Source organism: Pongo pygmaeus, chromosome 16, assembly GCF_028885625.2.
Source record: "Pongo pygmaeus isolate AG05252 chromosome 16, NHGRI_mPonPyg2-v2.0_pri, whole genome shotgun sequence".
Classification (NCBI taxonomy): Eukaryota; Metazoa; Chordata; class Mammalia; order Primates; family Hominidae; genus Pongo; species Pongo pygmaeus.
The window spans coordinates 80512904-80798253 of record NC_072389.2 but is presented as its reverse complement, the minus strand read 5'-3'; the positions used below and the strand labels follow the sequence as shown (position 1 = coordinate 80798253).

General features: G+C 48.0%; 6 protein-coding genes, 1 non-coding gene and 2 pseudogenes across 18 annotated transcripts in view; 4 read left to right on the top strand and 5 right to left on the bottom strand.

Moving 5' to 3' along the window:
* C16H15orf39 (chromosome 16 C15orf39 homolog) overlaps positions 1 to 1760 on the bottom strand; it is a 12671-nt gene extending 10911 nt beyond the window's left edge. Inside the window, exon 1 of the mRNA XM_054450005.2 lies at positions 1440 to 1760. The gene's annotated coding sequence lies outside the window, so the exon portion shown is untranslated. The remainder of the gene's footprint in view (positions 1 to 1439) is intronic.
* Positions 1761 to 13296: 11536 nt separating this feature from the next.
* On the top strand, positions 13297 to 13614 carry LOC129013601 (large ribosomal subunit protein eL42-like). Its single transcript, XM_054450017.2, has one exon. It carries the CDS (start codon positions 13297 to 13299, stop codon positions 13612 to 13614), a length of 318 nt encoding a protein of 105 aa, XP_054305992.1.
* A 64857-nt stretch (positions 13615 to 78471) lies between these two features.
* On the top strand, positions 78472 to 78602 carry LOC129014913 (small Cajal body-specific RNA 20). The gene has a single exon (XR_008494433.1). It is a non-coding gene; the product is annotated as a small Cajal body-specific RNA 20 (non-coding RNA).
* A 1741-nt stretch (positions 78603 to 80343) lies between these two features.
* PPCDC (phosphopantothenoylcysteine decarboxylase) lies at positions 80344 to 189180 on the bottom strand. Of its 10 annotated transcripts, none has more exons than XR_008494037.2 (7): positions 189093 to 189180; positions 184248 to 184454; positions 169184 to 169279; positions 168205 to 168333; positions 164006 to 164174; positions 140695 to 140978; positions 80344 to 82399 (listed from the first exon to the last, which is right to left on the bottom strand). XR_008494037.2 is itself a non-coding variant. In XM_054450013.2 (7 exons), exons 3-7 carry the CDS (start codon positions 184431 to 184433, stop codon positions 163490 to 163492), a joined length of 666 nt encoding a protein of 221 aa, XP_054305988.1. In that variant the 5' UTR covers positions 184434 to 184454; positions 186984 to 187150; positions 189009 to 189081; the 3' UTR covers positions 162985 to 163489. The 10 variants fall into 10 exon arrangements, 9 of the variants coding, with proteins under 9 accessions (XP_063508843.1, XP_054305988.1, XP_063508840.1 ...); XM_054450013.2 differs by lacking the exons at positions 80344 to 82399; positions 140695 to 140978; positions 189093 to 189180 and adding exons at positions 162985 to 163575; positions 186984 to 187150; positions 189009 to 189081; XM_063652770.1 differs by lacking the exons at positions 80344 to 82399; positions 140695 to 140978; positions 189093 to 189180 and adding exons at positions 162985 to 163575; positions 186984 to 187150; positions 188937 to 189059.
* LOC129013597 (stromal cell-derived factor 2-like) lies at positions 82887 to 85500 on the bottom strand (annotated as a pseudogene).
* A 276-nt stretch (positions 189181 to 189456) lies between the features above and the next one.
* On the bottom strand, positions 189457 to 190183 carry LOC129013595 (small ribosomal subunit protein eS17-like; annotated as a pseudogene).
* A 1006-nt stretch (positions 190184 to 191189) lies between these two features.
* Positions 191190 to 217190, bottom strand: SCAMP5 (secretory carrier membrane protein 5). 3 transcript variants are annotated; one of them, XM_063652769.1, is made up of 8 exons: positions 217021 to 217120; positions 204950 to 205017; positions 200841 to 200895; positions 199880 to 200008; positions 195948 to 196104; positions 194717 to 194818; positions 194155 to 194272; positions 191190 to 193903 (listed from the first exon to the last, which is right to left on the bottom strand). In XM_063652769.1, the coding sequence occupies exons 3-8, from the start codon at positions 200845 to 200847 to the stop codon at positions 193709 to 193711; spliced, it is 708 nt and encodes a 235-aa protein (XP_063508839.1). In that variant the 5' UTR covers positions 200848 to 200895; positions 204950 to 205017; positions 217021 to 217120; the 3' UTR covers positions 191190 to 193708. The 3 variants fall into 3 exon arrangements, with proteins under 3 accessions (XP_063508839.1, XP_054307406.1, XP_063508838.1); XM_054451431.2 differs by lacking the exon at positions 204950 to 205017 and having other exon boundaries at positions 217021 to 217190; XM_063652768.1 differs by lacking the exons at positions 204950 to 205017; positions 217021 to 217120 and adding an exon at positions 216373 to 216392.
* A 24083-nt stretch (positions 217191 to 241273) lies between these two features.
* Positions 241274 to 243627, top strand: RPP25 (ribonuclease P and MRP subunit p25). The gene has a single exon (XM_054452250.2). The coding sequence runs from the start codon at positions 241480 to 241482 to the stop codon at positions 242077 to 242079; it is 600 nt and encodes a 199-aa protein (XP_054308225.1). The 5' UTR covers positions 241274 to 241479; the 3' UTR covers positions 242080 to 243627.
* Positions 243628 to 259898: 16271 nt separating this feature from the next.
* Positions 259899 to 278492, top strand: LOC129014341 (cytochrome c oxidase subunit 5A, mitochondrial-like). Its single transcript, XM_054451652.2, has 6 exons — positions 259899 to 260221; positions 260583 to 260704; positions 269514 to 269630; positions 271910 to 272031; positions 275018 to 275140; positions 278325 to 278492. Exons 2-5 carry the CDS (start codon positions 260605 to 260607, stop codon positions 275129 to 275131), a joined length of 453 nt encoding a protein of 150 aa, XP_054307627.1. The 5' UTR covers positions 259899 to 260221; positions 260583 to 260604; the 3' UTR covers positions 275132 to 275140; positions 278325 to 278492.
* Positions 278493 to 285350: the final 6858 nt, after the last annotated feature.

The window sequence follows — 285350 nt, the reverse complement described above, 5'->3', positions numbered from 1 at the left end:
CAAACATCATACCCTTAACCCCAGCCTGCAGCCCCGCGGGTCACAGGCTATTCACTGCTCTTGCCCCTTACCAACTCTGCTCGCCCCTCCTCCTCCAGCACCGCGCCAGCGACCCTGTCCCTGCCCTGCTAGTGGGGTGGAAGGAGGGCTGTGTTCTTAGCCCTTGGGGTCTGGGACGCTCAGGTTGTGTGCTCAGATGTGCCCAGTGGTCTCTCCAATTTCCCTGAGTTGGAATGGGACCCAACCAGGCCAGGATAAGCAGCCATCTGAGACAATAGGGGCTAGTTAAGATTTGCAGCACTGCTGAGCCTTGTGTTAATTCAGGGACACCTCACACAGACAGCAGCCCCACTCAACCATATGTCTATTCCTTTTTGGCATCACTTAAACACCCTGGACTGCCAAAGAAAGGAGGCAACACTGGGGGACTTGGGAGCTACTTTGTAACTTTCTGAGCCTCAAATTTCCTCATTGCAAAAGGGGAGCAGTGAGAGACCTGCCTTAGCAACTGCGATGTCGGCCAACATCAGTGTGGGAAATTGCTTGTAAACTCTAGGAAGCTCATAGAGTGTCCCCAGACTATGAGCTCTTGAAGGCTCTGACCTTGCCATTTTCCTCCCTATACCAATGGTCGTGTGTGGAGCCTATAGAGAATTAAGGCAATCAATACAAGATAACTGCCTTGGGGAGCGCCACATGTTTTCATCAGGACTGTGGTCTTGCAGAGATGTGATATTCTAATCAGAAGGAATAGTGTGAATAAAAGCTGAGAAGGGAACAGTCTGTCCTCATATGGCCTTCCTGGGTGGAGTTAACACAGAAAAAGAAAGTAGTGTAAAAAGGAGGTTTCTTCTCACCCCACCCCACCCCCACCACTACCAGGTCTGCCCAGGTTCCACATGCAACACACACACTCCTCTTCCACCCCACCCCAGACACTGGTTACTTCTCCTGGCTCCCTGGGAATGCAAGGTAAAAGGTCAGATCCTGAGCCTTGGCTCATTATGTTATGATTATTAATAACAATGGTGCTCCCTCTAATGAGGCCACACCTGCTATTTACAAATCTCCTTCCTTGGAGGAGCTCCCTTACCCCAGAGGAGTGTGAGGTGGAGCTGGCAGCTACTCTACAGGCAGAGAAACAGAGAAGTGTGGCACCTTTCCCTAAGACACACAGCAATGCCCCCTTCCATCCTTGCAGACCCAGCTATAGACACTGCCTCCCCCAGAGAGGCCCCTCAGACTGCTTTTGCTGCCCTGTCTGCCCTCTACTTCCTCATTGCTCCCTCTCCCCTCCCAGAAGAGGAATATCTCAGTGTCAGTGGTTGGGCATGGAGCTCCTACATCTATCTATGAGATAATTGATATCTCATTTAATTCTTACAACCATGTGAAGCAGGAGTTTGAAAAACAAGCACGCTGAGGTTTGATCTACTGACCTGTGTGGTTTAGGCAAGCCCCTTAGCTCTCAGCTCACTCATCGTTACAGGGACATGACTTGCTACAGGGCCCCAGTGACTTCATAGCTTGATTTGTAGTAAGCTTTCAACCAGTGGTGATGTTGCAGGAGAATAGGGTCTGGAGGCAGGGAACCTAAGGCCAACTGGTGCTGGATATTAGAGACTACTCTTCAACCCCTTCTTTTTCTAGGTGGCAGTTGCTGCATGGTAGTTGCAATCCCTCCTTTTGCTGTATGGCAGTTGCTGAGTGGCAGCTGGAAAGTGAAAGTGCCTCTGATTGGTCCCCTTACACAACCCATCAGACTGGTCGTAGGCCTACTCTTCAACCAATCAGACTGGTTGCGGGCCACTAGAGTGAACCAATGGGAAACCTCTAGAGGGTATATAAACCCCAGAAAATTCTGTAACCAGTGCTCCTGAGACTCTTGCTGGAGGTTTTGCGGCCTTGCTTGTGCCTTTTGTCCAATTCTTTGTTCAAAACACCAAGAACCTGGGCAACTACCCTCAACCACAGTAACAGTAGCTCTAGAGGAGGAGGGGAAGGCCACTTGTCCACATAGCCAAGAAATGGAGAGCTAGGATTGTCCTTGGAGGACTGTGTGACTCCAGTGCCTTCTGAGGGAGGGCTCAGACACAATTGTTGTTCAGGAACCTGCTGCCACTAAAGCAAGCAGAGCCTGAAGCTGGGCTGTGTCGATGGCCATCAGCATGGACTCAGAGCGTAGTAGGGATCTGGGTTGGATAGGACCTGGGCAGGAGGACAGGGCCATGAGGTCTGATTGGGGTGAGGTGAGCCACTTTCCAAAGGTGTACTGGGAAATCAGGGCATCCTTCTGCAGGGGAGGCTGGGGGTGGGGGCAGCCTGCTGCTTTGCCACAGTGAGCAGGGAGTGGGAGCCTCTCAAACTCCAAAGGAGCCCCCCAACTACCTCCAGAGAAAATCAGAGTTGCTCAGAGGGGAAGCCCTAAGACTGAGAAGTGGGGCAGGCTTTCACTGGGCCCCTCTGGAAGACTGCATCTGCTGGCCTGTTGGCTAGAAAAACAACAACAACAACAACAACAAACCATGCACAATAATTTAGGGACCCTGGCCAGGTGCGGTGGCTCACGCCTTTAATCCCAGCACTTGGGGAGGCTGAGGCAGACAGATCACTTAAGGTCAGGAGTTTGAGATCAGCCTGGCCAACATGGGGAAACCCCATGTCTACTAAAAAACAAAAATCAGCCAGCGTGGTGCACAAGCCTGTAATCCTAGCTACTCGGGAGGCAGAGGCACTTGAACCCGGGAGGCAGAGGTTGCAGTGAGCTGAGATGGTGCCTCTGCACTCTAGCCTGGGCAACAGAGTGAGACTGTATCTCAAAAAAAAAAAAAAAAAAAGATTTAGGGACTCCTGCAGAGGAGGGGAACATTCTTTAATTAACAGCTAGGGTGGGCTGATTTTCCTTCTCTCCTTCCCATCCTTCCTTCTGTCACATATTGAGGATCTCCAGGTTTTATGCTGGCATTGAGGGTACAGCAGTAAATGGGTCCCAGTGCTGTCTCCCAGACTTCAAACAGACCATTGCCCTTCAGTGAGATGGGTGCTTGTGTGGAGGTGGGTCTGCTACAGTGGGAGAGAGGCCTCAGGAACAGGACTGCTGGGCCTTGGACTCGGGGAGAGTGGGACTGTGATGTCTCACTCTGGCTGTGCCAAAGCCCAGCCATTGGAGGCCTGGTGCTGGAGGCAGCAGGAAATATTCCCTGCCTGCCTCCACAGAGAGCTTTCTAATGCCTGTGTCTAACCGGTCACTCCTAGCTTGGAGTCTCCTGTGGTTCCTCGGTGCCCTCAGGTTCCAGTTCCCCACTCTGGCTTTGGCATGTCTCCTGATTGTCCCGATTGTCTCCCCAGCCAGCCAAGGTTCCTTTCAGGTCACACCTCCACGCTTTGGAATATGCTCTCCGTCTGCCTTGGCTGCTTGTCTGGCTTTCCTTGCTTATTCCTGTTGGCCTTTCAGACTCAGCTCAGAGGCTGGGCACGGTAGCTCATGCCTGAAATCCTCCCACACTTTGGAAGGCAGAGGCTGGAGGATCACTTGAGCCCAGGAGTTCAAGACTGGCCTGGGCAACAGAGCAGGACAAATAAAAAAATTTTCCAGGCATGGTGGCACACGCCTGTGGTCCCAGCTACTCAGGAGGCTGAGGTGGGAGGATCACTTGAGCCCAGGAGGTTCAGGCTGCACTAAGCTGTGATCAGGCCACTGCACTTCAGGCTGGGCAACAAACCAAGACCCTACACAGCCCCCGTCAAAAAAAAAAAATCAGCTTGGGACTCCTCCTCCAGGAAGCCTTCCCTGAGCTCCAGGCTGGGTTTGGTCATCTTTTCTGAGGTCCCAGAGCATTTTGAACTCACCTCCATTTTAGCCTCAGCTCCCTGTGCTGAAATTGCCTGGCTATAAGCCTGGCTTCTCTTTTATACTGGGGAGGGACCTCCTCCAGGGTGGGGCCTGGGTCTGCCCTTGGGCTGGGACTCTAGTGCCCACCACAGGGCTGAGTCAGGCTGTAGTTATGGAGTGAAGGTTTAATGGTGAAGGAGGGCTATGCACATCTGAAAGGGAAGAAAGGCAGAAAAACCTACCCAGGCCCAGAGATGAGAGCCTGAAGGAACCTCTGCTGCCCAAAGCTCCCCTAAAGCCCCTGGACTCCCCTTCTCAGCCTCTCAAGACCCATGACACCAGCAGTAGCCTGTTTCTAGCCCCTATTTCAACATGGGGCAGATGAGACGCAGAGAGGGCCAGCTACCAGCCTGGGGTCTCAGGCAGGCAGCTCCAGAACCCAGGTCTCCTGAAGGCCTGTCCAGTCCATACACCAGGCCTCCTCCTGGTTCTGCCACTGCCTCTCCATCCCCTCCTCCCCTCTCAGACCTAGGATGGAAAAACACCTGGCCAAGCTCCACCTGCCTGCCTCATGCTGCCTGCAGCCCCCTCCTTGGAGGCCATCAGCCTGGGTTAGGGGTGTGAGGAGAAGAGGAGGGGGACCCCTGCAAAGAGGGGAGGGGCTGATGCATTTCCCCCTGTGCTGCAGGAGCTGCTCCCCTACCCAGAGCCTGGACTCCTGCCAGCCACCCTCATCACCTCGTCTCCCCATCCAGGGCCTCTTCCTGGGGATCCCCTCCCCCAGCCTCGGCGCCCTGGGCAGAGCCATCACAGCTGTTTCCAGGGTGGTGGTTGGGGCCTGGGCCTGGGCGGGCCCTACCCACAGCCCTGACTCCAGCCCAGTGCCCACCCCTCGCTTTGGTCAAGCCTTGGCCTTCATCAGGAATCACCTTCCCCCAGATCCCCAGTTCAAAGGTTTTGGGGGGCCACCAACCCAGCTCCTCCTTGCCCCACCATGCCCCCTCCCCCAGTGCTGGGGCACCCTCCCCTCCTACCGTGGGCAGGCCAGGTGGACTATCGTGGAAGCCTTTCTAAGGCTGGCTGGGGCGGCTGGGTCTGGCCAGGTGGTTGGCTGCTGCCCCCTCATTAGCGGCCCGCTGGGGTTTCCGTCACTTAGGGCTGGTTACCAGGCAACCGCGTCCAAGGAGGGCTTGGCTCTGGCTCAGGGCTGGCACAGTGGCGCTGCTGCTGAGGAGGGAGGTGAGCAGCCAAGCAGGGTGGGAGACTGAGGTCACGGTCAGGAGGCCTCCTCCTCCCCAGAGTAGGGGGGCAGTGCTTCAGAAACTCCCTGTTATCATGTTACCTTAGACTCACATCCTGGCCCCAGAAAAGGGGTTTTGGGTCCTCAACACAAACAGCCATACTCAGAGCCCTCAGGTTTCCTGGAGGTTGAGGGGAAGCTGAGTGGGAGCAGAGAAGCGCACCCTTCTCCCTTTTGCATCTGGGGGTGTGGCCCTGTGGCCTTCTTGCCCTGAGTAGGGGTGGGAGGGGCACAAGGAGTCGGATTTTCTGGTGTGCAGGGCTTAGGCTTTGGATCTAAATCCTGCCCTAAACAAAAACAAATAAACAGAAAGAAAGCTAAAAATAATAATGATAATAAACAATAAATCCTGCCCTGCCTCTCGTGGTTGTGCTTTCTTGGACATGTTTTTTTTTGTTTTTTTGTTTTGTTTTTTGAGATGGAGTCTGGCTCTGTTGCTCAGGCTGGAGTGCAATGGTGCGATCTCAGCTCACTGCAACCTCCACCTCCTGGGCTCAAGTGATCCTCCCACCTCAGCCTCCCAAGTAGCTGGAACTACAGGTATATATCACCACGCCCACCTAATTTTCCTATTTTTTTGTAGAGATGCGGTTTTGCCGTGTTGATCAGGCCAGTCTCAAATTCCTGGCCTCAAGCAAACCTCCTTACTTGGCCTCCCAAAGTGCTAGGATTACAGGCATGAGCCACCGTGCCAGCTGTGGACATGTTGATTGCTTCTGTGAACTTTGACCACCTCCTCTGAAAAATGGGATGGTAACCCATCTCTTAAGATGGCTTGCAGGGCATGAATGCTCAGTGCAGTGCCTGGCACATACCCATCCATTCCCTCCCTCCACACCCCAAGCTTCCCACATTGCAGGGGGCGGGATTACAGATGCTGACCGCCCACACATGGGCCACCCACCATTGCCAAGTGACCCAGGAATGTGCCATCTTTATGTCCAAGAATAGTTCTGGGCCCTATGTGGTACCTTGTTCCCCTCATCCCTGCTGACTTGTTTTTTTAATTTAACAAACACTCCTAGTCTTTACTATGTACCGGGCACTGTTTAAAATGCTTCACAAATATTAGCTCATTTAATGTATTTAATCTATTTAATGGATGAAGTCACTTAGTCCATTTATTTTGTAATCTATTTACTGGACTAAATGAGGTGATGCTGAGGTGGATGCAGAGAGCTGTGTGGGAGGGAAGCCTGGCCACATCTCTCTCCTCTGCCTGGGCAGCTTCTGCTGTGCAGCTGGGTTGAACGCCAGTCCTGCCTCCTGCCTCCTGCCACAAGGCCAGCCTGGGATGGTAGAGCTATGGGCAGGTCAGAGTTTCAGGAAGAGCAGTGATGGCTAATTAAAACTTCAGCTCAGGGAGGCCCCCTTGGGGCAGGGATTGCCTCAGTCAGCTTCCCTGGGGGAGTGGCCTAATTGGACCCCCTGGGCCTTAGGAGTGATGCAAACTCACCAGGCAGATGATGGCAGGCAGGGAGGGAGGGGAAAGGGGGAAGGAAACAGGCTGGCCAAAAAACAACAACCCCCTTCCCATTGTGAGAGATGGTGACTTTGGAGTCCCCAGACTGTCACATAGGAACTGTGTGACTTTGAATCAGTTGCTTGGCCTCTCTGAGCCTCAGTTTCCTCATTGAGAAGTGGGATAGGAAAACTTCCAGCCCTGGAGGGTTGCTATGAGGAGACCTGTGCAGAAAGTACATAGCACCATGCCTGGCTCAGAAATAGGCACTCATACAATTGGAGCAATTGTCACAGTTACTGCCACGGTCCTCTCTTATCTATGATTTCATTCAGTTCTCAGAGCATTCTGGGAGAGAGGAGGACAAGCCTTCAGAGCAGGTAGGGGGTTAGCCTCCCAGCTTTCATAACCAACAGTCTGGGTCCTGGGCCACGTCTGGAGTATGGAGGGGCAGGGGCAGGGGATGCTGCAGACGATCAGGCAGAAGGTCACTGCACAGCCTGCGATGCAGATGGACCCGGAGCCTGCCTGTGGAGTGGAGAGGACTTGACTAGGCAGAAAGCAGCCCAGGGGGGCAGAGCTGGAGGCAGCCAGACAGAGGTCTGAAGACCAGAGAAAGTGCAGAGTGTGCCAGAAGCCCTGGGGAGCCAATGGGGCTAGAGATGGGTGAGTGACAGCCACATGCTACCCTGCTGAGAGGTGGGGTCTAGCCCAATGTGGCCAAAGTCTTCCCTGGGTCCAGGGTGCTGAGAATGACTTGTGCCAGAAGGGTGGGCTGTGAAAAAGGGAGTCTCGGGGAGGGGAGAGGGTGCTAGCCTTTTCCTTTCTGGATGCAGCAAGGTAGACTCCCTAGCTCCCCTGCCCTCATTCCAGGGAGCAGACAGTGTCATCTCCAATTTGTGAGGCCTCTAGAGTCACTGGCCCCTTACCAGCTATTCACAGAGGGGCAGGAGCAGGCCAAGGTCCAAAAGAGCCAGGCGTGGGGTGAGCCCCAGAACCCTCCAAGGTGACCCGGCTCAGTGGCATCACTCTGTTCTCACAGGCCATCTCCAAGACCACCCAGTGCCACATCTGCTGGCTTCAGCAGGCCTGGAATCCTCAGGACAGGCTGTGGGCCTCCCTCTGGCTCGGGTCACTCTGCCCCCAAGTTCTTGATGAACCCCTCCCAACAAGCAGTGGCTTCAGAACACCGATCTTTTCCCAGAGAGAAACCCAGGGCCAGGAGAGATATGGAGGAGACCAGAACGCATTTCAAAGAGCTGATCATTGCTAATAAATCAACAATTCCTGAACAAACACAGCCCACCCTGCACCAGCTCTGGGCTCCCTCAACCTCCCTCCAGACCCTATTCCGCAGCCCCCTCTGTTCCAGCAGTCCCCACCTCCTGTCAACCAGGCCATCTGTAGCTCAGGCTCCAATTAGTACAGTAATTAGCACCTCACTGGGCCTGTCTGCCTGCGAACACCTCCCCTGGGGAGGGTTTCAGGAGGTCTCCATGACCTCAGGGCCCAGAGCTCGGGCAAGTCCAGGCTGGCAAGGCCCCAGGTGGCCTCCCTGCACCCCAGCATAGGGTAGGGGAACCAAAGAATCCCCCAGGGAATTGGGTAAGGGGCAGGGAGAAGAGGGTCCACACCCAGAACAAGGCTTCTCCGGCAGTTCCAGGGGCCCCGTGTCAGCTCCACACACACCTTCCTCAGCCATCTCTGTCTAGTCAGTGTGCCCTGGCTGGCTGGGGAAGCCAGGAGGATGCCAAAATCCAGTTGAGGTCAGGTCAGTAAGGGAAAGTCTCCATGGGTGGCTTTGGCACAGCCAGGGATTTAGAAAGAAGCTTGGCTTATCCCTTCAGGCCTCCATCCGGGGCCTCCTGGCTCTCTCCGGCATCACCCCCTGATGACCCCTCAGTCCCTGGCATCCATCTTTCACCTGACAGTCCCTCAGCTCTTGAAGAGAGTAGAATGCCCCCCAGCCCAGCCCATGGTCAGGCTGCAAGTGGCTGGATTATGGGCTCTGGCTGGAAAGGCTGCCAGAGCTGAGAGCAGGGGGTAGGGGACAGCCTGCGTGGTGGGGTCAGAGATAGCCTCCAGCCAAGAAAGGAAAGGAGAGGTGAGATGCTGCCAGGGAACGTGTGGGCACCTTGTCACAGTGGAGTGGCTCAGGGGTAAGCTTCCTCTTGCTGAGCTCAGATTCCCCATCTTTAACATTGGAACAAGAATGGTCACAGCTCCCAGTTTCCGGAGATGATGGCAAGAGGTGGGTAGTGTGGTGAGCAACGGAGCAACGTGGTGGGAAGCCAGCAGCGGTGGCACAGGGCAGAAGGTGAGCATTCCAGGGAAGCCCCCTGTTGTCTCCCTCCCTGACACAGAGCAGCACTGGCCAGGGAGAGGGGTCTTGATGGGGGGTGGGAGTCCACAGTGTATATAGCTCAGGCTTGGTGAAGGGAACACAGGTCAGGCCCAGGGAAGCAGTGTGAACAGCGCAGGTGAGAGGTGCAGGTTACTCAGACAGGCGGGAAGTCAGCTTTGACCTCAGCCCCTAAACTGAGAGGCGTCCTTGGGCTGACCCTGAGCCAAGGCCAGTCATGAGATTAGAACCCCAGCAGCAAGAGCCAGGCAAATGCCCTGCAGCTGTGGAGGAGGCTTGGCTGCAGCAGCGCTTGACCCCAGAATGGGCCTCCAGCTCCTTCCAGAAAAGTCCCACTGCTGGGAAACCGCTGCATCACTTTCCTGGTGCTGACACCCCTTGTTAGTGTCTCCTTGCTTGGATTAGTATTGCCTTCTTAGGGATACTCTGGTGACAAAACCAGCACCAGCCACCTAATCCGGGCCCAGATCCCAACTTGCCACTCTTGGCTGTGGCACTTGAAGCTTCTTAACCTCTCTGAGCTCCAGGGTCTTTGACTGTGGGATGATGAATTGTGCCCCCAGGTTTGTGGTGGGGTCAGGTGCCCAGTGGTCTAATGCCACTGGATCAGGCCCAGGAGGCAGTGAGCCTCAGTGAACCCGTGTTCCTCCTTCCTCAGGCCAATTCCTAGGAAGCAGGCAGGACTCTGAGAAGATGTGGTGCTGAGACCAGCTTGGTTGTGGAGACCCTAACCCAGCAGCACTAGAGGAATTAAAGACTCACACACAAAAATATAGAGTGCAGAGTGGGAAATCAGGGGACTCACAACCTTCAGAGCTGAACAGAGATTTACCCACATATTTATTGACAGCAAGCCAGTGATAAGCATTGTTTCTACAGATTATAGATTAACTAAAAATATCCCATATGGGAAACAAAGGGATGGGCCATAATAAAGGGATGGGTCTAGCTAGTTATCTGCAGCAGGAGCCTGTCTTTAAGGCACAGATCGCTCATGCTATTGTTTGTGGTTCAGGAATGCCTTAAGCGGTTTTCCGCTCTGGGTAGGCCAGGTATTCCTTACCCTCATTCCGGTAAAACAATAACCTTCAACATGGGCGTCGTGGCTGTCACGAGCATGTCACAGTGCTGCAGATATTTTGTTTATGGCCAGATTTGGGGGCCTGTTTCCAACAATGTGGGGCTGAAGTCTGCTTTCCCTTCTCTAGAAAGAAATTCTGTGAAGGCCAGAAAGCCAAAACCACCTCCTCAGTCTGCCATTTTTCCACAGGCTTGTGAAAGGAACTGGATCATCTGTTTGGGGCTTCTAAAAGTTGTTAGGGGCCAGGTGCAGTGGCTCACACCTGTAATCCTAGCACTTTGGGAGACCAAACCTAGAGGATTGCTCAGGCCCAGGAGTTTGAGACCAGCCTGGGTAATATAATGAGACCTTGTCTATACCAAAAAAAGAAAGAAAGAAAAAAAAAGCCAGACGTGGTGATGCACACTTGTAGTTCCAGCTACTCAGGGGGCTGAAGTGGGAGGATTGCTTGAGCCCAGCCCAGGAGGTCGGGGTTTCAGTGAGCCATGATTGCACCACTGCACCCCAGCCTGGGAGACAGAGCAAGACCCTGTCTCAAAAACAAAAACAAAACAAAACAAACAAAACAACAAGAACAAAAATAACAGTTACTAGCCTCTGAGGAAGGTTGCCTTTGGAGACTGAGTCACAGAACTTGACCTCTTAATTACTGACCTTTTGTTATAAATTAATTTCCTTCTTTGTTCCTGGCTTAGACCAGATGGCCCTAAGATAGAAGACCCCTTGACTGAGATGAAAGTCCCCTTAACTATTACATCCTTAATTTGGAATGTCAAATATACTTTTCCCAAAAAAGAAACACTGCCTTTAACCAATCAATTGCTGTAACTATGTATGAAAAATGATGTAATCCTGTTTACATCCTTGCCTATATAAATGACCCTCAAATCTCTCCACTTCAGAGCACCTTGGACCCCATTTTTTTGGAGCCTGTGCCTTCCTCAAACTTTGCACTCCAATAAACTCAGTATTTAATCATATTGCCTGAATCTCATCATTCAGGTTGACAGGCTCAATGCAGAGGGGGAAGGGGATAAACAGTCATTCCAATAAAGCCCTCTGCTTTCAAGCCTCCCACCCCCATCCCAAGCTTTGCTCAGCCCAGACTAGCCCATCTTCATCCCAATCCCAGCCCGTTCTAATCCCAGCTCCCAGGCCCAGTTCTGTCCCCATTCCTAACCTAATTCTGGGGCAGTAGCCAGGGAACACAACAGGACATTCCTAATGGGGACAAAAGGCCTGGAAAGGGGTTTTTCAATTTTTTTTCTTTTTTCTTTCTTTTTTTTTTTTTTTTGAGAGAGAGTCTCACTCTGTCTCCCAGCTTGGAGTGCAGTGGTGAGATCTCGGCTCACTGCAACCTCCGTCTCCCAGGTTCAAGCAATTCTCCTGTCTCAGCCTCCAAAGTAGCTGCCCGGCTAATTTTTTTGTATTTTTAGTAGAGACAGGGTTTCACCATATTGGTCAGGCTTGCCTCTAACTCCTGATCTCAGGTGATCCACCCGCCTTGGCCTCCCAAAGTACTAGGATTACAGGTGTGAGCCACCGTGTCCAGCTGGGGTTGTTCAGTTAAAAGGAAGGGACACGGAAACCTCCACAGCTCCCCATCTGTAACAGGCAATCAAAGGAGTGACTGCAGCCCCTGCAGCCCCTGCACAGACTTCCTTGCCCATGATGTTTCTTCTGAGCAGAAGCCTCCAGAGGCCCACAGGGCCTTCGTGCGACCCACACCCCCAGCACTGTGTGCTGACATCCGACTGCAGCCAGTGGGAGGGCAGGAGTGGCAGCCTAGCCCTGCCTGGTATCATGGTCCCTGTTTGTTTCCAGAAGGTGCAGCATGCAACTCCTGAAGGGGAGAGGCCTGCGAAGGCATTCAGGGCAACTTGAGAGACTGTGCCCACTGCTCGGCCGGGCTGTGGGGCTGAGGGTGGTGGTGGGGAATGCTGACGAACCCAAGAAGTAGATCTGGGTTCAGACAAGAAAGGCCTGCTCAGGCTCCCTGGGGCCCAGCCGACCAGAACCACATCTGCGCTCATGAGCAGCCTCTTTATTTCTCAGCCAGGGCCTACCGAAGGCTGAGCCACCTCTCATCCACTCCTGCAAGCCCTCTGGCCCCCAGTGTACCAGTGGATTTGAGGGGCTCCATGACTGGCTGGCCCTGTGCTGCAGGTTCAGTGGGGTAGAGTGCTATCCCAGCCCCCAGAGCTGTGGCTGGAAGTCAGTCCCTGGGGAGCCAGGACTCTGTCACTATGACCTGATGTGATTCCACCAGGGAGCTGGGCTCCCCACCCCATGACAAATTGATACAGGCCTCACAGAACGAAGAGGAGCCCTCCCTGTACTTGTGAATGTGCTCCTGAGGCTGGGAGGGTAGGGTGGAGTAGAAGGCAGGGGACCCTCACTCCATGCTGAAGGGGCTGGGGGCTGAGATTGGTGTCCTGTCTTCCTGGGTTCAAATCCTGCTTCTGCTACTTCTTAGCTGTGCTGCCATAGGCAAGTCACTTCATCTCTCTGGGGCTCAGTTTACACAGATATAAAAAATGAGGGCCGGGCACGGTGGCTCACACCTGTAATCCTAGCACTTTGGGAGGCCGAGGCGGGAGGATTGCTTAAGCCTAGGAGTTCAAGGCCAGCCTAGGCAACATAGCAAGACCCCATCTCCCCCTGGCAAAAAAAAAAAAAAAAAAAAAAAATTAACTGGGCATGGTAGTGGCATGTGCCTGTGGTCCCAGCTCAGGAGACTGAGATGGGAGGATCATTGAGCCCAGGAAGTCAAGGCTGCAGTGAACCATGATCCCACCACTGTACTCCAGCTAGGGCAACAGAGCAAGACACTGTCTCAAAAAAAAAAAAAAAAAAAAGAGGATGGCCGGGCATGGTGGCTCACACCTGTAATCCCAGCACTTTGGGAGGCCAAGGTGGGTGGATTACCTGAGGTAGGAGTTCGAGACCAGCCTGGCCAACATGGTGAGTGCCCGTCTCTACTAAAAATATAAAAATTAGCCGGGCATGATGGTGCGTGCCTGTAGTCCCAGCTACTCTGGAGGCTAAGGCAGGAGAATCACTTGAGCCAGGAGGTGGAGGTTGCAGTGAGCTGAGATTGTGCCACTGCACTCCAGCCTGGGTAACAGAGGGAGACTCTGTCTCAAAAAAAAAAAAAAAACAGAGGGCCCTTTCCTGTTAGGGGAGAGCTGTGCGAGGTAAGGGTCTCGGACGCCGTTTCTTGTTTTCATCATATAGACAGAACAACCATGCTGCAAATATGGTCAATGTACCTAAAACCCGAAGAGCCTTCTGTAAGAAGTGTGGCAAGCATCAGACTCACAAAGTGACACAGTATAAGAAGAGCAAGGATTCCTTGTATGCCCAGGGAAAGAGGCGCTATGATCGGAAGCAGAGTGGCCATGATGGGCAGACAAAGCCAATTTTCTGGAATAAGGCTAAGACCACAAAGAAGATTGTGCTAAGGCTGGAATGTGTTGAGCCTAACTGCAGATCCAAGAGGATGCTGGCCATTAAGAGATGCAAGCATTTTGAACTGGAAGGAGATAAGAGAAAGGGCCAAGTGATCCAGTTCTAAACTTTGGGAAATTTTTCTTTTGATTTGAAGAGAAAATGTTGAAGCCATAGAAAAATTACCTGTAGGAAAATAAATACAGGGATATTCTTTAAAAAAAAAAAATGAGGATAACCATTAACCACATCATGGGATAATCAGGCAGATCAACTGACTGTGAATATGAAGAACCCAGTGCAGAATGGGCACAGCAATGCCCAGTGCTTCTACAGAAAGTAAGCCTAAGGGGTGGGGAAGGATCCCAGCTGGGCCGTGCAGCCTGGAATACACATGCGTGTTGGGGACTGTCTGGCCTGGAACAACCAAGAGAGCCCCCCAGAGTATAGGCCTGCCTGGGGCATTCACTGCCCCTCCCAGCCACCCCAAGCCTGAAGGCTTCACCACTCCTACCCCTCCCCATTGCCTTTCCAACCCTCCTGCCCACCCCCAATGCCTGTGGACAAGTCTAGGGCTGTTGACTGGGATCCCAATGCCATGCCCCAAATGGAGACTTCCTGGCCCGGCAGGACTCACAGGAGCTTAGAGGACCAAGGAGAAAAAACTTGCACTCATGCACACGTGCACATGCGAACACATGCGTGCACACACACAGAGGGACACAGAACCATCCAGGCACACACATGCAACTATGGCCGGCAACCTACCTTCCCTCCCTCCCTCCCTCCCCACTTCCTTCCTTCCCTCCCTCCCCCTTTCCTTCCTTCCTTACTACCCTCCCTCCCCCTCCCCCTCTCCCTTCCTCCCTTCCTTCCCTCCTTCCCCCTCCCTTTCTCCATCTCCCCCTCAGTCCCTCCTCCCACTTCCTTCCCCATCTTCTCTTCTACCCCCTCCCCCATTCCCACTCCCTTCCCTCAGACCACTCTGCCTGGCTTACTATGCCAGAGTGTGCATAACCTCTGTGATATCCACAAGATACCTAAAAATGCCCCCAGCCTCTCCTTCTGGGTCCAGAATAAGCAGATGCCTTGGGGGTAGTATTGGGGTGGGGGTATTCAATCACCCCTGCTCCCCTCATAGCCTCCAGTCCTGTGCCTGGCACCCACTGCTTTGGGGTTTCTATTTATACCTAGTTCTTTCACTAGACTAGCAAAGGCAAGTTTGCATCCTGGCTGCACTCCAGCCTAACTCTGTGACCTCAGGCAAGTCATTGGACATGGTTAGCCCCGGTTTTCTCATCTCTAAAACAGGGCTGTCATGCCTTTTTTTTTTCTTTAGAGACAAGGTCTCATTCTGTCACCCAGGCTGGAGTGTGGTGGTGCCATCATGGCTCACTGCAGCCTTGAACTCCTGGGCTCAAGTGATCCTCCCACTTCAGCCTCCCAAGTAACTGAAACTATAGGCATTGGCCAGGCGCGGTGGCTCACGCCTGTAATCCCAGCACTTTGGGAGGCCGAGGTGGGCGGATCACAAGGTCAGGAGATCGAGACCATCCTGGCTAACACGGTGAAACCCCGTCTCTACTAAAAATACAAAAAATTAGCCGGCCGTGGTGGCAGTCACCTGTAGTCCCAGCTACTCGGGAGGCTGAGGCAGGAGAATGGCATGAACCCTGGAGGCGGACCTTGCAGTGAGCCGAGATCGTGCCACTGCACTCCAGCCTGGGCAACAGAGCGAGACTCCGTCTCAAAAAAAAAAAAACTATAGGCGTGTGCCACCACACCTGGCTAATTTTTTAAAATTTTTTGTAGAGACAAGGACTCGCTCTGTTGCCCAGGCTGGTTTCAAACTCCTAGTGTCATGCCTTTCTTACTGGGTGTGGAGGGAAGATCTTGAATGAAACGCAACTAGCACGGTGCTTGTCTGCTTACTCACTCTCATCCTCCAAGGACAGAGCTGGCCTTCCTCTCTGGGGACAAGTGCTCCTGGACAGCCCCTAGGGATGGCTGAATGCACAGTGCCCCTGGACAGCCCCTAGGGATGGCTGAATGCACAGATCGCCCAGCTAGTTCCCCTCCCTCCTCTTTAGCCCAGAGGAGGAGGTATTGGATGGGCTACCCCCACTCAAAGTAGTTTCATCACTTACTGCCTGGGACCTCACCTGCAGGGTCATCCCTGTTGGGCACCCACCTCCCTTCCACCCCATCTATCCTCTACCTGCTCAACTCCTGCATCTGCAAGGCCTGGAGGGTCTCTTGTTCCCTGCCCCCATTTTCCCATCTTTGTCCTGAACCCCACCTGCCTTCTCTTTCACAATCCCCTCTCTTGCCAGGGTGTGGCTCCCATGTGGGCCTGTGGTCCACAAGCCTACCCAGTTCCCTTTATCCCCTCTTCTGCTTTCAGGTCCCCAGCCCAGGCTGCCTCCATCCCACCCCCATCAAGCTGGAAGACCAGCACAATTCAGACAGGACTTGTGTCCCAGCTGCCCCTGGCCCCTCAGTTTCCTCATCTGTAATTTAAGAATAAAAATACCGGCCGGGCGCGGTGGCTCACGCCTGTAATCCCAGCACTTTGGGAGGCTGAGGCGGGTGGATCACGAGGTCAGGAGATCAAGATCATCCTGGCTAACACGGTGAAACCCCGTCTCTACTAGAAAAAAATACAAAAAAATTAGCTGGGCGTGGTGGCGGGCGCCTGTAGTCCCAGCTACTGTGGAGGCTGAGGCAAGAGAATGGCGTCAACCCAGGAGGTAGAGGTTGCAGTGGGCCGAGATCATGCCACTGCACTCCAGCCTGGGCAACAGAGCAAGACTCTGTCTCAAAAAAAAAAAAAAAAAAAAAAAAAAAAGAAAGTATAAAAATACCATTCGGGTGCAGTGGTTCATGCCTATAATTCCAGTACTTTGGGAGGCAGGAGGACTTCTTGAGCCCAGGAGTTTGAGACCAGCCCAGGCAATATAGGGAGGCCCTATCTGTACAAAAATTTTAAAAATTACCTGGGTGTGGTGGCACACACCTGTGGTCCCAGCTATTCAGGAGGCTGAGGTTGAAGGATCACCTGAGCCTGGGAAGTCAAGGCTACAGTGAGCTGTGATCATGCTACTGCACTCCGGTCTAAGTGACAGGGCAAGACCCCGTCTCAAAAAAACAAAAACAAAACCTATGTTTTGGTATATTGTAAGACTAAATTAGAAAACCTATGTATCAGTCTGGTGCAGTGGTTCATACCTATAATCTCAGCACTTTGGGAGGCCAAGGTGAGTGGATCACCTGAGGTCAGGAGATTGAGACCAGCCTGACCAACATGGTGAAACCCCCCTCTCTACTAAAAATACAAAAATTAGCTGGGTGTGGTGGCAGGCACCTGTAATCCCAGCTACTCAGGAGGCTGAGGCAGGAGAATCTCTTGAACCCAGGAGGCAGAGGTTGCAGTGAGCCAAGATCATGCCATTGCACTGCAGCCTGAGTGCAATGAAAAAAAAAAAGAAAAAGAAAACCTATGTATCTGGCATACAGGTCAATATAAACAACAGGAAAGGATGGATAAATAAATGAACTAGACCTGGAGTCTGCTCCCCCATTACAATGTCCCTATGAAGCCCCACTTTTAGAGGCAGGCTGGCTGGGGGACGTCAGCCGAGGGTGGCTCAGAAAGAGGGAGGAGGCTGACTCAGGTGTCAGGATGAGGTCTTGGGAGGCCCAGCGGGGCTTTCTCTGACTCAGGAAGTCTAGAGCAGTAGCCCAGGGCCTGCCCTGTGCCTGGGACCCAGCGTCCTTAGCTTTCAGCAGAGGATCCAGGCAGGGCCACTGCCAGCCCAAAGGCACCACTCTCTGCAGACAGAGCCCTGGGCCAGGACACCTGACTTGGGAGGAGAGCATGTGCTGGATTTCAGGAGCTAGATGCTACTCTGGCTGGACATCCTGTGCCTGGCAGGAATCCGGCGCCCCTAGTGACTCTGAGGATGGCAAAGGGGCTTATGTTTCTCCAGGCCAACTCCCCACTCAGCAACTTGCCCAGTGCCCATGGCCTCCAGGCCCGCTCCTCCTCAGGCTTCATGCCCCCTTACCCCTTAGCACTGACTGTCTCAGCACGGATGGTCATAAAGCAGGGTTGATGTTAGGCTTTGACCAAAGGTCAGGAGATTGAGAAGAATGACATCCCAGCTCAGCACGAGCAATGGGGACGATTAAACAGTAGCCGTCCTTGTCTGAAAACCCATCAGAGCTGTTTCCTGTGCTGCTACACCCCACTCAGGTCACAGCTTGCTGACGCCTTCTTGGGTTTCTACCCACCCCCTTCCCTGTTTGAAACGCCTGTTCTTTTATTCTTATTTGTGGCAATTTAGCCCTCCTCCCCTGCCTCTGCAAATCAGATGTGTCTCCATTTCGAAGCCCACTCAGGCAGCTTGCTAAACTAGGGGCAACTATCAATGCAGGCTGCAACTTTCAGCTACAGTTTATCTTTGAACAAGCTGCACCCATTCTTACATAGTAGTCCCTTGTCCACCCACACAGACACATGGACAAAGGATGGTAGAAAGATTTATTCTTCCGGAATTTTTTTCTTCTTCCTCATGCATTTGGTCACTTTCCCATCTCATGTTTAATTTGTTAAAGCCAATCTCAGACACATTTTGGGTCATGAACACCTGTCACAGGTTTATCATAAGTTGGGAACAAGTTTAGGAAAACAAAACACAATCGAGTCCTCCAGCGTTGCAGGAAAAGCTGTGTCATGCAGTGATTTGGGGCACGGATACTGGACCAGATGGCCTGGGTTGCAATCCCGGTTTTGCCTCTTTGTAGCTGTGTAACCTTGAGCAAGTTTACTTAACCTCTCCGTGCCTCAGCTTCTCACTTGTGAACAGCAGATAATAATAGCACTCACTTCACGGGTTTGTTGTGCCTGAAATCCAATTTAATCCAAATTACATGTATTAATTTTAATTTTAATTTTTGTAGGGGGAGTGTCTTGCTGTGTTGCCCAGGCTGGTCTTAAACTCCCAGCCTCAAAAGATCCTCCCACCTCAGCCTCCCAAGTAGCTGGGATTACAGATGCCCGCAACCACACCCAGGTAAATGTTTTATGTTTTGTAGAGACAAGGTCTCACTATGTTGCCCAGGCTAGTCTCAAACTCCTGGGCTCAAGCAATTCTTCCGTCCTCAGCCTCCTGAGTAGCTGGGATTACAGACGTGAGCCACTGCACCCAGCCTTAAATGAATTAATACATGTAAGATCCCGGCCAGGCGCGGTGGCTCATGCCTGTAATCCCAGCACTTTGGGAGGCCGAGACGGGCAGATCACGAGGTCAGGAGATGGAGACCAACCTGACTAACACGGTGAAACCCCCTCTCTACTAAAAATACAAAAAATTAGCCGGGCGTGGTGGCAGGCGCCTGTAGTCCCAGCTACTTGGGAGGCTGAGGCAGGAGAATGGCGTGAACCTGGGAGGTGGAGCTTGCAGAGAGCCGAGATCGGGCCACCGCACTCCAGCCTGGGGGACAGAGCGAGACTCCGTCTCAAAAAAAAAAAAAACACACAAAAACATGTAAGATCCCAAAGCAGCGCCTAGCACACAATAAGCATGATCTGAGTGTTGGCTGTTATGGGCAAGTTTATATAGGAGAAGAAGGAGGAATGTTAGATAAGGTTGTTTAACTATGTACAGGTCTGGTTAACTTTACAGGGCTATAAAGCTGTCACATTCATATCAGCTGCAGGGGTTAAACCTGGGTCACACCAACCGGGACCATCCCTCTAAATTGCCAGGTGTGGGCTGTTCATCAGAAATACCAACTAAAGTTTGTTATTTTGTTTTATTTTTTCAGGGGCCTTAGGGTAGCTTGCCTTCTCAGACCTCAGCCTATATCCCTGAATGATTATCAGGAAAATGTTTTAATCCAGCAAGGCCTGGGGAATGGGAGATGGCAGAAAGGATGGGAGAGCAGGGGAGCCTGTTCCACCACAGCCAGATGGTGCTTGGCAGAGCAGGAAGAGGACTCTGTGGCCACTAAGCCGGGAGGTGCCGGGCAGTGAGGCCCGGGATGCATCTGTGGTCCTGGGCATGGGAACAGCACTCAGTGCAGTCATGGTTCCTGGCTGCTGGCCACACTGTCTTCTGAATCCTTGGCCCACACAGAGCTCCCTCCTTGAGTTCTCAGAGTCCTGGCCAGCCCCAGAACCCTCTGCCCAGCTTTCTGCTGGCCTGACTGCCCTGTGGAGGAGGGGAAGCAGGACTGCAGGAGGATGTGGCCAGACCAAGTTGGAAGCCAAGAGGGGCTTGGCAGCTCCCTGAGGGCTGGCACTGTGCCCCCTCCTCTTCCACTCCCCACTGCCCATGCTGCTCAGGACTTGACACAAGAGCATTCAGTTAATAGAGATGTGGTGGTGTTGCTTGGGAAAAGCCAACCCAAAGATACAAGGTCACCTGATATTTAGCAGTGCTATTCAATGGAAATAAAATAGGAGCCATATGTTATCTGAAATTTTCTAGCAGACAGTAAGGAGAAACAGATGAAATCAATTTTAGCAATATATTTAAGAGAACCCAATTTATCTAATGGAACCCTATGTTACCATTTCAATATGTAATCATATACAAAATTATTAAGATATTTCACATTCTTTTGTTTCATGCTAAGTCTCCTAAATCCTGTGTATATGTTACACTTACCGCCCATATCAATGTGTACTAGCCCCCTGCAGGAGAGGAAAAAACTTCCTCTACACTCTCTTGTTCTGTGATTGGAGCTTTCGAGTTAAACTGACAAAAGACAGATTAACAGGAGAAGAAGTGTATTATGTCTGCATACCATACCAACAAAGGGCGAAGCTGGATGGTTAAATAGAGTTGAAGGCTTATATACCTAACTTAGTAGGGAAAAGGGAGGGGAAAAAAAGGGCTTCTATGGGAAAAACAAATAGGTTTCTTTAGAAAAGACACATGGGTTTTAAGAGAACCGACAGGTGATAAAGTTTGTGAAGTATTTGTCTATTTAGGTATGAGTGGTCGCTCTGTCTTCTTGGGGCCATGAAACTACCCTTATGACAGAGTTTATGGTAGCCTTACTTCCCAGAAGTTACTGCTTTTTGTCAGATGAAGGAAGCTCCTAGGAGGCTTTTTTCTGCGTCTGTTGAATCTCAAATGTCTTCAGCTTAAAATAATGTTTATGCCAACTCTGGGGCTCCTAGTGGGTTCCCATACATTTCAAGTGCTCAACAGTCATATGCGGCTACCTTATCAGATGGTGCAGGTGCAGAATCATTAAATCATGGAACCCCAGGGCAGAACAGCTCCTGGAGACACTGGCAAGCATGCCCTCTGCCACCTTCTTCCCCGTGCCTGGCCCGTACTCTGCTTGAGTGTCTCCCAAGCTGGGTGCCCACGACCCCTGCCTCCCCGGCAGCTTCCTCAAGACCAGTGGCTCAGGCTCCGTGGTAGATTGAGTTGTTGATGTTGAGCAGAAATCTCCCTCCCGCCTAAGTGGGCAACCCAACATCTTTCCCAAAGCACTGGCACAAACCTGCCGTGAGGGTGGCTGGCAGGAACTCTTGTTGAATTTTACCTAGAGAGTCCGTGTCCAGCAGCAAGTGGGGACAGGAGGATGCTAGGATACAAGGTCATCCTTGCTGTGCCTTGGCCCAGTGAGTTGACTCCATGTCCCCTCAGAGGGAGGGTGCATTCTGGCACGTGGCTGAGCAGGCACCCACCAAAACCCTAACGTAGAAAGCCCGGCTCCAGTCACAGCCTGCCTGAGACTGGCCCTGGCCCTGGCTGCCGCTCTCCTTCCCCCAGCTGAATCCTAATAGGAGGCGCAGAATCCTAATACAGCCTCCAGGTTTCACAGATGGGGAAACCGAGGCACGGTTCCCGCGCGTCCACGTTCAGCCCATGGCCGGGCTGAACACAATTGCGACAAAGTCCCTCCGGAGAAAACGTGGGAGCCTTCCCGCCCTGGCGGGCCCTTGCCAGCTCTCTGCTCCTCGGACACAGGCGGCGGGCGGGCGCGGGCCTCAGGGACCCGGCCGCTGGGGCGGGAGTCTTCGGGGAACCGTGATGTAACCCAGTGCCACGGCTTGCAGGAGCGGCCCCCAGGCGCCGCCCGTGGCTTGTTTACTCCACTAGGGGCGCGGGGTGGAGTCGCGGCCGCCGGGCCCCGCCCCGCCCCGCCCCGCCCCGCCCCCCCACAGTGCCCGCCCCCGCACCTCCCCCCAACCCCTCCACCCCAACAGCTGGACGGAGCCCCAGGGGCTGTTGGAGGCTTGCGGGTGTTGGTCCTGTTTCTGCCTTAGATGTTCCAAGACCTGGCGGAGTGGCCGATCCACACGGGTGACTCTGAAAGGGCCTGAGCCTGCCACGATCTCTCTCAGTCACAGCCCCCAAAGTAGCTCAAAAGAACATTCCAACGAAGTAAAATCCCGGAGCTTTCTATGCCTACGCAGCCTCAGGACAAGGGCCCTCCTATCCGGTCCCCCAGTCGCCGCATCTTCCGGGCCTGTCTCTTGCTCCTGTCTCCTGTTCTGTGACAGTCGGCACCGTGGGGAGCCCTTCTTTGGACTCCCCAAAAGTCTGCCTCACGGGACAAAAACAGCATTTCCCAGGGGCTCTACTACTCCTGGCACAGAGAAAGAGAGTTTGCTCTTGGCTAGGCAAAGTTAACACCCTGGAGGGCTGAAGGGCAGAACTGCTTAGGGGTTGGGGCTCCTCGCTTAGGGCAGCGATTCCCAGTCCTGGGCTCTTTCCAGCCCCAAGCCACGGCCTGGCTCACTGGGGCCAGTGGGGAACAGCAGGGCTCCCTGAACACACAGCACCCTCTCGAACTGGGCTCTCCAGCCAGACACAGGCCTCCCACCCCTAGGGGAGAGCAAGAACAAGGCAGTGTGTGGCCAGATGGTAATGGATGGGAACAGATCTAGAGGGTGCAATGCTGATGCCAGCAAAAACCCCAACAGCTGTGACCTGTGCCCACTGCCAGGGTTTTCTCATCTAGACTCTCCATTCCCTGGTGAGGCAGGCAGGCTGCCTACAGATGAGGGAGCTGAGGCTCAGAGAGAGCAGGGGAGCCTGAGGTCACCCTAGGAAGTTGGCGACAGCTGCAACTAGGACCTAAACCCCTGTGTGCTAGTCTCTCATGCGCTTTTTTTTAATGGACAGTACAATATGAACATACTTCATGCAATCTTGAGAGCCCAAGAGCCCTGTGACTGGGAGCAGTCCAGGAGGGCTTCCTGGATGAGAGGCCAGGCCTCAGCTAGATGAGGGAGGAGGGGCACGATTTGGAGAGAGAGGTGTGAGGTGAGAAGGCTTCTCTGAGCTGGGAAATAGGAAGAAAGGGGATGGGCTGAGTGGGATAGCACTCACCTGTAATCCCAGCACTTTGGGAGGCTGGGAAAGAGGATTGTTTCAGACCAGTTTGGGCAATATAGTGAGACCACCATCTCTACCAAAAATAAAAAATGTGGCACGTGCCTGTGGTCCCAGCTACGTGAGAGGTTGACATGGGAGGATTGCTTGGGCCCTGGAGGTCAAGGCTGTAATGAGCCATGATCGTGCCATTGCACTTCTGCCTGGGTGACAGAGTGAGACCTTGTCTCAAAAAAAAGAAGAAAGGGGAGGTTAACCTGGGAAGAGAACAGCCCGGGAGCTGCAGGAAGTAAGGGTGCAAAAGGTTTCGCCAAAGAAGAGGGTCTGGGGGTCAGTCAGGGAGGAGGCCAGCCAGGGTCAAGAGAAGTTCCTGGGGAGGGGGTGTGGTGGGCAGATCCAGGATTGGAGACTACTGGTATTGGGGGCAGCATTTCCAGTCCAGCCTTCCACTGCAGACTCCAGCATTTCCCAGCCCTCTGGCTTTGGGTATGTTGTCTTCCCTCTGTGGGCCTCACTTTCTTTGTTTATAAGATGGAGATCAGCTCCCCATGGTGCCCATGGCTGAGAAGGTGCTTTGTGACTGGCTTTACATACTTGAGGGTGTGAGGGACTCATATACCAATGTGACGGAGAGGCTGGAGTCAGGGGAGACCTCTCCATGGGGCTTCTCCCTGCCATGTATTCCCTGCCCTTACAGAGAGAGGCCCCGTACACTTGTTCCCTCCAACTCTGCCGGCATGTTGGGGAGGCCCCTAGGCTTAGTAAATATTTGTGTCTCTGCTCTAGTTGGTGGCTGCTGGAACATTCTGTCCTGCTTCTCATTCATCTAGGCTTCTGCCTCAGGCTGTGAAGTTACTGCAAGACATCAAGAGCCCAGGGTGGGAACTTCTAGGTCCTTCGCCAGCCCTCCTCCTGCCTACTCCTCCTGGGCCCAAGTTTATTCCTGAAGTTCAGAACCCTGTGCTAGGCCCTGTGCACTTTGGGAGGCTGAGGCGGGTGTATCATCTGAGGTCAGGAGTTCGAGACCAGCCTGGCCAACGTGGTGAAACCCCATCTCTACTAAAAATACAAAAATTAGCCAGGCGTGGTGGCATGTGCCTATAGTCATAGTCCCAGCTACTTGGGAGGGCAAGGCAGGAGAATTGCTTGAACCTGGGAGGTGGAGGTTGCCAGTGAGCCGAGACTGTGCCATTGCACTCCAGCCTGGGCAACAGAGTGAGACTCCGTCTCAAAAAAAAAAAAAAAAAAAAACACAAAGGAAAGGAAGAAAGAGAGAGACATGTGACTCTAAAGAACCTCTCTGGACACGGTGGCTCATGCCTGTAATCCCAGCACTTTGGGAGCCCAAGATAGGAGGATTGCTTAAGCCCAGGAGTTTGAGAACAACCTGGGCAACATAGTGAGATCCTATCTCTAGTTTTAAAAAGAAAATCTCTCCTTTTGCTGTGAGAAGAGCTAGGACATTGGGTCTGAATGTTAGCTGAGTAGCTGGCCTGATGTGTGGTTTTGGTTGAGTCCCACTACCTCTCTGAGCTTATTTCCTCATTCCTGAAAAGGTGGTGAAATGGTTTGGACCAGTGCCTGGCACTTACTAAGCTGTTTTCTTCCTTAGCCTTCCTTCCGTGCCTCTGCACTGTCTTCCTAGAAGTTTGGGCCTGCCCTATTTAACCAATTAAATTAACAAGGATAAGAAGTTTCTGACTTTTATTGGGTACTCTATACAGTGGTGTGCTGGTAAATGTTAAAAACCAGCTCTAAATACATTTTTTTAAAGTTCTAGGCCAGGCGCAGTGGCTCATGCCTGTAATTCCAGCATTCTGGGAGGCCGAGGCAGGTGGGTCACCTGAGGTCAGGAGTTCGAGACTAGCCTGACCAATATGGTGAAACCCCATCTCTACTAAAAATACACAAATTAGCTGGGTGTTCAAGGTGGCACGCACCTGTAGTCCTAGCTACTCAAAAGGCTGAGACAGGAGAATCACTTGAATCTGAGAGGCAGAGGTTGCAGTAAACTGAGATCACACCATTGCACTCCAGCCTGGACAATAGAGTGAGACTACATCTAAAATAAAATAAAATAAAATAAAAGTTCTGTTTTGCAGTGTTTGCCCCATTTCCGTGCTGTTAATACTCACCATGGCCATTTCTTTTTTTCTTTCTTTTTTTTTTTTTTTTTTTGAGACAAGTTTCACTCTTGTTGCCCAGGCCGGAGTGCAATGGCACGATCTTGGTTTACTCCAACTTCCACCTCCCGGGTTCAAGCTATTCTCCTGCCTCAGCCTGCTGAGCAGCTGGGACTACAAGCGTCCACCACCACATCCAGCTAATTTTTGTATTTTAGTAGAGACAGGGGTTCGCCACATTGGCCAGGCTGGTCTCGAACTCCTGACATCAGATGATCCACCAGCCTCGGCCTCCCAAAGTGCTAGAATTACAGACGTGAGCTACTGCACCCAGCCCACCATGGCCATTTCAAAGCTACCAACATGACATCACAGAAAGTGAACTGTGACCTAGTGAGAGCTGGCAGGCCACAACACAGCACTGCCTGTGGGATTTGCTACATAATTTGCAGGGCCCAATACAAAATGAAATTGCAGGTTCCCTGTGCAAAATGCATGGGGGAATGTCTTCCCTTTTTTCCATGATGCCTCTCACAACCTGTCATGGTGTTGCGTTTTTTGGTAATTTACACTTAATGTTCTTACTCTCTCCAGCTCAGGACACGCACAGGGCAAGAGCTGACCTTCACAGGTCGGGGGTGTGGCACATGAGGAACCTAGTAACTACCAGGCTCCCCCTTCCAGCAGCCACCACACAGACTCATTGGGAAGTAGAGGTAGGCATCTTCCCTTCCTACAGGCCCATAGTCCCGACTATGTCCCAACCTCATAGCCAGGAGGCACTAGGGACTGGGATGGGAGTGGAGAGAGGCTCACCCTCCCTAAGCCACCCACTGAACACGGCATATTGCTGCCAGCCTGGGACAGGACGGCCACCACCTGTCCGCTCTGACACTGTGGGGTGCATGTACTTGGCCCTGGCGCACCCACCCCCACCCAGGCCCTCAAGGGAGCGAAGGGTGGCAGTGTTGCAGGGCAGGGGTGACAAGGGGGCTGGGTGGCACTGGGGCACCAGAGGTTGAAGGAGTGGACAGCCAAGAACTCATTCCAGGGAAGCAGGGAGGTGGCAGGAGGCATGACCATGCTTCAGGCCGAGGCTCCAAGCCCTCAGCATGTGCTACGTGACCCCATTGGACTTCACTTACAAAAGACAAATTTGGCCGGGCACGATGGCTTACACCTGTAATGCCAGCACTCTGGGAGGCTGAGACAGGTGGATCAACTGAGGTCAGGAGTTCAAGACCAGCCTGGCCAACATGGTGAAACCCCGTCTCTACTGAAAATACAAAAATTAGCCGGGCATGGTGGCACGTGCCTGTAATCCCAGCTCCAGCTACTCAAGAGGCTGAGGCAGGATAATCGTTTGAACCCAGGAGGCAGAGGTTGCAGTGAGCCAAGATTGCGCCACTACTGCACTCCAGCCTGGGTGACAGAGCAAGGCTCTGTCTCAAAAAAAAAAAAAAAAAAAAAAAGACAAATTCAAAGTTAAATTACGAAGAATTTCAAAGTACTGCTTGGTCCTAGTGCATTAAACCAAGCTTGGTTGGGCCCTTCCAAGTGCAGGGCTCTATCTGTGGGCTGCACTGAAGGGGGCCTTACTATATGTGTTATCCAAGTGAGATAAGAATGGGCGGGCAGGTTGGCTGGGCATGGTGGCACACACCTGTAATCCTAGCACTTTGGGAGGCCGAGGGGGGTGACTCACCTGAGGTCAGGAGATCGAGACCAGCCTGACCAACATGGTGAAACCCTGTCTCTACTAAAAATACAAAAATTAGCCAGGCGTGGTGGCACGCACTTGTAATTCCAGCTACTCAGGAGGCTAAGGCAGGAGAATTGCTTGAACCCGGGAGGCGGAGGTTGCAGTGAGCCGAGATCACACCACTGCACTCCAGCCTGGGTGACAGAGTAAGACTCCATCTCAAAAAAAAAAAAAAAAAAAAAAGAATGGCCCAGCAGGATCATTCCTTAGGAACTTTAGTCCTTTAGTCCCCACATTAGAGAAACCTGGGTGCCTTGAGGGGAGTAAAGGCCAGGAGACTCACCTCCCTCCTCAGAAATCTCCCCTACTTTGGGGAAGCACGCATGCAACTTGGCAAAAACTTGTCGAACAAAAAAAATACAGCCTTTGTTACAGAAATTTATCATCCACCATCTGCACCACCACTTCCATTTTTATATCTGCATGGTGCTGCTTTTCTCTTTTTGAGAAATACTTTCCAGAAATTGATCTTTTGTTTCTAAACAGGTGAAAGATAACATTTTGAAACACTCAATTCACTGCCCATCTGTGCAACGTATAATTGGTTGCATTCACTGGTCTAGAGAATACCCACAACTGTAAAAATTTTCTCCATACTGATATTTGTCCTGGGGATTGAAGCCAAATTATTGACCTAGTTTTAGCAAATCTAGAACAACAGCTTTTTGGCTTAAGAAATATTTCCATGTATCAAGAGTAATCATTCCCTTGTTGTGAATGAGTGATGGCCCAGGCATCACCTTCCTGACAAAGGGAATTTGAAAGGGGCGCTTCTCAAACCACGCTGGCCCCAGTCCGGGAAGGTATAGTTTCCATTTCTCAGGAGTGGCCAGATGCTCTGGGCCAGCTGCTGGAAGGGGTGTCTCACCAAGGAAGAGGGCTGCAAGTGTGGGCAGAGGACGAGAGGCCCCCACAGCCTGTTGATGCAAACAGCCCCACTCTGCATACCCCCAGCTCTGTCCAGATGATAATCCCGCTGCTGGGAGCCCAGGCCCAGCCCATGGCTCTCAGGACTGTGTTGTATTGTGAAAGAGGGGCAGGAGCCTCACTGGGGCAGGTCAGCACTCACAGAAACACACAGACATACAGGCAGGAAGCAGCCGGGGAACCTTGTCCTGAAGTGTGTGCAGGTGCAGTGGACACAAACCACCTCCATGGCATGTTGATAAAAGCCACCTGGTGAAGGAATAGTGGGCCTTCTCCAGCATGTTCTTCTATGGGTTTCCCCACAGAAATTCAAACCATAGGCTGGGCGCCATGGCGCATGCCTGTAATCCCAGCACTTTGGGAGGCTAAAGCTGGAAAGATTGTTTGAGCCCAGGAGTTGAAGACCAGCCTGAGCAACATAGTGAGACCCCCCTCTCTACACACTTTTTTTTTTTAAATTAGCCGGCCATGTGGCACGTGCCTGTAGTCCTAGCTACTGGGGAGGCTAAGGCTGGGGGATCACTTGAACCTGAGAGGTCAAAGTTGCAGTGAGCTGTGGCCATGCCACTGTACTCCAGCCTGGGTGACAGAGCGAGACCCTGTCTCAAAAAAAAAGAAAAAAATAAGAGAGAAACTCAAACCATAGGCTGTTTGAGTCTAAACCTGGCCCTGTGTACTCACTCCTTAGTGATTTTAGGCAAATCCCAGGGCATATCTGAGCCTCACTTTCTCCATGTGTAAAATGCGAACATGATGCATATCTTCAGGATTAAGGTGAGTATTAAACAAGTTGCCTGTGTTTATGTTCATGTGTAGATGTTGGACACAGAGCTGGTGCTCAATACCACAGGATGGAAACAGGGTGGCTATTATTCTTATTATCATTAGCAATCAAATAGTAGAGAGAAGGTCTGACTCACTTCTGTGTGCTTTTTCTGGTACACAGGATGTGGTACTGGGAAATGTGGATGGAACTCTTGGGCCTTGGCCAGGCTGCGTTGAGAGAGTGGTTTGTGGCAATGTGGTAGGGGAAAGTAGGTGACTGTGCTGGGCCTTTGCTGGCCTTCTTCCCCAGGAAACAGAACTGTGGGGGGCAGGGAGGGTGGTGATATGGAGGAAGCTCATCCTTAGCCAGCCCCCTCATTTCATAGTTGGAGAAATTGTGTGTCAACCCATGATGAACTCATTACACCAACCTCTACTGGCCTCAGGGTAATTTTTGGAACCCCAAAATTTTGGAGCCCCAAAAACTGGAGATGCAAACCCTGGGTGCCTGTTCAGATTCCCCCAGCAATCTGCTTCATTTTTCTTGATTGGCATAAGACCAGTGCCAGGTCACTCCTCCATTTTTAGAACTGGATAACATTCCACATCAAAAGGTATGAAACTGGCTAGTGAGGAGTTCAGTGATGAAACACAAAAGTATGGATGAGTTAGCTCCCCGCACCTGCCAGGTGAAACCTGACCTATGAGAAACAGGAGATGGGAAGGAACTGGGAAGGTAAGTTCTCTCTCCTTTTTCTCTCCTTGGACTGCTCCAAGGTGCAGTTCCCTGCATCCCTCTGGACAAGTCCCCATGCAGAGCGACATGACTGCTGAGCGACCTGCTATGTCTCACCCAGGCTAGCCATGAAGCTGTGGCCAGCACAGTAGCACATCAGCCACTTTGCATTCCATCTGCCCTGGCCTTACTTCCCTCATTCTTTACTCTCACCATCCTGGGCTGGCATCTCCCAGATAAAGTATTGGCACTGTTCCCGGGGAGCAGGCCTATGCAAACCTATCCCTAAAGGCTGAGGAAGCTGAGAGGCCAAAGACGGAGGCCGACAAATGCAGTTTCTCTGAAAGAAACAGAAGCCATTGTCTCAGTAGCTGCAAGAGGAGATGGTGGATCCCTGCCATTATCCCCCAGACCAAAGGCTTATATACCATAGGGAAGGAATGTGTAGGACAACTGAAGTTGGCCCTGCAGGGAAAGGCAAAAGTGTTATGTGAATCTGCCTAAGGGGAGGATTTATGCTCCCCAAAACAAAAAATAAGATGGTTTGACCTAGGAGCAGGGTTTATGGTAACAGTAGATAAAGTAGAAGTCTTAGAGGCATTCTTTGAACAGGGGTTAATCAGAAGTCAACATGGCAGGTTGGCATCCAAGATGGAGTTGCTTTAGCCTCCACAGCCACCTTAATCCTTGACTCAAGCTCTGTTTTTCAGATGACCCAGGCTAAGATGTGTGGCATTCCAAAATCATTCATATTATAGGATTATTCAACATAAAGGTACTCAATATATAATAGAATTATTCCATCTATTTAGATAAAAGTTTCTGTCCTGCAGAAGAGACATGGGAGGCACTGCCTGAGGAGCAAACTGAATTAACATTTTCCATCCCAGGAAAATACATATAACAAAACAGACATTAGTCACCTTTTTCAGCACCCAGTATCAACTTGGCAACGCTTGACGTTCTTCCTGTTGGTCCCTGTTGTCTTTGATCTACTCCAGGTGGGGAAGGATGACCTCTGAATGATTCACAAAGGGGTCTCTGGGCAAGGCAAAGAGCAGATAGTCACCCAAGACAGGCCTGTTGAGCTTTCTTCAGGGCTCCTTGAACGTAACCAGACAAATAAGGAGGGTTCTTTGAGGTAGGCCTGCTGGATTTCCATCAGCAATTCCTTCTGAGATCCCCTCCACATATACAAACACACACAAAGACAAGGACAGAAGGCCTTCCAAATCAGATCCCTAACCAAGAACTCTAAGAGTATCCCTTCCAAACTATCCTATTCTTTGTCTGAGAAATCGCCTCAAAATCTTCCTGATTGCGGAGGTCTCCTGAACCAAGACTCTTCCTACTAGTTAGGGAGAGCCAACCACCCCCCAGCCAGGAGCCAAACCGAGACAGACACCCCACCCTGCAATGGGGCTACAGACACCCTACCATGGAACTACAGAACCAGTCAGGAGAAGGAAGGAGGCATTGGCAGAGCCTAGGATACTCGCCAACCCAGACACCCCACAATGGGGCTACAGACAGACACCCTGTGATAGGGCTACAGTTGAGGGATGTCTCCCCAGGACTGTTTCTCTACTGCAATTAAATCCATGCACATTGGGTCAGCAGCACCCTACCAGTAGAGTACCAGAGTCGGCCCCCAGTCCAAAAGAACTAGGCAGCCACTTGGGCTGGCCTCTGGATCCATTGCTAGAGGGGGGCCACCAAACCCAGGCAGGTAGCCACAAGGGCAATCCCAGATGAGCCCCCAAATTTGTAACCACGCAAGGAGTTCACCTTGACCACTGCCTAGACAGAGCCAATTTATCAAGACAAGGGAATCACAATAGAGAAAGTGTAATTCACACAGAGCCAGCTGTGCAGGAGACCAGAATTTTATTATTACTCAAATCAGTCTCTTCCAGCATTAAGGGAGCAGAGTTTTTAAAGACAACTTGGTGGGTTGGGGGAAGCCAGTGAGCCAGGAGTGCTGATTGGTCAGAGATGAAATCACAGGGAGTCGAAGCTGTCTTCTTGCACTGAGTCAGTTCCTGGGTGGGGGCCACAAGATCAGATGAGCCAGTTCATCAATCTGGATGGTACCAGCTGATCCATCAAGTGCAAGGTCTGCAAAATATCTCAAGCACTGATCTTAGGAGCAGTTTAGGGAGGGTCAGAATATTGTAGCCTCCAGCTGCATGACTCCTAAACCATAATTTCTAATCTTGTGGCTAATGTTAGTCCTATAAAGGCAATCTAGTCCCCAGGCAAGAAGGGGGTCTGTTCTGGGAAAAGGCTTTTACCATCTGTTTTAAACCATAAACTATAAACTAAGTTTCTCCCAAAGTTAGCTTAGCCTACACGCAGGAATGAAAAACAACAGCTTGGAGGTTAGAAGCAAGATGGAGTCAGTTAAGTTAGATCTCTTTTACTGTCTCAATCATAATTTTGGAAAGGCGGTTTCAGTAAGAAACTTCGGAGTTATTACAGTCTGCAGTGGGGACCTATTATGGTGTGAATGTGTCCCCAAAATTATAATTAGGAGATGATTAAGTCATGAGGGTAAAGCCCTCTTGAATGGGATTCATGTTTTTAGAAAAGAAGCCCAAGGAAGCTTCTTTGCCCCTTCCGCCAAGTGAGGATGAACCGCCATTGCAAAATTGTAACTGAGACAGTGAAAGAGATCTGACCTAACCAACTCCATCTTGCTTCTAACCTTCAAGCTGTCCTTGTTCATTCCTGGGCATAGGCTGAACTAACTTACTTTATAGTTTGAAACAAAGAGTTAACAGCCCTTTCCCAAAACAAATCCCCTTCTTGTCTGGGGACTAGACTGCCTTTGCAGGACTAACAAATCAGCCAAAAGATTAGAAATTCCGGTTTAGCATGTAGCCAGAGTCTATAAGATTCTGATCCTCCCCAAATCACTCCTGGGGATAACATCACTATTGTAAAACCTAAGATCAGTGCTTAAGATATTTTGCAGACACTTAATGGATCAGCTGGCACCACCCAGATTGATAAACTGGCTCATCCAATCTTGTGGCCCCACCCAGGAACTGACTCAGTGCAAGAGAACAGCTTCAACTCCCTATGATTTCATCTCCCACCCAACCAATCAGCACTCGCGACTCACTGGCCCCTACCCACCAACTTATCCTTAAAACTCTGATCCCTGAATGCTTGAGGAGACTGATTTGAGTAATAATAAAACTTCGTTCTCCCACACAGCTGGCTCTGCATGAATTACTTTTTCTCTATTGTAATTCCCCTGTCTTGATAAATCAGCTGTCTAAGCAATGGGCAAGATGAACCTGTTGGGTGGTTACAAGGACACAGAAGCCACTATCGATGAGGAACAGGCCTTCTCCAGACACTGAATATGCTTCTCAGCCTCCGGAACTGTGAGAAATACTTTCTGTTGTTTATAAATTACCCAGATATTGTATTATGTTAGGTGAGTGCAAAAATAATTATGGTTTTTGCAATTTTAGAATTTGCTGTTTGATATTAGAATACATTCTTAAATAAATGTGGTTATGTTACACATCATTTTAATGGGCATTTCTCACTTTATGTTTTTTTGCTTATGACTTATTGCTGTTTATTTTAGACTATGGAAATGATGTTAGACAAAAAGCAAATTCTAGCAGTTTTCTTGTTGGAGTTCAAAATGGATCATAAAGTAGCAGAGACAACTCACATCAACGCATTTGGCCCAGGAGCTGCTAATGAACATACAGTGCGGTGGTGGTTAAAGAAGTTTTGCAAAGGAGATGAGAGCCTTCAAGATAAGGAGCATAGTGGCTGGCCATCAGAAATTGACAACTACCAACTGAGAACAATCATCGAAGCTGATCCTCTTAGAACTACATGAAAAGCTGCTGAAGAACTCAACATCTACCATTCTATGCTCATTCACATTTACAGCAAATCGGAAAGGTGAAAAAGCTCGATAAGTGGGTGGCTCGTGAGCTGATGAAAACTTTAAAAATCATCATTTTGAAGTGTCATCTTCTCTTATTCTATACAACAATGAACCATTTCTCGATCGGATTGTAACATGCAACAAAAGTGTATTTTATACAACCAGCGATGACCAACTCAGTGATTGGACCAAGAAGAAGCTCCAAAGCACTTCCCAAAGCCAAACTTGCACCAAAAATGGGTCATGTTTGACAGAGCAGGAGCATTGCCATCTTGGACAAGCCCCTCATTCTAAAGTTCACCTTAATAAAAAACTGCTTAATCCAAAGGGCATCAGCCTAATGGCTAAGGTCAGCATGACCATAAATCACAAATGACATCTCCAGACAGAAACATTCCAAACTCCTCCCTGACCACAGACAGCTAGCCCCAAGATAACCACACACCAGGCCGGAAAGATGTCTGCCCCAAAATAACCTCCCCTCCTCCCAGAGAGATTCCAACCTTGCCATAAGCTTCTCCCCACACATAAACATTCCAAGCTTCTGATAAACCCCCTCACCCTAAAACCAATATATCTTCTTAGTCTGTAAGAGAAAGCGCTCTTGACCAAAATTGGCCAGGAGCACCTCTCAGGTTTTATCTAAAGAAAACTGGCCGGGCACAGTGGCTCACGCCTGTAATCCCAGTACTTTGGGAGTCCGAGGCGGGCGGATCACCTGAGGTTTGGAGTTTGAGACCAGGCTGACTAACATGGAGAAACCCTGTCTCTACTAAAAATATAAAATTAGCTGGGTGTGGTGGAGCATGCCTATAATCCCAGCTACTCTGGAGGCTGAGGCAGGAGAATGGCTTGAACCCGGGAGGCAGAGGTTGCTGTGAGCCGAGATCGCGCCATTGCACTCCAGCCTGGGCAACAAGAGCAAAACTCTTGTCTCAAAAAAAAAAAAAGAAAAGAAAAAGAAAACCTGTCTTTAACTGTCAGCTGTGTTTCCTGTTTCTTTCCTCTTTCTTTAACTTTTACAATGGTCACTGTTTGGTGGTCCGATGCCAGTCTGATCCAATACAGCTTTCTGGATCGGAAAACTGTTACATCTGAGAAGTATGCTCAGCAAATCCATGAGATGCACCGAAAACTGCAATGCCTGCAGCCAGCATTGGTCAACAGAAAGGACCCAATTCTCCACAATAACGCCAACCATATGTTGCACAACCAACGCTTCAAAAGTTGAACTAATTGAGCTACGTATGAAGGTTTGCCTCATCTGCCATAATCACCTGACCTCTCGCCAACAAACTGCTACTGCTTGAAGCAATTTGACATTTTTTGCATGGAAAATACTTCCACAACCAGTAGGATGCAGAAAATCCTTTCCAAGAGTTTGTCAAATCCCAAAGCACAAAAATGTATTCATTGTAATGGTCCCTATTTTGATTGATAAAGATGTGTTTGAGCCTGGTTATAATAATTAAAAATTGGCCGGGCGCGGTGGCTCACGCCTGTAATCCCAGCACTTTGGAAGGCCGAGGCAGGTGGATCACAAGGTGAGGAGATTGAGACCATCCTGGCTAACACAGTGAAACCCCGTCTCTACTAAAAATACAAAAAATTAGCCGGGTGCGGTGGCGGGCACCTGTAGTCCCAGCTTCTTGGCAGGCTGAGGCAGGAGAATGGCATGAACCTGGGAGGCAGAGCTTGCAGTGAGTGGGGATTGCAGTACTGCACTCCAGCCTGGGCGACAGAGCAAAACTCTCTCAAAATAACAATAATAATAATAATAGTGATTTAAAATTCATGGCTCAAAACCACAATTACTTTTGCACCAACCTAATAGTAGCCCTAACAAATTAAACAAGACCTCTCTTTTGTAATTGCTTCCTATGAGTTTTTTCTACATTAAGGATAAATTCTCTGACACCAGGTAGGTGTCCAACAATTAAATTCTGATACTATCTATCCGTAGTTAGCACAAGATCCTACAAGTTAAAGGGCTCAGTCCCACAAGAGTGCTTCAGAGGCCAGCACAAGTGGGCTGCCCAGGCTACCCACACTTCCGCTAGGCTGGCTAAAAATTGGGGGTTCCCATGACCACCCCCTCAGTTCTCTAACTTGCTAGAATGACTCACAGAACTCAGGAAAACACTACTTACATTTACAGGTTTATTAAAAAGCATATAAAGGAACAGCCAAATGGGAGAGATACCTAGGTCAAGGTATGTGGGGTGTGGGTTGTGGCAAGTCCATCGAGGATACCCACTCCCCCTCCTGCAGCACTTAGAAGCATTTACCGACCTGGAAGCTTCCAAACCTTATTGTCTTTATAACCCAATCTTCAGGTCCCCTCCCTGTTTCCACCCTCTAATCACGTTTCCTCTTTTCAGTGAGCAGCACCCTGTAGCTATCTAGGAGCCCCACCCAAAGTCACCTCATTAGCATGAATTCAGGTATAACAAAGGGGCTTGTTATGAATAACAAAACACACTTCTATTACTGAGAAAACGCCAAGGGTTTCAGGAGCTCTGTGCCAGGAACCTGAGACAAAGACATACATATATACTATTGATGTACATACATAATATGTTATATATTATATATAAAATATAAAATACCATATAGAAATATTATAACCAAAAAAAGAAATATTATATCTATATAATATCTCAGATTATGCCACAGGTTCCCTAGGGCTGTTGCCATTCATTTCTTCACATGATTGGTTATATGCAAATTAGCTAAACTTCCAGTGTTTATCTTGATAGGATTAATGCATATGTTGGCTCCACAAACCTCTCAAATCTGGCTGTAGTTCTGATAAATGTGCAAATTAGGCCAGGCGCAGTGGCTCACCTATAATCCCAGCACTTTGGGAGGCCAAGGTGGGCAGATCATTTGAGGCCGGGAGTTCAAGACCAGCCTGGCCAACATGGTGAAACCCTGTCTCTACTAAAAATACAAAAATTAGCTGGGTGTGGTGGCACACGCCTGTAATCCCAGCACTTTGGGAGGCTGAGGTAGGTGGATCACTTGAGCCCAGGAGTTCAAGACCAGCCTCGGCAACATAGCAAGACCCCCATCTCAAAAAATAATAAAAATAAAATTAAAATTAAAAATTGAATGTTTAATTCTTCCAGCACAATTTGTTGAAAAGACTATTATTTCTTCATTGAATTGACTTGGCGCCTTGTTTTGTTAGATTTATGCCACGTTTTTTATTTATTCCATGTTTTTTATGGTACTTATAATGGCACCGTTTTTTAAATTCCCATTTTAATCAGTCATTCCTAATATATAGAAACATAATGATTTTTCTCTGTTAACCTTGTATCCTGTAACCTTGTTAAATTCACTTATTAGTTATAGTTGCTTTTTTGTAGATTCTTTGTGATTTTCTGCATAGACAATTATGTATTCTGCTAACAGAGACAGGTTTGTAGGCTGGGGGCAGTGGCTCACACCTGTAATCCCAGCACTTTGGGAGGCCAAGGCAGGCAGATCACTTGAGGCCAGGAGTTTGAAACCAGCCTGGCCAACATGGTGAAACTCCATCTCTACTAATACAAAAATTAGCTGGGCATGGTGGTGCATGTCTGTAATCCCAGCTACTTGGGGGGCTGAGGCATAAGAATTGCTTGAACCCTGGAGGTGGAGGTTGCAGTGAGCCGAGATCATGTCACTGCACTCCAGCCTGGGAGACAGCGAGACTCTATCTCAAATAAATAAATAAATATGCAAATTAAGCAACCCTCATCTGTTGAAACTGATAAGATGCTGTGGTCACTGTAGCACTGGAACTTGAGAGTCACAGTTCATGCAGTAATAGACTATCATGCAGTAATACACTCTGTACTGTGAGTTCACTCTATATAGTTTATACCTCTCCTCTGCTCCCATAGACTGAGGACCAAGCAGATGAGAGACAAAGGCACTGAGACTCAGGGAGGGGCAAGCAACTGGCCCAAAGCCCCAAAGCAAGGCAGTAGCAGAGCAGGGCAGAATGCCTGAGTCTCAGGCCTTCAGTACAAAGCCCCCAGTCAGCAGCTAATGGAGTCTGGTAGCATGACATTCCCTCTGCTGACCATGTAGACAGATCACGCTCAAGTTAGTGTCCTCCTTGCCAGCCCCAGTGTCTTGTGATTGAGGACCGTCAGAGCTAAGAGGGACCTTACCACCTCACTTTGAAGACAGGGAAACTGAGGCCCAAGGTTACCTAGCCAGTGGTGGCAGAGCCAGAAGCAGGACTCACAACACCTGTAGCCTCGCCCAAATTGAAAGCTTAAGCTCTGGAAATCACTAGGTTCAAATTCCAGTTCCATCACCTATTCTCTGTGCCTTAGGCCAGTGACTTAACCTCTTTGCACCTCAATTTTGCATTTATAAAGTGGATGTAACAATAGCACTCACCTCAAAGGGTTGTTGGGAAGAATACATTAGATAACATATATAAAGGTTTAGAACAAGACCTGGCATATAGCACATGTGCAACGAAGGTTACCTAGGATTATTTTTTTTTCTTTTTGAGACGGAGTCTCAGTCTGTCACCCAGGCTGGAGTGCAGTGGAGCAATCTCAGCTCACTGCAAGCTCTGCCTCCCGGGTTCACGCCATTCTCCTGCCTCAGCCTCCCAAGTAGCTGGGACTACAGGTGCCCGCCACCACGCCCGGCTAATTTTTTGCATTTTTTAGTACAGACAGGGTTTCACCGTGTTAGCCAAGATGGTCTCGATCTCCTGACCTTGTGATCCACCCACCTCAGCCTCCCAGTGTGCTAGGATTACAGGGGTGAGCCACTGTGGCTGGCCAGAATTATTTTTATTCTAATCATGTTGAAAGGCTGGGCACAGTGGCTCACCCCTGTAATCCCAGCACTTTGAGAGGCCAAGGTGGGTGGATCACCTGAAGTCAGGAGTTCGAGACCAGCCTGGCCAACATGGGGAAACCCTGTTTATACTAAAAATACAAAAATTAGCTGGGCGTAGTGGCAGGCACCTGTAATCCCAGCTACTCAGGAGGCTGAGGCAGGAGAATTACATGAGGCGGGGTTGCAGTGAGCCTGAGATTTCGCCACTGCACTCCAGCCTGGGTGACAGAGTGAGACTCTGTCTCAAAAAAAAAAAGATAAGTAAGTAAATAATCATGTTGGGAAGAAAAACTTTTCCTCTACCCACATAGGTTCAGTTCAGTGCTTCAGAGCCTGCAAATTAAACTGATAAACTAGTAATAGGCAGAAAGACAAAATTATTAGAATAAAAATTATTAGAATAATTATTATATAATTATTATTAGAATAATTAGAATAATTTTTATTCTAATTTTTTTATTCTAATAATTTCTAATCTGAAAGACAATATTTATTCACATAGAAAAGAAGGAACTCACTGAAAATGTGACTCAAAAAGTGATTTAGAATTTGAGACTGATGCAACATCTTAATAGGGGAAGGAAAAAAGAGAAAAGACACTTTTGGGAAAACAAGCGCCTTTTAGGAAAGGTAAATGGACCCTTAGGAGAAAAGATGGGAGATATGATAGTTTTGTGACAATGTTGGTTTAGTTGATCTCTTATCTTGGTGTAATTTCTCTTCTAGTCTCATAAAAGGAGCCCATCTTCCCTGATGGGGAAACTCTCAAACTCTGGGGAGGGGATTTATGACATTTGAATTCTTTTGGGAAGCTCAGCTTTTAGGCAGATAAAGGGAGTTCAGGAAAAGAAAAAAAAAGTTTCTTCCTGCATCTGTTGATTCTCAAATGTCACCCACTCAAAATAATCCTTATGCCACAGAGGTATATTTTGTGTCCCTTCTATCATGACAGGGGAGACGGCAAGGTAGGATAGAGGACGGCAGGGTAAGGCTGGAGGGCACCTGCCAGTTTTCTAGCCACCGTCCAGTCTGCCCTGCCTGGCCCAAGTTGGTGCCCTTGGGACTTCTGCTCCTTATCAGCATTTGCTCAGGGCTAACCTAAAGCTATTGCATCCCTCTGCCCCTCCACCCAGTGCAATAAGGTGGCTGTAGGCTATTCCTGGAGAACCTCATTCATAGATGAATTGAGCTGAGATGGAGAATTGTTATGGTTGGGCTGGGAAGCCCAGGATTGGAGGTCCAGCCCAGGCCATTCCTCTGACCAGAGAGGCTGACCACTTCCCCAGCCCTCCTCATGGAGTCAAGGTCTCCCCAGGAGTGGAACTGGCTGGGTCCCCTTTTGCAGAGCTGTACAAGCCAGCAGCATACACATACCACGTTTGACTCTCACAGTGGAACATTCTTTAACCCTTCCCTCTACATGATTATACAGTAAGTATCATGAAATGAAACAAATATATTTCATAATTGCTATGATCTGAATGTTGGTGTCCTCCCAAAATTCATATGTTGAAATCTAACCCCCAAGGTAATGGTGTTAGGAGGTGGAGGCTTTGGGAAGTGATGAGGTTGTAAGGGTCTGCCCTCATGAATGGGATTAGTACCCTTATAAAAGGGCTTGAGGGAGCCTGTTTGTCCCTTTTGGCTTTCCACCATGAGAGGACACAGCATTCGTGTTTTCTGCTGTGTGAGGATGCAATGAGAAGGCACCATCTTGGAAGCAGAGAGCAGGTTTCACCAGACACTGAATCTTCTGGTGCCTTGATCTTGGACTTCCCAGCCTCCAGAGCTGTGAGCGATACATTTTTGTTGTTTATAAATTATCTACTCTAGGCCAGGAGCAGTGGCTCATGCCTATAATCCCAGCATTTTGGGAGGCCGAGGCAGGTGGATCACCTGAGGTCAGGAGTTCGAGACCAGCCTGGCCAACATGGTGAAACCCCTCTCTACTAAAAATACAAAAAATTAGCCAGGCGTGGTGGAGGGTGCCTGTAATCCCAGCTACTTGGGAGACCGAGGCAGGAGAATCATTTGAACCCAGGAGGCGGAGGTTGCAGTGAGCTGAGATTGGGCCATTGTACTCCAGCCTGGGCAACAAGAACAAAACTCTGCCTCAAAAATAAATAAATAAATAATCTACTCTAAGATAATTTTTCCCCCTCTTTTTAGACAGGATCTCCCTCTGTTGCCCAGGCTGGAGTGCAGTGGTGTGATCATGGCTCGCTGCAACCTCAACTTCCTGGGTCAAGGGATTCTCCACCTTGGCCTCCCAAAGTACTGAGATTACAGGCATGAGGCACCACACCCAGCCAGGTAATTTTCTTATAGCAGAAGGAACAGACTAAGACAATAATGAACTAAAATTTGCATTTATTAAATAAAAACATGGCCAGGCGCGGTGGCGCACGCTTGTAATCCCAGAATTTTGGGAGGCTGAGGCGAGTGGATCACTAGAGGTCAGGAGTTCAAGACCAGTCTGGCCAACATGGTGAAACACCATCTCTACTAAAAATACAAAAATTAGCTAGGTGTAGCGGCGCACACCTGTAATCTCAGCTACTTGGGTGGCTGAGGCAGGAGAATCACTTGAACCTGGGAGGCGGAGGTTGCAGTGAGCCGAGATCGCACCACTGCACTCCAGCCTGGGCAACAGAGCGAGACTCCATCTCAAAAACAAAAACAAAAACAAAAACAAAAACATGACATCTCCTGGTTTCCGTTATTTGTTTTCAATTCCAAACACAGATAAAACCTCCAAGCTATCATATAGAGTGGCAGAATTGAAGGAACTCATGTTCTGTGTCTTGGTCTTTACAATCAGTGTTCTATCACTGTTTATTTATAATGAACTGATTAAACATGGGGACATGTACCACAGGGCTTGGAAAATAGCAACTATAGCAAAGAAGGGAGGAAGGAGGAACTGGTTAGGAATTACAAATGAAATACAAATACATGATTGCAGCTAAGTCTGCAATCTGTATAACAGGGAATTCATTCTCTGATTTGACTTTCACGTAGCATACAATGTTTGTTTAAAAATAAGCTGCTAATAAAGGATAAAGGTGTTACTCTGAAGCTTATTTTATAAATTATTAACATTCCACAGTAATCATGCAATCGTTTAGAACTTTGACCAATAAAATACTTTTTCAGAGAGAAGTATTGCATCACTGACATTGTTCAGAATTACCAGCACATGGTGAGAAGAAAAGGCAGATAGATAGACTTTATTCTATTCTATTAGGATAGAATCTGTCACCCTTGGGCCAGTGGTTGATGGCCACACGCGTGATGTCAGTTCCCAGGGCTGAGACGGCCTCCTCCTTTCTGTGGCCTCCAAGACCTCCCCACCTCCAACCCTACTCCCAGCCCTGGCAGGATAAGCTCCCAGACCTCAGTTCACATGAGACAGGCTCATAAAGATAGTTCAAATGGGGAAACTGAGGCTAAGAGAAGGAAGGCACATCTCTTCGGGGGTAGCTGAAGGCAGGTGTCTCCTCGGGGACTGTCCAGACCTGGCTTCCCTGGGCCATCAGGCAGGAGGGAGAGGGAGAAGGGACGCCCGAGGACTGGCTGGGGCACTGCAGGGGGGACTTGCATCTCGCTGCCCCACACCCAGAGTGGGCAGACCTGTAGGGTCCTAGGGCTCAGAGATCCACTTCTGGCCCCAAACACCTCCCCTGGGCAGTGTCGCCAAACCCCACTTCCCTGTGAGCACACCCCCACTGCCTGTGAAGCAGCCTGGCCCTGCCTGAGCCTGGCTGGGAAGCCACTCTCCCTGGGAGGGTCAGGCGAGAGGGGAAGGTCTATTGTCAGACATCAGCCACTTTACCCCAGCAGCAAGCCAGGGCCCTGAGAAGGGCCACCTCACCCGCCTGGGTCCAAAAGGCACTAGAGGGAGGCAAGGTCCAGCTCTGAAGAGTCTGAGGGAGACAGGGGTGTCCTAATCCAATGCTAGGCACAGTTGGCATCTGACCCCAGTCCTGCCTTCACCTGGCTGTGAGAAGGGGTTGAGTCAGGGGACCAGCCGAGATGGAAATGTGGCTGGAGGAAGAAGCTAAGGGCAAACTACTGATGCCCAGAGGCGGGTATTCCTGAAAGCGGGACGTGCAGGTGACCCCCAGGCTCCACTTCCCCATCCCCCACCCCCCAGCCCTCTCAGACAGGCCAGCTGGGATTTGGGGAGAGGACACATTTCCTGGTCATCCTTCCAGAGTAGGTAGGGTCCTATCCCTTTAGCTGGGGACCTTCCGGAAGCCCTGGCAGTCCTGATGATGGGCTACTCTCTACTTGCACTCCTCCGGTGACAGAGAACTCATTAGCTCCCCCAAACGCCTTATCACTGGCCCCTGGCTCTGCTGAGAGGAAGTCTGTAGTCCTTCTTCTTTTCATTTTTTATTTTTTGAGGCAGGATCTTGCTCTGTCACCCAGGCTGGAGTGCAGTGGCATAATCTCAGCTTACTGCAACCTCCGCCTCCTGGGTTCAAGCACTTCTCGTACCTCAGCCTCCCAAGCAGCTGGGACTACAGGTGTGCGCCAACATACCCAGCTAATTTTTGTATTTTTTGTAGAGATGGGGTTTCGCCATGTTGTCCAGGCTGGTCTCAAACTCCTGGGCTCAAGTGATCCAGCCGCCTTGGCCTCCCAAAGTGCTGGGATTACAGGGGTGAGCCACCGTGACTGGCCCTTCTTGTTTTTGTTTTTTTGTTTTTTGTTTTTTGAGATGGAGTCTCACTCTGTCACCCAGGCTGGAGTGCAGTGGCGCCATCTCGGCTCACTGCAAGCTCTGCCTCCTGGGTTCACGCCACTCTCCTGCCTCAGCCTCCTGAGTAGCTGGGACTACAGGCGCCCACCACCACGCCCAGCTAATTTTTTTTGTATTTTTTTTAGTAGAGATGGGGTTTCACCATGTTAGCCAGGATGGTCTCGATCTCCTGACCTCGTGATCCTCCCGCCTTGGCCTCCCAAAGTGCTGGGATTACAGGCGTGAGCCACCATGCCCGGCCTGGCCCTTCTTATTGAGCTGGAATCTGCCTCCCTGGAACCTTACCCAATTAGCTGACATAGCCCCACACACTGTTCCAGGTGTGGGGTCAGTGGTGTGGTGTCTGCCCTAGCAATTCTGGCTCATGATCAAGTCCTTCCAGCTTCCCCAGGCCACTGCCTCTCAGCTCCACCTCCAAAATCTGTTTTTGTTTTTGTTTTTGTTTTAATGACCTAATACTCTCTGGGGGGCAGTGAGCTACCCATCACTGGAGGGATGCAAGCCAAGGCTGGAGGCCTGACCATTAGAGGTCTTCTAGGGGTTGGGTGGAAGCTGAGTCTCGATCTTCCCGGGGGTTCCCCAGCCCTGGGAAAGGTGGCAGGGGAGATGTGGGAGGCAAGGAGTTTGGGCTCACTCCACACCCTGGGAGGTGAGACTCAGAATTGCCAGCCAGCTATGTCGTCTTTGTTTTTTCCTTTCCCAAACAAAGGTGACCTCTTGAAAGCAATGCCCCGCCCACCAGGTGCCAGGGTGGGGTCTGTCCCATGAGCTCAGGCCTTCCAGACACGCAAAGAATGGAATGCAGAAGGTGCAGCCTGGAATAATTGGGGAGCACCCCCCATCCACACGGTGTAGCTCTAGCTCGGCACCTCCCCAGACATAGGGGGATGCTCGCCCTACACTTGGTTTGCCCCCATCCTGCCCTCATGGGGCTACAGACCACCCCAACCCCACCCAAGTACCAGAAGAGGCCAATGAGCAGCGCCTCCCCTCCTGAGGACCATAAACAGTGACCCAGGCACAGAGGGAATGTAGTGAATTCCTGTACTTTAATGTTGCCCTGGCATCCGTTTTGAATATAATCTGGGCTTTCTTACACTAGAAGCAGGGCTCAGTCAACCTTGACACCGTTTCCAATTCCCCGCTTCCTCCCAGTTCCTCTATGCGCTCAATCCAGATATCTACCTTAGACAGTCATCTCCCGGTGACTGCTTCCCTGTGGGACAGCTACATACAGCCCACTTGACTGGTCTGGCTGACCCCACAGCCCGCATGGACTGTTGCAGATAGGCCAGTGACCCTCTCTCAGCCACAGCGTGACCCTGCTTGCTCTAAACTCACCAATTATTTTTTATTTTATTTTATTTATTTATTTATTTTTGAGATGGAGTCTCGCTCTGTCACCCAGGCTGGAGTGCAGTGGCGCAATCTTGGCTCACTGCAAGCTCCGCCTCCCGAGTTCAAGCCATTCTCCTGCCTCAGCCTCCTGAGTAGCTGGGACTACAGGTGCGCACCACCATGCCCAGCTAATTTTTGTATTTTTAGTAGAGACGGGGTTTCACAATGTTTTCCGGGATGGTCTTAATCTCTTGACCTCGTGATCCACCCACCTTGGCCTCCCCAAAGTACAGACGTGAGCCACCGGTGCCCGGCCTAAACCCACCAATTATTACTCCCCTCAGGAAACCTGCCTGGGTGATGCCCTGGACCCCATAAAGGCCTTGGTCCCACAGGTCCCCTCTCTCTCTCACTCTCCACCTGCTACTTGAACACCCTGCTGTCTCCGGGATTCCTGTTGGCCCTCATCAGCGCTGGCTTCTCTCATGGATCTGTGAGTAATAAAAGGCTCCTGTTATTCCATGTGTCTCACCTGACACACGCCCAACCCTAATTCCCCTCGCCCCTTAGAGAGCGGCTATCTCGGCTTATGGTACCTCTCCAAGGGAGACCCCAAGACCCAATTAGACAAAGATCTCAACAGGGAGGCTCCCGGCTCAAGGCAGGTTTTGAAAGGAGGGATGCCCAAGGGCTCAGGCATGACCATGCTACCTGCAGAGAGGACCCAGGGCACAGGCCCCAGCCCCAGTGGCCGAGATAGGGGGAGGGTTGCCCCAGGGACCCCCCCCCCCAAGTACTGAGGCCTGGGCATGGAGATGTGGGAGACCCCTCTCAGATCCCTGCTCCTGACACACACAGGCAGGGTCCCTTACTGCCTTATCTCTCCTGGTGCTCACAACTGTCCCCTTCCACAGCTAATTTCTATCAGAGACCTGGGACCTAAGGCCCCTGTTTCAGCCTGGCATCTCCCAGAGCCATTCAGATCTCTTTTGGAAGGGCCCGGTGATCCCCAGGGCAGGGCTCGGTGGAGTCAAGGTCAGCTCAGAGTCCTGGGTTTCACATCTGCCTTTGGTCCCAATCAAAGGCCTGGTTTGCTTGGTTTCCCCTGCGGGCAGACCATTCTGTTCCTTCCACATGGTTTTCAGTTCCTTGGGGATGGGGGTCCCCCATCCTTATACCGATCTCGCAGTCCCAGCTGCCCCAGGCTTCAGCACTTCTGGCTTTCTCTCCCCAAAGGGCTAAAGGCAGGAGATGGGGAGGACAGGCACCTGGCTGCCCAGGCCAGCCCAAGGACTCAGGACTACCAGCTTTTAGGGCATATTTTATAAGATTTCAGACTCTCGAGGCCAGAACACCCAGCAGGGTGAGGGCTGGCTAGGGGCATGGTGGGTAAAGCAAGGAGGCACCTAAGGGCCCACAATTTAAGGGGGCACTGGCCCTCAGGCCGTTCAGGTGCACCTGGGAGGGCGAGCCTCCTTAAATTTTTTTGCCCTGGGCACCTTGCTTGCCTTACTCTAGTCCCAGCCTGACCTCAAGGAGAAGGATTGAGGAACCTAGTCCTCCCGCAGGCAGGAGGGGTAGAGCATCTTGGAACCAAACTCAGGAGTTCCTGGCTGGCTCCAAACAGAAGAGCCACAGGTAAATGCAGGTAAATGCTACGCAAATCAGCCTATTTGAGGTTTGCATGGGGATGACGGTGGGGGTGGAGAGGCCAAGGACAGAGCACCCCAGCCAGACTGCTGGGCATGAGAGAGGGCACGGGTGAGTACTGTACCCACTGCACAGAGAAGACTGGGCTCTGCTGGGGAGGGGAGGTGTGGAGACCATGTTTGGGAAGGGGTGGGACGGGGCAGAGCCGGCAAAGGATCCGGAAACTTCACAGCAACCTCATTCTGCTTATTGCTCCAGCCACTCTCAGTGGCCCATCCCACCCTTCTTCCAGGCCAACCCGGGTCCCCTCTTCCAAGAAGCCCACAGGAGCTCTCTTCTGAAAGGATCTCCAGCCTTGGGCTTACCTCATCAGAGGCTTGGCCTGTGGGACATTGCGGGAGGGGACTGCGAGAAGAAAGAGGGGTGAGCCCTGTTGTCCTCTTCCATGCCCTGACCCAGCAGCATGGCTGGGGGAGGTGCTCTGGCCCTAAGCTTCACTTCCACCAGGAAGCCTTCCCTGACTTACTCTCTGCATCCTCCTCCCCAACCCACCTCAGTACTTAGTGCATGCCCCAGAAGATAGACCTGACCATCTGCGGCCTCGGATCGCCAGAGTTGTTTTCCTGGGCACACTTAGGCATCCTGCCTCTCCCATCAGACTACGTTACCCAGTCAGACGTGATGCCCTGGAATGCGCCCCCCCCATCCATCAGTGTCCCTCTCAGACTGGCACTTGGAGAGCAGGCTGTGTCTTGCCCTCAGTGTACCCCCTTAGACTGAGCCCCCTCCCCCTTGCCTGTGGGCCACGTGGAAGACCTTGTGGAGAAACCCCCCCCACCCAGTCTCTTTAGCCACAGCCTCCCTCCCTACTTCTCAGGAAACCACAGGAGAAAGAACAAGACGGGGTTTTAAAGAAGTGGCCAGGAGGCCCTGAAACTGCTAGTGAAGTGGCTGTGGCCAGGGGACCCAGGGACCTGCCCAGCCTTGGGATGGGGGTGTGTGGGGGGAGGGGGGCAGTACCACAGACCCCCGTATGGGCCACTGGGACATGTAAGAGTTCAAGTCCTCCTTCTCCAGGATATATTTCAGAGACAATGAGGCTGAATTCAGTACTTGCAGTACCAAAAAAAAAAAAAGCTAACTTTACTTACAAAAACCCCAGATCCGGATCAACCCTAGAGCTGATATTATATAGGGTATGGAAAGCATGGCGTTCAGCAATTGGCTGATTTTCAAAAGCTGGACTGTGTGCAGATTGGCTGACTTTCAGCCTTGGCAGTTAGGGATTGGCTGACTTTCAGAAGCAAATCGCTGGAGTAAGACCCTTGCTGATTGGCTGGCTCTCAGAAGCATGGTCCCTGGAATGAAGCTGTTGCTGATTGGTTGGCTCTCAGGGGACTGAAGTAACGTGATCAATGACTGATTGGACCAGGTTGAAAATAAGTCTGTGCGACTTGTTCCTGGCTTCAGACTAGTTCTCAAAACAGTCCCCCACCCCCCGCCTTTTTACTTGTTTTTAAAAGACAGAGTCTGGCTCTGTCACCCAGGCTGGAGTGCAGTGGCACGATCATGGCTCACTGCAGCCTCAAACTTCTGGGCTCCAGCAGTCCTCCCACCTCGGCCTCCTGAGTATAGCAGCTGGGACTGCAGGCATGTGCCACCACACCCTGATAATTTATGCATTTTTGGTAGAGACAGGGTCTTGCTATGTTGCCCAGGCTGGTCTTGAACTCCTGTCCTCAAGCAATCCTCCCACCTTGGCCTCCCAAAAGGCTGGGACTACAGACTTGAGCCACTGAGTGTGGCCGCTCCCTTCCCTGCACTTTTGTGAATTTAGAGAATAGAAACATTTTGTTTTCACCTCCCCCACATTCCTGGCTTTCCCTTTTCTGACCAGCCAAGCACCGATCATCGGTACCCACACTCCAGAATTGCCCAGAAGTCAGAGTTTGCCCAGGCCTGGTCATTTCGTCCTTCAACAACTCTTTCATGGAGGCCTCAGCTCTAGAAAGCAGACCTGTACCCTTCCTTTCTGGTGCTTGGCACACCCTCCTCATCCCCTGTTTGAATGGATGAATGAGTGAATGAATGAATGAATGAATGGCTGTAAGGAGGTTGCGTGGTAGATTTGGCAGAACTAGTATAAGCCATATCCTCCCTTCCTTTTCTGGCCCCTGTAAAATCCAGCCTCAGCATTCCCCACTGAACCCCCCAACCTCCACCCCCCCCACACATAAGAATGTGGACTGCCCACAGCTCACCAGTTCCTCTGGAACCAGTTTGAGCCCCCTGTGATCCAGCAGGGCCCCCACTCCCCCTTGAGTGTTAAGATTTTTGGATTAGTCGGCTTGAACTGTTCTAGAAAACAACAGAGTACCTTTGAGAAAAACAAAATACATTAATTTGGGTCCTAGGTCAGAAAAACAAATTTATATTTGGCTTGGTCTGGGTTGATTTTAGCCTTTGGCTATTGATCAGGAGAGTGAGAGGGTAGTGAGGGTTGTCTTTGCCCTAAAGTAAGAGACATGGGTTTAAACCTTGCTCTGGCCAGAATCATGTAGGGAACTGGACCAGGCCTTCCTATTTCTGTTCATTTCAGCACACATTTAATGAGTACTTACTGTGTGTTAAGTATGGTGTTGTACAGATAGACTGCCCCAGCCCTCAAAGAGCTCAGAGTCTAGAGGGGAGACAGATAAGTGAGTAAAGGCTTACAGTTTAGAGGGATCAGGGCTGTTAGGGAAGGGAGTGAGCAGGGGGGCTGTGTGAGCCCAGGAGAGGCACCAGATTCAGCTTAGATTGAGAGGTGACATCAGAAAGATATTATGGGCCAACTCTGGGCGCACTGCCTATGAATTCGCCCTGCTTTGCAAGGAATAGTATGGTTAATAAAATTCTTTAAAAAAGAAAAAGATGTTATGGAAGTATGTTACATTATTTTTGTGGCCCAGTGTAAAACGAAAGTGCAAGCCTTCTTATTCAGATTTCAAGATGTCAGTAGCAGAGCATTAAACTAAGCACAGGGCCCTACTGAGCACAGGGCTCTGTGTGACCTCACAGCTCTCACCCCATGAAGCCAGCCCTGCTGGAAAGAGGAGATGCCTGACCTGAGTGTGAATGATGAGTGTGAGTGTGAATGTGAGTGTGCCATGGGAAGCACGGTGAGCAAACAGCCTGATGCGTGTGAGGACCAGGTAGCCCTGTGAGATTCCAAGAACCTCCTTTCCTGAGATCTGGGTCTTAGTATCTGCCCAGTGGCCAGTGTAGCCCTGGCTTTGGGAATCATGCGAGGTTGCCAGCTGTCCTTTTTTGGGAGAGGGTGGGGCTGGGAGTAGAGAACACAATCTTTTTTTTTTTTTTTTTTTTTTTTTTTGAGACAGAGCCTTCCTCTGTCACCCAGGCTGGAGTGCAATGACATAATCTCAGCTTACTTCAACCTCCACCTCCTGGGTTCAAGTGATTCTCCTGCCTCAGCCTCCAGAGTAGCTGGGACTACTGATGTGTACCACCAATCCAGCTGATTTTTGTACTTTTAGTAGAGATGGGGTTTCACCATGTTGGCCAGGCTGGTCTTGAACTCCTGACCTCCAGTGATCCACCTGCCTCAGCCCCTCAAAGTGCTGGGATTACAGAGGTGAGCCACTGCACCGGTCTTTAAACCATAATTTCTAATCTTGTAGCTAATTTGTTAGTCCTGCAAAGGCAGACTGGTCCCCAGGCAAGAAGGGGGTCTTTTCGGGAAAGGGCTGTTATCAATTTTGTTTCAGAGTCGAGCCATGAACTGAATTCCTTCCCAAAGTTAGTTCAGCCTATACTCAGGAATGAACCAGGACAGCTTAAAGGTTAGAAGCAAGATAGAGTCGGTTAGGTCTGATCTCTTTCGCTGTCCTAATTTCCTCAGTTATAATTTTTGCAAAGGCAGTTTCAATCCCCCCCTTTGGTTTCATAGTATCTTATTCTTAAGGTGTGGGCTATGAAGATGGGAAAAGGCTGTCGATCGCTCTGGATTCTTCCTGCTGACAGGGGGCATGGAATGGGTAGGTGTTGACCCCAAGGTGGGAGGAATGGAACTGCTTTGCAGCTGTCTGAGCTGTCTGAGCATACTCCCACATACTCAGCATACTGATCTGGGGTTCCGGGGCTTTCATGACAAAGGTGTTAGTATTCTCATTGTAACCTCTCAATGGGCTCACCTTGCCCACTGCCTAGACAGAGCTGATTTGTCAAAACAGGGGAATTGCAATAGAGAAAGAGTAATTCACACAGAGCGAGCTGTGTAGGAGACTGGAGTTTTATTACTTAAATCAGTCTCCCTGAGCATTCCAGGATCAGAGTTTTTAAGGACAACTTGGTGGGTGGGGAGAAGCCAGTGAGCCAGCACTGGGGTGCTGATTGGTCAGGTCAGAGACAGTTGTTGCACTGAGTCAGTTCCTGGGTGGGGACCACAAGATCAGATGAGCCAGTTTATGGATGTGGGTGGTGCCAGCTGATCATCAAGTCCTAGGTCTGTAAAATATGTCAAGCACTGATCTTAGGAGCAGTTTAGGGACGGTCAGAATCTTGTAGCCTCCAGCTACATGACTCCTAAACCATAATTTCTAATCTTGTGGCTAATTTGTTAGTCCTACAAAGGCAGTCTGGTCCCCAGGCAAGAAAGGGATTTCCCTTGGGAAAAGTCTGTCATCATCTTTGTTTTAAACTATAAACTATAAACCAAATTCTTCCCAAAGTCAGTTCAGCCTACGCCCAGGAATGAATAAGGACAGCTTGGAGGTTAGAAGCAAGATGGACTTGGTTAGGTCAGATCTCTTTCACTGTCTCAGTTATAATTTTGCCATGATGGCTTCATCATCTATAGTTTCAGTACAGCATTTAAATTGACATTGTACTATAAGGCAAATAATGAGTTCTAGGATAAGGAGTGCAATTCCCCGTTTTAAAAGTAAAGATTTGAAAGCATTAGTTTGGGGACTTGTAGTCCAAAAACCATGTAGGATTTAGTCTAAATTGAAGAAAAATTTAAAAAACTCAAAAACAACCAACAACAAGTATACTATAGTTTTTGGAACATAATTTTTCTCTCTGTAGTCCTTATTTTTATTAAAAACAAATTATAATAGGACTGATTTTTTGGAAAATAAACTTTAGTTGTATTATATTTGGTCTGATTATTTGCATAAGGCACAGCAAGAATAATTATTTTTCACATAGGACTTTTTTTTTTTTTTTTTTTGAGACAGAGTCTCACAGTGTCTCCTAGGCTGGAGTGCAATGGCACAGTCTCGGCTCACTGCAACCTCTGCCTCCCAGGTTCAAGCGATTCTCCTTGCCTAGGCCTCCCAAGTAGCTGAGATTACAGGTGCTCACCACGCCTGGCTAATTTTTTTGTATTTTTAATAGAGATGGGGTTTCACCATGTTGGCCAGGCTGGTCTCAAACTCCTGACCTCATGATCCACTCACCTCAGCCTCCCACCTGGGATTAGGATTACAGGCATGAGCCACCACGCTTGGCCTCACATAGGCTTTTAAAATTGGCTTTGCAGGCGTGGTGGCAGGAACCTGTAATCCCAGCTACTCGGGAGGCTGAAGCAGGAGAATCGTTTGAACCTGGGAGGTAGAGGTTGCAGTGACCTGAGATTGTGCCATTGCACTCCAGCCTGGGTGACAAGCGCAAAACTCCACCTCAAAATAATAAATAAAAATGATTTTTTAAAAATTGGCTTTGAAGGAACTGTGTTCCATAAGAAATCTCAGATAAGACTTTTTTAAAGCTGAGCCCAGCCATGGGTTTGTACCCTCAAATGCCTATGAGTTGGGTAAATTCCTCTCCTTTTGAGGTCCCAAGATAACTCGGGGCTCCTGGGACTCTCAGAAAGTGACATTCTTTACTTATCACAAATCAGGAACCCTGTACAGGGACTGTGTAGACAAGGTATGAGGCCAGTTTTCCCAAGGGGCTTTTATTGGCTCTACAAGTCAAGTTTAATTCCTTAAAGGAAAGCACGTCATTCCAGTCAAAGTTTTGGTAAAATAACCAGTTTCTCCAACTGTGTCCTGTTGAAAAGAAAACATTCTTATTGCACTTATGCAAATAACTATATTGCCATTAAGTTAAGAATACTCACAAATAGTTTCCAAAATCTGGAGAAATCAGGTAAAGAGAAACAAATATGCTTCAAATTTTGTTCACAGGAATATACTTTACTCAATTGTTAAAAGCTGAAAATAGCTCAAAAGTTTTCTTAACTCTGAGAAACAAAAAGGATCAGCAATGTTTTAAGAAAAAAAAAAATTGCTTTAATTTTCTATTGGCTGAGTCCATTCAGTTAACTCCTGTTCTGCTTGATATTCAAGAACATTGCAGCTCTCTGTGAGAGTTCTGAAAGTTTTTTTCTTTATTGTAATATAATAATCTCCACAGTGACTGGGCACAGTGGGTCATGCCTGTAATCCCTGCACTTTAGGAGGCCAAGGCGGGTGGATCACCTGAGGTCAGGAGTTCGAGACCAGCCTGGCCAACATGTTGAAACTCCATTTCTACTAAAAATACAAAAAATTAGCCAGACATGGTGATGGGCACCTGTAATCTCAGCTACTCAGGAGGCTGAGGCAGGAGAATCCCTTGAACCTGGGAGGCGGAGGTTGCAGTGAGCAGAGATTGCGCCACTGCACTCCAGCCTGCGTAAAAAGAGCAAAACTCCATCTCGAATAATAATAATAATCATCATCATCATCTCCATAGTTATCAGAAACTTTCATTCAAGAGCACCTGTCAACATTTAACAGCTGATTATAAAACCACCTTCTAAAGAGGACCAAGGAGCCCGAAGGACGAGGTGGCCGAGTGGTTAAGGCGATGGACAGCTAAAGAGGACCAAGGAAAGACAGCAATTGGCTGTGGATGACAAAAGCATTTAGGGAAGCCACAGTCAAAGACAGTTGACAAGGAAATTTGTTACCTCTGTGGCACGCAATAATTCAACACAACAATTATAATTATTAATGATAACATATACTGTAGCATATCAGAATTACAGGAATCCTATACAATTTTGCAACACATACTAAAAACAAATTTATATAAATATAACCCAAAGAAAGTTAAATACCATTTTATATTTGACAATGTTTCCTGCATGGTATTAATACGTTAAATAAGCTGAATATGTCTTTTTGGACTTCAGGGGATCTAATTTTTTTTCTCTTTTTAACTTAGAGCTTGATTTTGAAAGGTTTGTTAAATATCAAAGGCTTAAAACATTGGATATTACAAAATAGAATCCTAGGTTACTATAAGTCATTTCTTTAGCCAAAATCATAACTCAAAAATTTTTTAGCCTAGGTACTGTGGCTCACACCTGTAATCTCAGCACTTTGGAAGGCCAAGGTGGGTAGATCACTTGAGATCAGGAATTCAAGACCAGCCTGGCCAACATGCCAAAACCCTGTCTCTACTAATACAAAAATTAGCTGGGCATGGTGGCATGTGCCTGTAATCCCAGATACTAGGGAGGCTGAGGCAGGGGAATCTCTTGAACCTGGGAGGCAGAGGTTGCAGTGAGCCAAGATTGTGCCACTGCACTCCAGACTGGGCGACAGAGCAAGACTTCATCTCAAAAAAAGTTTTTTGTTTTTTTTTTTTAAGGAAAAACCTTTATTCTGATAGAGAGGAGACTCAGCTTTGTAAACAATACCCAATGAAGAAAACATGAGGCCAACTGACTCTGTCTCTTCTCTCTCCTCTCCCACCAATGCTTTTTGTAGTTCACTTAAAAGACAAACAAAAATCTTTCATTGTCTCTCAATGTTACATAAAAATCTTTTTCAAACAAAAAAAAAACTAAATTTCATGTATGCATTAGTGCATCTTTAATGCTAAAGCTAGTTTTTAATAAAATTCTATAAATGTATCCAGTTTTAATTAGTTTGATCATAAGGTAAGATTCTTTTTTTTTTTTTTTTTTTTTTTTGAGACAGAGTCTCACTCTGTCGCCCAGGCTGGAGTGCAGTGGCGTGATCTTGGCTCACTGCAAGCTCCGCCTCCCAGGTTCACGCCATTCTCCTGCCTCAGCCTCCCGAGTAGCTGGGACTACAGGCGCCCATTACCATGCCCAGCTAATTTTTTTTGTATTTTTAGGTGAGACGGGGTTTCACTGTGTTAGCCAGGATGGTCTCAATCTCCTGACCTTGTGATCCACCGACCTCGGCCTCCCAAAGTGATGGGATTACAGGCGTGAGCCACTGCACCCAGCCAAGGTAAGATTCTTATAAACCTTTTATAACCCTTTACAATTTTTTTTAGAACAGAACAATGTTCTTAAAAAACTCTGCTGTGCTTTTTTTTTTTTTTTTTTTTTTTTGAGATGGAGTCTGGCTCTGTTGCCTGGGCTGGAGTATAGTGGCACAATCTCGGTTCACTGCAACCTCCACCTCCCGGGTTCAAGTGATTCTCCTGTCTCAGCCTCCCAAGTAGCTAGAATTACAGGCTCCTGCCAATACGCCCAGCTAATTTTTTGTATTTTTAGTAGAGACGGGGTTTCACCATGTTGGCCAGGCTGGTCTTGAACTCCTGACCTCATGATTTGCCTGCCTCAGCCTCCGAAAGTGCTGGGATTACAGGCATGAGCCATGGTGCCCGGCCTCTGCTTTTGATGGCAGCAGGGGGCTGTCTGAAGTGGCTGCTGCCATCACACTGGCTGCAGTAAGGAGGCATGGGCGGTGGTGGCAGGAGCAGCTGTGGGAGCAGCAGTTGCAGTAGTGGGACCCCTGTGCCCCATGTCCCCTGTGCCCTGTGTCCCTGAGGCAGTCGGCTGCACCACCCCCATCCTCTCATGGCTGGGCAGAACCTGCTCCCAGACCCAGAGTCTCCACCGTGGCCACAACCTTGCATGCCTGGCCAAGGGCACAGTTGGGACTCATGGGGCCAGCCCCAAGAGCATTGGGTTTGTTTGTGTGGGGTTGACTGGGGCTACAGCACCACCTACACCTTGCCCTTGACTGCTGCAGGGAAAGTGCAGACAGGAGGCAGGCAGTCCCTGGAGCCCGTCCCTGGGAGCTCCCTAGAGCCCACTGCCCTGGGAGCCACTGTGATGAGGCTGGGCTGAGTCACCCACTGATGGGGGAGCAGTGTAATTGAGCATGGAGGGGTGGGCAGAAAGGGGCCCTGATATGGAGCTGGGCCCAGGCCAGTGCCACACTCCAAGGAGCCAGTGAGAGCTAGAAGCAGGCAGGAGCCTGGCATTCCTGGGCGTGGCTGTGGCCACCCAAGTCACAGCTGTGGACCCAGGCCTCCCTGTGATTTTGGGGGCCGGGAGCAGGTAGGAGCCCCACCCTCCCAAGAAGCAGCTGCAGCCACTCAGCTGCAGCTGTGGATCCAGGCCTCTCTGCATTCTTGGAGCCCTAGGAAGGCCACCCCCTTCCCCCTGCAGGCTCTGAGGTGTCTTCTCTCACTGCCTGATCTCTCTCAACTCCTGGCAACTGCTCCGATCTCAGAGCGAGGTTGGGGCCAAGCCTGGGCACTGTCGCAGCCTGGCCATGTGTGTGTACACTCAGGGCAACGCTAACACGCCAGCCTCCTGCCACCTTAGCCCCCTCCTGACTTTGGGCACCAGCAAGCACCAGAGGGAGGCCAAGGGGGTGCTGAGGGCAGCTTGGCACTGGCCTCCAGGTGCCCTTTGGTATGAACAGCCTGGACGTCATGAACAGAGGCAGGAGACAGGCTCCTGGGCAGAAAGGAAAAGTTCCCCAGTGAAGCCTCACCTTGAAGCTGGGGAGGGCCTGTAGCTGGGCACTAGGCTGATGGTCTCACAAACCAGAGTGGGAACTTGTGATGCTTTTTCTGGGGCTGCACATGGTTTCCCATGGACCAATCGACATGAGCTTCCTCCCCTCTGAGGCCCATAAAAGCCCTGGACTCAGCCAGACTTGAGAAGATGATGGGACAACCAGCTGCAGAGAGGAGCTACCCTCTCTGCTGACAGCTGAAGAGACAACATGATGACCAGCTGCAGAGAGGAGCTACCCTCTCCCCTGAGAGCTGAACACTCATTGAGACACCCTGGCTACAGAGAGGAGCTACCTATTTCAGGTCTCCTCTGAGCTGTTCTGTCACTCAATAAAGTTTCTCTTCATCTTGCTCACCCTTCACTTGTCCACATACCTCATTCTTCCTGGATGCAGGACAAGAACTTGGGACCTGCCAAATGACAGGGCTAAAAGAGCTACAACAAAAACAGGGCTGAAACATGCCCCTTGCTCACCATGTTGTGCATGACAAGAAGGAGAGAAAAGAGAAGGAGAGAAGAGCTACAGCCCTTCAGGGAGCCTAGACCTAGGAGGTCCCCAAACCAGGGCTGTGACACCCTCTTTAGGGCTCTGTGGTTCCTAGCATTTCCAAGCTTCTGGGCACCACAACATTCCCCAGCATCAACTGTGGAAGCTACTTATGGTACACCTGCCCATGCAAGCACCTGGAGCTGCTCACCCTGCTGCAGCCAGAGTGCCTGGCTGTGCACAGTGGTTGGAGCCCATGCTCACTCACATACCCCTCGCTACACTATGCCTGGCTCACCCTTGGCAGGTGTTGGATCCAGGCTGGTAGCGTGAGCCAAGAGCAGCCTGCCAGTGTGAGTGGGCAGAATGAGCCCAGCAGGCCAGAGCAAAACTCGGGCAAAGGTACCACTGGCCACAGAGGTTTCCAGCTGGCAAAGTGACACCCCAAGGATCCTGCAACATTTTGGGGGCTCATCCAGGATCTATGGAAAGGTGAATAAAGGTGGATCTTTTCTTTCTTTTTTTTTTTCAGATGGAGTCTCACTCTGTCACCCAAGCTGGAGTGCAGTGGTGTGATCTTGGCTCACTGCAGCCTCCACCTTCCAGATTCAAGTGATTCTCCTGCCTCAGCCTCCCAAGTAGCCGGAATTACAGGCATGTGCCATAACACCTAGCTAATTTTTGTATTTTTAGTAGAGATGGGGTTTCACCATGTTGGCCAGGCTAGTCTCGAACTTCAGACCTCAAGTGATTTGCCTGCCTTGACCTCCCAAAGTGCTGGGATTACAGGCGTGAGCTGCTGTGCCTGGCTGGATCTGCTCTTTCTGTCCTTTTTTCAGACTCCACAATAGTCAAAATGAAAGAAAAAATACCAGGCCTCTGTCAGCCAATTAAAAGCAACTAGGACAGCTGCCAGACTTAAGAAATGGAGGACAGGCTTGCTGGGGAGGACACTGTCAATCCCCCATCACCTTCGGGTGTTGAGAATGTTGGCTTTGTTCCAATCTAGTTTCCCTTCATGGAGGTCTAGCTATTGCATGGGACCAGAAGGAGGTCCTGGGACAACTGAGGGTATCTCATCAAGGCCATATCTTGGTGTTATCCAAAGGCTCCTCGACTAACTCCAGGCCCCAACTGCCCATAAGGGTGTCGGTCCTAGGACCTCCAGTCTTTCCTATTGTTCTTTTCTTTTTTCTTTTTTTTTTTTTTCTTTCTTTCTTTCTTTCTTTCTCTTTCTTTTCTTTCATGGCTCTCATGGTTCCTATCTCTTCTTTATATACAGTGTTAAATGTTAAGGATGTTGTTGCAAACCACAGATATTACTGGGTAGAATGAGTATTTGGCTTAATCATCAAAAGTATAAACTGGAAGGTTAAGAGTAGCACAGATGAAGTAAAGTGTGCCTTGGTATCCATAAGTAAATTCATGGCAAAAATGTCCCTGTCATTTCCTTGGTTGCCAATGTAGTGCCAAGCACCACAAGACACAGAAAAAACATCTCATATTCTTTTGCTCAAAGCTGTGGCCAAATTATGTTCTGCAGGGTGGAGAAGCTTGACCTCAGGAAGGAGGCACAGCGCAGGTGAGCATGACTAATTCCTGCCAACTAGGCCCTCCTGCTTCATGGATGGAAGTCATGCTCACATCCATGGCATAGAGCAGGTATAGGGAACCCAAAGGTTACCAACAGCAGGAGGATAGGATGGCACATAGGTAAGTGTGAATATCCCTACCCATTAGGCCTCCCTGCTACATGGGTGAAGGTCACACTTGCACCCATGGGTGGCACCTGCAAAGTTTCTGCAACTTGGGGATATAAGATCAGAAGAAAGAAAAGGATGCCTTTTTTCTCTTCCTTATGTACCCTGGGTATTCACTGGAAAGAGAAAGGAACAAAGGGACACGTTTTTCCCCTTTCCAGATGGGTAACCAATCATTTTCTACCTGCACTCCTCACGAGTGCATCCTAAATCACTGGAATTCCTTTGAGCCTCAGACTCTGGAGAAAGAAAAAAAGAGCTGTTTCCTTTTTTCCTCCTTTGTCCTCTCTTCACTGACGGGTAATTGCATCACTATGCCCCAGGACACTCCCCTCAGATGCATCCCCCAAACTGGGAAGAGTTTAATTTCCCCCAAACCTTAAACTGCTTGGCAATCTCTTGAGGAGGGCCAACTTTTCTATGCCTGTTTCCCTTCACAGGACTTCAGGGTCAAAGGGTTTCTTCCTATTCATTGGGAGTTAAAATGTCCTCTTTCTTTTTAAGCAATATAAGTTGCTTTTTGTATTGTAGTTGGCAAACACACATATAAAGGTAAAGTGACAAGTCTATGTTGGTTTCCCCGATTTTATTTTATTTATTTATTTATTTTTCAAGACAGAGTTTTGCTCTTGTTGCCCAGGCTGGAGTGCAATGGCGTGACCTTAGCTCACTGCAACCTCCACCTCTCAGGTTCAAGCTATTCTCCTGCTTCAGCCTCTGGAGTAGCTGGGATTACAAGCGCTGCCACGATGCCCAGATAATTTTTTGTATTTTTAGTAGCAACAGGGTTTCACCATGTTGGCCAGGCTGGTCTCAAACTCCTGACCTCAGGTAATCCACCTGCCTCGACCTCCCAAGATGCTGGGATTACAGGCATGAGCCACCACTCTCAGCCCCTCAATTTTAAAGAAAGTGGCTGCTCTGTGAACATGTAACTGCTCAATGGGTTCACCTTGCCCACTGCCTAGATAGAGCCGACTTATCAAGACAGGGGAACTGCAATGGAAAAAGAGTAATTCACACAGAGCCAGCTGTGGGTGAAACCAGAGTTTTATTATTATTCAGATCAGTCTTCCCAAGCACATGGGGATCAGAGTCTTAAAAGACAATTTGGTGGGTAGGAGCTTGGGAAGTGGTGAGTGCTGATTGGTAGGGTTGGAGATGGATTGAATAGGGGATTGAAGTGAGGTTTTCTTGCTGTCTTCTGTTCCTGGGTAGGATGGCAGAACATGAGCCAGATTACCAGTATGGGTGGTGTCAGTTGATCCATCCAGTGCAGGGTCTGCAAAATATCTCAAGCGCTGATCTAGGTTTTACAATAATGATATTATCCACAATAGTGATATTATCCACAGGAGCAATTTGGGGAGGTTCAGACTCTTGGAGCCAGAGGCTGCATGACCCCTAAACCACAGCTTCTCATCTTGTAGCTAATTTGTTAGTTGTGCAAAGGCGGGTCCCAGGCAAGAAGGGGGTCTTTTCGGGAAAGGTCTATTATCATTTTGTTTCCGAGTCAAACTGTAAACTGAATTCCTTCCCAAAGTTAGTTCTGTCTATGCCCAGGAATGAACCAGGACAGCTTAAAGGTTAGAAGCAAGATGGAGTCAGTTAGGTCTGATCTCTTTCACTGTCATAATTTCCTTAGTTATAATTTTGTAAAGGGTGTTTCAAACCGCCCTCCTTTCCCCTGATCTTGGCCCTATGAGAGGCCCACTCTCTTGATGTTATATGTCCCTGGAGAAGCCACAAGTGACACCCAGCCAGCCTTGATGAGAGCTGGCAAGTTCCAGGCACTGGGGGTAGGCACCCAGGAGACAATGGCTAGAAGGGAAGGCTCTGGCAGAGTTGCGGCCCCTTCCAACTCCAGCTCTCTGTCCCTGCAGGGGAAGACACAGCTCAGGCTGACAGCAGCCGAGAGGGCAGCTTTGAAACCCAGCAGGGAGATAACAGAAGACAAAGAAACCAAAGTCTCCCTGATAACTCGCCAGGAAGCCAACACAAAACAAAACATAGATAAGAAGCGGACTGCCTCTCTCAAGGCCAAACTGTTTTAAAATAGAGTCCTGCTGTGGACGCTGGGCTTAAAGACTGTGCAGCTGATAAAGTGATCCCTTTGATGGGGAGCGAAAGAGATAGATGAGGCTCCACCAGCATGGTTTGGAGACCTCCAAAGAAACTGTGCTCCTGGCTGGACAGCAGCCAGGCAGCTGGATACCTCCAGCCCTCTGAGTTTTGGCCTCATTCCCTAGGGTCAAGGCGAGGTCTTCCTATTTCAGGTTCCCCAGGTAGCCTAAAGTTGTTTTAGTTTTGAAGGTTTTTTTTTATTATTTTATTTTTTGGAGAGAGTCTCGCTCTGTTACCCAGGCTGAAGTGCAGTGATGTGATCTCAGCTCACTGCAACCTCTGCCTCCCAGAAAGGATTCAAGCAATTCTCCTGAATCAGCCTCCCAAGTAGCTAGGACTACAGGCATGCACCACCACACCTGGCTAGTATTTTTCTATTTTCAGTAGAGATGGGGTTTTGCTGTGTTGTCCAGGCTGGTCTTGGAACTACTGAGCTCAGGCAATCCGCCTGCCTCGGCCTCCCAAAGTGCTAGGATTACAGGCGTGAGCCACTGTGCCCAGATATATTTTGTGTGTGTGTGTGGTGGGGGGCTGTGGGTGGTGATGTTGATTTTAAACAAAGCCAAGGAGATGATGTTTCTACAAAATGCTCAATCAAGTGTCTTTGAACCAAGGAGGGCCTTTGAGGCCATGTGGTATAATGGAGAGCTCCTGGCCTTGGCTTCAGACATACATCCCAGGACCCTGGGCAAGCGACTGGCTTTTCTATGAGCCTTGGTGCCCTCACTGGGGCAATGAAGACGATAAGCCCAGTGGAACAGGACTGGGTGAGGATCAAGCGATGACGGATAGTGCTGGGTGCAGTGGCTCATGTCTGTAGTCCCAGCTACTTGGGAGGTTGAGGTGGGAGGATCACCTGAGGTCAGGAGTTTGGGGCTGCCGTGAGCTGTGATTGCACCTGTGAATAGTCACTGCAATCCAGCGTGGGCAACAGAAGGAGATCCTATCTCTCAAGCAAACAAACAAGAGATGAAAGATATGAAGTGCTTAGCTAGTACTGCCCTTAGCTGTGGCATGGGGCCCCTGTCTAAGCCATATGCTTTAGAGAACCTCACTGTGGTCCTCTTCTGCTCCTCGGCCCATTGGGACTAAGGCTTGAACCCATGTGGAGCCCACGACCTTCTTCTAGACCCCAAGCCAACTTTCCAGAGCTGAGCTGGCCTCCAACCCATGTTGCTTCCCAGGGGCAGCAGGATATGAACTTCTAGGCCCAAAGGATGGCCAATGGGGGCTGTTTGTGCAAAGGGACATGGAGAGGGTATAGAGAGTTTGTACAGGCATTCTGCAGCTCCCACACACATGAACCTGAGGCTGCTCCTGGCGCAGGATGGAGCCTGTGATCAAATAAATACATTCCAGTTACAGTTATGTAACAAAACACCCCAAGGCTTAGTGGCATGAAACAGCAACGATCATTATATTATTATGCCTCAGGGACTGAGGCACGCCAGGGATGCCTTGCCTAAGCCTCTTTCCCTGTGTCCCCCTTTCCAGGAGGGGAAACCGGGGGTGGGAGAGAGGGCAGATTGGAGCCATGTGGCCAGATGGTTCAGCAGGAGGCATTTTCGGTTTCCGTGGGGACGCTAGGAACGCCAGCCCAGAAGGAGGGAAAGGTGCCTTCAGCATAACAAGACCCTCCACAGGGAAGGGGGCAAGGTCATGAGAATGGAGGAAAGCAAGAGCCTCAAGCTAAAGGACACACCCCCCTCTGGGACCTCTGGAATAAAGAAGTCCTCCCAGAGGAAAGGAGAGTTTGCCCTCAGGTCCTTAAAAGGAGAAAAGGCAAAGCAGCCTGGCTGATAGAGAAGTCACTGGCTGGGAGGAAGAACGCATCATTGTCTCCAACCTCAGGCCAGACGCATCCCACCAGGGGAATCCCAGACACCCAGGAGGCCTCCCAGGGGCTGGACTGGCCTTTAGTTTCTGAAGGGATTGATAGCCAGTCCTGGCAGGGGGAGTTGCAGAGACAGCAATTCAGGAAGGTTAGAGAGAGGGCTGCGCAGCAGCAGGGAGTGGGGAGAAGAAGTGGGTCAAGGAAGGAGGGCGTCTCCGCATAGGCACCCCCAGAAGGTCCTGGCTGTGAGAGAGAGCCCCCTTCTCCGTTAGTTCTCCAAAGGCATAGCCTAATCCGCCATATCCATCCAAGCGCTCAGTTTGCTTCTGTTCTCAGGCTCTGGGCAGCTTTGGGACAGAAAGGGTTCCTTTCAGTGGGCTGTGCTGCCTGCAGGCAGCCAGGACCAGGTCTGGGAAGGTCTGGTAGGTGGCAAGGTAAGTGAAGAGGGGCCACTTTGCTTGGCAAGCTGAATAGCAAAGGCTTGCACGGGGTTGCCAGATTTACCAAACAACAATACAGGACTCCATTAAATTTGAATTTCAGATAAACACTGAATTTTTTTTTAGGATGAGGAGGTTCCATGCAATATTTGGGATATACTTATACTAAAAGAGTATTTGTTATTTTAAATCTAATTTTAACTAAGCTTTCTATATTTTATCTGGCAGCCCTAGGCCTGCCCCACTAGGGTCCCCAGTCGCCCCTCACAAGGACCATCCCCAGACACCCTTGCCCTAAAGCATAGAGAGAGCCAGGACCTTGGCAACAGAAGGAAGTGGCCTTTTTTGGTGCATTCCAGAATTCCTGGCAGGCCTCCCCTCTCCCCAGCACCTGCCTCCATTCCTTCCGCACACATTTTTAGGTCTGGCACCAGAGATCCTATGGCAGAGTAAGCCCTGGGAGGATGCTAGGTGAGTTGCAGTGCGTCCCATCTTACTTGTGTATCTGCAGCCCTTCACTAATCACAGTTGCAATGGCCTTTTCTTGGAGGAGTCAGAGAGATTGATTGTGGGGCTTGGGCTTAAAGAATGCTTGGGAGAAAATGGAGATGGACACAGGGACAGAAACGCATGCAAATACGTTCTGGGAATCCCAGTAACTTCTGTGGCTTGACCTGTGTTTGGATAAAGAGCGAGGACATGCCAGTGGCAAAGAGGCAAAGGCCAGTCACTTAAGGCTTTGGATCTTAGGCCAAGGCATCTGTACTTACACTCAGCAGTGGACAGCCATGGAAGAGGTGCTTTAAAATTGTTTATTTGGGTGCGGTTGCTCACACCTGTAATCTGAACACTTTGGGAGGCCAGGTGGGAGGATTACTGCAGCCCAGTAGTTTCAGACCAGCCTGGGCAACATGGTGAAACCCCACCTCTACAAAAAATACAAAAATTAGCTGGGCATGGTGGCATGTGCCAGTAGCCCCAGCTACTCAGGAGGCTGAGGCAGGAGGATCAATTGAGCCCAGGAGGTTGAGGCTGCAGTGAGTTATGATTATGCCAGTGCACTCCACTCTGGGTAACAGAGCAAGATCTTGTCTGAAAAAATTATTTATTTGTTGGTTAAAGTAAGTAAACAAGTAATACAATACAGAACAGCAGTGTTATCAAAGTATGGCCTATGGACCCTGGAGGTCCCCAAGATACTTAGAGATCTGCAAGGTCAAAACTATGTTTATAGTAATACTCAGACATTCTATGCCCTTTTCATTCAAATGATGTGTTATCATTTGACTGACTGCTTGAAAGCAATGGCGAGTGAACCTGTCATTGCTTCAACACAAGTTAAGGCAGTAGTGCCTGAGAGGATCAAAATATGCCACTCCAAAATAAGCCACTTTGGCAGAAGGACTATTTTGAGAGGAATGCAACTAGGAATCAACAGTTGCAGGATGAGTTCTCTGCTTTCCTATTAGCTGCAAAAAACAGGGCATAAATTTCCCTTTGTGAATACCAAGATGATTTTGCATAAACAGACCTTACTAAAATAACCTCTATCGTCCATTCGTTCCCCCATATATTTCCTAGCCACTTCCCCACAATTTGTCACCCTTGATGCCCAAACCCTCTTTCCTTTGTTAAAATGTTGTGTAAGTCCCCATGTCTAATGACTTGAGTTTCAGCTCTTTTCTGTGAACTCTCATGCATGTAAATATTCATAAAAGTTGTGTGCCTTTTCTCCTGTTATTCTGTCCTTTGTCAGTTTAATTCACAGACCTCTAATCAATGAACCTAAGTGCAGGCAAAACATTTTTCCTCCCTGACACTGCAGCCTTGACATCCTGGGCTCAAGCGATCCTCCCACCTCAGCCTCCAATTAGCTGGAACTACAGGCACATACCACCACATCTGGCTAATTTTTTATTTTTTGTAGAGACGGTGTCTCAGTATGTTGCCCAGGCTAGCATTGTATTCATTGCCATGTATTTGCAATTTAAAAACATTTCATTTATGAATGACCTTGATGGAACAGTAAAAAATACTTTTATTAACTCTCAATCTGTGAGCAGTATATATCTTTCTATGCTTGATATTTTGTGTGATGAAAGGAGGAGTATGTAGAAAGCACTTCTGCTGCTTACCAAAGGATGATGGGCTTCTCTAAGGACAAGCGCTTGTGTGATTGTCTGAGTTGTCAGCCAAACTAGCTGCTTTTTTCATAGAACACCATTTTTACTTGAAAGACTGACAAACGATGGTTATTCTGACTGGTATTTAGCAGACATTTCTCAACAATAAATAAAGTGAAACTGTCACTCCATAAAAGCAACTGACAGCATTTGTTGCCAATGATAAAATTTGAGCTTTGAAGCAAAAGTTAGAATTTTGGAAAACGTGTATCCGCCATTGTGAGTTTAACAAGCTTCCAAGTACATAAACACTTTTTTTTCTTTTCTTTTTTTTTTTTTTTGTGAGATGGAGTCTTGCTCTGTCACCCAAGCTGGAGTGCAATGGCATAATCTCAGCTCACTGTAAACTCTGCCTCCCAGGTTCAAGCGATTCTCCTGCCTCAGCCTCCTGAGTAACTGGGATTACAGGCACATGCCACCACACCTGGCTAATTTTTGTATTTTTAGTAAAGATGGGGTTTCACCATGTTGGCCAGGCTAGTCTTGAACTCCTGACCGCAGGTGATGTACCCACCTCGGCCTCCCAAAGTGCTGGGATTACAGGCATGAGTCACCGTGCCCAGCCTCACTGAAACAATTTTCTTATGAGATTAGTAGTGATATTAACACACATGATTTTTCAATATTGTCTAACAAAATGTGTCAAAAATTGGATGATCTGCATAATTCTATCAGTACTTTCCAAATGACAAATGCATAATGTTACAAAACTACACTCACATAAAAGATTCACTTAAGGTACAAGACAGGGCCGAGTATAGTGGCTCATGCCTATAATCCCAACACTTTGGCAGGTAGAGGTGGGAGGACCACTAGAGGCGAAGAGTTGGAGACCAGCCTGGGCAACATAGCAAGACCCCATCTTTATTTTAAAAAATAAAAAATTAGCCAGGTGTGGTGGCACACACCTATAGTTCCAGCTACTAAGGAGGCTGAGGCAGGAGGATTGCTTGAACTCAGGAGTCTGAGGTTGCAATGAGCTATGATCAAGCCACTGTACTCTAGCCTGGGTGACAGAGTGAGACCCTGTCTTAAAAAAAAAAAAGTGGGGAGACAAGAGAGAGCAATGGCTTTTGTTTTGTTTTGTTGTTTGAGACAGAGTCTTGCTCTGTCACCCAGGCTGACGTTCAGCGGCGAAATCTCGGTTCATTGCAACCTCTGCCTCCCGGGTTCAAGCAATTCTTGTGCCTCAGCTTCCCAAGTAGCTAGAATTACAGATGTGCATCACCAAACCCAGCTAATTTCTGTATTTTTAGTAGAGACGGGGTTTCGTCATGTTGGCCTGTCTAGTCTCAAACTCCTGGCCTCATGTAATACGTCTGCCTCGGCCTCCCAAGGTGCTGGGATTACAGGCATGAGCCACGGCGCCCAGCCAGAACAATGAGTTTTAATGTAACAGTATGAATATGTCATTGCTATGGTTTCAGATTCTACACTGCTTTGAGAAACTGCTGCTTGTCCAGTTTCGATGTGCTATCAAAGAATACCCACAAAAGGCTATTTAAAGTCTCTTTTTTCTAACTACATATCTTACTGACATGAATTTTCTTCACATACTCCAACCAAAACAATATATTCTGATAGATCGAATGCAGAAACAGATATGAGAATGAAGATTTTTCAATTAAGTCAGATATTAAAAAGATTTGCAAAAATGCAAAACAAAGTCATTTTCTCACTAAATGTTTTTGTTTTGGAAAGAATAGTTACTTTTTATAAAACTGTTATTTATGTTAACATATAATTGCTTTATTGTTGTTATTTCTTTTCTTTCTTTTTTTTTTTGTTTTTGAGACAGGGTCTCACTCTGTTGCCCAGGCTGGGGTGTAGTGGCACAATCTCAGCTTACTGCAACCTCCGCATCCTGGGCTTAAGTGATTCTCCTGTCTCAGCCTCCTGTGTAGCTGGGACTACCGGCACACACCACCACCACACCTGACTAATTTTTGTGTGTGTATATATATATAATTTTTTTTTTGAGATGGAGTCTTGCTCTGTTGCCCAGGCTGGAGTGCAGTGGCACCATCTCTGCTCACTGCAAGCTCCACCTCCTGGGTTCACACCATTCCCCTGCCTCAGCCTCCCAAGTAGCTGGGACTACAAGCGTGTGCCACCACACCCAGCTAATTTTGTGTATTTTTAGTAGAGACGGGGTTTCACCGTGTTAGCCAGGATGGTCTTGATCTCATGACCTCATGATCCACCCACCTTGGTCTCCCAAAGTGCTGGGTTTACAGACATGAGCCACCGCGCCCAGCCTAATTTTTGTATATTTTGTAGAGATGGGGTTTCACTATGTTGGCCAGGCTGGTCTCGAACTTCTGAGTTCAAGTGATCAGCCTGCCTCAGCCTCCCAAAGTGTTGGGATTACAGGCACGAGCCACCTTGCCTGGCCTATTGTTATTTCTAAATGAATTAATATTTAAATATTTTTTAAATTTCTTAGCTTTAATTTCTGATAATCCTCATTAATGAAAATGTTTTTGGGGACACTGAGTAATTTTTAGAGTGTAGAGTGGTCCTGAACTTTGAGGGGTTCTTCAAACGCAGAACTTTGAGAACCACTACAAAACAGAGTGAATTAACTTTCCATCCCACTACAGAATCTCAGCCTGCTGAGACAACCACTGTGGCCAGTGTACTATGTACCCTTCCCTGTATCGTATGCCTTTATACCCAAAAGGTATCCACAATTTATTTATTTTTATTTTTTTTTTTGAGACAGGGTTTCGCACTTGTTGCCCAGGCTGGAGTGCAATGGCATGATCTCGGCTCACTGCAACCTCTGCCTCCCGGGTTCAAGTGATTCTCCTGCCTCAGCCTCCCAAGTAGCTGGGATTACAGGCACGCACCACCACACCCTGCTAATTTTTTGTATTTAGTAGAGATGGGGTTTTACCATGTTAGTCAGGCTGGTCTCGAACTCCTGACCTCAGGTGATCCACTCGCCTCAGCCTCCCAAAATGCTGGGATTACGGCGTGCACCACCGTGCCCGGCCAGGTATTCACAATCCTGTACCTGGCTCTTTTCCATAGGAAAAGAATAGACCATGGAACCCAGCCCATATCAGTACACATACGACTGCTCCAATAGTTTTCCTGGCTGGATTGTGTGCCTATTATATGAACTCAACGTAATCTATTCAACCATCCTGCTGCTGCTGGACATTTAGGTTGGTTCTCATTTTTTAACAAGTTCAGGCCCAGCACGGTGGTTCACGCCTGTAATCCCAGCACTTTGGGAGGGTGAGGCGGGCAGATCACGAGGTCAGGAGATCGAGACCATCCTGGCTAACAGGGTGAAACCCTGTCTCTACTAAAAATACAAAAATTAGCCGGGCGTGGTGGCGGGCGCCTGTAGTCCCAGCTACTCGGGAGGCTGAGGCAGGAGAATGGCGTGAACCCAGAGGTGGAGCTTGCAGTGAGCCGAGATCACACCACTGCACTCCAGCCTGGGCAATAGAGTGAGACTCCGTCTCAAAAATAAACCAGTTCAAACAATGACGTAATGAACATCCTTGGAAAAGTTTTAAGCAGGTAAGTGATAGGATCAGATTTGCTTGTTTAAAATGTCACTCTGAATATGTAAGCTGCTGAAATCTGAACAAGATCTATGGAGTGTATCAATATCAATTTCCTGGCTGTGGATATTGTACTATTGTGCAAGATGTTGCCACTGAGGAAACGAGAAGGAAACCAGGTGAAGAGTACATGGAATCTGTCTGTATTATTTCTTATAATGCATGTGAATCTATAATTATCTCAAAATAAAAAATTTAATTAAAAAATTGAGGCCCGGCATTGTGGCTCACGCCTGTAATCCCAGCACTTTGGGAGGCGGAGGCAGGTGGATCACCTGAGGTCAGGAGTTCGAGACCAGCCTGGCCGACATGGTAAAACCCGTCTCTACTAAAAATACAAAAAATTAGCCAGTTGTGGTGGTGGGCACCTGTAATTCCAGTTACTCAGGAGGCTGAGACAGGAGAATCACTTGAACCCAGGAGGCAGAGGTTGCAGTAAGCTGAGATTGCGTCATTGCACTTCAGCCTGGGAGACAAGAGCGAAACTCTTGTCTCAAAGAAAAAAAAAAAAAAAAGTTGACATGTATTAGGATAATTAGTATCAAAATAACAGAAAATAACAAGTGTTGGCAATAATGTGTGAAAACTGGAACCCTTCTGCACTGCTGGTGGGAATATAAAATGGGGCAGCTACTATGGGAAACAATATGGCAGTTCCTAAAACACTAAAAATAGAACTATCCTATGACCTAACCATCTCACTTCTGGGTTTACAGCCAAAATAATTGAAAACAGGATCTCAAGGAGATATTTCCACACTATGCTTACAGCAGCACTATTTATAGTAGCCAAGAGGTCAAAAGCAACCCAAGTGTCCATTGACAAATGGATAAAGAAAATGAGGTATATACATACAATGGAATATTATTGAGCCTTATAAAGGAAGGAAATTCTGACACATGCTACAACACAGTTGAACCTTGAGAACATCTTACTAAGTGAAATAAGCCAGTCCCCAAAAGACAGGTACTATGTGATTCTACTTACATGAAGTGTCTATAGTAGTCAAATTCATAGAAACAGAAAGTAGAATAGTGGTTGTCAGGGGCTGGGGAGAGGGAAATACAGAGGTGTTAGTTTCATGGGTATAGTTTCACTTTTGCAAGCTAAAAAAATTCCGGAGAGCTCTTCCATAACAATGCGAATATAACTAACAGTACTTAACTCTATACTTAGAAATGGTTAAGATGGTAAATATTGGCCAGGCACAGTGGCTCTGTAATCCCAGCACTTTGGGAGGCCAAGCCAGGTGGATAACTTGATGTCAGGAGTTCGAGACTAGCCTGGCCAACATGATGAAACCCTGTCTCTACTAAAAATACGAAAATTCGCCAGGTGTGGTGGTACACGGCTGTAGTCCCAGCTGCTCAGGAGGCTGACGCAGGAGAATCGCTTGAACCCAGGAGGCAGGGGTTGCAGTGGGCCGAGTTCACACCACTGTCCTCCAGCCTGGGCAACAGAGTGAGACTCTGTCCAAAAAAAGAAAAAAGAAAAAAGAAAAGGGAGCTGGGCATGGGTGTGGTGGCTCACGCCTACAATCCCAGCACTTCAGGAGCCGAGGCTGGTGAATCACCTGAGGTCAGGAGTTTGAGACCAGCCTGGCTAACATGGTGAAACCCTGTCTCAACTAAAAATACAAAAATTAGCTGGGCGTGGTGGCGCATGCCTGTAATCCCAGTACTCGGGAGGCTGAGGCAGAAAAATCGCTTGAACCTGGGAGGCATAGGTTGCAGTGAGCCAAGATTGTGCCATTGCACTCCAGCCTGGGCAACAAGACAAAACTCCGTCCCAAAAAAAAAAAAAAAAAAAAGATGGTAAATTTTATATTATGCATTTTTTTACCACACACACAAACAAAACTAGAGGAGAGCTAGTAAAAAAAAAAAATCACTCTAGCTGCCACAAGGTTTGAAGGGGCCCTGCTAGTGGCAGGAAAGTCTCCTAGCAGGATGTTCTTTTGTCCTGATGAGAAGTGCTGGGGCATGAACAAAGGCAGTGCCCTGGATCCCCAAAGACGGTGAAAGATTGAATTATTTGTCCCTTGTAATATAATTATTCACCCACATCCTTGCCATGGTGGAGAGAGAATACTTTCCCACCTTTTGATTTTGTGTTTGGCCATGTGACTTGCTTTGGCCAGTAGGAAACTTGTGAACCTGACATGAGAAGTTTTGAAATGTGCTTGCTCAGTTGGACATGCCTTCTCGTGCTGCAGTAATCTGCCATGACAAGAACGTGCCCCATATAGCTGCTGCTCCTTCCTTCTGGGTCCAGGAATGAGTCTCCAGGAACAGGCCATAATCCCTCGGTAGCCGCTGGTCCCAGGAGAACGAGGGACATGCAGAGCAGATCTGAACTCAGTCTGTAGCTTGGAGTCTAGCCTCGATCAACCAAGGTACGATTCAATTTCAGCTGAATTGTACAGCTGACCCACAGGTCATGAGCGTGACAATAAAGGATTATTGTTTGAAGCTTCTGAGTTGTTGTGGTTGTTGTCTCATACAGCACAACGACCCATTTTATAATGGCACTTAGTACGCTTTTACAACCTCAACCATTGTTCTGCTGATAGCAAAGCTTTCCATCTAGCAATACTCAACATCCAAACACAGAAGACATGGCAAAAGCAGGGGGGAGTGCTGAGGTGGTTAAGTTCATATACAGAGTGCTGGTGAAAGCACAGGGTGAAGAATCCCTGGGGGTCACTTCCTAGATGGGAGCACAGTAGCCTAATACCTTAGCTGTAGCTTCATCAGTATGTTGGTAAGGATCGCTGTAGGAACACGTGATCAACAGCTCTTAGCATCATCTTTTTGGAGTGACTTGAGTCTTGTGATTGAAACGATTCTGTTTCTTACTGGTTGGGATTATTTAGTGAAGACACTGTTTGGAACAGATATTATCATTATCCTGTTCCTGGGCGCAGTGGCTCACGCCTGTAACCCCAGTACTTTGGGAGGCCGAGGAGGGCAGATGACAAGGTCAGGAGATCGAGACCGTCCTGGCTAACACAGTGAAACCCCCTCTCTACTAAAAATATAAAAAATTAGCCAGGCATGGTGATGGGCACCTGTAATCCCAGCTACTTGGGAGGCTGAGGCAGGAGAATGGCGTGAACCTGGGAGGCAGAGCTTGCAGTGAGCTGAGATTGAGCCACTGCACTCCAGCCTGGGTGACAGAGCAAGACTCTGTCTCAAAAAAAAAAAAAAAAAAGAAAAGAAAAGAAAGAAAGGAAAGAAAGGCAAGGAAGAAAAGAAAGAAAGAAAAAGAAAGAAAGAAGTCACTACTTTATCATATAAAAAAATCAATAATGTCATTAATGGAAATTATAATCCAGTTGGTGTTTTCTATTTCTTCAATTATAATTTTCTTTTTTTTTTTCTTGAGACAGGGTGTCGTTTTGTCACCCAGGCTGGAGTTCAGTGGTTCAATTATAGCTCACTGCAACCTCAAACTCCTGGGCTCAAGTAATCCTCCTGCCTCAGTCTCCTGAGTAGCTGGAACTACAGGCGTGCACTACCATGCCTGGTAATTTTTTAAAATTTTTGTAGAGACAAGGCTTCACTTTGTTGCCCACTTTGTTAATCTGGAACTCCCAGCCTCAAGTGATCCACCCGCATCAGCCTCCCAAAGCACTGGGATTACAAGCATGAGCCACCATTCCTGGCCTCATTTTCTTTTTTTAACAGGTGTTTGAATTAATATACAAATAAAGTCTATAAATAGGGCTTGGTAGATAAATCTTAAACCTGCAAGTTTCCCCTCCATCTCTTTTTGTTTTGTAATACTGTTTTGTTAAGGAAATTGGGGGATTTTATTTTGTTTTTGTTTTTTGTTTTTTTTTGGAGACCGAGTCTTGCTATCACCCAGCCTGGAGTGCAGTGGCGTGATCTCGGCTCCCTGCAACCTCAGCTTCCCGGGTTCAAGTGATTCTCCAGCTTCAGCCTCCCGAGTAGCTGGGATTACAGGCGCGTGCCACCACACCCAGCTAACTTTTGTATTTTTAGTAGAGAGGGGGTTTCACCAGGTTGGCCAGGCTGGTCTCGAACTCCTGACCTCAAGTCATCCACCAGCCTCAGCCTCCCAAAGTGTTGGGATTACAGGCGTGAGCTACCGCACCAAGCTGGAAACTGGGTTGTTTATCCTTGCAGTTTCCCAGTCTGAATTTGGTTGATTGCATCCCTGTGGTACCATTTAACACGTCTTCTGTCTTCTGTATTTAGTTATGGAGGCTTGAATAAATTCAAGTCCAGCTATTTTTTTCAAGACCACCTCCTAGATGGTGATATGTGCTCCCATCAGGAAGCACCTAATTTCTGGTTGTGTCTCATTTTGCAACATCTGCAGCCATAGATGATCATTACTTAAATTCATGAGGAATTGCAAAATAGTGACATTATAACTGTATTATTTCTTATTTTATTAAACTGCATATTTCTACAAAGTGAAACTTGCCCTCATTGATTATTTAGTTATCCTGAGAGATAGATCATATGCAAAAGACAAAACAAATATTTAATGCTTTCCCTTTATGTACCAGCTGCCTAGCATCCCCCTAAGGTGAAAAATTAGTTATTTTTAAATATGTGTGAATCAGTGGATTTAAACATGTCTGATTGGTGTCAATCCATTGCAGTTATTAATCTTACTAGTGCTCAAAAAATCCCGCCTTTGGCTGGTGAAAGTGTATTCAGATTGGCTCCTGTGTCCTTTTGACATGACCCCAGGAGTGTTTCATAGCATCCTATTTCATATGACAGGATATTTATGACTCATTCCTTATATCTCCTGTCCCCAAAATGCCCAGAGGCATTTTTCATCTGGATTGATTGAAGGTCAGTGATGGCGGGAGGTAGGCTGACTCCCAGTTTGAAGACTTACAGAGCTACATGGACAGTGATGTCACTTGCAGATGTGGGGTCGACATTGAGGTTGGGGGACCAGAGTTGTCAAAGAAGACTGAGAGGGTAGTGGAGTGAGGGCAGACATCTCTGGCCATCCCGCAGGGCCTTGGGGACTTTAGCAGTGCAACTCCAGTCCACAGTAAGGGTGATGGCAGTTGCTGCAGGTGGCCACGGAAGGCTAAAGGCAATGGTACTACGAAGGCCCCAGGCATCTTCAGGCTTCCACATGGTCCATGGCACAAGCCACCACGGACCGCCCAAACCTGGGTTCACTTTCCTCCCTTGGCGCCTGTGCATGAGAAATCTCCTGTCTTCTCCAAACATGGGTTGGCCCAAAAGAGAGATGTGTGTCCCCTTGTTACAGTCTGCTCAGCCTGCTAACATAACCCCCAGCCCCCACATACACACGCCTTTGTGCCTTCACCCCTGCACCATAAAGCACATGTACTCCATGCGTAAACACGTTTACGTATACGATAGTGTGCAGCTGCCCACTCACACGCACACACGCAGTGGTGTGGAGAAGGAGCATTGGCGGTGCGCTGTGGTCAGGAAGGCCTGCATTTGAACCTCCTTCACTAGGCCATGGGTCTCTGGACCTCAGTTTACTGATCTGTAAAACAAGATGTTGGCCTTAATGTCCCTCTGTCCCCAAGGTCCCTGTCTGTCCATGCTGACAATAAGGTTCTAAGTGTTTCAAAGTATATACACACTCATAGAAACTCTGGGGACAGCCCCTCCCAAGCCTCCCCTAGTCCCCGTACCCACACATTTTAAGCAGAAAGAGCCCTATACCTGGAATGCCCAGCTTTCAGGTTGCAACTTGCTTTTTACCTTGACTACAATCACCCGATGAGACAGAAATGCTCACTGGATGGCCCCCCAGGCTGGGGTACTAGGGGGCAGGTGGCTCTGGCTTGGCACCCTCCTTGGGCCTGAATTTCTACCCACTTCCACGGGGCTCCAGCGGGGACAGTAACCAGTCTGCAAGGGCAGTGGGCTCTCCCAGTTTGACTCCCAATTAGGATTTGCCAGCACTGGCCATCTAAGGCCTATCGGGGTGCTTGCAGGTTTCCTGGGGGGATAGGAAAGCTCTGTGTGCTGACTGCCCACCCCCCGCCGCCCCGCAATCCAGAGCTCAGCTTACCCACAGCTGCCAAGGGGTGCTGGATCTCAAGTGCTACTCTATATGAGTGTGTGTTTTGGGAGAAGTACTAGGGAAGAAGGGGAGGCTTTTTTCCATAGAAAGGCATGCAATGTAGTAAAAGTGGAGAAGCTTTGGACACAATCCTGGCTCAACAACTTATCAGGGGTGTCTAATCTTTTGGCTTCCCTGGGCCACACTGGAGGAAGAATTGTCTTGGGCCACACATAAAATGCACTAACACTAATGATAGCTGATGAGCTTAAAAAATTTTGCAAAAAAAAAAGTTATTTTATTTTATATTTTATTTTTTGAGATGGAGTCTCACTCTGTTGCCCAGGCTGGAGTGCAATGGCACAGTCTCAGTTCACTGCAACCTCCGCCTCCCAGGTTCAAGCGATTCTCCTGCCTCAGCCTCCCAAGTAGCTGGGACTACAGGCATGCACCACCACGCCCAGCTAATTTTTTGTAAAAAAAAACAAAAAAAAAATAATATTTTAAGAAAGTTTATGAATTTGTGTTGGGCTGCATTCAAAGCCATCCTGGGCCGCATGTGGCCCATGAGTTGTGGGTTGGACAAGCTTGACTTAAATGCTATGTGGCCTTGGCCCCTTCCCAGGCCATGGTTTCCTCTTCTGTGAAAAGGGAACCAGTGGCTGGGAAAAGGGAACCAGAAGCCGAAGTGGAAGGATCACTTGAGCGCAGGAATTCAAAATCAGCCTGGGCAACATAGCAAAACCTTGTCTCAATTTTAAAAATAAAAAATAAATAAAGAAAAAAAAGGGAACCAGAGTGACTATTTTAGGGTAGTTTTGAGAATTCGCTGACATAATGCCTATAAAGCCACAGCAGGTGTCAGCCACATAGTAGGTGTTCAAAATAGTAGGGAGCTGCTGCATTGCTGCTGTCATTATTGACTGGCCTGTTTTTCAAAACAGGGCACAAAGGTGAGTTATGGAAGCTCCAGAAAGGAATGCTTGGTTTCAATACTTAGCAAATAATAACGAAAAGAATATTAAATAATAATTATTATTATTATTTAAAAATAAAGTATATGTAAACATTTGAAAACAATGACCATTTATTTCTCTATCTGGAAATATGCAGACTAGTTGAATAGAGAAATCCCTTCCTAAAAATGCTGAATGAAATATCAAAAACGTGTGTGTGAAAGCACAGATAAAAGGGTGTTAAACAGGGAATCAGTCAGAAGCCAGAATAACAAAAGCATGACCCCATCAGGGTGAGCCTGCACCGGGGCCTGTGCTTTCTGAGGCCCTGGGTTGTAAATGGCCAGCGTGCCAAGCACCTCCTGAGCACCACTTCAGTCTGCTTGGCCCCAGTTCTGATTCTGGCCACTGCTGAGGTGGTGAGTGTTCTGTGGGCCTCATGTAGGTGCTGCCTCATCTTGGGCACATGGGGCCCACCCCTCCCTTCCTGTCTGAGTCTCACTGACCCCACAGGGCAGATGCTCTCGGGAATCCCCTGGACCCTTATTATGCATGCGCAGACCCCAAGTTCAGGGGAGTTCATGTCTGTGAGGCCACTCTTGACCAATGACTGACACAAGCAAATACTCATTGTGTCTTTTTTGTATCTCCCATTTCATAAGACTCCTTGGAAGATCCTATGGAATCAAGCACCTATCAGAGGTCCCCTTGATAATGCGACCTTGTCCCTGGCTTCCCTCTTTCTTTCTCTCTCCAGCCCTCACTCCTACTCCCTAGGATTACTTCCAAAATTAATTACACAAAAACCTTTGTCTGAGGCTTTGCTTTTAGGGGAAACAAAACGAGGAAAGAGAAGAAAAGACCTGAGGTCTGGTCCTGGGAAGTAGGTTATCAAAGATTTCTTTTCTCCCCCAAATTTGGGACTTCTCAAAAGCCAGTGCCCTAGGGGAGAAATGGGGAGAAAACAACTCAGCCACAGAAGACTTTGCCATACCCACTTAGCTGTGCTGGAGAGGTAACACAGGCTAAAAAGAAATCCAGTAAAATGCATAACAAGCTAATATTCACATAGAGAAAAGCCCAACATCATATTCCCTATGTGATTGGAAAAACACTAAGCCAAAAACAATTTTTAAGTGGATCTGAGTTGGAAGTACCCCTAGGCGCCTGGCAAAAGCAAACAAAAATCCTTTCTGGAAGAATATATTTTAAACACAGATTCAAAGACTTCCCACAAAGAATTTCAAGGAACATAAGCTCATAATTAAACATCAATAAACTCAAAAAGAAACAAACCACAAGAGCATGAGTCAGCAGAAACAACAAATAACAAGATGAGACCCACAAATACTACATAAAATAGAATATGAGATGCAGGCCGGGCGCTCGGCTGTAATCCCAGCACTCTGGGAGGCCTGGGTGGGAGGATCGTTTGAGCCCAGGAGTTCGAGACCAGCTTGGGCAATAGAGTGAGACCCCATCTCTCTCTCAAAAAAAAAAAAATATACATATATATATACACACACATATATATATACACACACACACACACAGAAAAATATAATATATATTATATATATTTATAAATAAATATATATTATATATTATAATATATTATATATTATAATATATTATATATTATATATTATAATATATTATATATTATATATTATATATTATAAATATAATATATATTATATATTATATATTATATATTATAAATATAATATATATTATATATTATAAATATATTATATATTATAAATATAATATATATTATATATTATAAATATATTATATATTATAAATATATTATATATTATAAATATATTATGTATTATAAATATATTATATATTATAAATATATTATATATTATAAATATATTATGTATTATAAATATATTATATATTATAAATATATTATATATTATATATTATAAATATATAATATATTATATATTATCAATACACTTTATATGATATATATTATATTTTTATATTTATATATTATATAATTATAATATATAACTATATATGACATACTATATATTATTATATATATTTATTATATAGAGAGAGAGACAGACGGAGTTTTGCTCTTGTTGCCCAGGCTGGAGTGCAATGGCATGATCTTGGCTCACTGCAACCTCCACCTCCTGGGTTCAAGCAATTCTCCTGCCTCAGCCTCCCAAGTAGCTGGGATTACAGGCATGAGCCACCACGCCTAATTTTGTATTTTTAGTAGAGATGGGGTTTCTCCGTGTTGGTTAGGCTGGTCTCGAACTCCCGACCTCAGGTGATCTGCCCACCTTAGCCTCCCAAAGTGCTGGGATTATAGGCGTGAACCACCATGCCCAGCTGAAAAAAAATTTTTTAAATGTTTAAAGAAGTGTAAAACAGGCCAGGTGTGGTGACTCACAGCTGTAATCCCAGCACTTTGGAAAGCCAAATGGGTGGATCACTTGAGGTCAAGAGTTAGAGACCAGCCTGGCCAACATGGCAAAACCCTGTCTCTACTAAAAATACAAAACTTAGCCGAGTGTGGTGGTGCGTGCCTGTGATTCCAGCTACTCAGGAGGCTGAGGCAGGAGAATTGCCTGAACTTGGGAGGTGAAGGTTGCAATGAGCCAAGATGGTGCCACTGCACTCCAGCCTGGGCAAAAGAGCAAGACCTTGTATGAAAAAAAAAAAAAAAGAATTGTAAAGTGATACTGAAAATATGGCAAATAAACTAATTAAATTAATTAGGCATATTTGAAGATGAACCAAATAAAACTCTCAGGAATGAAACTATAATTATTAAGATTTAAAACCTCAAAAGAGGTTGGGTGTGGTGGCTCACACCTGTAATCCCAGCTCTTTGGGAGGCTGAGACAGGTAGATCACTTGAGGTCAGAAGTTTGAGACCAGCCCGGCCAACATGGTGAAACCCTGTCTCTACCAAAAATACAAAAATTAGCCGGGCATAGTAGCGGGCACCTGTAATCCCAGCTATTCGGGAGGCTGAGGCTTGAGAATCACTTGAACTTGGGAGGTGGAGGTTGCAGTGAGCCAAGGTCACGCCACCACACTCCAGCCTGGACAACAGAGTAAGACTGTCTCAAAAATAAAATAAAATAAACAGTTTAAGAAATTACTAAAAATTCAGTAAAGAATGAAAAAATGGTGAAATATGAAAGAGAAGTTAAGAGACATGGAAGAAATTCAACATTTATTCCTGATAAAAACCTCTCAGCAAACTAAGAACTAAAGGGAATTCCTCAACTCAATGATGGACATTCACAAAAACCCTACATCTACTGTCATATTTTATGGTAAGAAACTGAATTCTTTCTAAGTTCAGGAAGAAGCAAGGATACCCCCTCTTAACACACCCATTCAATATTTTACTAGAGGCCCTAACCAGTGCAAGAAGTCAAGAAAAACAAATAAAAGGCCTACAGACTGGCAAAGAAGAAACAAACCTGTTTCTGTTAGCAGAATATATAATTGTCTTTATAGAAAATCACAAAGAATCAACAAAAAGCTCCTACAATGAATGAGTTAAGCAAAGTTATGGGATATGAGGTCAACATAGAAAAACCAATTGTGCCAATGGGGCTATGGGTGGCCCCTTTTCTCCTCAGTCAGGGCTGGAGGCCAAGATCAGCCTTTGAGGATTATCAGAGCTGCCACAAGCTGGGCAGCCTTGTTTTCCTACCTCAGACATTTGTAGAAGGAAAAAAAAAATCAATTGTATTCCTATAGATCAGCAATAAATAAATTGGAAATTTTGAAAAGTACCATTTAGAATTGCATAAGAAACAGATTCCTACTTTGTATAAATCTAACGAAACATGTGCAAGAGCAGTATGCTGAAAACAAAACAAAACCGATGAGAGAAACTAAAAAATATCTACATAAATGTTTATAAAGTAGAAAAATCAACATGGTTAAGTGACAAACTCTTCCCAATGCAATCAACAGAGTTAATGCAATACCAGTCAAAATCCCATCCGGGTGCCAGGTATGGTGGCTCACACCTGTAATCCCAGCACTTTGGGAGACCAAAGTGGGCAGATCACTTGAGGCCAGGAGTTCAAGACCAGCCAAGTGATCTGCTCTGTTGCCCAGGCTGGAGTGCAGTGGCATGATCTCAGCTCACTGCAACCTCTGCTTCCCGGGTTCAAGCGATTCTCCTGCCTCATCCTCGAGTAGCTGGGATTACAGGTGCACACCATCATTCCTGGGTAATTTTTGTATTTTTAGCAGAGGCAGGGTTTCACCATGTTGACCAGGCTAGTCTTGAACTCCTGACCTCAAGTGATTTGCCTGCCTCAGCCTCCCAAAGTGCTGGGATTACAGATGTGAGCGACTGTGCCCAGCCTTAGAAGTAAATTTATAATTTAAATAATTTAAATGCTTATGCTGCAATGGGAGACGAATCAAATATCAATAATCTAAGCTTCCACCTCAAGTAGTTCAAAAAAGAAAAGGAAATCAAACCCAAAGTAAGACGAAGGAAATAATAAAGATAAGAGCAGAAATCAATGAAATAGAAAAAAACAACAATAGGCTGGGCGCGATGGCTCAAGCCTGTAATCCCAGCACTTTGGGAGGCCGAGGCGGGCGGATCACGACGTCAGGAGATCCAGACCATCCTGGCTAACACGGTGAAACCCCGTCTCTACTAAAAATACAAAAATTAGCCGGGCGTAGTGGCGGGCGCCTGTAGTCCCAGCTACTCGGGAGGCTGAGGCAGGAGAATGGCGTGAACCCGGGAAGCCGAGCTTGCAGTAAGCCGAGATTGCACCACTGCACTCCAGCCTGGGCGACAGAGACAGACTCCGTCTCAAAAAAAAAGAAAAAGAAAACAAAAAAACAACAATAGAGAAAATTAATATAACCAAAAGTTGGTGTTTTTTTGTGTTGTCTTTTGAGATGGAGTCTCGCTCTGTCGCCCAGGCTGGAGTGCAGTGGCGCGATCTCGGCTCACGGCAAGCTCCACCTTCCAGGTTCACGCCAGTCTCCTGCCTCAGCCTCCCGAGTAGCTGGGACTACAGGCGCCCGCCACCACGCCCGGCTAATTTTTTTTGTATTTTTAGTAGAGACGGGGTTTCACCGTGTTAGCCAGGATGGTCTTGATCTCCTGACCTCGTGATCCACACGCCTCAGCCTCCCAAAGTGCTAAGATTATAGGCGTGGGCCACCGCGCCCGGCCTTTTGTTTTTTGTTTTTTGTTTTGTTTGTTTTTGAGATGAAGTCTCACTCTGTCGCCAGGCTGGAGTGCAGTGGCGCAATCTCGGCTCACTGAAACCTCCCTCTCCCAGGTTCAAGTGATTCTCCTGCCTCAGCCTCCCGAGTAGCTGGGACTGTAGGCATGTGCCACCATGCCCAGCTAATTTTTGTATTTTTAGTAGAGACGAGGTTTCACCATGTTGGCCAGAACGGTCTCAATCTCTTGACCTTATGATCCGCCTGCCTCAGCTTCCCAAAGTCCTGGGATTACATGTGTAATCCACCGCCCCTGGCCCAAAAGTCGTTTTTCTTTTTTTAATGATCAACAAAACTGACAAGCTTTAATAGAGACCAAGAAAAAAACAGAGAATACACAAATTGCCAAAATCAGCAATAAAAAAGGGGACTTCACAATAGAGTATTTACCGAAAAACTACTGCTAACTTAATACTTAATGGTGCAGACTGAATGTTTTTCTCCTAAGATAAGGAAAAAGGCAAGGACATTCTCTCTCCCCACTGTTATTCAACATTGCCCTGGAATTTCAAGCCAGTGAAATCAGGGAAGGAAAAGAAAACAAAGGCATGTAGGTTGGAAAATAATAAGTAAAAATGTCTTTAATTGCAGAAGACATGTATGTAGATAATTCTTTGGAGGGTATTTTATTTTATTTTTCTAGCGATGGGGGTCTCACTATGTTGCCCAGGCTGGTCTTGAACTCCTGAGCTCAAGTGATCCTCCCACCTCAGCCTCCCAAAATGCTGGGATTACAGGTGTGAGCCACCACACCTGGCCCTGTGGAATGCACTTTAAGTACTCATAGAACTAATCAGCAAATGTAGCAGGGTCACAGTATGCAAGATCTATATATATGATCAAAAAACTTCTCACAAAGAAAAAAATAGGAATGATTTCACTAGTGAATTTTAAAACAGTTGAAGAATGAACTCCAATTCTCCATAAAGTCTTCCAAAAATTAGAAGAGGAAAGAATACTTCCCAACCTATTCTATGAGGCCAGTTATTATCCTGATACGAAAACCAGAGAGACATCACAACAAAAACAGAAACAAAAATTCTACAGACCAATATCCCTTGTCAATATAGATATAGAAATCTTTAACAAAATACTATCTGAATCCAGCAACATATGAATAAGATTGACCAAGTGGGATTTTTCCCAAGAATGCAAGGTTGGCTGGACTTATGAAAATGAATCAATCCAATGCACCATATTAGCAGAATAAGGAAGAAAACCACAAGATCATCTCAATGATGCAGAAAAAGAATTTGACAAAATCCAACACTCTTTTATGATAAAGACACTCAGCAAACTAGGAATAGAAGGGAACTTCCTCAACGTGTTAAGGTTCACCTATGAAAAACCCAACACCAACTTCTTACTTAATGGTGAAAAACTGAAACCTCCCCCTAAGATCAGGAGCCGGAGAAGGATATCCACTCTCACCACTTCTACTCAACATTGTACTGGAGATCCAATCAGGGCAGTTAGCCAAGGCAATTAAAATTTAATTTCAAATCCCACTGAAATTGGGATGGAGGAAGTAAAGCCATCTCTATTTGCGGAGCATATGATCTTGAATAGAGAAAATCCTAAGGAATCCACTAAAAACAACTACTAGAACTAATGAATTCAATCAGTTTGAGGAGTATAATATCAATATATAAAAGTCAACCATATTTCTTTATGCCAGCAAGGAACAATATAAAAATGAAATTAAGAATGCAATTCTATACAATAGCATCAAAAAGAATAAAATACTTACTGTTGGGAGAAAAGCTGAGTGTTGGGACAGAAGCTGAGCAGGGCTTGGAACATGTCCGCGGTCCAGGGTCTAAAACCCCTGGTGGCCTCTGGAATGTGTCTAGATTTTCTGGCTCCTTGCTTCTAGCACTCCCATTATCTCAAGTAGCCATATGTTTCAAACAAAATGCTAAACCATCACAGCTGTAGCTCATTCGCTTCATACACTGCTTCCTTTCAACCCCTACATCCTCAACACCTGTTTCTTTGTTTGATCACCAATAAATAGCCTGGGATCCCAGAGCTCAGGGCCTTCCCAGCCTCTGTATAGTTGGGCCCCTGGTCCAACTTTCTTGCTTGTCTTTTCTCATTCGTTTGATTCTGCCGGACTTCGTAGCCCCCACAGCCTGGTGTTGGGTCTGATCACCCCAACAACTTAGGAATAAAATTATTTGGCTGTTTATTGTGTTGTATTCTTTGAGAGTCTTTGGCCATAATTAGTCAAAAATCTATTAAAAATGAGGTACCTGCGGAGAAATGAAAGTAGAAAGAGAAAAGGTTAGGATGCAACTAAAGCTCTAAAAAGGCCCCCCTACACTGAAGTTTCCCAGCATCTCAAAAGAGTCTTAGGACTCAAGGATAAAGCAGATCATGAAATAGCACACCTAATAAATAACACAGAGGCTAATAATAAAATTCTTTCTTTAAAAAAAAAATCATTTTGGAGGCCTGACATGGCGGCTCACACCTGTAATCCCAGCACTTTGGGAGGCTGAGAAGGGTGGATCAGTTGAGGCCAGGAGTTAAGAGACCAGCCCTAGCCAACATGGTGAAATCCTGTCTCTACTGAAAATACAAAAATTAGCCAGGTGTGGTGGTGGGCACCTGTAATCCCAGCTACTTGGGAGGCTGAGGCAGGAGAACTGCTTGAACCCGGGAGGCGGAGGTTGCAGTGAGCTGAGATTGTGCCATCGCACTCCAGCCTAAGCGACAGAGCAAGACTGTCTCAAAAAAAAATCATTTTGGAGAAAGCAAATTGGGGTAAAGTCATGAAGTTTAACAATCCAGGATGCCAAGCTCCTGAGGACTAGAAGTTTCCCAGCTAAGAGGGATGTCCCCTCAGTGTGTCTTACCAGTGAGAGGTGACAGCGTGCTGGCAGTCCTCACAGCCCTCGCTCGCTCTGGGCGCGTCCTCTGCCTGGGCTCCCACTTGAAGAGCACTTCATTTCTGGGCTGGCCAAGGCCGGAGGTGTGGAGAGAGAGGCGAGGGCGGGAACCCGGGCTGCGCGCGGTGCTTGCGGGCCAGCGCGAGTTCCGGGTGGGCGTGGGCCTGGCGGACCTCGGAGCGGCCCGCCGGCCCCACAGGCCCCGGGCAGTGAGGGGCTTAGCATCTGGGCCAGCAGCTGCTGTGCTCAATTTCTCGCCAGGCCTTAGCTGTCTTCCCGCGGGGCAGGGCTCAGGCCCTCCCCGACGAGCACCGCCCCCTGCTCCAAGGCGCCCAGTCCCATGGACCACCAAAGGGCTGAGGAGTGCAGGCGCATGGCGGGGGACTGGCAGACAGCTCCACCTGCGGCCTGTTGCGGGATCCACTGGGTGAAGACAGCTGGGCTCCTGACTTTGGTGGGGACTTGGAGAACCTTTATGTCTAGCTAAGGGATTGTAAATAAACCAATAGGCACTCTGTATCTACCTCAAGGTTTGTAAACACACCAATCAGCACCCTGTGTCTAGCTCAGGGTTTGTGAATGCACCAATCAACACTCTGTATCTAGCTACTCTGGTGGCAACTTGGAGAACCTTTGTGTCCACACTCTGTATCTAGCTAATCTGGTGGGGAGGTGGAGAACCTTTGTGTCTAGCTCAGGGATTGTAAACGCACCAATCAGCGCCCTGTCAAAACAGACTACTCGGCTCTACCAATCAGCAGGATGTGGGTGGGGCCAGATAAGAGAATAAAAGCAGGCTGCCGGAGCTGGCAGTGGCAACCAGGTCCCTTTCCACACTGTGGAAGCTTTGTTCTTTCACTCTTCGCAATAAATCTTGCTGCTGCTCACTCTTTGGGTCCACATTGCCTTTATGAACTATAACACTCACCGCGAATGTCTGCAGCTTCACTTCTGAAGCCAATGAGACCACGAACCCACCGGGAGGAATGAACAACTCCAGACGCACCGCCTTAAGAGCTATAACACTCACCACAAAGGTCTGCAGCTTCATTCCTGAGCCAGTGAGACCACGAACCCACCAGAAGGAAGAAACTCCGAACACATCGAAAATCAGAAGGAACAAACTCTGGACACGCCGCCTTTAAGAACTGTAACACTCACCGCAAGGGTCTGTGGCTTCATTCTTGAAGTCAGTGATACCAAGAACCCACCAATTCCGGACACACCAGTATGAATAAAAAGCATCCACCTTGTCACCAGCAAATCCTCTACTCAGAAAGAACTGACCCAAGTCTGGGAAAGCAACTAATTCAAATGTGCAGGGCTGGAGCTTGTGAACACAGCCACTGTTTTCCATTGCACATTTTCATCTCAGTAGTAACGTGGCCACTCCCGGGGAAAGTGTGGCAGGGATCCCAAAGTGAAGCAGCACAGATGTCTACAAACTGTGTAGTGATAGCGGCTCAGATCCTCCAGACTCCTACCCCTGCATGGTGGCCTCCTGCCTTCAACAACTCACTGGGCCTCATGATGATGCCTTCCATGGCTTTCCAGTCATTGCTCCGGCTTGGCTAGGCCAGGCCATGCATCTCTTTTTGCCCACTGATGGGTCCACCATATCGTTCTCCTGTGACAGACAGCAGTTCCTCAATGGAAGAATGTTTGAACCACCCCTCACCATCTCTCACCCAGTAGGGCCCGTTACAGAGCATGGTCCAGTCATCCAGGTGACTACCTTCACCTTCCTCACCAAAAGCACCCACTTCCTGGTTTTCAGAAAGGTGTGGAGGTTTCAGCCAGTGTTGACATGTGTCAGCCAGATGGGCTGGCAGCACTTGATGGGGGTTCCCCTCTCACCGGCTGTGGTGATCTTACCTATGTTTTCCAGTAACTGTTGCTGTCATCCATGGAGGTTACACCTGTCACTGACTGCTGCCCAACACTTGACCCATAGAGCACATCGTGTGACTGCAGTTGGACATTGTAGCGCATTTTGAGTAGCTTCACCATAGAGCCACCAGTAACAGCCAGATTGGACGCTCCCACAGTGCTCTACAAACCCCCAAACAGCAGTAGCGGAACCACAGCCATCCTAGCTGGATTCGGAGCCCAGATCTTCCAGAAATAAATTTTTTTTAAAGAAAGGCAAAACATATACTCTGAAAACTAAAACATTTGTTTAAAGAACTTAAAGATCGGCTGGGCCCCGTGGCTCATGCCTGTTATCCCAGCATTTGGGGAGGCGAAGGTGGGAGGATTGTTGAGCCCAGGAGTTCAAGAACAGCCTGGGCAACATGGTGAGGTCCAGCTCTACAAAAAACTAAAAAAATTAGACGAGGGTGGTGGCATACACCTGTAGTCCTACCTACTCAGGAGGCTGAAGTGGGAGGATTGCTTGAGCCTGTGAAGTCAAGGCTGCAGTGGGCTGTGATTGTGCCACTGCAGTCCGGCCTGGGCGACAGAGTGAGACCCTGTCTAAAAAAAAAAAAAAAAAAAAAATTGGGTAGCACAGTGTCTCACACCTGTAATCCCAGCTACTCGAGAGGCTGAGGCAGGAGAATTGCTTGAACCTGGGAGGTGGAGGTTGCAGTGAGCCAAGATCACACCACTGCACTCCAGCCTGGGTGACAGAGCAAGACTCCATCTCAGGGGAAAAATATTACAAAAATTACCTGGGTGTGGTGGTGCTAGTCCCAGCTCCCTGGGAGGCTGAAGCACAAAAGTCCCTTGAACCTGGGAGGTGGCGGTAAGCTGAGATCGTGCCACTGCACTCCAGCCTGGGCAAGAGAGCAAGACTCTTATCTCAAAAAAAAAAAAAAAAGAAAAAAGAAAAAAAGAGAGAGAGAGAATCTGAGCTAGATCAGCATTAGACCTCTCAACAGCAATATTAGAAACTAGAAGTTTATGAAATAATGCCTTAAAGTTGCTGAGGGAAAATCATTATATACCCAGCCAAAGTATCAACCCAGTGTGAGGGTAGAAAATAGACATTTTCAGACCAAAAAAAATTGTCTTCCATGAAAACTTCCTCAGGAAGGAACTGGAGGATGTGCTCCACCCTATAAGGGCATAAACCAAGAAAGAAGAAATGGAACCCAGAAAAATCAGAGATCCATAGAGGAAAGAGAAGAAATGATGTTGCAGAATGTTGGCAAAGGGAAGCCTCTGGATGACGATTATGCTGCTGATCTGGAAAGCTTCTGGCTCAGATGGAGGCAGGAGAACTGAGGGCTCCAGAAAGGGTGTCTCAAGGGAAAAAAAAAATTAAGGAACTGGAACTGATAGTGAAAATCAGTATTGAGAATCATCTTACTAGGCTTTTGCAGAAGATCTAATCATGGGTCAAAGAAAATAAGCAAGTGAAAAAAATGAGACAATGATTAACCCTGTGGGGGAAAGGAGATTGAAAAAGATAGTATATTAGTTGTTTCAGCCATAAACACTTTTTAGTGATTGTGAATGTAACCAAGAGTTGTGGTGGTATGATATTGAAAGGAGAGGAGAAAGAGTGTGAGTGAACCTCCTCTGTCACAATAGGGAGCCCTAGAGACAGCATCTAATTGGACCTCTCGGGAGATAATCAGAATTGAAATCAATGCTTTATTTAGGGAGTAAAAACCAGAAGAAACAACTGAATAAGTTGAAATGGCTGCTTTTGGCGAGCAGGCTGACGTGAGGTAAAGAGCATGCTATTTTTGTTGTAATCCTTTAGCATTCTCTGACTGTAAATACTCTGTACACATTATTTTGGGGAATAAAAACTGACCAGAAGACCTGTGAGGAGAAGCCATGACAACAATAAGGCTGTTTCCTTTTGAGATTTTCCTGTCTGAAGCAATTCTCCTTTGGAAACTGAGCAAACAACCCCTCCCCATTTTTTCCACTGTCTCATGAAGTGCATTCTCACTCCTATAAATAATCTTGGGAGGCAGGTATTGATAAGGGTTCTTGGTGCTTTGTGAAATATTAACTTGCATGTTGGTGACTCAGAGCAAGACTCTATCTCAAAGGCAGGACAGAAGTAAAAATTCCCACTTTTAAAAATTTTATTATTTTTTTTTTCAGAGACAAGGTCACACTCTGTCACCCAGGATGCAGATCAGTGGCCCAATTGTAGCTCATTACAACCTTGAATTACTGGGCGCAAGCGATCCTCTTGCTTCAGCTGCCCAAGTAGCTGGGACTACAGGCGGGCCCCACCATGCCCAGCTAACTTTTAAACTTTTTATAGAGACAAGGTCTTACTGTGTTGCCCAGGCTGGTCTCAAATCTCCTGGGCTCAATCTGTCCTCCCGCCTTGGCCTCCCAAAGTGCTGGATTAACGTTGTAAGCCACTGCACCTAACTGATATTCCCTTTTTTTTTTGAGACAGAGTCTTGATCTGTTGCCAGGCTGGAGTGCAGGGCGTGATCTCGGCTCACTGCAACCTCCGCTTCCCGGGTTCAAGTGATTCTCCTGCCTCAGCCTCCCAAGTATCTGGGACTACAGGTGCGTGCCACCACGCCCAGCTCATTTTTTTTTTTTTTTTTTTTTCTTTTGAGACAGAGTCTCGCTCTGTTGCCCAGGCTGGAGTACAGTGGTGCAATCTCGGCTTACTGCAAGCTCCGCCTCCTGGGTTCATGCCACTCTCCTGCCTCAGCCTCCCGAGTAGCTGGGACGACAGGCGCCCACCACCATGCCAGGCTAATTTTTTGTATTTTTAATAGAGATGGGGTTTCACCATGTTAACCAGGATGGTCTTGATCTCCTGACCTCATGATCCTCCCACCTCGGCCTCCCAAAGTGCTGGGATTACAGGCGTGAGCCACCTCGCCCGGACTTTAATTTTTATATTTTTAGTAGAGATGGGGTTTCACCATGTTGGCCAGGACGGTCTCAATCTTTTGACCTCGTGATCTGCCTGCCTCGGCCTCCCAAAGTGCTGGGATTACAGGTGTGAGTCACCGTGCCCGGCCTAATATTCCCATTTTACGCACAAGACAACATAGACCTCAAAAAGGGAAGTAACTCTCCAAAATCACACAGCCAGTGAGTGGCAGAGCTGGAGTCCTGACTCCCTTTTCTGTTTTCACACAGCTGGCCTTAGGCCCAGGGACCTCTTGGCCTTCATGCTTCCACTTCCCTCTCTCCCAGCTGATCCCACCTTGCCTTCAGACACTTTCCACAACGTCCCTGGCTCTGAGCCCCACCCGGAGGGGATCCTTAATATGAGCTATAGGCTGAGCCCATGATCTCGTCACAGACTGAGCTCTCATCCTGATCACTCGCTAAGCCCTGATCCTGCCACAGAATGAGTCTTGGTCCTGGTCCTAGATAAAGCTCTGAACCTGGTCATAGACTGAGCCCTGATGCTGGTCACAGAATGAGCCCCAGCCCCTTGCCACCAGTTCCCTTAATAATGTATACAATTAAACACAAGTCAGGCCTGGCACAGAAGACATGGAAGGCTGGGTACCATCCCTCTCCAGTATTGCAGAAATCCTGTCTCAGGGACAGAACTGGTGCAGTTGTGGCCTAGCTAGATGCTCTGGCGTCGTTTCCCTCCATCCTCCACCAGAATTTATGCCACAGCTTGTGCCCATTCATTTCTGTCCCCTCCCGCTGCCCTCCTTGTGTGGGTGGGGGTTTGGGCAGCCCATAGTAATAAGCATGGAGCAGGGGTTGTCTCTGATGTCATTCTCGCTCAGAACGAAGCATTCCAGCATGGACAGCACTTGTCCTGGCTCCCCTGCTATATAGAACTCATTGTTCCCCACCCTAGACCCTTACCCTCACCCCTTGCCAGGCCAGCATTCTCCAATATGATTTCCAGGAGCTTCCAGAATGCTGGCTTGTTACAGCTGCTGCCCTGCTCTTAGTGACCAGCATCTCCTTCAAGCAGTCCTCTGTGTCAGGTGGGAAGTCGGGCCGACTTCTGACCACTCTCAGCTCGTCAGCCCAGGAGAGGTGGAAGGTCAAGGGAGGGGCAGGCAAGGTGCTGGAGCTGGGCATCTTGGAGGAGAGAAAGCAAGGAGGCAGAAGGAGACAGGTGTCAGTGTATCACTGAGTCATAAAATGTCAGGGCACATGGGAAGTGGAAGGACTGGCTCTCCTCTGCTCTCCCTTGCTAGACAGATGGAGAATTGAGGCCCAAGATCCTACAGTGACTTAGGAGAAGAATGGAGCCTCACGTGTGGATTCCTGGTACCAAAGAACAGCAGATCCCATAGCTCCAGAGGCCAGAGGAGGACCTTAAGGGAAGGAAGACCTTCCTAATTATCTAAGTTGCCCAGCCCAGAGACCTCTGGTTGGAGGGGCACGGGGCTGTGAGTTCCCCATCGCAAAGGGACTGTAGCCAGCACAGTTACACTATGGCTGTGCAGCCCAACCCTGCCGGGGGTGGAGATTGGTTGCTTTCTTGGCCACGTTTCCTTTTGTGGGTTTGGAACCCAGATGTGCTCCCCGCATGGGATCTTGGGGTCCCAGAAGGGCCTGTTCTCCCTTCTACGCCCCCCAGATCTAGCACAGTTCCTCTGGGCAGCTCTGCCGCTGCCGCTGGCTGGCCACAAGGCACTCAGGACGTAGGAGGCATCTAGACCCACAGTCAGAGTATGTATTTGGGGAGGGAAATTGGGAGAGGGTCCAGCCGAGCGGAGGCTGCTTATTGGAGCAGACTGGGTCTGAGAAAATCATGGTAGACAGGTGGGGACCTCGCCCTTCTCCAAGCCAAGGGGGTGGGCTGTGGTTTTCAGGCGCTTGGGCCCCTGCCTTGCTGCCATGCCCCAATCCTGAACTCTGCGGCCCACACACCCCACAAAACCAAAGCCGGCTTTCTGGGCCCCAGTGGCTGTGTCTCCCTGGGCCTATTCTCTCCCCACCCGGGTGGTTTACGTGCCTCTGTGCCATGAAGCTGGCCACTCTTTGAAAGCCGAGGGTTGCGGGGTGGGTTCCTCAGGAAGTGGGTTTGGACTCGGAGTTACTGTGAAGGATGTCTGTTAGGGAGAGCTCTTGCAGACAGCGCCTGGAGAAGGGAGGGTAAGGAGGACAAACCGGGCAGAGGGAGAAGAAGTCGAGCTGCAAGACAGGCCCAACCCCAGCCTCAGCTGCCTCACTGGGAGCTCCGAATGACCTGTCACCGCCCCGCACAGGGCTTAAATAGCCAGGCCTGAATTAGTACCCAGCTGGATTAGTCCTTGGATATGAGGCTGCCCAGAGAAAGGCATGGGAGGCCGAGGCAGAGGAGGCAAATCTCTGCAGCTGGGGGCAATCCCTGGAGAGCTGAGCACTCACGACCCTCCCGCCGCCAGGGCCAGTCCTTCCTGAGGTACATCTGGACATCATGTCTCTGGGTGTACTGTCCTGGGTTTTAGTGGGCTTTTGAAAGACGCTTGTTGAATAAATGAATGCATAAATGAAATAAGCCCCTCACACATGTTGGCCTCACTCTCCTCATCTATTGAATAGGGATAATACTTTCCACACTCATGCTGTGAGGGCCAAGCTCGTTGTAAACACCAAGTGCCATGGGCCTATGAGGCCTCCCCATCTCTCCTTCAGCTGAGGCCCCGAGGTTGGGGCTAGGACACGGAGGGGTGGGGTGGGCTTGGCAGTTTGTGGTTGCTGCTTCAGGGGAAACCACAGCTGCCTCTTGCTGGGGCAGTCAGTGAGGCCCAGGGGAGGGGAAGACAAAGGACAGGTGGCAGGTGAGGTGGGCCAAGAGCTAGCAGTCAGGAGCAGGTATCCGGACAGCCTCTTCACCTCAAGGTCCCTCCCTGTCCCATCCTGCAGGAGCAGCATCTACTGTATGCTACAGGAGGGGCTGGCTCAGTCACAGATCTCTGAGCAACAGGACAGAGCAAGAGCTGAGTGACCTTGGGCAAAGAGCCATCCCTCTCTAGCTCTCCCCTACCCCTGGGAAAATAGGGACAATTCTTGGGTTTGAGAAAATTCATCCATGATGTCATCATCTGAAGATTTTGCTCATACGATGCTTTCACCTCATCGTTACAGTCTAGAGTGCTGCTGTTTGTCACGTTGCATTCATCTACTGATTGCTCTAATAGCTGTGAAATGTCTTCCTCTGTCAGTTTCCTTCTCTTTCCTCTATAGGAAAATGAACAATTCTGAATTCTTAACTGTGTGCAATGAAAGCTTAAAAAAAATACAAAGATGGTATCTCTGGACTTTTTACACTTTCTTGAAAGACGGTCTAATGCTTTGGACAAGGCAATAAGAAAACTGAAAATTGGTGAAATAGCAATGACTCATGTCACTATTGAGTCATTCAGGCAATTCCATCATTCTTGTGTTTTCTTACTATTTTAGTCTTTTTTCAAAGCATGGTTGGGAATAATTGATGAGTAATGATGAAATAGTTCCTGAGAGAATACAATAGCAAAATGTTTTATGATATAGGAAGAATAAGATCATGAAGATCTCATATTTTAGATTTACAAATGATCCAGTAGATCCATAAGATAATTACAAGATAAAATAAGCTTTTTTTTTTTTTTTTTTGAGGCAGGGTCTCCTCTGTGGCTCACTGCAACTTCTGCATCCTGGGCTTAATAATCCTCCCATCTCAGCCTCCCGAGTAGCTGGGAGTACAGGGGTGCGCCACCAAGCCCAAATAATTTTTGTATTTTTTCATAGAGGCAGGGTTTCACCCTGTTGCCCAGGCTGGTCTCGAACTCCTGAGTTTAAGCAATCTGCCCTCCTTGGCCTCTGGAAATGCAGAAATTACAGGCATGAGCCACTACACCCAGCCCTTCATTCTTTTTTATTAAAAAAAAAAAAAATAGTGGCCGGGTACAGTCACTCACGCCTGTAATCCCAGCACTTTGGGAGGCCAAGGCAGGAGGATTACCTGAGGTCAGGAGTTTGAGACCAGTCTGCCAACATGGTGAAACACTGTCTCTACAAACAACAACAACAACAAAAAAATTAGCTGGGCATGGTGTCAGGCACCTGTAAACCCAGTTACTTGGGAGGCTGAGATAGGAGCATCGCTTGAACCTGGGAGGTGAAGGTTGCAGTGAGCTGAGATTGTGCCATTGCACTCCAGCCTGGGCAACAAGAGCAAAACCCCATCTCAAAAAATAAATGAATAAATAAATAAATAAAAGTTCTCTTTGGTATTGGGAGACCTCCGTGAAAAAAAAAAGTAATAAAATAATCCTCATAAGTCGTTTGAACTGCTCAAAAAAGAAACTTCAACCAGGTGTGATGGCTCATGCCTGTAATCCCAGCACTTTGGGAGGTCGAGGCAGGCAGATCACTGAGCTCAAGAGTTCAAGACCAGCCTGAGCAACATGGCAAAATCCTCTCTCTACTAAAAATAAGAATACCAAAAAATACAAAAATTAGCCAGGCGTTGTGGCATGCACCTGTTGTCCCAACTACTCGGGAGGCTGAGGCAGGAGGATGGCTTGAACCTGTGAGGCAGAGGTTGCAGTGAGCTGAGATTGTGCCACTGCACTCCAGCCTGGGAGACAGAGTGAGACCCTGCCAAAAAAAAAAGAAAAGAAAAGAAAAGAAAGAAGGAAAGAAAGGAAGGAAGAAAGTTGGTTAAAAATTAAAATTAAAATTGGGTCTAATGGAGTCTGAAGGTATATTGAGAGTTAAAATGAAATTCCCCAAGGAGGACTTAGCTAAAGGTCCACCTCTCTCTGTGTCCAAATAGGGAGGAAAAAGTAGAGACTGTGACATTAAATAAGACCCCACCAAATGACAAATTATAAGCAAAAAATGCAAATAAACGCAAGTGAAGACGATATTGAGGACCCTGGTACTCCTGGTAAACATGGAATACGGGCTCCTTTGGGTGACCGGTATTCTAAGACAGCTGCCCCATCCTCCTTCTGGGGTCTCCCCTACAGCCCCTCTGGCTGGGAGACCCATGCCTGAAGGCTGTTCTTGCTTCCTTACTCCCTTCTCCAGCACTGACAGAATTCTCCTATTGCCCACTGGATCCCCGAGCTTGGCACACCAGCCGTTCTGCTCTCGCTGTTGCAGGCAAGGGGCCCTCTGGCCACCCACGAGCCCTCTGGCCACCCACGACGTCCCTGTGAATCACCCTAGAGCAAGGTCAGTGACAGGCCCAGCACTGCTGGGCACTGGGAGCCCCAAGGGCTGTTTCCCACATGGGTTTTTGTATTTTGTTTTTTTTGAGACAGTCTCGCTCTGTTCAGGCTGGAATGCTGTGGCGTAATCTCAGCTCACTGCAACCTCTGTCTCCCGGGTTCAAGCAATTCTCAAGCCTCAGCCTCCCGAGTAACTGGGACCACACGTGTGTGCCATCATGCTCGGCTAATTTTTGTATTTTTAGTAGAGACAGGGTTTCACCATGTTGGCCAGGCTGGTCTCCAACTCCTGACCTCAAGTGATCCACCCACCTCGGCCTCCCAAAGTATTGGGATTACAGGCATGAGCCACCATGCCCAGCCTCCCACATGGGTTTATCATCAATTTACAATAGCCTCACAAGTATTGGGGAAAACCGAGGCTCAGAGAAGGATGGTGACTTGCCTGGGGTTCCCGAGCAAATCATTAACAGAGCAAGGTTCATAACCAGACCTTCTGCTACCTGTTCAGAGCCTTGTCTTCCATGTATAGGCCCAAGGAAGCTCATGTCTTCCAAGGGTGCAGGTGGCAGAGGCTACTTGAGCTCATGGGCCACCTTGGGGGCTTGAGTCCAGAAGGTTTTCTTTCATGAGAAGTGACTGGATTGTGCTTGTTCATGGGAGGTAGGAGAACCTATTTGTTAAGAGCTCAGGCTCAGGAGTTTACAGTATGTGGGTATTTATCCTGGCTGTACAACTTATTCCTGTGTGGCCCTCAGAAGGGAACCTAACCTCTCTGTGCCTTGGTTTCTTTACCTGTTGGGGTGGTGGGAAGTTGAGTCCTTTTGGTTGCCAGATCAGCAGGTCCCTTGGATTCCCTTGAGTCTGGGGGATTATTATCAGTAAGGGAGACAGGCCCTCGCAGGACTCCAAGAGTAGGACCTGGACCTTGTCCAGGCTTGGACCCTGGGGCTGGAGAGTGGTACTGGGTGTGGACACTAGGGATTCAGGACAACAGGGCGTGGTGAATGGTCCTATGGCACTTCCTGAGCTCTCTCAGCATCCGCTCCCTTCCCTCACAAATACCCCACAACCACCCTGCATTTGTTCAGCTTTTTCTTGTCCTCCCAGCTTCCGCAAACTCATTTTTTCCATTTCCTCATCTCTCAGCTTCCTGGGCATGACCTCAGAGTCCAGACAGCTTTGTGGCCACTCTGAAACACACCCTTTCAACTTAGCCTCAACCACTCAAACCCCTGAGGGAGAAACCTGATTCCAGCCAAGGCAGACTCATTGATCTCAGATTTACCCTACCATGGTAAACAACCATAAATACTGGGCAAAATAGAATATCCAACAACAGTTTGTAGGCCCTGGACAGCAGCCAATGCAGGGTTATGATCGTTGGAGAGGGAGTGCACATGAGGTGAGCCTCACTTTTTTTTTTTTTGAGACACGGTCTCACTCTGTCCCCCAGGCTGGAGTGCAGTGGCATGATCTTGGCTCACTGCAACCTCTGCCTCCTGGATATAAGGGATTCTCCTGACTCAGCCTCCCAAGTAGCTGGGACTACAGGCATGTGCCACCACACCCAGCTAATTTTTGTTTTTTTTTTTTTTTGAGATGGAGTCTCGCTCTGTTGCCCAGGCTGGAGTGCAGTGGCGCTATCTTGGCTCACTGCAAGCTCTGCCTCCCAGGTTCACACCATTCTCCTGCCTCAGCCTCCCGAGAAGCTGGGACTACAGGCACCCGCCACCATGCCCGGCTAATTTTTTTTTTGTATTTTTAGTAGAGATGGGGTTTCACCGTGTTAGCCAGGATGATCTCGATCTCCTGACCTCGTGATCTGCCCGCTTCGGCCTCCCAAAGTGCTGGAATTACAGGCGTGAGCCACCGCGCTGGGCTAATTTTTGTATTTTTAGTAGAGACGGGGTTTTGCCATGTTGGCCAGGCTGGTCTCAAACTCCTGACCTCAGGTGATCCACCTGCCTCGGCCTCCCAAAGTGCTGGAATTACAGGCATGAGCCACCTCACCTGGACAAGCCTCACATTTAAATTGCTTTCTCCATGAAGCCATTTCCCAAACTCAGGTGCAAGGAAGTGGACCAAGCAGGAAGTCACAGTCTCAATGGGCCAAGAAAATAAGTATCTGGCCGGGTGTGGTGGCTCATGCCTGTAATCCCAGCACTTTGGGAGGCCGAGGTGGGCGGAACACAAGGTCAGGAGTTTGAGACCAGCCTGCCAAACATGGTGAAACCCCGTCTCTACTAAAAATACAAAAATTATCTGGGTGTGGTGGCGTGCGCCTGTACTCTCAGCTACTCAGGAGTCTGAGGCAGAAGAATCGCTTGAACCCAGGAGGCGAGCTTGCAGTGAGCCAAGATCGTGCCACTGCACTCCAGCCTGGGCGACAGAGTGAGACTCTGTCTCAAAAAAAAAAAAAAACCAAAAATTAGCCGGGCGTGGTGGCAGGTGCCTGTAATCCCAGCTACTCAGGAGGCTGAGGCAGGAGAATCACTTGAAACCAGAAGGAGGAGGTTGCAGTGAGCCGAGATTGTGCCACTGCATTCCAGCCTGGGCGACAGAGCGAGACTCCGTCAAAGAAAAGGAAAGGAAACGGAAGGGGAAGGGGAAGGGGAACACCCAGATATTTTTTGCATTTTCTTTGTAGAGATAGGGTTTTGCCATGTTGCCCAGGCTGGTCTCAAACTCCTGAGTTTAAGTGATCCACCTGCCTCAGCCTCCCAAAATGCTGGGATTACAGGCATGAGTCACTGCACCCAGCCAAAAAACTGACATTTTGGACTGCAAAATATATTTGAAATTAATAACTCACTGGATAGGTTTAGCAGGAGACTATATACAGCAGAAGGCAAGACTAGTGAACTTAAAGACCAGTCAATAGAAATTATTCAAATTGAAGCACAAAGCAAAAAGAATAATAGAAGGAAAAACAGAACTGAGTATAAGAGATGCATGGGATGTGCTCAAAAGGTCTAACATATGTGTTTGGAATTCCTTAAGGAGAGAAGAGAGGGAATAGGAGAGAAGCAGTATTTGAAGAAATAATGGGCTGGGCATGGTAGCTCACGACTGTATTCCAAGTACTTTGGGAGGCTGAGGTGGGAGGATCACTTGAGCCCAGGAGTTCAAGACCAACCTAGCCAACATGGCAAAACCCTGTCTCTACAAAAAATACAAAAATTAGCCATGCGTGGTGGCGTACAACTGTAGTTCCAGCTACTTGAGTGGGAGGATGAGGATCACATCAGCCAGGGAGGGTGAGGCTGCAGTGAGCCATGACTGCACCACTGCACTCCAGCAGCCTGGGCAACAGAATGAGACCTTGTCTCAAAAAAAAAAAAAAAAAGAAAAAAAGAAAAGAAAAGAAAAAGAAGGCTGGGCGTGGTGGCTCATCCCTGTAATTCCAACACTTTGGGAGGCCAAGGAGGGCGGATCACCTGAGGTCAGGAGTCCGAGACCACCCTGGCCAAAATGGTGAAACTCTGTCTCTACTAAAAATACAAAAATTAGCCAGGCATGGTGGCTTGTGCCTGTAATCCCAGCTACTTGGGAGGCTGAGGCATGAGAATCACTTGAATCCAGGAGGCAGAGGTTGCAGTGAGCCAAGATTGTGCCACTGCACTTCAGCCTGGGTAACAGAGTGAGACTCTGTCTCAATCAAAAAAAAAAAAAAAAGAAAAAGAAATAATGGCTGAGAATCCCACAAATATGATGAAAGGCATCAAGCCATAGATTCAAGAATATCAATGAGCTCCAAGCAGAGTAAGCATAAAGTAAACTAAACTTAGCCTCATCACAGTTAAATTGCTGAAAATCAAAGACAAAGTAGAAAGTCTTAAAAGAAACCATATTTTAAAAGAGAGAGAGACACAGAGATACCAACGATACAATTGATGGCAAACTATGGAAGCCAGACAATAATGAAATGACATCTTTAAAATGCTAAAAAGGGTTGGGGACAGTGGCTCACGCCTGTGATCCCAACACTTTGGGAGGCCGAGGCAGGCAGATCACTTGAGGTTAGGAGTTCAAGACCAGCCTGGCCAACATGGCAAAACCCCATCTCTACTAAAACTACAAAAATTAGCTGGGCATACTGGTGCATGCCTGTAATCTCAGCTACTCAGGAGGTCGAGGCATAAGAATCGCTTGAATCCAGGAGGCGAGGCTGCCGTGAGCCGAGATTGTGCCACTGCACTCCAACCTGGGCAACAGAGCCAGACTCTCTTTCAAAAAAATAAAATAAAATGCTCAAAAAAAAAAAACCTGCCAAGCTACAATTATATGCCCACTTCAAAAAATAAAGTAAAAGAAACATGTTGTCAGACAGACAAAAGCAGAAAGAATTTGCTTTGTTACTAGTGCACATCTGCACTATAAGAAATTCTTGAGGAGGTTGGCGCGGCGGCTCATGCGTCCAGTCTCAGCACTTTGGGAGGATTGCTTGACGCCAGAAATTCAAGACCATATGAGCAACATGGTAAGACCACATCTCTACAAAAAATAAAAAATTGGCCAGGAGTGGTGGTGCACACTTGTAGTCCCAGCTACTCTGCAGGTTGAGGCTACAGTGAGCTGTGATTGTGCCACCACACTCCAACCTGGGTGACAGAACAAGACCCAGTCTCAAAAAAAAAAAAAAAAAAAGAAAAGAAAAGAAAAACTAGAGAAGGTTTATTTTTGTTTTTGTTTTTTATTTTTTGAGACCAGGTCTCGGTCTCGCTCTGTCACCCAGTCTAGAGTGCAGTAGCGCTGTCACAGCTCACTGCATCCCTGGCCTCTCGGGCTCAGGCCATCCTCCTGCCTCAATCTCCTGAGTAGCTGAGACCACAGCCGTGCACCACCATATCCAACTAATTTTTTTAAGTATTTGTAGAGATGGGGTCTCCCTATGTTGCCCAGGCTGAGGGATTTTTTCAGGCTGATGGAAAATGATCCCTGATGGTATTGCAAGAAGGAATGAAGAGCATGAGAATAAAAATGTGTCCAACAAGAATCAAATATTGGCTATTTACAACAACATCTCATAAGATTTTTCACATAAAAGTAAGTATATGAGACCCAGTGTGGTGGCTCACACCTGTAATCTCAGCACTTTGGGATGCCCACGTGGAAGGATTACTTGACGCCAGGATTTTCAGACCAGCCTGGACAACATAACAAGACCCTATCTCTATAAAAAATTAAAAAAACAAATTAGCCAGGCATAGTGATGCATGCCTGTGGTCTCAGCTACTGGAGAGGCTAAGGCGGGAGGATCGTTTGAGCCCAGGAGGTTGAGGTTCCAAGTGAGCCGAGATCATGCCATTGCCCTCCAGCTTAGGCAACACAGCAAGACCCTGTCTCAAAAAAAATCAAAAAAGTAAATATATGACGACAATAAAACCAAAGAGGAGAGGGGACTAAATGGGAGTTAACTGTTATAAGGTTATTGCATTATTTAAGTATAAATTGTAAATGTTCTAATTTAATGTAGATTGAAATAAATCAAGGATGCATTTTACAATCTCTAAGATGACCACTAAAATAGCAGTAAAAGAAAATGCAATTAAAAAGCTAACAGTAGGCCGGGCACGGTGGCTTGTGCCTGTAATCCCAGCACTTTGAGAGGCTGAGGCAGGCAGATCAAGAGGTCAGGAGATTGAGACCATCCTGCCCAACATAGTGAAACCCTGTCTCTACTAAAAATACAAAAATTAGGCCAGGTGCGGTGGCTCACGCCTGTAATCCCAGCACTTTGGGAGGCCAAGGCGGGTGGATCACGATGTCAGGAGTTCAAGACCAGCCTGGCCAAAATGGTGAAACCCCGTCTCTACTAAATATACAAAAATTAGCTGGGCATGGTGGCGCATGCTTGTAATCTCAGCTACTCGGGAGGCTGAGGCAGAAAAATTGCTTGAACTGGGACCTGGGAGGCAGAGGTAGCAGTGAGCAAGACTGTGCCACCGCACTCCAGCCTGGGCTACAGAGCGAGACTCCGTCACAAAAAAAAAAAAAAAAAAAAAATTAGCTGGGTGTGGTGGTGCACTCCTGTAATCCCAGCTACTCCGGAGGCTGAGGCAGGAGAATGGCTTGAACCTGTTGAACCCGGGAGGCGGAGCTTGCAGTGAGCCAAGATCGCACCACTGCACTCCAGCCTGGCGACAGAGCAAGACTCCATCAAAAAACAAAACAAAACAAAACAAAGCTAACAGTAGAACAAAATGAAATTATTTTAAAAAATATTGATTAAGTCTGGGCGCCGTGGCTCACATCTCTAATCCCAGCACTTTGGGAGGCCGAAGAGGGCAGATCACGAGGTCAGGAGATTGAGATCATCCTGGCTAACACAGTGAAACCGCATCTCTACTAAAAAAACACAAAAAAAATTAGCTGGGCATGGTGGCGGGCGCCTGTAGTCCCAGCTGCTCGGGAGGCTGAGGCAGGAGAATGGCATGAACACTGTCTCAAAAATAAATAAATAAATAAATATAATAAATATAAATATAAGGACATAAAAAGGTGAAAGTAAAAGGTTAGAAAGCAATATTTCATGTCAACACTAATCCCAAGAAAGCGAATATGGAAATATTATACAAACAAACAAACAAAAAAAAACCAACCAAACAAACAAAATATACATGTACACATATAGACATAGGCTGGGCACAATGGCTCACGCCTGTAATCTCAGCACTTTGGGAGGCCAAGGCTGAGATCACTTGAGGTCAGGCATTTGAGAACAGCCTGGCCAACATGGTGAAACCCTGTCTCCACTAAAAATACAAAAAATTAGCCAGGCGTGGTGGCGGGTGCCTGTAGTCCCAGCTACTCAGGAGGCTGAGGCAGAAGAATGGTGTGAACCCAGGAGGCGGAGCTTGCAGTGAGCCGAGATGGCGCCACTGCACTCCGGCCTGGGTGACAGAGCGAGACTCCGTCTTAAAAAAAAAAAAAAAAAAAAAAATTAATCGGGCATGGTGGCATACACCTGTAGTCCCAGCTACTCAGGAGGCTGAGGCATGAGAATTGCTTGGACATGGGGAGGTGGGGTTGCAGTGAGCCAAGATTGAGTCACTGCACTCCAGCCTGGGAGACCTAGTGAGACACTGTCTCAAAAATAAATAAATATAATAAATATAAATATAAGGACATAAAAAGGTGAAAGTAAAAGGTTAGAAAGCGATATTTCATGTCAACACTAATCCCAAGAAAGCTAATATGGAAATATTATACAAACTTTAAGTCAAAAAGTATTATGAAAGAAAAAGTGGAATATTTCATAATAATCAAACTCCAAAGGAACAATCTATTTGGCCCAACTTGTCCAGCTAGTCCAGGTTACAGGTGGCTACCAGCTGTGAACCGGCGCCCAGGATGTACTGGGGCTAGGAGAGCTGCCCCTGCAGCAGCTCTGAGGGGAAGGTGTGGGTCCCTTGCCATCCTGGTCACTTTTCCTCATTTGATCCTGCCCTTCCTTGTTTGATGTCTAAACCCAGAGATGCCCAACTACACGTCCTGTATCCTAGGTAGGCTCTCAGCTGCTAGGGACTCAGCCTGAATCTGGGCTGCACAAATACTCCAACCTTGACTGTGAGCTGTAGTCCAACCAGGATTCCCATCCCAGGGCTGTGGCCTTACAGTGGGAATTGACAATTGTCCCTGGACAATCTGATTTTGTTGACCTGAACCACCATTCCCATGGACAGTGACCACGTGAGCTCCTAACTGGTAGCTCTGCCTCTTGCCCCGTCCTAGTGGGCGGACAGGTCTTTGCCACCCACCAGTTGGGCAGGCTGGGTAGGGCAGGGCCTGCAGCTCCTGAGAGGGCTACAGTTCGCGGCTGATTCACCTTAGCCATTATCACTCAATTTCTGTGACCTCTTTTCCTGTGCCACAGAGAAAGCGGTGGGACAGGGCAGACCACACTCTCTGTGGCCCTGGGTTCTGGCTCCTGCCTGGATTGCTAACTCTGATGTCTGGTATTCTGCTCCTGCAGACACTATTCTCTCCCTCCAGTTCCAGCCGCTCTTGCCCCGAGAGTTGGATCCCGCCCTCTGAAACAGGAGGCGAGACATCTTTCATGGTTCCCGGTCTCTGGCGTCCCTCCCTTGCTATTCTGCCTGACTTCACAGCCCTGCCACATGGCTGGACAGGCCTCAGCCACAGCTCCTGCCTCACTGGCTAATTCCAAGCCCTGCTCACCTGGGTGGGGCCTGACCCTGGGCTTGTTTGGGTGCAGCTGCCACTTGTATTCACTTTGCCCACAAGGTCCTCCCAAGACATATTACCCATCCTGTGGGAGTCTAATGCTTTCTGTCGGATTTTATCAGCTGTGGGTAGGACATGGCATGCCATGATTACAATGAATGATATTAATTAGTTTCAACCTTGTTCGGATGCTGTGGGTTGAAGAATACAGGCTCTGCAGACAGGCCTGGGCTCCCGTCCCATCTCAGCCACATATTACTCTGTGATTCTGGGCAAGCAACTTAACCTCTTTGAGCCTGAGCTTCCTTGTCTGTAAAATGGGTTAGTATCTGTCTCCTAGGAGTGTGGTAAGGGATAAATAAGATGATGTGTGTGAAGTGCTTGGCACAGCACCTGGCACATGGATAGTGCTTAATACTACAGACGATGGATATTGCTATGTCTGAGGAGCTCAGCTAACTGTGTTACAAATATTCTAAACACAGCATATTTCTACTCTGTTGTGGTTAGGTTTTTCTGTTTTTAAAACATTCTGTAATATATAATAATAATAAAATTAGTACCTGTATACCGGCTGGGCACAGTGGCTCATGCCTGTAATCCCAGCACTTTGGGAGGCAGAGGCAGGTGAATCACCTGAGGTCAGAAATTTGAGACAAGCCTGGCCAACATGGTGCAATCCCATCTCTACTAAATATACAAAAAATTATCTGGGCGTGGTGGCGCACGCCTGTAATCCCAGCTACTTAGGAAGCTCAGGGAGGAGGATCGCTTCAACCTGGGAGGCAGAGGTTGCAGTGAGCTGAGATCGTGCCACTGCACTCCAGCTTGGGCAACAAAGTGAGGCTCTGTCTCAAAACAAGAAAGAAGAAAAAAAAACACCTGTATACCTACTGCTCAACTACAAAATAAAACATTCACAGTTCCTTTGAAGCCTCCTGCGTCTCCTCCCCAATCACATCCCCTCTCTCCACTCCAAGGTCACTGCCATCCTGACAATATGGTGAAAGTGGACGCCATGAAAAAGCAGTAAGGTGACACCCCCACCCCGCACAGCCAGTGCTGGTCTAGTGGAATCTAGAGCTCCCACACCCTCCAAGGTAAGGCACAGTACCCCCTTCTCTAGAGTCCATGGGTGCTGAGTGGGGAACCTGGACTTCTGCCTCCACCTCACAGCAATGCGGCAGCACCTCCCCTCCTGTGCTGGAGTAGCAGCATGGGAAGCAAGGTTTCAGTAAGACCCAGAGACTGGTAATACCTAACAGGTCTGGGTTTCAGTAGCAAATCACCAGTCAAGGACGGGAGCGGTGGCTCATGCCTGTAATCACAGCAATTTTTTTTTTTTTTTTTTTTTTCGACAGAGTCTCCCTCTGTCGCCCAGGCTGGAGTGCAGTGGCACCATCTCGGCTCACTGCCAGCTCCGCCTCCCGTGTTCACGCTATTCTCCTGCCTCAGCCTCCCGAGTAGCTGGGACCACAGGCGCCCGCCACCACGCCCAGCTAATTTTCTTGTATTTTTAGTAGAGACGGGGTTTCACTGTGTTAGCCAGGATGGTCTCGATCTCCTGACCTCGTGACCTGCCCGCCTCGGCCTCCCAAAGTGCTGGGATTGGCCGGGCGCAGTGGCTCACACCTGTAATCCCAGCACTTTGGGAGGCTGAGGCGGGCAAATCACAAGGTCAGGAGATCCAGAACAGCCTGGCTAACACAGTGAAACCCTGTCTCTACTAAAAATACAAAAAATTAGCTGGGCGTGGTGGCGGGCACCTGTAGTCCCAGCTACTTGGGAGGCTGAGGCAGGAGAATGGCCTGAACCCGGGAGGCGGAGCTTGCAGTGAGCCAAGATGGCGCCACTGCACTCCAGCCTGGGCGACAGAGAGAGACTCTGTCTCAAAAAAAAAAAAAAGAAAGAAAAAGAAAATCACCAGTCATGCTGAGAACCAGGAAGATCTCACACTGAATGTCAAAAGACAATGAATAGATGCCAACACCATGATGATGGAGATGCTAGAATTATCTGATGAAGATGTTAAAGCAGCCATCATAAAATGCTTCCATAAGCAATTGCTAACACACTTGAAACAAAAACATAGCAAGTCTCAGCTAAGAAACAGAAGATATAGGCCAGGTGCAGTGGATCCTGCCTGTAATCCCAGCACTTTGGGAGGCCGAGGTGGGCAAATTACTTGAACCCAGAAGTTTGAGACCAGCCTGGGCAACAAGGCAAAACCCTGTCTCTACAATAAATTAGCCAAGTGTGGTGGTGCACACCTGTGGTCCCAGCTACTCGGGAGGCTGAGGTGGGAAGATCACTTGAGCCTGAGAGGTCAAAGCTGCAGTGAGCTGTGATCACACCACTGCACTCCAGCCTGTGCAACAGAGGAAGACTCTGTTGTTTTTTTTGTTTGTTTGTTTTTGTTTTTGTTTTTGTTTTAAAAAGGTATTATTGGCCGGGCACGGTGGCTCACACCTGTAATCCCAGCACTTTGGGAGGCCGAGGCAGGCCAGTCACGAGGTCAGGAGATCAAGACCATCCTTGCTAACATGGTGAAACCCAGTCTCTACTGAAAATACAAAAAATTAGCCAGGCATGGTGGCAGGCGCCTGTAGTCCCAGCCACTTGGGAGGCTGAAGCAGGAGAATGGCATGAAGCCAGGAGGCAGAGCTTGCAGTGAGCCAAGATTGTGCCACTGCACTCCAACCTGGGCGACAGAGCGAGACTCCGTCTCAAAAAAAAAAAAAAGTATTCTTACAGGCATTGGCACAGAGGGACAGAGGGAGGAAGAGAGAGAGAGAGAGAGAAGAACAAAATAGAAATTTTACTATTTCTGTTGACAAAAAAAATTATATACTTATGGTATACAAATGATGTTTTGATATATGTAGACATTGTGAAATGGCTAAATCAAGCTAGTTAACGTATGCAGTACCAAATGGAAATGCTCAAACTGAAAAAGACAATGACTAAAATTTTAAAGCTCAGTGGATGTGCTCAACAGAAGAACGGGAGGACAGAAGAAAGAATCCGTGAACTGAAACACAGAATAGAAATGACCTGATTGGAACCACAGAGAAAATAGACTGAAACTGAACCAGAGAGAAAATAGACTGCAGGAGGGAAAAAAAACAGTTTCAGGGACCTGTGGGACTACAAGAAAGATGTAATATGTCACTGGCATCTCAAAAGGTGAGAAGAGCACGTGAGACGGGCTGTATGGTGGTGGCCGTCTGGAAAATATCATCAGCTACATCCATGTTAATGCATGCAGCTATAGTTTTCTGTTCCACTATAATATAGTATTCTATTGTGTGACTGAACCACAATTCATTTATTCACTTCACTGTAATGGGTATTTGGGCTATTTTGTTTTTGATCTAATAAACAGTGCTCTGTGACTATTCCATCCATGTCTCCAGGAGTAGAACTGCTGGGTCTCAGGGTGTGTGAATGTTTACTTTTACCAAATAATGTAAAACTTTTCTTCAAAGTGAGTGTACTCACCTCTAGTCCCACTGCAGTTTAATAGTTACATTTCACCAGCATTTTGTCAGTCTTCTAATTTTTTCCAAATGAGTAGGCACAAAATAAAAATTTGTGGTTTTATTTACATTTCCCCTTTTTACTAATGAAGGTGAGTATATTTTCATATATTTAATGGGCCATTTGTGTTTTCTGTGAAATACCTGTTTATGGTTTTGTTTTGGTTTGGTTTGGTTTGGTTTTTGAGACAGTGTCTCACTCTGTCGCCCAGGAGTGCAGTGGTATGATCTCAGCTCATTGCAACCTCCACCTCCTGGGTTCAAGTGATTCTCCTACCTCAGCCTCCTGAGTAGCTATGATTACAGAGGCCTGCCACCACGCCCGGCTAACTTTTGTATTTTTAGTAGAGATGGGGTTTCACCATATTGGCCAGGCTGGTCTTGAACTCTTGACTTCAAGTGATCTGCCCACCTCGGCCTCCCAGAGTGCTGGAATTAACAGGCATGAGCCACCACACCCAGCACCTGTTCATATTTTTAAACATTTTTCTATTGAATTTTTTGTCCTAATTGATTTATAGGATCTAGGCACTAATTTTTTTTTTTTTTTTGGTGAAATGTGTGCAAAGTTTTGTTATGATTTGATGGAAACAGTATTAAATCAATTTGGGGAGAAATAACAGTTTTACAGCATTGAGTCTTTCTATCCACAAACATGGTGTTGCTCACCAATTGGTTTTCTTATTGCCTTTCAGTAAGGTGCTATAATTTTCTACATAAAGATTTTACAGGCAGGGCGCAGTGGCTCACACCTGTAATCCCAGCACTTTGGGAGGCCAAGGCGGGCAGATCACAAGGTCAGGAGATTGATACCATGCTGGTTAACACGGTGAAACCCCATCTCTACTAAAAATACAAAAAATTAGCTGGGCGTGGTGGCGGGTGCCTTTAGTCCCAGCTACTTGGGAGGCTGAGGCAGGAGAATGGCTGAACCTGGGAGGCGGAGCTTGCAGTGAGCCGAGATCACAACACTGCACTCCAGCCTCAGCAACAGAGAGAGACTCCGTCCCAAAAAAAAAAAAAAAAAATTTACAGGGCTGGGTACAGTGGCTTATAAGATTTTACAGGGCTGGGTACAGTGGCTTATGCCTGTAATCCCAGCACTTTAGGAGGCAAAGGTGGGTGGATTGCTTGAGCCCAGGAGTTCAAGACCAGCCCAGGCAATATAGCAAGACCCCACTTCTTTTAAAAAAAGGTTTTTACACATCTTTTGTTAGATTTTTTTTCAATATCTTATATTTTTCATTGCTATTGTAAATTTTTAAGTTGCATTTTCTAACTTGATGCATATACATTCATTAAACTTTAATTTATTAGATATTGAATTTATATCTGGCAACTCTGCTAAACTATTTTTTTTTTGAGACAGAGTCTCACTCTGTCGCCCAGGCTGGAGTGCAGTGGCATGATCTCAGCTCACTGCACGCTCCACCTCCCGGGCCATTCTCCTGCCTCAGCCTCCTGAGTAGCTGGGACTACAGGCACCCGCCACCATGCCCGACTAATTTTCTGTATTTTTAGTAGAGATGGGGTTTCACCGTGTTAGCCAGGATGGTCTCAATCTCCTGACCTCGTGATCCGCCCACCTCGGCCTCCCAAAGTGCTGGGATTACAGGCATGAGCCACTGCACCCAGCCCTCTGCTAAACTATTTTTAAAAATTGAATAGACCAGCTTCTCTGGTGAATGGTATTTCTTAAAAAATGCAAATACAGTCATGCACTGCACAACAACGTCATGGTCAATGGTGGACCACATATACAACAGTGGTCCTATAAGATTATAATGGAGCTTAAAAATTACCATGGCACAAATAACCATTGTGTTACTATTTCCTTACACTATTCAGTATAGTAACATGCAGTACAGGTTTTTAGCCTAGGAGCAATAAGCTGTACACATAGCCTAGGTGTGTAGTAGGCTATCCCATCTAGTTTTGTGTAAGTACACTCCAGAATGTTTGCACAATGGCAAAATCACCTAAGGATACATTTCTCAGAATGTATCCTTATCATTAAGCAATGCATGAATGTATTACTTTATGGAGGTATAATTTACACACAGAAAAATACACAAATTTTGAATGTATAGCTTGATACATTTTATCATTTGCATACCCATGTAACTGACACTCAGCTCAAGATATAGAACATTTGCATCACACCAGAAAGTTCCCTTCTGCCCTTGTCCAGCTGATATTCACACAACCCAGAACTAACCACTGTTCTAACGTTTTTTTTTGTTTGTTTGTTTGTTTTTTTTGAGACAGAGTCTTGCCCTGTCACCCACACTGGAGTGCGGTGTCGCGATCTTGGCTCACTGCAACCTCCACCTCCCGGATTCAAGCAATTCTCCTGCCTCAGCTTCCCAAGTAGCTGGGGTTACAGGCACGCACCACCACACCTGACAAATTTTTGTATTTTTAGTAGAGACGGGGTTTCACCATATTGGCCAGGCTGGTTTCGATCTCCTGACCTCAAGTGATCCGCCCACCTCAGCCTCCCAAAGTGCTGGGATTTCAGGCGAAAGCCACTGCGCCCGGCCCACTGTTCTAACCTTTTATCACCATCAATTAGTTTTGCCTGTTCTTGAACTTCATATAAATGATATTATCCTAGCACAAATTCTCCATCTGGCTTCTTCTACTTGACATAATGTGTTTGAGATGCATCCATGTTATTGCATGTATTCATAGCAGTTTGTTTTGTTACTTGCTAAGTCCTATATCATTATATGAATATATCATATTTTGTTTATTCTCCTAGATGATAGGCATTTTGATTGTTTCTTGTTTTTGGCCATTATGAATAAAGTTGCTATGAATATTCTTTTATAAGTCTTGCAGACATTATGCCCTCGTTGCTCTTAAATATACACCTCAGAGCAAAATTGCTGGGTCATAAGGTAAGTGAGTGCTTTATGTTATTCAAAGCTGCTAAACAGGTCTCCTGAGTGGTTGTGCAGTTTTACACTCACATCTGCAGTGTATGAGAGTTCTAGTTGCTCCACAGCCTTGTCAAATGTGGAATTGTTATTACTTTTTTTCACTTTAGTCATTCTGGTAGGTGCATGGTGGTAGCTTTGTGGCTTTAATTTGCATTTTCCTCATGACTAATGATGTTGAGCATCCTCTCATGTGCTTATTGGCCATTTAAGTAGCTTCTTGTGTAAGAGTCCTGTTGAAGACTTTTGCCAATTTCTAAAAATCAAGTAATTGGTCTTATTATTGATTTGTAGGCATTCTTTATATTTTCCAGGTGGATTTTTTTTTGGAGGGAGGGGGTCAAATATATGTTTTGCACATGTCTTCTCCCAGCCTGCAGCTTGCTTTTTCAGTTTTTTTCATGGTCCCTTTTAATGAGCAATTTTGTTGAAGTCTAGCACCTTGTATCTTGCACCTTTTTTTTTCTTTTTTCTTTTTCTTTTTTTTTTTTTTTTTGAGACGGAGTCTTGCTCTGTCGCCCAGACTGGAGTGCAGTGGCACGATCTCGGCTCACTGCAAGCTCTGCCTCCCAGGTTCACACCACTCTCCTGCCTCAGCCTCCAGAGTAGCTGGGACTACAAGTGCCCGCCACGACGCCCAGCTAATTTTTTGTATTTTTAGTAGAGACGGGGTTTCACCGTGTTAGCCAGGATGGTCTGGATTTCTTGACCTGGTGATCCACCCGCCTCGGCCTCCCAAAGTGCTGGGATTACAGGCGTGAGCCACCGCGACCGGCTTTTTTTTTTTTTTTTTTTTTTGAGACGGAGTCTTGCTCTGTTGCCCAGGCTGGAGTGCAGTGGCACGATCTCGGCTCACTGCAAGCTCCGCCTCCCAGGTTCATGCCATTCTCCTGCCTCAGCCTCCTGAGTAGCTGGGACTACAGGCGCCAGCTACCGCGCTCGGCTAATTTTTTGTATTTTTAGTAGAGACGGGGTTTTGCCATGTTAGCCAGGATGGTCTTGATCTCCTGACCTCGTGATCCACCTGCCTCGGCCTCCCAAAAGGCTGGGGTTACAAGCGTGAGCCACTGTGCCCAGCCTATTTTAGTTTATCTTTAATGGATTCAACAATAAGGAAAGTTTGGCCAGGCACGATGGCTCATCCCTGTAATCCCAGCACTTTGGGAGGCTGAGGCAGGCGGATCACCTGAGGTCAGGAGTTTGAGACCAGCCTGACCAACATGGCGAAACCCCATCTCTCCCAAAAACACAAAAATTAGCCAGGTGTGGTGGCAGGCGCCTGTAGTCCCAGCTACTCAGGAGGCTGTGGCAGGAGAATCACTTGAACCTGGGAGGCGGAGGTAGCAGTCAGTCGAGATCACACCACTGCACTCCAGCTTGGGCAACAAGAGTGAAACTCCGTCTAAAAAAAAAAAAAAAAAAAGAAAGTTTATGAATTCATACAGCAAGAATCAAGGAGGTGAGCCTGGGCAAGAAGAGTGAAACTCCATCTCAAAAACAAAACAAAACAAAAAAACAATAAGGAAAGTTTATAAATTCATACAGCAGGAAGCGGGGAGGTGAGGGCAGCTCCAGAATGGGCTAATCTGTGACTCGGCAGCAGCGTCAGGCTCAGGCTCTTCCTGTCTTTCCTCTCCCATGCATACTGGCTTAGTCTGTACTAGGAAGGGCTCTGCGCATTGTCTCAGGAGAGCTGCCACAGCTCCAGGCGTCATATCCAGAAACAACAATATCCTCTATGAGAGGAAGGATGCCTAGCCCTTGGAGCCCTTCTTAAGAGCAAGGAAACATTTCCCAGAAGACTCTGCTATGGTGTGAGTGTTTGTGCCTCCTCCAAAATTCATGTTGAAACTGAATCCCCAGTGCAGCAGTATTAAGAGGTGGAGCCTTTAGGAGATGATTAGGCCACCAGGGCTCTGTCCTCACGGATGGGATTAGGGTCTTACAAAAGGGCAGGAGGGAACTAGCTGGCCTTTCTTCCTTTTGCCTTTCCACCTTCTGTGCCGTGAAGAAACAGCATTCATCTGTTTTTGTCTTTTCATCTTTTGTGTTATGGGAGGACACAACATTTGTCCCCTCCAGAGGACACAGCAACAAGGTCCCATCTTGGAAGCAGAGACTAAGCTCTCATCAGACATTGAATCTGCTGGTGCCCTGATTTTGGACTTCCAGCTTCTGTAGCTGTGAGCAATAAAGTTATGCTATCTCTCAATTCTCCAGTCTAAGGTATTTTGTTACAGTGGCAGGAAAGGACTAATACAGTCTCCCTCCCCATCCTTTTCTCAAATCTCATTGATTCACATGCCAACTCCTAAACCAATCTCTGCAAAGGAGACTAGCCTACACAAATCAGGATTTACCCCTTGAACTGGGTAGAATAGAATGATTTTCCTGAGCCCCTGGGAGGAGTGGGACACACACACAAACGGTGTCTCTGCTAGCAAGAAAGAAAGAGGTGTACAGACAGAAACTTGATCTAGACAACAGCGACTGCCTCAGAGCCAGCGGCCCCAGAGGGTTAAGACAAAGAGTCCCTGTGCAGAAGGCAAAGATTTACTGTTAAGTACAATGGCTCCAAGGACATTTCCAAGGAAGTCAGAAGGATTGAGAGCTTCTCTCTGCCCACTTCCCATCCCCATCTCCAAGACAACTGGTCTGGACAGGTTGGAGACCTGCAGGCTAGCGCATAGCCACCCCTGGTTGGCCATGAGGTGGAAGCTAGCTCCAGAGCTGTTTATGGAGCCCATTTGAGGGCCTCCCATCCCTCCTCACATTTTAAAAATAAATTAGGACATTTTATTACATTTTCATAACTAATAAAATTAGCAGGCTGGGTACAGTGGCTCACGCCTGTAATCCCAGCACTTTGGGAGGCCAAGGCAGGTGGATCACCTAACGTCAGGAGTTTGAGACCAGCCTTGCCAACATGGTGAAACCCTGTCTCTACTAAAAATACAAAAATTAGCTAGACATGGTGGCAGGCGCCGGTAATCCCAGCTACTTGGTAGGCTGGGGCAGGAGAATCACTTGAGTCCAGGAGATGGAGGTTGCAGTGAGCCAAGATTGCACCATTGCATTCCAGCCTGGGCAACAAGAGTGAAACTTCATCTCAAAAAAAAAAAATGACCACATCTATCAGCCCCAAAGGTGCCCTTGTACTTCTTTGTTAATTTGATTCTTCCCCCACCCTGCTCGCAGGCAACCACTGGTCAACTTTCTATCACCACAGGTTAATCTGCATTTTCTAGAATGTTATTTTATATTTTTATTTATTTATTATTTTTATTTTATTTATTTATTTATTTTTTGAGACGGAATCTTGCTCTGTCACCCAGGCTGGAGTGCAGTGGCATGATCTCAGCTCACTGCAATGTCCGCCTTCCAGGTTCAAGAGATTCTCCTGCCTCAGCCTCCTGAGTAGCTGGGATTACAGGCGTGTGCCACCATGCCCGGCTAATTTTTTATATTTTTAGTAGAGATGGGGTTTCACCATCTTGGCCAAGCTGGTCTTGAACTCCGGACCTCGTGATTCACCTGCCTCGGCTTCCTAAAGTGCTGGGACTACAGGCATGAGCCACTGTTCCCAACCTATTTATTTATGTTTAGACATGAGATCTTGCTCTGTTGTCCAGGCTGGAGTGCAGTGGTACAATCACAGCTCACTGCAGCCTCAAACTCCTAGGCTCAAGTGATCCTCCTGCCTGAGCCTCCTAAGTAGCTGGGACTATAGGCACACAAACCACACTGGCTAACTTTTTTTCCTGTTTTTTTTAGAGACAGGGTCTTGCTATGTTGCTTAGGCTGGTCTCGAACTCCTGGCCTCAAGCAATCCTCCCACTTCTAGGATTTTATATAAATGGAATTATACACGATAAGCTCTTTTTTGTCTGGCTTCATTTACTTAACATAATTGTTGAGATTCATTCACTTAGGGATCTACACCATACACACTAGTTCATTCTTTTTTATTGCTGAGTAATATTCCACTGTGTGGATGTTCCACCATTTGTTTACCACCCACTTGTTGATGGACATTTGGGTTATTCCCAGTTTGGGGCCATTGCAAATAAAGCCGCTATGAACATTGATGTATAGTATTTGTATGGACCTATGCTTTCATTTCTTTTGAGTAAATACCTAGGAGTGGAATGGTTGGGTCACATGATAGGTGAATAATTAATCTTTTTTTTTTTTTTTTTTTTTGAGACAGGGTCTGGTATCGTTTGGCTCTGTCTCCAAATCTCATTTTTAAAAGATGAGAGTTGGAGGTTCCAAGATGGCCGAATAGGAACAGCTCCAGTCTACAGCTCCCAGCATGAGCAACACAGAAGACAGGTGATTTCTGCATTTCCAACTGAGGAACACAGCTCCTTGCCAGCAACGGAACAAAGCTGGATGGAGAATGACTTTGATGAGTTGAGAGAAGAAGGCTTCAGACGATCAGTAATAACAAACTTCTCCGAGCTAAAGAAGGATGTTAGAACCCATCGCAAAGAAGCTAAAAACCTTGAAAAAAGATTAGACGAATGGCTAACTAGAATAAACAGCATAGAGAAGACCTTAAATGACCTGATGGAGCTGAAAACCATGGCACGAGAACTCCATGACGCATGCACAAGCTTCAGTAGCCGATTTGATCAAGTGGAAGAAAGAGTATCAGTGATTGAAGATCAAATGAATGAAATGAAGCAAGAAGAGAAGTTTAGAGAAAAAAGAGTAAAAAGAAATAAACAAAGCCTCCAAGAAATATGAGACTGTGTGAAAAGACCAAATCTACGTCTGATCAGTGTACCTGAAAGTGACAGGGAGAATGGAACCAAGTTGGAAAACACTCTTCAGGATATTGTACAGGAGAATTTCCCCAACCTAGCAAGGCAGGCCAACATTCAAATTCAGGAAATACAGAGAATGCCACAAAGATACTCCTCGAGAAGAGCAACTCCAAGACACATAATTGTCAGATTCACCAAAGTTGAAATGAAGGAAAAAATGTTAAGGGCAGCCAGAGAGAAAGAAGGGTTACCCACAAAGGGAAGCCCATCAGACGAACAGCTGATCTCTCAGCAGAAACTCTACAAGCCAGAAGAGAGTGGGGGCCAATATTCAACATTCTTAAAGAAAAGAATTTTCAACCCAGAATTTCATATCCAGCCAAACTAACCTTCATAAGTGAAGGAGAAATAAAATCCTTTACAGAGAAGCAAATGTTGAGAGATTTTGTCACCACCAGGCCTGCCTTACAAGAGTTCCTGAAGGAAGCACTAAATGTGGAAAGGAACAACCAGTACCAGCCATTGCAAAAACATGCCAAATTGTAAAGACCATTGATGCTAGGAAGAAACTGCATCAACTAACGAGCAAAATAACCAGCTAACATCATAATGACAGGATCAAATTCACACATAACAATATTAACCTTAAATGTAAATGGGCTAAATGCTCCAATTAAAAGACACAGACTGGCAAATTGGATAAAGAGTCAAGACCCATCAGTGTGCTGTATTCAGGAGACCCATCTCACGTGCAGAGACACACATAGGCTCAAAATAAAGGGATGGAGGAAGATCTACCAAACAAATAGAAAACAAAAAAAAAGCAGGGGTTGCAATCCTAGTCTCTGATAAAACAGACTTTAAACCAACAAAGATCAAAAGAGACAAAGAAGGCCATTACATAATGGTAAAGGGATCAATTCAACAAGAAGAGCTAACTATCCTAAATATATGTGCACCCAATACAGGAGCACCCAGATTCATAAAGCAAGTCCTTAGTGACCTACAAAGAGACTTAGACTCCCACACAATAATTATGGGAGACTTTAACACCCCACTGTCAACATTAGACAGATCAATGAGACAGAAAGTTAACAAGGAGATCCAGGAATTGAACTCAGCTCTGCACCAAGCGGACCTAATAGACATCTACAGAACTCTCCACCCCAAATCAACAGAATATACGTTCTTCTCAGCACCACATTGCACTTACTCCAAAATTGATCACATAGTTGGAAGTAAAGCACTCCTCAGCAAATGTAAAAGAACAGAAATTATAACAAACTGTCTCTCAGACCACAGTGCAATCAAACTAGAACTCAGGATTAAGAAACTCACTCAAAACCGTTCAACTACATGGAAACTGAACAAACTGCTCCTGAATGACTACTGGGTACATAATGAAATGAAAGGAGATACAAAGATGTTCTTTGAAACCAATGAGAACAAAGACACAACATACCAGAATCTCTGGGACACATTTAAAGCAGTGTGTAGAGGGAAATTTATAGCACTAAATGCCCACAAGAGAAAGCAGGAAAGATCTAAAATTGACACTCTAGCATCACAATTAAAAGAACTAGAGAAGCAAGAGCAAACACATTCAAAAGCTAGCAGAAGGCAAGAAATAACTAAGATCAGAGCAGAACTGAAGGAGATAGAGACACAAAAAACCCTTCAAAAAAATCAATGAATCCAGGAGCTGGTTTTTTGAAAAGATCAACAAAATTGATAGACCACTAGCAAGACTAATAAAGAAGAAAACAGAGAAGAATCTAATAGATGCAATAAAAAATAATAAAGGGGATATCACCACCAATCCCACAGAAATACAAACTACCATCAGAGAATACTATAAACACTTCTATGCAAATGAACTAGAAAATCTAGAAGAAATGGATAAATTCCTGGACACATACACCCTCCCAAGACTAAATCAGGAAGAAGTTGAATCCCTGAATAGACTAATAACAGGCTCTGAAATTGAGGCAATAATTAATAGCCTACCAACCAAAAAAAAGTCCAGGACCAGATGGATTTGCAGCCGAATTCTACCAGAGGTACAAAGAGGAGCTGGTAGCATTCCTTCTGAAACTATTCCAATCAATAGAAAAAGAGGGAATCCTCCCTAACTCATGAGGCCAGCATCATCCTGATACCAAAGCCTGGCAGAGACACAACAAAAAAAGAGAATTTTAGACCAATATCTCTGATGAACATCGATGCAAAAATCCTCAATAAAATACTGGCAAACCGAATCCAGCAGCACATCAAAAAGCTTATCCACCACAATCAAGTTGGCTTCATCCCTGGGATGCAAGGCTGGTTCAATATAGGCAAATCAATAAACGTAATCCATCATATAAACAGAACCAAAGACAAAAACCACACGATTATCTCAATAGATGCAGAAAAGGCCTTTGACAAAATTAAACAGCTCTTCATGCTAAAAACTCTCAATAAACTAGGTATTGATGGGACGTATCTCAAAATAATAAGAGCTATCTATGACAAACCCACAGCCAATATCATACTGAATAGGCAAAAACTGGAAGCATTCCTTTTGAAAACTGGCATGAGACAGGGATGCCCTCTCTCACCACTCCTATTCAACATAGTGTTGGAAGTTCTGGCCAGGGCAATCAGGCAGGAGAAAGAAATAAAGGGTATTCAATTAGGAAAAGAGGAAGTCAAATTGTCCCTGTTTGTAGACGACATGATTGTATATTTAGAAAACCCCATTGTTGGCCAGGCGCGGTGGCTCACACCTGTAATCCCAGCACTTTGGGAGGCCGAGGGGGGCAGATCACAAGGTCAGGAGATCGAGACCATCCTGGCTAACATGGTGAAACCCCGTCTCTACTAAAAATACAAAAAAATTATCCGGGCGTGGTGGCGGGCAGCTGTAGTCCCAGCTACTCAGGAGGCTGAAGCAGGAGAATGGCGTGAACCTGGAGGCGGAGCTTGCAGTGAGCCGAGATCGTGCCACTGCACTCCAGCCTGGGAGACAGAGCAAGACTCTGTCTCAAAAAAAAAAAAAAGAAAGAAAAAAGAAAACCCCAACGTCTCAGCCCAAAATCTCCTTAAGCTGATAAGCAACTTCAGCAAAGTCTCAGGATACAAAATCAATGAGCAAAAATCACAAGCCTTCCTAGACACTAATAACAGACAAACAGAGAGCCAAATCCTGAATGAACTCCCATTCACAATTGCTTCAAAGAGAATAAAATACCTAGGAATCCAACTTACAAGGGATGCGCAGGACCTCTTCAAGGAGAACTACAAACTACTGCTCAACGAAATAAAAGAGGACACAAACAAATGGAAGAACATTCCATGCTCATGGATGGGAAGAATCAATATCGTGAAAATGGCCATACTGCCCAATGTAATTTATAGATTCAATCCCATCCCCATCAAGCTACCAATGACTTTCTTCACAGAATTGGAAAAAACTACTTTAAAGTTCATATGGAACCAAAAAAAGCCTGCATTGCCAAGACAATCCTAAGCCAAAAGAACAAAGCTGGAGGCATCACACTACCTTACTTCAAACTATACTACAAGGCTACAGTAACCAAAACAGCATGGTACTGGTACCAAAACAGACATATAGATCAATGGAACAAAACAGAACCTTCAGAAATAATACCACACATCTACAACCATCTGATCTTTGACAAACCTGACAAAAACAAGAAATGGGGAAAGGATTCCCTATTTAATAAATGGTTCTGGGAAAATTCGCTAGCCATATGTAGAAAGCTGAAACTGGATCCCTTCCTTACACCTTATACAAAAATTAACTCAAGATGGATTAAAGACTTAAATGTTAGACCTAAAACCATAAAAACCCTAGAAGAAAACCTAGGTAATACCATTCAGGACATAGGCATGGGCAAGGACTTCATGACTAAAACACCAAAAGCAATGGCAACAAAAGCCAAAATTGACAAATGGCATCTAATTAAACTAAAGAGCTTCTGCACAGCAAAAGAAACTACCATCAGAGTGAACAGGCAACCTACAGAATGGGAGAAAATTTTTACCATCTATCCATCTGACAAAGGGCTAATATCCAGAAACTACAAAGAACTTAAACAAATTTACAAGAAAAAAATCAAACAACCCCATCAAAAAGTGGGTGAAGAATATGAACAAACACTCCTCAAAAGAAGACATTTATGCAGCCAACAAACACATGAAAAAATGCTCATAATCACTGGCCATCAGAGAAATGCAAATCAAAACCACAATGAGATACCATCTCACACCAATTAGAATGGCGATCATTAAAAAGTGAGGAAACAACAGGTGCTGGAGAGGATGTGGAGAAATAGGAACACTTTTACACTGTTAGTGGGACTGTAAACTAGTTCAACCATTCTGGAAGACAGTGTGGCGATTCCTCAAGGATCTAGAACTAGAAATACCATTTGACGCAGCCAACCCATTACTGGGTATATACCCAAAGGATTATAAATCATGCTGCTATAAAGACACATGCACACATATGTTTATTGCAGTACTATTCACAATAGCAAAGACTTGGAACCAACCAAAATGTCTGTCAATGATAGACTGGATTAAGAAAATGTGGCACATATACACCATGGAATACTATGCAGCCATAAAAAAGGATGAGTTCATGTCCTTTGTAGGGACATGGATGAAGCTGGAAACCATCATTCTGAGCAAACTATCCCAAGGACAGAAAACCAAACACCGCATGTTCTCACTCATAGGCGGGAATCGAACAACGAGAACACTTGGACACAGGGTGGGGAACATCAAACAGCAGGGCCTGTCACGGGGAAGGATAGCATTAGGTGATACACCTAATGTAAATGACGAGTTAATGGGTGCAGCATGCCAATATGGCACATGTATACATATGGAACAAACCGGCACGTTGTGCACATGTACCCTAGAACTTAAAGTATAATAAAAAAATTAATTAATTAATTAAATTTTTAAAAAAGAGAGATGAGAGTGTTGAGGGAGGGATCTATAATCCCCATGTGTTGAGGAAGGGAAGTGATTAGATTATGGGGGCCGTTTTGCCCATGCTGCTGTTCTCATGATAGTAAGTGAATTCTCACAAGATCTGATGGTTTTATAAACGGTGGCTTTTCCTGCACTCTCACTCTTCTCTCTCTCGCTACCATGTGAAGAAGGTTCTTGCTTCCCCTTAGCCTTCCACCATGATTATAAGTTTCCTGAGGCCTCCCCAGCCATCTGGAACTGTGAGTCAGCTGTACCTCTTTCCTTTATAAATTACCCAGTTTCGGGTAGTATCTTCATTGCAGTGTGAAATGGACTAACACAGGATCTCGCCCTGTCATCCAGGCTGGAGTGCAGTGGTGTGATCATGGCTCACTGCAGCCTTGACCTCCCAGGCTCAAGCAATTCTCCTACCTCAGCCTCCTGAAGCTGAGACCACAAGCATGTGACACCATGCTCAGCTAATTTTTTTTTTTTAATTACTTGTAGAGATGGGGTCTCCCTATGTTGCCCAGACTTGTCTTGAACTCATCTGGGTCACCTGTCAAGGTTCAAGTGATCCCCTTGTCTCAGCCTCCCATTGTGCTGGGATTACAAGCATAAGCCACCCTTCCGTGTCTATGATTAACTATTTAAAAACATACACAAATACTTCCCTACTCTGTCCCAGAGTGGTTACATTATTTTATATTCTCCCAGCAGTGTATGAGAGTTTCAGTTTCTGCACATCCCCAACAACATTTAGTACAGTTAACTTTTAAAATGTCAACCATTGTAGTGGGGGCATATTGGTCTGTCTCTGCAGTTTTAATTTGCATTTAGCCAATGACTTATGACATTGAGCATTTCTTAATATATTTCTTTCCCATCTGTATATCATCATCTTTAGCAAAATGTCTGTTTAGATCTATCTTTTGTCCTTTTTTTTTTTTTTTTTTTTTTTTGAGACAAGGTCTTGTTCTGTCACCCAGGCTGGGGTGTAGTTGCACAGTCATGCTCACTGCAGCCTCAACCTCCTGTGTTCAAGGATCCTCCCACCTCAGTCTCTGAGTAGCTGGGACCACAGGCATGTGCCGCCATGCCCAGCTAATTTTTGGTAGAGACGGGGGTCTTACTATGTTGCTCAGGCTGCTCTCGAGCTCCTGGGCTCAAGCAATTCTCCTGCCTCCACCCCCAAAATGCTGAGATTATGGGTGTGAGCCACTGTCCCGGCCTCTTTTGTCCTTTTTTTTGAGACGGAGTCTCTGTCGCCCAGGCTGGAGTGCAGTGGCGCGATCTCGGCTCACTGCAAGCTCCGCCTCCCGGGTTCATGCCGTTCTCCTGTCTCAGCCTCCTGAGTAGCTGGGACTACAGGCGCCCGCCACGACGCCTGGCTAATGTTTTGTATTTTTTAGTAGAGACGGGGTTTCACTGTGTTAGCCAGGATGGTCTCGATCTCCTGACCTTGTGATCCGCCCACCTCGGTCTCTCAAAGTGCTGGGATTACAGGCGTGAGCCACCGCGCCCGGCCCTTTTGTCCATTTTTTATTGCATTGTTTGAATTCTTATTATTGAGATGTAGGAGTTTTTTATATATTCTAGATACAAGTTCTTTGTTGGAGATCTGTTCTGCAAATATTTTCTCCCAGGCTGTGGGTTGCCTTTTCATGTTTGTAAACACTGTCTTTAAAGATAATTGGGGCCAGGAGCGGTGGCTCACCCCTGTAATCTCAGCACTTTGGGAGGCTGAAGTGGGCGGATCACCTGAGGTCAGGAGTTCGAGACCAGCCTGGCCAACATGGCGCAAACCCATCTCTACTAATTAAAAAAAATAGCTAAGCGTAGTGGCAGGCGCCTGTAATCCCAGCTACTCAGGAGGCTGAGGCAGGAGAATCACTTGAACCTGGGAGTCGGAGGTTGTAGTGAGCAGAGATCACACCACTGCACTCCAGCCTGGGCAACAAGAGTGAAACTCCACCTCAAAAAAATAAATAAATAAAAATTAAATTAAATTAAGATAATTGGTTTTAAGCAATTTGATCATGATGTACCTTCATGTAGTTTTCTTCAGGTTTCTTCTGCTTGGGGTTCATTGAGCTTTTTTGTAATTATTGTTAATTTTCATCAAATTTAGAAAATTTTATGCCATTATTTCTTTTAATGTTTAAGTCCTTTCGACTCTTCTTCTTCTGGGACTTCAATTACATATAAAGTAGACTTTGATATCCCACAATTCATTGATCCTCTGCTCCTTTTTTATTTTTTATTTTCTCTAGTCTTTGTTCTCTCTGTATTTCATTTTGGATAGTTTCTACTGCTATGTCTTCAAATTCACTAATCTGCTCTTCAGTGCCTACACTGCTGCTAATCCCATACAGTGTATTATTTTTTGAGATGGAGTTTCTCTCTTGTTGCCCAGGCTGGAGTGCAATGGTGCAATCTCGGCTCACTACAACCTCCGCCTCCCGGATTCAAGCAATTCTCCTGCCTCAGCCTCCCGAGTAGCTGGGACTACAGGCATGCACCACCATGCCCGGCTAATTTTGTATTTTTTTAAGTAGAGACAGGGTTTCTCTATGTTGGTCAGGCTGGTCTTGAACTCCTGACTTCAGGTGATCTGCCCGCCTCGGCCTCCCAAAGTGCTGGAATTACACGTGTGAGCCACCGCGACCAGCCCATGCAGTGTATTTTTAATCTCACATATTGCAAATTCATTATCCAGTAGTTTTGAATTTGGACTTTTAGAAATAGACTTCATGTCTCTTATGCTCAGGATTTGTCTACCTTGAACATACAAAGTCTGTAATTTCTGTTTTAATGTCCTTGTCTACTAATTCTGCCTATCATTTATGTCATTTCTCAGTCTGTCTCTATTGATTTATTTTTATTATCATTATGAGTCATATTTTCCCACCTTTTCATATACCTGGTCATTTTCAATTGGATGCCAGATGCTGTAATTTTAAATCGTTGTATTCTGGGATTTTTCCTTTTAATTTTCAGCTTTGGTCTCGGATGCAGCTAAGTTACTTGGAAACAATTTGACCTTTTTGAGGCTTGCCTTTAAGTTTTTTAACATGGGCCCAGAGTAGCCTTTAGTCTAGGGCTCATTTGGCAATACTCTCTTTTCTCAGTCCTCTGTCTGACACCTGGTTTCCTAGGAGGTCTTTCTACTTTGCTGTCGAGAACATGAAGTATTCCCAGTTCTGTATGTTCTGGTGATGACTCCGCCTGTCCTTTCCAGTGGCTCTTTCCCCGGCCGTGGTAGTGTCCCCACACTGATCAGCACTCAGCTGAAGATTGCAGATGACTGGAACCCTCTTTCTCTATAAAGCTTTCTCTTCTCCAGTACTCTGCCTTGAAAATTCTAGCCACCTCCCCAAATGCTTAACTCTGTTTCCTCAACTCTGGTATGCACATGAAAATACAGGGTTTTTTGTGTAGTTATACATTTTCTTTTCTCATAGGTAAATACCTAGGAGTCAGACTGCTGACTCATATAGTAAGTATGTGTTTTACTTTACAAGAAACTTCTAGATTTTCTTCCAAAGAGGATGTACCATTGTACAATTCCACCCAGTAAAATGGCCACACCATTCATTAATCTCACCCAGTAACATAGAAGAATTCTAGATGCTTTCCATCTTCTGAATTCTTCTTTTAGTCTTTCCAATAGTTGTGTAATGGTATCACATTGTGGTTTTTTTTTTTTATTTTCCTAATGACTAATGACACGGAACATTTTAAATGTGCTTATTGCTATCTATAATCTTCTTTAGTGTTAAAATATTTGTATTTTAAAAACTAGTTGGTTTTTGGTCTTATGATTGAGAAAACAATTTAAAACAGATGTTTTGAGTTATAACTTATATACCATAAAATTCCCCCATGTGGAATTATCACAATACAGTTTTAGAAAGTTTCACCATCCCGGCTGGGTGTGGTGGCTCACACCTGTAATCCCAGCACTTTGGGAGGCCGAGGCAGGCAGATTGCCTGAGCTCAGGAGTTTGCGACCAGCCTGGGCAACACAGCAAAACCCCGTCTCTACTGAAATACAAAAAATTAGCATAGTGGCTTGCACCTGTAGTCCCAGCTACTCAGGAGGCTGAGGCGGGAGAATCGCTTGAACCTGGGAGGCAGAGGTTGCAGTGCGCCGAGGTCATGCCACTGCACTCCAGCCTGGGTGACAGAGTGAGATTCTGCCTCAAAAAAAAGAAAAAAAAAAGAAAATTTCACCATCCCAAAAACTTCCCTTCTGCCCATTTGCTGTCAATGCCTACTCCTACCCAAGGCCCAGGCAACAACTGATCTGCTTTATGTCTTTATGGACTCGGATTATTTGAACTTGGAATAAATAAAATCATACAATATGTAGTATTTTGTGTCAGGTGTTTTGTTTTTGTTTTTTTGAGACTGAGTCTCACTGTGTTGCCCAGGCTGGAGTGCAGTGGCACGATCTCAGCTCACTGCAACCTACGCTTCCTGGGTTCAAGCGATTCTCCTGCCTCAGCCTCCTGAGTAGCTGGGATTACAAGTGCCCGGCACCACGCCCAGCTAATTTTTTGTATTTTTAGTAGAGATGGGGTTTCACCGTGTTGGCCAGGCTGGTCTCAAATTCCTGACCTCATGATCCTCCCACCTCGGCCTCCCAAAGTGCTGGGATTACAGGCGTGAGCCACCACGACTGGCTGTGTCAGGTGGTTTTTTTAAATAATATTTTTGAGATTCTTTGGTGTTATACCATTCACGAATAGTTTTTGGTTTGTTTGTTTGTTTTGAGACAGAGTCTCAAAACTCTGTCGCCCAGGCTGGAGTGCAGTGGTGCGATCTCCGCTGACTACAAGCTCCGCCTCCCGGGTTCACGCCATTCTCCTGCCCAGCCTCTCGACTAGCTGGGACTACAGGCGCCCACTACCACGCCCGGCTAATTTTTTATATTTTTAGTGGAGGTGGGGTTTCACCATGTTAGCCAGGATGGTCTCGATCTCCTGACCTCGTGATCCGCCTGCCTCGGCCTCCCAAAGTGCTGGGATTACAGGCATGAGCCACCACGCCCGGCCATTAATAGTTCTTTTTAATTGCTGAATAGTATTACATTATAAGGATATACCACATTTTATTTATTTATTTATTTATTTTTCTGAAACAGAGTCTTGCTCTGTCTCCCAGTCTGGAGTGCAGTGGTGCGAGCTCGGCTCACTGCAACCTCTGCTGCCCAGGTTCAAGCAATTCTCGTGCCTGAGCCTCCCGAGTACCTAGCACTACAGGCATGCACCACCATACCCAGCTAATTTTTTTGTATTTTCTCTGGTGAAATAGCTATTTAACGTTTAGCCCATTTTAAAATTGGGTTGTTTGTCTAATTGCTGAGTTGTAAGAGCTCTTTATCTGTTCTTAATGCAAGTCCCTTAGCAGAGATATGATTTGCAGATATTTTATCCTAGCTTATGGCTTGTATTTTCATTTTCTTACTTGTGTCTTCTGAAGAGCAAAAGTTCTTTAAAATTTGTATGAAGTCCAGTATATGATTTTTGTCCTTTATGAATTTTGTCTTTTATGGATCATATTTTTGCTGTCCAGCTAAGAAATATTTGATCACAACAATTTTCTTCTATTTTTTTCTAGATGTTTTGGTTATTAACTTTAGATCTGTGATCTATTTTAACTTATTTTTGAGGTATAGTGAGAAAGTAATAGTCCATACTTGTGGGGAATTTTTTGTTTTTTCTTGTTTATTTATTTTGGTACATGGATGAGATGTACTATTTGTTAATTTTCTTCTACCCTATTGAATTGGCTTGGAAACTTTGCTAAAAATTAATTCAAGAGTCTATTACTAGCTGGGCACAGTGGCTCACACCTGTAATCCCAGCACTTTGGGAGGCCGAGGTGGGTGGATCACCTGAGGTCGGGAGTTTGAGACCAGCCTGACCAACACGGAGAAACCCCATCTCTACTAAAAAAAATACAATATTAGCCAGGCATGGTGGCATATGCCTGTAATCCCAGCTACTTGGGAGGCTGAGGCAGGAGAATCACTTGAACCCGGGAGGCAGAGGTTGCAGTGAGCTGAGATTGGTCCATTGTACTCCAGCCTGGGCAACAAGAGCGAAACTCTGTCACAAAAAAAAAAGAGTCTATTACTGAAATGTATATTGTGTTTCATTAATCTACATGTGTATGCTTACTCATACCACATTGTCTTAATTATTGTGGCTTTATAGAAAGTTTTGTATCAGGTAGTACATGTCCTAAAACCTTACCTTTCTTATTCAAAATTGTTTTGGTTACTCTAGGTTCATTACATTTTCATGTAAAGTTTAGGATCAGTTTGTCAATTCAACCCAAAAAAAAAAAGCTTGCTGGGATTTTGAGAGCGATTGCATCAAATCTGCAGATATACCATCTTAACAATATTGAGTCTTCAAATCCATGAACACTGTATATCTCTTATTTTATTTAACTTTTTTTTTTTTTTTTTGAGATGGTGTCTTGTTCTGTAGGTCAGGCTGGAGTGCAGTGGTGTGGTCATAGCTCACTGCAGCCTTGAATCATTGAATTCCTCAAGCCTTGAGGAGCCTTGTTACTCCCACCTCAGCCTCCCAAAGTACTGAGATTACAGTCATGGGCCACTGTGTCCAGCCTATATCTCTCCATTTATTGGAAATTTTTAAATTTTCTCTCAGCAGTGCTTTGTAGTTTTCAGTGTACAGAAGACAGTCAACAGTATATAGACGTTATGCTATTTTTTGTTAAATTTATTCTTTATGAGCTATTATGGACAAATTTGCTTTTTGAGTGTTCACTGTTAAATGATAGGAGTATATAGGCCGGGTGCGGTGGCTCACGCCTGTAATCCCAGCACTTTGGGAGGCTGAGGCAGGCAGATCACAAGATCAGGAGATGGAGACTATCCTGGCTAACACGGTGAAACCCCATCTCTATTAAAAAATACAAAACATTAGCCAGGCATAGTGGCAGATGCCTGTAGTCCCAGCTACTTGGGAGGCTGAGGCAGGAGAATGGCATGAACCTGGGAGGTGGAGCTTGCAGTGAGCTGAGATCATGCCACTGCACTCCAGCCTGGGCGACAGAGCGAGACTCCGTCTCAAAAAAAAAAAAAAGATAGGAGTAATAAATCACATACCATAAAATTCACCTTTTTAAAATGTACAATTATGGGCCTGGCGCAATGGCTCACACCTGTAATCCCAGCACTTTGGGAGGCTGAGGCAGGCAGATCACAAAGTCTAGGAGTTCAAGACCAGCCTGACCAATATGGTGACACCCCGTCTCTACTAAAAATACAAAAATTAGCCAGGCGTGGCTGCTCGCGCCTGTAGTCCCAGCTACTCGGGAGACTGAGGCAGAAGAATTGCTGGAACCCAGGAACCCAGAAGAATTGCTGCAACTGGAGGTTGCAGTGAGCCAAGATGGTGCCACTGCACCCCAGCCCGGGTGACAGAGTGAAACTCCGTCTCAAAAAAAAAAAAAATGTACAATTATGTATTTTTTACTATAGTCACAAAGTTGTGTAACCATCCCCACTATCTGATTCCAGAATATTTTTATTACACCAAAAGAAACCTGTATCTATTAGTAGTCAGTCTTCACTGTCTCCTATCTTCATACCCTAGCAGCCACTAATCTACTTTCAGTCTCTAGAGATTTGCCTATTCTTGGCATTTCATATAAGTGGAATTATAAAATATGTGGCCTTTTGTAGCTGGCATCTTTCACTTAGCATGATGTTTTCAAGGTTTATACAAGTTGTAGCATTATCAGTACTTCATTCATTTTAATGGGCAAATAATATTCCATTGTATGGATATATCACATTTTATTTAGCCATTCATCAACTGATGAACATTGGCTTGTTTCTGCTTTTTTGCTATTATGAGTAACACTGCTATGAATATTTGTGTACAAATTGTTGTGTAAATATGTTTCCATTTTGGGGGGTATATACCTAAGAATGAAATTGCTAGGTCATATGGTAACACTATATTTAGCTTTTTGAGGAGTTGCCAGACTTGTCCAAAGCAGTGGCACCATTTCACATTCCCACAGCAATGTATGAGAGTTCCAATTTCTCCACATCCTTGTCAACACTTGTTATTGTCCATCTGTTTTATTATAGCCGTCCTAGTATGTGTGATGTGGCATCTCCTTGTGGGTTTGACTTGCATTTCCCTGATGGATAATAATATTTACAATCTTTTCATGTGGTGTTGTCCGTTGGTATATCTTCTTTGGAAAAATATCTGTTTAAATCCTTTGCCCAATTTTTGAGGTATTTGTCTTTTTAAGTTGTAGTTGCTATTTTATATTCTGGATACTAGCCCCTGATCATATACATAATTTGCAAATAATTTACCTCATTCTCTGTGTTGTCTTTTCACTTTCTTGATAGTGTCCTTTGAAGCCAAAAGATTTCCATTTTGATGAAGTACAATTTATCTATTTCATCTTTTGTGGCTTGTGCTTTTTCTGTTGCATGTAAGAAGGCTTTGCCTAACCTAAGGTCATGAAATTTTATGATTATGTTTTCCTCTAAGAGTCTTAGAGTTACAGCTATCATTTTTAGGTATCTGAGCCATTTGCAGATCGGACTTAATTTTTGTATACGGTCTAAGGAAGGAATCAACTTCATTCTTTTGCATGTAGATATCCAGTTGTCCCAACATCAGTGATTTGATGACAAGATATTTTTCTCCGTTAAATTATCTTGGCACCCTTGTTAAAAAATCAATGGAATATAAACGTATGTGTTTACTTCTGGACTCTCAATTCTATTTCATTAATCTATACGTCTGTCCTTATGCCAGTACTACACAATGCTGATTGCTGCAGCATTGCAGGAAGTTCTGAAATCGAGAAGTGTAAGTCCTTCAATATTGTTCTTCTTTTTCAAGATTGTTTTAGCAATTCTGGGTCTGCTGCATTTTTATACAAATTTCAGAATCAGTTTTTCAATTTCTGCAAAAAGAAGCTGGGATTTTGAAAGTATACTACTACATTGTAAGTGTAGACAAATTTAGGGGGTATTGCCATCTTAACAATATTGTCTTCCAATCCATGAATATGGAATATTATTCTATTTATATAAGCCTTCTTTAATTTCTTTCAATGTTTTGTAGTTTGCAGCATATGAATCTTGTGTGGGTTTTTTGTTTTGTTTTGTTTTGTTTTGTTTTGTTTTGTCTTTGAGACGGACTCTAACTCTGTTTCCAGGCTGGAGTGCAGTGCCACAATCTCGGCTCACTGCAACTTCCACCTCCCGGATTCAAGTGATTCTCCTGCCTCAGCCTCCCGAGTAGCTGGGACTACAGGCATGCACCACCACGCCCAGCTAATTTTTGTATTTTTAGCAGAGGTGGGGTTTCACCATGTTGGCCAGGATGGCCTCCATCTCTTTTTTTTTTTTTTTTTTTTGAGGCGAAGTCTCACTCTTTTCTCAGGCTGGAGTGCAGTGGCACGATCTCGGCCCACTGCAACCTCCAACTCCCTGGTTCAAGTGATTCTCCTGTGTCAGCCTCCCAAGTAGCTGGGATTACAGGCATGAGCCACTGCACCCGACCAATTTATCCTTTTTTATGCTATTGTAAATGGAATTATTTTCTTAATTTCTGCAAGCTTGCTAAATTTATTATCTCTAATAGGTTTTTGTGGCTTCCATAAGATTTAATAATTATTTCCATAGAACAATCATATTATCTGAGAATAGAAGTAATTTTACGTCTTTTTCAACAGTGATGCCATTTATTTCTTTCATTTTGGGGCAGGGAGGGAGGACCTAATTTGCGTGGCTATTATTTCCAGTACAATGTTTGAACAGGTGTAGTAAGAGGAAAAATCCTTTCCTGCTGATCTTAGGGGTCAGACAGTTTCAGTCTTTCACCATTAGGTACTATATTAGTGCAGGACTTTTCGTAGATGATCTTTATCAGTTCAAAGAACTTCCTTTCTATTTCTAGCTTTCTGAGAATTTTTATCATATAAGGTATTGGATTTTTTTCAAATGCTTTTTCTGCATCACTGACCTGATTTAAAGCTTCAATCCTTTATTCTATTAATATGGTATGTAACATTGATTGATTTTCATATCTTCAGCCAACCTTGCCTTCTTGGGAAAAGTCCCAATTGGCCATGTTGTACACTCTTTTTCATATGTTGCTGTATTCAGTTTGATACTATTTGTTTTGAAGATTTTTACATCTATACTGACAAAAGATATTGGTCTGTAGTTTTCTTCATTTTTGTCTGTCTGTTTTTTCTTGTGATGTCTTTGTTTTGGGTATCGGGGAATTATTGGCTTCGTAGAATGATTTGGAAAGTGTTCTCTCGTTTTCTAAGTTTTGAAACAGTTTATAAGGAATTGTTATTAATTATTCTTCAACTGGGTCATAAAATTCACCAGTGAAGTCATCTGTGCTTTGGCTTTTCTTTGTGGAGAGTTTTTTGATTATGTATATTGATCTTGCATACTGTGATCCTGCTAAACTTGCTTGTTAGTATTCCTGGTTTTAAAGTACATTCTTACAATCTAGCAGTGTGAGTCTTCCTAATTTGTTCTTTTTCTCAAAATTTTTTGTGGATATTCAAGTTTCTTTGTATTACTGTAAATATTTTAGAATCAACATATTGATTTTTATGAAAATCCTGCTGGGCTGTTGATTGGGATTACATTAAATCTACTGATCAAGTTGGGGAGAGTTGGGATTTTAAAATATGGATTTCTCTGTCTCGAGGTGGATAGTGTAAAAAAGCAAAAAAGAAAAAATGTATATATTTTTTCCAACCCATTACCTCTATTTAGGTCGTCTTTAGTGTCTCTTATCAACGTTTTGTTGTTTTCAGCATGTCAATCTTGCATGTTTTGTTAGATTTATGCCAAGTATTCCTTGTTTTTTATGCTATTTAAAATGGCACCGTTTTTAAAATCCTCATTTTAATTGGGCATTCCTAATATATAGAAACATAGTGATTCTTCTCTGTTGATCTTGTATCTTGTAACCTTGATAAATTTACTTATTAGTTTTAGTTGCTTTTTTGTAGATTCTTTGTGATTTTCTACATAAACAATTGTGTATTCTACTAACAGAGACAGGTTTATTTCTTCCTTTCCAATCTGTAAGCCTTTTATTTATTTTATTTTATTTTTCTTGACTTCTAGCCCTGGTTAGGACCTCCAGTTGAATGCAGAATGGGAGTGGTAAGGGTGAACATCATTGCTTGTTCCTGAACTTAGAGTAAAAGACTTCAGTGTTATTTTTTGTTGTTATTGTTGTTGTTTTTTGAGACAGAGTTTCACTCTTGTCACCCGGGCTGGAGTGCAATGGTGCGGCCTCTGCTCACTGCAACCTCTGCTTCAGCCTCCCGAGTAGCTGGGATTATAGGCATGCGCCACCACACCCAGCTAATTTTGTATTTTTAATAGAGACAGGGTTTCACCACGTTGGCCAGGCTGGTCTCAAACTCCTGACCTCAGGTGATCCACCCGCCTCAGCCTCCCAAAGTGCTGGGATTACAGGCGTGAGCCACCGTGCCCAGCCGACTTCAGTCTTTCACTATAAAATACGGCAGTAGGTATAGGTTTTTTGTGGATGTCTTTCACTGAGTTGAGGAAGTGCCTTTTAATTCTTAGTTTGCTGAGAGGTTTTATCATGAATAAATGTTGAATTTCTCCCATGTCTCTTAACTTCTTTTTCGTATTTCACCTTATTACCTTTCTTTGTTGAATTCTTGGTAATTTCTTAAGCTCTACTTCTCAATTTACTATTCTGTCTTCACCTTTGTCTATTCAGCTTTTTCACTTGTCTTTAGAGTCTTTTTATTTTAATTATTGCAGTTTCATTTGTAGAAGTTTTATCTGGTTCATCTTTAAATATGCCTAATTAGGCTGGGCACGGTGGCTCACACCTGTAATCCCAGCACTTTGGGAGGCCGAGGCAGACGGATCACTAGGTCAGGTGATCGAGACCATCCTGGCTAACACAGTGAAACCCCATCTCTACTAAAAATACAAAAACATAGCCAGGCATGGTGGCATGTAGCTGTAGTCCCAGCTACTCGAGAGGCTGAGGCAGGAGAATGGCCTGAACTCAGGAGGCGGAGCTTGCAGTGAGCTGAGATTGCACCACTGCACTCCAGCCTGGGTGACAGAGCAAGACTGCATCTCAAAAAAATAAATAAATAAAAATAAATAAATAAATAAATAAATAAATATGCCTAATATTATTCATTTCTTTCTCATTATATTTTCAGTATCTTTTTTCACTTCATTAAATACATTAAAATACTTATTTTCTATTCTGTGTCTCATCATTCTATCTTATGCAGTATTTGTGGGTCTCACCCTGCTATTTATTTATTGTTTCTGCTGACTCATACTCCTTGTGGTTTGTTACCATATGAACTTATTAATTGTTAATTATGAGGTCATGTTTCTTGTAATTCTTTGTGGGAATTCTTTGAATCTGTGTTTAAAATATATTATTCCAGAAAGGCTTTTTGTTTGCTTTTGCCAGGAACCTAAAAGTACTTCCAACTCAGAACCACTTTAAACATTTTTTTGGCTTAGGGTTTTTCTGGTCATACAGGGAATATAATTTTGGGCTTTTCTCTGCATGAATGTTGGCTTTCAGACTTCCTTTTTACCCTGTATTGCTTCTCCAGCCACAACTAAGTGGATACAGCAAAGTCTTCTGTAGGTGAGTTTTTTTCCCTGTTTCTCCCCTAGGGTATTGACTTCTGAGAAGTCCCAAATTTGGAGGAGAGGAAGGGTCCTACCTCCCAGGACCAGACTTCAGGCCTTTTCTCCTCTTTCCTGATTAGTTTTGGGTCCCCTAAAAGCAGAGCCTCAGACAAAGGTTTTTGTGTAATTAATTTGGGACGTAATCCCAGGGAGTAGGAGTGAGGGCTGGAGAGAGAAACAAATAAAGAGGGAAGCCCAGGACAAGGTCGCATTATCAAGGGGACCTCAGGTGCTTGATTCCATAGGATCTTCCAAAGAGTCTTATGAAATGAGAGATACAAAAAAGACACATTGAGTATTTGCTTGTGTCACTCATTGGTCAAGAGTGGCCTCACAGACATGAAGTCCCCTGAACTTGGGGTCTGCGCATGCATAATGGTCCAGGGGATTCCCAAGAGCATCTGCCCTGTGTGACTCAGACAGGAAGGGACGGGTGGGCCCCATGTGCCCAAGGTGAGGCAGCACCTGCATGAGGCCCACAGAACACTCATCACCTCAGCAGTGGCCAGAATCAGAACTGGGGCCAAACAGACTGAAGTGGTGCCCAGGAGGTGCCTGGCACACTGGCCATTTACAATCCAGGGCCTCAGGAAGCACAGGCCCCGGTGCAGGCTCACACTGATGGGGTCATGCTCTTGTTATTCTGGCTTCTGACTGGTTCCCTGTTTAACATCCGTTCATCTGTGCTTTCACACAGACATATTTGATGTTTTATTCAGCATTTTTAGGAAGGGATTTCTCTATTCAATTAGTCTGCATGTTTCTGGATACAGAAGTAAATAGTCAATATTTTCAAAATGCTTCTATATGCATTTTAATATTCCTTTAAAATTCTTCTGAGTATTGAAATCAAGCATCCCTTTCTGGAGTTCCTATAATCCACTTTTGTGCCCCTAAACAGGCCAGTCAATAATGACAACAACAACATGGCAGGCCTCAGCTTTTGAACACCTACTATGTGCTGCTGTTATTGACTATATTACATTTCTATATGCTATAAACCCAATAATAATAGACATTGTTTTATACAATTGCTTTTTACAATTAGTTAACAGAAAGAAGAAATATGTATTTATACTGTCTTTTATACTTAATTACCAGCACTCTGTTTTTTCATATGGTTTTTGAGTACTGTTGGGGGTCACTTACTTAAATTCTGAAGAACTTCCTTTATTATATCTTGCAAGGTAGGTCTGGTAGCAACCAATTATGTTTACTTTTGCTTATCTGGAAATGTCTATATTTCATTTTTCTTTTTGGAATCTAGTAATGGCAACAGCGACCCATCTAGAGTGGCCACTGCCAAGACACCAGCTGCAGCAGGGAGGCATGGTCCTCACCTCTTGCTCCACAGAGCAGGCAGGAGCCCTGCCTTCCTGGGCGTGGCTGCAGCCATCCAAACCAGACTGAAGACTCAGGCATCCCTGCATTCTTGAGGGACTAGAAAGGCACCGCTTGCTTTGCAGGCTCAGAAGTGCCTGCTCCCGCTGCCTGGCTTCTCCCTGCTGTTGGCACCCACTCCAATCTTGGAGCAATGTTGGGACCAAGCCCCGACACCATGAACAGCAGCAGGAAGTGGACCAATTCCTGGGCAGAAGAAAACAGGTCCCCAGTGGGGCCCCACCTTCAGGTCAGGGAAGGCCTGAAGGCTGGGGACCAGGCTGCCAATCCCACAGCTGGAGTAAGAACTGGTGCCTTTTCCAGGCCACCATGGCTGCCCATGGACCAATCATTGCACACTTCCTCCCCTCTGAGGCCCATAAAAGCCCCAGGCTCAGCCAGAACTGAATAGACAATGGAATGACCAGCTGCAGAGACGAGCTACCCTCTCCAGGGCCTCCTCTCTGCTGAGAGAAGCAGACATCAGAGTGACCTGCCTGCAGAGGGGAACCACCCTCTCCAGGGCCTCCTCTCTGCTGAGAGTTGAACACTCAACAGGATGACCTGCCTACAGAGAGGAGCTACCCACTGTGCGTCTCCTCTGAGCTGTTCTGACACTTAATAAGGCTCCTCTTTGACTTGTTCACCCTTCACTTGTCTGCATTCCTCATTCTTCCTGGACACAGGACAAGAACTTGAGCAAAGGTGCCACCAGCCACAGGTTTCTGGCCATAAAATCGAAACCCCAAATATCCCATAACACTAGTTTTGCTGGAAAAGACTGTTGGTTGACAGGTTATTTTCAGCAGTTTGAATGTGTAATCCCACTGCCTTCTTCCCTCCATTTTTTCTGATGAGAAGGCGGCTGTTATTGATATTGGGATTCCCTTGGACATGACAAATCATTTTTCTCTTGTTTTCAGTGTATTCTCTTTGTCCTTAGCTTTCCAGAGTTTTAATAGAGTGTATCTGAGTGTGGCTCTCTATTACTTGGAGTTCCTTAAGATTCTTAGATGTGCAGCTGAGTGGTTTTCATCATTTTTGAGAAATTTTCAGCCATTGCATCTTCAAATATATGTTGTCTTCCTTTCTTTTTCTCCTCTTTCTGGTACTCCTATTATATATATTTTGGTGTATTTCATGATAGCCCACATTTCTCTAAGGCTTTGTTCATTTTTCTTCATTCCTTTTTCTCCTCGTTCTTCAGGTTGCATATTCTCTATCAATCTATCTTTAAGTTCACTGAGTCTTGCTTTTGCCAGTTCAAATTGATTACTGAACTCCTCTACTGGATTTTTCATTTCAGTTATTGTAATTTTCAACTTTGGAATTTCTATTTTATTTTTCTTATACAATTTCTATTTCTTTGTTGATATGCTCTATTTGATGAGACACTGTCATTATACTTTACTTCTTTATTTTGTTTTTTTTTTTAGACAGAGTCTCACTCTGTCACTCAGGTTGGAGTGCAGTGGTATGATCTCAGCTCACTGCAGCCTCCATCTCCCAGGTTCCAGTGATTGTTGTGTCTCAGCCTCTCAAGTAGCTAAGATTACAGGCATGCACCACCATGCCTGGCTAATTTTTTATTTTAGTAGAAATGGGGTTTCACCATGTTTGCCAGGCTGGTCTCGAACTTCTGACCTTAAATGATCTGCCTGCCTTGGTATCCCAAAGTGCTGGGATTACAGGCATGAACCACTGTGTGCACGCATGATTTTTATATTTTTAGTAGAGATAGGTTTTTGCCATGTTAGGCAAGCTGGTCTTGAACTCCTGGCCTCAAGCCCTCTGCCCGCCTCAGCCTACCAAAGTGCTAGGATTACAGGAGTGAGCCACCAAGCCTAGCTTTTTTTTTTTTCCAGACAGTGTCTTACTCTGTCACCCAGGGTAGAGTGCAAAGGTGAGATCATGGCTCATAGCAGCTTCAAAGTCCTGGGCTCAAGCACTCCTCTTGCCTCAGCCTCCCAAGTAGCTGAGACTACAGGCATGTGCCACCACATCTGGATAATTTTAAATTTTTTTTTTTTTGAGACAGAGTCTTGCTCTGTTGCCCAGGCTAGAGTGCAGTGGTGTGATCTCGGCTCACTGCAAGCCCCGCCTCCCAGGTTCATGCCATTCTCCTGCCTCAGCCTCCCGAGTAGCTGGGACTACAGGTGCCCGCCACCACGCCCAGCTAATTTTTTGTATTTTTTAGTAGAGATGGGGTTTCACCATGTTAGCCAGGATGGTCCCAATCTCCTGACCTCGTGATCCACCCACCTCGGCCTCCCAAAGTGCTGGGATTACAGGCATAAGCCACTGTGCCCGGCCAATTTTAAAATTTTTTGTAGAGATGGGGCCTCTCTATGTTGCCCAGGCTGGTCTTGACTCCTGGCCCCAGGCAATCCTCTCAGCTCAGCCTCCCAAAGTGTTGGGATTACAGACATGAGCCACCATGCCCCTCCTTCCTTTACTTCTTTTTTTTTTTTGAGACAGTCTTGCTCTGTCGCCAGGCTGGAGTGCAGTGGTGCGATCTTGACTCACTGCAACCTCTGCCTCCTGGGTTCAAGCAATTCTCCTGTCTCAGCCTCCCAAATAGCTGGGACTACAGGCACACACCACCATGCCCAGCTAACCTTTGTATTTTAGTAGAGGTAGGGTTTCACCATGTTGGCCAGGATGGTCTCAATCTCTTGACCTTGCGATCTGCCCACCTCGGCCTCCCAAAGTGCAGGGATTACAGGTGTGAGCCACCACACCTGGCCTCCTTTACCTCTTTAAGTGTGGTTTCCTTTAGTTGTTTAATGGCCGCTTGGAAGCCTTTGCCTGCTAAGTCTGACATTTGGACCCTCTCAAAGGCAGCTCTGTTGCCTGCTTTTTTCTTGTGTATGGGTCACATGTTACTGTTTCTATGCATGTCCCATAATTTTTTGTTAAAAATTATAATTTATAATATACTTATATATAGTATATACATAGTTATATATTATGCTAAAATAATATATATTTATAGTATAAAATATATTAACATTCGCCAGGCATGGTGGCTTGCACCTGTAATCCCAGCACTTTGGAAGGTCAAGGTGGGCAGATCACCTGAGGTCAGGAATTCAAGACCAGCCTGGCCAACATGGTGAAACCCTATCTCTACTCAAAATACAAAAATTAGCTGGGCGTGGTGGCACCACCTGTAATTCCAGCTACTTGGGAGGCTGAGGCAGGAGAATTGCTTGAATCCAGGAGGTGGGAGCTGCAGTGAGCTGAGATCATACTACTGCACCCCAGCCTGGGCAACAGAGTGAGACTTTGTCTCAAAAAAAAATAAAATAAAATATATTAATGTTTCAGATAATAAATTGTAGCAACTCTGGATACTAACCACTACCCCTCTGCCACATGCACACAGCTTCTTGTTTTTGTTGTTTGCTTATTTATTTAGTGGGCTGGCTGGACTATTTTAGGGAAGTTTATTTCCCGGCTGTGTGCAGTTTCTGACGTCATGCCTAAGAAGCCACAGCCTTGTGCGTGTGTACTGTCACCCTGGAATGACAATGGCTTTAAGATGGCTTTCTTTGTGTCTGCTCTTGAGCTTTCTGTTAACCTGTATATTAGTATCACACAACTGTTAGTCTCTACTAACTGCTGACTGGTTCCTCTATTGTTTTATAATCACTTGGGCATAAATTTCTCCACAGTCTGATCAAATTAAATTCAAGCCCCTTTGCTCTGTTGCCCAGGCTGGAGTGTAGTGGCACGAATATGGCTTACTCCAGCCTCGACCTCCTGGGCTCAAGCAATCCTCCTGCCTCAGCCTCCCGTGTAGCTGGGACCACAGGTATGTGCCACCATGTCTGGCTAATTTTTTTTTTTTGAGATGGGGTCTCACTTTGTTGCCCAGGTTGGTCTTAAACTCCTGGCCTCAAGTGATCCTCCCACTTTGGCCTCCCAAATTGCTGAGATTACAGGTATGAGCCACTGCATCTGGCCAATAAATGTTTATTTGCCATATGGCCTTAAGAAAAATTCCAGAGAATGTGAATGGTTGTTTTTAAAATTATTTTTCATCAGTTATGGTTGTTTTGTCTGCAGAGCTCCTCCTGCCAGCATTCCAGATGTCCTCTCCCTAAAATCTTCTCTTTAATCCTAGTGTTCTAAGATTTCACAATGATGAGCCTTGGTGACAGATTTTGCTTTGTTTTATATACATTCATTTTGCTAGGCACTCAGTAGACTCTCAATTAAGCACTTCTGTCATTTCCGAAAATGTTTATTGTGTTTTTAACTCTTTATCCCCTATTATCTCTGTCCTCTTTTTCAGGAAGTTGAATCAGTCAGATGTTGAATCTCAGATTGATCTAATTTTCTTATTTTTTGTATCCTGTTGTTCATCTCTGAGTCTTTCTGCGTAACTTTCTGAAAGGTTTCCTTGATTTTATCTTTCTACCACTCTCTCACATTTTAAATTCTTGTTCTCTGAGTGCTCCCCCTTCCATAGCATCCAGTTCCTGTTTTGTGGATGCCATATATCTTCCAGTCTCTCTCAGATGATCAACTGCAGTTTCTTCAACATTTTCTTCTGCTCTTTGCATCATCTTTGTTTCCTCTGAGTTCCATTTGTTCTGCTGTTTTGGCCTCTCTCTTACATATTTGGAGCTTCCCTCAAATCTTTAGAGAAGCTGAGCATGATGGTTCATGCTTGTAATCACAGCTACTCAGGAGGCTAAGGTGGGAGGATCACTTGAGGCCAGGAGTTCAAGACCAGCCTGGGCAACATAGCCAGACCCCCATCTCAAAAAAAGTCTCTGGAGAGGGGCTCCTTGGTGTGGGACAGGACATCTCGCCAAGAAAGCATGCTTATGGCCCCTAGAGAGTACATTCCATGGAGGAGAAAGAGCCAGCCTTGGAGTTGGATACACCTGGCTCAAAATCCAGCTCCATATCTGCCTGCTTTTTTATTCTGATTGGATAACTCCCCTGAGCATCAATTTCCTTCTCAGTAAAATGAAGATAGTAAGACATCCTGTGGATCACACAAGAGCAAGCAAGCACTTGTCAAAGAATAGACACTCCAGAAATGTTAACTTGTCAGCCTTCCCTTTCCAGAAGTTGATCTAAGGTACTTCAGTTGATCTAAGGTACTTACCACCTGCATTGACCATTGATGTTCATTTCTCTTCCTTCTTTTTCCCTCCCTCTTTGGCCTCATATGCTCAAGGCCATGCCTCTACCAATCATGGAGGGACAGACCATCTCTGATAATAAGACTTTGCCACCATGCTGCCTTAAGCAAGTGGTTAAGAAGACATATGTTGGTGTCTGGGATCCAAGGCCTGCATTGATCACTGAAATAGCAGATGTGACGTAAAAACAAAGATTTACCTAGCAGCCCCAAGCCTGGTGTGAGACCCCTATTTACTACAGTCAAAGAGGAGACAGGAACAATATGGTCTCCAGGACTCAAGAGTCCACCCAAGGGAAACCCTCCCAGTGACAACTGGGATCTGGACCCCAGAAAAGGGCTCTTTCTCTCCTCCTCAAAGATCTGGAGGGTTGTGCCTTAGAGCAAAGGAAGCATCTTCTAGTCTTCTGGCAGCCTGGAGACCTAGCTCTCCAAGACAGCTGTTGGACTTTATGCTCCATACACCCATGCTGCCCTGCTTTCCCACCCACCTCCAGCCACCTGCCATCCCCATCTTGCTGCTCAAGTCTAGGCTAAGACTCTGTTCCTTTGGTGGTATCATCTCCCTCGCTGGGCCCTGCACCAAGGAGAGGGAAGGGACAGGTTCCAGGGAAAGGGGGAAGCCAGCCAAGAAGGTCTTACCCTCCAGGTGAGAAGCTATGCATTCTGACCTCTCCCAGAGCATTCTGCACCAGGCACCTGACTTCAAAGGCTCCCCTAAGCACAGCCTGGCCCTATTCCTTCAGATCTCTGAGCCTGCCATGGTGGGCACTCAAGACAGGTGTCTCTGGGTCTGGGATGGGAGTTTGGGCAGAGCTATGCTGCAGCCTGTGTCCATTGGGCAGGGCATCCATACAAGGAGTTCCACACTCCTGAGCCCTCTGCTGAGAACGTCCGCCTCCAGCCCTGTGCATATCATCCCTGGGGTGGCAGGTCACCTGAGCAGAACCAGCACACTGGGTGCTCAGGGATCCTGTGCGCTCTGGTGACCTCATCCTCCATCTCTGTCACCTCTCCCACATTTCTGAGGGACAACTGGGCACAGATTCTGGAACACTCTGAGCGAACTCTAAACCCCTCCATCTAATGGGCCTCAGGGGCACTTCCTACGAGTACTGCACCATGCTAGGTTGGCAGGGTGAAACAAAAACAGCAAACAGGAGGGGTCCCGGCCCTCCAGCTAGTTGGAATGTAAGGCAATTATCTGCCAAGTATCCCACAGTAAAGCTGTGGGAGCCTAGAGGACGGAGCTTTTTGGGAGAATGGGCCTAAAAAAGTTCTCGAGCTTGATCTGGGTGGTGGTTCACAGGTGTGTGCACCTCTAAAAATCCATCACGCAGGCCAGCCAGGTGTGGTGGCTCTCACCTGTAATTCCAGCACTTTGGGAGGCTGAGGTGGGCAGATCTCTTGAGCCCAGAAGTTCGAGACCAGCCTGGGTAACATGACAAAACCCCGTCTCTACAAAAATTAACTGGGCATGGTGGCACAATCTTGTATCCTAGCTACTCAGGAGGCTGAGATGGGAAGATCACCTGAGCCCAGGAGGTCGAGGCTGGGTTGCAGCGAGCAGTGATTGCACCACTACACTCTAGCCTGGGTGACAGAGACAGACCCTGTCTCAAAAAAAAAAAAAATCCATCACGCTGTACACTTAAGATGTGTGCACTTTACCATATGTGTTATACTTCAATTTTTTTTTAAACTGTAACTGGCCCTGGTCTCAGAACTCAGCAGAGAGTAGAAAGGCCAAGCAGGGAGTGGAAGGTAGGTGGCAGGACCCCCAGGGAAGCCAGGTCTGGAGGCCCGGTGATGGCAGTGGGAAGGAGCCATGGGCATGGGTTGGAGCCATTACCAAGAAAGAAGGTGAGGGCCTGGGGACTAACATAACATCAGAGACAGAGGCAGCCAAGAGTGAGAGGTCTGGGGTATGAGAGCCAGGGCAGCCTTCTGTTTGGGAAACACCCAGAGATGACTGGGAAGTCCCAGTATGCACACAGTTGAAGGGGAAGTGGAGGAGGGATGTGTTGACTTCTCAGGTTTCGAATAGGTGAGGACTGTATGGCTGACAGCTGGAGGGTCCAGAGCACCAGAACACACTCAGGACTCTGAAAGGCAGGCCCTGGGAGATAACTTCAGAGGGTGACTAGCAGCAGGCAGCCCATGGGCCTGAGACCACCACCATCCCCAATCCCTGGTTTCCCCCAAAGCATTCTGAGCAGAAAAAAGACCTGAGTCTGCCCCAGACTAGCTTGGGTCAGCCCCACCATTTGTGAGGTCCAAAATCCTGTGTTTGGGGGACATGTGTGGTGAGTCTCCAGCACGAAGGTGGAAGGGAGGGAGCACACAGTAGATGCTCGAGCAATGGCAAGGACTGATTCTAGGCCACCCATGAAGCTAAGCAGGGGCCCTCTTCACACCTCTGGTCCTCCAGTGTCTCCTCAAACATCCCCAGAGCAGGAGGCTCACTCCCTCAGTCACTCCCTCCATTTCCATAAGCTCTAGGTGCCAGAACATTTTCCTTCTCTGGGGCTGAACTTTGCCTCCAGGTCATTTCTCAGAGTTCTAGGATAGACTCTTGTCCCCTGAGGCTGCTCTTCCCTGCTCATCCAGCCTGGCTTTTGCAAAGCCTTCATCATGCTGGCTCTTCTCCTGCAGATGTTGGGCAGCAGGGGCCCCAAAGGGACCACAATCCTTCAGATGCAGTCTAAGCCAGAAGGAGGAAAAATCACCTCCTTTGACCTGCATGCTATACCACTATTAATGCAGCCCAAGCTATTAGCTAAGGAGGCTACATGCAGCGTGTGGTTATCATTTAGCTGATGGGAAAAAGAGGGAGTTCTTGATTCCCAAGTACCACCTTGGCTTCCCAGAGCCTCTCCATGATCCCCACCCAGTCCCTGCCTCATTGGGCCCCTACCCAATCTGCCCTCCTTCATCCACTGCACTCTGCCCCACTCAAAACTTTTATGTGCCCCAGCCAGCTCTTCCCCTTCCCACGTTTGCACATGTAATAGCCTGGGTCTGAAATGCTCTGGTTCATCTTCCCCTGGCTAACTCCTGGTCACTCATCTTACTTCCACTCACCTCCTCCAGGAAGGCTTTCCTGAAAACCCCTGCCCTTGCCTAAATTAGGCTCCAAGGTTATCCCCTCTCAGTACCCCGTACTTTTCCTCCATGGTGCTTATTGGGGTGTCTACTCTTCCTTACCTGTGGGCAGCTATCTCAGAAAGGCCCCTGAGGGCAGGGAGCATGTGGATTCTTTTCCCCACTGTGTCCCCAGCACTGGGCACAGTGCCTAGCACAGAGCACATGTACATACAGTAAAGATGGACTGAGTGGACCTGTAAATGAGGCATCCTTGTTGATCTGGTTATGCAAAGCCCTTGACTGCCACACCACTCCATCCTCCCCAGGCTGAGCGAGAGGATGCAGCGTCAATCAAGAGTGTGTGCTTTGGGGCCGGGCACGGCAGCTCACGCCTGTAATCCCAGCACTTTGGAAGGCCGAGGCGGGCGGATCACGAGGTCAGGAGATCAAGACCATCCTGGCTAACATGGTGAAATCCCGTCTCTACTAAAAATACAAAGAATTAGCCGGGCGTGGTGGTGGGCGCCTGTAGTCCCAGCTACTCGGGAGGCTGAGGCAGGAGAATGGCGTGAACCCAGGAGGCGGAGGTTGCAGTAAGCTGAGATCACGCCATTGCACTCCAGCCTGGGCGACAGAGTGAGACTCTGTCTCATAAAAAAAATAAAAAGAAATCTGGGCCTACGTTGCAGCACGGCCGCTTACCAGCGTGCACCTGTAGTGACTTCATGTCTCGGAACCTCAGTCTACTCACTGGTAAAATGGAGATGGTGACAGTACCCACCTCACGGGATGACGGATGTGATATAGTCGCACGTGCAAGGGCCCAGCATGAGGTGCTCAGGACAGGAGTCTCCTTTACAGGGCACTTGCGTGCGTGGTGTGTGTGTGTCCCAGCCACCTCGAACAAGCAGGGCAGGGTAGGGCTTGCTCTGCTGCAGATCCAGAGCAGCGGGGTGGTGACCAGGCTCACCTCTCAGGCGTGGCTTGCTCTTGGGATACTCCCTTCTCGAGTTGGGCCATCGTTGTTCTCTCTGGTGGCTTCAGAGCCCCATCATCTTTGTCCCTCTGTAAGAGCCACAGGGAAAGGGCACCATTACTGTCTTCATGTTCTGACTGAGCAAGCAGAGGCCTAAGCCCCAGCTGCACAGGCACCCAGTTCCTGGCCCCCATCTACCCCAGGCCTGGCTACTGCCCCTCCCAGGGCGCTCAGGAGGCTGGGTGAGTCTGGTCTGCCACAGACTTGCTGAGGAGAGGGTTCCAAGTCCCTGGCCTCCCGTGCTCAGTCGATTAGGAAAGCGTTGCTTTTTCTCATGTCCCTCTTTCCTGGAACCACCTCTAGGGATAAATAAGAAAACTTGACATAACCCGAGAAGTCCCTCTAGGCCCAAACCCCACACCCTGGTGGACCTCAGCTGCTTCTCTGTGGCATGTGAGACTGTTGGCCAAGGCCGTTTCTGAGCAGAAGGGGAGGGGGTGTCAGCCTTTGGCCCATCAGAAAAATAACCCCATTTTCAAGGGGCTGACACTTGAGGCATCAATGAAAACCCCTGGAGCATCTTCAGGACAAATGTAAAGCCACAAATGGCACAATCCAGTGCCCCAGCCACCCCATTCCCTTTCAAGGGCCAATACAGGCTCCACCCCTTTGGGAAGCTTCCCAGATCCCCACCATGCCTGCTGTGGCCCATCTGGACCCTTCCCCCCTCAAACTGAACCCCTCAGCTTCGGGCTCCGTAAGATAAGGCTATCACTGCCTCCACCTACTGATACCCTAAAGCCAGACCAAGAATCTGGGTTGGGCGTGCTATCTGGCCCCCAGGGCTTTGCACACCCTGCATCCCACTCCCACCCTCATCACCCTCTTTGCTAACGCCTACACCTCCCTTAGAATTCAGCCCAGGCAAAACTTCCTCTGCTCTCCCTCTGCCACCCCTCTGCATTCCCCAGGCCTGGCCTGCAGGCTGGAGGATGCCCTGCAGGGCTCAGGACCCTGGTCTAACCTGGGCTTACTCATCTCTGTTGAGGTATCCCTCACCACCAAGCTGGTCTATCGGCTTGTCTGCCTACTTCACTGAACTAGAAGTGCCTTGAGGGCAGGGCTGGCCTTGGTCCAGAACAGTGTCTGGAACAGAGTTTGAAAAATGAATGAATGAGACTGTGAGAAACACGCTCACCTGTCCAAATCCAAAGAATGGACTTAGCGGCATGAAGAACAGCAAAAGTGAGACTTTTAATAGTGGTCTTGCAAGGTCAGGTGTCTAGCAGGCAGGCACACCCAGGACAGTCACAGCAGGTAATTTATCTCCTAGCACACAAGTGCCTCCCCCAGTTCCTCATTGGTCGAGTACTATGGAGTTACAATCTTCCCGGACATCACCTAAGTTTCATTATCCCCCTTATAAGGTTATACCGTGTCCCCTTTCCCACTTAAGTTTCAATTTCCCAATAATGAAACTTGCTTCCCTTTTATGGGCTGACCCCTCCTCTACATTCTGTTTGCTTATTGTGACCTTCTAGGTGCACGGCCCATGCAGTTTGCTACATTTGCAGGCTGGCTGCCAATACTTAGATTTATCACGCCTTGAAAAGGGACCATGTAAAATGTTTTCTCACAAATTCCCTCCCTCTTTTCTATTGACTTCCTTTGATCTCATTTTCATTTAAACCCTTTTGGTCCTTGAATTGCTCTAGAAGTTGTTTACTTTTTTCTTCCTTATAGGAGAGTGAGTTTAATTTGGTTTCTAATAGTAGCAGGTTATTTTGCTGGTAAGTCATGGGCATTTGTTTATTAATAGCTGTTTCAATTCATCTCTGTGCTAGTCCCCTCACACAAGGGATAATACAATATCTCACTGCTGTTAAGACTCCTGCACAGTTATGAGAGATGGAAGGATTGAAGCTACCATGCCTTCCCATTTTCCAAACCAACCTTCTAGCTAACTCATAAATGGGTCATTAATTCCAGCATTTTTTGCCAGTTCATTGGCTAGAGTTGTTAGTCCTTATAAAGCTTTTGCGATGGTCCCATCTGGGGCAGTATTGCTGGGAATGAAAGTACATTTCCCACCCAGCATAACATATACACCCCCTTTTTCTGCTAGTATCATGTTTAGCGCAAGCCTGTTTTCTCAGACCATTCAGCTGGTGGCATTTAACTGGCTAGCCACTCCTTTGAGAGTGTCCCCAGTATAACTGATGAATCTCTGTTGATTATAATAGATGTAGTTAATCTAATTCACATTCTTATTAGTGGCTGACCACCAGAAAGGTGCTGACTCAAACCCAGCAACTATTTGGTTTCAGGCCTTAGATTTATTAGGCACCCCCCTAGGGACTCCTATTGAGTTAACTTATATATTAAGATTAAAAGAATTTGTCAAATATCTCTGGTTTTGGTGGCCATGTGTATTTTCATCTATTTTATGGAATGCCAGGGTGAAGGGAATGGCCAGTTGGACTAAAGCACAAGTCCCGGTCCAGTTGGACTGTAACAGGTTACGGAGGTTCCTTTTCCCATAATACTGCCAGACATTAGCCTGGGTATATGGAGAGCTGAGTAACTGCCACTGCTTGACTCACCAGTGATGTTTAGGATGTGGGCACAAGTTGAGAGTTCTCCCACGGGCTTATTGAACCCTGCCCCCTGCCTAGAGAGGCAAGAGGAATGGTTCATATTCCCTATAAAGAATGAGGGGATTGCTCTGGGATCTGACCTCCACAATGCAGGAAAGAGCAATGACAGACTCCTACAAGTCTCATTTCCTCGTGCATCCTTGTCCTGATATAGAGCCAACATGCAACACATTCCTTTAGGATCAGTATTCCATTTTAGGGGAAACGGACCCACCTGCACCTGAGGTCGTCCCACAGTACACGCATAGCAGTTACTCTTGTTGAGGGCTTGTACCAAAAATTTGACCCATTTGACCCAGGCATTTATATCCTCACACCCTGTCTCAATTTCTAAGGTTTGCCTTAAATCTTTTACTTCAATTATTTTTACCCTTTTAGGGTTATTATTTGATGGACTAAAGTGTTTATTAGGGTCTAGGGTTGGAATAGTCCCAAGCAAATGGGAAGGTGAGATCTTGATTAGTTTGAGAACAAATCACCCTAGGGGTCTTTCCCTGTGATCTCTGCCGCTAACCCATATACCCCAGACGCTGCTTTTGGTTTTTGGTGTAGAAAGGCTGGATTGTAAATGATGATGAGTATAGGAGTGCATTTTTTTTTTTTTTTTTGAGACGGAGTCTTGCTCTGCGGCCCAGGCTGGAGTGCAGTGGCGCAATCTCGGCTCACTGCAAGCTCCGCACCCCCCAGGTTCATGCCATTCTCCTGCCTCAGCCTCCCAAGTAGCTGGGACTACAGGCACCCACCACCATGCCCAGCTAATTTTTCGTATTTTTAGTAGAGATGGGTTTTACCATGTTAGCCAGGATGGTCTCGATCTCCTGACCTCATGATCCACCTGCCTCAGCCTCCCAAAGTGCTGGGATTACAGGCGTGAACCACAGTGCCCGGCCTAGGATTGCATTATAAATTCTGTCAGTTATGGCCAGGCATGGTGGCTCACACCTGTAATCCCAGCACTTTGGGAGGCTGAGGCGGGCGGATCATGAGGTCGGATTGCATTATAAATTCTGTCAGTTATGGCCAGGCATGGTGGCTCACACCTGTAATCCCAGCACTTTGGGAGGCTGAGGCGGGCAGATCATGAGGTCAGGAGATCTAGACCATCCTGGCTAACATGGTGAAACCCCATCTCTACTAAAAAATACAAAAACTTAGCCAGGCATGGTGGCAGACGCCTTTAGTCCCAGCTACTCGGGAGGCTGAGGCAGGAGAATGGCATGAACTGAGGGGCAGAGCTTGCAGTGAGCCGAGATCAGCCACTGCACTCCAGCCTGGGTGACAAAGGGAGACTCTGCCTCAAAAAAAAAAGAAAAAAAATTCTGGCAGTTATTTGGCAGGGAGCCCTTGGGCAGATGTAGTTTATTCTTTAAGGGTCTCCAGCTTGGAGTTACCCACCCCATGTTTACTGTCCAGCCTTGAAATTGGGTAGTCCACCATATATTATCCCAGCTGAGGTAGGGTGATGCCCTACTGTAACCTGTATTTGGTTTAGGGCAAAGATATTTATCTGCCTGTGAGATCTGTCTCTGATTTTTTAAATTTCCACAAGGTAAAACCTGGCAGGCATTAAATCTTATAGTCTGGGGTGCTACCGTCTTGGTCACATTAATCACCAACCTGACTGGGTAGAGAGGAGTCCCCTGCCAGTTTCCATTTTGACCTTCTGCTCTTTGTATATTAGCCCATCCCAGCCATGTTAATTTCCAGAAATGGGGCCAGCTCATGTTTTCTTTTTAGATTTTTCTTAGAGTTCACTTTAAGGGTTCCTTAAAGTTAAGAGTTAAAGTTAGACTCGGGCACTTTCCACTGGTCTTTTTCCCTCCCTTCCGGGGTCTCTTTTACCAGTCCCTTGACTTGAATATAGTGAGTCCACCTCCATTCAGCTGTTTGCAGGGCCATCTCAGTGGTCAGGAGCACTTGATAGGGACCTTTCCAGCTTGGGTGGAGCTTGTCTTATTTCCAAGTCTTAATCAGCATCAAGTCACCAGACTGGAAATGGTGAACCACAAACTTAAGAGGTGGAGTTTGAGTTAGAAGTCTTTTTAACCTAAGGGATGACAGGGTGGAGGATATGGCCAGTATATAATTTCTTAAGAATTGATCCTTGGTTTCCATAGTAGGGAGATCTGTAGCTCTGCCTAAATACAGGAGCCCATATAATAACTTGTAAGGGAACAATCCCAAGTCTTTTACTGGAGCTGTCCTAATCCTGCGGAGTGCTATTGGGAGACATTTGGTCCAAGCATTTTAGTTTCTAAGATTAGTTTGGTGAGATGCTTTTTGAGAGCTTGATTCATTCTTTCTACCTTTCTAGAGGAAGGGGGATGCCAAGGGGTGTGATAATCCCATCTAATTTGTAAACCTTCCATAATTCCCCTTAACACCTTTGAGGTAAAGTGGCTCTCATTGTCTGAATCAATATTTTTCACCAGGCCAAATCTAGGTGCAATCTGTTCTAATATTATTTTGACCATATACCTGGTGGTGGCTGTTGGGAGGGAAAAGGCTTCCACCCAGCTGGAAAGGTGATCTACGATCACCAGTAAATACTTTCGTATTTCTACTTTGAGCATTTTTGTAAAATATACTTGAATGCTTTGAAATGGTCTTAGTCCGGGAGGTCTTCCTCCTGTGGCCTGTTTTCTAATTACCTTTTGGTTTATGCTTTGACAAGTTACACAATTTCCACATACTTGTTTAGTGAGGGTATAAGTCCCTATACACCCATAATTCCTAATGTTATAGGAGGCAGAAAGAAATTTAGGTAGACAGGGTAAAGTGAGTCCCTGGCAGAAAACTTTCCTTCTAACAAAAAGCAGCTCAGAAATAGCTCCCTTTCTAACCTCATGCAGTTCAAAGAAATTACTTCTCTTCTAACAAAGGGCAGCCTGAAAGCTGAGCCTGTAAATCACAGATAAAGAGCTCAAGCACAGAAGGAGGGGGGTTGGCGGGGATCGAGATTGGGGGGAAGTCTCCTGGGTAATCACCAAACTTCACACTCATACAATGGGCCCCAGTAAAAACAGTGGGCCTTAATAAGCACATTCCTTTCCCTTTAGGCACACTAAGATACAGAAGCCAAAAGCGGACTGGGGTGTGGGGGTGGGTGCCTGAAGTTGCAAGATGCCTGGAACAGACACAGACACTCTCCCTCCCAGATAAATGACACAATTGGGTAAAGGCTGATAGAAACTCTGCTCTAAACAGATAGCACATCTGGTCACAACTAAATCACTGGGCCCTAGGAGGATGAGACATCCCCTCCTCACTAGCCCCCTCCTCACTAGCCCATTTATGAAAACTCTGACATTTTTATTGCAACTTGGCAACCCGCTCAGGACCCCCCCTTCAACGCAGAGCTGCTCCCTCCCCCTGGCCACCAAATTCCTGCTCCAAACCCGCTCCACCTGTGCAACCCCGATCTCCCCAGCTGCAAGACCAAGAATCCTGGCATCCGCCCCAGCCAACAAGGCTGCCTCACTAAGTATTGCATTACACAGAGCCTGGGGTCCCCAGTGACTCCCTTTGTGTACTATAGACATTAGTTCTTTTATCAGGGGTTTACTCACACTAGCTCTCTCACACTGTCCACCTTTATTTCAGCTGTCTGCTCCTGCTCTGTGACTCCTGCCACCCCTCCACCTGCAGCTGCACTTCCTGGCCCACAAGGCCAGCTCTTAGTTACAGAGTTAACTTTTAAAAGGCTTTGCCTTACTGGGTTCTCTGAACTTAATCTGGAGTTTTTGGTTTTTTTTTTCCATCTGATCTCTGGCCTCTGCAGGAATGCAGAGGGAGTTTTCTCTTTTTCTTGTTGAATCTTGAATGCCTTTGAGACATTTTGTGTCCTAGGAGTGGGCTCCTTGACCCCTTTAACTATCAGTTCTCTGAGATCCTACATTTGGGCCTGGTCCCTGGGATCATTACTATCCCATTTGGGATTGACATTTGGAAGTTTTTTGTTCGACTGTCAAGACTTCTTGCCTGGGAGGGTGTTGCCTCTCCCAGATAGTCATGGCCACTCTCCTAATCATTCCCTTTTCTTCTCCTATGAACAGGATATTTAAGATAGACATCATTTCAGCCCAGGTGTAAAAGCTGAGTCCTATGACTTTGTCCAGTTGGTCTGCTAAACCAAGGGGATCTTCTAGGAGTGGTTTCATTTCCTTCTTGAAATTCCTAACATTAGTACTTGTAAGAGGAGCATTTACAAAGCCAATCTCTCCCTGTCCCATGAGAACTTCCCTAAAAGGGAACATGCTAGATGCCTGCTGTGTGGAAGGGATAAGGAAGTTTTCAATATCCCTCTTGCACTGTTCTAATTCTTTTTTTTAATTTGGATAAGGATTTAAAGAAGCAGTTGGTTCAGCTTCCCCATGGTCTCCAGGTCTTTCTTCCTCTAACCCTCCTGCTGCCCCTTGATCTTCCTGTCCCCTATTTTGTGAGACATATGGAGGGGGCACGCATGACAGGGGGTCCCAGGGCTTTTCCCTGGGTGAGGGCTTTTTACTAGGCTCTTTTTCTTCTTCTTTGAAGGGGAACGTGGGGGCTAATTCCTTGATCCAGAAGAGAGCATAACATCTCTTCTTGTGAGGATGGGGTTTTATCATTCACATAGAGAATTAAAACTTGGCACACCCAATCCTCATCTGAGCCAAACTTGGGCCAAAAGACTGAAGGCTTACAAATGGGGTCTTTGGGCCAGATAAAACAGCAATGCTTTATTATCTTTTGCTTTTCCTTGTCCCTGGTTCGAGGGTTGTCCCTCCAAACCTGCCACATTCTCCCCAAAGGACTATCTGGGGGAATGTCAGAGGAGTCTCTTTGGCTCCCTCTTTCATTTGTCCCCTAGGCCTAGAATTCCTGTTTCCCATTTTCAGTCAGTCTCTGTGTCTGAGTTTCCCTGTGTACTCAACCCCCCCTTACTGGAGGTTTCTTGCACACCCCAAGAATCGCTTCATCCGTGTCCAGCCATTTCCCTCTCAGGAGAACAGAACCACAGATTAGGACTCCACACTCACTTTGTATCTAAGATATGTCTCAGTCACACACACACTCAACCGCCAAAAATGCCCAACCACCAAGGCAGTACTTACAGTCCAATTTTCCACCTTGGCTCACGCACAAGTTTGCCTGGTTGCCACGATGCCTGCTTTTCTCCCTGTGTCATCTCAACTGTCTCCTGAATAAGTCTTGGGTTTGTCTATGGCTTCTGTGGGGAGCCGGGATGCCCGACAGAGCAGGCCACCTAAATTGAGTAGGACGTGTCTCCCCTCTTGGCCAGAGTCCCACTCCATGCAGGCACAGAGATCCCAGACAGGCCCCCAGGTTGTGAGAAACATGCTCACCTGTCCAAACCCAAAGAATGGACTTAGAGGCATGAAGAACAGTGAAAGTGAGACTTCTAATAGTGGTCTTGCAAGATCAGGTGTCTTGCAGGCAGGCACGCCTGGGACAGTCACAGCAGGTAATTTATCCCTTAGCACAGAAGTTCCTCCCCCAGTTCCTCATTGGTTGAGTACTATGGGGTTACGATCTTCCCAGATATTGCCTACGTTTTCTTATCCCCCTTATAAGATTATACGCCATCCCCTTCCCCACTTAAGTTTAGATTTCCCAACAATGAAACTTTTTTCCCTTTTATGAGCTGACCCCTCCTCTACATTCTGTTCGTTTATTGTGACCTTCTAGATGCATGAGCCCTGCGGTTTGTTACATTTTCAGGCTGGCTGCCAGTACTTAGATTTATCATGCCTTGAAAACTGACCACTTGAAATGTTTTCTCACAGGCCAAGCATGATGGCTTATGCCTGTAATCCCAGCACTTTGGAAGGCCAAGTTGGACCGTCTGAACTCACGAGTTCGAGACCAGACTGGGCAACATGGCAAAACCCTGTCTCTACCAAAAATACAAAAAAATTAGCTGGGCATGGTGGGACGCACCTGTGGTCCCAGCTACGGGGGAGGCTGGGGTGGGAGAATCACTTGAGCCTAGGAGGCGGAGGTTGCAGTGAGCCAAGATCGCACCACTGCACTCCAGCCTGGGTGACAGAGTGAGACCCCATCTCAAAAAAAAAAGAAAAAAAATGAATGAATGAAAGGAGGTTGTGGATGTATGGGGACAGTGGGATATGGAAACTCCCTGTACTTTCCACTCAGTTTTGCTGTGAACCTAAAACTACTTCAAATAACTTTACTAATTAAAAAAATTAATAAATGAATGAAGACATACGATCAGCCCTTGCTTATGCAACTTTGGCTTGCAGAGGCCTCAGGCCACTGTGCTTGTGTGAAGTACCGCAGGCAGACTTGTCCCCCTGAGAGCCAGCACTGGCCCAGGCCCGGGTACGAGCAGGTGCTATGATCCACCTGACTGGATGACCGGTGGCCTATTTCCTACCCATCTGCCTGTGATGTCGTAAGTCAAGGTGATTCCAAAGGCCATCTGAGCTTTGGCCTGTGCCCTCCATTTTCTATGCTATGGCCACTGGTCCACTCTGAAGGGTCAGGCTGGCTTGTGAATGGAGCAAGAACTAACCCCTGAGGCTTACAAATTCTGCATGCATGCATATGCTTGCACACCTTCTGCTGCTAATCTGGAGTATTCCTGCATCCCAGACCACCACGATTCTCTGAGTTCCAGAGAGACTGAGCCAGGGCCATGGCAGAATCTATAGACCAGAGGGGACAGTCCTGGCTCCAGGATACCTGCCATTCGATGTATCAGTGTTCTCCAATCATAAAAATGGGGCAACTCAGGGCATGACTTCTTTCCTAGAAAATTCCCAGGCAAGCCTCTGCCTTGGTCACGCCTTCCTGGAAGCCCAGGATGATCCTTGTGGAAGCCTGGGGGGCCTCTACCCTACCCTAAACCCCCACTACACACTCACCTTCTTTTGCAAGCCAGCCCTGGGAGAGGCCATACAGAGACTTCAGGGATTGCCTGGTGACTGGCCTGTCACCCTCCAAGACCCAAGCTTCGTTCCCTCCAGCTGGCCTCCTCCTCTGGTCTTCCTCCAATGGCCCTGGGCCTTGGAGGCAATATGACTCACAGAAAGAGCAAGGGCTTGGAGCCTGCCAGAGCTTCCTCACTTACTAGCTGTGGGACCTTGAGGAAGTTAAGTAACCGGTGGGGCACAGTGGCTCACGCCTGCAATCCCAGCACTTTGGGAGGCCAAGGCAGGTGGATCACCTGAGGTCAGGAGTTCGAGACCAGCCTGGCCAACATGGTGAAATCCTGTCTCTATTAAAACTACAAAAAATTAGCTGGGCGTGGTGGTGCACACCTGTAGTTCCAGCTACTCAGGAGGCTGAGGCAGGAGAATCACTTGAACCCGTGAGGTGGAGGCTGCAGTAAGCCAAGACTGCACCCCCAGCCTGGGCAACAGAGCAAGCCTCTGTCTCAAAAAAAAAGAAAGTTAAGTAACTTATTTGAACCTCAGCGTCCTCATTTGTCAAATTCTTGCTCTCAGGAGAAATGGCCAGGGGACAACAATACCCACCTTAGGGTTGCTGTGAGAATTAAACTGTAAATGGTGGCCATTGCTTCACAGAGCATGGCTTCCCTCTGGTGCTCTGTGAGTAGTGACCATACATGCTGGTTTGCCCACAACAGTCCAGTTGATGCCTACTGTCCTGGCATGTTAATTGCCCCTTTTCACTCTCAGAAGTGCCCAGTTTAGACAAAATACAGTCAGCCTATCTGTGTTTCTTTCTATTCCTAGCTCAGGTCCAGCCTGTGTTAGCAGCACCACTATTTCTACTTTACCCTCTAAGAGGCCATGTTTGGTTTGTGGTTAGGTTACTGATACACCAGGGGTTTGGTCTAGGTCCTGCTGTTGGTCACACAAAAAGCCAATGACTGAGACACAGAGGATTGCCAAGGAAGAAGGCTTTAATCGAGTGCTGCGGCCAAAGAATGGGAGCTCAGTCTCAAATCCATCTCCCTGGCTAAAATTAGGGGTTTGTACAGTAGGGAAGAACCGTAACAATGTAAGGGAAAACAGGAACTCCTGAGGGGTAAGGAAGCAATCATGATAATGAGGGGCCTGGGTCTCATTGTCTGGACGCTATGCTCTGTGAGTTTCAGTTCTTTCATACTTTTTGAGAGGCCTGGCATCTCACTGTCTGAATCTGGTGAGTTTCAAGCTTTAAGACCAGATGTGTCCATTTCTGTTTATCAGGAAAAACTGTGTATGAGATTCTTTGATACTTTTTGAGAGACCTGGTATCTCATTGTCTGAATCTGGTGAGTTTCCAACTTTAAGACAAGATGTGTCAATTTCTGTTTATCAGGAAAAGCTGTCTATGGAACTATTGGGTCAATTTCAGTTATATCCTTCTTTCTGGGCCTCAGGTTCCTCTTATTATTATCATTTTTTAGAGATAGGGTCTCCCTACGTTGCCTAGGCTGGAGTCAGTGGCTATTCACAGGCACAATCATGGCACACTATAGACTCAAACTCCTGGGCTAAAGTGATTTTCCTGCCTCAGCCTCTGAGTAGCCAGGATTGCCCGTGCACACCACCACACCTAGCACAGGTTATGTCTTTTTTTATTTTTTTTTGAGACAGAGTCTCGCTCTGTCATCCAGGCTGGAGTGCAGTGGTGCGATCTCAGCTCACTGCAACCTCCGCCTCCTGGTTTCAAGCGATTCTCCGGCTTCAGCCTCCTGGGTAGCTGGGATTACAGGTGCATGCCACCACACCTAGCTAATTTTTGTATTTTTAGTAGAGACGGGGTTTCACCATGTTGGTCAGGCTGGTGTCGAACTCCTGACCTCGTGATCCACCCACCTCGGCCTCCCAAAGTGCTGGGATTACAAGCGTGAGTCACCGTGCCCAGCCGTTGTTTTTTTTTTTTTTTTTTTTTTTTTTTTTTTTTTTTTTTTTGAGATGGAGTCGCTCTGTCACCCAGGCTGGAGTGCAGTGGCAGGATCTCCACTCACTGCAAGCTCCACCTCCCAGGTTCACGCCATTCTTCTGCCTCAGCCTCCCGATTAGCTGGGACTACAGGTGCCTGCCACCACGCCTGGCTAATCTTTTGTATTTTTAGTAGAGACGGGGTTTCACCGTGTTCGTCAGGATGGTCTCGATCTCCTGACCTCGTGATCTGCCCACCTTGGGATTACAGGCATGAGCCACCGTGCCCGGCCTCTTATTTCTTAAATGGGAATAACAATGCCCATCTTGAAGGATGTTTAGGAGGCTTAAATGCAGGGTCTGGCACAGGCCAGGAGCCAGATAAACCTGAGTTCCCTTCCATGGCCTTCTCTCTCTTCCCTCCATCATGCCAATTTCCCCCAAGCATGGCACACCAGAACTCAACTTCTCCGCTGCCAGGAGAGCAATTTCCAGAAGTTCCAGGTGACATATCAGCTCCCAAGCCAGGGCCAGGCCATGGTCTCTTCCAAGAGCAGGAAATCTTCAGGGCTAGGAGCAGTGGCTTACACCTGTAATCCCAGCAATTTGAGGGCTGAGGCAGGAAGATTGCTTGGGTGTGGTGGCTCTCACCTGTGGTCCTGGCTACTCCTCTGGTGGCTGAAGTGCGAGGAACACCTGAGTCCAGGGAAGTCGAGGCTGCAGTGAGCCATGATTGCACCACTGCACTCCAACCTGGATGAGAGTAAGACCCTGTCTCTTAAAAAAAATTTTATTTACTTTTTTTTTGAGATGGAGTCTCACTCTGTCGCCCAGGCTAGAGTGCAGTGGCACGATCTCGGCTTACTGCAACCTCTGCCTCCCGGGTTCAAGCAATTCTCTGCCTCAGCCTCCTGAGCAGCTGGGATTACAGGCACTCACCACCATGCCCAGCTAATTTTTTATTTTTAGTAGAGACGGGGTTTCGCCATCTTGGCCAGGTGGGTCTTGAACTCCTGACCTTGTGATTCACCTGCCTCAGCCTCCCAAAGTACTGGGATTACAGGTGTGAGCCACCGCGCCTGGCCAAAAAAAATTTTTAATTAAAAAAATTTTATGTCTGGTCAGGACCTAGTTAAAGTTAAAAAAAAATTTTTTTTAATTTTAAAGAGAGGGCCGGGTGCAGTGGCTCACGCCTGTAATCCCAGCACTTTGGGAGGCCGAGGCGGGTGGATCATGAGGTCAGGAGATCGAGACCATCCTGACTAACACGGTGAAACCCCGTCTCTACTAAAAATACAAAAAAAAATTAGCCAGGTGTGGCGGTCCGTGTCTGTAGTCCCAGCTACTTCGGGAGGCTGAGGCAGGAGAATGGCATGAACCCAGAAGGCGGAGCTAGCAGTGAGCCGAGATAGCGCCACTGCACTCCAGCCTGGGCGACAGAGCGCGACTCCATCTCAAAAAAAAAAAAAAAAGAAAAAAGAAAATTTAAAGAGAGAAAGAAAGCATCTTCAGCATCCATGTGTTCATGTTCAACCCATGTTGGCTGCTTCCAAGTCCATTGCTATGGCTGGTAACATTGTTTTGCCTACACAGATGGAAGGCACCTTTGAATTCACCTTTGAACGCTCCTTCCTCTTCCAGGAATCCAGAGGCCTGACAGGGAGTCTGCTGGGCCTCCAGTCCCTAAGGACCTGCTGTCTACGCTAGCAGGCAAAGCGTCACCATGTAATCTCAGCAGATAAAGCCACCATGAGATGAGCCCATTGCAGCAAGGGAATGACATGCTCCCAGATTCCACCTGGATTAGCTGCATGTCCTCCAAAAGCCCTGAAGCTCACATATCTGCCTCTTGTCCTCACACCCACCCACTCCCCACATTCCTTTGCTATGAGACAACTGGTAGTTCTTCTGGCCTGATCATTCCCATTGCCTTGCCTCAGGGGGTCCAAACCTGGCTTAAATACTGTAGAATATTTGGTTCCACCAGGAAGCTCTCAGTGTAAACAACTTGTCAGTTATTGGGGTTGATTCTTTGCTCAGAGGCAGTTGCGTGACACTTAGGATTTTCATCCTGCCCTAGAAACCACAATACATGAAGGAAGGAAGCCATGAGAAGAAAAAGGTAATGAAGGAGCTGTCCAGTTGGGACTGAAAGGGCAGGCATCTGGGGGTGTTGATGCGTGGTGGAAGGGGTGTTTCAACTGATCCCAAGGAGGTAAATGCAAATAAGGGTAGAAGTCCTGTGCAGGAGCCTGTTTGCAGGTAGCTGTAGGGCAGAAAGAGAAAACCCTAGCACACTGCACTGGCTGTGTGGCCCTCAGTTTCTTGTCTATAAAACAGCTACATATGCTAATTGACTCCATCGTGAAGCTGTTACGTGAGGAGGGTGAAATGAGATCAAAGAAACACTTGGCAATATGGAGAACATGTAACACGTACCCATAACCCAAGTCTTATCTAGGGCTCCACACAGTTCAGTCCTGCTCAGCTGCACTCAGAGAATCACACATTGCAAAGGGCTTTAAAAAGAACCTCGATCACAATTGTTGCAGTGAGCTGAGATCGCGCCACTGCATTCCAGCCTGGCGACAGAGCAAGATTCCATCTCAAAAAAAAAAAGAACCTTGGCTGGGTGCGGTGGCTCACACCTGTAATCCCAGCACTTTGAGAGGCTGAGGTGGGCGGATCACAAGTTCAGGAAATCAAGATCATCCTGGTTAACACGGTGAAACTCCATCTCTACTAAAAATACAAAAAATTAGCTGGGCATGGTGGTGGGCGCCTGTAGTCCCAGCTACTCAGGAGGCTGAGACAGGAGAATGGTGTGAACCCAGGAGGTGGAGCTTGCAGTGAGCCAAGATCGCGCCCCTGCACTCCAGCCTGGGTGACAGAGCGAGACTCTGGCTCAAAAAAAAAAAAACAAAAAGACTCCTTCACTCCTCCATTTGTTCCCATCTTCCCAGTTCTGTATCTCAATCTGTTTTTCTTTTTTTTTTTTTTTTGTTTGTTTGAGACGGAGTCTTGCTCTTGTCATCCAGGCTGGAGTGCAATGGCATGATCTCGGTTCACTGTAACCTCTGCCTCCCAGGTTCAAGTGATTCTCCTGCCTCAGCCTCCCGAGTAGCTGGGATTACAGGCGCCCGCCACCACCCAGCTAATTTTTGTATTTTTTAAGTAGAGACAGGGTTTTGCCATGTTGGCCAGGCTGGTCTCAAACTCCTGACCTCGTGATCCACCCGCCTCGGCCTCCCAAAGTGCTGGGATTACAGGAGTGAGTCACCGCCAATCTGTTTTTCTAATCCCACACCACAAAGTGCCCAGGAACCACAGGACAGATTGTTTTTGTTTTTGTTTTGTTTTGTTTGAGATGGAGTCTCATTCTGCCGCCCAGGCCGGAGTGCAGTGGTGCGATCTCAGCTCACTGCAACCTCTTCCTCCCAGGTTCAAGCAATTCTCCTGCCTCAGCCTCCTGAGTAGCTGGGATTACAGGCATGCACCACCACACTTGGCTAATTTTGTATTTTTAGTAGAGACAGGGTTTCACCATGTTGACCAGCCTGGTCTTCAACTCCTGACCTTAATTGATTTGCCCACCTTGGCCTCCCAAAGTGCTGGGATTACAGGCATGAGCCACTGCGCCTGGCCACAAAGACAGATTGAACAATACTGTGAGGTCAGGAGAGAGAAAAAAACTATACTATAATAAGCAAAGCAAAATTATTTTTCATGGGTGGGGCTGAAGATTGCTATAAATCTTGCACCGACACACACATACAGTGTCATTTAGTTTCCCTCCCTCCACTGGCCACAAGGACAGTGGGTTGTTTTTTGTTTGTTTGTTGGATATTGTGTTTTCTTTTGTTTTGTTTTTAGTACACACCACCTTTGGAAAAGACCGTGGTTTTTACAGTTTTTAATGGTGTTGATTTTTCTTCACATTGTTACTCACTTTTGTCAGCCCTTTTCCAGAATCAGGGGTGTGGTCAAGGCCTTCAGCACAACCTAGATTCCCCTTCTCAGCATCCTGGCTTCCTCCTAGACTCCAGCTTCTCAATCCACACCCAATCTGTTCTGCACATACCGCCCCGCTGATCTTGACCACACGCCACACTCACCATGTGCCTCCCCTACTGAACAGCTCCCAACCTCCCCAGCACGTGGAGCCTGAGCTCCTCCCTAGGTGTCCTACAACAAGCACATGGCAGCATGCCTTCACCCTTTGTATCCTTGGTCCTCCTGTAAGCCCCAGCCCAAGTTCTGGTCCGTCCAGGGGACCCATCCTGACTGCTCAATTCTGAAGCAGAGTCCATGCCACACAGTCTCACTTTCATTGTTTGCTGTTATTTGATCACTGTGAGTCTTTCTCCCATAAGAACATAAGCTCCTTGAGATCAGGGATCTCAAAGGTTTATTAAAAGCACACAAGGATACTCAAAATTCATTTTCCTCTGTTAGCTTGTGACAAGAAAAGCAGACCCATTTCTACTCCAAAGGCCTTGATGAATATCTTCAGGCCAGGCACTGTGGCTCATGCCTGTAATCACAGCACTTTGGGAGGCCAAGGCAGGAGCATCACTTGAGTCCAGGAGTTCATGACCAACCTGGGCAACATGGTAAAACCCCATCTCTGCAAAAAATAAAAAATTAGCCAGGCATGGTGGCATGTCCCTGTAGTCTCAGCTACTGGGGAGGCTAAGGTGGGAGGATCGATTGAGCCCTGGAGTTCAAGGCTACAGTGAGCTGTGATTGTGCCGCTGCACTGCAGTCAGCCCAGGTAACAGAGTGAAACCCAGTCTCAAAACAAAAAGAAAATTTCCAGATGCCTCTGCCAAGTCTTTGTGTTTGTTTGTTTGCAATAACTCCCTGCCATCATTTTTAAGAACTTCCAGATAAAGAACAGAAAGAGGCCAGGCTCACACCTATAATCCCAGCACTTTGGGAGGCTGAGGCAGGCGGATCACTTGAGGCCAGGAGTTCAAGACTAGCCTGGCCAACATGGTGAAACTCCATATCTACCAAAAATAGAAAAATTAGCTGGGCCGTGGTGGCGGGTGCCTGTAGTCCCAGTTACTCGGGAGTCTAAGATGGGAGGATCACTTGAGCCCCAGAAACTGAAGGCTGCAGTGAGCTGTGATTGTGCCACTACACTCCAGCCTGGATGACAGAGTGAGGCCTTGTCTTAAAAAACAAACAAAAAGAGCAGAAAAATCGCTTTTTATATTTTTATTTATTATTATTAATTTTTTTAGAGACAGAGTCTCACTCCTCACCCAGGCTGGAGTGCACTGGCATGACCATAGCTCACTGCAGCCTTGGATTCCTGGGCTCAAGCAATCTTCCCACCTCAGCCTCCTAAGTAGCTGGGAATACAGGCGTGTGCCACCATGTCCAGTTAGTTGTGTTTCTTTTGGTAGAGATGGAGTCTCACTGTGTTGCCTAGGCCTGTCTCAAACTTCTGGTCTTAAACTGATCCCTCTGCCTTGGCCTCCCAAAATGTTGGGATTACAGGTGTGAGCCACTGTGCCTGACCAGAAGGAACTCTTTTTAAAATGTATTTATTGATTTTGTGGTAGATAGTATATTCATCTGGCCCAACAATTAAAAATGAAGTCACCTCCTATCTTTTTTTTTTTTTTTTGAGACGGAGTCCTGGCCTGCCTCCTATCTTTGTTTCTCAACCACTCAGTTAGTTCCCCTGCCAAGAGAAAAACAATAGACAATGTTTTTCTCTGTTTATCTTTTTAAAGGCATTTGATGCATACACAAGGCAGTAAGAATATATCCTCCTTTTCTTTCCCCACCCTCATTTTTTCTACACAAGCGTGCATGTGACACACATTCTTCTGCACTTTGCTTTTTCTGTTTAACAATGTACCTCAGAAATCTTCCCAAATCAGCTTCCTCAACACTTTGTTTTATGGTTGTGTAGAGTTCCAGTGTATGAAGGAACACTAATTTATTTACCCAATCTCCTGGCTGTTAGATAGTGAGGGTGTTTCCGGTCTTTTAGTACCATATATGAGGCTGCAATAAATCTCCTGTTCAGACATAATGTCATACAACTGAGTGTATCTGTGGGACAAATCCCTAGAAGCAGAATTGCTAGGTCAAAGAGTAAGGTGCATATGTAATTTTTTTTTTTTTTTTTTTTTTGAGACAGAGTCTTGCTCTGTCGCCTAGGTTGAAGTGCAGTGGTACAATCTTGGCTCACTGCAACCTCCACCTCCCAGGTTGATGCGATTCTCCTGCCTCAGCCTCCTGAGTAGCTGGGATTACAGGCGTGTACCATCACGCCTGACTTTTTGTATTTTTAGTAGAGATGGGGTTTCGCCATGTTGCCAGGCTGGTCTCGAACTCCTGAGCTCAGCCAATCTGCCCGCCTTGGCCTCCCAAAATGCTGGAATTACAGGTGTGAGCCACCGTGCCTGGCCTGGTCTTTCAGTACCATATACAAGCCTGCAATAAATCTGTTTAGACATAATGTCATAGAAGTGAGTGTATCTGTGGGACAAATCCCTAGAAGTAGAATTGCTGGGTCAAAGGGTAAGGTGCATACGTAGTTTTGATAGATACTCCCAGATTGTTCTCCAGTGAAGCTGCCATCAATTTACGCCCCTACCAGCAATGCATGAGGGCAACAATTCCCCACACCCCCGCCAGTCTAACAGGCAAATGCTTTAGGTCTAGCTTGATTTGCACCACTCTCCTCATGAATGTGGCTGAGTAGCTGTTTAAGGGCCCTTTGTGTGACTGGGTTTTTGGTTTTGTTTTTTGTTTTTAATGTGAATTCTTTGTATCTTCTGTTCACTTTTTAATGCGTGTTCTTGGTCTTTTTTTTCTTTTTCCTTTTTTTTTTTTTGAGACAGAGTCTTGCTCTGTCACCCAGGCTGGAGTTCAGTGGCATGATCTCAGCTTACTGCAACCTCCGCCTCTCGGGTTCAAGCAATTCTCCTGCCTGAGCCTCCCAAGTAGCTGGGACTACAGGCATGCACCACCATGTCTGGCTAATTTTTTGTATTTTAGTAGAGACGGGGTTTCACCAGGTTGGCCAGGCTGGTCTCAACTCCTTGAGCTCAGGCAATCTACCCACCTCGGCCTCCCAAAGGGCTAGGATTACAGGTGTGAGCTATTGTGCCCGGCCCTTGGTCTTTTTGTCATCAATGCATAGGAGCTCTTTATATATTAGGAGAATCAGCCCTTTGTTTATGAGCTGCAGATAATTTCCCCAGCATGTTGTCCTTTGACCTTGACTTTGGGATGTTGCTCAGTGAACCTATTTTTCTATAGTCAAATTTATCAATCTTTGCTTTTGTGGTTGCTAAATTTTGTCTCTCGCACAGAAAGGAGCAGGAACCAATAGCCCCAACACACACACCACTTTTTTGGTCGGTACAAGCTTGGAGTGACTTGCTGAGTTCTGTAAGGAAGAGGACAACTCCTGCTCTCCAAGAGAACCCAATGTTAAGAGGACACAAAGTAAACTGACAATTACAATTCTGTTGTAATAAATAGTGGTGGCCAGGCACAGTGGCTCACTCCTGTAATTCCAGTACTTTGGGAGGCCGAGGCAGGAAGATCATGAGGTCAGGAGTTCGAGACCAGCCTGGCCAACATGGTGAAACCCTGTCTCTATTAAAAATACAAAAAAAAAAAAAAAATCTGGCCAGGTATGATGGCTCACGCCTGTAATCCCAGCACTTTGGGAGGCCGAGCCGGGTGAATCACGAGGTCAGGAGATCGAGACCATCCTGGCTAACACGGTGAAACTCTGTCTCTATTAAAAATACAAAAAAAAATTAGCCGGGCATGGTGGCGGGCGCCTGTAGTCCCAGCTACTCAGGAGGCTGAGGCGGGAGAAGTGAGCCAAGATCACACCACTGCACTCCAGCCTGGGCGACAGAGCAAGACATCGTCCAAAAATTAAAAAAAAGAAAAAGAAAAAAAAAAGCTGGGCGTGGTGGTGCACACCTGTAATCCCAGCTTCTCAGGAGGCTGAGGCAGGAGAATTGCTTGAACCTGGGAGGCAGAGTTTACAGTGAGCTGAGATCGCACCACTGCACTCCAGTCTGGGCGAAAGAATGAGATTCCATCTCAAAAAAATAAATAAATATAAAAAAAAATAGTGGGAAGCACCATGGCAACCTGAGCAAGGAGGTTGCAGTTGGCCAGGGAAGGCTTTCCAAAGGAGGTAGCACCCAGGTACATCCACAGGCATGTGTGGGAGTCAGTCTTGTCCCAGTAAAAGCAGCAGCATGTACACAGGCAAGAGGCCTCGCCAGTTCAAGGTTGTCTAGTCTGGCAAGAGAATAGAGAGCCCTTCAGGGTTGGCGTGTGGTAAAGGGCAGTGCTAGAAGGGTAGGCAGGAGCCAGATCACAAAGGGCCAGGTGTGTACTGCCCAGGAGTCTGGGCCTGACCTGAGGCAGTGCAGAGGCAGTGCAGAGGCAACAGCAGCACCTGACCAGTAGGGTGCAGGAAGGGCTGGAGGCGGCCCAGGGTGGAAGCTGGGCCTTGGTTTGGAGGCTTCTGCCTCCCACCCAGCAGCATCCACAGCAGCCTTGAAGGGCTCATGGCTGCCACAAAAGACTGCACATTTCAGACCCAAATGTTCTATTCTCTGAAACTTCCAGAATTCTATAAAAAATCATCAGGGAGGCTAGAATCTTCTCTGAGAAACATTTCTCCCCAAGACGAAGGTAACTTCAAGTGCTTGGACCCCTCGTGGGGAAAGCAGTGATTGTCACTCCCCACTTAGCACCTCCTTGGCAGATGGGGCCAGCTAAATGCAGCATCTGCTCCTCTTAGCTCCAGTCTGGCTCAGGGAACAGCTGGGCTCTTTAGGCCCAGCCCAGACCCATTCATCCAGACCCCCCACCTTCAAAATGGGCAGCAGGGATGCAGGACTGCTGTGGGTGGGAGATGGAGAGGCGAACCCCCAGGGACAGCTGGCCCGAGTCCACAGGGATATATGTTCCCTTCTAGCCAACAAGGCGCAGTCCTGCTGAGCAGCCACAGCTGTTTTCAGAGCTCTGGGACAGTGGCCTGCAAACTTCCCTGCTCCCATGGCCTTTTCACACAGGCACTTTGTGGTTGAGCTCCCTGGGTGACTGCCTTCCCTAAAATCCCTGGCATAGATCCTCGCACACGATGAATACTCAGAAAATGGTATCAGTTTCTGTTAAAATTGGGAAGCGGCTGGGCGCGGTGGCTCACACCTGTAATCCCAGCACTTTGGGAGGCCATGGCCAGCAGATCACTTGAGGTCAGGAGTTCGACATCAGTCTGGCCAACATGGCAAAACCCATCTCTACAAATAATACAAAAATAAGCTGGGCGTAGTGGCGGGCACCTGTAATCCCAGCTACTCAGGAGGCTGACGAGGGAGAATGGCTTGAGCCGTGATCACGCCACTGCACTCCGGCCTTGGGGACAGAGCGAGACTCCATCTCAAAAAATAAATAAAAATAAAATTGGGAAGCCTCACCATTTACAGGAAACCCTGTAAATGGACTTTTGGGACCGTCTCTGGGTTTCAGTTACCCAGGTTCTCCCCATGCCCCATCCCTAAACCAGCCAAAGAAGTTGGTTCTTGATGCTACCATTTTAGTTATAGTTTATTTTGTGCCCTAAGGCAATTTTATCCCAAAGGGTCACCTGGTGAAGTCAAGTGCTGTTGAGATAAAGGCTGTGGAGGCTGCTGGAGCATTGATTCCAGCCAGCGGGCTTCCTGGTCCCCTCAAGGCACCTCTACTCTCAGTGCTCTCAGAGCCCACATGGTATGTCCCTCACACCTGGCCTGGAAGCCAGAGGGCAGGAAGCCAGCCTCAGCCTCAGCTCCAAATACGCAGACAAGCCCTCCCCGCTGCAACCACACCAAATGGCAATTAGGTCAAAAGCTGGGTAGCAGAGGGTTTCTGGGCCAGAGTGCATGGTGTCTCTGGATCTACTTCCCTTGCTCATGTGTACTAGGGGGTAGGGAGGCACAGACACCCAGGCCCCTGCCTCAGGTCCAGCAAAGCTGAAAGGATGAGAACAGAGGAAACCAAGAAGCAGGCAAGAGGCCTGGGACCCAGGGCAGGGTCAACCCTCCTGGCTGCTTACCTGTCACTTGCATAAAGGGACGTGTCAACTTAGCATCCAGGATTTCCTTTTTCCCAAAATGAGACAGGGCATTGCAGTAAATGCTAGGAAAGCTCTCTGGCATATATGCATGCCTAGTTTTAACTTCCATTGATTTGACATTTACTATGTTCCAGGCACTCGGTGGCATGGGTATTCTGCACACATAATTTCACTGAATCCTCTCAACAACTCCCTGAGGGTAGGATAACAAGATAGCTGAGGAAAGTGAAGGTCAGGAAGGCTAAGTCCTGAACCAAACTGCCACTGCTAGTAAGCGGCAGAGCTGGGATTGGAACTAGGGGCTGTCTGGCTTCAGATCTCTATCCTTAACCACCATGTTATACGGGGACTAAAGAGTGCTGGTGAGTTGTCAACCCAGACCCTTCCCTAGCCACACCTGGCAACACCCCCTGATCTCTGGGACCACAGTTGGGTTGTAGGGAAAGAATGGAGTCTCCTAAATGGTGCTTTTTCTTTATTTCCTCGCACCTTCAATCTCATGACATGGTCTGCAGGAAACCTCAGAGTCCTGCCATCTCACAGGCTTCACTGATCGCATGGCACCTGGGCACCCCGCCAAAGAGCTGAAACTCCCAAGGCTCAGCCAGGACTCTCCAGCTGTGGTGTTTCTAAAAGTCGTTCTGGGTGAGATGTAGAGCCGAGTTTTCCCAGTCGCTCAGTCCTCCTCCCGTGAGGACAACACTGCTTGCTCTCCTGGCTTGCCTCACCCATCCAGGAAAAGGCGGGGAGGGGCTCTAGGCAGCGGCCTCTCCTGGTTAAAAGAAGCTGAGACCTGGGTCTTCCGTCCAGTTTAACCTGGAGCAGGCCCGGCCCCTGGGCAGGCTCAGAGCAGGCCCCCCATTCAGCAAATGAGGGTATCCTCCTATTTTGCCAACATCCATCTTCACCGACTTGGCCTGAACCCATTCTGAGTACAGAGGGACACTCATGACAGAAATCCCAGGTCAACTCTGCTGGAAGCCACTGCGCTGGAAGAGGACTTCTTTCACTTTGTCCACGATGGTCCCCACTTCAGCCATGGCCCCCAGACCTGGGAGCAAAATTCCGCTGTGGCCAGACAGGCCAACAGTGCCTGTAGCCCTGCAGACCCCTGCCCATTGCTCCCTGAGTGCTCCACCCAGAGCCCAAGGCCTGAGAGGGCAAGGTCTGTCTTTGCCTGAGCCAGACACATCAGATCTCTCCTGAGACCCCTGGCGAGACCCTGGGACTCGTTCCAGTAGCCATCCTTAACTGCGTGTGGGCTGCGTGCCAGGGACTCTACCAGGTACTTTACACATTCCATCCCATTTTACCCTACCAATCTGGAGGCAGGAATTACGATTCCCATTTTCCAGCTGAGAAGGCTAAGCTCAGAGAATGGTTTGCTAAGGTCATTAACAGGCCAGGAACTGAACTGAGATATGATCCCAAAGCTGAGCCCCTTCTACAGCCCTGGGCTATAAGCCTGGCAAGACACCCACCTTCATCTCCACACACCAGCTTCTTGGCCACACAGGGGATCTCGACATAGCCAAAGACCTTGAGCTGGTCTACCTGCTGCACTGTGATCGGGTGCTCCCACATGGCGGTGTTCATGGCCGGGCAGAAGAGCAGGGGCTTGCTGCGGTCCCAGGCCCGGATGACGCAGGTCTGTGAAGAAGGCCGGGGAAGTGGGGGTCTTGCTACTCTGTCTGCCACCCTCCCCGCTGCCCTCCAGACCCTGCAGCCAGCAGTCCAGCTGTAGGCTTGAGATGACTGGGCATAGCCTGCCTGCAGGGAGCTGTCTCGTCCCTCAGGGGTGGGAGCTGTGTCTCCTCGCCTCTCTCTACCTCCCCACAGGCTCTGGCACAGGATCCTACAAACAGGAGGTGCTCAACCAACGCTCAGACCTCCAGCAGGTATCCCTGTGCCTAAGCCTCCTCCAGGTAGGCTCACACCTCCTGGGAAAAGCAACCCTGGGGAGCAGAAGGCAGGCTTTTTTGGTTACACCAGAAAGCAAAGGACCAGGCTGCTCCTCAGGTGGGGCCCATCTACCCGACATCAGCTCTCCGAGGCCAACTAAAGTCTGGCAATGAAAACATCTGCCATTACCAAAACCTTCTCATGTATAGGATCTCATTAACCCTCACTGAGACCTTATAAAGAAGGTGCTGTCCCATTTCACAGATAGGGAGCTGCTCCCTGAGCGGTAAGCAGTCACCCAAGCCCACACCCAGACAATGGGGGCCACCCAGGCAATGTTCCACTGCACAGCCTCACCATCTCCCAAATCCAGGCCGTCCCACCAAGCCACAGACCTGAGCAGTTGTGAAAGGAGCCATCCAGCTCACAGTCCTTTGTGCCACGGACTTTGAAATTACGTAGCCCTGAGTTCAAATCCCGGCTGTGCTCTGTATTACTAGCTGTGAGAACCTGGACATGAGACTGAAGGCCAGGGCCTGGCTTCCTCTCTAGAAAGGTCCCTCCCTGGGCAGCTGTGAGGACTGAGGTGAGAATGGCTACAAAGCTCTGAGCGCAGGGCCAGGCACAAAGCACAGGCTCCAGGGCAGTGACTCCTGGGCTTCCCACAGGCATAGGCTCCCTGGGCTGGGGGCCGCCTGGGGGAGAGAGAAGCTCCCAGTGCTCTGACTACCCCAGACACCTCTTCCAGGGCTGTGAGCCCCTCAGGGTAACAGGCTGGAAACCCCTCCCCTGAAGGGAAGCTCATCTGGGAAAAGAGTGAAGGAGTCCAGAGAACAATGCCCCGACAGGCCAGGACCAGCACCTCCCCCAAGTCCCAGGGACAGGGAGGAAGCAGGACAGCAAACAGCCCTGGGACCTGGCTGCTTGCATCAGCCACCAGCATTAGTTTCCCACCAAGCCCTCTCAATACGGCAGCCAGGCTATGAGTGGACAGTTTCAGTCACACTTCCTCTTGGCTCCATGCCACCTGCTGCTTCTGCAGAAATCAAGAGCATACCTAGAAGAGTCGCTCCACTGTGTGCAGGGCAGGAGCAAGGGCTGGGCTGGGCTTTCTAAGTGCCCTCAAAGCAAAGCACACCAACCAGGGTGAAAACCAGCACTCCATCTCCTCTCAGACAAGCCTCAGCTACTCTGAACCCACAAAAGCAGGCAGGAGGAGAAGAGAGCCTCGGTTCCCACAGTGACATCTCTTTGGCCAGTGCTGTGTTCAACATTTCAGGCTCTGCCCCTGGGAATTCACGTGGGCAGGGGAGAAGGCCTGGATGCCAGTCAGAAGACCGGCTCCTAGCCAGACTGGTGACCCAGAGAGATTGTCTGCTCTTTCTAGGTCCGACTGCCTGTTTAGCACAAATAGGCCAGGGCCTTAGTGGGCTAGAGGACAGAGCGACATGGGCCTGGAGGCCAGGAGCATGGTCACACCTAGCATGCTGCCCTCACAGCACCCCATGTCCTGGGCACTGGAAAAGGAGGTCTGTGGAGGGAGGAGCAGGCTCAACTTCCTTTCAGGGATGTAGGGAGAAAACAGCTACAGAGAGAGGACACAGCCACAGGCCACCAATGCCCACACTTCAAACTTTGTAAAATTTGAGATTTGTTGAAATGTTTGTGACTTCAAGGGAAAACCTTTGAGGCAAATGATCTGGGGGCTGGTCTCGGGAACATGTTTCACTTCCCAGCCAACTCTGGAGGAGGGAAGCCCAGGGATTTCATGAAGTGATGGCAGCTTAGAAGGAAAAGGGGAAGCAGAGCTTGCAGGAAGAAGGAAAGCGCCATTGCAGAGCTGGCCCAGGCCAGGGCTTAGCTCCCAGAGGCCAGTACTTTGTCACACCAGCTGCTGCTGACCCGCCAGCAGGGAGCCTGGAGATTTGGTGAGACGGTGCTGGCCACACACAACTCTGACCCAATTTGATGAGAGCAGCCAGGAAACTCAACTGTTCTAGCTGAAGCTGCCATGTCAGTTGTGGCACCAGTGCTGCTGGGAAGCCTTTTTGTTTTTTTAAGGCAGAGTCTCACCTCTGTAGCCCAAGCTGGAGTACAGTGGCACAATCACAGCTCACTGCAGCCTTGACCTCCTGGGCTCAAGCGATCCTCCCACCTCAGCCTCCTGAGTAGCTGAGGACCACAGGCATGCACCACCACACCTGGCTAATTTTTTTTGTATGTTTTGTAGAGATGGAGTTTCACCATGTTGCTCAGGCTGGTCTCAAACTCCTGGGCTCAAGCAATTTTACTGCCTCAGCCTCCCAAAGTGCTGGGGTTATAGGCATGAGCCACCACGCCTAGCCTTTTCCCTTTTTTTTTTTTTTTTTTTAAATAGAGACAGGGTCTTGCTATGTTGCCCAGGCTGGAGCGCACTGGCTATTCTGGCTATTCACAGGCACAATCAAGGGGCACTGCAGCCTAGAACTCCTGGGCTTAAGCGACCTCAGCCTCCCAAGTAGCTGGGACTATAGGGAAAGCCTTCTTGATGACATTGCACCCAGGCTCTCTCTTCTCTGCACTCCCTACCCCTGCTCCTGGCCACACAAGTTGTTCTTCTGCTCACCCTGTGCTCTTATTCAAATGATGCTTAAATCACTGGCAGATTCTTTGAGGAGTGCCTTAAGAGCCCATTGACAAGTATACAAGAACACTAATCTGTGACCCCAAAAAACATCCTGTCCCAGCTTCATCATCCACCTTCTTCACCACATGAAACTCTGAAAAACTCCCAGCTACTCGCAAAAGTAAAACTGCTAGTTACCGCATACATGCAGTAAGTATTTATTGGATGTCTACCACAGGCCCAGCACTATGCAAGGTGGTGACTCCATAGTCAAAGGACTGACTGGGGTCATTCAGGACTGTACCCCTCACCAGAGGATACTCCCTTCCCAACGGCATGGGTGATCAAGCCTGGCATTCTCCTTCCAGCCTGGCATTCTCCTTCCAGCCTGGGAGCTCCCTGTGTCCTGTGAGGCTCTCAGCACAGACCCCAGTACAGTATGTGGTAGGCGAAAGCTCAATAAATGAGGTGGGGGGTGGCAATTAGGGAGAGGGAGGAGAGAAATCACACCCAAATCTTCCCAGGATGATCATATAAACAAAGGCAGCTCCCCTTTAAGGGCAACAGCTCCCTGGAGGCATCTTAGGCCTAGGACAGTGCCTGCTTTGGACAGCTGGACTTCCATTTCTCCCTACCACCCATCGGCTCTCGCCACTGCCCGTCTTTCTCCCCCCTTCCCCTCTAAGCTTCCCCTAATATATAGGAAAGTCACAAGGGCGATAATGTGTATATGAGCCATCTATGAAGAAGTGAACCCCCAATCACATTGCCCACGTGTATACCCAGATCTGCGGAGAAGGCAGAGCTGAAGCGGGAGGTGATGGGGCTGGGCAGAGACAGTGGAAGAGCACACCCAGGCAGCCAACGGGGAGGGACAAAGAGCAAGGAACAAGGGTCTTCCTGTGGGCACCTGGCTGGGTGCCAAGGGCAGGGGAGAGGGGGACACTCCTGGGGAGCAGTGGCAGGTCACGCTGACCCATCAGGACCAGGGCTGTGCCCACGTGCTACGGAGAAGGTGAGAGCACTGGGGGCGATGTGGGGAATGGCAGAGCACGATCTGCCTGGGCAGACCGGGGCCCCACAGCAGCAGGTCTCCTTGTACAAGGATGTCTGCAGCTCAGCAAACTGGGTGTGAGGCCCAGGGAGGGACGAGGGCACCAGGACATCACTCACAAGCAAGTTGTCACAGATGCCACTGGCCACCTTCCCCAGAGTGTTGGCATCAAGAGGAGCCACCAGCAAGAGGTCTGCCCACCTCCGCAGGTCAATGTGCAGAACTGGGTCACAGCGGCTCTTCCACATCTGGCAGAGGGAAGAAAAAGGGGTCAGTGTGGAGGAAGCGGGATGCAGCGCCAAGGCAGGCCAGGTACGGTAAGTCAGGAGACTGAAGAACCCACTGACTTGCCCTGCCCAGGCCAACCTCCGTTCCCTCCTGCAGCTAAGCTGGTGAGCGCTAGCCATGGAGCCAGTAGCCGAGAGAACCAGGCCTGAGGAAACAAGTGCCCCTTGTCTCTCTGAGCTATTCCCTTCATGGTTTGGCTTTCAAGAGAACTGACATCTGGCAGGGAGCTCCCGGCCTGTCTGCTTGAGGCGGATGCTTGGGTTGTCCAAGCCAGTGGAAAGCTCCGGGGCAGTGAGAAATGGAGGGGGTGGGCGCGGGGAAGACAGGCCAGCCGGAAATGTTCTAGGCTAAGAATGTTTGAAAATGCCTGGCAGGGAACCCCTGTGAGGCCCACACTCAGCGTCTGGTGAATCAGCCAGTGCCCACCCATCCGCAGGGGAGATGCAGCAGAGCCCGGCGGCCGTGGGAAGTGAGGCGTTCTCTTCAGCCCTGACGCCAGGAGCCACGTGGACAAGGGTGGTGGGAACAGAGCTCCTCTGTGGTTTCATCAGCCCAGATAAGTACAAGGACACTCAATCTCAGGCACCAGGCCAAAGCCCAGCTCTGCCTGGGCCGGGAGGAGACTAGGGCCTCCTGCAGGCCAGAAGCTAGACAGATGTTTTCTTCATCGCCTCTGCCCAGAGGGCCCTGACCACGGACTTGAGCCCAGCCTGTCTGTTCCAGCTGCCAGACCAGAGGCCGTAGGGAGGACTGTTCTGTCCTGCTGGTGGAAACTCAATGGAACTCAGCCCAGGGGGCCCCAGCACTGACCTCCCATTCATCAGCGTCGCTGTAGAGGGTGACAGGAATGTCCTGGGGGCTGTAGAAATGTTTGGCTCTCTCAGTTGTGACCACTGCTACTTCCAGCTGTCACCAAGAAAAAGGGGGTGGCGGGGAGGGAGGAAGAAACTGTTACCAGAGCCACAGGCCTGGAGGCCACAGGAGGGTCAGGGCAGGCAAGTGCTGTCTTCACAGGCTGGCTTTAGAGAGGACTTCCCTTCTTAGCTGCAAGCCCCATGTCTGCTTAGCTACTTCTGCTGTCACCCAAAGGTCAGGCCCTACCAGGTGTGGCTGTTTCACTTCCCTATCTGAGGGGCTGCTGAGGAATGAGTCACCAACTGCCCGTATATACAAAGCTGCAAGCTCCTGCCACTCGGGCAGAGGTAGGCCCAGTGGCAGAGGCACGCAAGTGACAGGAAAGGAAGTCAAGGCCAGGGCCACAGAGGCCACAGCAGCCAAGAGGGGCCACCCAAGGAGGCTCATAGGTCCTGAGTTCTGTGCCACACAGCAGCTCTGCCCTCTGCAGGCCAAGGCGCTGGGGGCTGGGGCACGGCATGTCCTCTGTGCATGCATGCCCCCAAGAGAAAGCAGACAGTATCCCTTCACTTACTTCTAGGAACAAGGCCTCGTGGGCACAGGCTGCAGACAGGCTCCTGGAAAACCCAGCCTGTGTGTGCCCTACACTCATGGGGTGAGAATGAGGTTTACCCGCACACTACCCATTCACTAAAAAATTACTAACGCAAACCAGGGCTGCCTGCAATCTGCTTAACAGAACACACGGCTGTGAGAAACAGCACCCAGGAGTGGGAAGGGCACTAGATGGGTTGGCTATCAATTGTAAAACAAGATTTTTTTTTTTTTTTTGAGATGGAGTCTCACTCTGTCGCCCAGGCTGGAGTGCAGTGGTATGATCTCGGCTCACCGCAACCTCTGCCTCCCAGGTTCATGCGATTCTCCTGCCTCAGCCTCCCGAGTAGCTGGGATTACAGGTGCATACCACGCCTGGCTAATTTTTGTGTTTTTAGTAGAGACGAGGTTTTTCACCATGTTCGCCAAGCTGGTCTCAAACTCCTGACCTCAGGTGATCCACCTGCCCCAGTCTCCCAAAGTGCTAGTATTACAGGTGTGAGCCACCACACCCAGCCTGTACAACAAGATTTTAGACTAACGAGCTGGCAAAGTACAGGCGCCCAGAGGAAGTAGCTGGTAGGGAGAGGGGGGTGTAGGGAACCACATCTTTGGGGGAAACCAATGAATCAGGAGAGGACATTTGTTTCTCTGGACATTTATCCAGAAGAAAGAAAAGTCAAGGGTGACAGGACAGAACCATCAACCAGCCAGAGCTATAGTCGTGGGCCATGTCTGGGCCAGACCCAGCCTATAGACATGCTGTTTGGCCTACACAAGATTATTAACATTTTTGAGCCAACATGTCCAAGTTGGAAGATTTCACATAGAAAATTCAATTTCCTGAGTTCTTGTGAAAAGCTAAAGGCTAGGCGCTGCTGGACACACATTCCCACGTGAGAGCGACGTGGTGCCCTAAGGCCTACCTCTCACTCTGTAGGACGTGCCCATGCCAATTCCACCTTGTCTTCCTTCCTCCCTACTGTCTCTCTGGGGCGCCCCCTCCTCGCTTGCTTCCTGCTTATTGTACAGGGCAGGGGGGGTGACACAGCGGCACAACACCTAGGAACAAAGCTAGGACCAAGGGGTAGAAGTCTCAGAGAAGAAGACTGAGGAAGAACTTCAGAAAGTCTGGGGTTCTGAGTTCTATTGTCCATTCTCCATCTCACTTCCCCTTAGGATCTACCATGCCCAGAACCTGCAAAAAAACCTCAAGGACCTTTTCAGAGGTCCGTCACTTATTTATTGATTTACAGACAGGGTCTTACTCCATTGCCCAGGATAGAGTGCAGTTGCGTGATCATGGCTCACTGCAGCCTCAACCTCCCTGGGCTCAGGTGATCCTCCCATCTCAGCCTCTTGAGTAGCTGGGACTATAGGTGCATGTCACCATGCCCAGCTAATTTTTTGTATTTTCGGTAGAGACAGTGTTTCACCATGTTGCCCAGAATTATCTCAAACTCCTAGGCTCAAGCAATCCACCCACCTTGGCCTCTCAATGTGCTAGGATTATAAGCATGAACCACCATGCCCGGCCTAGGGGTCATTTAAACCAAACCCCCACTGAATGCTGGAGTCTCCCTGGGATGGCCCTGAATAAGCCTTGCCCAGTTCTGAGTAAGATGGCAAACGAGCAGGGCTGCATTATCCCTCCCCAGAACCCAGTCCTGGAGAGGCCACTGGGCCAGCACAGGTTGGGAGAGCAGGGCAGGCCAGGGCCATGCTGAAGGCCCTGTCTCTTTCGCGGGGAAGACACAAGATAGTGATAAGGTAAAGGAGAGGGCATAACAAGTTAGGATAACCATAAGAAGAATAACCTTTACCTTTCAAACCCACAGAAGGAAATTCAATCTACACATAAAGGATACGAAAGGAGAAAAAGAAGCAGAGAGAACATATGATAAATCATTTGGCCGGGAGCAGTAATGGGATTACGCTCATGCCTGTAATCCCAGCACTTTGGAAGGCAGAGACAGGCAGACTGCTTGAGCCCAGTTCAACACCAGCCTGGGCAACATGGTGAGACCCCCATCTCTACAAAAAATACAAAAATTAGCGAGGCATGGTGGTGTGCGCCTGTAGTCCCAGCTACATTCGGGAAGCTGAAGTGGGCGGAGCCCTTAAACCCAGGAAGGCAGAGGCTGCAGTGAGCAGAGATCAAGTTACTGCACTCCAGCCTGGGTGACAGGGTGAGACCCTATCTCCAAAAATAAAAATAAAAAAATAAAAAAATAAAAAGCAAGCAAGCATTAAATAAGACAGCATAGGTAAATCCTAATATAATAATAATTATAGTAAATATATAACAGGCTCATCTTCTTGATTAAAACTCAGATTCTCATCTTGGATGTTGTTTAATCCATCAATATGTTGTATAAAAAGATACATTTAAAGCAAAAGAACATATAAAGGTTAAATAGAAGAAAAAGCTTTTAGTTAAATAAGGTAAACTCTGCTCCCTCCCAGAAGCCCACTAAAATAAAAGTAATTTTTTTAAAAAGATCTAAACTCAGTGGCTCACGCCTGTAATCCCAGCACTTTGGGAGACTGAGGCAGGCAGATTGCTTGAGGCCAGGAGTTCAAGACCAGACTGGGCAACGTGGGGAAACCACATCTCTAATACAAAAAAATTAGCCGGCATCGTGGGGCACACCTATAGTCCCAGCTACTCTGGAGGCCAAGGTGGGAGGATCAGTTGAGCCCAGGAAGTCGAGGCTGCAGTGAGCCAAGATCACGCCACTGCACTCCAGCCTCGGTAACAAAGTGAGACCTTATCAGAGAATAGAAGAGAAGAGAAGAGAACGGCCAGGCACGGTGTCTCACACCTGTAATCCCACTTTGGGAGGCTGAGGTGGGCAGATCACCTGAAGTGGGGAGGTCGAGATCAGCCTGACCAACAAGGAGAAACCCCATCTCTACTAAAAATACAAAATTAGCGGGGTGTGGTGGCGCATGCCTGTAATCCCAGCTACTTGGGAGGCTGAGGCAGGAGAATCGCTTGAACCTGGGAGGTGGAGGTTGCAGTGAGCCGAGATTGCACCATTACACTCCAGCCTGGGCAACAAGAGTGAAACTCCATCTCAAAAAAAAAAAAGAAAGAAAAGAAGTAAATTCTCAAGAACAAAAAGAAGAGGAACAACCACCAACAGCAGTTATGACATGCCAATGCGCTTTCAGAAGATGGAAGCCAAAGGAAGCACTAGCAGAGCGGATCCTACAAGATCAGATTAGATTAGATGAGAAAAGAAAATATCCAAAGCCTACACAGTAACTGAGACACAAGCCAATCAGAGCCCAGGAGCCTAGGACTTGAGGCACTGAGTACCACAAAGGTGAGCATGAGGCAGACAGCTGAATACAGGAGGACTGGTTCCTGACCTGTAGAAGGAACAGCTAAAGTTCCCCCCAGGTCTTCTTCCCACCCCAGGCAGCCAAACATACTACCCTTGCAGAGTTAGCACAACAGAGGTCAAAGGAGTCCTGGAGCAGAAGTGAGTATCTACAGACCAAACAGAGAGACCCAAGCCTGCTTCCCCTACTTGACCCTAAGAACGCAAGGTCAACCAGGCAGGAGACTACTGATAGGGTCTTTCTGGAAAAACCAAATAACCCTGGGAGTAGGGAGATATGGTAGGGAAGGAAATCTTCAGATATGGAATTCAGAGGTCCACCAACAAAACATTTCAATACCAGATGAGTACCAAGTCCCTGGCAGTGAAGACAGAGTTTCCAATCAGCTTTTGGCACCCAAATAAGAACAGCCAAGGAGTATCAGATATCTGAGGAGAGTCCTCTAGCAAGAAAGAGATTATACAAACAAACAGAAAATAGAAACCCAGAGACAATGGAGGGAGAAGAAAACTTAAAGATGAGAGATTACACCCAAGAAACAAGAACATAACACTTTTTAAAGTGAGTATTCAAGGAACAAAAAAGAACTCCTAGAAATTAACATTATAAACAGTTAAATAAAAAATTCAACACAAGTTTAAAAGAAATCTTCCAGAAAGGAGAAAAAAAAGATAAAGAAACGGATAATAGTAGAAAAAAGATGAGAAAATCGAATCAATTCAGTAAGTTAAAAAATCTGACGATTAAAGAGTTCCAGAGAGAACAGAAAAATAGAGAGGAGAAAATTACAAAAAAAAAAAAAATTAAATTAAGTTTCCCAGAAGTGAAGAACCCACAGGTGAGAGCCATTTACTCTGCCTCCAGGGGTCGGAGAAGGCATCCCCACTGTTAGGTTCCTGAAGAAACTAGAGCATCATGTCTATCGGTGCAGCCTGAGCCCACAGCAGTTCTTCTGGTGGCCGCATCCCTCTGCTGATGTATGGAGTTTGCAATCAGCAAAAACTCAAAAAAATTCTTCTCATTCATGCTGCTACTAAGCCACAAGCGCCAGGCTGTATCTGACCAGTTATTTTTCTGTTCCCAAATGCAGTCCCTCACATGTCCCTGGTAAACTTCCCCTCACCAGAGTTGGTCTGCTGTTTGCTCAGCCTACAGAGAGCTCCTGAGAGCTCAATCCTGTTGCTCCTCCTCTCAGCCAGCACCACCATCAGTGGCCCCCAGAGACACTAATCCAAATTATGAACAGAACAAAGTCAAGGGCAGAGGCCACCCACAATGTCCACGGGCGTGGGTGTGGAAGCAGAGCAAGGGGTGAGAAAGAACCAAGAAGAAACTCTTTCCAAGTTACATCTTTCACTGGTTATAACATGCTGACAACATCCCCAGGTGTTCTAGGGAGAGGTCCTAGGATTCCATCAAAGGCCTCATGTAAATCGAAAAATACTTTGTCTACTATCCAAAACATAAACTAAAATCGATATGCCTTGTTCCTAGTGATCCCAATCTAGCTTTTCTTAGCACTTACAAGCCTTATCTGTAGCAATTTGTAGAGCTCACCTCCTTCACCTTTTTGATAAATGGACATTAGCCATCTCCTGCCCCTGGCCCCTTTGATGTTTCCCACACTTCCTGTAGGTCACCAACTACAGTACCCTAGCACCCCAGGAGAGAACTTTCCCAGGACAGGAGATGAATCACCCAGCCTCGGTTCAGGTCCCTCCTACCACAAGCTCAAAAGAGAAGATGAACAAAATGAGATCAAAGAATCCCCCCATTTCTTTGTTAAAAAAAAAAAAAAAAACAGTCTCACTTTGTCATCTAGGCTGGAGTGCAGTGGCACAATCTCGGCTCACTGCAACCTCCCAGGTTCAAGGGTTTCTCCTGCCTCAGCCTCCCAAGTAGCTGGGATTACAGGCATGCGCCACCATGCCCAGCTAATTTTTGAATTTTTACTAGAGACAGGATTTCACCATGTTGGCCAGGCTGGTCTTGAACTCCCGAGTTAAGGCAATCCACATGCCTCTGCCTCCCAAAGTGCTGGGATTACAGGCGTGAGCCACCGCGCCCAGCCCCTCCCATTTCTTCTTATCCTCTGCTAATGTTACCACTGGCCTCCAGCACCAGACACTGCTTCATTGTTCTTCTTCCAAATACACAAAACAGCCCTCTTGAGCCTCCTGAGTTTTGCCATAGCTTCAGCTCACCCTGGAGGGCTCTGGACCACATTCTTCCTTCATCTTTGGTTACATGTCCTCCCTTCCACTTAACTGTTTTCCAGCTCCTTCAACAGAAGGCTTCAGGTAGCCAGAGACCACATCTCTGCTAATACACTGCCTGCTTCTGCTCATGGGACCACCATCTTTCATTTTTAAGAGCTTCCCAACCATCCTGAACCATTTGCTACTTAAGAATGTCCCAGGTTCATCGCCTCTATTCTGAAATTTGGAAAGCTACCTCCTGAAGGTCTAGGTCCTCCACTCTCCCCAGCTCCCAAAACCATCTTCCAGTTTGCAAAGCGAAGGACCTTGCCTAGTGCTGGCCTTCAGAATCATCCCCAAATTGGGCGCCAGGCATGGTGGCTCATGCCTGTCATCCCAGCACTTTGGGAGGCAGAGACGGGCAGATTGCTTAAGCTCAGAAGTTTGGGATGAGCCTGGTCAACAGGGCAAAACTCTTTCTCTACAAAAAAAATAATCAATCAATCATCAATCAATAAAAAAATAAAAAGAATCATCCCCAAATTGGTAATGCCCTTGACTCAGGGGTTCTCGCCTCCCTCTCAGCTCTACCCTTTCTTCCTTCCCTACACACTGCCACTCAAGGTCTCAGAGCCTTTAGGCCCCCACTGTCCCCTGGGGAGCTCCAACCGGGGTCCTGTTAAGCCTCTCACCCTGCTTGAGATCTTCCCTCTAAGCTCTTTGCCTAACCCCTCAGAGGCTCCACTCTCTAGCCACCCTGCCAGGTTATAGTCACATTGTTAGGGAGCCTCCTGGGGTCAAGGTCTTCACTAAGGAGTAATGTGAAGAGTATGTGATGGGCGGGTCCTTCCTGATGCCCCACCTCTGACCCACTGAAGCAGCTGACTCTCCTTGGAGGTGGCCCTGACTGACCCCAGTGCTGTCTAGCAGGCCCAGACTAGTTTTTCTGGTTTTAGAGGGATGTCACTTGATCTGATTCATCAGCCCTATGGGCTTTGTTCTTTTCATTCACTCCACCAAAAGGTCCTGGGAGCCAAGGGCTGGGCCCTGTACACATTAAAAAAAAAAAAAAAAAAAAGTGTTATCTTCTATGATACTAAATAATTCTGACCGTTTACTCATTTACCTTGACCTTTTCCCAGCAAATGCCAAGGGCAGAAACTCCCTGAGGGCAGGAGCCTTCCTTGGCTTTCTCTTACACCTTTGTGGGTCCTGGTAGAAGCAGCGCTGGGCATTAAAAAAGAATCTCCCATATGCTACAGAATTCCCGAAAGGCAGCTCCCAGCTTGGTCCCTTGCTGACACCACTTAGAAAAAAAAATTTTTTTCCCTTTTTTTTTTTTTGAGACACAGTCTTGCTCTGTTGCCCAGGCTGGAGTGCAGTGGCACTATCTCGGGTCACTGCAACCTCCGCCTTCTGGGTTCCAGAGATTCTCCTGCCTCAGCCTCCAGAGTAGCTGGGATTACAGTTGTGCGCCACCACGCCCAGCTAATTTTTGTATTTCTAGTAGAAAGAGTGTTTCACCATGTTGGCCAGGCTGGTCTCAAAGTCCTCGCCTCAGGTAATCCGCCCACCTCAGCCTCCCAAAGTGCTGGGATTACAGGTGTGAACCACCACGCTTGGCCTACCTGAGAAAAGTTTTTACAGCTAATATTTTTAAGCTGAATCTCTTTGTGTATGTGACTGAGGCTTGGATAGACCCTATTACAAAAGTTGCCTGCATTTTATCTAGCATGTATAGAGATTCCTTCCTGAAACCAGTTGGCAAGTCTGGTTTCCTTTTCTTTGCTGAAGAGACATCAGGAATCCTGATTTGGGTCTGGTCAGGAGAAATGGAATCAGGATTTAGAGTGATACCTCCCGTTTCTACTTCAGGCCCCTAGTGTGGCCAGGCTACTTCTGGGGCAGATTATCAAAGGAACTCATGGAGAGGCACTTCGCAGCCACAGGATGAGACAAATCCCATGGCCTGAGTCTCCACTGCCAAGCCCATTCCTGGCCTCTACCCACTAGAACCAAGAGCCAGCAGCAACACCACCCCTAAGTTAGGACAACCAAAAATGTCTCTGGACATTATCCAACGTCCCCTGGGAGGGAAAATCGCCCCCGTTGAGAACCACAACTCTACAGCATTATCCGTGAAGAGCATTTCCATCTCTGGAATGATGGGAACGGCCCTACCTGTGCCGTAGGGTGTGGCAGCACTGGCCACATGTGGCCACTGAGCATCTGAGGTGTGACTGCTGTGACTGAAGAACTGAATTTTTTATTAAATTCTAATTAATTTAAATTTAAATTTGAATGTGGCAAGCGGCTGCCACATTCAAATTTACATTTATCGGATAGCACAGCTCTGGAATATACAAGAAAATTTAAATATATCAGATAGCACAGCTCTGGCATATACAAGAAAAGGAGAAGAGCCCAACTGGAACTAGCAGCTGAGTGGCTGGAGAGCAGGTGTTTCTAGTAGGGCATGATGATGCCTCCACTGGAGACCAAGGAGGATTCTAAAGAGGAAGTGGTAGCCCCGCACTTAACCTGTGACAAGACAAGGAACCCAGGGCTTTGGTGGCCCAGTCCTCTGGGCCAGGACGCACAGCAGAGGACACTGACGTTGGGTCTACCAGTGTTGACGCTGGCATGCTCCAGACCTGTGCCCAGGTCCTAGCGGCCAGCTAAGAAGCTGACACTAGCCTGAGCAGGGGAGTGGTGGGTACATTCTAGGACAAAGGATTCTTGGGGCCCAGTGCGGTTGGCACATGAGGCGTGGGAGCTGTGAAGGAGGCGGCCTCCTTAACAAAACCCCCAAGGGAGTTCCGGTTGGCTCAGTGGGTTCCATGGCTCATGATGATGCCTCTACTCAGCAAACATTTACTAAGCCTCTTATATGGTGGGGGCAGGGCTGATAAGATCCAAGCTCTGCCCTCTGCTAGGGCTCAGTCTAACAGATAGGTGGAGTACAGGTAACCCCTAACTCCAAGGCAGACCAAGATAGGAATCCACAAATTCCACCATCCTCAAGCATTGGTGAGCTTGAGCAGAGAATGAGCTCCAGGTCTGAGCTCCTCAATTCACTCACTGATAGGACCCAGGAAACCTGGCCTCAAGGCCCCAGTTCTGCTAACTCACTCACTCCCTGGAAGGCCGTGGGCGAGACCCTCTTCCTCTGTCCCTGGTTTCCCCTTATGACCCATGCATGGGCCATTTAGACCACATGGTAGGGGTCCATCCAGCTCACCGTACCACCCCAGCCCTTCTGTGACCCTGACCCTTTCCCACCTGGTTCTGCAGGAAACAGTCGTGCTCTCATCTGCCCCTGGGGGAGCTGGTGTTCTGGTTGTGTCAGCTCCTCATGCCAACCCTTCTGTGTGCTTCCCCAACTTCAGAAAATTCTCAAGAAGGAAACCAGGGAGGTGGTCTATGGAGGCTCTGCACAGGAACGTTGTTCTGGGCAATCAGGGAAGGACCTTGGGGTGTGGGACCCTCTGACCAGAGGCCGACAGAGCTCTGTCCCTAGAGGAGCAGGCGACAGGGCTGCAGGCCAGAGGAGGAAGGGGCCAGCCAAGCAGGCAGAGGCACAAATAAAGGTCTCAGAGTTTCCACATCAGGACACAGAGCGGGCAGGTGGCCCCCACCCAGAAAAAAAAGGAAATCCTCAAACCAGGCCTTATGTCTTCTGCTCTTTCTTCAGTGAGCACTTTAAAAAAAAACACACACACAAACTTACCAAGAATGTTCCCCAATATTCCCACCAAAAGCCCCACTGACTTAAAAAAACAAACAAAAAAACACACATAAAAATATACACATAGGTTACAAATTAAAACTGAACAGAATGATACAAAAATGAAAAATGCAAGTTTCCCTTCCTCCACCGGTCCCCCTCCACAAGGGTAACCACCTCCAGAGGAAAAAACTGTGCACAGTAACTCAGTATAAGAACACACAGAAGGAATCAGGCTACATACCAGGGGTCGGCAAACCTTCTCTATAAAGGGCCAGATGATATTTTAGGCTTTGTCGTAATGATTTAACTCTGTAGTAGCACAAATGCAGCCATAGGCAATACGTAAATGAATGGGTATGGCTGTGTTCCAATAAATCGTCTTGGACATGAAATCTGAATTTCATATCACTTTTTTCTGAGTCACAAAATACTATTTTTCTTTTGACTTAACCATTTAAAAATGTAAAAATCAGGCCAGGCACAGTGGCACATGCTTGTAATCCCAGCACTTTGGGAGGTGGAGGCAGACAGATCACTTGAGCCCAGGAGTTTGAGACCAGCCTGGGCAACATAGCGAAATCCTGTATCTACAAAAAAAATGCAAAAAAATTAGCAGAGTGTGATGGCACGCCTGCAGTCCCAGCTATTTGGGAGGCTGAGGTGGGAGGACTGCTTGAGCCTGGGAGGTCGAGGCTGCAGTGAGCAGTGATCACACCACTGCACTCCAGCCTGAGCAATAGAACAAGACCCTGTCTCAAAAATAAATAATAAAAATTAAAATGTAAAAATCATTCTTAGCTGTAGGCTATACAAAAACAGGCACTGAGCCGCATTTGGCCTGGGGGGTCCAGTTTGCTAGCTCCTACACCTTGCTTATTCCGCTTCCATCTTGAGGATTGCTCCCTTCAGCACAGAGAGAGCCACCCCATTTTTCTGAATCATTGCCGAGTAATCCACTGAGAGATTGTCCCATAAATCATAACGGCACTACAGCTCTCTACTGCTGGATATTTTGTTTGCTTCCAGTTTTGCTTTGAAATTATAAATAATGCTACAGTGGACATCCTTTTACTTTGTAAATACACCCCACAGAGTTTAATCTTGTGGGTAAATCAAGGGCTATGAACATGTTTTAATTTCTCTCAGTATTGTCAAGTGGTCCTCCAGAAAGTCAGAATTTACTCCACACTACATACGAGCAGAGCCTTCTTTTCCTCACCCTCGACAGACCTGGATGCTGACAGACACCCTAGAAATGTATCCTTCTCTGAGCCCGAGGCCTGCTGACTCCTTGAGTTGGGGGTTTTCTCTATCTTTAGAAATCCCCTTTTGGCTCTGAATTCTGCTGACACCTGCCCTGGCAAAAGCTAGGGTGATGTCTGTCTTCTCCTCCCAAGTTTGAAGGGTGTGGATGAAGGAGTTCAGGAAATGCCACCCCATAATATGCGGCTTTGGTATGCTGATTATTTCAAACCTGAAGGCACTGGGGAAAAAACAAATGCAGGGAGGAACTTTCTCTGAACTTCTCTTATCTGCCTAAAGACGGATTCCCCTTGTCCTGAGTCCCCATCCCTGAGAAAGGAAGGCTGACTTATTGACAGTCTGCTGAGGCATCTTTCATTATCTGAGAAGTTTTTATCTGCCTAACAAGACAACACTTATTCACTGTATAATTCCTCCCCTCACCCTCCCATAACTTGTGTCGCCACCACCCCCAGAAGCCCCAAGCCCCTACTTCCTTTTGTAGCTCAGGCTGCCATACAGGCTTCAGCCATCTCACTCTTCTGGGAATCTCATATTTTGTGGTACACCCATGTGCAGATATGTAACTAAATATGGTTTTCTCCTGTTGATCTTGTTTTTTGTTGTTGTTATTGTTTTGAGATGGAGTCTTGCTCTGTTACCCAGACTGGAGTGCAATGGCACGATCTCAGCTCACTGCAACCTCCGCCTTCCGGGTTCAAGCGGTTCTCCTGCCTCCGCCTCCTGAGTAGCTGGGATTATAGGCGCCCGCCACACCCGGGTAATTTTTGGATTTTTAGTAGAGCTGGGGTTTTACCATGTTGGCTAGGCTGGTCTCGAACTGGCCTCAAGTGATCCGCCCGCCTCAGCCTCCCAAAGTGAGCCAACGTGCCCGGCCCTGTTAATTTTGTTTATAAGTCAGTTGAACTCATAGCCCAGCCAAGCAGCCTAGCAAGATGGAGGAAAGCCATTTTTGCTCCCCTGCATGGGCCAGGCTGCCAACCCCAGGGAAGAAACTGCCTGAGCTGACAACCCGGATTTTACTGCCACTCAATTACATGACAGCTATGGAACTACAAAACCCCCTGGCCCCCTGAAGCTCCTGAGCCCCAGGACCTTCTCTCAGGCTGCCTTGGGGTCCTAGTCCTTTTTGCCCTCACATGTAGAATCTTCTAACACCAGCGCCAGAAGAGGCCCTGGAGATGGATCATTTGAGAACCTGCCCCTCCTTCACTGTGTGGATAAGAAAATTATGGCCAAAAATAACTGACTTGCCCAGGGTCCCAGGGTCCCAGCATCAGAAATGTGCTCAGCTGCCTCTCTTGTGACACGGTTGCCCACCTGCCCCAACATACTCAAGGTCATCTCTGCTAGTGACTACTCTCCCCGACTGCTGGTGTGTGTGGCTTGTGGCTAATCCATATCTCTCCACCACCCCTCACAGTCTCCCTGATTTGGCTACCTTGACTTTAGCAGCTTTACTGGGATGTCTGGAGATACTGGTCAATCAGGAACAGTGATGGGCCAGATCTGTAGAATCCCCCAGCTCCCTGCAGCCCACACCCCAGCTGTTCATGTGCTAGACAAAATCTGGACGTACCTAAGGAAGTTCCAGAAAGCCTTGAGCACATGAACCCATGACTCAGCAGGCGAAGAGCTGAAAGTGACTGCTCCAAGGGACAATGATGCTCCTGCAGGAGATCCAGCAGGAGGCAATGTGGAGATCAGGGCCATCAGGGAGTGAAGGGGAGTGTACAGGGATAGACGCCACCACTGGGGCCAACACAAGGCAATCCAGGGATACCTTTGGATCCCAACACCTCACGAGGGCCCTAATAAGCAAGGCCAGGCTTGGAGAGCTGTCTCCCTGCAGATGAAAGGCATGGGCCCTCCACAAGAGCAGGTAAACTGTGGCTTCCATGGCTCTTCTCAGTGGGGTTGCCCCACACCATGTGGCTGGCCCAAAGGATATGAACAAGGGGAAAGGACAGGGTGATGGCCAGGAAACACACACAACCGAGTGCTTCAACATGCCAGGCTCTGTGCTGAGTCACTGGCACAAGATCATTTTCATCTCTGACCCCTCCCACCCCAGCCAACATATCAGGGAGCCTGACAAGAGTCTGGGGTATGGGCAGCAGGAATCAGCCCTATTTTCAAATGGGAAAGGCAGGCTCCAAGAGGCTGAGTCGGGGAGCCCTCCCTCCCAGTTCAGTGCCCTCTGGCTGCCTCACTTTTGGCATCAACTCCAACCAGAGAGGGGAAGCCAAGTCCTGTTCCAGACATGGCCTGCCATCCCATGGGGCCCAGGCTAAAAGGCCCTGGGGTGGGCTGGAGCACCTCCCTGCTCCAGGCAACCCTTTCCTCACACCCCCCCTCCTGCCAAACGCTGGCTGCGTGGGATGGGAGGAAGCGGTAGGGTTGCCATTTCCCTCCGCTCTGAGGCTGCCCATCTGTTTCCTGGGATAGGACTCCCCGCCCCTATCCACCCCTAGTCCGGAAACTCACTTGCTCTGGGGCTATGGGAAAAGGGAACTGCATGGCTCCCTCCCTCCCCAGGGGGTGGTGGCAGAGGCCTCCCGCCCTCACGGCTCTAGCTGGCCAGCTCCTACCAATGCTTCTGGGTACACAGAGCGTGGCTGGGCCTAAGCAGCACTGCCCTAAAAGTGCAGCACCTAGTCTCAGAGTGCCACGAGACTCTCCTCCCTCCCCCACTGTGGCCTGGTTGTCATCCCTGGCTGGCAGCTTCATGGCTTATCCCAGCCCTGGGGGTGGGGTGATGGGGTGACTTTCTGGGTGGAAGTCGGTGGAAAGTAAAAAAGTAAAACACTTCCCAGCCCAGCCCCAGCTGATGGGACCACGTGGTCATCTGTGAGTAAGCACCGCCCCCTGCTGGACATGCCACATACAGCTGCCGGGGCCACCGCATCTTGGGTGCTCAGCTGATACAAAAGAGGGAAAAGCCAGGCCTGGGGCCCAGCAACTTCACAAGCCCCCACCAAAACTAGGGGCCAGTAACACCAGCAGTGTCTAAGGCAACCTATAGTTCTATGTCAAATAAGTTTAAAAGAAGGGGACAAAACCACAGGGGCTGGGCTGGGGCACACAGGGAAGGCTTTGCACAGAATGTGAAAAGGCAAGAGAGGAGCAGAGAGGGCAGCCAGCCCAGCAGGGCCCAGCCACGCAAAGACCAAGGGTGATAAGACAGACCAACAAAGGGCCCTGGAGGCGGAACTAGGAAGTGAGGCCACTGCCTGTTAGATTTCATACTGTTTAAAGCCTTGAACTTCTGCACCAGAACCCCAATATAGAAAATAGATCTAAGTTGATGATCTGGCCAAGGATGGGGGCTAGAGTCCCTGACCCCAGCACACAGTCGGGGGCCCCTGGGGCAGCTCTGAACGCCTGAAGAAGCAAAGTTTGAACCTACAGCTTCAGGCAATGGGGTTTCAGAGCATTTGACTGACAAGATAACCATGGGGTCTCACGAGGAGGGAGAACACAGCCGCAGTGTTCAAGGCGGAATGAAAGCAGGGGTATGGGAGCCCAAGGCAGGACGGGGTACTGGGAACTTGCTGCACTTCTCCCGCCAACCCTCCTCCCACACAGGACTTCATGGATTCTCAGGGTTAATGTATGGGAGCCCAAACCCTCTGTTCACCGGGTCCTTTCCCAGCCTCCCCTCATGCTCTGTCTATACTATCTAATCTAGCCCCTGGTTACACTGGGCACTGGTCTGTCTCCTGAATCCTCCACAGAGCACCACACACACAGGACCTCCACAAGCATGATTAACATGATAAAGAAAAAGAAAATTGCATGTACTGCAGAGCAATGGGCAGTCCCCAGGAGCACCGGCCTCCCATGCCGGAGGTTGCCATGCTTATCTGGTAAGGATACTCACCCCAGGAATGTCCAAAAGCTTTGACACCAGAAGAGGCAACTTCAGGGCTGCGACACTCCCCGTGACACCCACAAGAACATGGAATTTTCTCTCCATCAAGGGTGCAGCAGCTGGACAGGAGGCCTTTGGTTCCATGTGGGGTCTGGTGGCTTCAAGTTCTGGGAGCCTGCCAGGCCTGGGATCCATAAAGCTGTTGGGATTTAGGATCTAAAAGCAGAACAAGGGCCACCCCCTTCATTCATACAGTCGACCAGAATGTATGGAGCACCATGTATTAGGCCCCAGGCCAGAGGCTAAGGCAGCAAAAGGGATCAGCAGTCCTGGCTTCAGGGAGCACACAGTTTGATAAGAAAGTGAGACACCTTCCCCACACATGGGCCAGTCACAAGGGAATGATGCAGTGCTGTGGGGAAGGGCTGTACCGGGTGCGTGGCTGCTCAGGGTGACCATCTCTAGAAGTCAGAGACTGCATGCCAGAAAAGATGATGTTGGGGTTGAGTCCTGAAGGACGAGTTAGTTTTTCAGAGACAGGAAGAAATCACTTCAAAGGAAGGAACAATCTTGCAAAGGTGAAGGTCCTGAAGGAAGGTGGCAGGTTGGGGAACAGGGAGTGGCTTACTAGTGAGGCCGGAGTATGATGTGGGGTGGTGGAGGGGCAGGAAGTGAGGCTGAAAGTCAGGGTGAGGCCAGAATGCCGTGGGCAGCGAGGGCCAGGGTGAGGAGTTTTGGTTTTAGAAAGATGGTGCTGGCACCCGGTGATAGTGTCAAAGGGACCCTGCTAGTGGAGAGACTGAAGGGCGAGAGGAGCTGCTGCGGTGGACTGGGCTGACTGGTGAAAGGAAGTGGCAGGAAGGGATGGGTTCCAAAGATGCTCGTGAGGTGGAACCCTGGGCAACAAGGAGGTTTGGGTGCTCCAGGGAGCCAAGAGATTTGCCTCTCTGTCCCTGTCCCTGTTAATCAAGATGGGCACCACCGTACAAATCAAAGCCCAGGAAGAAACCAGCATAAAGCACAGGCCACCCCAGGAGATTAGCTGGTTTGCTTCTTCCTCTGGCTCTCAGAGGTTACTAGAAGTGAGTGCTCATGATAATATGGCTGATGGACACCAAAACCTACACGTGGCGGGTTGGGCCAGCAGAACGTGCTTCATCAGCAACCATCACTGAGGACCGATTACATTGAACCCCATGCAAAGGAATTGTGGAAACAGTAGCTGCCTCTGGGGAATCTGTAGGTTGAGTTTGAGAAGACAGGAATGACACCTGTCTGAAATTATCTGAGATCAGTCCTTCCCTGGGATGCACCTTTTTGGTGATCACAGACTCAATTAACACATCAGTTTCCTTGCCTCTCCCTCCACCAGCAAGCTCCCTGAATGTGTGACCGGGTCTAATTGCCAACCAGCAGTCCACTAGCCGGCGGTCCTGAACAGGTGCCGAATGAATAACTATACCCTCCAAGGCAGTGTGAGACAGAAGACAGATACCCAGCCTGTGAATCAGAAGCCCTGGGCCCTGACCATGGTGTGCTCCTGACCTGGAGTGACCCTGGTCCAGGGTCATTCCCTCCCTGGACCTGTCCCTTCATCTGAAAAATGCAGAGGTAGGACCAGATGATCTCTGAAGCTCCTTCCAGCAGAAACTTTGAGTCAATACATGAAAGAGAGTAGTAAGGGGCTCTCCGTACAAGACAGAAGGTCCTAGAAGATGCACTCAAAAACGAATCAGCAGGGCAAGGGAAACCCAGGCAGCTGCCCAGGAAGCAGTGCTGGTGAGTCGTCCAATGGCTACCTCCATGGCTGAGCATCCACAGGGGCCTGTCTCCTCTTCACTCACAGGCCCTTGGCTCTCTAGCCTCTCTGCCCAGGATTTGCCTTCAGCACTTGGGCACAACCCACGTGGGCTGAGGATCATGTTTGGCTGCATTATCCCACTTCTCAGCAGGGGTTAAGCACAGGCTGGTTCCCTAGGGCAAGATCACTCAAAGCTTGATTTGCCAGTAATCTCAATGTCTGCTCCACTGCAAGGCCCCAACCAGGGCAATGCTTGGCCAGAGTTGGAGAACTGAGTTTACCCCAGGGAGTGGGGAGCCCTGTTAGAATCTGACAAGGTACAGAGGGCCTACCAGCCACAGCTTCTTCCCAGAACACATCATTGGTAGGTGATGGAGGCACATTCTTTATTCTCCAGGGAAACCTACCTGCTAGATCGCAAACCCTGACCCTGTCCCATCCTAGCCAAAAGGTGCTAGGATAGGTAGATTCCTGCAAAACCAGAAGCCAAATTTTATCTCTGAGGCCCCTGAACCTCCTCCACATCAAGCTGATCTCATTCCTAGGAAACAGGTTACAGAAAGCAATCAGTTAAACTTGGGGCAAGAATCTGTATTAGTGACTTCAACTGCTTCCCCACAGCAGGCACTATAGTCCGAAATACAGTATTTAGCCTACTTAGCAAAGCTGTGCTAAGGATCAAACTTACCTACCTTCCTAAAAAAGAGGGTGTGTGTGTATGTGTGTGCTTAATATACTTGAGGAATAGAAAGTGGATCATTTAACCAACATTTGGAGGCGAGGTCCAATCAGTTCAACCTGAGAATTCCAGGAAGGGTGACAGCTGGCAGGATTCCTTTGTTTGCTTGCAAAGAGGATCAAATTCCAAACCAGTAAGTCTATTACTCTAACCAGAATCTGTTGGAGTCACCTATTTGCACAGGAAGGGTAGCTGTAGACAGTACCTGACTTCCCCGGGCTCTGCTGAACTCACAGGAACTCCTGAGCAGCAAAAAGAGTTGGCAAGCGGGCAGGTCATAGGGCTACAGGCTTTGATTACTGAGCCTCAAGATCCCAGGGCACTAGCCAAGCAGGTAAGCCACAGCCAGAAAAATGGCAGCTTCTCTATCCTCTAGAAAGACAGGGACAGACAGAGCAAAGAGCCTCAGCTTGTGATGTTTAAGTCTCCTCTGATGAGTTTAATCCAGGGCAGAGTTTTAGGTTTCAGGGATACCTGCCAGTTCCTATATGGGCAAAGGTGGAGCTGGCACAGAACGAGACTAAAGACAGAGCAAGGAAAGCAAGGTCAGACAGGGTATACATTCAAGCTCAATACAGGAAGGATGAGAACTGAGCCTAAGACAAAGCAGAACCAAACAAGGGAAGTGGGTGGTGGGTAGGCAGGGATCCAAGATCCATTATGAGCCTGAATCCTTTAGCCTAACATCAAAGCCCCTCACTACCGGCCGCCCAGGCTTCTGCTCCAGCTTACACCTGTAATCCCAGCAATTTAAGAGGGCAAGGTGGGAGGACTGAGCAAACCCAGGCACTCGAGACCAGCCTGGGCAACACAGCAAGACCCCAGCTCTACAAAAAATTTAAAAATTAGTCAGGTGTGGTGGCACATGCCTGTGGTCTCAACTACTTGGGAGGCTGAGGCAGGAGGATCGCTTGAGCCTAGAAGGCTGCAGTGAGCCATGTTTGTGCCACTGCACTCCAGCCTGGGTGACAGAGAGAGACCATTTCAAAATATAATAATAGTACCACAATAAAAAAAAGTATATAACTATTTACATAGCATTTACACTGTATCAGGTTTTATAAGTAATCTAGAGATTATTTGAATTATATGGAAGGCGTGGTGGCACGAGCCTGCAGTCCCAGCTACTTGGGAGGCTGAGGTGGGAAGATTAACTGAGCCCAGGGAGTTCGAAGATGCAGTGAGCTATGATTGCACCACTACACTCCAGCCTGGGAGACAGAGTGAGACCCTGACTCAAAAAAAAAAAAAAAAAAGAAAAGAAAAGAAAAAAGAGTATACGGGAAGGCTGATGTGGTGGCTCACACCAGTAATCCCAGCATTTTGAGAGGCCGAGGAAGGAGGATAGCTTGAGCCAGGAGTTTCAGACCAGCCTAGGTAACATGGTGAGACCCTGTCTCTACAAAAATAAAATAAAATAAAAATTAGCCGGGTGTGGTGGTTTATGCCTGTGGTTCCAGCTACACAGGAGGCTGAGGCAGGAGGATCCCTCGAGCCCAGGAGATCGAGGCTGCAGTGAGCCATGTTCCTACCACTGCACTCCAGCCTGGGTCACAGAATGAGATCTTGTCTCAAAAAAAAAAAAGGTATACAGAAATCCCCTGCGGATACTGAGGGATGAATGTATCTAACACACACTCACACACGTGGGCTACTAGAAAGGCAGTGACTGCGAATTGCTACTTCCCAGCCACTGTGAGAGCTGTGGAAACCCCTGCTCCAGGACACCCACCACTTCCCCAACTTGGCAACCTCTCCTGCTCGCCATCTAGCACCTGCTTCCAAATACCTCAAGGACAGCAGGAAGTTCTTTTCTGACAAAATTTGGCCTAATTTTTAAATAGCACTCAGCACTTTTTGGCAGGCCTAGGGCTACTTCCAACATCCCACGGCTTTCCTTTTTTAATTTTACCAACTTTTTAAATACACTTCGTACTTTAGGCAGCCAGGGTAAGCGCTCAGTGTGAGGAGCTGACACGGCCATCATTTAAACTAGATTAAACGACACTGGACAAATAATCGCAGAGCAGCACAAAGTCGGGCTGGACGGGCACAGATGCAAACCCTCCACTCAGGGCTCGGGGGTCCCTCCTGCTCCAGGCTGCCCCACCCGTACAGCCGGGAAAGTGAGGTCGCACAGATATGCACGGCCGCCTACCCACGCAGAGTCGCAAGCAGAGCTTCATGGGCACAGAGGAGAAAGTAAGGACACACACAGACAGCCGCGGACCCACACTCGCAGACACAGCTCCCCGAACCTCCCCTCCAGCGCCGCCGCGAGAACCCAGCTTCCCAGCCCCCTTCCACTGCTCACCCGCGCCAGGCGCGTCTCGGGGCCGCTCCCAAATATCGCGGTATCTCTGCCGCCCTCCCGCGGAATCTGACTGGCCTGCCTCACGAGAGCACCGGGCTGGCTGTGTGTCGCGCAACCTTCTGGGAGTTGTAGTCCACTTCTCTGCCTTTCGGGAGTTGTAGTCCACTGGGGAAATCTGGAGCAAACCCTGGCTCCCTGTTCTTTGTATTGCTGGGACTCTCGATAGGGGCTGTCATAACTGTCCGACCTCCTCTCCTCACTCTTACCAGCCCCACACACACTGCTTGTTGCCTGGGGCCTTTTTTTTTTTTTTTTTGCTGTTGTCCCAGGGTTTATTGAAAATATTACAGTATCTCAAAAAGATTCAAACAGCTTCCACGTGCGTTTTGAAATTCATCCCCACTGTTGGCTGAGTGAACTGCAGGTTGGACAGACTGCCAAAGTCCAAAAACATCAGCATTTCCTTAATGTCAGGATCTGTTAATACTTCAATGATCTGATCCAGGGCTGAGACCTCAGGAACATGATTATCTCTCCTTTCTCTCTTCTCCTCCTGCAACTTGATGCAGATACCTCTCACTGAGCACTTCAAATCAGCTTCATCACATGCATGTTGTAGCCTGCTATCTTGTTGGGGAGCTGTTTTTTTTTTTCTTTTTTTAGACAGGGTCTGGCTCTGTCACCCAGACTGGAGTGTGCAGTGGTGCTATCTCCACTCACTGCAACCTCCACCTTTTGGGCTCAAGCCATCCTCCTATCTTAGCCTATGGAGTAGCCAGGACTACAGGAGTGCGCCATCATGCCGGACTAATGTTTGTATTTTTTGTAGAGACGGGTTCTCACTCTATTGCCCAGGCTGGTCTCAAACTCCTAGGCTCAAGCAATCCGCCCACCTTGGCCTCCCAAAGTGCTGGGATTACAGGAGTGAGCCACCACACCCGGCCCTGGGGAGTTTTTGCTGGAAATAATGGTGATCTCCTTGCACATGTGCTTGTTTGTGTGGAAGGTGCTGCCCGGGTGTGTGTAGTACTTTTTTATGACGAAGTATAGAAAAGAGCTATCTTCATGGTATTAGTGCGAATGGGGCCCATGTTGGCAGGTCCTTAGTAAAAGAGGGCTCGGGGCACTTAATATTTACCAAGCCTCTTCTGTTTTAGGTGCACAGGATACAGAGATAAATCAGATGCGTCCCTGTTCTTGAGACAAACAGGGACACAGAAAATGACAGAGTAAGATCCTCCATGAGGAAGCAACACCTCTAGGCAGGAAAGCCTTCTTGAAGGAGTGACTTGAAATGAATCTTGAAGGACAGCCAGGAGGTTAGATACAGGATCCCAATAGCGATCCAGGTGGAAGGCATCGAATGGGCAAAGGGAAGGCGGCAGGAGAACACACACTGGCATGCTTCCCTGCCCCCTTCATTTTCTAGCCTTCACAGGCCCCAGGAACCTCTGTATTCATTGAGGTGGCTGAACCAGCTGCGGGTCCCCTGCCCTGAGCTGAGGTGGGGCCTCTGCTCTACCCCTGCCCTTGGCCGCAGTGGACCATCTGGGCCAAACCATCCCTTACGCAGGGATCCAGCCTGTGTCTTTATTTTTTGAGATGGAGCCTTGCTGTGTCGCCCACGCTGGAGTGCAGTGGCGCGATCTTGGCTCACTGCAAGCTCCGCCTCTTGTGTTCACGCCATTCTTCCGCCTCGGCCTCCCGAGTAGCTGGGACTACAGGCGCCCGCCACCTCGCCCAGCTAATTTTTTGTATTTTTAGTAGAGACGGGGTTTCACTGTGTTAGCCAGGATGGTCTCGATCTCCTGACCTCGTGATCTGCCCGTCTCGGCTTCCCAAAGTGTTGGGATTACAGGCGTGAGCCACCGCGCCCTGCTGATCCAGCCTGCTTCTTCCACTTCCTCCTCCCAAGGCAGGGGGCCTAGGTGGCAATTTCATCACCTACTGAAGGCTGCCTCAGAGTCGTATGGCTCTAGGTCTCGGGGAATGACAGACCACAGATCCACCCAGCCCCCATACTTTCAAGCCCCGGCCCCACAGCCCGCTGTGAGGCTCCACGCAAGCCCACAGGAAGACACATGACACAGCAGAACACACAGGGCCAAATGTTCCCCTTTATTATGGTTCACTCAGTTACCAAAGACAGACACATTGGCTCAGGCAGCTCAACTGCCAGCTGGGGAACGTCCAGCTCCAGAAATAGGGAGCAGCAGCGGCACCAGGAGAATGGCAAAGCAGGTCACTGAGACCCCAGGATTGACCTGGGCCCTCCTTCACCCGACCCCAGGCCAGACCTTCCTACAAACATGAATGTGTGCCCTGCCCCCACTTCTCATACTGGTTCTCTCCCCGGGAAAGTGCATAGTTGCCTGGAGATGCAGCATCCCAGGGCCTGAACAAGCTGGGCCACACACTGGGATCAGGCTTTCCCAAGGGTAGAGCCAGAGCGTGGCCATATAGGTCCGAGCCAAAGAGGCAGGTAGGACAGGAAACTGATTGGAGGTAACATCCAACAGGTCATGGGTGCTAGGCAGGGAGCTGGATCACAGGCCTCCTGGAGCTACCAGAGAGAGAAGGGAAAGGGAGCCAAAGGTCTGGGGTAGGGGAGAGGAAGGGAAAGGGAAGAAGGGCCTAGACCTAGGTACCTTTTCAGGTACCAGGGACTGTGACCATTGCTCCCTAGAGAGAAAATGGGAGAGGGGAGAGGCAATTACATTTTGTGGCCCAAACCTAAAGGACCATCAGGAAGAGAAATTCCGGAGGCCCCTGGCTCAGGATGGCCTGGAAGCCTAGGTATTGGGTTCCAAGCTGAAGCCAGGCCAGAGTAGCCAAGTGGGGTTCGGATTTTTGTCCAAACAGCTCAGGCAGGCTTCTGTTGGGAGAAGGGAAGGTGGGAAATGGGCAGATGCTCTTTGGGTGAGAACCCACTCCCCTTCAGGCCCCGCACACAGCTGGAGCCTCTACCAGCCATGTTCTCACACCGCTTGGAACAGAACAGCCCCACGGGCCTAAAACCACTCTCCTTGAAAGTGGTAGGGAGTTCCGACTGGGTGAGGACAAGCCAAGACCAAGGTCTGTAGGCAGAGGGTAGCAAGTTACCTTGATTTGGAAAACAAAACAAAACTAAAGCCAGAGAGCCTCCCCTCCCACCCTGCCTAACCTGAAATCCCATTCAGGCTATTGTGCTTGCAGCCAGGACTGGGCCTGTGCTTCTGCTTGGGCCCTGAGTTCAAGTGCCCAGAACTGCCCTGTGACCAAGAGCAAGCCAGGGTGGGGGAAGGCATGCTCCCCTCTCACTGGGCCCTGCCTGCCTTCTCCTCTGACCTTCCCTCCATGCCTAGCCCTCTGAGCCCTGTCCCTTCTACCAGATCCAAACAGAACAGCTACTGCTCCCAGGAATCCAACAGTCACCGAGAGATACCTAGATGCCACAGTGTGCTGGAGCCAGCCAGACCTCCCCCAGGGACCAACCATTACTGACATGCCCTCTGCTCCAGCTGTGCCTTTACATCTGACAACTGCCCAGCACGTCCCAACTCCTCAGGGAAGGCAGTAAGGCAGATGCCACCTGGCACATGGTGGGATCAGGGTAGGAGAATCAAGCCACAGCAGCTGGGGGCATGGGGAGGAGGCAGAGGGACATAGGCAGAGGGGCTCAAGGGGGCTCTGGGGAGAGAAGGAGGGGAAGGCAGGGGAGAGAAAAGACGAGCCTGCCCCTGCAGATCAAACTCTCAGGCCCAAGCAGACTCACCCCTACATTTTCATCCCCTGGGGGTCAGGTACCCAGGTGGGCTCTGCACCCCCAGCTGTGTGCCCCTCCTACATCAGGGGTAAGGCCCAGCTCCCCATCAGCTTCCTTGAACTGTAAATCAGATTAGATTTGGGGATCTGGGCTCAGTCTCAGGAGCGGATAAAACTGGGACACTTAGCCTTGGGGAAGACAAAGAAAAGCTACATAGGAAAGGGACAGACAGACCATGGGCAAGGGAAGATAGCACAGGGAATGTGACATCAGGGAACAGATGAGGGAGGAGGAGGCTGAAGGAGGGGAGGCCTGGAGGGATGAAAAGAGCAAGGGAATATCCCTGGCCTGCACCCTCTCACCCACCACCAAGAGTGCTAAGTACTGTTACTTCCCAGGAAGAAGTAGAAACAGTTCCAGCTCATAACCCTGGGAAGGGGCCAGTCTTTCTGCTATGCATCCTCTGGCCCCGTGAGGGGTCCCTGGGCCAGGGTCAGAGGGGCCAGAGGCAAGAGGGGCAGGTGGAGGGTGGGGGTGGGGGCTGGTTTAGCTCTAAACACACATCTAGCACCACAACAAGAGACCTCCACTGCACACTATTTCACGAGGGGACACAGACACAGCTACTACCGCACGGGACAGCTCCACGTGCAGCCCACAGCTGAGTGCCAAGAGCAGAATCTGAAAGGTGGGGACTGGGGGACAGACATATACATATACATATATATATATATATAACTCTGGTCCTTTGTACAAAGTAGGGAAGGAGAAAAGGGAAGGGGGAACCCTGCTTGGTAACCACAAATGACGATGTGGCTTGAGCCCCCTGTCCCAATGGCCCCAGCTCTGCCACCTGGTAGGCGTGGCTGGTTCACATCTCATTGGAGTACGTGTAGTTGGGGGTGGCGGAATACTGAGTCTGAGGCTGATTCATGGCACCCTGGGCTGCCCCCATGGCTGCGTTCTGGGCCGCCTGCTGCACGTGTGGATTCTTCCACGCCCCTGTGGTCCACTCCTCCTGAGCTTTGCTGAAACTCCCCCCACTTCCCCGGTAAAATTTATGAACCTGTAGGAAAAAGAGTGTAAAGAAGGGTTAATCAAAGAGAAAAGGCAGCCCATCCAGGAAATAGATGGGACCCATCTGTAAAAAAAAACAGTGCTCCCTCCCCATGAATGCCTCTGTAGGAGAGTCCTGCAGGCCGTTCCAGAGTGAGTCCCTTGGAGACCTCGGGATCCTCTTGTAACTTGGAGGAGGGCTTGTTTCAGAACATGGCCCCTTCCCAAGGCCACCTTCTCACCCTTGAGGGGACCACGTACCATGCTGAGGGCGATGAAGGAAAAGACGGCCATCACTGTGAACATGACAGTGGGAATTAGCATCACCACCGCCGAGCCAATGTTCGTTCCGAAGAAGGAGATGGTAGCAATCCAGCCGCTGCAGGGAGGACAATGTTGGGCTGCGGGCAGAACAAGAGGTGCCCAGGAGCCCCCCGCTAGAGGAAGGGACCATCTCATAGCCACAGGGAGGAAACATATCACTAGATGCAGAGGGACCATCTTACTGATACCCAAAGAGCCTGTGCCAGTGGCTCAGGAAGACCCCTTCCCTGTGGCTCAGAGGTGCTCTTCAGATACAACACTTTCTTCCCCCAGGTTTTCCTATAATCCCTGACACCCCTCAGCCCCCAAGAAACCACTGCCAGGTTCTCCTTCCCTCTGATGCTATGGCTGTACTACTACACTATCCCGAATCCTCTCACTCTCCCAACAACCCATCACTCAGGCCCCATAGGCTAGGCAGCTTAGCACACAAAGGTAAGCAAAAGATACACCCACAATGCCACCCTTGCCAGCCCCAGGCCACACCCCTGCCTCTTACCAGACGCCCCAGCCTGGGATGCCCACGGCCTGGATGATGCTGATGACCAACTGAGCCATGAAGGTAAAGAAGAATGCCATGAAACTGAAGGAGCTGTCAGTCCTGCGGCAGAGGAGGTGGCTCCCGTCACCTGGGCAGAGGGCCAGGGCTTCCCTGCCTTCAAGGCCCCCAAGCCCTTCCAAGTTTAAGTGCATAATAGACAGAAGACATTTAAAGGCCTTAATTGAGAGGTCTGAATGGGGTAGTTTTACCCATACATCTTTGCAAGTTTCCATGTGGTAGACCTGTGTGTTGCAACATTACACAGGGAGGGATTTCCTCATGAACAGACCACCCACTGGTACGTGGATGGACGGCCTCATTGGCATAGAAATAGATGGCTCCATTGAGGCAGGAATAAACAGTCTCATTGTCAAGGGGATGGACAACGGCACCAAGACAGCTAGCTCCACTGGCACATGGATGAATGGTCCCGTAGGCTCAGAGATAGAAAGTCTCACTGGCACTAGAATGGACACCCTATTGGCACCAAAATCGTAGCTAATTGGCACTTAGATGGATGGCCTGATTGGCACAAAGAGATTTAAGGCCCCATTAGCATTGAGATGGATATTCTGCTGGCACCAAGACAGATAGCCTTGGTAAACTGATGAATCCTCACATTGGCACAAAGATTGAAAATGCCATTTGGCACTAGGTAGACACCCACTGGCACCAAGACAGCAAGCCCAACGGATACGTGGATGGGTGTTCCCTTTGGCACACAGTTGGATGACCTCATTGCACATGAACAGTGTCAATGGTACATGGCTGGCTGGTCCCATTGGCACATGGATAGATGGTGTCCTTGGCACCAAGTCAGCTAGCCCCACAGGTACTAGGATGGGCAGCTCCACCAAGACAGGCAGCCCCACAGGCAAAATTTAACATGCAGCTGCCCAAGGAAGGGGATGACAGAAGAAAACATAGGCTTGGTCTCTCTATATTTCCCCCACCCAAGGGTAGAGCAAGGAGGAAAGGAACTAACTCTCAGCCCTCTCACCTCAACCTGGCACCCCCAGAAAGCCCAAGCCCTACCTAGCAATCTGAGCCAAAGGTGAACAAGGGAAAGTGAGTTTGGGGGAGGGTAAAAAAAAAAAAAAAAAAAAAAAGAAGTGAGAAAAGATATGGAGAAGAGACAGGGGAGACAGGCAGAGACGGTTAGGCACTGCGGTTAGCACCAACCACTTACTTGAAGGCCTTGTAAATGGGCCGAAACCAGCAGACGTAGGAGCAGGGTGTGAAGAGGATGAGCCAGAGAAAGGCGAGGCCAAAGTTGGTGGCTCCCCCGCCTCCGATCAGCCACGCGAGACAGCCCACCAGGTTCACGGCCAGCGTGACGCTGTTCACTGCAGGCCCAGGAGCACATGCACACATAGAGACAGACACCCAGGCCCATAGAGAGACACATGAGCACCCGGACATGGGCACACACACACCAGTAACGCAACAGAGACCCACAATCAAGCCAGGCCAACAGCGCAGACAAGCACAGAGAGATGCAGACACATTCACAGATTCACACCCACACAAAAGACCCACAACCCATACCAACAAATACATACAGAGACACATGAGACACACATACACACACAGAGGAGTAAAGACTGTAAGAATGCAAGCTGGGAGCTCGAACCAACCCCCACCCCTCAACCCTAGCACCCACTCCTGAGAAATCTGGAGAGCACAGCCTCCAGAACCCAGAGCTTCTGTTCAGCAAGCCCCTTGGAAAGGCCCCAAAGCCTCAGGGTGGTAGAAATGCTCTTGTCCTTATAAGAATGGCTTCAGCCCCTGACCCTCCCAGACTCACAGCAATCACCAAGCCCAAGACATGGGAAACCGACCTTACACTTTCTCTTTCGAGATAGGGGCATGGAAAGGGAAAAATAAAAGGCCTTGTGGAAACATCTCTTCTAGCCATTGTGCCATCTACCTTGCACTTAAATGGGGCAGGCATTGGCGGCTGGAATCTCGGTCTTTATCTAATTTATTTCTTTTTTTTTTTTTTTTTTTGAGATGGAATCTCGCTCTGTTGCCCAGGCTGGAGTGCAGTAGTGCGATCTCGGCTCACTGCAACCTCCACTTCTCAGGTTCAAGCGATTCTCCTGCTTCAGCCTCCTGAGTAGCTGGGATTACAGGCACCTGCCATCACACCCAGCTAATTTTTGTATTTTTAGCAGAGATGGGTTTTCACCAAGTTGGCCAGGCTGGTCTCGAACTCCTGACCTCAGGTGATCCACCTGCCTTGGCCTCCCACAGTGCCGGATTATAGGTGTGAGTCACTGTGCCCAGCTATCTAATCTATTTCTTAGATAACTCTAATGCCGGCTCCTTGAAGAAGGCTTCCTTTGCTACTGCAACCTCATCATCTCCCATCCCTTTGACCTTCTACAGACCTGGGCTGCTCTCAAGTTTCCCCAGATATAAATCCCAGCCCATCAACCAGACTAAAAGTTCCCCAAGAACAGGACCCAGGCTCCCCCTCCTCTGTCCCCACCTCATCTAGCTGAACTAGGAGGCACAGTGTCACTGAGTCACGGCCAGCAGGGACCTCAAAGATTTACAGATAAAAGCAATGCTGGTACTAACACACACGCACATCATTATCTAACATAAGGGCACTCCCTTCCTTGAAAACAAAGCTAAGTCCACAAAGACCTGCTGAATAAACAAAGGAAGGAGGGCTCAATCATGGCCTCAAACAGCCAGGCATCTGTGGTCCTGTCTTCTGAATAGAACCTTAAGCACCTCAAGGGTTATATACATTTCCCTGGGAGTAAAGCACCTGTGGGTGCCTAGTGAGGACTTAAGGAGATATTTATAGCCCTTAAATCCAGCTACTGGATGAGATGTTCCCAGGAGTTGAGTTCCCAGAGCCCAGGTCAGACAAAGTGACCTCCAAACTTGGCCTGACCACCGTGTCACCCATCTCAGGGCCCCTCATAATAAGTGGGCATTTCTTCCTATACATTTCAGCTGTATTTCCTCTATCCCTGTTCATTGCCCCAAAATCTCCTGAAGGCTTGGTGTTAAAAACTGATTTTATTTGCTCTTTATATAGAAAAGACACTAACCTATTATATTGGTTAACATCTCTCCCCAGTCCAACCTGCCCCAGCTCCCTTGCTCAAACACCTCTGCTGCACTTATTCTGCTTCCTCTCTGGAATGGATACCCATGGGCTCAGCCCCTCTTTCTCTCTAGCCATCAGCTTCTTTCTGTCTTCACTCTTCTCCTTATCCAGCTTAGATTCCATAATTCATTACTCATTTTCTTATTCCCTCCCCTGCCCTGCCTTCTGGCCACACTCACCCTAGATGAACATAATTCTCATCTGTACCTGAGCTGAATGTTGCTAAGAAAAAAAGGGGACCCCATGAGGAAGACTGTAAATTCACATCAGCCAACGTCAAATGAACTTTGTGTGTGGCCCAGAAATCTTAGGGGCTGGGTTTCTTTGGAGTGTCCTCACTCTCCGTCGACAAACATGGCCTCATTGTGAGCCCACTCTCCCCACTACATCATATTTGATGGAAAAAGTGGAAGTCATCAGAGGTACCTTCCTCATTTGCTTCCTAACATCTACAGACTTACCCACACCTGTCCCATCCCCCCCTTCTCTCAGGTTACATGGTGGGAGATCCCTTCTTCACTCAAAGGCCAAGCCAGGCCTTGAAACTGAGTCTGTCTGCCCCATCCTCTTCCTACCATGCCATGAGGGACCTGCTGCAAAGACAGCATATTTTACCACCTTGCCGGCACGTGCAAGCAACTGCCCAGGTAGGCAGCTAAGTGAAGGCCTTACTCAGGGCTGTGTCACGCATAGCAGAACCCAACTGCAGTCACACTGCGGGTATCTTGGGCTCCTGGGGCTCATACCCAGCACAGGATAGCCAGCTTGCCTTCCCCTCACATGCCTAAGAGGTACCTTCTAACCAGCCTCAGCACAGCCAAGTCTCATCCGCCAAAGAAGATACCTTTCCCACCACCTGCTACAGATCACCAGAAATGAAGCCTTTACACTCTCAACCTTAAAACCTTAGAACATTGATGCTAAGGTTTTCTAAATAAGGAATTCTAGATTATTTAATTATTTTTTTAGAGGCAGGCTCTTACTCTGTCACCCAGGGTGGAGTGCAGTAGCATGATCATAGTTCACTGCAGCCTTGAACTCCTGGGCTCAAGTGATGCTCCCACCTTAGTCCCCTGAGTATCTAGGACTACAGGCATGTGCCGCTATTCCCAGCTAGTTTTTTTTAAAGAGATGGGGTCTTGCTGTGTTGCCCACGCTGGTCTCAAGCTTCTAGGCTCATTGGATCCTCCTGCCTTGGCCTCCTGAGTAGCTGGGACTACAAGTGTGAGCCACCACACAGGCCTGATTTTTTTTATTTTCCGTAGAGACAGGGGTCTTGCTGTGTTGCCTAGGCTGGTCTTAAACTCCTTACCTCAAGTGATCCTCCTGGCTCAGCCTCCCAAAGTGCCAGGATCACAGGTGTGAACCACTGTGCCTGACATTAGACTCTTACAGGTATAGACCACCCAACACAGAGCTGCATGGAACCACAGCAATTGCCAAGCCAATACTCTCTTCTTACAAATGAGGAACCTGCTGCTTGGGAAGAACAGTGACTGGGCAAACTTGATCCCACAGCTCCCAGCTCCCAGTTGAATCCTCCTTTCTCTGAGCAATCTTCCAGAGAAAGCAAGACAAATAAGGCTTTGAGGGAAGGATTCCTCTCCCAATCCAGGTCCTGAGGTCCTGACAGTCCCCAGAGGTTCCCTGGAAAGTTACTCCAGTGGAAGGGAAAGGGGAAGCAAGAAGACAGGGATTACACTGCAGAGAGGGACCCCCGTCCAGACGCTCTGTGAAAAGAGGGTGGAGGGGAAGGAAGGGAGGAGAGGCCTAGATGGGGGAGGTTGAGGGAAACTGAGGCCCAGTCGGGGAGGTGGCCCATGGAAGAAGCCTCTGGGAGCCTGGCAGGGGAAGACTTATGGTCCATGCATATGCCACAAGTGGGACTGAAGGACAGTCAGGCCTGTGGGCACCCCACCCCGCTGCCCAGCATGCCCAGTCTTCCTTCCTCCTCCAGCCACCCTGGCCCACCCCCATCCCACGGCACTCACACATCCAGAGGTAGTAGAGGCGCTTGGTCATGCTGAGATGCTGGGGAGGAATATCTGCCTCGAAGTCTTGGTAGAAACATGGCTTCAGCGGGATGAATTTGGGCAATGGTGGGAAGTTGTTCACTTTCTCTGTGGATGAGACACATTGCACAACATCACCTCCAGTCTTCTACCCGACAATCCAAGATGCCCATCCTTCCCCTGGCTGTGCTGCCCCATTGGCCCCTGTGGCCACCGGCCACTCTGCTTTCCCCACCCAGCCGTCCCTACCTCCCCGGGTCAGCTGTGATGATCCCAAAGTAGCCAAAGGCCCTGAGACTGTGTCACTCAGAATAAAAAACAATGTTACCTTGACAGACATCATTTACTGTTTTTTAATTCTGAATGACACTGTCTCAGGGCCTCAAGGTACCACCCTCTCAGCGGGGGCAGCTCCAGGCAGAGGAAGCGGGATGCGTGAGAATCTACAGACATGGGTTCCAGCCTCCACTCAGCATCTGTGCTCTGGGGCAAATCATCGCCCCTCTCTAGACCTCAGTTTATTTGCTGGAGTGGGGGCTGGGCTACACGGTCCCTAAAGTTCCCTCCAGCTCTGGCATTCTATACCTCTGAGCCTTCTGAACCAGAAAAAAAAAGGCCTCAGAGTATTAGAAAGCAATAGAGACAGAGGGGAGGAGGGCTGAGCCACCCATGTGGCTAATCAGGCAGATGGACAGTAAGACAAGGACATCAAGGTGCTCAATTCCTGGTCCATAAGACCAAAGATCTGACAGAGGGCTAGACAATGTCATGTTGAGGTTCTCAGACAGGCCTCAGTGGAGAGAGTGGGGAAAGCTTGGGGACAATAAGATGGAAAGAACCTGGCCTCCAAAGGCTAGGGGAGATAAGGGAACCAGGAAGAGGGCCATCCACGCTATGCTCACTGTCATGTCCTACCCACACAGCCTGCCCCTCTCCTTACCTGCCATGATGTTACCAGCCGGCCCAGTGGCCTGCCCACACCTCTTTGTCCTGAACTGGAAGGAAAGAAAAGCCAGAGAAGGATGAGATCAGGGTCGCACCCAACCCAGTCCCTCTCTACTCCCCATCTGGGCTGCAAGCTCCCCAGGACAGGACCCAGCACATACTCTCACAGTACCGCGAATGCAATGGAGGCAGCTCCCCTCCTCCCAGAGCCACCCTTCCACCAGCTGCATCTTACCAGCTGCTCCTGCCCTCTGCTTCAAGGCACAAAATCTACCCTCCGAAAACCCCATCCAAGGGTAGGAAAGGAACCTGGGAGGGGATCCCATACAGGGAAAGCCAAGTGACATTCTATTCCTTGACCTTGGATTACAGACTGAGCCTCGGCCTGGGTCACAGGCTAGCCTCCCTTTGCTCCTTTTGCCTTTGTTCATTTATTAGGACACTTAAATGGTGCTGGAAGAGAGAATGAGCAAGACAGATGTGGTCCCTGCTCTCCCCATGAAACAGTCAATCACCTCTGCAGTAATCATACAAAAGGCAAGCACAGCCACCGTGAAAACATACACAGCATGTCACGGTGATCTAATCTGGTCTGGGGAGTCAGGGAAATTAAATTTTTTTAAATAAAAAAACTTTTTTTGAGACGGGGTCTCTCTCTGTTGCCCAGGCTGGAGTGCAGTGGTACAATCCCAGCTCACGGCAGCCTCAGCCTCCCCAGGTGATCCTCCAAGCTCAGCCTCCTGAGTAGCTGGAACTACAGGCATGCACCACCATGCCCAGCTAATTTTTATATTTTTTTGTAGAGATTGAGTTTTGCCATATTGCTCAGGCTAATTTGAATTCCTAGGCTCAAGCAATCCACCTGCCTCAGCCTCCCAAAGTGCTAGGATCACAGGCATGAGCCACTACACCCAGCCTCAGGGAAATTAAATACAAGTGGTAGTAAAAACCTGAAGAATGAAGAGGCGTTCCCCAGGCAAAATAGCCTTCCAGGCAGATGGGAAAGCATCGTACAGGGACAGTTCCTCACTAGGAAGGAACTTCACACTTTTTTTTTCTTAGACAGGGTCTCACTCTGTCACCCAGGCTGGAGTAAAGTGGCACTCCTGGGCTCAAGCCATCCTCCTGCCTCAGCCTCTTGAGTAGATAGACTATAGGGACAGACTACCATGCTAATTTTTTAATATTTTGTAGAGAGGAGGTCTTGCTGTGTTGCACAGCTGGTCTCAAATTCCTGGCCTCAAGCAATCCTCCCGCTTTGGACTCCCAAAGCGCTGGGATTATAGGCATGAGCCACCCATCATAAGGGAAAGAAAGCCACTATGGCCAAAGCAGAGTGCAAATGAGGGGGCAGCAGATGAGGCTGGAGAGGCAAGGTGGGCAGGATGTGCTTCCTGAGACTCTTAGGAGACAAGTTTGAAGGGGTCTTGGTTTTAAGGAGTAGGGGAAAGGGAGCAATTGGAAGACTCCCTGCCCACTCTACCCCAAGTGGATGGTGGGGACCCATCATGACAAGCCTGTGTGAGACGAGGCGGAGGTTCCAGGGGAGGACAAGCAGCTGTGCTAGGGACATGCAGGGTAGAGATGCTGGGGGACACCTGGACAGGGCGTCTTATAGGAATCTGGAGGGTACAAACATGCTCTGCTCCTGGGAGTTCAGCAGGAGGCCTGGCTGACCCATGCTAAGTAATCATTGGCAAGCTAAGGCCAAGGAAACCAAGCAGCAATCACCTTGTTAGAACAGTAACTTTGGTGGACATTTATATAGTCAACAGCAGAAAATGGTCCACAACCAAGTGCTAAGGCAACGCAACATTTAAAAGCTGGGCAGAAATTTGCTTAAAGTTTTGGAACAGGAAAAACTAAATCTATGGTGTTAGAAGTCAAGATAGTATTACCCTTGATGGGGCAGCGACTGGGGGCCCGGCATCTGTTCCTGGTCAGGGTGCTGGATACACAAAGGTATGGATTTTGTGAACATTCTCCAAGCATACAGTTACAACTTATGCAATCTCCTGTGTGTTAGACTTCCATGAGAAGTTTGCTTTAAAATAAAAACTTCAGGCTGGGCGTAGTGGCTCACACCTGTAATCCCAGCATTTTGGGAGTCCGAGGCAGGAGGATCACTTGAGCCCAGTAGTTTAACACCAGTCTGGCCAACACAGTGGGACTCCATCTCTACAAAAAATAAAAAATTAGGCAGGCACGGTGGTGTGTGCCTGTAGTCCCAGCTCCTCAGGAGGCTGAAGTGTGAGGATTGCTTGAGTCCAGGAGGTAGAGGCTGCAGTGAGCCATGACTGCACCGCTGCACTCCAGCCTGGGCAACAGAGCAAGACTGTCTCAAAGGAAAAAAGCACACACACACACACACACACACACACACACACACACACACACACACACACACAAACTTCTAGCATTCCCGTCAAATTCTTCTGGACCTGATTAAAAGATCGGGCAATTACAATCTTCAGGCTCTTTTGTGATATGGGATCAAATACAGATATAAAAACCCAGTAACATCTACCACAAAAAGAAAAGAGAAGGGTATGATAGAGACAATCAGGAAATGATACCCATACACAGGTGCATTAATTGTGGCACTGTTTTGAATAACAAAGGATTAGAAACCATCAATAGGGGACTGATTAAACCAATGGTACAGTCATACAATGGACTGTTCCGCAGCTATTTTTAAAAATGCAGCTGTTAAAAATTTTAAAAAGAGGAAGCGGTTCTCTGGGTACTGATATGCAAAAATCTCCAAAAACATGAGTAGTTAAAAAAAGCAAGATGTACAACAGTCTGTATGTTATACCTTTCATATTAAAAAAAAGGATGAGAAGATAATAAGAATATATTTTCCCTTTTAACCTAATAATCCTGCTCCTGTTAGTCATTTACCCAGATATAAGAAATGACAAACACATACATTATTCAACATGACACTATTTGCATTAGTAAAATGCTGAAAGCAACCTAAATGTGACTATTTGAATATACGAGGTACATCATACAATAGAGTATTATACAGATGTAAAAAAGAGGCCAGCCACAGTGACTCATACCTGTAATCCCAGCACTTTCAGAGGCGAAGGCAGGAGGATCACTTAAGGTCAGGAGTTTGAGACCAGCCTGGCCAACATGGTGAAACCCCATCGCTACCAAAAAAATACAAAAATTAGCCAGGCATGATGGCATGAGCCTGTAATCCCAACTACTCAGGAGGCTGAGGTGGGAGAATCGCTTGAACCCAGGAGGTGGAGGTTGCACTGAGCCAAGATTGTGCTGCTGCACTCCAGCCTGGGTGACAGAGTAAAACCATGTCCAAAAAAAAAAGAATAAAGATGAGCTCAGTAAACTGCTGTGGAAAGCTTTCCAGGATATATTAAGTAAAAAAAAAAAAAGCAGAGCACAAAAAGTGTAAATCATATGCTACCCCTTATGTAAGAAAGGGGAAGTAAGAATGCACATATGAATTTGCTTATTTTTGCAAAAGAAACACAGGAAGAATCAACCAGAAAGTAATGAAATAGTCACCTACATAACGGAAGGGCTAGGATGAGTAGAGAGACTTCCATTCTTTATATACTTATTAATAAGCTTTTTTAATATACTTGTACACATAAAATGACTTCCATATTTCAAAAATTTAAACCAAAAAGAAAAGCAAACTCTAAAACTGAAACAAAAACAAATCAAGCTAACTATACTTTAAATTGACAACAATCTCACAGACCAAAAAAAAAAAAAAAAGAGCCCAAATAACTTGATCACAGTAATTCTGTGTTCTCTTAGAAAGATAAACCTCAAGGGCAAAAATAACTGCAAACAGGCCGGGTGCAGTGGCTCATGACTGGAATTCCAGCACTTTGAGACACCAAGGCAGGTGGATCGCTTGAGCCCAGGAGTTCGAGACCAGCCTGGGTAACACAGCAAGACCCCGTCTCTACAAAAAATACAAACATGGCCAGGCATGGTAGCTCACGCCTATAATCCCAGCACTTTGGGAGGCCGAGGCGGGTGGATCACGAGGTGAAGAGATCAAGACCATCCTGGCCAATATGGTGAAACCCCGTTCTCTACTAAAAATACAAAAATTACCTGGGCGTGGTGGCATGTGCCTGTAGTCCCAGCTACTTGGGAGGTTGAAGCAGAAGAATTGATTGAACCTGGGAGGCAGAGGTTGCAGTGAGCCGAGATCGTGCCACTGCCCTCCAGCCCAGCGACAGAGCAAGACTCCGTCTCAAAAAAAAAAAAAAAAAAATACAAACATTAGCGGAACATAGTGATGTGCGCCTGTAGTCCCAGCTTCTCATGAGGCTGAGGTGGGAGGATCACTTGAGCTCAGGAAGTCGAGGCTGCAGTGAGGTGTGTTTGCGCCACTGCACTCCAGCCTGGGCGACAGAGCAAGACCCTGTCTCAAAAAAAGAAAAAGAAACTGCAAACAAGTCATGAATTTTAGCAGGTTTACTCTTACTGCTGGTACTGCTGTGATGACTCTAAAGTTTTGCCTGTATACTACAGGAGAGGGCAAATGAGTCAGTGTGCTGATTATTTGGGGAAGGTGGGTTCTCACTGTAGGAGGAGACAGAATACAGACCGCGGAAAGGTAAGAAAGAGCCTTGTGGTGTTGGATTCAAAGCAGAGGTATCAGTATGAACACAGAATTTTAAAAATATATATGGCTGGTCCCAAGCCAGGAAAAGGAAATACAAGGTTAGCCTGGAACATCTTGTGGTATCATAAAGAAGAAAGTACTTAATAACTAATGGAGGCAAGTCAAAAGGACACAAGAACCAGTCTGAAAGGGCTACCACCAACCAAATTTGGGACAATAGACTATAAAAAGTAATAACCACGTGGATTTTTTCCTCTTTTTTTTTTTTTTTTTTTTCTTGAGACAGAGTTGCGCTCTGTTGCCCAGGCCAGAGTGCAGCAGCATGATCTCAGCTCACTGCAACCTCTGCCTCCTGGGTTCAAGTGATTCTTCTGCTTCAGCCTGCCAGGTAGCTGGGCTTACAGGCACCCGCCACCACACCCAGCTAATTTTTTTTTTTTTTTTTTTTTTTGAGATGGAGTCTCACTCTGTCGCCCAGGCCAGAGTGCAGTGGCGTGATCTCAGCTCACTGCAAGCTCCGCCTCTCTCCTGCCTCAGCCTCCCGAGTAGCTGGGACTACAGGCGCCTGCCACCACACCTGGCTAATTTTTTTGTATTTTTTTAGTAGAAACGGGGTTTCACCGTGTTAGCCAGGATAGTCTCGATCTCTTGACCTCGTGATCCGCCCGCCTCGGCCTCCCAAAGTGCTGGGATTACAGACGTTAGCCACCGCACCCAGCCAATTGTTATATTTTTAGTAGAGACAGGGTTTCACCATGTTGGCCAGGCTGGTCTTGAACTCCTGGCCTCAAGCCATCCACCCACCTTGGCCTCCCAAAGTGCTGGCATTACAGGCATAAGCCACAGTGTCTGGCCCACATGGACTATTATTTTTTTTTAATCCATGAGTCCAAAGTGACATTATTATTTTATTTTTTAAAAGAGAGGGAGGGCCTGGCTCAGTGGCTCACATCTGTAATCCTAGCACTTTGGGAGGCCGAGGCAGGAGGATCACAAGGTCAGGAGTTCGAGACCAGCCTGGCCAACACAGTGAAACCCTGTCTCTACTAAAAATACAAAAAATTAACTGAGCATGGTGGCGGGCGCCTGTAACTCCAGCTACTCCAGAGGCTGGGGCAGGAGAATAGCTTGAACCCGGGAGGTGGAGGTTGCAGTGAGCCAAGAGCACGCCACTCCACTCCAGCCTGGGTGACAAGAGCTAGACTCCATCTCAAAAAACCAAAGCAAAAAAAAAAAGAGAGAGGGAGGCCGAGGCAGATCACTTGAGGTCAGGAGTTCAAGACCAGCCTGGCCAACATGGTGAAACCTTGCCTCTACCAAAAAATACAAAAAATAACCAGGCATGGTAGCACATGCTTGTAGCCCCAACTACTCAGGAGGCTGAGGCAGGAGAATCGCTTGAACCCGGGAGGCGGAGGTTGCAGTAAGACGAGATCGCGCCACTGCACTCCAGCCTGGGTGACAGAGTGAGACTCCGTCTCAAAAAAAGAAAGAAAGAAAGAACATCATGTGCCTCCTGCTATGCTGTGCACAGAAGGACTCAAGGTCATGTATGAATACTGTTGCCAAAAAAATGTTTAATCTGAAAATAATTATGAAAAAACAATCCAACAAATTGAGATTGTGGGAAATTCTACGAGACAAATGTTAATGTCATGAAAGACAGAAATTGGCAGGGGGAATTTATCTAAATTAATGGAGACAAAAGAGGCATGCAACCAAATGCAATGGGGAAGCCTGTCAGATTTGTTTTTTTTTTTTGAGACGGAGTTTCGCTCTTATTGCCTAGGCTGGAGTGCAATGGTGCAATCGTGGCTCGCCGCAACCTCCGCCTCCCCGGTTCAAGCGATTCTCCTGCCTCAGCCTCTGGAGTAGCGGGACTACAGACATGCGCCACCACGCCCAGCTAATTTTGTAGTTTTAGTAGAGATGGCGTTTCTCCATGTTGGTCAGGCTGGTCTCGAACTCCTGACCTCAGGTGATCTGCCCGCATTGGCCTCCCAAAGTGCTGGGATTACAGGCATGAGCCACCGCACCAGCCTGGATCTTGGATTTTTTTTTTTGGAGACAGAGTCTCGCTCTGTCACCCAGGCTGGAGTGCAGTGGCGCGATCTCAGCTCACTGCAAGCTCTGCCTCCCGGGTTCAAGCAATTATCCTGCCTCAGCCTCCCAAGTAGCTGGGACTACAGCCGCACGCCACCACGCCCAGCTAATTTTTGTATTTTTAGTAGAGACTGGGTTTCACCATGTTGGGCAGGATGGTCTCCATCTCTTGACTTCGTGATCCGCCCGACTCAGCCTTCCAAAGTACTGGGATTACAGGCGTGAGCCACCGCGCCCAGCCAGGTCCTGGATTTTAAAATCACAGCTATAAAGGACATTTTTAGGACAACTAGAGAAACTTGAATATAGGCTGCATAGTAGATACTACTATTCACTATTAAATTTCTTGGGTATTGTGTGTGTGCATGTTTTTGTTTCTTTCTTTCTTTCTTTTTTTTTTTTTGAGACAGGGTCTCATTCTGTCACCCAGGCTGGAGGAATGCAGCAGCACAATCACAGCTCACTGCAGTCTCAATCTCCCAGGCTCAAGAGATCCTCCAGTCTCAGTCTCCTGAGTAGCTGGGACTAAAGGTGCGTGCCATCATGCCCAGCTAATTTTTGTATTTTTTGCAGAGAGAAGGTTTCACCATGTTGCCTAGGCTGATCTTGAAGTTCTGGGCTTAAGAGATCCACCCGCCTTGGCCTCCCAAAGTGCTGGGATTACAGGCGTGAGCCACCATGCCGGCCTGTAGAACATCTTTGTTCTTAGAAGACACATGCTGGTCTTTAGAAGCAGTGTTTGGTCTGTAACTTCCTTTCAAATGGTTCTGCAAAAAAATTTTATACACATACATAAAGCAGAAACAGGCATGGTGGTGTGTGCCTGTAGTCTCAGCTACATGAGGAGCTAAGGCAAGATGATCACTTGTGCCCAGGTGTTCGAGCCTTCCGTGAGCAATAAAGCAAGATCCTGTCTCTAAAAAGTAAAAATAGGCCAGACATGGTGAATCACGCCTGTAATCCCAGCACTTTGGGAGACCGAGGCGGGCGGATCACCTGAGGTCGGGAGTTCAAGACCAGCCTGACCAACATGGAGAAACCCTGTCTCTACTAAAAATACAAAATTAGCCAGGCATGGTGGTGCATGCCTGTAATCCCAGCTACTCAGGAGGCTGAAGCAGGAGAATCGCTTGAACCCCGGAAGCGGAGGTTACGGTGAGCAGAGATCACGCCATTGCACTGCAGCCTGGGCAACAAGAGCGAAACTCCATCTCAAAAAAAAAAAGTAAAAATAAAAGATAAAGCAAATGTTGCAAAATGTTAATAATTGATGGGAAAAGGGTATACAGTTGTTCATTGCATTATCTTATTTATTTATTTATTTATTTTAGATAGGGTCTCACTTTGTCACTCAGGCTGGAGTGCAGTGGTGCAATCATAGCTCACTGCAGCCTCGAACTCCTGGGCTCAAGCAATCCTCCCACCTCAGCTTCCCAAGTAGCTGGGAATACAGGTGTGCGCCACCATGCCCAGCTAATTTTTTTATTTTTTGTAGAGACGAGGTCTCGCTACATTGCCCAAGCTGGTCTCAAACCCCCGGGCTCAAGCCATCTACCTGCCGTGGCTTCCCAACGTGCTGGGATTACAGGCATGAGGTCACTATGCCCAGCCCATTGCCCTATTCTTTAAACTTTTTTGTAGCTTTGAAATTTTTCAAAATAAAAAGTGGGGTGAAATATACATATCTGTATTTGACAATATATGCACAAAGAATCTCTGGAAGAATATCAAGAAAAAAATATGGTAATTGTGGCTCTCTGGGGAACAAAGGAACTGAATGAATATAGAGTAGGTGGGAAGCAGAATATTTACTATATAACTTTATACCATTTCCATATAATTGATGACATCATCAGTTTTAAGACAGACCATTATTTTATTGACCAAAAGTAAGGAAAAACATTGCCAATTTGCAGGCCAGGCACCATGGCTCACGCCTGTAATCCCAGCACTTTGAGAGGCGGAGGTGGGCGGATCACTTGAGGTCAGGAGTTCGAGACCAGCCTGGCCAACACAGTGAAACTCTGTCTCTACTAAAAATATAAAAATTAGCCCGGTGTGACGGCGTGCGCCTGTAATCCCAGCTACACAGGAGGCTGAGGCAGGAGAATAGCTTGAGCCCAGGACGCAGAGGTTGCAGTGAGCTGAGATCATGCCACACTGCACTCCAGCCTGAGTGACAGAGCCAGACTCAATCTCCAAAAAAAAAAAAAGCCAATTTGTAACTGTAAGATGCCAGAAATTTTAAAACACAGACATGAAAATGTTTTCAGAAATATCAAAATGTTCATCTTAGAACTGACAAAATTTGGAACATCTTTGTGAAATGTAAATCGTATAAATGTATTACCTATTCAAAAAAATAAAAAGTCAAGAAAGTTAAGCAGAAAAAAAAAAGTCAAGCAGAATAGGATAGTTGGAGAAGAATGAGAAGGAGCAGCTGATGAGGCACGAGGAAAGCCCAGAGAGTGTGGAGTCTCCATAGCCAGAGGCAGAGATTGGACAAATGTGACAATGCCACTGAGGGCTCCCATGTGAAAGGATGGCACTACCAGTACTAACGTGTTCATGACACTAACAGCATCAAGTCAGCTGTGAATCCAGCAAGAATAATTTTGGTGGTGACAGTAGTGATAGAGAAACCTGGCTGAGAATATACAGAGAGAATAAAGATAGCTTACTACCTGGGTAGGATATAGGGGTAGGAAGAGGGCCCAGGGAGGGCTGCAGCTGGGGGTCATTTAAGATGGAAATAAGCCAGAGATGTGTAGGATACATAAAAAGGTTGCAATTACAGTAGAGACAGATGTTACCTGATAGACAAAGCCCGTGAAGAGGGAGACACAGGGGCACCAGTGCAAGGAGGTAGACAAGCCTTGATCCTAACAGGTGGGAAGCCGAACGGGATCCAAGCAGATGCAGGCAAGTTTGAGGTCTTAGATGGGCATCAAGAGCATCCTGGATGTCTGCTTCAATTTTCTGTTTTATTATTTTATTTTCACAGGCGTTCAATTTTGTTTTATTTTTTATTTGAGACAGGGTCTCGCTCTATTGCCCAGGCTGGAGTGCAGTGCTGCAATCACAGCTCACTGCAGCCTCAACCTCCTACACTCAATCCATCCTTCCACCTCAGCCTCCCAAGTAGCTGGGACTACAGGTGCGTGCCACCACGCCTAGCTAATTTTTTTGTTTTGTTTATTGGTAGAGATGGGGTTTCACCATGTTGCCCAGGTTAGTCTTTTTTTTTTTTTTTTTTTTGAGACCGAGTCTTGCCCTGTCGCCCAGGCTGGAGTGCAATGGCATGATCTCGGCTCACTGCAACCTCCGCTTCCTGGGTTCAAGCAATTCTCCTGCCTCAGCCTCCCGAGTAGCTGGAATTACAGGCACGTGCCATCGCACCTGGCAAATTTTTTGTATCTTTAGTAGAGACGGGGTTTCACCACGTTGGCCAGGCTGGTGTCGAACTCCTGACCTCGTGATCCACCACCTCAACTTCCCAAAGTGCTGGGATTACAGGCATGAGCCAAGTTGCCTGGCCGCCTAGGTTAGTCTTGAACTCCTGGACTCAAGAGATCCACCCGCCTCAGCCTCCCAAAGTGCTGGGGTTACAGATATGAGCCACTGCACCTAGCGCAATATTCTCTGTGATAGAGGAGACAAGATGAAGGTGAGAGGGAGGAGATAAGCATACAGGACCCAGCAAAATCAAGGAGCAATTCTGACACAGCCTAAGCACTCTGGGAGAGCAGACTCAGAAAGCTGTGGTAACACAGAACACCTCCCTGGTCTGTCTTACAGGAGTCAAGGATGGCTTCATAGATATTGGAGCTGAATTTTTTTTTTTTTTTTTGGAGTCTCGCTGTGTCGCCCAGGCTGGAGTGCAGTGACGCGATCTCGGCTCACTGCAAACTCCGCCTCCCGGGTTCACGCCATTCTCCTGCCTCAGCCTCCCAAGTAGCTGGGACTACAGGCACCCGCCACCACCCCCGGCTAATTTTGTTTTTGTATTTTTAGTAGAGACGGGGTTTCACCGTGTTAGCCAGGATGGTCTCGGCTAGTATCGATCTCCTGACCTCGTGATACGCCCGCCTCAGCCTCCCAAAGTGCTGGGATTACAGGCGTGAGCCACCGCGCCCAGCCTGGAGCTGAATTTTTAACAAGGAATAGGGAGTTGGCTAGGAAAAGAGAATCAGGAAAGCAGGTGTGAAGGTCAGAAGAGCAATAGCACGGCATACTTAAGGAACGAAAGAGGCAGAAGGAGGATGAATCTCAAAGTGAAGGGAGCAAAGGAAAGGCAAAATGGAGTTGAAAGGTAAATGGGGCTAGGTCATCCTGGCCTTGAAGGCCATGGGCAGTATTTGGACTTTGTCCTCAGCGTCATGGGAGCCACTGAAGGATTTTATTCTTCTTCTCCTCAAAAAAAAAAAAAAAAAAGGCTGGGTGCAGTGGCTCACGCCTGTAATCCCAGCACTCTGGGAGGCCGAGGCGGATCACGAGGTCAGGAAATTGAGACCATCCTGGCTAACACGGTGAAACCTCGTCTCTACTTAAAAAATACAAAAAATTAGCCGGGCATGGTGGCAGGCCTGTAGTCCCAGCTACTCGGGAGGCTGAGGCAGGGGAATCGCTTGAACCCAGGAGGCAGAGCTTGCAGTGAGCCAAGATCGTGCCACTGCACTCCAGCCTGGGGGACAGAACAAGACTCCCTCTCAAAAAAAAAAAAAATGGCCTTAAAGGTTTTTTTAAATATGCCTAGCGCGGTGGCGTGTGCCTGTAGTCCCAGCTACTCAGGAGGCTGAGGCGGGAGGATTGTGTGAGCCCAGGGGTTGGATGCTACAGTGAGCTATGATTGCACCTGTGAATAGTCACTGCACTACAGCCTGGGCAACATAGTGAGACCTCATCTCTAAACTAATTAGTTAATTAATATGCTGCTTTTTAGCTATGTGTAAAAATATATGCAATTAAAAAAAAATCTAAGTGCATAAAGTAGAAAAGTCTTCCCAAAATCCACCTTCTCAGATGCCACTCGTTTAACAGTCTGATCTTTAGGTTTGGTGGATTTTGTTGGCTTTCATTTTTAACGTATGTAGAATCATATATGACAAAAATGAGATCATTCTACACACCCTGTTTTATAACCTGTTTTTTTCCACTCAACAATATCTCGTGAAAGTTTTTCATGTTAATGAATACAGATCTATCTCAATCTTTTTAATGACTGGTCGACTGGGTCAACAATGTCCATGGCCATGAAGCAGTCAGGTGACAAGTTGATATGGCAATCAGGAAGTGTTTTATTTTATTTATTTATTTTTGAGACAGTGTCTCTCTCTGTCAGCAGGCTGGAGTGCGCTGGTGCGATCTCGGCCCACTGCAACCTCCGTCTCCTGGGTTCAAGCGATTCCCCTGCCTCAGCCTCCCGAGTGGCTGGGACTACAGGCACACACCACCATGCCCAGCTAATTTTTGTGTTTCTTTATTTTTGTTTTTGTTTGTTTGTTTTTTTGTTTTTGTTTTGAGATGGAGTCTTGCTCTGTCACCCAGGCTGGAGGGCAGTGGCGCGATCTCAGCTCACTGCAAGCTCCGCCTCGGGAAAACATGGGGGTGGTTCCACCTCCCCCACACACACCCCGACCACCCTCTACATGAGCAAAGAGCCTGGGAAGAGTAGTCCAGTTTGGAATACTCCTCCCATGGAATAGAAGGGGGAACTGATGGGAATGAGGAGAGGGGTTTCTATAAGTGATGGAGGGATGGCTGAGACTGGAGACCCTTCCCGGCAGCTCAGGTGACACACAGCCAAAGTGGCACAGTGGTTGAGGGCATGGAGTTCAGAAAGAACAGAGAAGAGGCAATTCATGAGATGGAGAAAATGGAGGTGTCTGAGAACTAGAGGTCTCCTTGAGGTCAGAGCACATAAAGCATTAGTTGGACTGTGGTCAGAGAGAAATACTAGAGTTTAAGATTTCAGAGGTGGCCACATGCCAATGAGGACCACATTCAGATGTAGTTGGTTAAAATGGTGACTGAAAGAGGCACTACCTCCCCTGAGACAATGGGACGTGGAGTGGGAGACTGTGGTCCAGCACTAAAGACCTCCAGGAAAACAAGAAAGCAGAGGGAGAGGAGAAAACAACTAGAACGTAGGGGCCTCAAAGGAGGAGTCTCCTCCCTAACTGGGCTCCAGCCTAACCCCTGTCACTGGTCCCAGACAATCTCCCAAAAGTCTGCTTACAGTTCCAGAGAAGTCAGTGCAGCAAAGTATGAATAATTCAGAGCAGAAAGCAGAGCACAGGGCAAAGCTGCCTTGTTTGTATATAAAGGTTAGGGCAGAGAGAATCTGGGGCTTGAGAGGGTGGTAAAAGACTAGGGTCACAGAAATGCAAGGCTCCAGGCTTCTCTGCCTTTGTTTCCGGGAAGCCTTTGAAATGGGGGGTGAGGGGTTGGTGGGGAAGACAGCAATCACTGGCCTCTGCAAACCAAAGTTCTTTTTTTTTTTTTTTTTTTTTGAGATGGAGTTTCACTCTGTTGCCCAGGCTGGAGTGCAGTGGCACGATCTCAGCTCACTACAACCTCCTCCACCCAGGTTCAAACGATTCTCCTGCCTCGGCTTCCCTAGTAGCTGGGATTACAGGCATGCATCACCATGCCTAGCTAATTTTTGTATTTTTACTAGAGACGTGGTTTCACCATGTTGGCCAGGCTGGTCTCCAACTCCTGACTTCAGGTGATCCACCCGCCTCCGCCTCCTGAAGTGCTGGGATTACAGGCATGAGCCACCACACCGGCCAAACCAAAGTTCATAGACTACAAAACAGAAGCATTAGCAATCTGCTCAACTGATAATCTTTTATAATGGGGATGGGGGCTACATATCCCTCCAAAGATGTAGGCCTAGGGAAACGCCTCCTTAATTATCAATAAGATAGCAGATACTACCTGAATTTTGTTCATGAAACCCTGACTATAATGTATTCCATTCCTTATTGTGAAGCTAGGACAGAAGGCCCCACAGTGGGGAGACTGAGGCCTCTGGCAGCAGACGAGGGTCAAGCCTGGCTTCAGATCAGTCCAGAGCCCTAGGGCTAACTCCAGGGCTCCCTGCTCACCAGTATGGGCCCCTCATCCCTGGCACAGAAATGGTGATTCCTTTTTGCTGCCCAGAGCCAACCTGCTAAGATGGAAGTTTCCCCCTCCTGCTCTACCTCCAATCCCCTCATCCCACTCCTAGCCCCATCTTCAGCCCTGAAATCCCAGAACTATGAATAATCCTCAGAAAACGGCAGTCTCCTGGCCATGCTATCCCTGTCCTACTGATGACTGTTCAGTAGCCTCCTACAGATCTTTGCCTGGCATTCAAGGCTTTGTGCCAGTCAGCTACAAACCTCCCTCCCCACCACCTTTGGCTGCTCACAGGTTGACCTGCCTCCTACACTCCCAGCCTCATGCAGGAGATCATGTCTAGCCACCCCCTCTGCTTCCAGTGCCCCTAAACTGGCAGCACTATCAGCTCCTCTAAGTCCTGCTACCTTCTCACATCCCACCCCTTCTGGGAAGCCTTTCCAAAAATCACTGCTCTGCATCCCGCTGCATACATTTTGAGTCAGTCATTGGGCACTAAGTGTTCACGTCTTCTCCCATAATCTCTTCCTCACTCCCTCCTGGATGGAGTTTCCAGGAGGGACCCAGCACAGAGCACGGTCAATCCATATACTTGCTTAAGACTTGGACACTCTCCCAATGGGTGGGAGGGAGGCAATTAACGCCCTCCCCCAATCAGATTAAGCCCAAAGCTGCTGTCAAACCTGCTATATCACACTTCCTCCGGGAAACCTTCCGAAACTCCCGGCTGGCAGCAGGGAAGGAAGTGCAGCCTGTAAAGGAAATGCTGTGGGGGGCAAGGGGTGGGGACAGGGACAGGGAGGCACAGGGATGGGAGAGGAAAGGAAAAGGAAGAGGGAGAAGAACGGGGGGATGCTCTAAACTAGAACAAGGAGGATCCTCAAGGGAGGTCACTACTTAGTCCTATTATTTCATCCCTAGAGAAAGGTGCTAGAAAGAGACGCCCAGAGAGGGGAGGTGACTTGGGGAACTTGCTTGGAGGTGGCCACTCAGGAAACGGTTAAAGAAATAGCCACAGAGCCCAAGGTCTCTCTCTAGAACTCCCCTCCTGGGACCCCACTAACTCTCCAAGGGGTTTGCTAAACCTAAGACCCTCTTTCAGGGGCCCATTCACCAGAGACAGCCCCCTCTCAGCTCTAGAGAGTTTGCCTTAAGGCTCACCAAGCCCAGAACAAACCTAAGTTAGCAAGACCTGTGTAGCCCCAAACAAAATCTCTCTGCCAATCATGCCCCTGCAAGAACCATCTCCCTCTTTCAGAGCCCTGCTCCGTGAGGCAGAACGTGTAGGGGACAGGTTGCAAATTTCTCCAGACTCCACCACCCCATGGGCAGTCACATGGCTGAGCTCCCAGGCTCAGCCCCCAACAGCTGTGCTCGTTTTCATCCCTGTGCCTTTGCCCATATATTCTCCTGGAATGCCCTCTCTTGCCTCTCCTCCCACCCAAATCCCATCACCTCTGGAAGTCTCCTATTCGCTGGCTGTCGCCTCCCTTTCTCTCTGTGTCCCTGGGAAAGTCTGCCAGGCCCTCACTGACCTCCCTATCGGGAAGCTGGGACATTACCGGTTTAAGCCGCCTATGACAGTGAATGCTTAGTCCCAGTCTCTACTTGGTTCCCCCAACCCCCAGACCAGGAGCTCCCGAGACGGGGGACAAGGATCGGTTCCCAAACACCTCACCTCCATCCTCGTGACCGACTCCGGCCAGCGTTGAAATGAGCCAAATCCGGCGCCCCCAACTCACCACCCAAAGCCCTGATGGAGCCCGCCTGGTGGCCTGGGCCAGCACGCCCGTCGCCTCGCAACCCTGGGGCGGCTGAGGTCCGCCATCCAAAGGTCGGCCGCCCGAGGGAGGTGAGGGAAGTCAACCCGGGTCCACCTGCAGGCGCTAGTTGGAAGGAAAGGCCCAAAGGAAGCCACGGGCACCCCCTTCCAGTCGCCCCCATCCCCGGCCGCGTGCGCCATCTCCAGAAGGCCGGTTTCCAGGGAACGCCAGGTGGGGCTGGGGGGGGATGGAGGGCCCAAAGCTCAGGCTCCAGATCCAGAGTCTGACGTCACCCAAAGGCCCAGTTCCCTCTGCGGGAGCCACAGATGGGAATGGGGGGGTTTGGGGGGCTTGGGGGGCCTGGGTGCGCCCTGAGCGCTCTCCCCCAGCCCCAAACAGTAAAGGTCACCTCCACTCCCACCTCTCCAGCAGTTCGGCCTTCTTCCTGCATCCAAAGGCGAAGTGTAGGAGGAACAAAGCTGCAGCCAGCGACCCCCACTCCTCTCGCCCCGCGCCCAGCTTCCCTGCAAAGCTCTCCTCCCAGCCTTCATGCCCAGACTCACCTGCCGCGGCCGTTCGGCTGCCGAAAGGCCGCCGCGCTGCGCTGAGCTGCGCTGCACCCGAGCGATGCGGCACGGAGCCGGCCGCGAGCCGCTCCGGGCTGGGGGCGGGGAGCGCGCGCGCGCGCGCGCCCGAGGCCGTCTCTGCGCGCGCCCGCGCCGCCACTGCCTGCAGCAGTCACTCTCGCGAGACTTCCGCTCTACTACTAAGGCTGCTCCTCCTGAGCTCGCGAGAAGGACGACCCGGCCGCCCCGGCATCTTCCAGGAGCTGTCCGAGGTGCTAGTTCCCGGGCCCCGGCCAGATCAGGTGGTTGACGGGCACCTCAGGGACAAGAGCATGGCGTGTAGGTGGAAGGAAGAGACCCAGAGATGGGAGCCTGGCACCAGCAGCCAGAGCCTCAGCTTCCATATCTGTAAACTGGGGAGACTAACCTCCTATACCGATGCCAGGAGCCTCTGGACGTGCCAGAAAGAAGCGAGAAAGAGCTGAGAGCAAGAGAGTGTGGTGACTGAGGAAGGTCCTTCAGATCTGCGGGCGCCGGGGGAAAGAGAGAACAGAGGACGGAAGATCGGAGATGATATTCAGAGAGGCAAGGACACAGATCCACGGAAAGAAGACATAGGAGGACGAGAAAGAAGAGCTGCAAACAGAGACAGAGACACACGGAGAGACTGAGATGAGAGATCAAGGCCTGGAGAGAAAAAAGACATGGAAAGATAAGATAGGTAAGGGAGCATAATGAAGCAAGAAAGAGGCAAGAAATAGAGACAAATTACGCAAAGGAGCAGGGGGAGAGAGAGAGAGAGAGAGAGGAGAGGCTTAGAAAAAGAAAGAGACTCAGAAAAAGGAATGAAAGAGACAGTGATATGCAGAGATGAACACCGAGAGAGAGAGTAGAGGCCAGGGTAAATGTTTAAAAACCCAGAGCTTTGGAGGGTTGAGAGAGACCCACTTGGAGAGATGGGCTGGGAGTGAAGACAGGATTTTATTGTGATTGGTGTTTACATAGTAAATCTCCGTGGGATCTCTACAGCCAGGGTCACTCTCTGTCCTGCCAGTCAATTGCTCCTTCCCCCACACCATACCCCCACCCTCCACCCCCCACCCACACCATCCTAGGCCTGGAAGGGGGCCTCAGTGGGTGGGAGACACTGCAGGGATTCTTTGCCTAGAATAAGGGTCCATTGTCTGGCTCCAGCCTGCCAGGAGTGGGGCCTCACTCCCACAGCTGGCATGAAAAGGGGGTGGCAGTGAAAAAAGGCAGACAAGAACTAGTGTGGCAGAGGGGAAAAGGAGGGAGAGAGCCTTGGTGCCTGGGAAGGGCTGAGCAGGAAGCATCATCCTGCCACCAGGCCAACCAGGAAGGAAGGGTCCTGGGCTTTGGGGCAGGACAACTGGGTTCTGTGTCAGTCTTGTCCCTGGTTGACCCACGTGCTCTCTCTCCCTGCTATAATGCAAGCCAAGGCTGATTTACAGAGCTGTGGAGAGGAGCCAATGAGATGACAACTGGGAACCTGTCGAAGTTATCAAGCGTGGCTGCTACAGGGAAAATGTTGGGAGTCTATGTGGGTCTCCCTCAGGAGGGAACCTCAGGAAAGATATAGGGGTTCACATAGGCCTTTAGGAGAGAGATCTGAGGTCCACACTGGGATCCACAAGGAAGATGTCTGGGAACCACATGGAATTTATAGGAGATATCTTGTGGTTCATGTAGGTCCTACAAGGGAAATATTGGGGTTCCCATCTGATGACCACGGACAATTTTTCTCCACTCAGAAGAATCAGAAAGGTCTCCTATTTGATAAACAACTAATGTAAGAAGAGTGAGCAGGTCCAAAATCAGAAGCCCACCTTTGTCCCAGTAGATTGTACCTTCCGTATTTAGGTAAATGGAAGGGAACAATGATCATTTAAACAAACATTTACTTAATAGGCATTTGCTGGTTACCTACCATGAGAAGAAGCATACAGCAGTGGTTAAGAATATGAACGTAGAAGGCAAACCTTGCCCCTTCCCTGCAGTGTGAATTTGAGCAAGGTACTAATCCTCACTGAACCTTAGTTTTCCACATATGTAAAATAAGGATGGTGATAATGGGACCTGTGTCTTAGGGTTCCTGCAAGGATGAAATGAATTAATACATGCAGACACATGTAACATATGGGACTGCCTGGTACGCAGTAAGTATTTAATGATCTGTAAATAGATGGATAAAACAATTTTTAAAAATTAAAAATAAAGTATTTAAGCCAGGCGCGGTGGCTCACGCCTATAATCCCAGCACTTTGGGAGGCCGAGGCAGGCGAATCACTTGAGGTCAGGAGTTCGAGACCAGCCTGGCCAACATGGTGAAACTTCATCTCTGCTAAAAATACAGAAATAGCCAGGCATGGTGGCGTGCACCTGTAATCCCAGCTACTCAGGAGGCTGAGGCACGAGAATCCCTTGAACCCAAGAGGTGGAGGTTGCAGTGAGCCTAGATCACGCCACTGCACTCCAGCCTAGGTGACAGACCAAGACTTCCTCTCAAAAAAAATAAATAAATAAAGTATTTAAAGGTGCTAGCTCAAACTGTGTGGCAAGCACTGGAGACATGTCTGTGTTGTAGTGGAGGGCAGGAGTGAGAGAGCCTGTGCCAAACCATGCAGTAACACATTTCAAGCTTCTTTGCAGATGTGGAGAATGTCACATCTGCTCATATGCCATTACTCAAAGCAAGTCACATGGGTAAGCCCAAAATTAATTCATGGGGGTCAGGGAGGTATGCTACCCATACAGGATGCCAGATAAGTCACATGACAAATGGTGGAGACATTTAATCCCATCAGAGGGAGCAAGTAACTGGGAACAGGAACCCAATCAATCAATGTCCCACAGGGCCAGCTCCAGGCTGCTTATCTTTCCCTGCCTAGCTATGCCTGAATGAGGCATGTCCATCCAAGAGTCTCTGGGAGAATATTTATGTTACAGGCCAGTAAACAAATAAAAATAGAAGTATTTACTGAACTTTTAATGTCTGAGTGAGATGCTAAACTGCATGACCATCCTAAGAAATAAGTGCTATTGGGCCGGGCGCAGTGGCTTACGCCTGTAATCCCAGCACTTTGGGAGGCCAAGGCGGGTGGATCACAAGGTCAGGAGATCGAGACCATCCTGGCTAATACGGTGAATCCCGGTCTCTACTAAAAATACAAAAAATTAGCCGAGCATGGCAGCGTGTGCCTGTAGTCCCAGCTGCTGGGAGGCTGAGGCAGGATAATGGCATGAACCCAGGAGGCGGAGCTTGCAGTGAGATCCCGCCACTGCACTCCAGCCTGGGCGACAGAGCGAGACTCAGTCTCACAAAAAAAAAAAAAAAAAAGAAATAAGTGATACTATCCATATTCTATAGATGAGCCAAGTGAAATTCAGAGAGGTAAAGTGATCTGCCCAAGGAAATTGGATGGATAGATCTAAGAAATAAAAGAACCACTATCTTTAGGCTGGGCATCCCCAGAGGCAGACACTGAGATAAGGATGTTCATATAAATGGTCCATTTGAGGGATGATTCCACGGAGCACTAGTAGGAGAGAGGGGGAGTGAAACAAACAAATGAAGAAAAGCAATATAGGGTGCAATAATTAGCAGGTTACCACTGTGGACAAATGGGGCTTGATTGTATTGGGCATCTCTGGGAGAGTGAAGAAGACAATGTACTCATCCCACTGAAGGAGTGATGACACTGATGGTTTCTTCATTAGTTGAGAGCTGTTCCTGGCACCTCCAGCCTGCCGGTGTGCCTTCTGAGCAGAGAGCACCCTCAGGCAGAAAATCCCAGGGGCTTATAGTAAAAAAAAACATCAGGAGTGGCTAAGGGGGTATGGGAAGGGCACTGTGTCGTGACATCTACTACAGCCAGGACCTAAACCCATCAGCCTGGCTCCTGAGCCATCTTATGTCACCTCCATGATAATCCTGTTAATCACGTTATTATCCATGCTGTTAGTCCTCTGGAAGTTTACAATATGGAGTCTTCTTTCTTAACAAAGAGACTCCCCTGACTGGCGCGGTGGCTCATGCCTGTAATCCCAACACTTTGGGAAGCCAAGGTGGGTGGATCACCTGAGGTCAGGAGTTCGAGACCAGCCTGGCCAACATGGTGAAACCCCATCTCTACTAAAGATACAAAAATTAGCCGGGTGTGGTGGCAGGCGCCTGTAATCCCAGCTACTTGGGAGGCTGAAGCAGGGAAATCTCTTGAACCCAGAAAGCAGAGGTTGCAGTGAGCTGAGATTGTGCCATTGCACTCCAGCCTGGGGGACAGCAGTGAGACTTCATCTCAAAAAAAAAAAAAAAAAAAAAAGTTTTTAAAATTAGCTGGACATGGTAGCATGCTCCTGTAGTCTTGGTTACTTGGGAGGCTGAGGTGGAAGGACCACATTAAGCCTGAGATATTGAGACTACAGTAAGCCATGTTCTTCAACCACTGCACTCCAGCCTGGGCAACAAAGTGAGACCCTGTCTCAAAAAAAAAAAAAAAAAGAAAGAAAAAGAAAGAAAGAAGAGAAAGAACTTCCTGCTTCCCCCAGTCTCCCCCATGCTCCTGGTCTTGTGAGATGCCACTTCCCTGACACTTAGCATGTATGCTTGATTGCACAGCACCGAGCATAAGGGACACACATTCTTGCTACAGAGCCACAGAAATGTCAGATCAGCTCATCCAGCAGTGAGCAACCCTGAGGCTCAGAGAGCTCACCCTAGACCTCCCTGAACTTCTCCTTACACTGCTCCACACTGCCCTGTCCCTGTGTTTGTCCCTTCTCGCCCAAACAGACTGGAAGCTCCCCAAGACAATCCACAGATTGCAAGAAGATACTTGCAAATCATATATATGAAAAGAGACTTGCATCCAGAATATATGAAGAATTCTTACAGCTCAATAATAAAAAGACAAATAACCCACTTAAAAATGTACAAAAGATCTGAAAAGAAATTTCTCCAAAGAAGATTTACAAATGGCCAATAATCTCGTGAAAACATGTTCAACATCAATAGTCATCAGGAAAATGCAAATCAAAACCACAATGAGATACCACTCTATATGTACTAGGATTACTGTAATTTAAAAGATAGATAATAAATATTTGCAGGGATGTAGGGAAATCAGAACTTTCATACACTGCTGGTAGAAAGTAAGATAGTGCAGCCACTTGGGAAAACAGTTTGGCAGTTGCTAAAAAATTTAAACTTTTTTTTTTTTTTTTTTTTTTTTTGAGATGGAGTCTCACTCTGTCACCCAGGCTGGAGTACAGTGGTGCTATCTCAGCTCCCTGCAACCTCCGCCTCCCGGGTTCACACCATTCTCCTGCCTCAGCCTCCTGAGTAGCTGGGACTACAGGCGCCCACCACCATGCCCGGCTAATTTTTTGTATTTTTAGTAGAGACGGGGTTTCACCATGTTAGCCAGGATGGTCTTGATCTCCTGACCTCGTGATCCGCCCGCCTCAGCCTCCCAAAGGGCTGGGATTACAGGAGTGAGCCACCACGCCCGGCCAAAATTTAAACATTTTTAAACAAGTTATCATTTGACCCTGCAATTCTACTCCTAGGTATATACCCAAGAGAAATGAAAACATATTCACAAAATGGCCAAGAATATTTATTATGAGGCCGGGCGCGGTGGCTCACGCCTGTAATCCCAGCACTTTGGGAGGCCGAGGCGGGTGGATCACGAGGTCAGGAGATCAAGACCATCCTGGCTAACACGGTGAAACCCTGTCTCTACTAAAAATATAAAAAAATTAGCCAGGAGTGGTGGCGGGCACCTGTAGTCCCAGCTCCTGGGGAGGCTGAGGCAGGAGAATGGCGTGAACCCAGAAGTCAGAGGCTGCAGTGAACCGAGATTGCGCCACTGCACTCCAGCCTGGGCGACAGAGCGAGACTCCGTCTCAAAAAAAAAAGAATATTTATTTATTATGATTTTATTCCTAGTAGCTAAAAACTGGAAACAACCATCAACAAGAGAATGAATAGACAAATCTTTGCATATTCATACAATGGAATATGACTTAACAAAATGAATAAACTGCTGATACAGCACATGGATAAATCTCAAAAACATTATGTTGAGCAAAATAAGCCAGACTAAAAAAATGCAAACTATATGATTCCACTTATATAAAGTTCAAGAACAGGAAAATTAATGTGATGGAAGTCAGAATAGTGGTTGCTGGTTGGGGAGGTGTGTGGATTGAATGGAAAGGGGCAAAAATAAAAGTTGTGGGGAGAGTAGGGGGTGATAGAAATATTCTAGATCTTGGCCGGGTGCAGTGGCTCATGCCTGTAATCCCAACATTGTGGGAGGCCGAGGCAGGCTGATTGCTTGAGGCTAGGAGTTTGAGACCAGCCTGGCTAACATGGTGAAACCCCATCTCTACTGAAAATACAAAAATTAGCCAGGTGTGGTGACATGCACCTGTACTCCCAGCTACTTGGGAGACTGAGAGGGACCACTTGAACCTGGGAGGCAGAGGTCTCAGTGAGCTGAGATCGTGCCACTGCACTCCAGCCTGGGTGACAGAGCGAGACTCTGTCTTGAAAAAAAAAAATTCTAGATCTTGTTTAGGGTGATAGTTACAAGTGTATGAAATTATCAGAACTCAGCCGGGCATGGTGGCTCATGCCTGTAATCCCAGCACTTTGGGAGGCCAAGGCAGGTGGATCACCTGAGGTCAGGAGCTCGAGAGCAGCTTGACCAACATGGTGAAACCCTATCTCTACTACAAATACAAAAATTAGCTGGCTGTGGTGGCAGGCACCTGTAATCCCAGCTATTTGGGAGGCTGAGGCAAGAGAATTGTTTGAACCCAGGAGGCGGAGGTTGTGGTGAGCCAAGATCGTACCACTGCATTCCAGCCTAGGTGACAGAGCAAGACTCGGCTAAAAAAAAAAAAAAAAAAAAAAAACAGAATTCATCAAACTGAAAACTTAAGATAGGTGCAATTTATTGTATGTGAACTAGAACTCAGTAAAGTAATGTCATTTTTAAAAACTTGGGGGAGGCCAGGCAATGTGGCTCATGCCTGAAACCCCAGCACTTTGGGAGGTTGAGGCAAGCAGATCACTTGAGCCCAAGAATTCAAGATGAGCCTGGGCAACATGGTGAAAGCCCGTCTCTACAAAAAAAAAAAAAAAAAAATCATTCTGGCATGGTGCCACGTGCCGGTAGTCCCATCTACTGGGAAGCTAAGGTGGGAGAATCACTTGAGCCCCAGCAGTCAAGGCTGCAGTGAGCTGTGATGACACCACTGCACTCCAGCCTGGGTGACAGAGTGAGACCCTGTCTCAAAATATATATATATGGATCCCTGGGGCAGCCTAAGTCCAGGGAATAAGGACCCCACCTTCTACCTCTTGCAATATATCTAAAAAAAGACTTGCATTTAGAATATACGAAGAATTCTCACAACTCTATAATAAAAAGACAAATAATCCACTTAAAAATGCACAAAGGATCTGAATAGAAATTTCTCCAAGGATTTACAAATGGCCACCCTTCACTGCTTCCCTTCCAACAGCAGGGCCTCCAATTGACCACTTGGGGGCACCCACGCCCACAGAGTTAGTTCTCCACCAGCTAGGTGGCTCTGTCCACAGCTGGAAGTGCTGGGGGCTAGGCAGCCTGCTGGCCTGCACACAAGCCAATTTCATTGTCACCTCTTGCAGCTTAGCCAGGAGTTCTTAACACGGAATCCAGAACACTGCCCACTTCTCACTGGTTGAGTTAAATCAGAAGTAGTGAGCTGGGCTCAGTGGCTCACACCTATAATCTCAGGACTTTGGGAGGCCTAGGTTGGTGGATCACTTGAGCCCAGGAGTTTGAGACCAGCCTGGGCAACATGGCAAACCCCATCTCTACTAAAAATACAAAAATTAGCTGGGTGTGGTGGTGCACACCTGTAGTCCCAGCTACTCGAGAGGCTGAAGGGGGAAGATCACTTGAGCCAGGGAGGTCAAGGGTGTAGTGAGCCATGATCGTGCCACTGCACTTAAGCCTGGGCAACAGAGTAAGACCCTGTCTTAAAAAAACAAACAACAACAACAAAACAAAAACAAAAACAAAAAAAAATACACACACACAGGAACAGTGCGGCCAGGAGTGCCCATCCAAATCTGCTCCAATTAACTGTCCAGAAAGAAAAAACACCGTCCACAAGTCCCAGCCTGGGCCTGGCCCTGGTGAGCACTAACCCCAGCACTGGCCAAGCCTCTGAATACCAAATCACCAGGACACATTCCCGTCCTCGCCCACCTGACCACTTTGATACAATGCAAAGCCAGTCTTGCTTCCACTTCCACTGTTTCTCTTCCTTCTGACACCCTCTGCCCTGGCAACCTTGCCCCCTCCCAAGTCCTCGGCTACCTCCGTGGTGCTGAGTGTTCCCAAAGCCATGTCTCTGATCTGGATTCTCTTCTGCACTCCAGCCCCATCCCAAACCAGAACGCTAGGTCTTTTCCCTATAAGTGTACCTCCTTCTGTGACCTTGCCCCCAAAGATGGCTCTATCATCAGTAATAAGACATGGGTATATCATGCACCTCCTGGTAGGATTCACTGATCTGTGTGATATTTGTGCATAAAATGTGTAACCTCAATCTTTTTTTTGACAGAGTCTCACTTTGTCATCAGACTGGAGTGCAGTGGCATAATCTTGGCTCACTGCAACCTCCACCTCCCGGGTTCAAGTGATTCTCCTGCCTCAGCCTCCCAAGTAGCTGGGATTATAAGGAGCCCACCACCATGCTAATTTTTGTATTTTTAGTAGAGATGGAGTTTCACCATGTTGGCCAGGCTGGTCTCGAACTTCTGACCTCAAGTGATCTGCCCACCTCGGCCTCCCACAGTGTTGGGATTAAAGGCGTGAGCCACCGTGCCCGGCCAACCTCAGTCTAATCATGAGAAAACATCAGACAAACTCCAGTGGAGGGACATTCTACGAAATAATGATCAGTGCTCTTCGAAAACAACTGCATCAGCCCTCAATCACCCATGCCAGACTCCTGGAAGTTAAGTCCTTTCAGTTCCGCTCCCCCATATCTTTGGAATCAATTTTCCTTTTTTCCTTCTCCACATCCACTATGCTATTTCATCATCTCTCACCTACATGACTGCAGTATCTTCCCAAAAGTATCACATCCTCCAGTCTTTCCCTACCTGACACCCACTGAAGCCATTCTCCTTCAAGCAGCCGCAAGGATCTTAATCATGTCACTCCCTACTCAGGCCCCTCCTAAGGCTCCCTACAGCTCCTAAGAACTCACACCCTCTCCCGGGCTTGGCTCTCAGCCCTCCTGGCCTCAGCCATGGCCACTTCTCCAGCCTCGTCTTTTGCACACTCTCCCAGACGGGCACTCCAGCCACCCACAACTGCCTGCAGATCTATGTATTCAGATTCTCTTTCACCTCCTTGCTTTTGCTCATGAGGTTCCTTCTGCCTAGAATACCCTCTTTTCCCATCACCTGACTCCCATCTTTGTCCCTTTGTCCAGCAATGTTTACTCTTCTTAGATCAAGGGTTCAGAAAACCCTTTCCAGTACCGGCTGCTCTTTCTCCACTCTCTAGGTGCTCCAGGAGGAGCACCCCATGGCCACTGCCCTCAGGCACATCATAACCTGTTGTGGGGTTTTTTTGGTTTTGTTTTTGGTTTGTTTTTGTTTTTGTTTTTTTGTTTTTGAGATGGAGGCTCGCTCTGTTGCCCAGACTGGAGTGCAGTGATGTGATCTTGGCTCACCGCAGCCTCTGCCTCCTAGGTTCAAGTGAATCTCGTGCCTCAGCCTCCCAAGTAGATGGAATTACAGGTGTGCACTACCATGCCTGGCTAATTTTTGTGTTAATAGTAGAGACAGGGTTTTGCCATGTTGACCAGGCTTGTCTTGAACTCCTGACCTTAGGTGATCCACCTGCCTCAGTTCCCAAAGTGCTGGGATTACAGGCGTGAGCCACCGCACCCGGTCTGCCTCCCATTGTTTCTGACAACAGCTGGGCCTTTGCTCATGTTTTTCCTTTGGCTGGCTGATTCCTACTCATCCTTTGAGTGCCTACATAAATCTCACTTGCTTTGAACACCTCCCTACCTCCACTTGGTCTCAGTTCCTTCCCTCCCTGCCACCCAGTGCTGTATTGTTACCTCGGTTCCTGACTCCCCGTGAGACTGTGAGCTCGGGGGCAGGAGGGAGGGTCAGCCCCACCATGATGGTATTGCTTACCACCACCCCGATGCCAGTCTCAGGGAAAGGAGTCCTTGGCTGAGTGATGTGTTCGTAAATGTTTAACAACCAGCTCTTTAGGGAAAAGTGTGTGTGTGTGTGTGTGTGTGTGTGTATTTACATATATATGTATATATATAATGTGTAAATATATTTACTATAAATTTTACTGATAGAAAGGATGCTTAACACAGAACTTACACATAATATACAACTCCCTTTATTGTAAATTCCATATAACCAATTGATTCTCACAGAATGCTGTCGTTTTTTGCTGAACTCATATCTATGATTGCAGTTGATGAATGAGTATAGGTATTTCACAAAACAATAACTCAGTGGGCCAGGCACAGTGGCTCATGCCTGTAATCCCAGCACCATGGGAGGCCGAGGTGGGTGGATCATGAGGTCAGGAGATCCAGACCATCCTGGCTAACATGGTAAAACCCCGTTTCTACTAAAAATACAAAAAAATTAGCCGGGCGTGGTGGTGCATGCCTATAGTCCCAGCTACTCAGGAAGCTGAGGCAGGAGAATCACTTGAACCCAGGAGGTGGAGGTTTCAGTGAGCTGAGATTGCACAACTGCACTCCAACTTGGATGACGGAGCAAGACTCTGTCTCAAGAAAACAAAAAAAAAACTCAGTAACTCAAGCTCTGTATCTGTAGTGTTGGCTAATTTCCATGGTGTAAATATTTCCACCGCAGCTGATTTTGAGTTAATAACATGATGCCACTGAATGCAGAGTTGGGCAGAGATGCACCATAGCACACCATTATATAGTATTTCCACCATACAGATGCAAGAAGCAGAAATTAACTCCAAGAGCATGAATAGTAGTAAGATGTAGGGGTTATTAGAAAGTAATGAGTTTTGAATATTCATTACCTTTGTTTTAATATACTTTACTTAATTGTAAGTTTATATAATTACTTTTTTTTTTTTTTATTTGAGACAGGGTCTCACTTTGTTACCCAAGCTGGAGGGCAGTGACGTGATCTCAGTTCACTGCAACCTCCGCCTCCCAGGCTAAAGCGATCCTCCCACCTCCTAAGTAGCTGGGATTACAGTGCCCCCACCACATTGGCCTAATTTTGTTTTTTTTTGTTTTGTTTTGGTTGTTTTTGTTGTTGTTGTAGAGGTGGGGTTTCACCATGTTGCCCAGGCTGGTCTCAAACTCGTGGGCTCAAGCGATCTGCTTGCCTTCGCCTCTCAAAGTGCCAGGATTACAGGCATGAACCACTGCACCTGGCCTTTATAATTACATTTTAATCATGGCAATGTGTAACAACCAGCCCACAAAATTGAAAATTTAACAATTGGTTTTCCTGAGCCTATACGAGCTGCTTCTAGCACACTACTGCTTGGACACCTGCCCCCAATTTCCTCTCCAAGCCCAATCTTGCTGCCAGTCTAGTAGACTTCTGAGTTCATAGGATGACTCACCCAATACCCGGGGTTTGTGATTCCTCCTCAACTCTGGTGACCTTTGTCTCTCCTTCAGTCACCACCTGCTCCCCTGGCCTCACCAGAGGTTTTGTCATCACCAAAAACTGTTTCACCCACTGAATCACAGTTTCCTCTCTTGCTTCTTGACTACAGCCTCCTCTTGTTCCAGCCCTCTCAATAACCCCATGCATGTCCTTCCACCTTGAAGAACACCAAGGGGTCTCCAACCCCTCACTTAGTCTCTGTTTATTATTGACTTCCTCCTGATCCCTGGAACGTCCCTCCTCCCTCCCTTTCTTCTACTGGATCGACACTTGACACTCGAGACTTTCACCCAGGTGTATAGTAATTACACAATAAAGCAATTCACACTTAGTATTATTTCAGTAGAAGCTTTCTTATTTGATGCAATTGAGACCGGAAGTTGGTCAATTAAACAAAAAAAAAAAACAGTAAGTTTAAAAGGATCATTAAAAATGATATGTGAGTCCGAGGCGGGCAGATCACGAGGTCAGGAGATCGAGACCATCCTGGCTAACACAGTGAAACCCCGTCTCTACTAAAAATACAAAAAATTAGCCGGGCGTGGTGGCAGGCGCCTGTAGTCCCAGCTACTTGGGAGGCTGAGGCAGGAGAACCCGGGAGGCGGAGCTTGCAGTGAGCAGAGATCAAGCCACTGAACTCCAGCCTGGGCGACAGAGCGAGACTCTGTTTCAACAACAACAACAAAAAAGATATGTGGGCTGGTCCCAGTGCAGTGGTGTTTACAAGTATTTGATTATAACTAGTTACAGATTTCTTTGTTTCCTTCTCCACTCCCACCGCCTCACTTGACTGGCCTAAAAAAAAGTGATACGTATTTGTACATTTTGCTTTAAGGTAAAACATATAAATATATACTAACTCGCCAATCTTTTGATGCAACGCCAAGGCTTTTTCTTTGAGTATGGGTTTGCTGATTGGAATTCCATATTTCTTTTTTTTTTTTTTTTTTTTGAGAGGGTCTCCCTCTGTTGCCCAGGCTGGAGTGGCAGGACCATGGCTCACTGGAGCCTCAAACTCCCAGGCTGAAGCAATCCTCCCACCTCAGCATCCTGAGTAGCTGAGCCTAGGGGTGCCGCCACCATGCCTGACCAAGTTTTTATTTTTTGTAGAGATGGGGTCTCACCCCAGCGTCTTGAACTACTGGGCTCAAGCAATTCTACGGCCTTGGCCTCCCAAAGTGCTGAAACTACAGACATGAGCCACTGCACTTGTCTTTTTTTTCTTTTGAGACGGAGTTTTGCTCTTGTTGCCCAGGCTGGAGTCTCCGCCTCCCAGGTTCAAGTGATTCTCCTGCCTCAGCCTCCTGAGTGGCTGGGATTACAGGCATGCGGCACTATGCCTGGCTAATTTTGTGTTTTTAGTAGAGACAGGGTTTCTCCATGTTGGTCAGGCTGGTCTCAAACTCCCAACTTCAGGTGATCCACCCGCCTCAGCCTCCCAAAGTGCTGGGATTACAAGCGTGAGCCACCGCATCTGGCCTTTTTTTTTTTTTTTCTTGAGATGGGGTCTTGTTCTGTCATCCAGGCTGGAGTGCAGTGGTGCAATCATAGCTCACTGCAGTCTCAAACTCCTAGGTTCAAGTAATCCCCCTGCCTCAGCCTCCTGGCAAATTTCTTTTCTTGCATAACAATACCCATGACAAATTGTCTAGATTTCCACATCCTATAAAGTGCCTAAGTGCTTTAGGATTCTTGCAAAGCAAGATTGAGAATGGCCTTGAAGAACACCATTTCTCAATCCTCAAATGGTCTCTTTATCAGCTTCCTCCTGATCCCTGGAACATCCCTCTGCCCTGCCTTCCTTTTCCTTCTACTGGATCTACGCTCAAGATCCAGTGTGAGTGCAGACTCTGGTTTCTATAGCGTTTCCCCAGCCTTTTCCGGTAGTCTCTCCAAACCAAACAGCTACTTTGTAAGTTTTTGTTTTACTTTTTTTTTTTTTTTTTTGAGATGGAGTCTCGCTCTGTCGCCCAGGCTGCTGGAGTGCAGTGGTGTAATCTCGGCTCAGTGCAAACTCCGCCTCCTGGGTTCAAGCAATTCTCCTGCCTCAGCCTCCCGAGTAGCTGGGATTACAAGTGGCCACCACCACGCCTGGCTAATTTTGTGTTTTTAGTAGAGACAGGGTTTCACTATGTTGGCCAGGCTGGTCTAGAACTCCTGACCTTAGGAGATCTACCCTCCTCGGCCTCCCAAAGTGCTGGGATTATAGGCGTGAGCCACTGCACCCAGCCCATCTCTATTTTTAAAAAAATTGTAATAGTAAAAAAACATAAATAATACACCATTGCTATTTTAGCCACTAAATAAGGTGATTTGTGATTTTTTTTTTTTTTTTTTTTGCGAGATGGAGTCTTGCTCTGTCGCCCAGGCTGGAGGGCAGTGGTGCAATCTCCACTCACTGCAAGCTCCGCCTCCTGGGTTCACACCACTCTCCTGCCTCAGCCTCTTGAGTAGCTGGGACTACAGGCGCCCGCCACCACCATGCCCGGCTAATGTTTTGTATTTTTAGTAGAGACGGGGTTTCGCCGTGTTAGCCAGGATGGTCTCCATGTCCTGACCTCGTGATCCGCCCGCCTCAGCCTCCCAAAGTGCTGGGATTGCAGGCGTGAGCCACCACGCGTGGCCTGGTGATTTGTGATTTTAAGGTGATTTATTACTCAGCAATAGATAACTGAAACAGTCGACAACATTTAAAAACCTGAAACTGGCCCACATGGCATGTGCCTGCGAATCCCTTGAGCCCAGGGGTTCAGGGCTGCAATGAGGTATGATGGCACCACTGCACTCCAGCTCTGGGCAACAGAATGAGACCTTGTCTCTAAAAGAAATTTAAAGACAAAAAATAGGCTGGGCGCAGTGGCTCACTCCTGTAATCCCAGCACTTTGGGAGGCCGAGGTGGGTGGATCACGAGGTCAAGAGATGGAGACCATCCTGGTGAAACCACATCTTTACTAAAAACACAAAAATTAGCTGGGCGTGGTGGCACATGCCTGTAGTCCCAGCTACTCAGGAGGCTGAGGCAGGAGAATCGCTTGAACCCAGGAGGCGGAGAGGTTGCAGTGAGCCGAGGTCGTGCCACTGCCCTCCAGCCTGGGCAACAGAGTGAGACTCCGTCTAAAAAAAAATAAAAAATAAAAAATAAAAAAACCCCGAAACTGTCATATTTTAAAAACATGAGTTTTGGGGCTTCTTTTTTGAAAACACTGGACCTGTGTAGCTCACTTGGACTTCAGGGCAGAATCTTTTTTTTTTTTTTTTGAGATGGAGTCTCTCTCTGTCACCCAGGCTGGAGTGCAGTGGCGTAATCTCAGTTCACTGCCAGCTCTGCCTCCCGGGTTCACGCCATTCTCCTGCCTCAGCCTCCTGCGTAGCTGGGACTACAGGCACCCGCCACCACGCCCGGCTAATTTTTTGTATTTTTAGTAGAGACGGGGTTTCACCATGTTAGCCAGGATGGTCTCGATCTCCTGACCTCATGATCCACCCGCCTCTGCCTCCCAAAGTGCTGGGATTACAGGCGTGAGCCACCGCACCCGGCGCAGGGCAGAATCTTAAAGGTGTGCCCACAACCCCAGTGAAGGAAGAAGATCTGTGGTTACAACAAGACAACTGCTTCATCGGAGGCAAGAGTTCTGCCTGCTCCCGTGACTTCTCCCAGGGCAGAAATGATGAGAGTTGGTGACATCCAATCACAACTCTATTATCTCTCCCAAGGCAGGTTCACCAGGCAGGTCATTCATCAGCAGGTACACATAATTTCTGGGCAGAGAGAGATAAAGAGTTCTCCCAGGAATTTTGCAAACAAAGTATGTTCTTTTTCCTTATTGAAATGTATAAAATTTATCTTCTGGGAGAATACATACAGGGTGCTTTGTGATTTACTTCAGAGTAGAAGGCAGGCACACTTGATTTACTTCATCGTTGGTTCAAGAGAAGGAAGACAATTATCTGGTTGTAATTATCCTCGTGGCCATAAAGGGAATTTGACCAAGTGTCTCCTGGAATTGAGAGGAACCCCAATTCATCCAGCTTGATTTGGGGGCTCTGTTCCAGGCTGGCAGGCTGGTGGATGGAGGTGTCAAGGGTAGCATGTGAAAATGCTGTTTCCACTCTCACCACCATGGGAAGGTGGAAAAGGAACAACTGTCAGGAAGAGAGGTGACCCAGGAAAAAGGGAACAATTTCCTGGCTTCTTCCCGGTACTCCAGACCCTAGGGGACTCTAGAGCAAGGAAATTACATTGTCATGAGCTTGACTCAACCGGATGTGAAGAAAGAAGGGTTCTATGTATGTAACATTCAGAAAAGCTGATACAGCCAACTCTCATTGAAATGAAGCAGAAAATGTTCAATCACACACAATCAGAATAAAACCACTGGGCCTGCAGTCCTGCCTGTCAACGAACAGCTGAGGCCCAACAGCTCTGGCTGCCACACGGAAATCAACATCCCCCTACTGCCTCCCTATGTTTTTTTACCCCATCCCCCCACCACCACGGGTTTCCCTACAAGCTTTAATGCTCAGTAGCTGAGTCTATAGACAAGGGATTTAGCCTATCTCTGAAAACTGGGGTGACAACCCCATGGAAGTACTGGGGTATAACCTAAGACAATCATTTTTTTGTTTTTTGTTTTTCGGGTTTTTGTTTTGTTTTGTTTTGTTTTGTCGTGCTCTGTCTCGCTCTATCACCCAGGCTGGAGTGCAGTGGCCCAATCTCGGCTCACTGCAAACTCCACCTCCCAGGTTTAAGCGATTCTCCTGCCTCAGCCTCCTGAGTAGCTGGGATTACAGGTGTATGCCATCATGCCCAGCTAATTTTTATATTTTTAGTAGAGATGGGGTTTCACCATGTTGGCCAGACCGGTCTCAAACTTCTGACCTCAAGTGATCTGTCCATCTCGGCCTCCCGAAGTGCTGGGATTACAGGCATGAGCCACCACGCCCAGCCTAACCTGAGCCAATTCTAAGAGATAAGTACTATTGTCATTGCTTCTATTTCACAGGGAAAGAAATCGAGGCACAGAGACATTCCATAGCTTGACCAAGGGCACAGCTAGTAAGTGGCAGAGCTGGGATTCCAATACAGGCAGTGGAGCTCTAGAGTCCAAACTCGTAACCACCCCATTAGCTGCTTCTGGGTGTCAGATGGGCAAGCATTTTCTGAGTTGTAAACAAAAACCTCCGTCGGGCGAAGTGGCTCACACCTGTAATCCCAGCACTTTGGGAGGCCGAGGCAGGCGGATCACGAGGTCAAGAGATGGAGACCATCCTGGCCAACATGGTGAAACCCCGTCTCTACTAAAAATACAAAAATTAGCTGGGCGTGGTGGCACGCACCTGTAGTCCCAGCTACTGGGGAGGCTGAGGCAGGAGAATCACTTGAACCCAGGAGGTGGAGGTTGCAGTGAACAGAGATCACACCACTGCACTCCAGCCTGGTGACAGAGCGAGACTCCGTCTCAAAAACAAACAAACAAACTTCAGTGTACCCTGAAGGGCATGTGATATATTTCTAGGGAAGCAGACCCAACCAAGCTCCCTATCTCCGCCCCAGGTCAGTGCTGGAGAAGGACCAGCCCTGATGCCTTCCACACCAGGCAAATGCAAAGCAGAACTTGCCCTGGAGTGCTGTGCCCTTCATTATGGATAGCCAGGGAGGTCTTGATAGCTGGTGGCTTTCTGCCCTGCCTTCCCTTCCTCCTGCAATGGTCTAGTGCCATGGTTAAGAGCAGACACTGGAGCCAGACCATCTGTCTCTGGATCTGGCTCTACTTTACGTATGAAGTAGGTAGCAGCTACCTTATAGTGCTTGTTGTATGTGATGAGTTTGTACATGTAAAGTGCTTAGGATAGTGTCTGGCACATAGTACATGCTAACTAAATGTCAGCTGTAATTGATAATGATTCCTCACTTTATCAGCTCTATATCTTCCTCCCATCCCAATGTTCTCAAGCATCCTGGTTATTTTGTTTTGACCAATTCCTATTTTGGAGGAACCTTATCTTCAGAGGACAAAACTGATCCTAAGGAGGGAAGCAATAATGGAGGATTCTGGGCATCACAGCAGGCTCTTGGGAAGTCTTTCAGGAATAGGAGCTCTCCTGGGAACACTAATGTTGCCCAGGTGAGTGGCTTTTTGCTGCACTTGCCTCTAGAGTCTGGAAGGAAGATAGGGGAACTAGTGGCAGCATCCCGTCTTGAGGAGAATGAGAAGGAGGTCCCATGGATGCTTTTGCCTCTCCTCTCCTTTCCCCTTCCACAGACACCTCTCTTCATTCATTCTAGGCCCCACATACCCCTCTTCCTCTCAGGACTCCGGTGACTTGGCCTATCTGCTAGGAGAGCAATTGAATTTCATGCAAGATTAATGGTTCTTGTCCTCAAACGACATCGCTCACTGGGTCTGCAATGCAAACCCCCGTTCCCCATCTGTGGGGCCAGAGCCAGCACAAGAGGTAGAGTGGCCTGAAGGCAAGAGGCTTGGCCAATGGTAAGGCTCCTGGGTCCTGTCCTGACTGGCTGAAGGAGAAAAGCAATACCTAGAGCTGAGCCATGGTGAGGAGGTTGGACCGGGGGTGAGATAGACAGCTGAGAAGGAGAGCTGGAATCAGAGCACTACCCCAGGGCCTGGGACTCAGTCTGACAGAAGAGATGCCTGGCCTGGGCAGAGGTTCTTGTATGGCAGAGCCCTCTCCCTGTCTCCCAGACCACATTCACTTCCAGGCGTCACCACCCAGCACTATTACATTTACAGAGAGCTCTGATACCCATAATCCCACTCAATCCTCAGGAGAGCATGCGGGGTGGTAACTGCTGTTATGTCTGTGAAAACAATCTCAGAAAAGTTGTCAATCATGCATTCACTTAAACATCTATTAAGTGCTTGCTGTATGCCAGGAAATAAACCTAGCTCTCCTAATTCAAGGTCAGTGTTCTTTCCACGTATTTGCTTCAATATGTTGATTCCTTCTTCCATCTCCTCCTAAATTTGCCTCCCAAACACTCCCCTTCTGTTGTGATTTTTTTTTTTTTTTTTTTTTTTTTTTTTTTTTTTTGAGACGGAGTCTCATTCTGTCACCCAGGCTAAAGTGCAGTGGCGCAATCTCGGCTCGCTGCAACCTCTGCCTCCCGGGTTCATGCCATTCTCCTGCCTCAGCCTCCCAAATAGCTGGGACTACAGGCACTCGCCACCATGCCCGGCTAATTTTTATATTTTTAGTAGAGACGGGGTTTCACCGTGTTAGCCAGGATGGTCTCGATCTCCTGACCTTGTGATCTGCCCGCCTTAGCCTCCCAAAGTTCTGGGATCACAGGCGTGAGCCACCGCGCCCGGCTCTGTTGTGATTTTTGAAATGCCTACAGTTCTTTGATACACTTTCCTTCAGGAAATGGAGTCTAAAACCCCTCCTTTTGAATGTAGGCTGGGCTACCTTCCAACTATTATAATAAACTGGAAATGATGGTGTGCAACTTCAGAGGAGCCTGGCCCATAACAAGCACTGCAGCTTCCTGCTTATTTTCTCTGTCCCTCTCTTTCTTTGTCTCTTTCTGATCACTTGCTCTAGGGGAAGCCAGCTGCCAGGTCATGATCAGACCAGTGGAGAAACAGAGGCCTCTGACCAACAGATATGTGAAGTAAGTTTGGGAGTAGATCCTCCATGCCCAGCTGACATCTTGACTGCAGCCTCATGACAGACCCTGAGCTAGATGAGACCTCTTTAAGCTGTTCTTGGATTTCTGACCCTCAGAAATTGTGTGATCTCACAATAATAAATGATTGTTGTTGGGGTTTTTTTGTTCGTTTGTTTTGAGACAGTGTCTCGCTCTGTTGCCCAGGCTGGAATGCAGTGGTGCAATCACAGCTTACTGCAGTCTAAAATTCCTGGAGCCACTGCACCTGGCCAAATGTTTGCTGTTTTAAGCTGCTGAGCTGTGGGGTAATTTTTATGCAGCAATAGATCACCAACACATCTTTTCCACTATGGGAACACCCTCATCTCCCAAAGCTAACCCCTTTGGGCAGTTTGAGTCATTTAAAATTTTATTTTTCTCTTATATTCAGCTGAGATAGTAAAGGGAGTCAGAATTCTGGGTTCAAACATCTGTGGTTGCTGCTTTCTAGCTGTGGTACATAAGGCAAGTTATTTAACCTCTCTGGGTCTCAGTTGCACATCTGTCAAACAATGATGATACCTTCCTGGAAAGGAAGAGTGTGGAGATTAAACACATCTGACCCAATGCTGGGCACTCGGTGGGTGCCTGCTAAATCTGAGTTCCCTCTGGCCCTGCTAACTTTCTTTTTTTTTTTTTTTTTTTTTGAGACAGAGTCTCACTCTCACTCTGTCGCCCAGGCTGGGGTGCAGTGGCACAATCTCGGCTCACTGCAAGCTCCACCTCCCGGGTTCAGGCCATTCTCCTCCCTCAGCCTCCCGAGTAGCTGGGACTACAGGGGCCCACCACCACGCCCAGCTAATTTTTTGTATTTTTAGTAGAGACGGGGTTTCACTGTGTTAGCCAGGATGGTCTCGATCTCCTGACCTCATGATCCGCCCGCCTCTGCCTCCCAAAGTGCTGGGATTACAGGCATGAGCCACCGCGCCCAGCCTGGCCCTGCTAACTTTCTAATTCCTGACTCTACTTGCATGCTCCCAAGCCCCTGCCCAAAGAGGCTGGGACTAGGATCAGGGGTTTTAAGAACTCCTCATCCTCCTCCTGCAACAGGAGACAGAGGAGAGGGGCTGTACCAGCGATCCCCCTCCAGTGTGAACATGAGAGATTTGTCCACAGGAAGTAGGGTGTGCTGCCGGAAAGGTCCCAGGGAACCTTAACAGATATGTATTGGCTAGGCTTGGCCTCTAGCCCAGCTATGCCAACACCTCCTCCCAGGGTGAAAGGAGTCTAGCTTGCCACTCACCAGTTCACTGTGAGTGAAAACTGCTATTATTTCTGAGTCTTTCCCAATTTCTTTTCCTTTTCACCAGTTTTCTTTCCCCAAATCCCTTTAAATTTTTTTTAATTCACAAATAATATATGAAAAATAATAACAGCCAACATTTCCTGAGAACTTAGCAGCCAAGGTTCCAAGATGGCTGTGTCTCATAATCACTGTGTGAGGTAGTTTACTATAATTAGCCCCATTTTACAGATGACAAAGCCAAGGCAAATGGGTTAAGTAAATTGTCCAAGGTCACACAGAGGCAGAAAGAAGCTAATAGAAACTGAAGCTTCAGGGTCAGTAGCTCATTTATACAAGCTGCTCCAAGACTCTGTATTCATATTTAATTGTCCTTTTCTTAAAGAAGGTAATGAAAACTTCATGCGGTAACAAGAGGTCAGTGTGCTGTTTTCTTGCAGATATTTTAAAAATACATTTACATCTATAAATACACACGGAAATAAATGTTCCCCTACTGTGTGTATGGCTGGCACCCAGCTCCTTTAACACAACGTCTTCACTGATTCCACTTTTCTAACCATTGTGTGGTGTGCACCACTGATGCTCTACTTTATTTACCAGCCTTTCTGAAGTTGAGCCCTGTGCTCCCCTCCTCTGACTCTGGCCCCTCCCTGGGGTTCCCACCCTCTTCGCAGCTTTTTCTCCCTTCGCCCTGTCCCCTACGCTGTTTCCCCCCTCATACAGCCCCTTTCCCTGTGCCCTCACTACTTCATGCCCCAATTCCTTCCTGCCTCCCGCGTTTCTCCTCTCTCCTCACCACCCCGCCCCGTCCTTCACCGCCCACCCTGTTTTCCCCGCTCGCTGCCCGCTCTCTCCCACTCCAGCTTCCTCCGGGCCTGCCACATTACCCTAATTCACAGCACCCCATCCTTCCACCCTCACTCTCCGCATCTCCCGCCCCCACCCCCTACACCCCTCCGCGGCCAGGAGGGAGCGCACAGCCGGCGGGCTGCGACGCTCGCTGACAGTATAATGAATGGCTTCAGCTGTAATTAGCGACCCCGCGGCTAATCACGATGTACATTTACATTTTAAGTGCTGCAGAGGGAGCGGGGGAAGGGGAGGGGACCGGCAGGAGGGGATGCGGCCCTTTGCGGCGTTCTCCCTTCACCGACTGTGGAGAGCAGTGAATAGCGAGTCTTCCACATCCGACAGCAGTTTAGGAGGTTGGGGACGGCTGGGTCCTCGAGGGTCAACCTGGCCGGACGCATAACCGCCCCGTCCTTGCCCTACACAAACCTGAAGCTCCCAGGACTCTTCCTCCAAATGACAGAACTCCGCCCAATCCCTTCCAAGTGATCGTGCAGCCCAAACTTGCATACTCCCGGGGACGGAGAGCTCGCTCCTTCCACAACCAGCCCGTTCCAACGTAACTTCCAGCCTTTCGGGGGCTTTTTCTCAGGGCCTGACCTTACACAGCCCTCGGTTCTCCACGCCCCGCTACGCGCTGCGGACAGTCTTTGTATCTTCCCAAGGCTGCTGTGCCTCTAGCCCCCACCGCTGTGTGGGGCCCACGGAGACTGGAGGGAGACCGAAGTCCCGGTTCGGAGCATACCCCGAGGGTTCCTGATCCCACCAGGAGACGGGGAGGGGGTCAGCCATTCACATATTGGGGTGCCAAAGTCCAGGCGCCGCAGCCACTCCCAAGAAGTGGTAAGAGGATAAACACCGGTTCTGAACAGCAGGGACCGAGAGCCGCTCCCAAGAAGTGATAAGGGGGTAAACCCTGGTTTTGAACAGCAGGGACCAAGAGCTGCTGCAGATGCCCAGGAGGCGAGAACAGCGGGAGGAGGGAGAAGAGCGTCTGGCAGCCCCATCTCCAACTGAGGCCCAGCAATCCCAGGCACCGTCATGACCCCAGCACTTTCCCGGTTGCCCGCCCGCCCCAGCTCTCTGTGTCCCTCCCCGCCACGCCCCGTCACAGTCCCCTGGCTAGGACCAGATCTGCCGCCTTCCCTCAGTCCTGACTGCGTAGGGCGGGTGGAAGGAGGACGGGCGAATCCCGAGAGCAGTTTTAGGGAGGGTCGGACCCCTTCTCAGACCCCCTCCCTTTCATCAGTAGTCCTGACAGCCCCAATCTCATCTTTCTCTAATGCTTCTCTCACCCGGCAGGAGACCCCGGGCCTCTCTTTGTGTCTCGTGGAGTTTTCCGACGGAGAGGCATCCAGTAGCTCCATAATGCCCCCAGGGCTTCAACTCCCCACCTTCCTCCCTTCTTTCTCTCTTTTATTTTTTTTAAGGTCTTTCTTTTTAATTTTTGTGGGTACATAATAGGTGTCTATATTTAGAGGGTACATGAGATGTTTTGATACAGGCATGCAATGCATAATAATCACATCATGGAGAATGGAGTATTCCTCCCTTCTCTTTTGTATTTTAATTAATTAATTAATTAATTTATTTATTGAGACAGAATTTTGCTCTGTCGCCCCGGCTGGAGTGCAGTGGCATGATCTCGGCTCACTGCGGCCTTCAGCTCCCGGGTTCAAGCGCTTCTCCTGCCTCAGCCTCCCGAGCAGCTAGGATTACAGGAGCGCGCCACAACGCCCGGCTGACTTTTGTATGTTTAATGGAGACGGGGTTTCACCACGTTGGCCAGGCTGGTCTCGAACTCCTGACCTCAAGTAATCCGCCCGCCTCTGCCTTCCAAAGTGCTGGGATTATAAACGTGAGACACCGCGCCCGGCCCCTCCCTTCTCTTTAAAACCTGCGTTCACCCAGCCTCCTTTCGAAAAGGACCCCACTGGATCTCAAGGGGCCAATGTTGCCTGAGCGAATTCCGCTTGGGAGGAAGGGGGCGGCCACGTTGGCAAGGCATCGTGCCTGGCTCACCCTAAAGCGCGCAGCTCTAAGGGTGGGCTCTTGGGCATGGGTGGAGCGAGACTACCGCCTTTTCAGAAGAGGTCTCGCCCGCTTCCGCACGCGCCTCGGGGAACAGCCTGGCCCAAAGCCTCACTCCTCACATCCCAGGGGTGGACGCGGGTCTGGGAGCCTCGAGCTCTGGGCAGGCGTGGCGAGGCTGAAGTCTGGGTCTCCCGCGCCCCGCGAGGACCACGCCGCGACGTAATCGCCCGAGGGGAGGCGCGGAGTGGAGCCGCAGCCAGCTCCTCCCGCACTCTGCTGACCGCGCAATAGCTGTCCTTGAGGCAAGAATACTTGGGAGCGGAAAAAAGGTGGGGGTGTTCCCCGGCGCGGGGGAGGAGGGGCGAGGCCCCAGCAAGCCTCTTGGAAATCTCTCCCTGGGAGGGGACGAGGGGCGGCCTTCAGTTGCAAATGGGAAGGGCTCGGATACCGGATTTGAATTGGTGTTTGCACCGCAAGCGCAGCTTTTATTTAGACTGCCGGTTTGTGACGGTTGGCTCGCAGAGCGCTGATGGCGATTATAGTGGAACTTCACCTTCACCTGCCCATGCGCCCCGCACCCGCTCCCACGCCCGCGTAGCTGAGAACCCGGACTCGCCTGGAAAAGCTGGTGAGGCTGGGGCCCGGGCGGGCCGGGCCGGGTCAGGGGAGGGGCCTGGCGGCAGGGGCGGGGCCTCAGCTAAAGGCGCGGAGCACCGGGCGCCGAGAGCGCTGAGTAGAGCGGCGCTCGCTCGAGAGAAGTGGGGCCGAGATCGCGCCGTCCCAGCCCGCCCGCCGGCGTCCGCGCTGCTCCCGCGCCCTTACCCCTGCTGGCCCTTGCAGGGCGCGACCGGCAGCCATGCAGCCCCGGGACTGAGGCCGCCCCATGGCAAAGCCGGCGGTCCTGGCGACGACGGCGCATGGAGAACTTCCGTAAGGTGCGCTCCGAAGAGGCGCCAGCGGGGGGCGGGGCCGAGGGAGGCGGCCCGGGCTCCGGCCCCTTCGCAGACCTGGCGCCGGGCGCGGTGCACATGCGGGTCAAGGAAGGCAGCAAGATCCGGAACCTGATGGCCTTCGCCACCGCCAGCATGGCGCAGCCAGACACGCGCGCCATCGTCTTCAGCGGCTGCGGCCGGGCCACCACCAAAACCGTCACGTGCGCCGAGATCCTCAAGCGCCGCCTGGCGGGCCTGCACCAGGTCACGCGGCTGCGCTACCGGAGCGTGCGCGAGGTGTGGCAAAGCCTCCCGCCTGGGCCCACGCAGGGTCAGACGCCTGGCGAGCCGGCCGCTAGTCTCAGCGTACTTAAGAATGTGCCCGGCCTCGCCATCCTACTTTCCAAGGACGCGCTGGATCCGCGACAGCCCGGCTACCAGCCCCCGAACCCCCATCCTGGTCCCTCGTCCCCGTCAGCCGCGCCAACGTCCAAGAGGAGCCTAGGGGAACCCGCAGCTGGAGAAGGCTCCGCGAAGCGTTCGCAACCTGAGCCAGGGGCTGCGGACGAGGATCAGACGGCCTGAAACTCCGGACTGTGGGCCACCTACTCCGGCAGGATCTTCCGCCAGGGCCTCCACCTTCACATACACCTCTAGCCTTTCACTCCTCGGTCCTCCGGAGCCCACAACCTGGACACAGCTCCTCAAGACGGGTAGCATGGACTTTAAGGCGAGAAGAGAGGGACCCCAGGAGTGGCAGAAGAGGATCCCCGACCACCCTAGGGAAACTTCATGCGATGATTGCTGCTTATGCTCATGTTGCCTGAAGACACGGAACTTCACCTTTTCTGGGACCTTCTTTGGGGGAGAATGGTGGACAGTGGGATTCTGGAAACTTGTTTGGGAACCCCAAGGGTTAAAGCCACCCAGCATTCACGAAGGGCACCTGAAGTATGGAAGCTGAGAAGAGTTATTGGAATCACCCCCACCGTTGACAGAGGAAGGCAGGGGGTGAGAATTGACTGCTTGAGGGTAGGAGAGTCTGAGATGTGGGGGCCCTATTCCGCTCCCCGCCCTGGGACAGTTTTCCTTTCTAGTTTTCCTTCCCCTGCTTCAGAGGAGCATCTCTGAGGGTTCTAGCTCTTTTAACACCCCTTTTCCCCCTCCTGGCCCAGAGGGAGACCCAGGACTGAACTCTCCAGGCCTCCTCCCGAGCCCTGCAGCTGGAGTCTTGCTTCCAATAAAACAAGCACAAAAATGGCTCTGTCCCCCATTTTTTTTCTAACCACCCGCCTGTGCAGAGACAGCTCTCGCCTGGCCCCTTGTGTCTCCCCTCCCCTCCAGCCTTGCGTTCTGAGCCTTTGGAGTCTTCAGGGTCAGGCACAGAGACTGAACAGCTTCAAAATGGTGCAAGGCACTGCCCAGTCCCTGGCTTCTTCCCCTCTCCTCCCCCACTCCGCCCTCCCGGGCTGGCCCTGGCCTCAGGGGCTGTTGCAAATGGGGGCCCATGTCCCCCTGTACATCGCCACTAAGGGAAAGGGAGCGGCACATTGTTTTTCTGGGAGGGGAAGGAAGGAGTGGAAGGAGAGCATTGATGAACTCTCCTGGAGGTCACTGCAAAGGGTGGCAGACCCTGCTGAGGTCCCTGAACCTGCAGCCTCCAGACAATAAACTGAACCTTACCCAGAAGGCTGGCACAAAGCCCCCAGCTCTGTGGGTAGGATCTCCCCTTCACTGCCCTCTTTCTGAGAAAGGACAGCACACCCTTGGGAAAGGGGGAGGAGAGAGACTGAGCACAAATCCACTGCTGGAAATTACTATTCAGCAGAGAAGCTGGGACTTGGGCTGTGAATCACTGCAGGCCTCCTGATAAGCTGCTGCCTCCAGCCCTGCACAGCTGTCTGTTGAGAGATAACAGCCTCATAAGCTTCTCTGCCAGCTGGGGGGTGGGGGTGCTGCTGTGTGCTGGAAGAGCTCTGGTGAGTTGGGGGTGGCATACAGCCCCAGGATCTCAGAAGCAGATCTCATCCCGTGCAACTCAGCAGCACCCCTGGAAAGGGGGAGATGCGGAAGAATGTATTTATAAGTCATTTTGCTGGCAGAACCCTGAAATAAATCCTGCTGGTGACAAGAGATACGTTCTGTGGCTGACTGGAGGGGCTCTTAGGGAGGTTTCCCTCCCCCGCAGTATCTCTGCTTGAGCTTTGGATCAGTGAGCTTTGTCATCCAGACTTTGTCCCTCGTTGCTCTCCCCAAATTCCTGCTCTTGATTCCCTGGAGAGGGCCAAGGGGTTTGGGTTTGCTTGTCTGACCCTCTCAGGGGTGGCCCAAGAAGCATGGAAAGAATGTAAACTGTCCTGACAAGATGCCCTAGCTTCTCCTGGACTTCAGCATCTAAAGGCAGTGATAAAACTTGGATAAGGTCCTGCATGGTAGAAGCTTAAGAGAGACTGGTCTTGGTTCTGAAAAGGGGCCAACTTTCCAAGACAAGTGACTGATTGCCGGGTTACCAGGACTATGAAAGCAGAGCCTGAGGCCAGGTGTGGTGGTTCATGCCTGTAATCCTGTAATCCCAGCACTTTGGGGGGCCAAGGCAGGCGAATCACGAGGTCAGGAGTTTGAGACCAGCCTGGCCAACATGGTGAAACCCCGTCTCTACTAAAAATACAAAAAATTAGCCAGGTGTGGTGGCGGGCACCTGTAATCCCAGCTACTTGGGAGGCTGAGGCAGGAGAATCGCTTGAACCTGGGAGGCAGAGGTTGCACTGAGCCAAGATTGCACCACTGCACTCCAGCCTGGGCGACAGTGTGAGACTCCTTCTCAAAAAAAAAAAAAAAGCAGGGCCTGCTAGTCTTGTCACGGAGATAAGGCTGCAATGGATTTCTTTATTTCTTTTTTTTTTTTTTTTTTTGAAACGGAGTCTCGCTCTGTCACCCGGGCTGGACTGCAGTGGTGCGATCTCGGCTCACTGCAACCTCCGCCTCCTGGGTTCAAGCGATTCTCCTGCCTCAGCCTTCTGAGTAGCTGGGATTACAGGCGTGCACCACCACACTCAGCTAGTTTTTGTATTTTTAGTAGAGAAGGGGTCTCACCATGTTGGCCAGGCTGGTCTCAAACGCCTGATCTCAGGTGATCCACCTGCCTCGGCCTCCCACAGTGCTGGGATTATAGGCATGAGCCACCACACCCGGCCTCTCTTTTTATTTTTTAATTTTTTAATTTTTTTTTTTTTTTTTTTTTTTTGAGAAGGAGTCTTGCTCTGTCACCAGGCTGGAGTGCAGTGGTGCAATCTCAGCTCACTGCAACCTCTACCTCCTGGGTTTAAGTGATTCTCCTGCCTCAGCCTCCCAAGTAGCTGGGATTACAGGCATGTGCCACCACGCCCAGCTAATTTTTGTATTTTTAGTAGAGACGGCATTTCATCATGTTGGCCAGGATGGTCTCAATCTCTTGACCTTGTGATCCACCTGCCTTGGCTTCCCAAAGTGCTGGGATTAGAGGTGTGAGCCACCACGATTTTATATATATATATATATTTTTTTTTTTTTTTTTTTTTTTTCCACCTGGCTGTAGTGCAATGGCGTGATCTCAGCTCACTGCAACCTCTGCCTCCCAGGTTCAAGCGATTCTCCTGCCTCAGCCTCCAGAGTAGCTGGGATTACAGGTGTGCACTACCACACCCGGCTAATTTTTTTGTTATTAGTAGAGATGGGGTTTCACAATGTTGGCCAGGCTGGTCTCAAACTCCTGACCTCAGGTGATCCACCTGCCTCAGCCTCCCAAAGTGCTGGATTACAGGCATGAGTCACTGCTCCCAGACTCTTTATTTTTTTATTTTATTTTTTATTTTGAGATGGAGTCTCACTCTGTTGCCCAGGCTGGAGTACAGTGGCACAATCTTGGCTCACTGCCACCTCCGCCTCCCAGGTTCAAGCAATCCTCCTGCCTTAGCCTCCTGAGTAGCTGGGATTACAGGTGTGGGCAACCATGAGCAGCTAATTTTTGTATTTTTATTAGAAACGGGGTTTCACCATGTTAGCCAGGCTGGTCTTGAACTCCTGGCCTCAAGTGATCCACCCGCCTCGGCCTCCCAAAGTGCTGGGATTATAGGAGTGAGCCAGCGCCCCCGGCCTGCAGTGGATTTCTCTTGATGGGTCAGAAAAGTTCCCTTCCAGCCCAGAAACCTATCCTGGGGGTAGAGAAGAGGAACATGTTTATCCAACATCAGAGCATTAACCTTCCCCCAAGCAGGTCATGAAACACTTTATTTTCTGCATCCCCGCCCCACCCCGGCAAGTTTGATTCCCAGGCTTTCAGTAGGTGTGCTGACTCACCAATGGAACCCAGCACGCATGAGCACCCCATCTGTGCCCTACTGATTTCTGGCCCCACTGACCTAGGAGCAGGCTCCAAAAGAAGGTGACAGATGTTCCTCTACACACTCCTCACCACCAAGGCTGAAGTGGGAACCTCAGAAGTCCTGGGATAAAGGGAGGGGTGGCTAGGGGAGCACCTCAGAGACAAGGCCTACTTCAGGAGCCGACTAGTGGCAGAGTGGGAGAGTCCCTCTTGTGAAACCCCATTTTTCCAATAGTGGTCTCTACCCAGGAGCTTCCTGGACCCAGCCTGGTGCTTGCCTTGGCCCCGCCTTGGGACACTTCCAGACTAGGAGTGGCAGTGAAGTCTCACACCTAGAAAACCTAGGTCACAAAAACAAAATCCATTTGGAAACATAAAAGTATATAATGCAAGGCCCAGAGCTCATGGTCGGATGGGTTATGGACTTCCACCTGAGTCTTCATTCATTCAACAAGCATTCATTGTTGTACCAGGACCCAGTCTAGGAATGGGGTGGGGCTGGGTGTAGAATCACAGCATAATCAGACATTGTACCCTCAAAGAGGGCCGAGTCTTGGCCAGGTGTGGTGACTCACGCCTGTAATCCCAGCACTTTGGGAGGCAGAGACTAGGGGCGGGGGGAGGGGGGATCACCTGAGGTCAGGAGCTCCAGACCAGCCTGACCAATATGGTGAATACAAAATTAGCCAGGCATGGTGGTGGGCGCCTGTGATCCCACCTACTTGGGAGGCTGAGGCAGGAGAATCACTTGAACCCAGGAGGTGGAGGTTGCAGTGAGCCGAGATGCGCCATTGCACTCCAGCCTGGGCGATGGAGTGAGACTCCAGCTCAAAAAAAAAAAAAAAAAAAAGAGGGCCCATCTAGCACAGTGTGATGATAGAAGATGGGAGCTCTGAGAAGGGGAACTTACCTTGCCCAGAGGTGCTGATGGAGCTGGTTCTCCAAGGATCAGGAGTTAGCCAGCTGACCAAGACTGGACAGGCAGCTCTAGGCACAGCATACAGAGCAGGTGTGTATGATGCCGAGGCTGCCACAGGTGTCTGATGGATAGAGGAGATGGCAGAGGGTTACATGTAGAGATGCGGGTGAACTAGAGTGCTAGGTGGGAGCCACTGGGAGCCAGGGAGTGCTCTGAGCCCAGGTCTGACTGGTGTTTGAGAAGGATCCCTCTGACACCTGTGTAAATGGGAGTGGATTGGAAGGGGGTCTGATTAGACCCTAGAGACAATGCAGGGATAAGAGATGAGACATCGGCAATGCGGAGGGAGATGGGAGCAGATGTGAGAGCTACCCAGGCTAGGTAGGATTTCACTGCTATTACAGTCAGGAAATGGGAGGGTTCTCCTTGAGCATTAACCCTGCCTGGCCAGGACTTGGTCTGCCTTTCTGGTACCCCAGGGGACGTGCTATGTCAGGACCAAACAATGGAGTGATTATTTTTTGTGGGAGGTGGGGGTACGCAGCTTCAAATTGGTAAATATTTAAGAGCTGTTGTCCATTGCCATGAATCTGCCAGAGTGTATTCACAGCACTGTTAGGGGCATACCTGGGCCAGACACACACACTGCCCACCCCCACCACCCCTTGCCCTTCATCTCCCAGGCTGATTAGTTCAGTTTTGGTCGTTGCTATGCCCACACTGACCACTAGGTGATGCTCTCGTCCCTCTATTTCACTGAGATGTTGACACACTCGCAGGTCTCCAAGAGAATGGTAGTTAGAAAGGCAAAGGAAAGGAAGGAAGGGAAGGAGAATGAAGGAAAGGAGGAAAATGCAGCCACAGGAGAGTCTCCTCGAAGGCATCAAGTTCCTTCCTTTCAGAGCACAGATACTGGTTTATAAGTGTGTCCTCATTAGTCTTATCTTTTGGCTATTGGTCACCCTACTAACCCATGAGCCCGTGATTGACTGGATCCTGCCTGCCTTGCTCTTTGCCCAGCTCCTGGCACATGAGAAGCTCTTAGAGAGTTGTTGATTGAATGGACTTGCTGCTGGCCAGGCACAGTGGGTCATGCCTGTAATCTCAGCATTTTGGGAGGCCAAGGTAGGAGCTCTGATCACTTGAACCCAGGAGTTCCGAGTCTAGCCCTGGCAACATAGTGAGATAACATTTCTACAGAAGAAAAAAAAAAAATTAAATAGTTGGATATGGTGGTGTGTGCCTGCAGTTCAGTTACTCAGGAGACTGAGGTGGGAGGATGGCTTGAGTCTGGGAGGTCCAGTCTGCAGTGAGCCATGATCACTCCACTGTTTCAAACCAACAAAAGACTTTCTGAGCCAGGTTTCTGAACTGTTCTGATGTCACATTACAATTCTTAACCATCCAACCAATGGCCAAAGCTGCCCCTATCTCTTCCACAGCTTCTCATCCCATCTGAGCCCTTGGGTACCCCTGCCTTTGGAGAAGCTAGGGTCACCATGGCAATTGGGTTTGTATATTCAGCTTGAGGATTCCAGTGTTGTTTGTGACACCTTAATATTATAGGTGCTATGAATTGAATTGCGTGCCCCCCCCCACCAAGACATGTTGAAGTCCTAATCCCTGATACCTTATTTGGAAACTCTGGCTTGGCATGGTGGCTCATGCCTGTAATCAATTCCAGCACTTTGGAAGGCCGAGGCAGGTGGATCACCTGAGGTCAGGAGTTTGAGACCAGCCTGGCCAACATTGTGAAACCCCATCTCTTCAAAAATACAAAAATTGGTCAGGTGTGGTAACGTATGCCTGTAATCCCAGCTATTCAAGAGGCTGAGGCAGGAGAATGACTTGAACCAGGAGGTGGAAGTTGCAGTGAGCCACCAGATTGTGCTACTGCACTCCAGCCTGGGTGACAGAGTGAGACTCTGTCTCAAAAAAAAATAAAAAAGAAAAAAGGCCGGGCACGGTGGATCACGCCTGTAATCCTAGCACTTTGGGAGGCCAAGGCGGGCGGATCACCTGAGGCTGGGAGTTCGAGACCAGCCTAACCAACAGGGAGAAACCCTGTCTCTACTAAAAATACAAAATTAGCCGGGCATGGTGGCGCATGCCTGTAATTCCAGCTACTCGGGAAGCTGAGGCAGGAGAATCCCTTGAACCTGGGAGGTGGAGGTTGCGGTGAGCCAAGGTCAAGCCATTGCACTCCAGCCTGGGGAACAAGAGCAAAATTCTGTCTCAAAAAAAGAAAAGGAAAAGAAAAGAGATTCAGCAGATTTAATAAAGATCTAAATTAAGAAATTAGGATGAGGTCATATTAAGTAAAATGGGCCCTTAATCCAATACAATTTAATTCAATGAGGAGTCCTTATAAAATAGAGAAGAGACAGAGATTGATTACACAGAGGGAAGAATACCATGTGAATATGGAGGCAGAGGTTGGATTTATACACCTGCAAGCCAAGGAAGGTTGCAAATGACAGAAGCTAAGAGAAAGGCATGGAACAGATACTTCCCTAGCGTCTTCAGAGAGCATGGCCCTGCCCCACTTGATCTCAGACTTCTAATCTCCAGAACCGTCAGAGAATAAATTTTTTTCTCTAGGCTTTTTTCTTTTCTTTTCTTTTTTTCTGCGATGGAGTTTCGCTTTTGTTGCCCAGGCTGGAGTGCAATGGCGCAATCTTGGTTCACTGCAACCTCCACTCCCAGGTTCAGGTGATTCTCCTGCCTCAGCCTCCTGAGTAGCTGGAATTACAGGCACCTGCCACCATGCCCAGCTAATTTTTGTATTTTTAGTAGAGATGGGGTTTCACCATGTTGGCCAGGCTGGTCTTGAACTCCTGACCTCAGGTGATCTGCCCGCCTTGGCCTCCCAAAGTGCTGGGATTACAGGTGTGAGCCACCGTGCCCGGCCTCCTCTGGGTTTTAAGCCACCCAGCCTGTAGTACTTCATTATGGCAGCTAGGACTCTAATCCAACAAGTGTTCTCACAGCTTTCAGTGGGAATAGGGAAGAGGAATGTGGGGTGTTTGCCAAGGCCCCTGTTACCAGAATTTCCAGCCCTGCACGGTGGGAAGGTCTCTACTTTGCAGCCTTGTGCCAACAAATGTTATGTCTGATGTTGTATGGAAGAGATCATAGGCTTTGGAGGTAGTCAGTATGACTGAGGCTTTGGGCAAGTTAATTCTTCTCTGAGCCTCAGTTTTCTTGTTTGCAAAATGAACCAGATTGCTGTGGAGAAAAGGGAGATAATACTATCGGAACTCTCAACCTTGGCTCATTGTCAGAATCGCTTTGGACACTCGTTAAAAATACAGATTACTCTCACTTCTTCACCTTTTGGCTAAAATCAAGTGTAAAAATACGGATTACTGGCCGAGCTTGGTGGCTCATGCCTGTAATCCCAGCACTTTGGGAGGCCAAGGTGGGCGGATCACTTGAGGTCAGGAGTTCAACCTGGCCAACATGGTGAAAACCCATCATTACTAAAAATACAAAAATTAGCTGGGACTTGGTGGCATGCGCCTGTAATCCCAGCTACTCAGGAGGCCGAGGTGGGAGGATTGCGTGAACTCGGGAGGTGGAGGGTGCAGTAGGCTGAGATCGTGCCACTGCACTCCAGCCTAGGCAACAGAGTGAGACTCCATGTTAAAAAAAAAAAAAAAACAGATTACCGATTTCAAAAATTAACTGGGCATAGTGGTATGCACCTGTAGTCTCAGCTACTGGGAAGGCTGAGACAGGAGGACTGCTTGAGCCCAGGGGTTAAAGGCTGCAGTGAGCCATGTTCACACCACTGCACTCTAGTCTAGGTGACAGAACAAGACCATGTCAAAAAAAAAAAAAGCCAGCACAATGGCTCACGCTTGTAATCCCAATACTTTGGGAGGCTGAAGTAGGCAGATCACCTGAGGTCAGGAGTTTGAGAGCAGCCTGGCTAACATGATGAAACCCTATCTCTACTAAAAATATTTAAAAAAAAAAAATTAGCTGGGCATGGTGGCCAGTGCCTGTAGTCCCAACTACTTGGGAGACTGAGACAGGAGAATCACTTGAACCTGGGAGGCAGAGGTTGCAGTGAGCCAAGATCGTGCCACTGCACTCCAGCCTGGGCGACAGAACTAGACTCCGTCTCAAAAAAGCAAAAACAAGCCAGGTGCGGTGGCTCACGCCTAAAATCTCAGAACTTTGGGAGGCCAAGGTGGGCGAATCACTTGAGGTCAGGAGTGAGAGACCAGCCTGGCCAACATGGCAAAACTCTGACTCTACTAAAAATACAAAAATTAGCCGGGTGTGGTGGCAGCCACCTGTAGTCCCAGCTACTTGGGAGGTTGAGGCAGGAGAATCGTTTGAACCCGGGAGGCAGAGGTTGCAGTGAGCAGAGATCATGCCACCCCACTCCAGCCTGGGCAACAGAGGGAAACTCCATCTCAAAAACAAAACAAAACAACAACAAAAAAACAAAAAAGAAAACGAAACAAACAAACAAAAAACAGATTACCTGGGCTAAACTCTAAACCAACAGGATCAGATTCTCCCAGGAGGGACCTGGGAATATATATACAGTGTAATAAGATCTTCAGCTGATTTTGATGGTTCATCAAGATTGTTTATTCTCTGAGATGTTATGTAGCCACATTTACAGTGGTAAGAGAGACACAAAATTAAATCCCCTTCTCTTGCTTTTCACCTTCAGTAATGGTTTGAACATGTTTCTGGAGAGAAACACTGTTAAATAACTGCCACAGCCTGGGTTGGTGGCGCAACCTGTAGTCCCAGCTACTGGGGAGGCTGAGGCAGGAGGATCACTTGAGTCCAGGAGTTCAACACCAGCCTGGGCAAAATAGCCAGACCCAGTCTCTTAAAAAATAAAAAGCAAAACAAAACAAAACTGCTGGGAGCTGCCCACTAGAGGTGGTGCTGGGAAATAGAGGCTCTAGCTCTGGGCTCAGGGAGCTGGCAGGGAAAGGAGAGAGAACCTTTTAGGAGAACAGCTAGTGGACTCCAAGCATAAAGCTACCCCACCCTGAGCCCTGGTTCTCAGTGGAGCCTCAATGGAGCCTGTAGCTCAAACAGCTACAAAGACCCAACTTGCTTTGTTAAGTGTATATATATTATATATATAGATATACACTTAACAAATTCTGGTAACAGGGGCCTTGGCAAACACCCCACATTCCTCTTCCCTATTCCCACTGAAGGCTATGAGAATACTTATTGTATTAGAGTCCTAGCTGCCATAACAAAGTACCACAGGCTGGGTGGCTTAAAACCCAGAGGGGGCCTGGCGCGGTGGCTCACGCCAGGCCCTCAAATAATCATTTGAAGGTCTCTAGCCTTTTTCTTTCCTACAGTTTGTTTTAATAAGTTTCAAAGCAGGCCGGGTGCGGTGGCTCACGCCTGTAATCCCAGCACTTTGGGAGGCCGAGGCGGGCGGATCACGAGGTCAGGAGATCGAGACCATCCTGGCTAACACGGTGAAACCCCGTCTCTACTAAAAATACAAAAAAATTAGCCAGGCATGGTGGCGGGCGCCTGTAGTCCCAGCTACTTGGGAGGCTGAGGCAGGAGAATGGCGTGAACCCAGGAGGCGGAGCTTGCAGTGAGCTGAGATCGTGCCACTGCACTCCAGCTTGGGCGACAGAGTAAGACTCCATCTCAAGAAAAAAAAAGGCATTAGGATATAGGACACAGACATGTTCACACAGAGGAAAGACCATGTGAAAACAGGGAAAAAAGATGTCCATTTAAAAGCCACTCACAAGAAACAACTGGGCTGGATGTGGTCCATAATCCCAGCACTTTGGGAGACTGAGGTGGGAGGATTGCTTGAGCCCAGAAGTCCAAGCTTGGCCTAGGCAACATAGTGAGACCCTGTCCAAAAAATTTTCCAGGTGTAGTAGTGTTCACCTGTAGTCCCAGCTACTTAGGAGGCTGAGGCGGGAGGATCACTTAAGCCCAGGAGTCCGAAGCTGCAGTGACCTATGGTCATGTCACTACACTCCAGCCTGGGCAACAGAGTGAGACCCTGTCTCTAAAAAAAACAAGACAAAGAAACAAAAATCAAACTAATCTCGAAATTTAATTGTCATTGTGTTGGTGTTGGGAGGTGGAACCCTTAAGAGGTTTTTAGGTCATGAGGGCTCTACCCTCATGAATGGACCAGTGCCATTATTGCAAGAATGAGTTCTTGGCCAGGCGCGGTGGCCCATGCCTGTAATCCCAGCACTTTGGGAGGCCAAGGTGGGCGGATCACCTGAGGTCGGGAGTTTGAGACGAGCCTGGCCAACATAGAGAAACACTGTGTCTACTACAAATACAAAATTAGCTGGTCATGGTGGCAGATGCCTGTTATCCCAGCTACTTGGGAGGCTGAGGCAGGAGAATTGCTTGAACCCAGGAGGCAGGGGTTGTGGTGAGCCAAGGTCGAGTCATTGCACTCCAGCCTGGGGAAAAAAAAAAATGATTTGTTCATCAAGGGAGTGGGTTCACCCCTCTTGCATTCTCTTTGCCCTTCCACCATGTGATGCCTTCTGCCATGGGATGATGCAGCAAGAAGGCCCTCACAAGATGCCAGCACTTTGATATTGGACTTCTCAGCCTCCAGAAATATAAGCCAATAAATTTCTGCTCATTATAAATTACCTGTACAAAAATTAGCTGGGTGAGGTGGCACATGCCTGTGGTCCTAGCTACTCAGGAGGCTGAGATGGGAGGATTGCTCAAGCACAGGAGGTCAAGGCTGTAGTGAGCCAAGATCACACCACTGCACTCCAGCCTGGGTGAGCCTGTCTCAGTAAAATAAATAAATAAATTACCCAGTCTCAGGTATCCTGTTACAGCAACACAAAACAGACTAAAACATCCCCATCTCACAACTTGCCCTGCCCCGCTACAATTTTACAATAAGAAAATGTTCTTTTAGAGAGCAACAGTAAGTATTTATTGAGCTGTTACTGTGTACCAGCCAGGAACTAGTGTTTTATGTGCATTTTCTGAGGTAATCATCCCAACAATCTATTAACCTATTAGGTAGGTTCCATTATTATCCCATTTTTTATTTGTTTTGTTTTTTGTTTTTTTGGAGATGGAATCTTGCTCTGTCGCCCACGCTGAAGTGCAGTGGCGTGATCTCGGCTCACTGCAACTTCTGCCTCCCAGGTTCAAGCGATTCTCCTGTCTCAGCCTCCCAAGTAGCTGGGACTAAAGGCGCATGCCACCATGCCTGGCTAATTTTTTGTTGTTGTTGTTGCCCAGGCTGGAGTGCAATGATGCAATCTTGGCTCACCACAGCCTCCACCTCTCAGGTTCAAGCGATTCTCCTGCCTCAGCCTCCCCAGTAGCTGGGATTACAGGCATGCTGGCACTACTTGGGAGGCTGAGGCAGGAGAATCGCTTGAACCCATGAGGCAGATTTTGTATTTTTAGTAGAGACAGGGTTCTCCATGTTGGTTAGGCTGGTCTTGAACTCCCAACCTCAGGTGATCCTCCCACCTCGGCCTCCCAAAGTGCTGGGATTACAGGCGTGAGCTGCCACGCCCGGCTATTCCCATTTTTTAGACAAGGAAACAGTGGTTCAGGGAATTGGAATAATTTGCCCAAGGGCATAAGGCAGAACTATAGTTTAACAGCGGTAGGGGTGTCATTCTCTTGGGTGCCTTTTTTCATTAGGCTCCGTTTTCGAAGCAGTCTAGTATTGAGATCCCGTTCACTGGAGATGCTCCTCAAGTAGGGGCCTGAGGAAATGGAAACCATGTAGACTCAGTAGACTAATGGCCTCGGGGGCCACTTTCAGTCTTTTTTTTTTTTTTGAGACGGAGTCTCACTCTATCGCCCAGGCTGGAGTGCAGTGGCGCTATCTCGGCTCACTGCAAGCTCCGCCTCCTGGGTTCACGCCATTCTCCTGCCTCAGCCTCCCGAGTAGCTGAGACCACAGGCGCCCGCCACCACACCCGGCTAATTTTTTGTATTTTTAGTAGAGATGAGGTTTCACCGTGTTAGCCAGGATGGTCTCGATCTCCTGACCTCATGATCTGCCCGCCTCGGCCTCCCGAAGTGCTGGGATTACAGGCTTGAGCCACCGTGCCCGGCCCCCACTTTCACTCTTAAAATGGTAGGATTCTTTCATTTTTTTCCCCCTCTCCTGAGCACATGCTTAATTCCCACCAGAGAAAATAAGAGCTTTTCTAGCCTGGTGCGGTGGCTCATGCCCATAATCCCAGCAATTTGAGGGACCGAGGCAGGAGGATTGCTTGAAGCTAGGAGTTTGAGACCAGTCTGGGCAACATAACAAGACCCTATCTCAACAAAAATGTTTAAAAAAATTAGCCGGGAATGGTAGTATGTACCTGTAGTCCCAGCTACTTGGGAGGCTGAGGGGGGAAGATTGCTTTAGCCTAGGAGGTCAAAGCTGCAGTGAGCCATAATTCTGTCACTGCACTGTAGCCTGGGTGACAGAGCATGACCCTATCTCAAAAAAAAAAAAAAAGAAAAAGGAAGAGAACAAAAAACAAAAAAATAAGAGCTTTTCTTGCACGTGAACTTAACCATTACTAGAAATTCACATGGTGGAACAGTGTCTTTATCCTCACAAACTCCTCAGTAATGTCATTCCGTCCCCCACACACATCAGAGGGAATGCCTCATCACAGCTTTTCCAGAATGAAGGCCCTGAGCTGTAGCAGAAAGCTGATAGGCTGATCCACTGGTGACGATGACATTTCTGAGCCATCAGAAGTCCAGCTGTTGTGTTTTTAAAAAAGAAGAAGCAAAAGTCCAGGTGTGGCTTCTCCAGAGGGACAGCAAAGGATTTCAAGGTAGGAAATGGCAGGAAGAGACAAAAGACCCTGAAGACCTTGAGTAAGAACCAGGATGTCTGCTCTGAGCCCATCAGGGAAGGGGTACCCTCCAGAAGCAATGGGATGGGCTTCAACCTGTGGACACATCTGGGGACCAACTAGGAAAGAAGCAAGGGCCCCCCTGCCTTAGTGATATGGTAGGCTGAATTCAAAGATAGCCCCAGGATTCATGCCCCCTGTGTACATGCCCTTGTACAATCTCCTCCTCTTGAGTAGGAGGCAGAATCTGTGAATTTCTTTGGATATCATTCCCAAGACTAGTTTACTAGTCAGTCTACTTTGAGTGAATCAAAAAGTTACCCTGGTGGGCTTGACCTAATCAGGTGAGGTCCCTTTTTTTTTTTTCTTTTGACTGAGTCTTCTTCTGTCCCCCTGGCTGGAGTACAATGGTGAGATCTTGGCTCACTGCAACCTCTGCCTCCCGGGTTCAAGCGATTCTCCTGCCTCAGCCTCCCAAGTAGCTGAGATTACAGGTGCCCACCACCACGCCCTAGTAATTTTTGCATTTTTAGTAGAGACGGGGTTTCACCATGTTGGCCAGGTTGGTCTCGAACTCCTCACCTCAAGTGATCCGCCCACCTTGAGATGAGGTCAGAGAGACACTTTCCTGCTGCTTGGAATAAATAAGCTCCAGGATTGTAAGAAGGGCCTATGGAGGGAGCCATGTGGAGAGGACATCAGGGCACTCTCTAGGAGTTGAGAGTGTCCTTGGCTGACAGCTACTGAGAAGAAATGAGGACCTTGTCCCACCACTGCAATGAAATCAATTCTGCCAACAACCTGAGTGACCTTGGAAGAGGCCTCTGAGCTCTAGATGAGACCTCAAACCTGGCCGTGATCTTGATTTCAGTCTTGTGATAACCAGTAGAGAATTCAGTTATGCTATACCCGGACTTCTGACCTACAGAAACTGAGGGGTAATAATGAGTATTGTTTTAAGCTGCTTAATTTGTGATAAATTGTTAGGCAGCAACAAAAAATGAATGCAGGCAATTAGGGCTGTGGACTGCTCTCAAGGTAGCAGAGAATTCAGAACTGGCTGAAAGATAAGCAAAACCTACCTTCAGCAGTGGTGGGGAAAGAACAATTTCTGGAGTCAGACAAGTGGGGACTAAAACCTAAGTACCACTATTTGTTAGTTGAATGATTTTTGGCAAGTATCCTTTAAGTCTATTCCTTTATCAGTAAATTAGGGCTAGGCCGGGCGTAGTGGCTCACGCTTGTAATCCCAACATTTTGGGAGGCCAAGGTGAGAGGATCACCTGAGGTCAGGAGTTCAAGACCAGCCTGGCCAACATGGCGAAACATCGTCTCTACTAAAAATACAAAAATTAGACGGGCATGGTGGCGAGCACCTGTAGTCCCAGCTACTCAGGAGGCTGACACAGGAGAATCACTTGAACCTGGCAGGCAGAGGTTGCAGTAGGCCAAGATCACACCACTGTACTCCAGCCTGAGCGACAGAGCAAGACTCCACCTCAAAAAATAATAATAATAAAATAAAATAAATTTTAAAAATAAATTAGGGATAAAAACATCTCACAAGGTTGTTATGAGGCATAAATGGGATAATAGTTTGTGGCATGTGGTGGTACATTGTAAATTATAGTCATAATTGTATTTTAAAAAGAAAAAAAAACACTTCAGCAGCCAATGTAAGTGACTGTAGGCAAAGTGGAGGGATTCTGACAGCAGGGAGACCAGCTGGGATTCAAGCAATATACCCCAGCGCTTTCTTACTTGCTTTTCTTACTTTTCTCACTTTCTTACCCTGACCTCATCTTAAGCTTCCAGCACTTGGAGATTTGATGAACACTAATTGAACTGCAGAGAGGTCAAAAGTTTCCCCGTTGCCCTTTGGCCAGCGTAGGGGCAGAAAGGGGTGATCCTTTTCCTCACCATCATAAGGGTCATGGCTGACACTCCCATAACAAAAGACAGGTTAAAAAGAAAAAACCATAACAAGTTTACTTGATCATAGTTTTAGGTGACATGGGAGGCTTCAGATTGAAGACCGATAGGTACAAGGAAAATCGTCCTTTATGCTTAGGTTCAATAAAACATATGTAGAATTGTGACTGGACAAAAAGGGTCCAAGCTAATGGAAATGGATTGAGTGGGAAAACCCAGCAAAGCCTGTCCGTTCAAATCCTTCTGGCCTCTCTTTTGTAGCATTTCTTCCTCCCTGTCCTCCCTACTACTGGAACGAGTGTCTTAATTTCTTTTCTTTCTTTTTTTTTTTGGAGACAGAGTTTCGCTCTTGTTGCCCAAGTTGGAGTGCAGTGGGAAGATCTCCGCTCACTGCAACCTCCACCTCCCAGGTTCGAGCAATTCTACTGCTTCAGCTTCCTGAGTAGCTGGGATTACAGGCATGCACCACCATGCCCGGCTAATTTTGTATTTTCAGTAGAGACGGGGTTTCTCCACGTTGGTCAAGCTGGTCTCAAACTCCAGACCTCAGGTGATCCCCCCACCTCGGCCTCCCAAAGTGCTGGGATTATAGGCGTGAGCCACCACGCCCAGCCTTAACTTCTTTTTTTCTTTTTTTCAGACGGAGTCGCGCTCTGTCACCCAGGCTGGAGTACAGTTGTGCGATCTCGGCTCACTGCAACCTCCACCTCACGGGTCCAAGTGATTCTCCTGCCTCAGCCTCCAGAGTAGCGTGCGCCACCACACCCAGCTAATTTTTGTATTTTTCGTAGAGACGGGGTTTCACTATGTTGCCCAGGATGGTCTCGAACTCCTGACCTCAGGTGATCTTCCCGCCTCAGCCTCCCAAAGTGCTGGGATTACAGGCATGAGCCACAATACCTGGCCACGTTTCCTTTTCTCCTTTTTTTTTTGTTTTGGAGACGGAGTCTAGCTCTGTCACCCAGGCTGGAGTGCAGCGGTGTGATCTCACCTCACCACAACCTCCACCTCCTGGGTTCAAGCGATTTCTGGCTAATGTTAGTAATTTTAGTAGAGATGGGGTTTCACCATGTTGGCCAGACTGGTCTCAAACTCCTGACCTCAAGTGATTCCTGGCCTTGGCGGCTCAAAATGCTAGGATTACAGGCGTGAACCACTGTGCTCGGCCTTAATTTCTTTAGGGCCAGCTGTTACACAGAATGGCAAAGAGAAAGGTTAGAGCAATATTTTTAGGCTTTATGGCTGGCTTTGAAGCAAAGGGGTTCTACTTTCTAGACCCCCTCTTGGGGAGGAGGGATTCTAGTTTCTGTGGCATGCCTGGAGGGAGAGTAAGGGGCAAGAGACAAGAGGGCAGGTCAGAGAGAAACTGCTTCGTAGGCCTTCACTTTGTGGTATTGTTTTCTAAGCCCCAACACTAGGTTGGTGGGAAACGGTGAGGGCAGGTGCTTTGAAAACATTTTAAAAATCCTTTTCCCTGCCAGGTTCCTACCCACTGAAGCCACACTGCTAGGGAGGAAAAAGAGAAGGGCAGATGCTGAGGCCCTGGAGAGTCAGCCTGAAGTGAGGAAGTGGCACATGAACGGCCATCTTTTCTTTCCTCAGTGTGCCCAGGGATAGAGAATGGGAGACAGCAAGACACAACAGAATGTCTCATTAACCTGGGCAGCATCCAGATACTTCAGGCCTGGGAGAGGTGTCGTCGACTGCCCAGGGGCTCAAAGTTAGGATGTAGCTAGTGAGATCAGATGCAACAACCTTGGAACTTGATCAACCCTATTTCAGAGCCATCGTGGATTCAGGAGCCCTCCTGTAAGAGATGGGAAAGAAACATTCAGGTGAGAGTCCTCAAAACTGGGGATGTGGCAAAAAGATCCTTGACTGCCAGCAGCAACCTAATTTCTGAGCCTCTTTCCTAATCAGTGAAATGAAGTAGTTGAACTCATTTTTTATGCAAGCTGGTTTGTCATATAAGAATATGTACTAATAAAGTTCCTTACGCATAGGCCTTTTTTTTTTTGAGATGGAGTTTTTATCTTGTTGCCCAGGCTGGAGTGCAATGGTGCCATCTCAACTCACTGCAACCTCTGCCTCCTGGGTTCCAGCAATTCTCCTGCCTCAGCCTCCCAAATAGCTGGGATTACAGGCATGCGCCACCACGCCCGGCTAATTTTGCATTTTTAGTAGAGACGGGGGTTTCTCCATGTTGGTCAGGCTGGTCTCGAACTCCCGACCTCAGGTGATCCGCCCGCCTTGGGCTCCCAAAGTGCTAGGATTACAGGCGTGAGCAACTGCGTCCAGCGGCATTCTTTCCCCTATTCGTTGTTTTATTTTATGCCACAATGAAAAGGCGGGGCTAAGCAAAGTAGGTTTTTGTTCTGTTTGGTTTTTTGAGACGGAGTTTCGCTCTTGTTGCCCAGGCTGGAGTGCAATGGCACCATCTCGGCTCACCGCAACCTCCGTCTCCTGGGTTCAAGCGATTCTCCTGCCTTAGCCTCCCGAGTAGCTGGGATTGCGGGCATGCGTTGCGCCACCACGCCTGGCTAATTTTGTATTTTTAGTAGAGACGGGGTTCCTCCATGTTGCCCAGGCTGGTCTTGAACTCCCGACCGAAAGTGATCCGCCCGCCTCGGCCTCCCAAAAGTGCTGGGATTACAGGCGTGAGCCACGGCGCCCGGGCGCAAAGTAGGTATTTTTATTATAGTTTGTTGTTATTGCTGTCATTCCTATTTTGAGGTGATTAAGTGCCCTCCTGGGCGTGACTCGAACAAGATCACGGTCGGTTGCTCCTCCCTCGCCGCCATTCCTACTTCCAGGATGGCAGCTGCAGGTCACCTGACCAGAGACAAGGCGGGACGCGAGGCTAACAGTTTGTCCTCAGCGCGCCGCCGTAGCCCGCCCGCCGCCGGCCGCGCGGTGGCCCCTCCCGCCCACGCGCCAGAGTCGCAGTGGGCGGGCCTACGTGCTCCGCCCGCCGTGAGCCTGTCCGGCCCCCGCCCGCTCCGGAGCAACCCGCGAGTTTACACCGGCTTCTCTCTGTCCTCAGCCTGCGCGCCGCCATCGCCGTCATGCTGGGCGCCGCTCTCCGCCGCTGCGCTGTGGCCGCAGCCACCCGGGCCGGCCCTCGAGGCCTCCTGCACTCCACCCGGACTCCCGGCCCCGCCGCGGGTAAGGCCCCTGCTTGCCACTGCCCGCGCCCTCGTGTCCTTGCGGTGACCTGGGTCCCCGCCGCCACTCCGGGGCGGGCTCTCCCCGGCCTAGCCCTTGCCCTACCCTGGTTACTGAACCCTGTGACCGAGGGCCGCCCTGCCCGCCGCCTCGAGTAGTGGAGGACCTAAGAGCGCGCCCCCGGGGCCTCCCCCCGCGCAACTTCCTGGCTCTGCCACCGCGGACAGGTCAGATGTGGACCTGCTGTGGGCGCCGAGGAGGGGACGCAGCACTCCCCTTCGGTTCCCGGGTCATGACCCTGCCCCGGCGCCGACCGTGCGGCCACCTGACCGTGAGTGGCCGCCGCCGGCCTGCAGCGCCTCGGCGAAGGTGACATTGAGCCTCCGGGCACGCCGCTCGGGGTCCGAGGACACAATATGCTTCCGTATGGGACACACGATTATACTTCTCAATCAGGCATTTCTCGGTTAGCGATTAGTGTGTCACCTTCACAGCCTTTTCTGTCATTTTTAGGGTCTGCTGTGCCACGTTCTAATTCTTCCACGTTTAAAATAGATGGAAGTGTGTGGTTGTTTCCTGATCTCCGGAAGATAGCCAGAGTTTTGATAGGGCTTATGATAAAAATATCACTCTTTTGAAAATTGAATGCCACAGACTCAGGAATACTGGATTTTACAAGCATAGGAACGCTTCGTGTTTTTTCCCCTTTGTAATAGAAGCCTTTGTAATAGGAGTATGAGACGTGCTGCTGATTTGTCTGTTTTCCTTCCCTTTATATGTGTGCTGGGAGGTTTTGAGTCCACCAGCATAGAATAATTACAGTACTTGCACTTCGATGTTGGTCCGTGATGATTATATAAGCTACATTTTGAAATTTAGCTCCTATGCATGCATATTATATTTTATTTTTGAACCTGCATCACTGGCAACTATGCATGCGTATTTAAACGTAAGAACTCAGAAACTCGTTTCAGGGTATGCTGAAGTTAAAAATTAAAAAAAGAACTCAGCCGGGCGCGGTGGCTCATGCCTGTAATCCCAGCACTTTGGGAGGCCGAGGCGGGCGGATCACCTGAGGTCAGGAGTTCAAGACCAGCCTGGCCAACATGGTGAAACCCTGTCTGTACTAAAAATACAAAAAATTTAACTGGGTGTGGTGGTGGGCACCTGTAATCCCAGCTACTCGGGAGGCTGAAGCACAAGAATCGCTTGAACCTGAGAGGCGGAGGTTGCAGTGAGCCGAGATCGCGCCATTGCACTCCAGCCCGGGTGACAGAGCAAGACTCCATCTCAAAAAAAAAAAAAGAACTCAGAAACTCAAAACTAATAAGGTTGTTGCCTTGACTAAGTGTTTTAACACTTCAGAACCTAAAGAATATGTTTTGCTTCATTCATTTTAGACTTTTATCATTTGTCATAGAACCATAAGGCTGGAGGGTACTTTATTTTTGTTTGTTTATTTATTTTTAAATTAGAGACGGAGTGTCCCTATGTTGCCCAGGCTGGGCTTGAACTCCTGGGCTCAGGTGATCCTCCCACCTCAGCCTCCTAAAGTTTGGAATTATAGGCATGAGCTACTGCAGCCAACCTAGAGTTCACTTTAGAGATCATGGAGGCCATTTTATTTTATAGAAAAGGAAACCAAAGTCCATCTTGGGAAACTGACTCTTTGTTTTTGTTTTGTTTTGTTTTGTTTTGTTTTTTGTTTGTTTGTTTTTTTGAGACAGAGTTTCGTTCTTGTTGCCCAGGCTGGAGTGCAATAGCACGGTCTTGGCTCAAGGGATTCTCCTACCTCAGCCTCTGGAGTAGCTGGGGTTACAGGCACCTGCCACCAGGCCCGGCTACTTTTTGTGTTTTTAGTAGAGACGGAGTTTCACCATGTTGGCCATGGTGGTCTCGAGCTCGTGAGGTCAGGTGATCCGTCTGCCTCAGCCTCCCAAAGTGCTAGGATTACAGACATGAAACACCACACCTGGCCGAAACTGACTCCTTTTTAATGGTGGAACCATTTTTGTTTCTTATAGTTATGTTTGGACCATCCTGATGTTTGTTGAGATTTTGTGTTTTGCTAAAGTAACAGTACAATTTACATTTTTCAGCCAGGCACGGTGGCTCATGCCTGTAATCCCAGCACTTTGGGAGGTTGTGGCGGGTAGATTACCTGAGGTCAGGAGTGCCAGACCAGCCTGAACATGGCGAAACCCAGTATCTACTAAAAATACAAAAATTAGCCGGGTGTGGTGGTGCGCACATGTGGTCCCAGCTTCTTGGGAGGCTGAGGCATGAGAATTGCTTGAACCCGGGAGGCAGAGGTTGCAGTGAGCCGAGATCACGCCATCTCAAAAAAAAATTTTTTTTTAATTTTTTTTTTTTTTTTTTTTTTTTTGGTGATAGTCTCACTGTGCTGCCTAGGCTAGAGTGCAGTGGCACCATCACAGCTCACTGCAGCCTTGACCTGGGACTCAACTGATCCTCCTGCCTCCGCCTCCCAAGTAGCTGGGACCACAAGGGTGCGCCACCAGTTTTATTTTCCATAGAAACAGGCTGGTCTGGGGACTCCTGGGCTCAGGAGTGCCTCCCTCCTCCCACCTTCCAAAGTGTTGGGATTACAGGTGTGAGCCACCATGCCCAGCCAAATTTTTATTTTTCTTCTTCTGTTGTTTTGGTTTTGTTTTGTTTTTGTTTTTGTTTTTGAGACAGGGTCTCGCTCTGTCATGCAGGCTGCAGTGCAGTTGGCACAGCTCACTGCAGCCTTAACCTCCTGGGCTCAAGCCATCCTTCCACCTCAGCCTCCCAAAGTGCTGGGATTACAAGCGAGAGCCACTGCACCTGGCCTCAATAACTCGTTAATGTGCCCTCATTCCTACAGTTACCACCACCAAAGTGTTCATTCTTTGGGCCTGTCAGGGTTGATTATTTATTAAATGGAAAACTATGCTATTTAACTAAATTTAAACCCAAAGGATTAATGAGCCCTTTTATTTTTCTATATATGTTAGCCTTTTTTGTTTTTAAATGGAGTGCTTAACTGAATGCCAAAAAGCAGTGTTAGAAATAGCTTTTTAGGATGAAGCCCTAAAAATGTCCTCATTTTTCACAGCTGCTTCTTTTTTCTTACTTTGGGACTTTCAGGTTACATAAAAGCTCTGAGTAATTGTTTTTCAAAATAATTTGCCTTTCAAGCTTCAATACTAGGTGGAGATCCTGTTCTTATGTGGGGTGGGGTGTGTGGGGCAGAGAATGCTAGTATAGTTTACCTAAAAAAAGTTAAGCATGCGGGGGATGTGTCCATAGCTAATAGAATAGATCCTGCTCTACCCATTACTGGATTTAACAATATAATGTAAATCATGGCCGGGTGTGGTGGCTCACGCCTGTAATCCCAGCACTTTGGGAGGCTGAGGCGGGCGGATCACAAGGTCAGGAGATTGAGACCATCCTGGCTAACATGGTGAAACCCCGTCTCTACTAAAAATACAAAAAAATTAGCCGGGCGTGGTGGCGAGTGCCTGTAGTCCCAGCTGCTGGGGAGGCTGAGGTAGGAGAAAGGCGTGAACCCGGGAGGTGGAGCTTGCAGTGAGCTGAGATTACACCACTGCACTCCCGCCTGGGCGACAGAGCGAGACTCCGTCTCAAAAAAAAAAAAAAAATTTAAATCACGTGGGGAGAGTCTGTTTTAGCCCTTCAGAAAGGGATGTATGGGTTTTTAAATTTTTATTTATTTTAATTTGTTTGATATAGAGTATGGCTCTATCACCTAGGCTAGAGTGCAGTGGCGCAGTCATAGCTCACTGCAGCCTTGTTGCCCTGGGCTCAAGGGATCCTCCTGCCTCAGCCTCCTGAGTAGCTGGGACCACCAAACCCCGCTAATTTTTTAAGTTTTTTGTAGAGAGTGGAGGTCTGTCTTTGTTGCCCAAGCTGGTCTCTCAGTCCTGGCATCAAGTGATCCTGCCTTGGCCTCTCAAAGTTCTAGTTCTGTTTTATAAAAGACTTTTTGGAATACAACCAGTTTGTAATTTGGCTTCCAGAAGACATATGATCAAATCCTTGAAGGTGGTGATCTCCTTGACTTGGATTTGCTGTTGCTGGTCATCTTATTCACAGTTAGGAAACAAAGCCTAGCACTCATGTAGTCAAATCCATGCCCAGCAGTGAACAAAAGGAATTGCTTATCATGAAGCACTGTTGTGGATAGGATAGGTAATTACCTCTGGGGAAGGAGTACATAGGCCTTTTATTGGGTAAATACTTAGGAGTGGAATTACTGTGTTATATGGTAGGTTTGTGTTTAACTTGATAAGAAACTGCTTAAACCGTCTTCCAAAGTGATTGTATCATTTTATACTTGCACTTTCAGTATTCAGTTAAGGCTAGCTTTAGTTTTTGAAGAGGTAGCTTATAATTTTTTTTTTTTTTTGAGACAGGGTCTCACTCTGTCACCCAGGCTAGTGCCCCTGCATCTGGCCCTAAGTTCTTGATAATCGTGCGTTAGACAGTTGTTCTAATCTGTGTTTTCATATATAGATAGATAGATAGATAGATAGATAGATACCTATTTTTTTTTTGAGACGGAGTCTTGCTCTGTCGCCCAGGCTGGAGTGCAGTGGCACGATCTTGGCTCACTGCAACCTCCCTGGGTTCAAGCTATTCTCCTTCAGCATCCCAAGTAGCTGGGACTACAGGGGTGTGCCACCACGCCTGGCTAATTTTTTGTATTTTAGTAGAGACAGGGTTTCACCATGTTGGCCAGGCTGGTCTTGAACTCCTGGCCTCAAGTGATCTGCCTGCCTCAGCCTCCCAAAGTGCTGGAATTACAGGTGTGAGCCACCACACCTGGCCTTGTTTTCTGATATATTAAATTTAAATATTAGTCTTGTAAGACTTATTAAATATCCATGTAGTTTTGATTAAATGTTCGTACTTACCAGATATATTTAGGTATAGAGATCCATTTTTTTCTTGTTGTAGAAATTAAGGCTGGGCACCGTGGCTCATGCCTGTTATCCCAGCACTTTGGGAGGCCGAGGCAGGCAGATCATGAGGTCAAGAGTTTGAGACCAGCCTGACTAACATGGTGAAACCTCGTGTCTACTAAAGATACAAAAAATTAGCCTGACATGGTGGCGCATGCCTGTAATCCCAGCTACTTGAGAGGCTAAGGCAGGAGAATCACTTGAACCCGGGAGGTGGAGGTTGCAGTGAGGCGAAATCGTGCCATTGCACTCCAGCGTGGGCGACAGGGTGAGACTGTCTCAAAAAAAAAAAAAAGAAAAGAAATTAAAACGTGTTTACTTCTAGTCCATTTATGTACATGTTCCACTTCATTCTGGGCTTGGATTATGTAGGTAATTTAGGTCTCTGGGAAGATCTTTTCTGCTTTGTTTTTTTTCCTACTCTTCCTCCTGCCAGTTACTGCATTAAAGATATATAGGATATTACTAATGTTTAAATTTCAGAGTGTTCTTAGAACAACAATGTTGAGAGGTTTCTGGGTGAAGTTTAAAAAAAATATATATATATATATGTTAAGGCTGGGCGCGGTGGCTCACACCTGTAATTCTAGTATTTTGGGAGTGGTAGGATTGCTTGAGGCTAGGAGTTCAAGACCACCCTGGGCAATATATCAAGACCCCCATCTCTAAAAGTAAATAAATAAAAATATGTTAAGCCTTAAACAACTAGAATTTACACCACACTTATCTAATACAGGTAGTAGGAAATGTGATTTGAGATAGATTTCATTTCTTTGTTATGATTTCTATAAATAGACAATCAACTAAGACATTTTTAGATAAGGGTTAGTTTATAGCTACCATTTGTTTAATACTTACCAGTGCATAGTGTTAACCTACCTGTTTTCACATTTAATCTTCATAATCTGCTAAGGGGGGTAGCGTCCCCATTTTACAGATAAGGAAAATGAAACTTTAAGTTAATTTTCCAGGGTCAAACAGAGAGAGTGAAGAGCCTAGAGGTATCTGAGTGCTGGGCTGTGCTGCATTCAATACCCAAAGATAAAATTTTCTGCCTCCTCCTATCCCCCTACCTGTTCCAGAGGCTGTTCAGAAGGAATTCAGATTTCCAAACTCAATTCAGTGTCCATTTGACAAGAAGAAAGAAAAAATGGGGCTGGGTGCAGTGGCTCGCGTCTGTAATCCCAGCACTTTGGGAGGCTGAGGTGGGCAGATCACTGGAGGTCAGGAGTTCGAGACCAGCCTGGGCAACATGGTGAAATCCCGTCGCTACTCAAAATACAAAAATTAGCCAGGCTTGGTGGCGCTCGCCTGTAGTCTCAGCTACTCAGAAGGCTGAGGCAGGAGAATCGCTTGAATCCAGGAGGCAGAGGTTTCAGTGAGCTGTGATTGTTACCACTGCATTTCAGCCTGGGTGACAGAGTGAGACTCGATCTCAAAAAAAAAAAAATGGAAATGCTTTTCATACAGTACTCTATGTATTGATTGGGAGGCTCTACTAGCCTTCAGAATGCTGAAGGCAAAAAAAAACACGTGAAAATAGTTGTGTATCCTGCTTTCTTGACAATGTTACCTTTAAAACATCATTTCTTTTTTTCTTTGAGACAGAGTCTTGCTGTGTCGCCCAGGCTGGAGTACAATGACATGATCTCAGCTCACCTGAACCTCCGCCTCCTGGGCTCGAGTGATTCTCCTGCCTCAGTCTCCTGCGTAGCTGAGATTAGAGGCGCCTGTCATCACGCCCAGCTAATTTTTGTATTTTTAGTAGAGACGGAGTTTCACCATGTTGATCAGGCTGGTCACAAACTCCTGAACTCAGGTGACCAACTGGTCTCAGCCTCCCAAAGTGCTGGAATTACAGGTGTGAGCCACTGCACCCAGCCCAAAATATTCCTTGTAAAACAGTATTATTTTGCATTAGGTGTAGATTAGAGTGTACGTTCCCTTAGGGGATTTATCAGAATATTTTGAGAAGGGGCTGTAGTTTGATAAAGCAATTTGTATGTGTAATTTGTCAGGATGTGTAATTTATTTTGGAATATAATAACATGAGAATTTTTTTTTTTTTTTTGGAGACGGGTTCTCGCTCTGTTGCACAGGCTGGAGTACAGTGGTGTGATCTCCACTCACTGCAAGCTCCGCCTCCCGGGTTCACGCCATTCTCCTGCCTCAGCCTCCCGAGTAGCTGGGACCACAGGCGCCCGCCACCACACCCGGCTAATTTTCTGTATTTTTAGTATAGACGGGGTTTCACCATGTTAGCCAGGATGGTTTCGATATCCTGACCTTGTGATCCGCCCGCCTCGGCCTCCCAAAGTGCTGGGATTACAGGCGTGAGCCACCGCGCCCGGCCCGAGATTTTTTTTTTAATGTGTCAATGAAGTATATAAGTTTGTTTAAGAACTTGAATGGTGCCAGGGCTGGTGGCTCACACCTGTAATCCCAGCACGTTGGGAGGCAAGGGAGGAAGAAATGCTTGAGCCCAAAGAGTTTGAGGCTGCAGTGAGCTGTGATCGCGCCACTACACTCCAGCCTGGGCAACAACAGAGCGAGAGCCTGTCTCAAAAAAAAGAACTTGAATGGACATTAGTATTGCTCTTAGTTTTTTTTTTGTTGCTTTTTTGTTTCTTTTGGTGGTGGTTGTTTATTGTCTTTTTTTTTTTTTGAGGCGGAGTCTCGCTCTGTCGCCAGGCTGGAGTGCAGTGGCGCAATCTCGGCTCATTGCAACCTCCGCCTCCTGGGTTCAAGCAATTCCCCTGCTTCATCCTCCCGAGTTGCTGGGACTACAGGCACGCGCCACCACACCCAGCTAATTTTTACACTTTTAGTAGAGATGGGGTTTCACCATGTTGGCCAGGATGGTCTTGATCTCTTGACCTTGTGATCTGCCCGCCTCAGCCTCCCAAAGTGCTGGGATTATAGGCGTGAGCCACTGCGCCTGGCCTAGTCTTAGTTTTTTAGTTTTTGTTTTTTTGTTTGTTTGTTTTTTGAGTCAGAGTCTTGCTCTGTCGCCCAGGCTGGAGTGCAGTGGTGTGATCTCAGCTCACTGCAACCTCCGCCGTCCAGGTTCACGCCATTCTCCTGCTTCAGCCTCCCGAGTAGCTGAGACTACAGCCGCCCACCACCACACCTGGCTAATTTTTTGTATTTTTAGTAGAGACGGGGTTTCACCGTGTTAGCTAGGATGGTCTTGATCTCCTGACCTCGTGATCCACCCGCCTCGGCCTCCCAAAGTGCTGGGATTACAGGCGTGAGCCACTGCACCTGGCCTATTCTTAGTTTGTAGAAGTGGGGTGTCGCTGTGTTGCCCAGGCTGGAATGCAATGGCTGTTTTTTCAGGTTCTGTCATATTGTTAGCACCCTACAACCTTGAATTCCTGGGCTCAGGTAATCTTCCTGCCTCAGCCTCTGAGTAGCTGGCACTACAGGTGTGTGCCCCACTATGTCCACCTGGGACATTTTTACTTAGGAATTAATACTCTGGTTATGTGTAAAAATTCAAACAATATGAAAGTATATAAAGTAGTTTTTACCTCCCACAGATAATCACTGTTAATTTAAAATCAGAGGGAACCACTGTTAATAATTTCAAGCGAGTATTATACGTTAGGGAGAAAAGTATAAACATGCCTATGTAATACTTTTTGTTCTACTTGATTTTATTTGCTTAATTTTAAATATATCTTTCTGTATCAATGTATACGATGTATTTCATTTGACCTGTTGAATATTTTTTCTGCCACAACATATATAGTCAACTCAAAATTTAATGCATTAAACAAGATATATCAAGTACTATTTGTGTACATTGAAGTTATGGTTCTTTCACATTGTAGCTATCCAGTCAGTTCGCTGCTATTCCCATGGGTCACAGGAGACAGATGAGGAGTTTGATGCTCGCTGGGTAACATACTTCAACAAGCCAGATATAGATGCCTGGGAATTGCGTAAAGGTAATTGGAACATAAACATATTTGTCTATTTTGGTGTGTAAATATGAACTGCTTCTGCTCCTTTATTGAGAGCAACTGTTTCGAAAACATGCATTGTTTAAACTGGTTACTTCATGCAACTTGCAGTTAGGAAAGTTTATGGCTACCTATAAAGCAGGATTTTAAGGCAGGCACTATTGACATTTTGGGCCAGATAATTCTTTGTTGTAGGGGACTGTCGTTTACGCTGTAGGGTGTTTAGCATCACCTTCGGTCTCTACCCGCTAGGAGCCAGTATGCACACATTCGTACCATGTGACAACCAAAAATGTCTCTAGACATTACCCAGTGTCTCCTGAGGGATGAAGTCACCCTTAATTGAAAACCACTGCTATAGCAATAAGGCTAGATGAGCAAAAGGTAACAGTTTTGTACATTTCAAACAATTTACACAGGCCGGGCGTGGTGGCTCACACCTATAATCCCAGCACTTTGGGAGGCCAAGGCGGGCGGATCACGAGGTCAGGAGATCAAGACCATCCTGGCTAACATGGTGAAACCCCGTCTCTACTAAAAATACAAAAAAATTAGCTGGACTTGGTGGCGGGCGCCTGTAGTCCCAGCTACTCGAGAGGCTGAGGCAGGAGAATGGCGTGAACCCGGGAGGCAGAGCTTGCAGTGAGTCGAGATCGCGCCACTGCACTCCGGCCTGGGCAACAGAGCGAGACTCTGTCTCAAAAAATAAAAAAGAATTTACACAAAGCAGTCATTTGGTTCCCTTCCCCTTTGGGTGATGGTTTGGGTTTTTTGTTATTTTTGCATTGTTTTGCCCTGAATAAGTATCTAAGTAAGTTAGAACTTGTCTTTCCTAAATTTGCAGATGCACACTTAACATGAATAAATAGAATTAGGTGTAGGGTAATTTATCTCAAACCAAAAATTCAGTCTCAATGACTGCATTGTATTCACTGGTATCCTTTGTTTAAATATTTTAAAGTAATAAAAGCAAGAAACCTAAGTGCTTTAAACTTCTCTGCAGAAATGTAATGATTCCCTTTTGCTACAACCAGTAGAATTCTTACTGAACAATCTGGAGTAGAAGTAATAAAAAGAACAATTATGTATTCCCATTAAGAGAATCTTAAATTTTATGATGTGTTATTTTGTGCAGATCTGAAAGTAATCATGCCCAATCATTTTCTGGTTGAATGTTTATGAGTCTGTGTACTAATGTTTCTCTATAATATCTCCTTAATGTCCTCATTTAGGCTTCATTAACTCTCTTTATGCATTTCTCTGGCTGTTTTTAGGCTGTTTTCCAGTTGAGTCTCTTTTATTTTGGTTTTTTTGTTTGTTTGTTTTGTTTTGTTTGAGATGGAGTTTCTCTCTTATTGCCCAGGCTGGAGTGCAATGGCGCGATCTCAGCTCACTGCAACCTCCACCACCTGGGTTCAAGTGATTCTCCTGCGTTAGCCTTGCGAGTAGCTGGGATTACAGGCATGTGCCACCACACCCGGCTAATTTTGTATCTTTAATAGAGACGGGGTTTCTCCATGTTGACCAGGCTGGTCTTGAATTCCTGACCTCAGGTGATCCACCCACCTTAGCCTCCCAAAGTGCTGGGATTACAGGCATGAGCCACTGGGCCCAGCCTTGAATCTCTTTTAAAGCATCCAAAATGTGTTCATTGTACTAAGAGTTAAAGATAGGAAGGCCGGATGTGGTGGCTCATACCTGTAATCCCAGCACTTTGGGAGGCTGAGGCGGGTGGATCACGAGGTCAGGAGTTCAAGACCAGCTGGGCCAAGATGCTGAAACCCCGCCTCTACTAAAAATACTAAAATTAGCCAGGCTTGGTGGCACCCACTTGTAATCCCGGCTGCTTGGTAGGCTGAGGCAGGAGAATCACTTGAACCCAGGTGGCAGAGGTTGCAGTAAGCTGAGATGGCACCACTGTACTCCAGCCTGGGTGACAGAGCAAGACTCCATCTCCAAAAAAAAAGTTAGGAGTTGAAAATGACCCTCTTGTTCTCAAAGAAGGAAAAAAAAAACTCAGGATTTTTTCCTTCAATCTGCGTGCTGTTGCGTAGTTCTTTCTTTCCACTGATTCACTAAGGGAGATCCACTGTGATCTTATTATCTAGAATTTGTTAAAGGTAGATTTCTCTCATTTTATAGATAAGAGAATGGAGACCCAGACAGATAAGATCATACATCAGTGATTCAGTAAAAATGTAAATAACTCATAGTTTAAGTGAGGCCCTTCGAGGTTGACATGGCCCTTCTTTTTAATTTTGCAGGGATAAACACACTTGTTACCTATGATATGGTTCCAGAGCCCAAAATCATTGATGCTGCTTTGCGGGCATGCAGACGGTTAAATGATTTTGCTAGTACAGTTCGTATCCTAGAGGCTGTTAAGGTCAGTGAAATAATAATGCTAAAATTGTTCTGTAAATGAGTGGGCTATTGCTGAGGTATCAGCATATTGTGTATTTTTGAATTTGTTAAAATGCCTAAAATGAGTCCTTATATAACTAGAAGGAATGTACATTGCAGTTAAAATCTTTCTAGAGGCTACTTTGGCAGCATTTATTCAAGGCCTTACAAATTGTACATGATACACTTTTGTTCAGCAATTCCATTTAAGAATTTATCTTTTTTCTCTCTGTTTTTTTTTTTCTTTTTTTTTTTCTTTTTTTTTAAGAATTTATCTTGGCCGTGTGTGATGGCTCATGCCTGTAATCCCAGCACTTTGGGAGGCCAAGGAGGGTGGATCACGCGATGTTAGGAGTTTGAGACCAGCCTGGCCAACATGGTGAAACCCTGTCTCTACTAAAAATATAAAAATTAGGCTGGGCGCGGTGGCTCACGCCTGTAATCCCAGCACTTTGGGAGGCCGAGGCAGGCAGATCACGAGGTCAAGAGATCGAGACCATCCTGGCTAAATGGTGAAACCCTGTCTCTACTAAAAATACAATAAAATTAGCTGGGCACGGTGGCAGGCACCTGTAGTCCCAGCTACTCGGGAGGCTGAGGCAGGAGAATGACGTGAACCCAGGAGGCAGAGCTTGCAGTGAGCCAAGATAGCGCCACTGCACTCCAGCCTGGGGGACAGAGCAAGACTCCGTCTCAAAAAAAAAAGATTAGCTGGGCATGGTGGCGCATGCCTGTAATCCCAGCTACTCGGGAGACCCAGGCAGGAGAATTGCTTGAACCCGGGAGGCGGAGGTAGCAGTGAGCTGAGATCGCACCATTGCACTCCAGCCTGGGCAACAAGAGAGAAACTCTGTCTCTAAAAAAAAAAAAAAGAAAGGAATTTATCAAGGAAATAAGGATATATAAAGATTTAACTACAAAGTGTATTAATCTTCTTGCTATTTGTCATACGAAATGTTAGGAATTCTTAAGAGGGAACTTCCCAGAACGGTTATACTACACAACTATTGATACTGTAGAAATGTGTTTGACTTTTAAACATATTTGCGTCAGCTGGGCGCAGTGGCTCACGCCTGTAATCCCAGCACTTTGGGAGACTGAGGCAGGTGGATCACCTGAGGTCAAGAGTTCAAGACCTGCCTGACCAACATGGAGAAACCCCATCTCTACTGAAAATAAAAAATTAGCCGGAATGGGGGTGCGTGCCTGTAATCCCAGCTACTCGAGAGGCTGAGGCAGGAGAATTGCTTGAAGCTGGGAGGCAGAGGTTATAGTGAGCCGAGATGGCACCATTGCACTCCAGCCTGGGCAACAAGAGAGAGAAACTCCATCTCAAAAAAAATATATACATTATATGAAAACATAGGAGGATATATACTAATTTTCCTCCCTCTTATTTGGTTATAATTTCTGAGTTTATTTTTTTTTTGAGATGGAGTCTCACTCTGTCGCCCAAGCTGGAGTGCAATGGCGTGATCTCAGCTCACTGCAACCTCCGAGGTCTCTTGGGTTCAAGTGATCCTTCTGCCTCAGCCTCCTGAGTAGCTGGGATTACAGGCTAATTTTGTATTTTTAAGAGACGGGGTTTCTCCATGTTGGTCAGGCTGATCTCAAACTCCTGACCTCAGTTGATCCGCCCGCCTCAGCCTCCCAAAGTGCTGGGATTACAGGCATGAGCCACCACGCCCGGCCGGCACTTTCTTAGTTCTTTTGACTTCTTATTCGTTCGTAAGGAAGCTTGTGACAGCACAGGTGTAACTATATATTACAGTGAAAAGTCTCCAGCCCTGGACATATGTATTCTCAAAGTACAGCTCTCCATGAAAAGATACTGTGGTCTGTAAGAAAGAAACTTAAGGTCCGTTAACAGCAAAAGTGTGACATTACTTTATCTATAATGGGTAAGATAATTAAGGGTTCTGTAGGCTATCAATCCATTCAGCACTGGTAGTTAATTCAGTTAGGGTCTCAAATTGGAGGCAAATGAAAAAACTTTTCCCGTGTTAACTTAATTATTCGTGTTGCCTGCTGGGCATGTCTAATTGCCTTCACAAAATTCTGTCATCACTACCTTCTTTTCCAGTAATTCTAGACTTTAAGATGTTTTTTCTGGATTTAGTCCAATTGCAGTTATTCAGTAACTGCAAAAGCCTACCTTGAACAGTACATATATAAGTTGCCCTCTTTATTTTTATTTAATTATTTATTTATTTTTTTGAGACGGAGTCTCCCTCTGTCGCCTAGGCTGGAGTGTAGTGTCATGATCTCAGCTCACTGCAACCTCCGCTTCCCTGGTTCAAGCATTCCCAAGTAGCTGGGATTACAGGGGCGTGCCACCACACCCAGCAAATTTTTGTATTTTTAGTAGAGACAGGGTTTCATCATGTTGGTCAGGATGGTCTCGGAACTCCTGACCTTGTGATCTGCCCGCCTTGGCCTCCCAAAGTGCTGGAATTACAGGCATGAGCCACGGCACCCAGCAAGTTGCCCTATTTACTGAACAAATGTGTTAACTTAAAAGTAGATGGCCTGTTTTGTTTTGTTTTGTTTTGTTTTGTTTTTGAGATAGAATCTTGTTCTGTCACCCAGGCTGGAGTGCAGTGGCGTGATCTTGGCTCACTGCAACCTCCACCTCCCGGGTTCAAGCCGATTCTCCTGCCTCAGCCTCCCGAGTAGCTGAGATTACAGGCATGTGCCACTACACCTGGCTGATTTTTGTATTTTTAGTAGAGACAGGGTTTCACCATGTTGTCCAGGCTGGTCTCGAACTCCTGACCTCAAGTGATCCGCCCGCCTCGGCCTCCCAAAGTGCTGGGATTACAGGTGTGAGCCACCGTGCCCAGCTGATCACCTGTATTCTGTCCTACTTGCCTCTGCATAAGTAATTAAAGGCATTTTTAAGTTCATTTCATGAATTAATAGACATGGCTTTTGAGAGAGTTAAATGTGAATATTCTCTTTGCCATCAGGACAAAGCAGGACCTCATAAGGAAATCTACCCCTATGTCATCCAGGAACTTAGACCAACTTTAAATGAACTGGGAATCTCCACTCCGGAGGAACTGGGCCTTGACAAACTGTAAACCCCATGGGTAAGTGACAAACCACTGAAGAAGGCAGGAAAACAATCCAGAGAGGTGTGGGTGGATGACATTTCAGTGTGCTATAGTAAGACCTTTCAGTGTTCTTGTTAGAGGTAATGGCCGTGAGCATGAAGAGATTTTGAGAATACCAGTAATGGTAAATTTAAAGAACTGAAATGATTTCTAGTTGTTATCATTATTTTCTTTCTTTTCTTTCTTTCGTCTTTTTTTTTTTTTTTTTTTGAGATGGAGTCTTATTCTGTTGCCCAGGCTGGAGTGCAGTAGTGCAATCTAGGCTCACTGCAGCCTCTGCGTCCCAGATTCAAGCCTCAGCCTCCCAAGTAGCTGGGACTACAGGCCACATGCCACCACAACTGGCTAATTTTTGTATTTTTAGTAAAGACGGGGTTTCATCCTGTCGGCCAGGCTGGTCTCAAACCCCTGACCTCATGATCCGCCTGCCTTGGCCTCCCAAAGTGCTAGGATTAGAGGCTTGAGCCACCGCGCCTGACATCATTATTTTCTTACTGGTATAAAGGCAAATAAAAGCCACCTTAATTAAAGAAAAATCTTTATACAATTTTCTAGGCATAAACAGTAGCATAGATGATAATATAGTGAGTCTGTGTACACATATCCAGATTTTCAGATACTTTTATTGTTGCCACATTTGCTTTGGTGTGTTTAAAGTATTTCTATTTGGGCTGGGCACAGTGGCTAACGCCTGTAATCCCAGCATTTTGGGAGGCTGAGGCAGGTGGATCACAAGGTCAGGAGTTCAAGACCAGCATGGTGAAACCTTGTCTCTACTAAAAATACAAAAATTAGCTGGGTGTGCCTGTAGTCCCAGCTAGTCGGGAGGCCGAGACAGGAGAATCACTTGAACCCAGGAGGCAGAGGTTGCAGTGAGCCGAGACTGTGTCACTGTACTCCAGCCTGGGTGACAGAGTAAGACTCTGTCTCAAAAAAAAAGACTCAGAACTTGGCTGGCAGCAATGGCTCATGCCTGTAAGCCCAGCACTTTGGGAGGCTAAGGTGGAAAGATTGCTTGAGTTCAGGAGTTTGAGACTGGCCTGAGCAACATAGTGAGAACCCTGTCTCTGTTAGTTAATTAAATACATACGTACATACAAAGAAAAATACTCAGAATTCAAGGAATTTTTATATTCAGTCTTCCTGTTGAGAAACTGAACAGAAAATGCTGAAAACTTTATAATCTACTTTTAAGATTTTTTTTTTTTTTTTGAGATGGAGTCTCACTCTGTCACCCAGGCTGGAGTGCAATGGCATGATCTTGGCTCACTGAACCTCCGCCTCCCAGGTTCAAGCCGATTCTTGTACCTCAGCCTCCTAAGTAGCTGAGATTACAGGCATGCACCACCATGCCCGGCTAATTTTTGTATTTTTAGTAGAGACGGGGTTTCACCATGTTGGCCAGGCTGGTCTTGAACTCCTGACTTCAGGTGATCCATCCGCCTCAGCTTCCCAAAGTGCTGGGATTACAGGCATGAGCCACCACGCCCAGGTGGGATCTCATTTTAAAGCTTGCTTTAATGGAGTGGTCTTTTTGTTTGTTTTTGTTTAATTTATTTATTTTTAATTTTGTTATAGAGACAGGGTCTCACTATGTTGCCCAGGCTGTTCTTGAACTCCTGGGCTCAAGTGATCCTTCCACCTTGGCCTTCCAAATTATTTGGGTTTCAGGTGTGAGCCAAAAGCAATGGTCTTTTCATTTTATCTTTGTCCACCCCCTCGCCAGCACAGCCTCCCTGAAGTAGCTCATCTTTATAATATATGCAATGGGTTTGACTTCTGTGAGTACTAAAGAAAACTAGTTGTTCAGAATGGAAATTTTCCTAGTTATACTTTTGAAGCTCTTGTTTGTTTGTTTTTTGTTGTTGTTTTGAGACAGAGTCTCGCTCTGTCGCCCAGGCTGGAGTACAGTGGCACGACCTCTGCTCACTGTAACCTCTGCCTGTCAGGTTCAAACAATTCTCATGCCTCAGCCTCCCTAGTAGCTGGGATTACAAGTGCCCACCACCATGCCCGGTTCATTTTTGTATTTTTAGTAGAGACCAGGTTTCGCCATGTTGGCCAGGTTGGTCTCAAATTCCTGACCTCAGGTGATCCACCCGCCTCAGCCTCCCAAAGTGCTGGGATTACAGGTGTGAGCCACCGCGTCTGGCCCTGTGATTCATATTCTTTTCCTTTTTTTTTTTTTTTGAGACGGAGTCTGGCTCTGTCGCCCAGGCTGGAGTGCAGGTGGTGTGATCTCGGCTCACTGCAAGCTCCGTTTTCCAGGTTCACACCGTTCTTCTGCCTCAGCCTCCCGAGTAGCTGGGACTACAGGCACCTGCCACCATGCCCAGCTAATTTTTTGTATTTTTAGTAGAGACGGGGTTTCACCGTGTTAGCCAGGATGGTCTCAATCTCCTGACTTCGTGATCTACCCGCCTCGGCCTCCCAAAGTGCTGGGATTACAGGCGTGAGCCACCGCGCCCAGCCCTGTGGTTCATATTCTATAATGGACTCCTAAAAGATTGTTTTAGTTTTCATTTTATCAAGTATTATTCCAAGGGGTCCAGAAGATCTTTTTTATGTAGGATATATTCTAGCTATGCTAACTTTTTTTCTTTTTCTTTTTCTTTTTTTGTTTGTTTGGAGACAGAGTCTTGCTCTGTCATCCATGCTGGAGTACAATGAAGTGATCTCGGCCCACTCCAGCCTCCTCCTCCCGGTTGAAGAGATTCTCATGCCTTAGCCTCCCAAGTAGCTGGGACTGCAGGCATGGGCCACCACACTGGGCTAATTTTTTGTATTTTAGTGGAGACGGGGTTTCACCATGTTGCCCAGGGTGGTCTCGAACTTTTATGCTCAGGCAATCCATTCGCCTCAGCTTCCCAAAGTGCTAGCGTTACAGGCATGAGCCACCGTGTCCGGCCCAAAAAAATTTTTTTTTGTTAAATGGCAACTACTGAACACTTTTCTGATTAGGAAGGAAGTACCAGTGTATAAACAACAAAAAAGCCACAAAGCTAGTCCCTTGTGGGTTGACAATAGGCAAGGTTAAGTAAGAGCAGTAAGAGGTACAGAGAGAGTGATTTCCCTGGTTGTAGCACTAATGGTTATTTTTAAAAGATTTCTACCTTTTCTTTATTCTTTCCCGGCTAATTCTTTGTGTTTTCTCTTACAGATGGGCTTCTCCAAGGATTTATTGACATTGCTACTTGAGTGTGAACAGTTACCTGGAAATACTGATGATAACATATTACCTTATTTGAACACGTTTTCCTTTATTGAGTACCAAGCCATGTAATGGTAACTTGGACTTTAATAAAAGGGAAATGAGTTTGAACTGAAATTAGGTATTTGTTTCATGTGTTTGCATTAATAAGCAGAAAATTAAGTGCTGTATTGGTTTCATGGTTTTGCTGCCCTCTTACATGCTGAGAGAACTGTGTTAATTCTCTGGAAACCATCTGACATGAAAATCAGCTTCATTAATATGTTTGGGTGCTCTAGCTTGTAAATTAGCTGAAGGCTAGCAGTGATTTATATAGAATTTTCTTGTTGACACCCTAGGCTTAGGGGACTGGTTGTCTGTGGGGATAGATCAAATTGTGTACCTTTCCAAAACAGGTTTTAATGATGTTTAAAAGTGGTCACTGAGATAGTCTTGAGGATGTGCTATGCAGTAGCCAAGCCCTCTTATGGTGTGTTCCTCTCTTAGTGCCCCTTTCCTTCCCTACCTGTTCTTCCCTTGCAGTGGTGTATTAGCCTTGGACATTAAAACATTTGCTTTGTAAATTTGGAGGCATTCTGATTAAACAGCTGAGGAAAACAAATCCTGCTTGTGTTAGAAGCGCCATAATACTAGAACCAGCTGCTGGATAAAGAGGTTCTAGATCTGGGTGACTTCTAGTATAGCCAGTCCAGACTGCAGTATCAGGGAAATCGAATTAATATTAGCTTGAAATTTAGATGTTTTCTCTCCTAGAGCCATGTAAGGGATTGTTATTAAAATCAGTTTTGGTGAAGTTCTAATACTAGTGAGACCTTTTATAAAGGCTGATCCCCTACCAGAAAACCCCCTGCCCAGTTTTTAAGAAGTAGAAATGTGAAATAAACTAAAATGGCACATATTTTTGATGTATAATTGGTAGGCCATGGTTCTTAGGTTGATCCCACTGTGGGCCAGCGCTTTCCTCCTCACTGCTGTAAAAATGGTCTCTGTTCCTCATGTCATGGGAGGAGCAGAGGAAGGAACATAGGAAAACAGTTATCTATGAGGGTGAGATAAATGCTGTGATGGTCTTCATGCTACAAAAATTTGTTGAACACCTACTGTCTAACAAACATGCCAGGCACTGAAGGTAAAGCAGTGAACAGGAGAGACAGTGAATATTGGAACCTGGAGATACTGGAGGTAGGGATAAAAGTTAGGCACAGTGTGGTTATAACTTAATGGGGATTTTGAATTAGGGTAGTAGCCATAGGAATGGAAAGGGATGAATTTTGAAAATCACATTATTGAGGTGTAGTTGATAACTAATTCGATGAGGGGAAATGAGAACTCTGAGAAGGCCAATTTTGAGATTTGAGTGGTGATGCCATTCATACAGGAGTCAGCAAAAGGAGGACCTTGGTGCAGAGTGGAGAAATTGCTACATTTGATTCTGGATCTGTTAAATTTCAGGCATCCGTGGGCTAGTTATGACAAGAGCTCTGAAAAGAGACAGACTAGAGAAAAGAATTTAAGGTTTGAAACAGCAAAAAGTAAGACTTCCAAGGAGGCTGTTTGGAGGCAGATGTGAACTACGTTGAAGGCCGAAATTGTGGGAGCAGGTACATTTAGAGGGAAAGAAGAGAGCAATTTTAGTAAGGTACAACTTACATGCAGCCAAGTATGCAAATCTTAAAGTATGTAGCTTGAGCTTTTACGTGTGTATACCCTGTGAAATGCTGAATGGAGGACTTTTAAGAGCCATTTTTGTCAGGATTAAATGATACTAAGTGAAACTAGTAAGCACATACAGATGCTTAGCAAAAATTTTTTTTTTCTTTACGACAGAGTCTCACTCTGTTGCCAGGTTGGAGTGCAATGGCACGATTTCGGCTCACTACAACCTCCCCCTCCCGGGTTCAAGCGATTCTTGTGCCTCAGCCTCCCAAGTAGCTGGGATTACAGGCATGCACCACCATGCCCTGCTAATTTTTGTAATTTTAGTAGAGATGGGGTTTCACCACGTTGGCCAGGCTGGTCTCGAACTCCTGACCTCAGGTGATCCGCCTGCCTCGGCCTCCCAAAGTGTTGGGATTACAGGCGTGAGCCACTGCGCCCGGCCAGATGCTCAAGAAATTTTAATTTCTTGGCCATGTTTTTGTGGGCGGTTGAGGCCAAATTGCAGGAGGCGAAGGAGTGATCTTAGGCAATGAGGGTGATTTGAAAGATGGTGAGGGTTGAGGCATTGACTTTTCTTTTACAAGCAGAAGATTTATTTGTAGCTGGATAGAACTAGTGGATGGAAAGTGATTCTTGTTGCCTTTGCTTTTTTTTTTTTTAAAATGTGTTTTTGTTTTGTTTTGAGACGGCCTTGCTCTGACACAGGCTGGAGTGCAGTGATGTGATCATGGTTCACTGTAGCCTCGACTTCCCGGGCTCCAGCAATCCTTCCATCTCAGCCTCCACAGTAGCTGGGACCACAGGCATGCACCTCCACACATGGCTAATTTTTGTGGTTTTGGTCTCATGTTGCCCAGGCTGGTGTCAAATTCCTGAGTTCAAGCTCTCTGCCTGCCTTGGCTTCCCAGAGTGCTAGGATTACAGGCGTGAGCCACCACAGCCGGCCTCCTTTGTATCTTAGGTAAGGTTGAGATTTCAACATTTTATTTTATCTGATTCACTCGTCTATACCCTTAGAAGGAAACGGGTACTCTGGTAAGGTTTTTTTTGTTTGTTTGTTTTTCTAAGATGGAGTCTTGCTCTGTCGCCCAGGCTGGAGTCCAGTGGCACAATCTCGGCTCACTGCAACCTCTGCCTCCCAGGTTCAAGCAATTCTCCTTCCTCAGCCTCCTGAGTAGCTGGGATTACACGCATGTACCACCACGCCTGGCTAATTTATTGTAGCTTTAGTAGAGATGGGGTTTCACCATGTTGGCTGGAAGGGTCTTGAACTTCTAGCCTGAAGTGATCCGCCCACCTCACCCTCCAAAGTGCTGGGATTACAAGTGTGAGCTACCGCGCCTGGGCTGCTCTAGGAATTTTTACTTTTTTTTTTTTTTTCGAGACAGGGTCTTGCTCTGTCACCCAGGCTGGAGTACAGTGGTGCGATATCAGCTCACTGCAACCTCTGCCTCCTGGGCTCAAGCAATCCTCCTATCTCAGCCTCTGAGGAGCTGGTACTACAGATGCATGCTACCACACCCAGCTAATTTTTGTATTTTTTTGTAGACCATGTTGCCCAGGCTGGTATGGGTTTTTTGTTTTTTGTGTTTTTTTTTTGAGACAGAGTTTTGCTCTGTCGCCCAGGCTAGAGTACAGTGGCATGATCTCGCCTCACTGCAAGCTCTGCCTCCCAGGTTCACGCCATTCTCCTGCCTCAGCCTCCCGAGTAGCTGGGACTACAGGTGCCCGCCACCACGCTTGGCTTATTTTTTGTATTTTTAGTAGAGACGGGGTTTCACCGTGTTAGCCAGGATAGTCTGGAACTCCTGGACTCAAACGATCCACCTGCCTCGGCCTCCCAAAGTGCTGGGATTACAGGCGTGAACCACTGTGCCCGGCCTGGTATGTTTTTAAATGGTGGAAAAATCAATGAAAAATATTTCGGCCAGGCGCGGTGGCTCACGCCTGTAATCCCAGCACTGTGGGAGGCTGTGGTGGGTGGATCACAAGGTCAGGAGTTCGAGACCAGCCTGGCCAATATGGTGAAACCACGTCTCTACTAAAAATACAGAAATTAGCTGGGCATGGTGGCACGCACCTATAGTCCCAGCTACATGGGAAGCTGAGGCAGAAGAATCATTTGAACCCGAGATGTGGAGGTTGCAGTGAGCCGAGATCGTGCTGCTATACTCCAGGCTGGGTGACAGAGCGAGACTCTGACTCAAAAAAAAAAAAAAATTCATAATATATAAAAACTGTATGAAATTCAGAATATAGGCCGGGCACGGTGGCTCACGCCTGTAATCCCAGCACTTTGGGAGGCCGAAGTGGGTGGATCACAAGGTAGGAGATCAAGACCATCCGGTCTAACATGGTGAAACCCCGTCTCTACTAAAAATATAAAAAATTAGCCGGGCGTGGTTGTGGGCGCCTGTGGTCCCCACTACTCGGGAGGCTGAGGCAGGAGAATGGCATGAACCTGGGAGGCAGAGGTTGCAGTGAGCCAAGATCACGCCACTGCACTCCAGCCTGGGCGACAGAGCAAGACTCTGTCTCAAAAAATAATAAATTCAAATATGGTGTCCATAAATAAGATTTTATTGGAACACAGTCACACGCCCTCATTCATTTACATATTATCTGTGGCTTCTTTTTTTGCTTTTTAGTAAATTATGGTAAGATCATACATACATAAAATTTACTATCTTGACCTTTTTTTTTTTTTTTTTTTTTTTTTGAGATGGAGTCTTGCTCTGTTGCCCAGGCTGGAGTGCAGTGGCACGATCTCGGCTTACTGCAACCTCCGCCTCCCAGGTTCACGCCATTCTCCTGCCTCAGCCTCCCGAGTAGCTGAGACCACAGGCATCAGCCACCACGCCCGGCTAATTTTTTGTATTTTTAGTAGAGACAGGGTTTCACCGTGTTAGCCAGGATGGTCTCAATCTCCTGACCTCGTGATCCGCCCACCTGGGCCTCCCGAAGTGCTGGGATTACAGGCGTGAGCCACTGTGCCTGGCCTCATCTTGACCATTTTTGAGTTTACAGTACAGTGGCATTAGGTACATTCACGTTGTGCATTATCTATAGCTGCTTTTGCATTAAAATGACACAGTGAGTAGTTGGACCAGAGAGTACTAACTATTTGCCTGTTTACAGAAAGTTTGCCCACCTTTAATCTAAAATAATAGAAATAATTTTCACAAGAAGCAAACTTACAAAAATCACAAGGCATGTTACTAGGAGGCAAAAGTGACTAGATAAATTCAATCTACTGGTGAATTTGTCCCATCAAACTTTTCTTCACACACACGCCCATTAGGCAAATTGAATCAACTTCTTTGTTGTGCTGGAAAAAGTAGGTACATCTTGGCCAGGCGCGGTGGCTCACGCCTGTAATCCCAGCACTTGTGGAGGCTGAGGTGAGTGGATCACCTGAGGTCAGAAGTTTGAGACCAGGCGGCCAACACAGTGAAACGCTGTCTCTACTAAAAATACAAAAAATTTACTGGGTGTGGTGGCGAGTGCCTGTAATCCCAGCGGGAGGCTAAGGCAGAAGAATCTCTTGAACCTGGGAGGCGGAGGTTGCAGTGAGCCAAGATCATGCCATTGCACTCCAGCCTGGGTACCGAGTGAAACTCCATCTCAAAAAAAAAAAAAAGTAGGTACATCTTTTAGCTTGATGGATCCTAGCTCTACCTAAAGAAGTAGATGGGCCGGGCGCAGTGGCTCATGCCTGTAATCCCAGCATTTTGGGAGGCTGAAGCGGGTGGATCATGAGGTCAAGAGCTCAAGACCAGCCTTCCCAACCTGGTGAAACCCCGTCTCTACAAAAATTAGCTGGGCATGGTGGTGCACGTCTGTAGTCCCAGCCACTCAGGAAGCTGAGGCAGGAGAACTGTTTGAACCTGGGAGGCGGAGGTTGCAGAGAGCCGAGATCAAGACTCTGTCTCAAACAAACAAACAAAAGAAGTAGATGGTAAATATGAGGATCCTTCCACACCTTGACTTGGATGGACAGGGCTTCTACCCTAACAGGATGGGGTCTCTAGCCTTTTTCTTTCCTACAGTTTGTTTTAATAAGTTTCAAAGCAGGCCGGGTGCGGGGGCTCACGCCTGTAATCCCAGCACTTTGGGAGGCCGAGGCGGGTGGATCACGAAGTCAGGAGATTGAGACCATCTTGGCTAACACGGTGAAACCCCATCTCTACTAAAAATACAAAAAATTAGCCGGGCAAGGTGGCGGATACCAGTAGTCCCAGCTACTCGGGAGGCTGAGGCAGGAGAATGGCGTGAACCCGGGAGGCGGAGCTTGCAGTGAGCCAAGATTGCGCCACTGCACTCCAGCCTGGGCGACAGAGCCAGACTCTGTCTCAAAAATAAATAAATAAATAAAATAAATTTCAAAGCAATTAATAGTTTGTCACATTTGTTTATATGTTATATATCTACACACGTCACTTCACCCCTGAATACTTCAGCAAAAATCTGAGAAAAAGGACTTTTGCCTCCTACATAAACACAATTCTGTTCTATTTCAAGAAGTTTAGCATCAGGCTGGGCGCAGTGGGTCACGCCTGTAACCCTGGCACTTTGGGAGGCCTAGGCGGGTGGATCACCTGAGGTCAGGAGTTCGAGACCAGGCTGACCAACGTTGAGACACCCTGTCTCTATTAAAACTACAGAAATTAGCTGGGCTGGTGGCTCATGCCTGTAATCCCAGCTACTCAGGAGGCTGAGGCAGGAGAATCGCTTGAACCCGGAAGGTGGAGGTTGCAGTGAGCCAAGATTGGGCCATTGCACTCCAGCCTGGGCAACGAGAGTGAAACTCCGTCTCAAAAAAAAAAATAAGTTTAACATCAAATACAGTTCATATTTCTGAAGAGTCCAGGCCAGTTGTAGAATGTCCTGTAATCTGCCTGTGTCTGTTTCCTAATTATTCAAATCCAGCTAAATATTTTTGGCAAAAATACTATGTGAAATTCCAGTTGTATCCCCTCAGGAGGGACATGATGTCAGTTTGTCCTCATGTCTTTTTATTACATACACCTACTAGCTGATGGAAGGCAGCATATTGTAGCAGTAAGATGAGAAAATGGGGTTTGGATTCAGACTCGTGTATAAATCCCAGTCTACTGTATAACAGTCATATCACTGTATATGTTGCCCACACTTCCTGTCCTTTCGTTTCCTTATCTGAAAATGGGAGCCACCTCACAAGGATATAACAAGAATGAAAGGTTAGCAGATTATGTCCTATTTGTTACAATCATTTTTTTGGTTCTGCTTGGGAAAATGGCTTAAGCCTAGTCATTCTCTCCTAAGTTTTGCTAACTA

Excerpts from the sequence above, each read along its gene's own strand:
- LOC129013601 (XM_054450017.2), top strand. The coding sequence starts at position 13,297 with ATGGTCAATGTACCTAAAACCCGAAGAGCCTTCTGTAAGAAGTGTGGC.
- PPCDC (XM_054450008.2), bottom strand. The coding sequence starts at position 184,433 with ATGGATCCCAGGCCTGGCAGGCTCCCAGAACTTGAAGCCACCAGACCC. Across the intron at positions 169,280-184,247 it reads AGCTTTTGGACATTCCTGGG|CTGGAAGTAGCAGTGGTCAC; the intron begins GTGAGTATCCTT and ends TCTTGGTGACAG. Across the intron at positions 163,576-164,005 it reads GCTGGTGTGTGGAGATGAAG|GTCTGGGGGCCATGGCTGAA; the intron begins GTGGGTGTCTTG and ends TTTTGCTCCCAG.
- SCAMP5 (XM_063652768.1), bottom strand. Across the intron at positions 196,105-199,879 it reads CCTCTACTACCTCTGGATGT|TGAACAGCGTCACGCTGGCC; the intron begins GTGAGTGCCGTG and ends CTGGGCCTGCAG. Across the intron at positions 194,273-194,716 it reads ATCCCAGGCTGGGGCGTCTG|CGGCTGGATTGCTACCATCT; the intron begins GTAAGAGGCAGG and ends TCCTCCCTGCAG.
- RPP25 (XM_054452250.2), top strand. The coding sequence starts at position 241,480 with ATGGAGAACTTCCGTAAGGTGCGCTCCGAAGAGGCGCCAGCGGGGGGC.
- LOC129014341 (XM_054451652.2), top strand. The coding sequence starts at position 260,605 with ATGCTGGGCGCCGCTCTCCGCCGCTGCGCTGTGGCCGCAGCCACCCGG. Across the intron at positions 260,705-269,513 it reads GACTCCCGGCCCCGCCGCGG|CTATCCAGTCAGTTCGCTGC; the intron begins GTAAGGCCCCTG and ends TTCACATTGTAG. Across the intron at positions 269,631-271,909 it reads TGCCTGGGAATTGCGTAAAG|GGATAAACACACTTGTTACC; the intron begins GTAATTGGAACA and ends TTAATTTTGCAG.